General features: G+C 39.6%; 13 protein-coding genes and 2 non-coding genes across 20 annotated transcripts in view; 12 read left to right on the top strand and 3 right to left on the bottom strand.

Annotated features, from left to right (window-relative positions):
* Positions 1–2,649, top strand: part of LOC122667995 (probable phospholipase A2 homolog 1) — a 4,081-nt gene extending 1,432 nt beyond the window's left edge. Inside the window, exon 4 of the mRNA XM_043864505.1 lies at positions 2,226–2,649. Coding sequence (XP_043720440.1) covers positions 2,226–2,404 — 179 coding nt within the window. The 3' untranslated portion in view covers positions 2,405–2,649. The remainder of the gene's footprint in view (positions 1–2,225) is intronic.
* Positions 2,650–11,034: 8,385 nt separating this feature from the next.
* Positions 11,035–22,059, top strand: LOC122668747. The gene is made up of 8 exons (XM_043865281.1): positions 11,035–11,223; positions 11,468–11,600; positions 13,425–13,528; positions 14,987–15,158; positions 18,474–18,614; positions 18,717–18,933; positions 19,037–19,837; positions 20,024–22,059. Exons 1-8 carry the CDS (start codon positions 11,192–11,194, stop codon positions 21,889–21,891), a joined length of 3,468 nt encoding a protein of 1,155 aa, XP_043721216.1. The 5' UTR covers positions 11,035–11,191; the 3' UTR covers positions 21,892–22,059.
* Positions 22,060–38,357: 16,298 nt separating this feature from the next.
* LOC122667022 (dof zinc finger protein DOF3.1-like) lies at positions 38,358–39,389 on the top strand. Its single transcript, XM_043863176.1, has 2 exons — positions 38,358–39,060; positions 39,262–39,389. Exon 1 carries the CDS (start codon positions 38,382–38,384, stop codon positions 39,039–39,041), a length of 660 nt encoding a protein of 219 aa, XP_043719111.1. The 5' UTR covers positions 38,358–38,381; the 3' UTR covers positions 39,042–39,060; positions 39,262–39,389.
* Positions 39,390–53,255: 13,866 nt separating this feature from the next.
* Positions 53,256–92,169, top strand: LOC122667213 (CDP-diacylglycerol--inositol 3-phosphatidyltransferase 1-like). Of its 2 annotated transcripts, none has more exons than XM_043863457.1 (11): positions 53,256–53,341; positions 54,702–54,828; positions 55,292–55,376; positions 55,453–55,502; positions 65,573–65,612; positions 65,794–65,838; positions 73,206–73,271; positions 73,444–73,558; positions 74,476–74,532; positions 74,636–74,734; positions 91,914–92,169. In XM_043863457.1, the coding sequence occupies exons 2-11, from the start codon at positions 54,768–54,770 to the stop codon at positions 91,971–91,973; spliced, it is 678 nt and encodes a 225-aa protein (XP_043719392.1). In that variant the 5' UTR covers positions 53,256–53,341; positions 54,702–54,767; the 3' UTR covers positions 91,974–92,169. The 2 variants fall into 2 exon arrangements, with proteins under 2 accessions (XP_043719392.1, XP_043719391.1); XM_043863456.1 differs by having other exon boundaries at positions 53,262–53,345; positions 54,706–54,828.
* A 948-nt stretch (positions 92,170–93,117) lies between these two features.
* On the bottom strand, positions 93,118–111,558 carry LOC122667215 (40S ribosomal protein S15a-2-like). 3 transcript variants are annotated; one of them, XM_043863459.1, is made up of 5 exons: positions 111,149–111,154; positions 109,007–109,014; positions 97,970–98,109; positions 96,148–96,308; positions 93,118–93,419 (listed from the first exon to the last, which is right to left on the bottom strand). In XM_043863459.1, the coding sequence occupies exons 3-5, from the start codon at positions 98,097–98,099 to the stop codon at positions 93,321–93,323; spliced, it is 390 nt and encodes a 129-aa protein (XP_043719394.1). In that variant the 5' UTR covers positions 98,100–98,109; positions 109,007–109,014; positions 111,149–111,154; the 3' UTR covers positions 93,118–93,320. The 3 variants fall into 3 exon arrangements, with proteins under 3 accessions (XP_043719394.1, XP_043719395.1, XP_043719393.1); XM_043863460.1 differs by lacking the exons at positions 109,007–109,014; positions 111,149–111,154 and adding an exon at positions 111,537–111,558 and having other exon boundaries at positions 97,970–98,105; XM_043863458.1 differs by lacking the exons at positions 109,007–109,014; positions 111,149–111,154 and having other exon boundaries at positions 97,970–98,144.
* On the top strand, positions 98,849–102,757 carry LOC122667212 (F-box/LRR-repeat protein At4g29420). The gene is made up of 2 exons (XM_043863455.1): positions 98,849–99,337; positions 101,737–102,757. Exons 1-2 carry the CDS (start codon positions 98,881–98,883, stop codon positions 102,621–102,623), a joined length of 1,344 nt encoding a protein of 447 aa, XP_043719390.1. The 5' UTR covers positions 98,849–98,880; the 3' UTR covers positions 102,624–102,757.
* Positions 108,650–143,448, top strand: LOC122667211 (NADP-specific glutamate dehydrogenase-like). 3 transcript variants are annotated; one of them, XM_043863453.1, is made up of 16 exons: positions 108,650–108,665; positions 108,782–109,433; positions 110,477–110,606; positions 110,717–110,918; positions 111,654–111,740; positions 111,868–111,927; positions 112,031–112,117; positions 116,457–116,528; positions 116,662–116,717; positions 128,354–128,439; positions 138,132–138,222; positions 138,342–138,499; positions 138,596–138,687; positions 140,976–141,056; positions 142,068–142,141; positions 142,899–143,448. In XM_043863453.1, exons 2-16 carry the CDS (start codon positions 108,893–108,895, stop codon positions 142,972–142,974), a joined length of 1,893 nt encoding a protein of 630 aa, XP_043719388.1. In that variant the 5' UTR covers positions 108,650–108,665; positions 108,782–108,892; the 3' UTR covers positions 142,975–143,448. The 3 variants fall into 3 exon arrangements, 2 of the variants coding, with proteins under 2 accessions (XP_043719388.1, XP_043719389.1); XM_043863454.1 differs by lacking the exon at positions 142,899–143,448 and adding an exon at positions 141,163–141,215 and having other exon boundaries at positions 142,068–142,126; XR_006333775.1 differs by lacking the exon at positions 142,899–143,448 and having other exon boundaries at positions 140,964–141,056; positions 142,068–142,126.
* Positions 143,449–146,269: 2,821 nt separating this feature from the next.
* On the bottom strand, positions 146,270–189,471 carry LOC122670126 (RWD domain-containing protein 1-like). Its single transcript, XM_043867094.1, has 11 exons — positions 189,458–189,471; positions 189,089–189,154; positions 188,904–188,971; positions 186,461–186,497; positions 186,231–186,300; positions 185,414–185,471; positions 158,335–158,460; positions 147,402–147,493; positions 146,960–147,044; positions 146,715–146,793; positions 146,270–146,553 (listed from the first exon to the last, which is right to left on the bottom strand). The coding sequence occupies exons 1-11, from the start codon at positions 189,468–189,470 to the stop codon at positions 146,513–146,515; spliced, it is 735 nt and encodes a 244-aa protein (XP_043723029.1). The 5' UTR covers position 189,471; the 3' UTR covers positions 146,270–146,512.
* Positions 189,472–208,282: 18,811 nt separating this feature from the next.
* Positions 208,283–232,314, top strand: LOC122667579 (uncharacterized protein At1g51745-like). The gene is made up of 3 exons (XM_043863909.1): positions 208,283–208,566; positions 210,732–211,813; positions 230,618–232,314. Exons 1-3 carry the CDS (start codon positions 208,376–208,378, stop codon positions 231,946–231,948), a joined length of 2,604 nt encoding a protein of 867 aa, XP_043719844.1. The 5' UTR covers positions 208,283–208,375; the 3' UTR covers positions 231,949–232,314.
* Positions 232,315–233,876: 1,562 nt separating this feature from the next.
* LOC122667580 (60S ribosomal protein L28-2-like) lies at positions 233,877–237,374 on the top strand. Its single transcript, XM_043863910.1, has 4 exons — positions 233,877–233,980; positions 234,096–234,248; positions 234,378–234,541; positions 237,080–237,374. Exons 2-4 carry the CDS (start codon positions 234,101–234,103, stop codon positions 237,218–237,220), a joined length of 453 nt encoding a protein of 150 aa, XP_043719845.1. The 5' UTR covers positions 233,877–233,980; positions 234,096–234,100; the 3' UTR covers positions 237,221–237,374.
* Positions 236,091–236,180, top strand: LOC122670202. Its single transcript, XR_006334176.1, has one exon. It is a non-coding gene; the product is annotated as a small nucleolar RNA R24 (small nucleolar RNA).
* On the top strand, positions 236,572–236,658 carry LOC122670201. The gene has a single exon (XR_006334175.1). It is a non-coding gene; the product is annotated as a small nucleolar RNA R24 (small nucleolar RNA).
* Positions 237,375–251,067: 13,693 nt separating the features above from the next.
* LOC122669372 (ESCRT-related protein CHMP1B) lies at positions 251,068–251,951 on the top strand. The gene has a single exon (XM_043866124.1). The coding sequence runs from the start codon at positions 251,150–251,152 to the stop codon at positions 251,759–251,761; it is 612 nt and encodes a 203-aa protein (XP_043722059.1). The 5' UTR covers positions 251,068–251,149; the 3' UTR covers positions 251,762–251,951.
* A 16,498-nt stretch (positions 251,952–268,449) lies between these two features.
* On the top strand, positions 268,450–275,613 carry LOC122667576 (histone acetyltransferase type B catalytic subunit-like). Its single transcript, XM_043863907.1, has 10 exons — positions 268,450–268,612; positions 268,773–268,814; positions 269,036–269,145; positions 271,903–271,971; positions 272,324–272,362; positions 272,440–272,516; positions 272,640–272,739; positions 274,102–274,189; positions 274,360–274,520; positions 274,802–275,613. Exons 1-10 carry the CDS (start codon positions 268,537–268,539, stop codon positions 275,453–275,455), a joined length of 1,416 nt encoding a protein of 471 aa, XP_043719842.1. The 5' UTR covers positions 268,450–268,536; the 3' UTR covers positions 275,456–275,613.
* A 1,349-nt stretch (positions 275,614–276,962) lies between these two features.
* Positions 276,963–280,647, bottom strand: LOC122667577. Its single transcript, XM_043863908.1, has 7 exons — positions 280,247–280,647; positions 279,868–279,953; positions 279,214–279,292; positions 279,075–279,134; positions 278,159–278,280; positions 277,926–277,997; positions 276,963–277,196 (listed from the first exon to the last, which is right to left on the bottom strand). The coding sequence occupies exons 1-7, from the start codon at positions 280,637–280,639 to the stop codon at positions 277,094–277,096; spliced, it is 915 nt and encodes a 304-aa protein (XP_043719843.1). The 5' UTR covers positions 280,640–280,647; the 3' UTR covers positions 276,963–277,093.
* Positions 280,648–288,358: the final 7,711 nt, after the last annotated feature.

Raw genomic sequence — 288,358 nt, 5'->3', positions numbered from 1 at the left:
TGTCAGTACTATTCAGCTTTTAATGCTATTGACAGAAGAGGGACATGGAAGAAAAATTACCATAAGCATAGATTCCTTCAGAATGCATGGATTGCCATTATTAGGAGTAACTGTCTTACCCTGTGTAGTTTTCCCTTTTCATTATGTTTTAACTATGTTACATGTATACTTAACATTCCTCAAACTGGGTATTGGGTTTGGCTAAACAAATTCTGTAAAATACCTAATATCTGTCAGAGTACATGCTTAACCAATCTTCGTCCTGGGTATTTGGGGTTGGCTATACAAATTCTGTTATGCATTCACTCTATTGAGTCATGTTTTCTTTTTTATGCTGTAAAGTGTAAATTGTCAAAGTACTCTTGCTGAATGCTGACCATTTTATGAGTACTTGGATGCAATAAAACAAAAAAAAAAAGTGTTAATATAACAAAAAGGATGTAATTATACACACAAGAACCTCCCCTAAATTATGCATTCATCTCTTTGTTGCTGATCAAACATTTTATATGAGCCATAGATGCCTTGTATCATGAACTCAATAATTAGTTTCACAACACAAAATGAAATAGCGTTATTGATAGATAAAAAAAATAGGGTTATGCATGGTTACACCAAGCCTATAACCATCTATGTGGCATATATATGACAAAAGGGTTTTGCATATAAGACAAAAGATCATAATGAAGCTGACATGACCCTTACCATTTATGCCCCCCCCCCAAATTGTACAAATTGATCATCCGCCCGTCATGATTACAGGCTTGGTTTAACCGTCATGGTTACACCAAGCAAAACCCTAAAAAAACAAAAGAGAGAAGATCTTTTCAGGTTATATGTTGGGAGCCATGTCTAGGTATATCTATAAGGTAACGATGTATTGAGTGGAGCAAAAATTGAAATGAGAATGCTCTTATGTGGGTACCTTTATTATGGAGGGAGTTGAATTATTTAATTGATCAACCCCAGCACCCATTCTAGTTCAAATGTATCCGGGATCATTATCATCCCACATAAAAGTTGGTCCAACCAGAATTTTTTGATGTTGTGATATTTTTAACACCATGTAGATATGATGCTTAATGATGCAGTTGTGTAATCCCTGTAGAATCTGTCACTTCATTCTTCTCTTCTTTATTTCCTTTTTTCTCTGCTTCTCTGCCTTAGAAGATTTTCTTTACCATGCCAAAACCCTAACTCCATCTATTCCTCATCTCAAAATTAAATTCCAGAAATGTCCATTGACAATTTCTACTAATTAGCAAACAACCTATTGTGACTCTGATTTTCCTAGCCTAACTTTCATTGGCCATCCATAAACTGTCCAGAGAATTCTTGTCCAGTGTCCAGCAATATCTAATATGAGCCCTGCTTGACCTGCTTCTTGAATTAAATAATTATATATTATGACCGACAGGTACCACATATGTTCCCAAATTTTTAACAGAAATAGCCTTATCAAAACGATATTTAAATTGAATGAAGTAACAGAAGTGTTCTAGCGTTCTGTTTGGACAAGAGAACAAGATTATTGGTCTTTTGGGATCTATTCTGAGTTTCTGACATGTGGCAGCTTAAGTGGCCGCACAACCATGCATTCATGATGCAGTCCATATAGCATGTTCTGGCCTAAACCATTGTGCCACATAGCAAAAAGAGTCATTTTATATCCTTGCTTTTAAAAATTCAAGAATATCTGATGGCTCTCCCAAGTTGTGTAACACAAAAGTGAAATACAAGGTGAACCATGAATCAGCTACTGATCAAGAGGATCCCCCATGAGTTGGCTTAGAATATACCACATCAGCTTCCAGTGGATATATAGAACACTGCCAGTGCTGGCTTTAAACCTTTTCATGAAAGAAATGGATATTTTGTCAGGTTAGACTACTAGGATCTATTTGTAATTTGTCTATAATGAAATGGTGCTTTGAGGTGAAGCAAAGTTATACGATTCAAGTGCTCATATGATTGGCTACCCATATTGTTGTTGTATTGTCTTTGTGGGGCCACATCACTTATTCCAATTTAACTGAAATGAGGAGGTAACCCTGCATGAAAGTACTTCCTTGGTACCACTCTCGGTTGAATGTCTCACTTTCATGGTCCTCTCCTCTCCCCTCCCCTCAAAAAAAAAAGTTGAATAGTTTCATTGATAAATTAATTATTGAACAACTATTTAATTCTTCTCTGAACTGTGTGCTGATTGTTATGGGTTTTGCCAGGCATGATGAGTGTGAAGTGCCATGAGAAGTTCAAGAGTTGCATTAAGAAGGTACAGAAATCTGGAAAGATAGGTTTCTCACGTGATTGCCCTGTTGGCGTAGCTGTCCCTACAATGATCCAAGGAATGGATATGGCAATATTATTCAGCCAGTTCGGTAATTCAAAGCTTGAACTCTGACTTGGTAAAACAGTTCTGGAAAGTGATATTCCTTCATAGTCCTAAATTGCATCCTATGAATCAGAGATAGGAGGAAAAGAGAGATTCAGTTGTTACTGTTTCTATTGATTTATAATGACAGTGACAATGATGATGATTGCATGGTGAACAACAGTCCATTACGATTATTGTAGTTGCGGCATATAAGTACTCTGAGGATTTTTTATGTGGAGCTTTTCATAAGTCACCATTTTTTCATTTATTTACTGCACAGTAACATTTTTTTATCCTGGAGGCTAATAATAGATTTTCAAGTCGGGTTGCTGAACCATTCATGCTTTCATGCTTATAAATCCTTTAAGATTTAAGATTTTGGTGGTTGGTGCAGCAGTCTTAGGTAAATTTTTAGAAGTCATTGTGTCCCTATTATGGAAATGATATGGGTGATTCTTAGCTCGTTTTAATATTTGTGGGATGGCTGTTCTAAGTTTCCTTTGGTATGGTGTCTCAGAAACGATTTCCAGGTCCTTTTTCTTCCTGACATTAGAAATGGATTTTTAGGTACCATTATTGACCCATAATCAATTCCAGCCTCCTTTGAGCTATCGGGGCAGGGGCAGAATACACTAGGTTCTTTGTGTGTGTGTGTGTGTGTGTGTCTCCTTCTCACATGAAATTCTTGTTTGCCCTCCTAGGTGTGACACCATTTTGTCGTAACTCATTGGTTCACTCCCTTGTGTTGCTTGTTCAACCCTGTCTCCTTATAAACAAATGAGAAGGAATTTCATAAATCGAGAATCGTTAAAAAAAAAAACTTTCCCCAATCATATGATTAATTACAAATTACATACTATTTTGAAAAATGGCAAGAGATCTCTGCTTGGTCGTATGGTTTCTACACCAGCGTTTGAGCCAATGGGAGAGCATGTTTCGGTATCCATCTAGGGGGCAAGGGCGCTACCAAGCAGGGATCTTTTTACCTTTGAAAAATTATTTTTTTGTGGGTAAGTTGTAGGAAGTGAGTTATAGACAGCATAGTTGATAAAATGGGAAAAAACATTTAAGCTAATTAAGTCAAAATGAATTTTAAGATTAATTTTGTCATGGAGTAATTTCCTTTAACATTCAAATTATTCATGACAAAAATAATTCAAATTATTGGCAAGTGGTGGGAGCCTCGTGCACTAGGTATGTCTCTTTTTTTTTTTAAATTATGGGAGAATGTTCTCTGTACTGGGGGCGTACCGATTGCACCCAGACACATGGGGGTGGGCGCAATAATCACCCTACCCCCTGAGTGCCAGGCCCATGTGTCTGGGCGTAGCCTGCACCGCGGCACAGAGAACATAAGCCCTTAATTTATTCATGGCATTTTTTCCTTATGTTAACAATTCATGAATTATTTGGAAAGAATAAATTGGAATATAAAGTTGGCTCTTAACAAAACCTTTAAAAATTACAAAACAAAACCCTTTTTTTTTTTTTGGGAGTAAAAGTTTGGGGCACAAATTCTACAAGTTATTGGGTCCAATCCCTCTACTAGTCCATGTGGCACAACTAGGTTCACAAACTAGGAAAATATAAGGGTAAAGTACACGTACCCCCCTAGAATGCACCCAATATTCCGCGTACCCCCCTAAGCGGCTCAATATTCCACGTACCACCCCTCAATATTCCACGTACCACCCCTGCTTTACACCCCAAATGCCACATAGGTCCAATCTGTTAAATACCACCGTTAGATGACAATATTTTGACCATTTTACCCTTTACTTCATTTTCTTAAATATGAAAAGACTTAAATACCCTCACTTATTTGTTGCCCAAAACTAATTGAAAATGACCAATTAACCCTTTGTTTTATTTTCATAAATGAAAAGACCTAATTGCCCTCACTTATGTATTACCCTAACTTAATTTGAAAAGACTATTTTACCCCTAAATATTTGTTCCTAAAAACCCCAAAATGCCCTCATCTTCCCCGAATCATCATCTTCTTTTACATACCCACCACCACCACCTCCACCGCCACCCACCATTAACACCATCACCAAAGCCAATACTACCACCACCACCCACCATTGCCGTAGCCACCACCACCACCCACCATTCCAGAAATCGAATTCTGATTTGGGGGTAAGAAAAAACACAGATTTTTTTTTTTATTTATTTGTAGATGCAACAAAGTAGCACCACCTCTGTTCTCTTAGTTCTTTCCTTGCCAATGCATTTAACTTAATTTTCAGTCTACAACCAGCACAATATCTTCTAAAGTAATAATACTAATCTGTTACACCTGTAAACAAATTCTCATAGTGTCACAGTAGGAAACAAATTCTTCTCTTTACTCTGTTTTTCTCCCAATTTCAATTTTTCTTTTTCACATTGTTTCCCTTTCTCACTTTTGGAGTTTGGTCTTTGAATAAAGGGGAGTAGAGAGGTTAGGATAGAGAGAGAGAGAGAGAGAGAGAGAGGAGCAGAGCCTTCCACTAAAAACCAGAGATGGAAGTATTAGAAACTTTGGTTTTATCTGGTAACAGAACTTCCAAATCTTTCCATTTTGTGAAAGACTCATCGCAAATCGCAATTTTTTGTTTTCTTCTCTTGATCAATCAGTATCTTTTTAGTTGTTTTCTTGCATTGGACATCAAGATTAGTTCAAAAAAGTTGAATTTTACGTATATAAGTTTCTTCATTGGGTTAGGGTTTCATCGAATTGGTTGATAAGAGAAACCTGTACGGAAATTGATTTGTTTCCAGAGAATTTACCTCGCATTTGTCTTAGAACCCAAAGCCAATGGTGGGTGGTGGTGGTGGTGGTGGTGTAAAAGAAGATGATTTGGGGAAGATGAGGGCATTTTGGGGTTTTTAGGAACAAATATTTAGGGGTAAAATAGTCTTTTCAAATTAGGTTAGAGTAATACATAAGTGAGGGCAATTAGGTCTTTTCATTTATGAAAATAAAACAAAGGGTAAATTGATCATTTTCAATTAGTTTTGGGCAACAAATAAGTGAGGGTATTTAAATCTTTTCAGATTTAAGAAAATAAAGCAAAGGGTAAAATTATCAAAATATTATCATCTAACGGTGGTATTTAACGGATTGGACCTGTATGGCATTTGGGGTGTAAAGTAGGGGTGGTACGTGAAATATTGAGGGATGGTACGCAAAACATTGAACCGCTTAGGGGGGTACGTGGAATATTGAGTGCATTCTAGGAGGATACGTGTACTTTACCCAAAATATAACTATCATGAAGCCTTTCATCATTAATCAATGAAAAAGAGTTTAGAATCGCTTTCATATATATAGTGTAGAATTATAGTTTTTGATGGGGTCGGGTAGAACTGTTGACTAGTCAAACTTCAATTGCAGTTTATAAAATCTCAACCAAATGTAAGCTTTAGCTCATGCAAATGTCACCACTTATGTGGCCCAAGCTTTACCTCATTGCTAAGTTTTAGTCTCAAATTCAATATGTCCTCCCATCTATGTCCATGCACCTCTTGTCAATTGTTCATGCATTACTACATGAGAAAAATAACTTCATCCCATGCTTTCATAATGAATTAATAATAACGGTAAATTACACGTCATTCCCTAATTTTCAAACGAAACTCAGATCACCCCCTGGTTTTTGAAAAAACTCAAATCACCCCTGGTTTAGACCCAATATGACAAATTAGTCTCTACCATTAGTTTTATGCTGTTAACTGATGATGTCAGCTAGTTAAATAAATTTAAATCTCTAAACTACCCTGGACCAATGTTGAAGATGAAGGAAGGATAGTATTATAAATTTAATTCTAATGTTTTAGTATAAGGGTAAAATAGTCCTTTCACACCAATAACTAACAACAGACTAACATTGTTACTGTAGAGGGGGTGATTTGAGGTTTTTTTCAAAAACCAGGGGGTGACGTGTTATTTACCCTAATAATAATAAAGCAACCATCTTATAACCTTGAATCAGTCTATAATTAACATTTACAAAAAAAAAATTAACATTTACAAAAAAAAATCCATAATTAACACCTCAAAGGTTCTATAGAGCCCAAATTTTACCCATACGTTGATCACATCATCGCTAACTGGTGTCAAATAAAGATCAATTGGAGTTGTTTATGGAATATAATGGAGGATGAAATTTTCTCTGTCCAAACTACCCTTCAAGCAATCATTAAAATATAGGGCAAATTACACATCACCCCTTGGTTTTCAAACGAAACTCAGATCACCCCCTGATTTTTAAAAAAACTCAAATCACCTCCTAGTTTAGACCCTAATATGACAAATTAGTCCCTAACGTTAGTTTTATGCCGTTAAGTGATGATGTCACTCAGTTAAATAAATTTAAATCCCTAAACTACCCTTTAGCAGTGTATTATAAATTTAATTATAATGTTTTAATACAAGGGTAAAATAGTCATTTCACACTAATAACTAACAATAGACTAACACTGTTACTGTCGAGAGGGTGATTTGAGTTTTTAAAAAAACCAGGGGGTGACCTGAGTTTTGTTTGAAAACCGAGGGATAACATGTACCCTTATTATTATTATTATTATTTTTGGAGGGGGGGGAGGGAGGTGGAGGTGGGGTGGTTGGCATTTGGACTTTTGAGAGGGTTGTCAATCTTTTTGCTCGTGAGGGATTTTAGTTTTGGCAACAACATGTGGGTCTCCATGGCTGTCAAAAGTATAAATTTGTCTTTACTTTTCAAAACTATCATCTAAGGCTCACCCTTAATGTATCAATGTACAAACATACAAATACCTATAGGTAGTTTCTCCCACCCATGATGATGAATGGAGAATTCCTTGTCAATCGGTTTGGGTGTCTTGGGATGAATATCAGGAATCATGATAGGGCATTATCGATTTGGTAAAATTTGAGGCAGAGTAATAATTTGCCTAATGTATGGATGAACTTATTCCATGATAGGCAATTTGGCCTTGTGTCAACACGGGGACAATGGAAGCATACATGGAAGCATCAACAATGGTGGGAATTCCACTTTTCATGGGGGTGGGGTGGTCATTTTGCACCTCTTATTGTCTGAGCACAATGTCCACATTGCCTTTTAGAGTTCTTTTTTCCATTTTGTTTTATACTATTATCATTATCATCATTATTATTGGGAGAAAAGTTTGTTAGTCGACGGTGCAATAAGGGAACCAATGCATCAATGTAGATGGAGTCATTACTACCATGTAACACGAGGTGCCCAAAATACTCTCAAACTCGTGATTTTGTGTTCAAAGAAGTTACTCTCTCGTCTTGGTTATACCAACTAACAATCCGACCAAAAAATAAAACTACCAATCCCTCATGCTTATTATTATTAGGGAAAGGGTTAGTAGCATAGAGAAACGTGCCAATGAGGTGCAACAAAAGGATATCGTACATTGGAGGCAGCAAGGTCATTTCATGTGAGGAGGAAAGAAATAGACATCGAAGTGCTGGCATACCCTAACCTTTTCCATTATTATTAGAGAAAAAGAACCTTCGAAGGTAGCGTGGCCCCTACTCCAGACACAAAGAGGTATGAAATGACCACCCTACCCGTTGAAAGGCAGAAATCTCACCCCTGTTGATGCTTTTGTGCAAGACCACGCTACCTTTCAGGGAACCCTCTCCCTTATTATCAATAGGGAAAATGTTTTGTTCTGGAGCGTGGTCTATGCTAGCATTCCCTTGTGTCTATCTCTCTCCTCCCCCTATGAAATGACATCTCTACGCCCTATTAGGAAAGGGAAGATAGAACCAGAGAGCAAAAGCGTAGGCTATGCTCTCGTCCAAAAACTTCATCCCATATTATTGTTAGGAAAACGAACTTTGTCTGGTCGCGTGGATCCTAGCATTTAGACACAAGAGCACGCAAATTTACAGTCCTGTCTCCAATGAAATAAAAAATCTCATGATGCCCTTACACACACTATCATTCTCCTCGCACTAATGCAGGGGTTACACGACCAGACAATGGTCTCTTGCCCTTATTATTATCATTATTAGACGAAACAAGGCCGCACAAGGAGGCAAGGAGAAGACCCACAAGGGATCAAATATGGTACCCAAAATACTCTCAAACTCGTGATTTTGTGTTCAAATAAGTTACTCCCTCATCATGGTTATACCAACTAACAATCCGACCAAAAAATAAAATTACCAATCCCTCATCCTTATTATTATTAAGGAAAGGGTAAGCAGCATAAAGAAGCGTACCAATGAGGTGCGACAAAAGAGTATCGTACATTGGAGGCAGCAAGGTCATTTCATGTGAGGAGGAAAGAAATAGACACCGAAGTGCTAGCATACCCTACCCCAATAGTTGAGAGAACCTTTTTCATTATTATTAGAGAAAAGAACCCTGAAAGGCAGTGTGGTCCCTACTCCAGATACAAAGGGGCATGAAATGACCGCCCTACCCAATGAAAGGTAGAAAATCTAACCCTTGTTGATGCTTTTGCGCAAGACCACGCTACTTTTTAGGGAACCCTCTCCCTTATTATCATCAGGTAAAATGTTGTTTTTTGTTCTGAAGTGTGGTCTACGCTACCACTCCCTTGTGTCTATCTCTCTCCTCCCCCTTTGAAATGACATCTGCGCCCTATTAGCAAAGGGGAGATAGAACCAGAGAACACTAGCGCTATGCTCTTGTTCTAAAAACTTCATCCCTTAATATTATTAGGAAAAAGAACCTTGTCCGATCGCGGAGATCCTGACATTTAAACACAAGAGCATGCAAATAGGCCCAACACGGAGGCAAGGAGAAGGCTCCACTTCTTGGAAAACAGGTAAATATAGATTTGGTATAGCTAAAGAGCCTTGAACCACCGATCAAGCTCTTGATACAATTCTCCCAAGATAGTAGCAAACCACGAATCCGAATGAGCTACCCACATGGGGATGGGTGGGGACAGATCTGACCCCTCCATGGTGCATGGATCCCACACCCTAGAGGCGGGTCTCACACCCCCATGGAGGGTTCAGATCTATCCCCACCCGTCTCCATGTGGGTAGCAAATCTGAACTTGCAAACCACCAGGGCAAGCCTTGGATTGACCAAATGGGAGATACTGTGTTTTTTATTTTAGGGCAAGCCAAGTGGAAGATACTTGAAAACATAAAAACCGGCATGTCAATTGCAAAATATAAGAGGGGGGCAAGGCAGTACTTTTTGCACGCCTTGTATGTGGGGCATACGAAAGTACAGCCCGCTTTGAAAATAGACGAGTCGGATCCATATAGGAGTGTCCAAAGAAAAACTGTCTCATGAGAATTAAATGATGATTTTTTATGGTGCTCTGAGTCTGATTTGATGACAAGACAGAATCAATCCGGTAGAGATGTTTCGAGAAGCAAGTCAAGGACACAGTTTCGAGAATCGGAATCCGTCATCCACATCCCCAACCAAACAAGGGTTAAGGTTGAATCTGGTTGATTTTGATTTTGACCGATCTAGATGGGAATCAATCCGATCCAATAATTCCAAGAATCGAGAATAGGCTCGGTGAATTGCGTGATTCAGATCGAAAACAATGGACATCAACAGTTGACATCGATCCCAATTCCTATCAATCGTAACTGCCTGATCTTGAATCAGAATCGAATCGGCTGATCCGATCCAGATCAATCGATTTCAAATCATTTTCATCTTCTAGTTGGATTAGACACATTTCAAGACCAATTCCGGATTCCAAGGCTGATCTCGTTTCTACCACCAAAATGGTTTGGAATTGGTTGAATTTAACTGATTCAATTCAGATAGAAATTGACACTAAACTAATTCGATCTTTTAAAAACCCTGCCCCATCCGTAATCTTACATCCTTAGTAAGGGTGTCAAAATCAAATTGAAATCATTTATCAAAATCGAACTATTTAATAATTTGTTTGATTTTGATTTTAAATTTGTGACTATTTAGTTAAATGATTTAAATCAAAACAAATATCAGTAATATGTAATGACAATAATTAATCATTTATGATAAAAATAAATAATTAACAAACATGTGATGATAAAAATAAATAATTATTTAAAAAAATATAAGAATTCAAATCATACATCCATTTCCATAAAAAAATTAAATGACATGCAATAAAAAGTAGTCATTTGTAGGTAAAAAACCATTTAGATCGAACCATTTAGTAAATGGTTCAAGTTTGGTGTTTTTTTAAAAAGAGTACATCGAACCATACTGAACCGAACCGAACCACTTACATAAAAACCGAACCGTTTAACACCCCAAGGAAGTAACCAAATAACGAGGTTGAGAGTGTGGGACCCTTGCGGGTCCGGACGAAGGCTTCGAGGCAAGGAACCGAGTTGACTGCTGAGACGTGGGTTCCATACATTATGTTTGACCCGTTTTAAAACCGAAGGAGTGGAGTCATACGCTTAAAATTATTCTAATGTAACGGCGAATACATTGTTCATAGCCTCGCTCTTTTACTATTTCAATCTATATTTCACTCTTTCCATGATCAATGAAGCACACGATCTATCACATTTATTATATATTTTAATGATTGCTTGAAGGGTAGTTTGGGCAGAGAAAAAGGTCAACTGCATTTGCCACCGCTATTGATTTCTTTGTTCGAGGCCAAACTTGACTTTCGAATCAAATACTGCGAAGCTTCCATCCCGATTTACTTCTTATTCGTAGGTGAAGATTTCGTGTAAATCGAAATTGCAGAGTTTGCTCTGTTCATTTAAGAGATTAACTCAATCTTCGCTCAGTTTTTTCATCTTAAATTCAGGCGTCGGCTGAAGAATCTTCATATCTGAAGGGTTTCAAACCAATAATGCTTCATAAGAGTTTCAAATCTGGAAAATGGTAACTTCTGTCAATCTTATCATGTTTTCTTGTTTAGGTTTCGCTTCCAATTCAAAATCACTCTTGAGGAACGGATTATGCTTGTTTAAATCTGGATGAAAGGATCGGTTAAGGTTTAAATGATTCACTATTTTAATAGAGATTTTGCGAATTATAGGGTTCTGTTATTAATCAAAACAAAATTGGTTTTGGTTTGCGATTTTAGTCTCATTATTTGAAATTTTGAATCGGTTGTTTGGTACAGCAAGACATCTTTGAAACTTGCGGTAGCTCGTATCAAGCTCCTGAAGAACAAGAGAGATGCACAGGTGAAGCAGTTAAGGAGAGAGTTGGCGCAGCTTCTTGAGTCTGGACAGGAGAGGACAGCGAGAATTCGGGTGTGCCTCATATCACTTTCGTTCTACAAGATAGCGTTCTTCATTCGATTGTCGTTATTTTACTTTTACAGCTTTGTGTCATTATATTTTTTCTTTTAGTTGCTGATTGAACTTTAGTTATTTGAAATCTGTTTCTTATAGCTTAGCATTAATCTTTTATCTTCTTGTGCTAGAGATAGTATGGTGCTTATTTCATGATTTGGAAGATTGAGGACAAAAAGCAACCTTGTAGTTTGATGGCTTCTCACAGCAGACTGTGGAAACTGCTCCTCAGTTTTGTTGATAATTAATTTACAATTATGGCTACATGAATCTTGTTCTATCACTCCATGCTATTTATTTAATACCATATCTGCTGTTTGTTACCACTCATGTATAATCGCAGCACCTCAATCCTGATCATCTTCAGCATTCCCCTTGTCCTTTTAACACCGTCAAATTTTTTTTTTTTGGGGATAAGTAACACCTTAAATTTACTCATCCTCTTCAACTTCTCTCTGCTCATATATATTTTATAACAAAACCATGACAATGAAAATAGATCCTATGGGTTAAATGTTAACCATCGATCTTAACCACTTGTATTCTATACATGCTTTTGTCAAACCTGCAATCTATATATTCTTTTCTAGTCCTGGTTACTTTTAAATTTGTTATCCTAAAGCATCCGTCGACATTCCTAAGTGGAATTTTCCCCTTATCTTGTGTCATTGATCAAAACAGTATAATCAGCAAAACCATACACCATGAAATTCACCCTATGTATGTCTGGTCATATCATCTATATCTATGCATAGAGGTGGGACTCAATGGTGATTGAAGTTCACTTTGATTGGAAACATGCTCACCTCTCCCTGAAGGCCTGAATGGTTCTAAAGCTAGCCAGAACTACATCATATTGTTCACCTTTCTGAATAAAGGTGAAAGGAGCTCCCCTACATTGGGACTGTTTGATGTTTAGATCATGAAAGAGTACATTTTGTGACTGTGTTCTTTATATAGATAATTATATTGAACAGGTGAAACTAAGTTGATTGTATTCAAATTATAGGCAATTCAACTCAACTCAGCCTTACCCCAACTAAATGGGTTGCCTGCATGGATCCTTTTTCTCCGATCAGCTTTATTCAAAGCCATACTTGTTAGTAGTCCTAAACTATCCATGTCTTTCCTCATCTCTTCTCTTAGAGTCATTTTAGGCCTACCCTTGGCTCTTTTAGCTCCTTCAATCTGAATCAATTCACCTCTCCGTACTGGAGCACTCAAAGGCCTCCGCTACACGTCCATGCTACCTCAAACGACTTTTTTCGCAACTTATCATGTATCGGAGCTACTCCAAAATGATGGGCAATACATAAATTGTAATACATGTTGGTAAAACAATTGGAAGGAAAACTCTAAATAAATGTTTAGCATATGTCAAGCAGTATGTGTGTGTTTAAGAGATGGATAACTCCAAATAAATGTTTTGTTATGTCCCAACAAGTGTCTGACACAACATTTGGACATGAGAAAAATCCGTGACTTTTTTATTTTCCTTACTTCAGTACCATGTTTATTCAGTTTAATAATTTGAATTGTCGAAATTGCGCATAAATTTTGAGTGAATTTTTTATGCAGACATTTGCATAGGTATGACTATTTACGTTTTAGGATACATAATCTTCTCATGCAGTAGTCAGTTAAATAAATGAGGTTATCTTGCAATAAATTAAAAAGGACTGCTGGATCTATAAAGGAGTCTCTATGAGAAGTGAAATTTTTTCTTTTAATCCCTTTTCCCCTTATAATACTTTTTTTCTTTTTTTTCCTTCCATGTTTCAGGTTGAACATGTAGTGAGAGAGGAGAAGACTATGGCAGCATACGATCTTCTTGAAATATACTGTGAACTTATTGTGGCACGCCTGCCAATTATCGAATCACAGAAGTATGTGTTTCCAGTTTATCTTTTTCTTTTTTCTGTTTCTGTTTAACAACCATTTGGTCTATATTGGACATTTAGAGTTTCTTCCTATATCCACATATTGGCAAAGTAGTATTTGCATCTGTCAGTCCATTTTAAACATCAGATATTTTTTTTTTTTTTCATTTTTATCTGTTGCAAACTCCTAAGAGTACCCCATTGTTTTTTGAGAATGCATAAAGAGACACCTGGGGAGTATCAGTTCAATACTTAAGTTCAATAACATCTTAAACCATAAATTCATGACAGAGCAGCTCCATCAATTCTTAACACAGGCATTACTCGTATTCATTTGATGCAAGGTGACTATGCTGCTCCCCCATCAGTTTGGTGATTATCCAAAATCATTGTTGCAAATTAAAATGGTTCATGGATTGAATTCCTGAAGTTGAGTAATTGCACTATGGAATGATTTAATTCACAATAAGGCAGAGCAGGAACCTAGTGAAGAGTTCTTAGTTCCTACTTTGTAGATTGTATAGAAAGAATTTGGTTTCCATTTTTGGCTTTATGCGCCATTTTAGAGCTTCCTAGGACAACCTCGGACTTGGAGTTTTATGGTGAACAACAGATCCCTATGGGGTTGCATCGAATCGCAAGGGAGGATGCACTTGGGCTACCAGTGCTTAGAGAATAGGTGTGCCTGTTTGTTGGGGTTTTGGATGGGGGTGAGCTCTCTTGTTGAGTCTTTGAGCGATCTTTGTATTTGTTCGGGCTGGGGTAAGGCGGGAATGTCCCCCCCTTGTATTCTTTATTCATTGATTATTTTCGTAATAAAATTCTAGGGTTTGGCCCGGGTCCCAGATAAGTTCGGGTTAAAAAAAAAAAAGAGCTTCCTAGGACATGGAACCCAAGTTAGAATAAATAGGGTAAAAATAGTTGGCCAGTTCTGTTAGTTTTGTAGAGTAGTGCTGGTTCTCATTCACCTGATTTCTCCATTTTAGGTTAGCAAAGAAATATTTATAATTACTTAAAATTGTATTTTTTTTATTTGATAATTAATTTCTTCTTATAGTGGTAGGCAGCTGGTATTTGGAAATCCATCTTGTATTTAATCTACTTATTTTTCAAGCTTTTGGATGAGGATCATTCCAGTCAAAAGGGGCAGAAATTCCCTGCTGGGTTGCAGATGTGAGCTGGGTATTTCATTTTTTCATTTGATTATGTTGGGTTATTAGAAGTCTTATTAACCAAGTTTTATTATTTAGTAAGCTAGATTGCCCTTGATAGTTCTAGTAACCAACCCCACACTCCCCCCAGGGCAAAAAAAGAAATCCTTAAATTGGCTCGTAAGTTTCTGTTTAGGGAATTATGTTACTGTGCTTTGGCTTATGATAAGTAGTAGTTTGATTTTCCTATTGTGGGTCTTTTATAAATGTTCTTGTACTCAAATTAAGGCTGTTTATTGTAATATGTTTCCAGAAGCTGCCCCATAGACTTGAAGGAGGCAATAGCTAGTGTGATATTTGCAGCCCCAAGGTGCGCAGACTTACCTGAACTGCTGGATGTCCACAAACATTTCACAGCAAAATATGGGAAAGAATTTGTTACTTCAGCTCTTGAGCTGCGTCCAGAATGTGGTGTGGGCCGCATGGTAAGTTTATAGAGTTTTTGTTGCAAACCTTTTTTTTGAAATTCAAAATTTGGCTTGTAAAGGAAATTTACCAGATGAATAGATTAATCCAAGGCTTACAACTTAAATTTAATTCTCATTTTACTGGGTATGGGGCTGCATGTGGATCTTGCATTGGTTGCTAAAAATTTGTTAGATTTAAGCAAACATTTGTTTTTTGATGATGACAACAACAACAACAATAATAAATTATTATTATTAATTTTTATTATTCAGTAAAGGGCATTGATTATAGTATTGAAATTGTATAAAAAAATATGGTTCATATGGATTTGGTTGAGTTTATGTTACTGGGACATGGCACTTTACCCCAAGCACCCATATCAACATGAAACAACATGGGCACACAGGTACAGGGTATGAGTTGGAACAGTTATGGCTTTCAGAATGGTTGGGCTGAAGGCAGTAGATGATGAAGAAGAAGTACTGTACTTGCAGAAGAAGGGGAAGAAGGTTGAAGTAGTTTTACTGCTGCTTCTTCGTCATTCAGCTACCTCTTCCTCATCTGCGTCAATGAATAGGATATATGTCCTTGTTGATTTATGCTTTACATTTAAGCCCTTGAAGGTTTAGTATATTTAAACACTTATTACTAAAAAAATATAAATTTCTTTTCATTCCTAAAGACAAATGAACCACATTTAAGCCCTTAAGGGTGTAAAACTTATGTAGCAGAAATTGTTTTACCGTGTAGGTAAGCTGGGTGCATGGTTTGTAATAAGATATACCCATTACTAGATATTCCAAATAATGATTATCTGTACAGTGTACTAGTCTATAGCTTACCCATGGACATTGGATCTATTCATCACTGCAATTGTTCCTCTATTCTTCCACTTTCTCTTCCCATTACTCCATAAACTGTTCTCTTTTATTAGGTGTGGTGGGGTGGGGAAAGTAATTTCATGTTAAACGACCAAAATGCATTTAAACATACTTAAAACCTAATGATTAAAGAATAAAGTTACATGAAAGGAAATTATATGTTATTTGTAGAAGCTATGATTCAGTTGAATAAACAACAAAAAAGTTGCATGATGAGCTACTGAATGCATTAAAAACTTTGTAATGCGATAGATAAAATTACATAAAGGGTTTGTCTGTTTGTAACCAAGAAGGTTACCAACAGAATTTGTAACCATACTTTTTTTCGTCCTTATAGAATGATGTGTCAATTTTGTAGAGGGTCTACTTAGGTAATTTTGCAAAAGCCTTGATCTCTTTATCGGATAACGTATTCATCTCAGTTGAGCCTCAGTTGAGAGGTTATTTTGGATAATTTTCGTTTACCCATTACACATTCACGTCCCTCATCCCGCTCCACTTCAACTCCTTCCTTGCCTCTGCCCATTCCACCGCCAGCACCATCTTTGTTCCCTCCACTGCTTATCTCACGCTCATTCTCATTGTTGTCGTTGCTTAAAGATTTAAGAGAACATGATGATTATTATGTACAAGAGGAAGGCAGGACACTTCAACAGACTGAAAGAAAATAATGTGTAGAAAACGAAGTTGTGGAAGGGATGGAGGAATTACAGGGAGGGATTCCCATCAGGGGAAACTTATAATGGAACTGAAGGCAGCAAGAGTTGTTAGTGTCAAACTTAACTTCCCTTTTATTTATTCCGCTTTCTCTGCAATTCCTGACTAGGAAAAAATTGCTGAATATTGCTCAGGAAAGGGCTTAGTACAAGATACCAGGAACTCGGTTCTATACAAGTATACAACTACTCTCAAACATGTCCATGGAAAAATGTAAGTTCCAATGTCAATGACCTTCCCCTGCCTCTACTCTGTTGTTCAAGAGGCTGTATTTTGTTGATCGATTTCTCACATCCCTTTATCTTCCTCTTCTTCGCTATATGCATCACAACCAACCTCCTCATTCTGACAACTCAGTTTTGCCATGTGTTTAGCAAGTAGTTTATCTTTCCGTTCGCTCACCTAAAGCAATGTGCAAAATTGGTTCCTCAAAAATAGAGTATATTGGATAATTTTCAAATTCTGGATCAAACAAACACATAAACGTTAATGGCGACATCAGAGCAATAATGTTTGGAGGTGGACCCGTCTACTCTCAAATGTAGTCGGAGTCGTCTCCGATGATGTCATGCTCCCACTTTTCACATCAAGATGCCGTGAAGTTGGAATTTTGAAGCATTTCCCAAGGACACCATTGTCTGTCCCCCGCCCCAATGCCGGCAATATCAGCTCCATACTTCTCTCCTACTCCATCGAATTCCATTAATCCATTAAACATGCTTAACCTTGCTTTCTCTCTCTATGAAATTTACTCTTGATTTGAAATCTCTGTTTCTATTGAATATTCTGAACCAATGGTCGATAGGTTTGGTTCTCCAATATAAGTTCCTGGAATTTTAGAGACTAACATAAGACATGAAATGTAAGAGGAAAATGAACACAGTCTCGTTGAAGATTGAACCTTCAAGATTGAAGAAAAGCAATTAAGAAAACACATACATTTGCTTTCTCTGTTTTTTGATTCACTTATCTGAAGGGTTACAACTGATGATGTTGCTGCTGCTGCTGAGGGATGGCTGTGGAGATGATAAAGGAGGTGTCTACGAGATGGAAAGAGGCATCAAATACTGTGATAGTCTTATAGACTGTATAGAAAAAGAGAATGGCCTGCAATGGAACTGTTCATCTTCTTCGACTGGCTCAGTTCCTGGGAATTTCTGTCAGGTCATCTTCTTTGTCAGATATAGGACATGTGAAAGCACTTTCAAATGACCTAGTTAACCTTTAAGGAAAGTTAGAACTGTAAACTTCAGATTTTTACTGCTGATTGTGCACTTCTGGTGAAATGACATTTTAATTCCCACATAGTAGAAAATATAGCAATATGACGAAGGGTAGAAAGAGAGGTTACAAATTAAGTTGTAACCACCTCTGTGACAAACAGATTTACCCTTACATAAAAGGATATTATGACTAGAATTTTCTTCTCAAAAGAATATAACTTTTGGTAGATACTGAAAACTAGGGTTACTTGCAAAAAAAAAAAAAACTACTAAGGGTGCTTAGTTTATTTCGTGGAGGATGAATAAAGGAATTAAAAATAACAATTTGGTGGATAAAATTGCATGAAAGCATGTAATAATTATAGATTTTCTTCTTAAAGTAGTTGAATTTATTTCCGTAATTAATAGAGCTACGGGTAATTTAATCATTTCATTGAGGACAACAAAACCAAAACAATCATATTAACTTTCATGAGTGGTAAAATCATTATGCTATGTTGACATGTTACAGATGGTTGAGAAGTTGTCAGCAAAAGCACCTGATGGTGGGACAAAAATAAAGATCTTGACTGCGATTGCTCAAGAACATAATATCAATTGGGATCCTGCCTCAATGGTAGATAAGGATTCAAAGCCTACTGAAGATTTGCTGGTAAGCACAATTGATTTCAGATTGATTCATTGTTTGCTTGATATTGCATTGTTATAGAATGAATAATAAGTACCTGCATTCGTATCAATCCTTGTTAAGCAGAATGGACCGAGTACCTTTGAGACTGCCAGTAAGACAACTGTGAAACCTCCTGATGCTCGACTCCCACCCGACCCTGGCCACAAGTATGAATCATCTACAAACCTGCCTGACCACAATGTAAGCATACCACCACTGAGTTCCCAGGTTTCTGCTTCTACAGAAACCAGTACTTCCACAAGAATGTCTGCTACTTTTAGTCCTGAGCCAAGAGCATCAGGTATGTGATTGTTACGTGATGTTGGATTGAATGGCAGAATATTCCATCACATCTTCCATTTACTCCTTCCGAGATTTATTATGCTGTTTTTCCTCATTTGCAGAAAGTAGAACTGAGCGGCAGGAATATGGACACCCATCTTCAAGGGATGAGAATGTCTTTCCCCTGAACAGGCATAACTGGAATATGGAGTTCAAGGATGCAACCTCTGCTGCACAGGCAGCTGCTGAATCCGCAGAGCGAGCTAGTATGGCTGCCAGGGCTGCTGCTGAACTCTCAAGCCGTGGTAATAATATGAGGCAGTATTCTACAGAATCAAATAAATCGTCTGTTTATGGATTCGGAAATGAAGGATCTAGAACAAGTGGCCAAAAGTCGCAAGAACCTGTTACAAAGGAGTCAGTGGAGGTGGTGAGGGGTGCACCAGGAAGTTCCACTGAGATTGGAAATTTAAGAATGCAGAATCAATCTAGAGATAGAAAAGAGACATTGCCTGGAGTAGCTGAAAACAAACTTGGTGAAGCTAGTGGTAAGAGAAGACCTAACAAGTCTATTTCTTCAGTGTCTAGTATAGCTTCCCTTGACAATGAAACACCAGTGGCTAGCTCCCAAAAGGCAGACAGATACTATGAGAAAAGGTCATCCTCTGCGGAGTCAATCAACCGCAGTTGGCAGGGCGGAAATTCTGAGAAGGCTGATTATGTTGATGAAGAAAGTCTGAAAAGACGATCTAGCCAATCTGAGGTAGAGTCTTTTTACCGGCAGCCACAGAACGAAAGAAGTGACTACACTGACAATTATGGAGATGGAAGAAGCAGAAAGCAGTCTAGCAGATCTTCTTCATCTCACACAAGTGCTGATGGTGATCACAATGATGTCGTATCTAATGTGAACCCGATAGAAAGTCTGAAAAGACGATCTAGCCAATCTGAGGTAGAGTCTTTTTACTGGCAGCCACAGAACGAAAGAAGTGACTACACTGACAATTATGGAGATGGAAGAACCAGAAAGCAGTCTAGCAGATATTCTTCGTCTCACACAAGTGCTGATGGTGATCACGATGATGTCATATCGAATGCGAACCCGATAGAATGTTGGAATGATGTTGATGACAACTCTCTCTTCAGTAATGACCGGGGAAATGTGCAAGTAGGCACTGAGCAATCGGTAGCTTTTGATGAATCTGGTTCAGATGATGACCATAATACTGATTTAGGGGCCAAGTATAATGGGCATGGATCCAGCTTTTATTTCCCTTCACCAGTTAGGGAATCGCCTCAATATCTCTCAACAGATAGAAATACATGGAACCCTATAGAAAACAGAGGTGAGTCCCTGGAAAAGAAGCCTAGTGCAGAAAAACATTTTGTCACAGAAGTAGAACCCCCTTTCAAGTCTTCTGAACAGCTGGAAAAATCTGGAGTTCCTTCTCAGTCCGAAGATCTCGCACCTCTTACATTTGACGATTCGGATGGCCTGAGTTCTGAGAGTGAAGATGTTGATTACCACATCGGTGGAAAAACAGGATCTGGCAGTGGGCTTCATAACACCTTTCCTAGAAGCCCATCATCACCCGAGAATGATAGGAGTCATTCATCACCAGTATCCTCTATTAAAAATGAAGTCAGAAGCATGAACAGAAAGGTTATTTTACAGTCCTCTTCTGATGATTTAGACTTCGAAGAAGCACAACTTGGAAGAAATCAAGATGTAAAACTGAATGCTGTTGGTGACTCTTCAGAAAAATATGGCTTCACTGACACGCCCACTCGTCAGCACAATAGGTCGAATGATTCTGCACAAGAGCCTTCTCATAGACTAGTAATTGATGAGCAGCCATTGCAGACTCCAAAATTTTCGTCTGCCAAGGAAATCAAAGTTGAGGAAAATCCCAGCACACTAGAATCACATTATACCATGAACTCTGAAAGTGAGCAGGGATTAAACTTTAGGAAATTGACAGGTGGTTTCCGCAACAAGGGTTTCCAACATCCTCCTTATTCAAGAGCTTCTTCAGGTGACACTTCACTTCCATCACGAAACCAATCAACAGTAGATACTCCAACTTCCATTGAGCAACCAAGTGTTTCCCTGAAGATGAAAACTCCGCTTTCTGGAATCCACGGTCAGGAGCCATACAATCAGAAGATGCACATTAAAGCTCAGAAGAAATCAAGCTCAGTAACCTCAAAACCCATCCTTGACTCAGATAGTGATGATGCCCATGAAGAACCTCCACGCCAAGCTGGTAGTAGGAGGAGTCATATGGATGGTAAGCGTGATGATGCCCATGAAGAATCTCCACGCCAAACTGTTGGTAGGAGTCATATGGATGGTAGGCGTGATGATGGCCATGAAGAATTTCCACACCAAACTGTTGGTAGGAGGAGTTATATGGATGGTAGGCGTGATGATGCCCATGAAGAATCTACACGCCAAACTGTTAGTAGGAGGAGTTATATGGATGGTAAGCTTTCTCGAAGGACAAAGGATTCTCCTAAACAGTCTGAAACAAGTACATCGGAGGTGGTATTCACACCTGATGCTGGCATGGGAAGGAATACCTCTAGGAGTTCCCCTGCAGCTGAACCTCTTTGGAAGCCTCAACCTGAGCTGATGAGATCAGGAAGTGCAGAGGATTCTAAGTTGTCAGCAACTAATGCCCCAGTCCAACAAAAACCTTCTACACCTAAAGCAGAGTCCAAATCCGCAGTACATCGAGAAAGTTCAAAGTTCTCTCCACCCAGTTCAGCAGTGGACCAATCATTTAATGTTTCTAAGGCCCTGCCACAGACTGCATCTTCGGGAAGCAGCGGAAGTCCAAATACATCAAGTATGAGAGGAGGATCAACATCCAGAGAGAACTCATTGAAGAAAGATGGCCATGTCCACCCAAAGCTCCCTGACTATGATACCTTGGCTGCTCACTTTCATTCTCTCAGGTCAAACCGCCGATGAGCATAGGTATATCTCTTTTAGTCCTTTTCATTGATGATTGGGTATTCTTTCATGGACCAGGTAGTTATAATCATTTAATCACATTATTTAATCTTGGTATGTGATAAAGATGTAAATTGTGTAAATGGATATCCCTACACATAGTAGTCATTGTTTGTGTTGTTTGCCGCTTGATTCATCCCTCTGCAGTGTTTTTGTAGAAACTTGCTGTAATAATGGGAGCCTGGGTTTGAGACTTAAATAAATCATATATAGTTCCAGTTATTGTTTATGCTTTTGCTGTTGAAGTATATTGACTCGGATCAAGTGAGGTTTCTATGAACGACGGAAAGAAACAGTGGTTGACTCTAGAGAGTTTCTTGAGTAAATAAATGGGAGAAGAGATGGGGAGGGTTTGGTTTGCATTAGACGTCAGTGACAGTTAAAAGTTTGGTCAATACTCAATAGTCAATACTATGACTAGAACTTCACAATCACAAGGAGAATGTAACCAGTTGCGTTCCCTACTTGTCATTCTAATGCAAACCCTTAAAGTTTAGAGATAGTGTGTTCCAAGTCACCATTTCAGTCCACCAATACCATTCTCGCATGAGCTTTAAACATTAGTTGAAAAGTCAATTTTGGCAACTTTGGTTGGATTTTTCAAAACGAAAGGAAAGTCTAAAATGATGAGACCAACATGTCTGAAAAATGGGTAAAATCTCAAGAGTTCGACTAGGACGGGGAATTGGATAGAGTTAATCTTAACCAGTTAGGTTAGCTAGAAGCGTGAAATCCAAATGATCTGAATGGTGGGTAATAAGTAATATGGAGAGGGTTCCCCTTCTGATTCTTCCAATAAGGGGTTGTTTAAGAGAGTTTTAATGGTCTGGGGTGTGTGGCATCGGATCCCTCTACTGCGCAGGTTGCCCCAACTGCCTTACTACACAGCCAGGGCCACACACAATGACTGCCTTACCCCTGCCTGAGTGCCTAGCCCAGGTGGGGTTAAGGCGGTCATTGCACACGGTCTTGAGTCTGTGCCATGTTGAGTATGTGTGGGGTACAGTGTTTTCATGTATTGGCATGCAAAAGTGTTCCACACACATTTCATGGGCGGAACCTTTTTCTTATATAATCACTCCTATTAAGAACAAGTCCAACACCGGACACAGTAGTCATCGACTCCTGTAATCAATCGTAAGTCGTAAAACATTGATTAGTGAGTATGTTGAGGGACTAATCTTGCATTGTCTATGGCATGGTTCGTATTGTATAGTGTATCAGTAGATATGGATCAGTATCGGTATCATTGGTTATTGATACGACCACGATACCGATACCTATAATAGTGGTCCATAGTGGGCATGGGTACTAGGGATAAAAAAAAGAGTGAGCAGCAGAGGAAGTGTGACACTGTGACTATGGGTGTAACAGTTGGTTAGGTCTGTAATTCATTATCGGTTTCTTTTGTGGTCTATAAAAATCAAATAGATAGCTATTGGTTCGGTCGAGTTCAATCCGTTATCAGTTTCTTTTTACAGTCTCTTAATCGTCCCTATATTGGTCTATTATCAGTTTGATTTCTTAAAAAAATAAAAACATGAATCATAGGGGTTTAATTGGATTTTATCAGTTTCTATCGAATACTTATCACCTCCAATTCGCAGGCACCTCTAATTCCTCCAATTCCTCTAATAGGGGGGAGTGGACCCCACCCTGGGCAGTGTTTTTGGGCAGAGGGTAGGGTGGTCATTTTTAGCCCCATGTGAGAAATTGGAGGAATTGAAGGGACAATGAATTGGAGGGGATAACGATTCGTTTCTATCCAAATGGCCAGTTTCGGTCTTTTCGGCCTGTTTGATAACACTTTTGATTCCTGATTCTTCCTGTTCTGCAGGAATAAAACAGGAATGAAATTCTGTTTGGTAACCGAATCTTACTCCATCATTTCTACAATATTTTCTGAACTTCTTCAATGCTCAGCTTTTGTAACCCCAAACTGAAAATGCTTTCTTTTAGGAAATTGCTTATGCAACTACTGAACATATATGACAGGATTCCTTCCCAAACCAAGTGGTGATCATTCAGTTGCGGATGCATGTTGGGGGTATCATTAAGAAGCCTTCGGCTTCGGGGCCTAGAAGAAATTTTTTTATGGCTATATGGGTATTTTGGTAAAATTGCTATATATGGTTTTGCTATACATATGTAACGAGGGTTCTTTTTCTATAACGCAATTTAAGAAGTGTGAGGACGAACGACTGCAACCCTATTCTCCATTGATAGTGAAATAGATCTCACCTCACTATGGACGTAGACAATCTTATCGAACCGCTTAAATCCTTTGTTCATTGTGTGATTGTTGTTTGCAATATCCATTCTTTTCTGCATCGAGATAGGTTTGGTTCTTTAATGCATCGATCAAACGATATGGTAATACAAAACTGGGTGGGCGACTGAGAGACGATAATCTCCATCTCCATTAGCTCCACCATTGTCATTGTCATCGGAGTCCAATGACTAATTTCCAGTCGTTTCAGATTAATCGCAAAAGTGACAGAAGTCAAAGGGGGAGGAACATCAAGCGAAGGTGGAAAAAGATGTGAAGAATCACATCAACAATGTGGTGTTTCTGTCCTGTTGAGAATCCTGGCGATGTGGTCAGTCACAGCGATGAGTTTATGTTCACCCATTTATGTCTAATCAATCTTCAACTAAGCTAAGGTAAGCTAAGCTATTAACATCCCTGTGAAGATCTGAGGGTTTAGGAATCTATAGATCCAGCATCCGAAAATGGTAATTAAGTCAATTTAATTGGCGAGTGCTTGGGTGGGCGATGAGAGTCCTGATCCGCTACTTCCTCCAGTCTGGTACTGTCTTGCACCCCACACACAAGCAAGGCGGAAAATACCGCTTTACCCTCCACTCGGACAAGATGCTCGGGCAGGGGTAAGGTGATATTTTTTGCCTTACTTGTGTGTGGGACACACACGACAGTACTGGGCAGGCAGAAGTAGAGGATTTCAGTTCGGGCGACGAAGAGGAAGACATGATAAAATTGCCTTACGAAGATATCGACCAACATATTGAACGGATGGGAGAAGAAAATGAGTAAATGACAACCAGAAATAGTCCTATCATCTTTGATATGATTTTTTTAATTGACCGCTAGATTGATGGATTGGGGTCTCCTGCTACATGTGGCTGCCCCAACCAACTGCCTTTCTGCGTCGACACAGTAAGGTGCAAAATGACCGCTTTACCTCCGCTCGGACAAGGCACTCAGGCAGGGGTAAGGTGGTCATTTCACGCCTTGTTGTGTCTGCACAGTAGGGCAATTGGGGCAACCGCGCAAGAGACAATCCAGATCCGAGATTGATTTCCTTATGTCTTTTTGCATAACGGAGTCTCGTTACATATCATTTTATTTTCGGCTTTTCGTTTTGTTATTTTAAGTTGTCTTTAGCAAAGGGTTGGATTTTTATTTTTTGATTTGATTTTTTCATATGTGAAAAAATAACTCTGTCATAGAGCGTGGTCTATGCCAGTCCTCCCGTCCTATGTCTCTATCTCTCTCCTTCCCTTGTGAAAAGACATTCATAACTCTTGTTTAGGGGATGAGAGAGATAGACAATGCTCGCTAATAATTTAGGCCAGGCTTCTTGACATAGAACCAATTTCTTTTTAATATTTAATGGTAATTTGATAAATATTGGGACGATGTAAAATTAGAAAATGATATTTTAAATTATAAAATGTGTTACCAAAAAAAAAAATTTATTCAATGACATTTTTGTAATTATATGATATTGAAACAAAATTGATTGTTTTTTTTGGCAAAAGGTTCTCTGGTCGGCAGACCAGCTAACCGTATTGGTGGTCGGGACTAATCCCATCCTTTTATATAGAATCATTGAATCTGGATGGTTCATTGCAATACTCACCTTCTACGATACACTTATCTAATACGATTATATTTGTAGGGTATTTCTATAAATAAAAAAAATCTAATACGATTATATGATCCGGATCCTTATATGAGACGACTTCCTTCCAACTCTTCAGCCTCGTAAAGCTTCAGCCATGGCGTCGACTGCAATGCCTTCAACCCTTTATCATTGGAATGGCGTACCTTCTCAGTAAAGAGTGCGTACCACCTCTTATGCGATACAGATCGTCTACGGCCCAGTTGATCGTAGCAGTCTGTGCGGCGCACACTGGGCCGCACGTGTAATGACCGCCTTACCCCCTACCTAATGTCTTACCCGAGTGAGGATAAGACGGTCATTACGCATGCGGCCCTGTCACATCGCACAAGCTGCTACGGGCAGCTGAGCCATAGGAGATCTGCAATCAGTGGATGCTATCTGAAAAGGTGAAACCTTCAACTTCACACTCTCACACTTGGGACAATGAACAGTATTATTTGGGAAGAAAAACTGGGTGCCGGAGGATGTAAATATGGCAGCAGAAAAGGCAAGTGGAGAATTCTTAGATGGAGGAAGCATGGCATTGGTGACTCAAGCACACACTGGCAGCATCGCAGATATGGACTTCTCCACCTGCTGGCTACTTTAAACTAAACTGTGATGCCTCCTATCACTCCGATGGTAGCTGCAGTGGGATGGGTTTTCTTCTAAGGGACCATCTTGGGCGTTGCCGAATACCAGTTTCTGATCCTTTGAGCTTCACGGACGTTTTGGTAGGAGAGGTCTTAGCAATAAGGAGCGGTTTATTGGAAACTATATCTGAGGAGGTGTACAAGCTAAAGGATCTGGAAGTCATATATGCCCTTCAAAATCCAGAGAAAAACTCTAACCTTTGCATTCGGTCGATTATGGAAGATATCTTGGATGACTGTGAGTTCATGTATGTTTTTAGGGTTGCAAATGTTGTTGCAGATACCTTTGTCAGGAGAGCCCAATCCATTACAGATAGGATTGTTTGACTCAATTCCGATCCTTGTCTACCATGTTGTGGGAGATGGTATGAGTGTAATCCGTATTGCTTAATAGACAGATCTTTCCTATTAAAAAAGAAAAAAGGGAAATTTTTATATATTATCCCTGAGGTATCACGTAATTATAATCACACCCCTCAATTTTGGAAAATTCTATGTATCCCCTGAGGTTCACAAAATTAACATATACTCTCATTCTGTTAATTTATGACTAACAAAGTTAAAAACAAAGGATGAACTGACAAAAAGGCCTTACAAAAACCTGCAACTCATTTTCTCCAAATTGATGAGTTGCAAGTTTTTTTGAATTGATCACATTTTTACAGGTTTATTTAAAGGAAAATAGAACCATTGGAGTTGAATCCAATGGATCCAGGAAATGTGCCGGGGCCCACCTCGACTGAGCCCCACCGACCATATCACCGGCTCGTCCTGCCCTTCTCCTTACCCTCTTACCCTGCAACCTCTAAAAGGATCGATCAGACATCACTTCTCAGACGAAGTATTTTCCACCTCTTAAAGCCCTCAACAATGACAGAAAATATCACCGCTTTTTCGTCAATTGTGGTTCCTTCGACTGTCCCTACTCCTGCTTCGCTTTAGGTCAGGGACCTTTACTTTGACATCATTGATGGGCAACTCTTCGAGAACCTTCCATCCATCCATCCGGGTTGGGGAGATGTCACGGTTACGATTATGCCAACTTTAACACAAACCAAATTGATACATATTTCCATAAAAATTGAATGAAAAAGAAGAAAAAATTATCAATTTTGTTGGTTCATAAACTAAACGGAATGGGGGAATGTGTTACCTTTCGTGAACCTCAGGGATACGCAGAATTTTCTAAAACTCGGGGGTGTGATTATAATTATATGATACGTAAGGGGTGATACATAAACATTTCTCAAAAAAATAAAAAAGAAAAATAGAATTGATTTTGTGAGGTATATCAAACGTTGATTTTGATATTTTTCTGTTCTGGAATCAATACCAGAACACTTTTACCAAATGTCAATCCTACTCTTAAAAATCATGGGATCAGCAAAAATCAATTCCACCCTAACATCGACGAGATGAGTATCAAACTCGGAGCTTTATCCCCTCCAATTTTTTATCCGGCCCAGTTCCCCTAGTGCCTGGGGCTGCAATTATCACCCTACCCCTACCCGAACACTCTACCTAGGTGGCGTCCATCCCCTTTTATTACAAGCACCAGGAAACGCCGAGCCAGGCTGGGCAGAGAACTGGAGAAGATAATTTTCCATCAAAGTCAGCCTTAGTGATTTAAAAAAACCAAAATCAATGCTAGAGCAATACTAGAAAAATTCCATCAATCAATATATCAGTTCTGTGTGATCAGTTTCAATCAATCCAATTAAATCAGTCTGATTTGGGGTTTGGAGATTTGCGATATGAGTTACGAGGGAAAGGTGCTTGTGATAGCTGATATAAAAAACCACCACTCGGTGTCACCTCCTCATTGGTGTCACGTTGTGACCCTACCCTCCATTGCACCTAGACAACGATTCTCTAATCACTCCAACGTCAACTTCTCAACTTCAACTTCCTGGCTCCCGCAACGATTCCCTCACGTTCATCTTTTAGCATCACAATAATGTTCCGTTGAAAAATTAACATAAGTTCAGATTGATCACCGGTGGCATTCAACAGTTGGACTGTGCCGCACACATTCTAATACATGTTGATTAACAATCGGGCAATATAGTAATCTGACCGAAGCGTAAATTACCCGTATTTAATATAATCCCACAAGCTACAACCACCTTGATGCCTTAACTTCGATGCCTAAATGGACTAGAAGAATATGTTTTGTCTAAATAGGTGAAAAACATGCTTTAATATATAATAGAGGGATCTAATTGATGTGTACTCTTGGGTGTATAAGATCTGCCATAACTCTTGTGCCCATAGGAGTAGGATTACTTAAAATACACCCAATTGGGCAACGTAGGTGCACATCCATCCCTATAGTTATCAACTAAGTGTTCTTTACCTGCTTTACTCCATAATCTTGTCAAGAGGAGGGCGAAAAAGATCCTGTGCATCCGGGCAATCGGGTTGCATGTGCAATGCCAAACTCAAGGCGATACGTTTTGACCGCCTTACCTCTACCCAAGCGCCTTGTCCAAGCAGGGGTAAGGCAGTCAAAGCGCACCACCTTGAGCCTGACGCTGCACATGCAGCCCGGCTGCCCAGATGCACAGGATATGAGTCCAGAGGAGGGTGCCCCTTAATAAGGCTATTCCAAACCCAAGAAATGTTAGACCGTACAATGGCTTCTAGGAATTTTACATGAGGCAAATAACAATCTTCAAAACCCAAACCCATAAAGCATTGTTGTCCCCTAACACCCTCAGACCCTTGAGCATTGTCGTTCTAATAATGTTTGGTTAAGACATTCAACATCCCAAAAACCTACCCCAACAAAGGTTTTACTTAACCCAAGCATAAAGAGAAAGTTTTCCTTAACCATGCAGAGTGAAAATTGTTTTAATTGGGTAGAAGTGCGATAAAAATTCACTACACCATCTAAGATTCATAAACCCCTATAAGATTTTAATATATTTTTGATGTTTTTTTTTGGGGGGGGGGGGGGGCACACCCCGCACATGGTGACACAAAAGGGGGCGGAATTTCTACCATACATGGGGGTATGGCGATCATTCCAGCCCCTGTTGTGCGTGGGCATAGCCCTTGCGTCCTACCTTCCCTCGTAGAAAACATTCTCCCAAAGTATTTTTTCGTGCGCATATGAAGCCCACCGCAATGAATGAACTCTCATCCACCGTGGTTGAAAGGAAACTCAGTCCTATACATCATATCCCAATGCTCTGTTTTAGCAAACACCATGCAATCAAACAAATGAGGGGCAATTACTATCACTACCCTACACTTAAACTATATTTACTAAAACTACTCTACTTTAAACTTCTTTTCTAAAACTACCTTTCTTTTAAATTTTTACATCTCCTTCTACCCTCATGTTTTTAAATATCCAGACTAACCTTCCTTTTCACCTAGTAACCTTTAACCTACCATTCTTCTTCTATTTTTTTATTATTTTTGTCATTAAAATAGTAAGAAATGAAAGCACCCACCCGCTTCTTCTCTGTCCCCTTTTTTATTCTATTCGTTTTTTTTTTTTCTTTAATTTTTCTATTTAATTAATTTTTTATTCAACATTTCATCCTCATCGTTTTTCTTCGAACAAATCATGATTCTTAGTATTGGTATCGTATCGTTTGTATCTGGCGATTCGTACCGATTTTGCTAGTCACCGACACCATGCCGATACCGTATGGATAGCACGGTACGGACAAGGGGTAAAAAGGTCAATAAACTCATTTTTTTAAGGAGATTCAGGGGTAATTTTGTCTGTTACAACCGATCCAGGTTGATACCGTATCGGTATCGTATCAGTTTTGTAGGTTATCGATACCCATTCCGATATCATGCACTAAAACCATGAAACAGATCGACTCTCTTCAAAGCACCCCATTTCTTCTCTCTGTCTCTCTCTCTCTCTCTCCTCTTTTTATTCAATTTATCTTTTCATGTTTTTTATTTTTTATTAATCTAAAACGTGATTCTCGAGTCATCACTCTTCTTCTCCCTCTTCATATTCGTAGAAGCATAAGGCAACCCTCTCTCTCCAGTACAATTGATCTCTACACGACCATTTTCATCTCTCCTCAACCTCGCAGCCATGGGATAGAACGACTCAAGATCAATCATCAGATTATCTCCGCCTTCTTGGCGATTTCAGTTGAAAATCCATAAAACATGGATCGGTTTCAAAGAAGGGAACGCTATAATGGGGATAAAGGAGACGAACTGGGTCACAATGAGGATCAGGTCGATCTGTTCGAAGAACGATGAGGATGACATGTTGAATAAAAATTAATTAAATATAAAAATTGAAGAAAAAAAAAACCGAATAAAATACAAAAAAGGGAGAGAGGAGCAGGTGGGTGCTTTCATTTTTTATATTTTAATGACAAAAATAGTAAAATTAGAAGAAGAATGGTAGGTTAAATAGAATAACAGGTTACTAGGTGAAAAGGAAGGGTAATCTGGGTATTTAAAAATATGAGGGTAAAATTAAGGAGATGTAAAAGTTTAAAAGCAGGGTAGTTTTAGAAAAGAAGTTTAACGAAGGGTAGTTTTAGTAAATATAGGCTAAGTGTAGGGTGGTGATAGTGATTGCCCCAACAAATGACTTCTCACAACCATTGAGGGTAAAAATGTGAATTCACATGAGACATAATCCTTGGGATCGCTCTCCCCAAATGATCACAAACAATTCTTAATTGTGTGGGTCCCAAAGCTTCACATGCCTGCCATGTGTCATCCTGAGTTCCAAAACTTCAAACTCAAACCACCATTACCGCCCATTTAGCCATTAGCATATCACCGCTTCCCCGTGATCTGTGGCTCGGTGCTATGCTACTGTCCCATGCACCTTCATGCGTTATCATAATCATCACCCTTTGTCGGCCACCTCCTATTTCTCCACTTTTTCAAATTTTAAATCTAATCTTCATCAAGTGCGTGTTCCTTCACTTCATTCTAAGTTTTTTAACCGTCGGATTAGAATCCAATTAACACCTTTATTGTGATGAGTTCATATGATACCAATCTAATGGTGAAATCACGCCCCTACTTTGAGAGTGTTTCTCACTGAATCACAACCGTATATTATATTATCAAATCAGTCACCCTTGTTCTTTGACTTTCCTTCAATTCATCTAGTCAACTTTCACGATCCCAACACGAACATGTGGGTCCTTGAATTGGACGGATTGATGCAACACCACAGAGCCATACATCATAAGTCAAATGTCATGTTTGCTGATTTTTGGTACAATCCCTTCACTCACAATTCCTCAACCCGTGATTTGGTGTTTGGCTCTGTTACTTAAATGTTAGATACTTGATTGATACGTTAAATTCTTTAAAGTTGACAGAACACATAAAATCAAATCATGTAATTTATTTCATCATGGTTTTAGTGTATGATATCAGAACGAGTATTATATTATTATCAGTAAAGATCAATTGTATTGGACAAATTTACCCCCTGATCCTCCTTTAAAAATATGTTTTTTGATCGATTTACCTCTTGTTCAAACCGTATCATTGATACACTATCAACACAGTAGTGGGATCAACAAGGTGCAAAATTGGTATTGGATCGCTCATATTGGGCGATCCGATACTGATACCGATACTTAGAACCATGTATCACATACTAGGATGATCCAATTTAATGTCCATACACTAGATTGAACCCCATTGGCCCATTAGACAGATATCGTATTCCTTAGTTTTTATTGAATCTAAAAAGGAACGGCTCTCATTTGTTGAGTCATATGATGAGTTGAAGCATATTATCACACACTATATGACAAGGGTGCAGGCGTGCAGCAAGCTACCAATAGATAGAAGTTTTCATGGATCGGAGCTGTAGACTATGATGAAAGATCATTAACTTGAGGCGTGGACCTATTATTATACTATGGTATTTTTTATACTATTTTATATTGGGATTTGTTTTTTCTAGATTCTAACTTTGAGGCACTAGTTTAGTTTTGCTACTTTAACACATGATTTTGTATCGTTGACTTTTCAACCAATGGTAATTACTAATTATGGATCAACATTTGTATGCTAAGTTGAATTATAACTGTCATTATGTCATCAACCAATGGATACTACAGTGTCTTCATGCTCATAAGTCAAAAACAATGAACAAAAAATTTCTATATTAATTCTTAATCATAGCAATGCTTATCAAGGCCTTTTGTCAAATTGCCCACTATCATAGTATCATACTCACGGGTTTTTTTTTTGTTTTTTTTTTGTTTTTTGGAAGGGGTAAATATATTCATGATTAAAATTAGGGTGCAATTGGGCAAAGTTGGGGCAGGTTTTTGAAAATCCAAGCTTAACCTAGAGTTTCCGGACTTAACCCTGGCCGACCTTCATCCATGGGCTTGAAATCTTCTGTAGTGTGGGCATCTTGCAGTGCACTGCAGTGCGGGCCTGAGAGCTCGACACATGGAAGAAGTTCATCCAACGGTGTGAACTCAATGCAGGGTATTTTTTTTTCTTTTTGAGCTCAACACTGTTGGACGTTGCAACTTCCACGTGTCAAGTTCTCATGCCCGCACTGCAGAGGATCTTTTTTCCTCATCCTTGACCTTGTTTTTGTTATTTTCATGTTATTTTTTACACATAAAAAAGAAAATAATTTTAACATACAGGATTGTCTATATGACACCTCTATTTTTTTATTTATTTTTTGGTAAAATACCTCTATTGATATGTTTAGAACTTGCACTTCTTTTTATTGCCCCTTCTCTTATTATCTTCTATTTATTAATCCTTATCTTATTCTTAAAGTTCTTTAAGTAAAGGATATAAAACGGTTTTTCAAAAATAACTTTAAAGTGACTTATCATTATGTCATTGTTTTGCATATTTTTCGAGTCCACATGAGGAATGACAGTATTTACCCTCATTGGAGAAAACATATGGTATTCTTTTTCTTTTTCTTTTTTGTGAAAAAAATATATATGTTATACTGAAAGGGCAAAAAAGTAAGGTATTCAGTTTTTTTTGCCCCCAACTATAACACACGTCTTTTTTCAATAATGGTAATGTGATGTTGTATATTAGATGTAAAATATAATACTTAATCCACTATCCTAATCTTGCATACATCATTTATAAATACATGGGAAGTAGTTTTCTATCGGGGAGTGTAGCCTATGCCAGCAATCCCATGTAACTATCTCTCTCCTCCTAAAGACAAGGGGGGCATAAGAGTCTTTTCATATGAGGAGAAGAGAGATGTCTATCTCTCTCCTCCTTAAAACAAGAGGCATAGATGTCTTTTCATATGGGGAGGAGAGAGATAGACTCGTGGGAGTGCGGGCTAGACCACATTTCTGGACATATTTTTTTTCTCTAAATACATATAGCAAAAGGTTTTGTACATGGGCGTGCATGATGCACGAACGTGCTTGCAACCGTTGGATAATGATGAGGGGTCGTATATTGTACACGATCATGCCCATCCAACAGTTGTAAGTACGACCATACACCATACACAACCATCCCCCCCCCCCCCCAACCCTCTAAAATATATAATACATAGTTTTAACATACAAATATGGGGCAAGGCTAGACAAGTCAAGCTCAACCTAAGGCTTTAGCGTAGGTCAGTTCCGGCTCGACCTAGCTTGGCATGGCCTGACCCTATCCCGATCTTGGAAATCCCAACCTTTGCCAAGCTCATGGACTGAAAAACCTAGCCCAAGAGCCTAAAATTTTGGTCCAAAATTGAACCCTTAATTTAAATTATTTTATATGGATCCATCTATCTCTTTTTGGGATAGGTATCTATCAATCTATCTACCTATCTTTATCAAGAATATGGTCAATTAAACAATAAAAACTTCCACAAATCGTGAAGGAAAAGTATACCAATCTAGGGTCATAAATGCTCCGCCCCCTTTAGTATAAAATCGATACATTCTAATGTTCTTCGATATTCTTTGCACACCATCTAAACCCCTTAGTCACTCCCTTGACCGTGGGTGAAAGAAAACGGCCTTCTTAAACTTTAATCAATTAACCTCCAAGCACAAGAGATTTGTGTTTTTTTTTTTTTTTTTTTTTTTATAAAAAAAAAATTTTAATTTATGTTAAATCAAATAAAGATACACCAATCGTCTATTATGCCAACTGGAAAATCACAAATGGTGAATCAGAATATAAACATTGCAACTATGTGATAGACAATCAAGAAAAAATCACATTTTATATTTGATGAGGATCTTTATATGTATTGGCAAGAGGCTGCTGCATAGAATAGAATAGAATAAGAATAAGGATAAGAAAAATTAATGAATATACAACTGGTGGCATACTTTCATATTTGGAAGATAATTCTTTGTATTAGACCACCAATATTAATAGTTTGTGTGACAGACATATATAAGGCATGTGCCTAGTAAGAGTAAGACCGTCCATAGATATTCCACAGCTATTGGGGTTTAGAAAATCAGAATCGGATCGGTTAAATTGGTTGATTCAAATTAGAATTGACTGAACCTGCTCTCAATTCTAGGAAGAGTTTTTAGGGTTTAGTTGATTTCAATTCAAATCAGCCAATTCGATGGATCCAATTTATACCCCGAGTTCAAATCGATTCCGACCAATTCCAATTGATCCAAGCTGAATTGAAATCAGTAACAGCTGAGGCCAACTTGAAGCTTGATGGTAGGGGTGTCAATCAATCGTTTCGGTCGTTCGGTTGAACTAAACCAATCTTCAATCTCAACTAGCCAAATCAAAGCCGCCTTGATAAGAAAAGGATCGGCTTTCGGTCTGGTTTGGTTTTGGGTTTGTATCGGTTTGGGTTATCGAGCTATTACCGGTTTGTTATCAAATTGGTTTGATTCACATTGACATGAAAAGTTTGATATATCAAGAAAGGGAGAAAGAACGCTACTTGGGTGACTGCAATGCGCTACCCCTGCGTCCAAACACAAGGGCACGCCAAATGACCGTCGTGCCCCACGGAAAGGCAGAATTTTTCAGGGACGTGGCTGTCATTTCGCATACCACTGTGTTTGGGCATAGGGGTAACATACTGCACACATCCAGGTAGTGTTCTCTTTCCATAAAGAAAATGAGTATAAAAATTATTTTTTAGGGTCCTACCTAGCATCATTACATATATAGTGAAATATAAATTTTCACTATTTGTCACTTGACAGTACATGGGTTAGTCTATGTGATAGTAACAGCGTCCAACCCAAAAGCACGAGCTTAAAGGTAGAGAGGCCCTTCCAAGGTCATAAGCCAAACTGTAGCACACTACTTAACCGATATGGGACTAAACTCCTCTCTCATTCTTGACCATAGAATGCATTCACTATATCAAATTAGAGATGTAAACAGATAGTCGAAAATCCGTATTCGATTCGGGTTCGTATTCGTTTATGAGGATTCGTATTCGAAAATTCACTATCCGGAAACTATCCGAATCTGTCCGAAACTAATCAAATACAAATATGGTAATCCATGTTTCCGACCGATTATTATCCGATTCGTTTAGCTATCTGATGGTATTAAAATATCCGAAATAAAATATTCGTATTCGTCTATCCGATTAAGTTGCCTTCTTGAATTTTGTATTTTATTTATATTTATAACTTAGTAGCTAGTAAGTTAGAAAATATGATTGTTTTATATACCTATTAGAAAAACATATAAAAACAAAACAAAAAGTAGAAATACATAAAAAATGTAAATAAGACCAAAAAAAGGAATTAGGAAAGCCAAAAGTTTGGATGGAAAGCCAAAAGTCTCGATGGAAAGTCACAAGTAAAAATGTAAATAAGACAAAAAAAGATAGGAAAGCCAAAAATCTCGATGGAAACTTGGAAAGCCAAAAACCTCTTTGAAAACTGAAATCTCGAATTCTCGGTCTCTCAACTCTTAAGACTCTCAAGTATAACCCTAAAGCTCAACGTTCTCTTTGCCTTCCATTCGCTGTGACTACAAATCTACAATCCCTCTCTCTGGTTTCATATACATATCGTTTCATGTCTTCCTGCGCACATCTTCGTTGTTATAAGAGACATCGTTCTGCATGCGCAATCACCAGTAGCAACTGTCAAAGGTAACTCTCTCTCTCTCTCTCTCTCTCTCTCTCTATTGTTTCATATGCATCGTTTCCTTCTTTATAGCATTACCCCTTATGCCATGTCTATCATTCTAATTTCTAGCGAATCCATCTCTTGGATCGTCCTCTAAAGTCCAAGAACTCATTGTTCAGGTTGTCGATCTCAAGTCTGTCGGCAACAGATTTACATGAGTTTCTATCTTTCAGATTCTGTGTTTTTTTTTTTAACTGTATGAATCTGGTTGTTGTATGTTGGATTTGTTATTAGTCTTGTCTACAGTATCACCTATTGCTTTATATTTGTTGGGTTGTTCCATATTCGGATACTGTAGGTTTGGTTGGGTTTTAGATCAGGCTTTTATGTTTTATTATATTCCTTGCATTTTATGTATTATGTGATACAAGATTTCAAATCGGTTTGAAAAACGGAGTGTAATGAAGTCATTTCTAAGAAGAAATATAAATAGAAAACAGTAAGTGGACAATCGGATGGTCATCGGATAGAAACATTCGGATATTTGGTATCCGTTGCTAAACAAATCGAACCGGATAATATTCGGAATCCGTTTAACAAGTCGAATTCGAATTTGATATTGTGTTATTACATTCGGCAGATATTCGGATCGAATTCGGATAGCGGAATTGTAAACGAATTCAAATTCGGATAGTACCCAATCCGATTCAAATTGGATCCGTTTACATCTCTATATCAAATAGAGGATTCCACATACATCTCAATGGTAAAATTTTAATCCTAAAGAAAGAAAGTTGTTCAAACTCTGATTCAAAATTTTAGTAAAATTACCAAAATAAAATCTTTGGTAATTTTAACTACTTTCTCTACTCATTTTAATTTGAAATTGTATAAATGGGATGTTTACATTACCCTCTAACAGAGGGACTAACCCATCTATTACCATGTAGTAAATAGTGAAGTGTTATGCTTCACTAAGCATAATGATTGGAAAGAAAACATTATTTTTTTACTATTTTTTCGATTTTTATCCTGTTCGACTGCGGTGTCTACTAGTTTTGTGAAAACCCAAATCGAAGCCAGACCCATATAGGAATTTCAATTCGGTCCAATTCAAACTGAACCGATCAATCTCAATCGGTCCAACCGGTTTGGTCTGAAAATTGATACCACCCCAATTAGACACCTACAAGTGTCATATTCTTTTATATATATTTTATCCTTTCAAATGAATAACCAGCTTGAACGCTAAGCTAAGTATATACGATAGAGGAACAGAACATACAGATGTTGAACAATGGAAAGAGAAGCGTCCAAAAACAGGAAATCAAAGGGATTACTTCTGGCCCCCACCACTCGGATGCTGTGATGAATTAGAATTGTGGAGAAGTGCTTGGGTCCCACTAAGGATGATGAACAGCATCTGCGTATCATTAGGTATACTCCTCCTTAGTTGAAAGTCATGTGCGGGAAAGGAAGATGAAAGGGAAGGAACCAAGATTGTCACTAAACTCTACAGAGAGAGAGAAAGAAAGAGTATTTTAATTAAGATTAAGCATTGATTAATCTGGATTAGAGTTGGTGGAATGTTTGTGAATTTGTAATTCTTACCAAAGCTTAGCCAAGTATTTAAAGGAATCCCAAACAAAGTTGAGAAACAAAGCTTCCTTTCTCCTTGGAGTTTCAGGTCTCTCTGGTCGATCTCTTAATTCCCCAAAAAACCCAAATCATCTTCCTATCGATCAGAACCCAATTCATCAAGCTCGGAAACGATTAATTCCTTGATGAGAAAGTGAAGTTTTTTTTTTCGTATTTGAAGATATTGAGGAGACCCTTTCTCGGTTTTCAGAATGCAAGATCCGTCGACGTTTCAACAGTTAAAACCTCATTTTGCAGAGCAAGAACACCTCAAGTGTCCTCGTTGTGATTCAACAAACACCAAATTCTGTTACTACAATAATTACAATCTTTCTCAACCACGCCATTTCTGTAAGAATTGCAGACGTTATTGGACTAAAGGAGGTACCCTTCGAAACATACCAGTGGGCGGTGGAAGTCGAAAGAACTCAAAACGATCATCGAATCCAAAGCGTTCTTCATCATCTACTACTTCTTGTTCTTCTTCATCAACATCAGCTTCATCGGCCAATATACTTCCGAAGCCTGAACCTTCAAGTATCTACGGCTCATCGGTTAACAATATGGATCAAGATCGTCGGATGCTAGATATTACAGGAAGTTTCAGTTCTCTTCTGGCTTCGAATGGTCAGTTTGGGAATCTATTAGAAGGTATGAATCCAAATGCTTCAAACATTCGAACAGTTCAATTTGGAGAATTTGCTGAGAATTCAAGTTCAGGATCAATTGGGAATCCTACATTAGAGTTGCAGAGCAACAATAACCAGGAGGCATTTTTGGGCATTCAAGGTGGTGGTGATTCAAGTTGCTGGAATGGTGGAAATGGATGGCCTGATCTCGCCATTTACACACCAGGTTCGAACTTTCAATGAAAAAAGATAGAAATATAAATCAAAGACCAACACAGATCTTCTACGGCGCGCGCTGTCCTGTCCTGTCCTGCCTGTGCTGCGCACACACAGGGCCAAGCGTAATGATCACCTTATCCTCGCTCAGGCAAGACGTTTGGGTAGGGGTAAGGTGATCAATGCACTCCGCCTTGTGTCTGCGCAGCACGACAGAATAGGCAACCCGGCGCCGTAGAAGATCTGGATCAAGACACCTCTTTTTTTCTTCCCTTTGCTATGATAGTAGACGTATTTTAGCATTCTCTGATTGTAAGGTGGCATTGGTTGTACTTGGGTGGTGTTTGTTAGTAGGGGTAGAAGGGGAGAAAAGTATTATGGTTTTTTTTTTTTCTTTTTTCTCTTTTCTTTTTTGGGTTTTTTTTAGGAGAATATTACATGATGTATTTATTATAAAGTTTGATATAATTTACTATTATTAGCTTAATTAATACAAAATAAAAAAGATTTGTGCTTATTATGTTTTTGTTTTATCCCTTTATTGGGCCTTGATGGATGACACTCATGAATGTATTTGTGGATTTGATGTATATTCAACTCGACTCCTCTACTTTCGCCTGCCCCTACTGTCGTGTACGTCCCACACACAAGCAAGGCGGAATGTACCACCTTATCTCTGCCCGAGCGCCTTATCCAAAGGGGGGTAAGGAGGTGATATTTCCCACCGCACTTGTGTGTGGGGATGCACGGCAGTACCAGGCAGGCGGAAATAGAGGAGTTGAATCCTTACATATTAAGACCATTACTTGTTTATTAATTAAATTAAGAGGGAGCTTAAGCCCTTGAAATCCTAATCTTCAAGATCTGATTTGCTTACATTTTCTCATACAAAAGCTGACAAGAAAGAATATCTTTCTCACACCCCTTTTGTCTCAAAATATTATATGGTTCATCCATAAAGTAAAGTTAATTTATTATATCAAAATTGTGGGATTTAGTGATGGAATCAGATTTATTAGCTCATCCCCCACATTGCATGCATTTCATTCTTCTCAACAACTCAAAAAAAGTTGTGGTGGTGGCTTGGTGGATAACCAGCTCTGGCCGTAATAAATATAAACCTTTCCTTAGATACTAAAAATAGAGGTATTTTTAATAATGGGTCATAACTAATAACATTCTTTATTGGATATCAATCCAATTTAGGTGTAGGGGCCTACATTATTTGCCTATGGAATGAATTTTTGGTTGTCTTTAGTAGCATTATTGGAATAAATTCTAGGTTTAGATTGAATGCATTCTAAAACGAGAAAAATAGAGAAGAACTGATTTCAGAATACATTGAAGATTTAGAATCAATTCCAAAAATGCATATCAAACACAACCTTAATATATTGTGAAGGGTAAGAAAAGGATTCCCATTCAAAAGGGTTTTTTTATATCAATGAAATCCCAAAACATCCATATGATGCTTTTTCCTTCCTTTTGAATATAACATGTAGTGATGCAGGGTTATTCCTAGATTACATGTTTACCTGAGCTTGATTGCCTTAGTTTTACTAAATTCAAAACTACAAGTCTCCAACAGAGTTTTCATTTTTTTTTTTTTCCTCTAAGGCCATGTTTGTTTCGTTGTAAAAAGTTTCTTGCAAATGATATTTTATGTGAAAATTTTCTTATTTTTAGTCATTTTCTACATTTTATATTTGTCAAAACAAACAATAAATCCTATTTCATAGAATTATTTCTTTTCTACCTTTCTACATGGAAACAAATGGAACCTAATTAAAGAATTCTCTAATTAACAATTTTTTTGGGGAAAAGATTCTCTAAGCTTGTAAGGTAGGGTACGCTAGCACCATTTTGTCTATACTCTCTTCCTCACATGAAATGACCTCTCTGTCCTCCTATGTACAATAACGTTTTGTCGCACCTATGCTTGCTCAGAGAATTCTCTCCCCCTTTTTTTTTCTTTTCAAAATAAGGTTTGAATGACCATTCTAGCTGAACAATTGCCAGTTATTACAATTTTTTAGGTCCGACCATCGGCCAAGTGATCGGACCGATTCAATTGTCGAACACCAAGCCTCAATGGCTCTCAGTTTGATTTCAAATACATTGCTCCAAAATCAATAAAAGTTGATATCAAGCTATACAAATTCTCTTCTATAACCATCAAGCAAGCACTAAGCAAGGAGCAACTGCTATAGCAAAACCAAAACCCTCTTCCACCCCATCCTTCCCTCAAAGTTAAAAACGTGGGTTTTTAAAGTCAATTTGACTCCTCTACTTCCGCCTGCCCCTATTGTCGTGTGTGCCCCCCACACACAAGCAAGGCGGCATGTACTGCCTTACTCCTGTCCGAGTGACCTTGTGCGAGCAGGGACAAAATGTTACTTTCTACCGCACTTGTATGTGGGGGCGCACGACAGTACCGGGCAGGCAAAAGTAGAAGAGTCGGATCCTTTTAAAGTAGGGAGTTTGTGGTGAACATGGAAGTTTCACTAAACTAAATGTAGTTAGTCTAGCCACATTAGGAATGGACAGGTAGGTTACCTGGACAAGTCTATTTGTGCTTAGTTGATGTGATCAATAGTAAATCCACACCGTTGATTAAATCAGTGGATGGTCAGTAACCATCTATTCACCTTAAAGAGGCTTTTTGATTCATGAAGGACCACACTAGTGTTTTCCAGCTTCATGTGCAACCAAATTACATGTGGGATTTTTTTTTTAATTTTGATACTGTAGAAATTTAAATTCAATTTATGGTTTCTAGGGTCGGAGTGGGTTCAGAATTGATCTCATTGGGACATTGAAATACTCCCATGTGCTGTGCTTAGATTAATCGGTGGTGAAGAAGGGATGTTGGAGAATGACTGCAACGTGTTCGATGAAAGTACTGAGAAGTAAGAAAGATTCAAACCTTCCATTTGTAGGGAAGAAAATGTTAGACTGATATGCTGGGAACTCCTGTCAGCTCAGCCTAAACAAACAACTCTTTAATGGGATGTGGAAGCCCTCCAGATCCTCTATTGCCGACTTGCTCGGCAGGACCGTGCTGTCTAGACACAGAAAGGTGCGTAATGACTACCTTACCCCCATTCGGGTAAGGCGTTCGGGTAGGGGTAAGGCGGTCATTGCATACCTCATCATGTCTAGGCAGCACGGTCCTGCCGGGTAGCTCGGCAGTAGAAGATCCAAATTGTGATTAAAGATAAGTAAGTGGACTGTCCTCTCAATGCTTTGGCAGATTTTAGCCTTTTGACTCAGTTGTTAGTTTTTTTCAAAAAAAAAAAAAGACACTTGTAAGCCTGGCATGGTTGTTATCCGTGTGAATTTACTTCTTATAATAGAAAGGAGAAAGTTTCTTTTCAGCCACGGTCAAGAAAATCAAAGACCATCATTATCTCTCTCTCCCTATTGTACGAAATCCTTCTCTATCCTCTAGAGTTATATTTGATCGTATTGAAAACATGGAATCTCTTCATCGTAGAAGAATACACTCATCCCTAATAGAAATATTCTTCAGAAGAATAATGTTCAAATCCTTAGGATTAAGAAGGAAATGTTTAACTTCGAAATTGTAGTTTCAAAACTAAAATGGCTAAAAAAATTGCTATAGAAAAAAAAATAATGTTGATTTTGTTCTCAAGAATAAAATTTCCTTTAGAACCGCATGTGAGAAGTGGTATTCAAAGAATATTATAGATGACTTAAAATCCACTTAAAGCTTTATTTGTTTCAATGTAAAATTGGTGGTTAAAACATGGATTTTTTTTTTTTAAATTTGTAGGCGAAAGTCCCTACCCCCAGCATGACCACCGTTTTGCAGAGAGGCTGTTTCTAGAGACTCATACCCGTGACCACTTAGTCACAATAGAGCAACCTAACCGTTGCACCAAGGTCCACCCTCTTACAGGTAAAGCTGAAGTTCTCATACTTAAATGTCAAGTTTCAGCCTAAATAAAATTAGTTGCAAATAAAACACTGAAAATCTAGGGAATATTAACAGGGTGCACACCAATACTTGGATTATTGAGAAGGTGTATGCCAATATATGGAAGTCTATAGTTGACTTTGAATATGAAATCCGATATATGTCCATTCTTCACCATTCACTAGATATTAAATAGTTGGAATGACCACATCAATCTCCATGTGATACAACTAGATGTGCACTTCATAAATTACATGATACTAGACTACTGGTTTAGAAAAAATTTTCCAAAATTAATAATAAAAAATGTATATTTTTTTTATGAAAAAACTTCCCCACAATGCTAGCTAACAATTTTCTCCTCACACGAGTTATTTTATTATTTTTTCTCTCATCTACTAAATAAATGGGTCTCATGTGCATGATTCTTTTTTTAGGACACATGCAGAATCTTCCTCACACTGGCAGTGTGGAAAACTCTCTCCCATTTTTATTTATGTACTTGTTTTAAAATAAGAAGGAAAAAAAAAAAAAAAAACAACAGATAAAATTATAAAATTAAGTCAATTATTTCATGCTAAAAGACTGACATACAAAGAATGTTAGAAGATTCAATTCAAAACCTTAAGGTATTAAGTGGAGGTAGCTCCTCAAAGATTTGAACAAATAGATGTAAAACTATCTATAACTCCCAAAATCTCATCATAGATGATGAAGTGAAAATTATCCCCTAATCTAAGTTACTTCAAGACATTTTACTTAGAACAAATAGAACTTCGTAAGGGCCTATATCTTGTACTCCAATCCAAACTTCTCTCTCACAATGTTAAAAAATCTCATATTTCGATCTCGTTTTAGTTAAATCGAAACTAATGAAATTTCAATCGAAAAAGTTGTGTTTTTTTTATCGTGAGTTTTGCTTGACCATTACGGAGGCAAATGGCCAAAATACTTGAAATTTTGACGAAACAATGTATTTTATCTACAATATAGATATGACCAAATTAACGAAATTTCGATCAAAATTATGCTATTATTGGGTTTTGCCTACTAACGAAATTTCACCAAAAATTTGGCCAAATTTTGAATTATGCTCTCTCATATTTTAAATAGGCAAAGAACAAGGAGGGAGACAGGGTAGGAATGATAAATGGCGTGGATAGTGGTGGTGGTAGTGAGAGGAGGAGGAGGGGAAAGGGGGAAGTGGGGCGGCCCACGTCTAAATCAAATTGGTGAGGTAAGCACATGGAGACATGCTCTACACAATCACTGCAAGCACGCAGTGATGAGTGATGGCAATGCGTGACTTGGGTTGCACTGCTTTGCTCATTATTATTGTGTGTTCCTAATCACTAAGAGTCTAAGACCACATTACTTGATAATGGATAAGCTTGGTTCCCATTGGCCCACCCATTCATCATTAATTATCTTGTTCGACTGACAAAATGAAGGCTTAGCTTTTTGGAATCTTGCACGGGTAGAAACATGTGTTGAAGGATAAAATCCATCTCAAAAAAATTTGGATAAATAATCATGATCTATATGTTCTTTTGAATATCTGAGGAGATATGTGTATTCCATGGAATCTCCTCCCCTCCTATCTTGAACTTGTCGAACTAACTTCCAACTTTTCAAATGTAAATATAAGACATTAAAAGAATCTTTTGTTCAGAACCCTATGCTCTTTAGCCCTCTTTACTATTACTAATAGAACCTCTATCCCCCCTTTTTTGTATGATGTACAGGCTTTCTGTTCTCTTTGAGTAATAAATATTTTCCTTTCCATCAAAACAAAAAAAATTTTGCTTGGTCCTTCTCTTTTTCTAACGCTTGTATTCTCTTGCTTGGGTTCTCACTATTACTATGGTTTTGTTTGGAACCAATGAAATTCACATTTCGAATCTTGAGTCTACCTATATACTATATAGTATTAGGTTTTTGGTCTCCAAGGTTATTTTGAACAAGTGTAATATCTTCAGTATAGACAAAATGTAACCTTTTCCTCCTCCTGGTCATGAGTCATGTAGACTCGGCCAATTTAAAAAATGACAAGACCTGGTTGTATATTTTGTCCGAATCACCTGAAATTCGATTTTTTAACTCGAGTCACACGAAACTCGATGAGTCCGGTCATAGTTTTAACATTGTCGAACCAAACTCAAATCCCCAAATTCCTTTCCTCTGTTCTCTAGTGTGAACAGAAACAGGGAGAAAGGAGGATCGAAATGCTCTACTTCGGTTTCTTCTCTGTAATTTATACTCAAGCTTTTCTTGGATGCACAAATTTGAAATGCCATATGATTTCTATTTCTGTTGGAATCGAAAAACAATGGAATGTTGATTATCTAGTAGTTTAAGTTAAAAGAGCCAAAGTTTGTGGGTAGATTTGCAGTTTTCAAAAAGAGAACTAAAGAGGAGAATAAAAGAGAATCATTTTCATAATCTGTTTCAATGCATAAAAAACTGGGAGGTAGAGAATATGGAATTTGTTAGGACATGGATGCTATTCAGTGGCGTCCCAATAGAATGCTCTTGATGGCATAGCAGCTTCCAATTTTCTTATAAAGCACTGTTGGTTGAAGATGCTCCACCTAACCATTGCATCAAGGCTCACCTGATGGATTTATGTGTCCATCAAATTTGGTTTGGTCCGATTTACTTTGTATTGAATCATTTATATATTTTGATATAATATTATCACATGCGATATAAATTTTTTGAGCATTATGTATCCGTAAGTTTTACTTAAAATGGTAGTCATGACTAGGGTTTGGGCTGGGCGCCCTTATCATATGGTCGTCGCATTGAGTATGCCTAGACATATTGATGTTGGGGTACAAATACAAGTGCACATTATGATTTGCATTGGCGAAGAATCTACTTTGTCGATTCCCTCATGTATTACTGTCAGATGTAGGATGTGATAGACATGAGTCACCGAGACCCTGTACCTGAGACGACCTTGTCATTGCAAAATGTGACCACATTCTTTGGATCATCAATGACTAAGATTCAAGAGAGTCAAAGCCGATGTTTTGAGAATGCGTGAACATTTCGTGAGTGAAGGAGTTGCTCAACATGATCACCACTGTCCGATTAGGGAACATCAAGATAGAGATTGTCTGTGGATGGTCAGATCGGAATTTGGATCCAATATTGTTTTAGAAATGGTTTTTGTGAAACCTAGTTTACATAAAATGATAGATTATATGTAGCTTTAATTAAAAATATTTTATCGTGTTTTGCAGGCCCAACCACGTACATAGATGCTCTCGTATGGATATGTTCTATGGAATGGGGTTTGACAGTACATATGTACATGTCTTAGATTCTATAATGATGATGTTGATTAGTGGTGGATTGGTACATAATAATTTATTATTATGTGAGAGTATAACTGGAATTTGCTAATTAATTAATTATTTATTTAATTTAATGGATGTGGTGCTAATTATATTTATCCATTAAAAATAAAATAAATAATTAATTTACTATTTCCTATTAGATTCTGCTTCTTCACCAATTAGAAGTCCATTAGGTTTAAACAAGTTCAAGTCAAAGAGGAGAGAGAGAAACAGACTCTCACTGGATTTTTCAAAATAGGGTTTTAGAAACCCTCATTATAAAAACACACAAAAAACGTGGAGGGGGGTACCACGTTTCAGCCTTGGGCAATTTTGGGTGCTGCCCCTTCTCTCCTACAATTTTGGCTCTCTCTCTTGATCTCTTGGTCTGTTCTCTCTCCTTCTTCTTGCTCTCTAGCTTTTGAGAGATAGGATTTTGGAAACCCAGATTTGTGCTTGAAGATCTGAAGAGATTCTTGGATTGGCTTGAGGAACCTTGGCTACACCATTGGAGGTTCAAGTTTGTTTACTTGGTATGTTCATTGGAGGAAAAATCACTGTCTATTGGAGGAACAACACTTGAGGCTCAAAAGGTTAACAATTCCTATTGATTCCTTAAGGTTTCAATTATATGATAAACATGGGATATGAAAGAAACCCGAATCGATTTCTTTTCGCTGCATATTTGGGTATGGGATAGATCCCTCTTTCCATGAGATAGAAAAAAGATGAATTCTCTCTCTTATGGATCCCATAATTTTATGGGACAAGAAAAAGAGGGGTTCTATAGTTGTTTTTACACCCAACCCTAATTGGGTCACAGTAGGGTTTTCATGGGCCACCATGGGAAACCCTAAATTTAAAAAAGGGCACCCATGGACGACCATGGGATAACCCAATTTTCCAATTCTTGTAAACCCAAGATAACCCATGGTGTTAATGCATGGTATTGGATCAGGTATCAGTCTCTTGCAAAACCAATATGATATCGCTACGGTATTGACAAGGATCGATCGTATTTGACAAAATTGCCCCTGATTTTCCTTTAAAAGAGGATATTGAACTGTTTTACCCCTTGTCTATACCATGTCACCGATACGATATCGGCACAATATTGGAATTGACCGCAACCAAAACTGTTACATATCACCCAGATACAAGCGATGTGATACCGATACCTCAAACCATGGTGATACCATTACGTATCACAAACGATGCGATAATACCTCAGACCATGTTAAACAACCTCGTCAAAGCTTTCAAATTAAACTATTAAGGATTTGTATGTAAAATTTTAAAGCGGTTAGGACATGATTTAAAGATTCCTATCTTAATTACCTAAATTTTTCAATAATGGTCTTAATTACCTATTTGAACTCAATCATGTTTTATGGATTTCTCCTCTATAAAAAAATAGGGTTTTTAATAAATGCACCCTTGAAAATGTCCATTTGTCCAAATGCCCCCTTATAACTTTTTTAATTACAAACTCCTCTTACTTTTAAAATAAGATAGCACTTTGGTCCCTGTCCTTAATTTGAGACGTTAGATATTAGTTTCAGGAAATATAATAACTAAAATGCCCTTCTAATAAAAATCCACCAAAATTAAAGAATAAAATAACCAAATTGCCCGCATCTTCCCTAAATGGTTTAGGGTTTGAAACTAAAAATCAAACCCTAAACCATTTGGCGAAGTTGAACCCTAAAATCAAACTTCCAAAATTGACGTTGCAGTAAAGAAAGTTTCCCATGAATCAAGACAAAAATTCATAAAAATTTTTGTTTGAAAAAAAAATTAGGTTAAATTATAGATCACCCCCTAGATTTTGAAAAAACTTAAATCACCCCCTGGTTTAGACTCCAAAATGTCAAATTAATCCCTGATGTTAGTTTTATGTTGTTAAGTGATGATGTCATTCAATTAAATAAATTTAAATTCTTAAACTACCCTGGACCAGTGTTGATTTACGATTTTACCCTTATAACCAAAAATCCCAAATTTGATCTTCTTCCTCACACCTGCAACTCAATCTCACCGGAGAGAAGAAAGGCATGAACTGACTTGTTACGATCAAAGCCCACGAACTTGGGACCCTAACACTATCTCTGTTGTGGATGGGTGCAGAAGAAAACGGTTTTTTGCTCTTTAGTATTCTACCGAGAATTTTGGTGGTGGATGCCAAAAAGCTGGACATTCAAAGGTTTGACAGATCTCAGAAGTGGGTTTCATTCCAGGAGATTTGTGTGACTTTTATTCGACGAGATCAGAGTGCATTTCTTATGATTTTTTTTTTCACGGATTTTGAGCTTTTCCCAAGCTTTTTCTTTTATTTATTTCTTCTCTCATTTGTCTGTTCTTTCTTTCCCCCATTCGTAGTCTCGTGAGATGTTCTGGTGCCATTTTTGCAAAAAACAGAGCAATCCTTGCAGTACAAGCTAGTTCTACAATGGACATTTGAGTTGTGTCGGATTGGTACAAGGTCGTGTGACCTCTCTCTCTCTCCAGCGACATTTTCCCTTCTTCTTCCCTGTTACCTGTGATGCTGTTGGATTGAGTACAAACTGCTAGAACTCGAAATCTACAGAAACAGTGCAACCTGAGACGATATCTCTACTTCAGTCTTTACTGTTCTGCTTCTCGATCTCTCAATTTTGCACATTTGTTTTCCTTATTTGGCAAGGGTTAGTGGATGTAGTAGTTCACTAGGAGTTGGAGAATCAAGGTGTTGGATGCAGTTAAGAAAAGTATAATTAAATCCTTCCAGTAATGGCGATTAGATGCTTTTAAAGTTTTCCACTCTAAAAACCCAGTCCTCCATTGATGAGGGCATTGAGTAGCCAACACTAGGTTCGGGTTGAGATTGAGTCCTTTGATGGGGTTGATTTTTCTGAGTCATTAACGAGGGCAAGATTCGAGGAACTAAACATGGATTTGTTCAAAAAGACAGTGGATCTAGTGAAAAGGCCTTTGAAGATGCAGGGTTGAAGAAGATGGACATCCAAGAAATTGTGCTTGTTGAGGGAATACCTGGATTCCCAAAGTCCAATAGCTTTTGAAGGATTTTTGTTTTATGGGAATCCGCCATGGCCCATGGAAATCCAGGCAACGAACTTGAAAAACCTAATTTCCACCAAAAACAGGTCAAGAACAAATCTGCAATAAAAATCTCGTCATTCCGAGATTTAAACCCAAGACAGACTTCTTCTCCGATGTTTGGCTCGAAAATCTCCATCTCTGGCAGCTTCTCTGGTTTCTCCTTGCGCTCACAGCGGCAACATCTCCATCTCCATTCCGTTTGGACAAACTGAGGTTGGTGAGGTTGGCAAGGTTGTTGTTGCCCAAGCACCACCACCACCACCTCCGCTGCCACCTCGGAGAGTTAAAAGAGAGAGATAGTGGATGGAGAGGGTAGTATTGTAAATTTATTTTAATGTTTTAATAAAATGGTAAAATAATCTTTTCACACCAATAACTAACAGTAGACTAACACCGTTACTGTAGAAAGGTTGATTTGAAATTTTTAAAAAACCAAGGGGTGATCTATAATTTACCCAAAAAATTATGAAAACAATCCACCGTATTCAATACAAATTAATTAAGAACCCTAAACGAATTTGGTGCGGGAGAAGCATAGAGTTGATTAACGCTGAACTTCAAAAGGAAATTTCATCTTGAAACTTGAAAGCAATAATAGGACTTGGAGTCAAAATTACCTTCATCCTTGTTACGGCTGATGCTAGAGAACCGGCAAAGGTATTCAAGTTGTCACAGATACCCTGATTTACAACTCCAATCAGACCACCATCGAACGAGCAGGTGTGTGTTTCTTTAGTTCCCATTTCAGATCTGTATCTTACACCTAATTGGGTTTCCCACACACCTCAAGTGGAAACAAACATTTAAACACCCAAAACAGTGGTAGGCCTCATTGAGCCCCATCTTAAACCCACATACTAGAACTGCAATTCCAGCCCAAAGGAGTTGACGTTAATCCCCAACATTAAAATGTGGGTGGGTGTGTTCTGGGAACCATATCAATCGATTACATAGAGCAGACCCAAACAACACAGAAAGGGCAAGCATGCAAGATAAAAATTACGAATTTTTGTCTTGATTCATGAGAAATTTTCTTCATTATAATTTCAATTTTGGAGATTTGATTTTAGGGTTCTATCTTCCCTTACCATTTGGGGAAGATGAAGACAATTTGGTCATTTTATTCTTTAATTTTAATGAGTTTTTATCAAAATGGCATTTTGATCATTATATTCCCTGAAACTAACATCTAGCATCCCAAATTAACGGCAGGAACCAAAGTGCTACCTTGTTTTGAAAGTAAAGGGAAATTTATAATTAAAAAAATTGTAGGAGGCATTTGAACAAATAGGCATTTTCAGGGGGCATTTATAAAAAACCCAAAAATAAAAAACGTTTTATGGATTCCTAGGGAGAGAGGAAAAAGAAAAAAAAAGAAAAGGGAAACGGATTTAAAGTCTCCCTAAAAGGGTGGTGTGTTTGTTAATTACTTTCTTGGAACCCAAGAAAAGGAGTGAGAAGGGTAAGATCATCAGTCTCCTTGCTCCATTGATTTTAGGGTTTTTTTTTTTTTTTTTTTTTTTTTTTTCCCTTTTGCAAAATATAGCCAATTTTTCCCAATTCAATGTTGTTGGCAGGAGAGGATCCGGACTCTACTAAATCTCTTTATTGGAATTTTTATTTGCTGTTGTGCACTGCAGCGTTGCTGTGCCATCGTGCGGCGCAGCAACGCTGTAGTGCACAACAGCGAATAAAGGAAGAAACCCCCTCACCATCCTTGTTATTGTTTTGTGGAGTTTGAAAATGCTCGAAATGCTGAAGATGCAATTAAGGGTTGGAATGGATATAGTTTTGATGGTCATTGATTTAGGGTTGAGCTTGCCCATGGTGGAATACAAATTTTTATCGTATGCGGTTCCCTGACCGGTACAGTTCCTAGTGCCTCTCACAAGAGGAGGGTGGACCCCACCTGGGCAGAGTGTTTGGTCAGGTGCCCGGGTGGGTCTCACCCCCCTCTTGTGAGAGGCACTAGGGAACTACACCAGTCAGAGAACCGTAGATGATAACGATTCGATGGAATACTTATTTTTGGTTATACATAGTTCATGTGTGCATCCTAATGAATTTTGGATATTTCAGTGCTTTAATTTAAAAAAAATAAAAGAAGTTTAGTCGCAATCCATGCCACATACACAGCCTTGGGACGAATTTCGATCATGAACATCCTTCTTTAATTTGGGATGAATCTTGGAGAGAGAGAGAGAGAAGAGAGAATTCTTGGACGATTTCTACAACTGACCCTTTCTTAATTTGAGTTTTATTAATTTTAGTATTTCTTAGTTGTCAAGAGTCTAGCTTAGATTAGGATTTATTTTGATATTTATTTTTCTTTTATTTTATGATGTAATTTCTGATTTAATCGTTGTCGTAGGATAGATTTCAATTAGGGCTCTACACTCGACCAACCATATCACCCGAAAAAGGTATTTGGGCCATATATTACTCTTTTCAAGGAGTTTTTGGACGTGGTTTGCGGCATTGTGCTCATGACGAGGCGATCTATCAATCTGTATATGTAATCTCAGGCAAAAATCTCATAATGCATCTCAAAATCTCAAAAACTCCTCATATATGCTTATAATTTGTGCGATTGCACAAAAAACTACAATATCTTCATCATCTAGCATTGAAACAATGCGTTTCCAGTTGCGTTGGAAGGACGACTTGATGCTCTACATTTTTTATGCAGATTACTCCGCCAATTCTGCCATTTAACCCTCAAAAAATGCCGATGAACCTGTTGCTAGTGCATGATCCTATGAAACCATCATTTTTAGAGGCATCTAACCTTCACCTGAAGTTGCTAAAGGCTACTAAAAATTGTGTAAGCCTGAAATGAAGTGTTCCATTCTGTCACATAGGCCTATATTTGACAAAATGATCAGAATACCCTTGTATATGCCCGAATGCCTTAATTTATTGTCTGTCTTCCCAAACACCTCCAAGACATCTGTAAGGACATATATACATTGAAATGAGCCATTTTGGACTGCCTCCTACTATTGGATATGCCCACATGCCTTTGAAACACTGCTCAACTACCATGTGTCTATGTTGCACTGCTAAGCCATACACTTGCCATTCTAGCTTTGGCAATTGTCCAATCTACACTGCCACATTTGTACTGTCCATCTCAACTTGTGAACACTACCATGTCACATTCATGTCATATTGTACACTGTACATGCACTGTCATCCTTATAAATTACAGAAGTGCCACTAGATGACTCCCAATCCCTATAACAACTTTGGACTGCGATTGTACACTGCTCTGCCGACTATAATGCATTAAGATGCATTGTATTGACAACAATGACAACCAACACATAGATACCGCCATATGCACTGTGTGTTAACAATTCTTGCACCTTAATCAAAATAATAAAATTGTTTATAAATATTAACATAAAATTATTAAGGCCAAAAGACTTGTACGCCTGTGCGTGGACGAATTCGCACATCATTGGCACATAAATGGGAATTGTTATTGTCTACGGTTCCCTGATCGATGCGGTTCCCTAATGCCTCTCACAAGAGGGGAGTGGGACCCACCCAAGGCACCTGATCGAACACTCTGCCCGAGTGGGGTCCACCATCCTCTTGTGAGAGGCACTAGGCAACCGCATCGGTCAGCGAACCGCATATGATAAAAATTCCATAAATGGTGGGCGCCATAGCGAAATAATTTGATATGATTCTTGCACCTTAAGTATTTAAAATAATAATAAAATCGTTTATGAATATTTTACGTAAAAGTTATCAATGAGCACGTGTTCAGTGTTCCCAAATCAAGGGTAAAAATGTAACTTCATACAACTTACAAGAAACATAGCAACACCAAAGCCGAAGGGAGTAATCGAGAGAGAGCCCTAACTCTTGACACCGAGCAACATAACAGAGGAATCGGCCGGATTTACGAGGACTCGACCGGATTTCTGCATCTAGCAGGTACGTTTCTTCCTCTCTTTCTCTCGTTCGCTCGCCCGCCCTCTTTCTTCTCGTCTCATTTCTGTTCGTGTCTATTGATCTCCTAATCGCTCCACCTTCCCATTCCTTCTGAAATCCTTCTCCGACCTCCAATAGCTCGACCAAACAAATTGTGGTTTCATCTCTTTCTTATTCAACCTCAGTTCAGGTAAAGCAACTCCAAATCATCCCCCTCCCCGCAAAAGTTGAAATCTGATTTCATCTGGTTTCAGAGATCAATCTTTAGCTTTTTTTTTTTTTGGGGCCCTGGATTTGGTTAAAAATGGAGTGGGGTTTCAATTTATGCAGAAATTTTTTTTTTTTGGGGGGGGGGGGTTGGGGGTGGTTGGTTTGAGACGACGGAATCATTTCTATGACAAGTTTTGTGCATAGAACCATTTTCGACTAATAAAAGGTAGTATTGGGGAGCGGAAAGGATTTCTTTCAGATTAGGAAGAGTGACAAAGTTCCAATACCATATAGTCAGGATTGAAACCGGTAGACCTGTTTCGTTTTCTAGGGTGGAGTCGGATTCAGCTAGAGTCTCAAAGTATTTATCATAGAAAACTCATTTTGCTTGTTAAGTTCCATTTTCTAGTGTTGGAACATTATCTGAAATATGGAAGAGAACTTACCCGTGCTATTTAGGCTCTCTTCCAGGACCAGGATTCCAGTCCCTTTGCATTCTGTCACTCCAGAAGATAAGTAAGCAGGTACATTCCTTCATTGGTACAAGTGTATATAGTCTTGGGCCTAAATCACATTGTCCATCTGTCTGCCATCATTCATCTTTTGGCATCTTCACATTATCTTCATAAACTTGAGGGCTTAATGACTTCCATCTTAATAGACCTGAAGCCTAGTGAGAACAACCTTGAGGAATTTTTTTTTGGTCTATACTACTCAAGGGCCCACAGGCCAACTACAAGCTAAGGGGAAGGCTAAGACAAGCCCACAATCTACAACTAGGGGGGGGAGGGGAGAGAGGGGTGCCTTTTTGGCACAATATGCAATCCTGGAGAGTCGATCCATTGACCTCCTTGGGGGGCATGCACTCAACTTGCAATGCCTCCAACCAACCGAGCTAGCGGTTGTTTACAAAACAACCCTGAGGATGGAGGCAGTCAGTTCTGATACAGTCTTTAATTCATTCATAAACTCCATATTATTATTCTGCCCACCAAAAATGGTAAAAATGTGGCACTGAAATTGGCCTTTTTCTGATACAAGCCAAGCCTCCAAGTCCTATAAAATGCCATGGTTTCACCTTCCTGTTGTTTGTGACAATTGTGTTTCAGGAGTTTTTTTTAATATACATATTTTTTTGTCAATATACATGCAGGGGAGGAATGATGGCGGACACGTGAAGAAGTTGATGCATTATTTGCAACTTAAATTTCCGCAATGGCTAGAACTTCGAATCAGAGAACGTTGCCTGTGTACCTTTACATCCCCAATATCCTTGGTAGGCTTATTACTGGTGTATGTTGGCATAAATGGTGTTATTGCCTAACCCTTACCTTCTTCTGATGTAGTTCGAAAAATGTATTAAATTTGAAACAAATAAGATTTGCCTGCTCAATGTAACAAATATTCCCATCTTCGGTGAGGGCTTAATGTGAAATGATGCCAATAGCAGTACCAATAGCCGATGAACCTCCTTTTTATATTGCTCATTTATTGCGATTATCATATGAACAAGTTTAATATGATTAAGTGGGCGAGCCTTGGCGCAACGATTACAACCTGTTGGTTGCGGGTTCAAAACTTGGAAACAGCCTCTCCTGCAAAGCAGGGGGTAAGGCTGCATACATTTGCCCCCTCCCAGACCCTGCTGCAGTGGGAGCCTCGTGCACGGGGACGCTCTTTTTATTTTTTTATCATACGAACAAGTTTAATGGATGATCTCTGTTTGCATGGTGATGCAGGATACATAAGAATTATCTTGAACTGCATTGCTTTCGCCCAATGCTTTTCCAACAGAATACTGTTCTCTATTCTCTATTTCATCAGGTTCTAATCAATACCTTTGTCTTACTGAATTCTATAGCCGTTTCCAGCCTTATAATTCAATAGTATGTGGTTTCAGCTTTGTATGCGATGGTTTAGATGGTTGGTTTGCCCGCAAGTTCAATCAAGGTACGGTTGGATCCTGTTTTTACATCCATCATCACCTAGAATGTGTATATTATTTAAAAATTTTAAAATCAAGCGTAACTGGAATTGATTTAGTAAGTTCTAGAATTGGTGAATCTTATTTGTGGTTGTTAGCATAATCACAAGCGCATCCTAGTTCTATGAACTTCTGTAGTCCAAAACAATTATAACAGGAGGGAAATAAGTGAATTAAAGAGGAAATTGGAAGATTTAAGCTGAGAGAATCTTTTGCATGGCTGTATGTGTAACGTCTATTCTAATATCAACTGAATTTTATCGTTAAATTTGATAAAGAAGATGCTCAAACTTTTCTGAGAGGAACATTCTTTTTCACTTCAATGGCGTCTTCTTCATAGTCCAAGCCTAAGCCATGGTCAAGATCTGAGTCCCAATTATTTAATACTGTCTCATTACCTGACTTTTCTTTGCTGGAAATGTGTATGGTGAACAGTTTTCTTTTGATATTCAGCTGTTTTTATTTGTCATATATGTTGTCTTGATGTAACTTGGGTTTTCTACATAAGAAGCATTTAATCCAAAGATTTAAGAATCATACCATCCACTCATATTTTTGTGCTGGAATCATAGTTAAGCACATCAAATGATAGTGGGAAAGTATACACCATTTATGTGGTCAGAGAGAGAGAGAGAGAGAGATATTTTTCTAGCTCATCCTTAAGCAAGATGGTGGTGTAAAGGTGGTAAATGGTAACTGTAAATAACAGTGATTTAGATTAAGAAAAGAGAGACAAGGGAGAAGAAGAAGAGAGGGAAGAAGAGAAAGCTGAACTGCAACACTTTGGGGAGAATAATCACGATTGATTATTCTCCCCTCTTAATGATATATATGATAGGGCAGTCCAAAATACAAATGTCCAAAATACCTCCACTTAACCCATTCTCGATATAAGTGCTAATACCGAGAACCATATTCTCGATTTCTAACACTCCCCCTCAAGCTGGAGCATAGATGTTAATCATGCCCAGCTTGTTACAAATATAATCAATTCTCACCCCCCCCAAGGACTTAGTAAAAACATCAGCAAGTTGCTCTCCGGTTCGAACATGCTGTGGAGCAATAAGACCTTCTTGTAGTTTCTCTCGAACAGAATGACAATCAACCTCTATGTGTTTTGTCCTTTCACATAGGGTTGAAGCAATATGGATAGCAGCTTGATTATCACACCACAACTGCTTCACCCACATCAATTCACAAGTAACTTGGGCCATAGCTCGATACTCTCATTTTGCACTCGATCTGGCTACTACTGGCTGCTTCGTGCTCTTCCAAGACACCAAGTTTCCTCCCACAAAGACACAATACCTAGTAGTAGACCTCCTATCCACAGGGAACCCGGTCCAATCAGCATCACAAAACCCCTCAACCCGTCCATGACCTTGATCAGTATAGAGTAGACCATGACCTGGAGCCTTCTTCAGGTACCTCAAAATCCGAATCACAACATCCCAATGTGACGTCCTTGGAGAGGACAAAAACTGACTCACTACACTAACTGGAAAGGCAATGTCTAGATGAGTCACAGTGAGATAATTCAATTTACCAACAAGTCTTCAATATTTTTCCGGGTCATCAAGAACATCACTACTGTCACCTGTCAACTTCAAATTTGGGTCCATTGGAGTATCCAAAGGCTTAGACCCAAGCATACCTATATCTGTAGGCAGGTCAAGGACATACTTTCTTTGGGAGAGAGAAATACCTCTGCTAGACTGAGCAACCTCAACCCCAAGGAAATACTTCAACTTGCCAAGATCCTTTGGTCTGAAATTTATACTGCAGATGTACTTTCAGCTGCTTAATACCTTCAACATCATCACCAGTGATGACGATATCATCTACATATACCACCAAAAATAACCTGCCAGCTTTTCTATGCCGGTAAAACACCGAATGATCACTGCCACACCGAGTCAGCCCAAACTCCAAAACCACATCAGAGAACTTCCTAAACCAGGCTCTAGGAGACTGCTTCAAACCATACAACGACTTCCTGAGTTTGCAAACCATACCAGACTCCCCTTGAGCAACAAACCCAGAATTGCTCCATATACACCTCCTCATGGAGATCACCATGAAGAAACACATTCTTCACATCCAACTGAAAAAGTGGCCAGTGATGGGACGCAACTAGAGAAATCAAGAGACAAACAGAGGCAAGCTTGGCAACCGGGGGGAAAAAGTATCAAAATTATCAACCCTATAGACCTGATGATGCAGATTCATCACCAAATAGGGCTTGTTTCATTGGGAATAAGTCTAGAGTTGGGTTACATGCATGTTGGGCCTTTGATCCCATGGGTTTCTAATATAATAGGCCACTTTTATGGGCCTAAAATATGGGTATATAGGTTGCATACGGGATTAACCCAATACTTAGTTTATTTTTATGTTTTTTAATTGAATCGGTTCAAATTGGTTGCATCCAATTGGTTCAATTTAAGTAATCATGTGACTTGGTTAAGTGGTCATGTGATGTAAGTTGGGCTGGATTAGGACTCTATAAGTCCAGCTATGTTTTGAGTCTATTTCCTTTAGTATTCTAGTTTCCTAGTCAGTTTAAGTTACCTAATAGGTTAGGGATAGGGTTAGGCCATACATTGTTAGTGTCTAAGTCTATTTTTGAGTCTTCTATATAAGTTTGTAAGGGAGGCCAGCATTAGATACGAATTTGATTAATAAAAAATCAGCTTTATGCTTGCTACCTTTGCTCTATCATGAGTGTGCCTTGTGAGTAATATCAAGGTGAAGGGATTGGTGGATCTCCAATCGACTCTTTGCATCTTGTAGATCGGGAGGTCCTTCTTCTTCTTCAATCAAGCTTCCTTGACTTGCTGCTACTATAGATCTGCAGATCCGGTGAGTTGTTTGTTAACTTAGTTATTCCCTTCTTCCTCTAACCTAATCCACATTCCCCTCCATCCATCAAGCCCTAATCTCCATTAAACCTGCAACTCCTACCTCAACTAGGACTCCCTCATAACTCCAGATTTAGCCATCAATTTCGAACCCTACTTCCAGCCTATATCCCCCACACCTCTCCCTACATTCAACCTTAAAACTAGCCCTTCCTCTACAACCCCTTCATTCCTCCACTCCATTAAACCTAAAACCTGCAACTCAATTTTGTCCAGAATTGCAGAATTTTAAAACCTTCCCAAATCCAATTATTTTTATCCCATAATAACCCCCTAGACCTGCATATTAAAGTCATATAACACTCATTCCCAAATTCCCATCCTAAACCCTAGAATTAGCCTAAAACCTAGAGCTGTCCATTCGAACCAGCAACCCCTTTTGCTATTGATCCTGTTGTCTGGCTCCTAGTAGGTCTCCTACCTATCTAGGACTACATTACCTGAGTTCTGAGTATAACCCTTGGCGACCAACTGTGCCTTCAAACGGGCCAAGGAACCATCTGGATTCACCTTCACAACATACACTCACCGACAACCAACGGCGTTTGTACCAACAGGTAAAGGCACCAAATCCCAAGTATGATTTTTAGCCAAAGTAGACAAATTTTCCTCCATAGCTGTTCTCCAGCCAGAATGGGACAATGCCTCTGAAACAGACTTAGGGGTTGGATAAGACTCAATAGTAGAGAGACAAGAACAGAAGTTAGTAGACAAACCAACATAAGAAACAAAATGAGACAAAGGATGTTTAGTACAACTACAAACACCCTTACGATGAGCAATAGGAATATCCAGATCAGAAGGAGGAACACTTAACTGAGGAGCTGGATCTCTGTAGACAAAGTAGGTGCTGGAGGAGCAGTAGAGATCGGGGGTGCTGCATCATCACGAGGACGACGAACAAAAGTGAACCGAACTGGAGGAGGTGCTGGCCGAACAGGTGGAGGTGGCGGTGATGAAACTGCAGCCTTTGGAACCTGTGAGACAAACCGCTGAACCACATACAAAGGAATCTCATCGTCCAACTCAGAAGGAACAAAAGAACCATCACTATAGGAGGTGGACTCAAAGAAGGAAACATCGGCAGTGACAATATTTTTGAAAAATAGGGGAATAACACCGATAACCTTTTTGAGTCCGTGAATAACCCAAGAAAATACACTAATTGCTTTGGGATCTAACTTGGACAGACCTGGACGATGATCAAGAATAAAGCAAACATAGCTAAAAATACGGGGTGGTATAACAAAAAGCAGTTCAGTGGGAAATAAAAGCGAATGTGGAATCCCCCCTTGTAACACAGAGGATGGCATACGATTTATAAGGAAACAAGCAGTCAAAACAGCATCAGCCCAAAATATCTTAGGCACTTTCATTTCAAAAAGGATGGAACGGGTCACCTCCATTAGATGTCCATTCTTCCGTTCAGCCACACCATTTTGTTGGGGTGTGGCTGAACAAGAAGACTGGTGTAAGATACCACGGTCAGCCATAAAAGAGTTAAAAGGTGCTGAAAAATACTCTAGTGCATTATCACTATGCAAAACACGAATATTCGTATTGTTACTATTGTACTGAGTCTGAATTTCATTAACAAAAGTACAAAAAATTGCAAATAACTCAGAACGATGCTTCATTAAATAAACCTAGGTGACTCTAGAATAGTCATCAACAAAGGTACCAAAATATTTAAATCCCAACTTAGAAGTAACAAGCAAGGTCCCCATACATCAGAATGCACTAAAGAAAAAGGGTTTGCAGACCGTTTATTGACTCTATTGAAATAACTCACATGGCGGAGCTTTCCAAACTGACAGGACTCACACTCTAGACTGAAAGAGAATGAAAACGAGAATCCGTCACCCAAGATCCAAGTCAGCACCGGTAGTACCTTGCGGCACCCTCGTGGCTGGGCCGGCTTAGAAGCAAGCTAAGCTACCGAAAGCTTCTGGCGACTCACTTCTACACCCGGCCCGCCGCCTATCCTATCGGCTTGGAAGCAAGCTACCTGTTGCCTATCTCACCTCCCTTAGACGTAAAGGGAAAATGGAAGTGCGCGGATGCGCATTCCTGCGAAGAAAACTACAGGGGTGGTCTTAGACCAGCTTGACCGCAGGCTGGTTGTAAATCAGGCTGATTGTAAATCAGGGCACAAGAGATGAAATCCGGCCTTACTCGTTTAGGGCGACCCCCCTTTACTAAACCAAATAAGGGTGCTAGCTTTAGCTAGCGCTTAACTTCTGAAAGCTCTGCAAAGACGGATGACCCAACCGGCAATGAACTTGGTGTGGAGACAGAACACTGGAGCAAGCAACTGAAGGAGAGTCTTCAAGAAGATACAACCCCCCTTTCTCACGTCCCCTACCAAGCATCTTCTTCGTCGTAAGATCCTGAAAGACAAAAGAATCGGGAAAGAATGTTACGGACCAATTATAGGCTTTAGTAATTTTACTAACAGAAAGCAAGTTACACGGGAAGTCAGGTAAACAGAGGACAAAAGACAAAGACAAAGATTTAGTAGGACAGACAGTACCAGTGCCCGTGACTTTGGCACAGGAACCATCAGCCAAAGTAACACTAGATTCGGTAGACTGAAAAGAAGAAAAATTACCTGACATACCAGACATATGATCAGATGCACCCGAATCAATGATCCAGGGCTGAGAAGATGAGAAACACGCAGTGGCATTACTTGTCTGGGCAAAAGTAGTTGTGGAGGATGTAGAAGGCTGAGAAATCTGGAACTGAGTGAATTGAGCATAATCCTCATTTGACAATCTCACCATCTTACCTTCAGGAGATGGAACAGAAGACTCGGTACTAGCCGCTGAATTAGCATACTGTTGTTGTGGTGGTTTACCATGAAGTTTCCAACAAAAGCGTTGGATATGTCCTGGTCGACCACAATGGTTACAGGTCTTCACAGAACCAGAATTTTCACCATCATTACCATCACTACTGCCTCTTCCACCACAACGACCACGTGTGCCACCACCACGGCCCCCACTACGTCCACCATTACCTCTCCTTTGGCTAGATGCAACAAGGGCTGAACTCTCACCAGTAACCGGTGGTGATTCATGTGAACTATCATGTGAGACCCGAAGAACACGAGAGAAAGTGTCTGCAAGAGAGACAACCCGATCACCTCCAAGAACAGTAGAGCGTACTGAGTCATACTCTTGACCCAGTCCTCCCAAAAATCCCATAACCGTGAGCTGTTCCCGCTGGTCTTGCATCTGTTTCACATCAGAACTGATGGGCAGCAATGCATTCAACTCTTCAAACATTCGTTTATATTCAGCAAAATATTGGGTCAATGGACGACCCTTCCTATCAGCACGATAAAACTCCTGTGATAGTTCATAAATATGGGAGAAATTGTTCTGTCCAGAATACATAACATGTAAGTAGTCCCATAGCTCCTTCACAGTATCTATGTGAGTCACTAAGTCAACAATCTGTGAATCCGTACTATTCAGCATCTGCCCCAGAATACAAGCATCGACAATTTCCCATGCTTCATCATCTTCAGGTTTGGCCTTTGTAAAGTGTTTCTATTGACGACGGCCCGTCAAAACTACCCAAACAATTTTCTTCCACTGCTGAAAGTTACCTACCCCTTCCAATTTCTTCTCTGTAATAGACTTGGAAGAGCCCAAGACAACCTCAGCAACCTCCTCTTTTGAATCACTACTTGTATCATCTATCTCGATCAGATAAAAAATACAGCTTAAAAAATCGAACTTTAAAGGGAGTTCAATCACCAATATCGGACAGCAATAGGCCCTTCAAAGTAAGACAAATACAGATCTTCAACAAGCCAAAAACGAATTGCAAAAAAAATCAAACAAAACACTTCCAGCACCGAAACGTGAAACTGAGTTCTCTTCTCAATCGATGTCAACCACTGACCCTGAACCTATAAAAACCACAAAATTGAGACCTAGTTCTTCTTATATATTCATGAACTAGTCTCAAACATCCTCCAAAAATCGCAGCATAGGGTGCTGCTGCCCCTTCGAACCAAATCTACGAAAAACCTCAAAGCTGGAAGAACTTCAGATCGCAATTCCTATGAGAACCGAGAAGGAGAGAGTAGGTCTTAAGAGATTAAACTGATTCTCAAGAGCCTAGCTCTGATACCATGTAAATAACAGTGATTTAGATTAAGAAAAGAGAGAGAAGGGAGAAGAAGAAGAGAGGGAAGAAGAGAAAGCTGAACTGCAACACTTTGGGGAGAATAATCAATCGTATTATTCTTCCCTCTTAATGATGTATATGATAGGGCAATCCAAAATACAAAGAGAGGACCAAAATGTCCAAATACCCCCACTTAACCCATTCTCGGTTTTAGCACCCGGCGCTAAGAACCATATTCTCGACTTCTAACAGTAATCAATTTCCAAATTATAGCTTTTGGTGGAAGAATTACTTATCTAAAGCACTATGCCCATTGATATATTGATTTGTTCCCCCATTTTTGAGCTTTACTCTGAATTATCTTGTTATTGACCAGAACTATGCCCATTGATATATTGATTTGTTCTCCCATTTGTGAGCTTCAATTCTGAATCTTCTTGTTATTGACCAACAAAAAAAATTTTAATCTCATTTTGATCAGGGCATAACACATCATGTGTTCATTTAGGATTCTTGAAGAATGTTCAAGGTTAACATGGTCTAGGGTTTGAGACTTGAGACCTATCAATTAATATCGTTCGAGTTGTAAGTGGGTTCTGGTAGAATTTTGTGGACAACATCAGCTTTGGACCAATGTGCAGTGAGAAAGTGGCGTGAAGTATGAGTTATAAGTTACAGTTGGTCTGGAGTGCCATTTTATTGATTAGTTGACCATTCTAGCTGTAGTTGGTTGCAGTGTGTTAATCCTTGATGCATAACATGTTTTCATCTATGATAACAATTGTCATTCATTCTAGATGATGTTATGCTCCTGAATGTCTTCCCCTATGCTTTTGTAAGATCAATAGGAAAAGGTCCCGTTGTTTTTTCATGTCCTACTTTTTTATTCAATTCCAAGAGTGTTCTTCTCACCCCAAAAGAAAAGAAAGCAGAAAACCTATTGTAGAACCAGTGATGCAGGAACAATCCTTTGGACCTGCCCAAACCTGTTGGGGGGTCCATATGAAGATGAACCGGGTCCAATTGGGTTTTCGTGTTTAGTAGGATATTTAGTTTATTTATTTATTAGGGTTTTTATTAATTGGATTTATCTTGTAATCTTTTCTATTTTTAGTTTTAATATGTTAATTAGTGGTAGAGTTGCATTAGGATTTTTAATTCAGTTTTTATTACAATTAAGAGTGTTTTATTTTTCCTATTTAAATAGAAGCTTGTAAGCAACATACGAGGCAGATTTGAGAATGAAATTTGATTGAGTTGTTTATGGTGCCGGTTGATACGATAGCAATGGTCTTGTGACCTCTTTCTCCCCTCCTCTGAAATCTCTTCTTTTCTCTCTTCCTCCCCTTCTTGTTTCTCACATCTCATCTTCTCTCGTCTATTATCTCCTGTGATTCTCTCTTCTTCTATCTCGCATACTACTTGCGTTTTTTCCCTGTTTGCTGTTAGCGATAATATACGATGAAATTGAATGAATCGCTGATCCGACATTCTTCATCGGTTTAACTCGGGATTTTGAGCACAGGCTACCCTTCCTTGGGCGACCTAAAACCTCAGCCCTCATTCACAGAATCTTCTCCTGTTGCGAGATTGGGACCTGCAACTCCACATGGGTTCATTCTTTCCGCCAGATCTTATTTCTGGTCTTTCCCCTAGATTTTTTGACTCCTGTTTCAAGTAACTGATTGAGGGAGTCAATAGGAACTTGAGTTGCGATCTTACTGTTCAAATCTCAAGTCGATTGGAGCTCTCTAGAGGGATAATTCCTTCCCGCATGTCCACTGGGTACATGAGTCGAAGGTTGAAAATGACATCTTCTCCTCCTTTCACGATATTAAGATTATAAATCAGATTTCCCAAAATACTCTTCCCTTACCCCTTTATTCCCCTTTGTCCTTATTTTAATTTAATTCCAGAATTATCCTCCCGACCACAAGTCCACTTCCACTCACGTATGGTTCCCTTTCTCTTGTTTGCTTGAGTTTCATTTAATTATGAAATTGCCATCATCTGAATTAATTGAGTTCTATCGTTTGGAGTGGAGAGAACCCAACAGGGTTTTGTGATCCGGGTTCCACATCAACCAGCTCCTAATTTCTCAAGAATTTGCTGAAGGAGGGTCCAATTGTTGATCTATCACACTTTTGAGAGACTGTATATGATCCCAAAGAAGCTATCGAATAGAACCACAAAGGTCTCCCCAACCCAGTCTTCTAGACAGTCAAGGTTACTGATTCCATGATTCTTAATACCCTTCTCCACCTGCAGTACTTTTTTGGTGGCATATCTTGGAGGCTTGTTCATCCTTTCTTTTTGTTCCCATGTCCATGTACCATGGGCCACCCTATTCCTTCCTTAGCTAGATCCCCCAAAGAAGAAAAGCTTTCATAATTGATGAGGTTTTATATTTCGTCTTTAGGTATAACATTTGTTATAGACTTCTTTGTATTGTCTCAAGATGATTGATTACCCTATAGCTCCACGGAAGTGGCATGACTTAAAGGGGGTGGATGAGATTGGGTTTGATGGGGTCAGCAGACCAACTTGTTGGTAAGAAGCTTATCTATTCACTCATGAAGGATTAAGCTTGTTTCTGAATTGATTGTTATGGGAAAAAATTTATTATTGTTGTGAACTTCTAGAGAACCTTAAATTTGAAAGAAAACGCTTCCTCTTCAATTCGTAGATAACCTTAAGTTCCATTAATTTTGTGTCTGTTGTCTTTATTTTACTTTTTTCTATGCTTATTTTTGAAAATTTGGAGAATATTAAATTTAAAGGAATAACAAAATATTCTTTCCCCCCCTCCTCTTTGATGTGAAGGGTGTAAATTTCTCTTCCCTTTCATTATTTTATGTTATTTTATGATCTTACAATTCTTCTATAAATTGTCATTGACATTGATAGATATTTTTTTTAAAGTAAATGTTTGAGCATTGCATTTGATTCCTCTCTCTCATTTCCTGATTCAGTTTCTACTTTTGGAGCCGTTTTGGACATGGTAACCGACAGGTGCTTTTTTTGGTCAAGTAATTTAAAAAAAAATAAAATAATTTACTATTATTATTTTTATAACCGCAGTCTTCTATCCATGTAATACACTTTTTTTTTTCAATTTCAGTTTATATTAGTTGAGAGTTCATTTCCAGTATATATTTGAGGCTATTCTTGATTTTATATTTCTTGTCCACAGGGTTAGCACTGCTTGTCTGTTGGCAATCCTCTCCCAGTGTTACAGGTTGAGATTTTGTCCACTTACTTCTAACATTGTGCTTAGTATTTCTTACAAACTTATTAAAGTAGAAGGGTTTCAACTAAGAACCACTCTACAGTAGGATCGTTAATAGTTGCAGCAGATTATCAATGATAGAAACAAATCAGAATTAGAAGTAAACAACAAAATAGAAGGTAACAAACACTAGGTAATTCAACCAGCAGTTTGGTGTCAAACTTGGATTGAATGGAGTAGGCAGTGAGGAGAACCTTGCTGGAAATCACAGCCAATTCCAATGAGGGTGACACCAAAATCGAAAGTTAAGCCTTGCAGGCCAAACCAGCCAATAACTTGGACTCAAATCTGGATCGAGTGGAGGCCCTGATGCATGTGGTTTGTGCTCCAAAACTCAGCAGATTCTGATGGTCAGAAAAAGTGGAGATTTGAGTTGGTCTTGAAAATAGAAGGTAGGACTCAGAATTAGAAGGTGAAGAACTCCAATTCTTAGCTTCCAGCCAACAGCAGGGGGCTGGATTTGGGATCGAGTGGAGCCCCAACAGCAGTGAAGAACTCCAATTCTTAGCCTGTTCTGATCATTGGATGTGGAGATATGAGACACAGAAGCTGCAGCACTAAATCAGATCGCAGGGAGTGGCAGCAGTCTTCAATCGATGGGTAAGAACAACAGCAGCCTTTGGAATTGATTGGAGATGATTGGAGCCTTCAAGGATATTCATAGCAGTTGCAGTAATCACAATATAACAGCAACACAAGGGAATCGATTGGACAAGAAGAGAAGATGGAGAAGAAGGGAAAAAGGATCAAGGGGATTCGGCTCTCTCTTTGGCTCTCACCAGCCAGGCCTCTCAACCCTTCATGTCACTCACAATGTACAAGAGAATCTTCATGCTTCAAAGCAAATTTTCATTCAACTATTCAAATTGTGGTAGGGTATAAATAGGACTCATAGATGAGTCAAACAGAAAATAGAAAGTATAAGAATTAGAAGCTAATGAGAATCGCAGTCTCCTTTTGGGATTTGACTTGCCTTACATGAATTAGAAATCTAACGAAAAAGAAGGTAACTAAATTGGAAGTCTTTTGACTAAGCTTCTAAACAAGAAAAATAGAAACTTCTAAAAAATCTTCAAGTCTTCAAGATACAGCCGGCTCTCTTTTAGTGGACCCCACATTAGATTCTCTAAGTCATTAATGTAATCAAGTGGTCCCCACCAAGGATACCCATCGGCCAGAACTTGTCCTCATAGGTTGAGCATACTGCCCTTCACTTAAAGACTTGAATTTTTATCATTCAAATGAGTACTACCCCCACGATTCTTCTAGTAATATTCTAACCAAGCCAAAATAAGGGGCTGCGACACTGTTCACGTGAACAGTAACGCGAACGGTGATTTGGCCTCTTTTTTTTTTTTTTCTTCATGTTTTCTCCTATATTAACTCTCCCCCTATTAGAAAAAAATCGACCTCGAATTTTGAAGATGGTAGGGTAAGCTTGGTGTGGTGAATGTCAAATTTCTGTCCAAACAATTATTCTTGCAGCTCCTTGAAGATACAGATGTAATCCAGAATGTGTGGAGTTCGTTCTTCAAAGTACTTTGGTGGAATAGCAAATTCCATGTGTTCAACTCCCACATCATCAATCGTATCCATGGGATTGTCCACGAATGTTTTTTCGACCTTTCTTTGCTTCAAACTCAAGCTCTTTAAGTTCTTCCTTGTCATTCACAGTCTCCTCAATGGTTTCTTCGTGTTGGGGGACCATAATCACCTTGGCTGTCTCTTCAGTATCATAATCTAACAGGTCAACATCATTGTCACCATCAAGGGCTGCATTGACTGCCCAATCATCATCGAACTGAGGCTCGCAAATCTGTACATTGGGGTTAGCTTCCATACCCGTAATGAATGAATTTAGCGTCTCTGATACCTTGACGCATTCGACATAGACCTCCTTGGTACTTGGTAAGACCACTGAGTTGTTGGTCTAACATCTGCAGAATTTCTTCCAGTGTCATAATAACATTGGTAGGAGGTGGACGAGGTGGATAACGCAGAGGTCTATCCATGGTTGGCTGCCTGGAATTTTCTTTCAACCCTTGTATATCCCTCTCCATATAAACAAATTTGTCAGTCAACTGTCGAATAACTAGAGCAAGATCATCATTAGTACTCAACGGGGAGCATGGTGAGGATTGTTGGAACTCTCCTTATCACCCATAGCTCTGATACCGAATAATGTATAAGAGGTTCAACTAAGAACAACTCTATAGTAGGATCATTAATAGTTGCAGCAGATCATCAATAATAGAAGCAAATCAGAATTAGAAGGTAAACACCAAAATAGAAGGTAACAAAATTGGATTGGAAGTCTTTTGACTAAGCTTCTAAACAAGAAAAATAAAAACTTCTAAAAAATCTTCAAGTCTTCAAGATACAGCCGACTCCCTCTTTTAGTAGACCCATTATTAGACTTAGACCCATTATTAGATTCTCTAAGTCATTAATGTAATCAAGTGGTCCCCACCAAGGATACCCATCGGCCAGAACTTGTACTCATAGGTTGACCATACTGCGCTTCACTTAAAGACTTGAATTTCTATCATTCAAATGACTGTACTGCCTCCACGATTCTTCTAGTAATATTCTAACCAAGCCAAAATAAGGGGCTGTGACACTGTTCACGTGAACAGTATTTTGGCCTCTTTTTCTTCATGTTTTGTCCTACATCACTTATATCATGATTGATTTAGTCAGCTGTAACAAATGAGAACCTTAAACAAAACCAGAATCATAGAAGATAGAGAGGATAATGTTATCGTGTTACAATCTAATAAGGAAAGTAAAACTGAATAGGAAACTACTAAGTGACAAACGTCAAAATAGGAAACTAAATAACCAATCACTTTGGGGACTCTTCCCCTATCATGAATACACCAAGCACACTATTACCACCAACTTAACACTTATCCTCAAGCTGGAGCATACAAATCTCCCATGCCCAGCTTGGAACAACATTTCAGAAAGGCAGGACTAATAAGGGACTTGGTAAACAGAGCTGCCAACTAGTCATCTGATGAAACAAATGGAGTAACAATCAGCTTCTTCATAACAACATCCCGAACAAAATGGCAGCCAACCTTGATGTGTTTGGTTTGTTTGTGAAACATTGGATTGTTGGCAATGTAGATTGCAGTCTGATTATCACAGAACATCTTCATGGGTTAAGTAATGGGAAAGCTCAACTCTTGAAGAAGTAACTTCAGCCACATTAACTCTGCTGCATTATGAGCCATAGCTCTATACTCAGCCTCAGCATTGGACCTGGTTACAGTAGTCTGCTTCTTGCTGCGCCAAGAGACAAGATTGCCACCAACAAAGGTACAATAACCAGTAGTGGATCGGCGATATCGGCATCGGCCCAATTAGCATCATAAAATCCAACTAGAGCAGCATTTTGGTGTGGATGATAAATAAGCCCCTTACCTGGGGCCCCCTTTAGGTGCTTCAAGATAAGATAAGCCGCCTCCTAATGAACTTTCTTCATTGGCTGCATAAACTGACTAGTAACACCCACAACAAAGGAAATATTAGGTCTGATTAGAGTCAGATAAATAAGCTTTTCAAATAATCTTTTGTTCCAGTATGGATCCTCAAATACTTCACCATCATTTGTGCCAAGCTTTTGATGTGGATCCATAAGGTTGTCAACTGGTTTGCATGCAAGCATACCACTTTCAGGTAAGAGATCGAAAACATATTTCCGTTATGACAAACTAATACCTTTCTTGCTTCAAAGTACTTTAATACTAAGAAAATAACTATGAGAACCTAAGTCTTTCATCTGAAAGTGTTGATGTAGAAAAGCTTTTACCTCTTCAATATCGGTTATGTCATTGCAAGAATCCCAGATACAATAATGTCATCAACATACACAACCAGCACTACCACCTTAGAACCTCGTCGGCAAACAAACACTGAGTGATCAGAATAGCATTGTGAAACCCACACTTGGTAACAATTGAGTTGAATTCGTTAAACCAGGCCCTAGGCGATTGCTTCAGTCCATAAATGGCCATGGGTAGTTTACATACTTCATGTGAATTCTCCCTAATGTAATTCTAGATTGGTAGGAAACCAACTAGAACCAATAACCGGGATTTGCTATGGATTGGGAAAATCGTCTAGGTCAAATTATGTGAAATTGTGAAATTAGGGTTAGGGTTTGATGGGACATAGGGTTAGATGTTAAAGGGTTAAGTTAGGAGAGTGGATTATATAAGAGAGAAGAGATGCTGAAAGTTGTAGTTAAATCAGATGACTAAATCTGAAATTATTGAGGAATCCTAGTAGAAATAGGAGTGAGAGGTAAAAGGGTAATTACAGACAATCGGCTGGGTGGATGGTAATGAAATTTGAATCAGGTCTCTCTTAGGGTTTGAGGAAGATTTGATCAAAATTTCAGCAGGTTCTAACGGTTAGATTTGACTGGGCAGAATTCTCGCGAAAATCACCTTGCATGTGACCTTCTAGAAGAGAAGAAGAATAATTACAAAATTTCAATTTCAGACTTGTTGTTTGAAAATATCTTGAACCTTGCAGAGAAATTCCAGCAACTGAATATGTTTCCTCAAGAGATCGGCTGTGGCAGAATTGAAACTTGAATGAAGCTTGATTGGAGGTTGATGGAGGGGGTTGGGGAAGGGGATGGCTATCTCAGCTCACCCTGGGTATCTCACCCAACCTATCTCAGGATTTTTAACAAAGGCTAGAGCCTTTATTTCATAAGTCAGATTCGTGTACAATGTTGGCTTCCCTTACAAACTTATATATCCTTAATTAATAAGGCAACCTAAGTTGGCGTGATTATTTCATCAATCAAATTTGTGTACAATGCTGGCCTCCCTTACAAACTTATATAGAAGACTCAAAAATAGACCTAGACACTAAAAAGGAAAGGCCTAAACCTAAGTTGACTAAGAAAGTGAAATAATAAAGAAAACAAACTCAAAACAGAACTCTAACTAAACTAAGGAAGTAAGTCCCGTTTTCCTATTTTCTACCCATATTTTAGGCTCATTAAATTGGCCAATTACAAAATAAACCCATGGGATCAAAAGCCCAACACCTACATAACACAACCCAAAGCTTATTTCCACTAAAATAAGCCCTAAGTGACTTATTTACATCACTCCCCTTGTAAGTCGCCATATAGAAAAGCATTCTTGATGTCGAGTTGATAAAGGAGCCAATCCAAATTGACAACCAAGGAAATAAGAACTCGGACTGAGTTGAGAGGAGCAACTGGGGAGAATGTCGCAAAGTGGTTCATACCATATGTCTGAGTAAAACCTTTTGCAACTAAACTGACCATAAGCCGTTCAACAGAACCAACCGGATTGTGCTTGATTGTATACAATTAGCGACACCGTACAAGATCCTTACCGTGAGGCAACTCCACCAGGGTCCATGTCTGGCGAGAGATTAAAGCATCCATTTCGTTTTTATAGCCGCTTTCCATCTAGGATGAGATAAGGCATGTTGATAAGTCTGGGGCATAGTTATCAAGGCGGGAAGGCGACCATGGCGTTTTAGAGGGTCAAAATTTAAGGCGACACCGCCATGGTGCCCAAGGCATCCAAGGCGACCAAGGAGCCTAGACGCCATGGCGACGCCTTGATAACTATGGTTTGGGGAATAGAGTTAGTAGGTATGGACAAGGCAAGATTATGTGCAGGAGATGGTAAGTGAGATAGAAATATAATCCTCAATTGGGTAAGCAAGCATGGTTTTTGTGTGCAAGAACGTGCACCTTTACAAAGGGCCACTGGTAAGTCAGTGGGAGCCTCAACCGAAGGAGGAAATTGAGTGGTGGGCTGTGCAGCTGGAGGTGGCACCGTCCGCTTACGCCATTGATAGACTTGCAATGGAGAGGGAGAGACAACTAGAACAGTATCAAGGGGAACAAGTATAGGCAATGGGGGGTGGGGTGGCACAATTATTATCGAGCACAAGAGATGAACTAGTCATAGGAGGAATAAAGGAGGGAGTATCTTCAAAGAAGGTAACATTGGTGCTAACAAACTGCCGATGAATAAGTGGGTCATAACATCGTCCCCATTGGAGGTGGTACCGTCCACTTACGCCACTGATAGACTTGCAATGGAGAGGGAGAGACAACTGGAACATCATCAGAGGGAACAAGTATAGGTAATGGGGGGGAGGTGGCACAATTATTATCGAGCACAAGAGATGAACTAGTCACAGGAGGAATAAAGGAGGGAGTATCTTCAAAGAAGGTAACATTGGTGCTAACAAACTGCCGATGAATAAGCGGGTCATAACACCATACCCTTTGTGAGCTCGAGAATAACCAAGAAAAATGCACTTAACAGCTTGAGGTGACAACTTATCTAGTAGAGAGTGCAAAACATGAGCAAAGCAAACACAACCAAAAACTCGTGGCGGTAGAGAAAACAATGATGTGTCGGGAAAAACAATAGAGAATGGTGATTTGTTACCTATAATAGAAGAGGGCATCTGATATATCAAATAACATGCAGTGTACTACATCACACCAAAAATGACTAGGAACATTCATATGAATCATCAGAGACTGACTGATATCAAATAAGTGTCTATTTTTGCATTTGACAAACCCCATTTTGTTGTGGGGTATATGAACAGCTGTTTTGGTGAATCATGTCATAATCAGAACAAAAGGCGAAAATTTCATGTTGAGTGTACTTAAGTGCATTATCAGAACACAAAACTTTAATATAAATACCTAATTGAATCTTTATTTCATTGTAAAAATTTTTAAACACATGCAAAAATTCAGAATGGTCCTTCAACAAATACATCCCAGTTAATCGGGAATGATCGTCTACGAAGATAACAAAGTAAGAAAACCCTATTCTATTTTGACACAAGAAGGACCCTAGATGTCGGAATAAATTAAAGAAAATAAAGATGGACTTCTTGCAACACTCCAGATGAGACACAGACTTGCTCTGATACCACCTAACAGATGAGAGCTGTAAACAAAACCAGAATCAGACGAGAGAGGGAGAAAGATGAAGGGAAGAGAGAGCAAGTAATGAAAGAACCGATCCACCGGCAGAATCTGTGTGTAGTTGCTAGAATCAGTGTGTAGTTGCTGCCGCTGGACTCTATTGAATATATAGATAATGTTATGGTGTGACACAATATAATAAGGAAAGTAAAACTGAATAGGAAACTACTAACCAACACAAGTCAAAATAGGAAACTAAATAAACTATCACGATTAGGACTCTCCCCTTATCGATAATAAACCAATCATACTATTACCTCCAACTTAACATCAGCATTTTTTTGGATTTATTTTGCAGGCCTGGATTGTTTTTCTTGCTCTTGCTTGCTTTAGATATTGCCAGCCATTGGCTGCAAATGTACAGGTATGATGTTCAGATTTCAGAACCCATATTATTATATCCTGATGTTTGCAAAAAAAATGAAAACTTTTTCCTGGGAGATGTTCCTATGTTTAGCAGATTTATGGTGAATCTTTAGAACCCTTTATGTTAGCTTTTTTATAACTATTAAATAAATATTGCTCTGTTGTTGCAGTACTTTCCTATCAGGTAAAGCTAGTCATAAAGATGTTAAAGACAGCACTAATTGGCTTTTCAAAGCATACTATGGTAACCGGTTGTTTATGGCTTATTGCTGTGTGGCATCCGAGGTGATTAATACAGCTTATCCCCTTAAGACAATATTTATTTCTTAATTTGAATTGGTCATGTAAGACTAGAACCTGAATAGGTCTAATCCCAGGCAGGATCAAAAGAAATTCTCCAAAGAACAAGAAAGAGAGCAATGGAAACAAAAAAAATCATATGAGGGAACCAAGAGAACAATAAGAGGTAAGAATAAGGGAAACAAGAGAACAATGGGAAGTAAGAATAAGGGAAACAAGAGAACAATGGGAAGTAAGAATAAGGGAAACAAGAAAACAATGGAAACTCAAATGAGGGAACAATTTCCGTGGTTGAAGTAAAAAATAAAAAAAACCACAAATTTGTAACCTGTTGAAGCAGCAAAGATCTTAATGTAATAATCTTCAAGAAATCAATGTGACAATCAGTTGAAAGAAATCCCAGCAGCTTGTAGCACATTTGAACTCGATTTGAACAAAATTACGGTTTGGATTCAATAAGCGATGGAAGGAGATGGGGAAGGGAGGGCATCTCACCCAACCTATCTCAGGATTTTAACAAAGGCTAAAGCCAATGTTTCATTAATCAAATTCGTGTTCAATGCTGGTCTCCTTTACCAACTTATATAGAAGACTCAAAAATAGACTTAGACACTAAAAAGGAAGGGCTAACCCTAACCTTAACTAATAAGGTAACCTAAATTGACTAAGAAAGTGAAACAATAAAGAAAACAAACTCAAAAAATAGGACTCTAACTAAACTAAGGAAGTAAATCCCGTTTTCCTATTTTCTACCCATATTAAGGCCCATTAAATTGGCCAATTACAAAATAAACCCATGAGATCAAAAGCCCAACACATATATAACACAACCCAAAGCTTATTTTCAATAACATAGGCCCTCCAAGTGACTTATTTACATCAATTGGTGTCTGATGGTGCAGGTCATTTACCTCATCCTTTTCCTTCTTGCTGAAAACCAATCTGAAAGTGTGATTGATGTAAGTCTTTCTAGTTCTTGGTTGCACATCTTTCACTTTCACAATGTTGATGTCTGAGGAAGGTTCCTAGATAGTCTTGAGTTTTTGTATTCTTTCATTTCAGGTTCTAGCAAATAATGTGACCAAAATTTCACCTCTTTCTTTTCTCGTCGTTTTGGCTTTGTTTGGATGGGCAATCAAGCAAGCAATTAATGTTATACAGGTATAATCTTGGACTTGTGTTAGGTTCTGAAAAAAAAAAAAAAAATCATTTTCTGCTCAGTTCTGAGGGCCATTAAGAAGTTCTTCCTTACTGTTTTTGTTGAATTCAAAGTGATTAGATTTTCAGTTGATCGAAATGCTCATAAAATCCCTCTACTCATCCATTTTTTTTCGAAATTCAGTTTCCGAATTATATTCCCAAAAACTTAAAATGGGTTCAGGGCCATACAAGTAATCTGCTGCATTGATTTTTGCTTGAATGTTTACTCACAATATGCACCGTGGTATTGAAAGTGCAGATACTGAAAATGTGATTCATTGTAGAAATTAGTTTTTTAAGCATCAGTGATGCAAGCAAAAGCTTCAAATCTGATTGTTGACTTGAATAAGCCTACACTCAAAGCTCCAATAGGTTATATAGCTTATGGGATAACTATTCTTGGGTCTTTTGTTGCAATAGGCCAGTCCTATAAGCCCAAATGATGAGGTAGTCAGTCATATGCAAGTTTTTAGCTTTAGTTTCTATTTTGTTCAAGTCTCTAGAATTCCTTGCCTAATTTCTGTTTTCAGTGTAAATAGTTTCTAGGAGTTCTATTTTCTGTTTCAAGTCTAGAAAGTTGGGAAAGTCACAATAATTGTGTCAATGCCAAGAAAAGATGGTTTAAGAGCTAGTTAGCCTATAAATAAGTTGGTTGATAAGAAATTTAATGCAGTTGATAATTGGAAGAATGAGAATTAAGAAAGTTGCACAGCAATTTCTGTTGGTGTTTTCTGTGTGGAAACCCCTGGATCACAGCCTGGTAGATTGAAGCTTTTGTTGCAGTTTCTCTTATCTACTGTTCATCATCTTTTTCTGGCTCATCCCTGCACAGAAAGGTCAGATCTTCACCCTTCTCTTTACACTGTGCAATCCTTCGTTTCTGAGTTAATTATCAGCCATCAATCCTTGATTACTTCTCTCGTTCATCTTCTCAGTTTTACCCCAAACTTCTATTAGTTTCTGTCTCTCATCCCTACTGATTCCTCCATCAAACCCCTTCATCAGTCTCTGTTTCATACATGAAAGCCTACTCTGTTCTGGCTGCAGCCATTGAGAGGATAGCTGCTTCCCTTGAACAGTGGTGGATTCCAGCTGTATTTTGGGGTCTAGCTGGTCTGTTTCAAAGGATGGTTCGACTGGAGTTTTAACGCTATTTGAGCCTTGGTTGTTTAGTAAAATCTCCTAAATCTGTCTTGTGCTAGCTCTAATCTGTTCCCCCCAAATTTTATCCCTAATTCCTTAATTTAGGGTTAAATCGTAGGCCGCCACCAATTAGGTAACAGGAACTTATGAATCATGAACTTAAACTATAAATAATCTGAACATTAGTGAGAATCATGAACTTAAACTATAAATAGTATGAACATTAATGAGATTATTTTGATGCAGAACCTGGGTCAAAATACCCAATTGGGTTCTCCATGGGCCCGCCCAGATACCCAATGTCCAAGTTACATTCGCTATTAGGAATGTCAAAGAGGCTCTAAAATCCTGGAACAAGGATTGTTTTGGCAATGTTTCCTCTTTGGTTACTGATTGCAGGTCTAATCTTACAGACATCCAAATCAGGCTTCAAGCGGACCCCCATAATGTTGCCCTTGCTGAAGATGAGAAGCAAACTGCTATGCTTCTCTCCTCCATGATTGCCCAAGAAGAAAGCTTCCTTAGACAAAAAGCCCGCGTGAAATGGTTGGACCTTGGAGATTCCAACATTGCTACTTCCCTTAAAAGCTAGAAACAATGCCAATGCTATTATTCAACTCAGCTCCCCAGATGGCTCCTTCATCACTTCAGTTGATGGCATTAAATCTGAGGCAGTCAGGTTCTTCAAACATCAAGTTTGGCTGCCCTCCATTGCCCCAGCTGCTCCCATCCATAATGGTATTCTCAACAAATTCATTATCTCCTCCCTTGATGCTCTTTGAAAGATTCCATCATATTGGCAGCTGTCTGTTCTCACAAGGAAAATAAAGCCCCAGGTCCATTTGGTTTCAGTATGGGTTTTTTCCCTCCTGCTGGGATATCATCAAAGAAGATCTTGTTAAAGCCATCCAGAGCTTCTTCTTCAACCCTCCTCAAATTAAAGGCATCAACCAGACTTTCTTCTGTCTCATTCCAATGAAAGAAGGGGCTAATGCCATGTTTGACTTTAGACCTATTGCTTTATGCAACATGCTCTACAAGTTTATTGCCAAGGTGCTTGCTAACCGGGTCAAACTTGTCATTGATTCTCTTGTTAGCTCCAACCAATCAGCTTTTATTGCCGGTAGAAGCATCGCTGACAACATTCTCCTTTGTAATGAGCTGGTTCGTGGGTTTGATAGGAAGAATCATCCCTCTACTGCCCTTATGAAGATTGACTTGCACAAAGCCTTTGACTCTTTAAAATGGGAGTACATTGTCAATGTCATGAATATGATGGGGTTCCCCCCCCCCCCAATGTTTGTTAACTGGGTCTTCCACTGCATATTTACTCCTCAGTTCTGGATGCTGGTCAATGGCAGTCCGGCTGGCTTCTTCTCCTCCACAGTTGGCATTAGAGAAGGCTGCCCCTTGTCTCCTTTCATCTTCACCCTTGCCTTGGAAGTGCTTTCTAGAGAGATCCAATTCAAAACAGATCAGCTTCTTATTACCCCTATGTCCAAATGCAAGCATCTCAAGATTACCCATTTGGCCTTTGCTGATAATCTCATGATTTTCTCCAAAGTTAACTTGGATTCGATTGAGACTACCATGGGCTGCTTATCTCTCTTTGAAAGAATGTCGTCCCTCTTGTTTGTGGCTGGTATTCCAAAGCCGACCAAAGTTCTTTTACAAGAGTTTCCTCTTGGGCAGCTTCCAGTGAGATACTTGGGCTTACCCCTTATTCTTGCCAGGCTTTCAGCTCACCACTGCACCCCTATCCTTGATCTCTTGCGCAAAAAGCTCCAGCTTTGGAAAGGAAAGCTTCTCTCTTATGCCGACCGTTTAGAACTGATCCGATCGGTCATGCAGTCATCCTCCATCTACTGGTCAGGCATCTTCGCTCTTCCCCAATCCATCATCAAGGATATTAAATCTCTAATGTGGGGCTATCTCTGGAAAGGTGCTGAATCCACTAAATTCCTTCGCCCTATCAGTTGGTCCTTAGTTTGCCTTCCCAAAAAGAAAGGGGGTCTTGGTCTAAAAAGAATCAAAGAGGTCAACAAGGCAGGGATCCTTAAACTCATTTGGATAATAGTTGTCAAGCATAACAGTATTTGGATAAACTGGATCTATTTGGGGCTCCTCCAAAGAGACTCAATCTGGACCATTTCTACCTCCCCGAATGCTTCTTGGGTCTGGAAAACATTCTCAAGCTCAGATATTTAGCCCTTGGGGTTATTACTTCCAAGATTTTTTGATGGCTCTTCCACCAAGCTTTGGCTAGATCATTGGTACCCCATGGGCATCCTCCTTTAGTGAGCTCCAGAAGCATCTATAGGGGCTGGCCTTCATAGACTTTCTTCAGTCGCCGACATCATCTTATCCGGAACACGGGCCCCCCTCCTCCCTAGCGTGCATTCATTTGGGATGCCCTCTCCTTCTATTATTATAAAGACTGCAGATTCAAGAGATTTATTCTCTTGGACTCCATCCTCTTCAGGCATTTTCAGCTCCAAATCAGCTTGGAATCTCCTAAGATCTAGAGGTCCCATCAATACTTGGCACAAGGCTGTTTGGTTCAAGGGGCATATACCAAGGCATAGCTTCTTTGTTTGGCGAGCTCTTTTAAACTATATTCCAACTCAGTCATTCCTCATTCACTGCCATTTTAGTGTCTCTCCAGCTTGTTGTCTCTGTTGGAATGGCACCGAAAGTGTTGAACACTTATTCTTTGAATGCTTGTTTTCCTCTTTTATTTGATGTAGGACATCATCGTACTGTTGGCCCAGCCCAAGGCCTAGCCCCTTGCGTGCTCTTTGGGAGTGGGGTCCACATGGCAACAACTTCAACAAATTCTGTTATGTAGTTAATAGTTATGAAAATCCAGCACTTGGCAATGACAAGGAAGAGACGGTATTTGAAGGTTCTACTGTAGAGGCCTACACTGAAGAGGTTGAAACAGTGGAGATGAGGTCGTGATTCAGGAACTCGACAATACAGCTGAGTTTGAGGTTGACACAAAAGTTCCAGAGGACTCTTTGGAAACATCCTTCACCGCTGAGATTGATCCAGATGTCGAGGATATAGAGTTCGTGATTCCACCAAAGTTCTTCGAGGAGAGAGGATCACGGTTCGCAGACTTCATTCCCTATGTTTGTGAGATGCCAGAATTTTATTATGGGCTAAAGCTGGACATTCATCACATGAAGATTATCCCTTCTCTACAAAACTCGAGGTCAAGTTTTTTCTAAGAAAGGGAGAATTGATGCAGGACCATCGTCATACTGCTGGCCTAGCCCTTGCGTGCTATTTGGAAGAGGGGTCCACATGCAACAGCTTCAAGAAATTCTATTATGTAGTTATGATGTTCAAAGAGTCTTTTCATATTTCCTAAGCTTATTTAAGAGTCCTTTCATGTTTCTAGGTAGAAGTCTAATAGCCACTAGTGTATCTCCTAGTTTTTAGTACTTCCAAGGCATGATTATGAGCCTTTTCTTATTCCTAGGACTATTAGTTAGTCTTTTTTAGTTCCCAAAGTAGTAGGCTAGAGTCTAGGGCTAAGTTTTAATTGTGGCCTAGGTCTTTTCAATTTGACTTCTTGGGAATTACTTTTGTCTTGGAATCCCAAAAGTCTCTTTAATGTAATTTGTGGTTTCAAGAGGCATTTAGCCTCCACACTTGGGTTATATAAAGAGGAACCATGGGAGCCTCTCTTGGCAACCATGAATTGAAAACAAATTGCTCTCTTTGAGAACTTTTGCTTGTGAGACTCAAGTGGGACAAGGTGGGACTCCGACTGTTGGGCAACTAGTGGGATTCTAGGCTGCCACCTATCTATCTTCATCTACAACTTATCTATCTATCTTCATTCTCTTCCAGATTCGATCTTGTCTTACTCATTCGAGTTTGCATCACTATATGGTCTGGGGTTCTCATCAAATGCTGACCTAAAAGAAGAATTCTGCCTATCCAGAGAGTGGAAGTGGATCATCAAATCTTTCGCGGGAAATTCACTGTGTGATAGAATTGGCATGATGGTTTTTGGGGCTACAATTTCGCATATTTGGATGGAGCTCAATATTAGGAGATGGACAACCAACTCTAGATCTGGGATTCCATCTCTTGATGTTAGCTCCAAGTCCTTTTCCCCCTCTCCCCCTTGTGTATACTCCCCAAGGAATAAGCTCATTGTTGCTTCCCGGAGTCTCCCCTCTTCTGTGCTCTCCCCTCCCCCCTAGGTGGGTCTGCTAGCCCTATGTATTGTAGGATGTTTCTCCCTTCTCCCCCTGATGCAGGTGCACTGCCTTGGGCCGACCCAAACCCATTTGGGTATCCATGCGAAGATGAACCGGGTCCAACTGGGTCTTTGGGTTCAATAGGATTTAATTTATTTATTAGGGTTTTTATTAATTGGGACTTTTTTCTTGTAATCTTTTATTTTAAATGGGCTACTTAGTGGTAGACTCCTTTCCATACTTTAGTTTTTAGGGTAAATAAAGATAGGGTTGATTTAGGATTTTATTTTAATTAGGTGTCTTTATGTTTAATTTCAGTTTTAGATTAGGGGTCTTTATTTTCTCTTTAAATAGTTATGAAAAAAAATAAATAAATAAAAAATCTTTAAATACAAGCTTATAACTGTTGTTTTAGGCAGATTTGATTAATGAAATTTTGACTGAGTTGTTTATGGTGCCGGATTGGTAACATAACAATGGTCGTGTGACCTCTTCCTGTATCTCTTTCTTTATTTCTTCTTCTGTTTCATCTCCTTCCCTATTCATAATACTCTGTTTCAGACTGTCTATTAGTCCTTCACATCATGGGATTGATATCTCTCAGTTCTTCTCTTTTCCACCTATCTGACTGAGTATCGATTCTACTCCCTTGGGCAACCTTAGCCCTGCTTTCTCACATCGTAATTCAAACCCTGCTGGTAACATCAAACTGAAACCAATTCTGAACCTGCAACTATCACCTGGAGAGATTTCAGAGCTTTAATACTTGATTGAAGCTTGCTGTTTGTAAAAAATACCACCTGGGTTTAATATGGCCTGGGATTGTGATTCTATATCTGAAATTTTAGGCCAAATAGATGCCTGTCGTGGAAGTTCTCCCAATCTGAGTTCTTCCTCCCACTGGATTTGTTCGTGACCTATGGTTGAAGACAACCTTCCAACTTAAGTGATTTAAGTCCCTCTCCTTCTTTTTTCCAGTATTGCCCCTCTTTCCTTCCATTATTCTCCTTTGTCCTTATTTTTCCTTTAGTTCCAAGTCTGCCCTCATTCAATAAATCTAATTACTCTTGGTCCATTACTCTATTTGGCTACCCAGTTGCCCCCTAAGCATTCTGGTTTATTACAAAATTGTCATTCCCTTCTAGTGTTTGAGCTATTGGTTAATTAGGTGGTTCCACAAGCGATCCAATTAAGGTTTATGAACCCCAGATCTGCATTACCCCCCCCCCCCCCCACGAATTCTGGGGGTTTTCTTGTTTTTTTTCTTCTCTTTGGTAATGAATTTTTATTTACCCAAAAAAAGTACCCAAGTTACAGAGTGGCATTGACGAAATTAAACAAATAGGGGAGGCTCACTTGATAGACTAAAGGCAAGGACACAAGGGGAATTAATATTTATTTTGTAGGGACAAACTTGGAAGCAATGTTAATTAAAGTATATGATGCAAATAAGTCACTTAGAGGGTTTATTTTATTGAAAATAAGCGTTGGGTTGATAATGTAGTTCTAGATAGGGTCAAGTCCTACTAGAAGCCAAGTAACAGGAGTTCTGAATTCTGCTAGCCGATTAGGCAAAAATAGGTTGAATTGGGTCAAAACTAGGGTTAAGGTGAGGGGGATGGATGGTTGTGATAAATAGTAAAAATGGGCAGGTGTTTATTAGTATTTTGATGTAGGTTAGGTTAGATTCAGATAAGGTTTGAAATTCTGGAAATTTTAGGGTTTCCAGAAAGAGTTATGTACCGGTCAAACTTAATTCGGTGTGCGCGAATGCTGTCAAAATCGCTCTGAATGAAAATAGTTTTTTGGACATCAAAACAAATGAATATTTTACCGCACTTTTGGTTTTTAGCAATGTTTTACCATAATAAGATTTATAGAATTTTTAGATTTGAGAAAAACCCCAAAATTAGAAAGTTGAAAATTGCACCTATTGTCGAAAATCCAGTTTTTGTTCTTGAACTGGGGGGTTGACTTTTTTTCTTTTTGGAATTTGATTTTTTAACTATTTTTATTGGATTCAAATAGGGGGTATTTGCTTATTTATGAATAATATCTGAAGTAAATGAAACATTTACTTAAATGATATTAGGCATAAATAAGTGTTTGTCTTGGTTCCTGGCATAGATAGATGTTTGTATACCAAGAATTTCCAGCAAGATCTGGCACTCATATAAAGGACCTAGATGGGCATTTTCCTATGTCAAACTGAGATCTCGGCGAGATATTGTACTTTTGTGCCTCGACCCCCATCTCGTCTCGGATTTTCGAAATACCAAGAAACTCGGCGAGATCTCGCAAGTTCTCGAACTATGGCCGCAAGTAGCAAAAGCTAAAGAGAAGTTTTTTTTTGAATTCAGAATAATGGGGGAGCCTGCCCACGATTGTATTATTTATGTAAAAGGCCAAAGCCAAAATCCTACTCAGAGTAGGACTTCTAATCCCAAATCTGATTCCCAATTACATACACTTCAAACCCTCTTATTAGAAATCGTGGAGGGGAAGTAAAAACTAACAAATTAAACATAACTTAAAAGATTCCGAATGAACCAATCAAATTAAAACAAATCCAAACTAGGCTCCAACGAATGCAGCCAATTAGGGCTATTTCTTCTTCTTCCTTGTGCTTGGACCTGCATCAGCTCTCCCCGGCTTAGAAACATTCATCTTCGATGAATGGGTGAAGGCCATGTGTCGATCATACAACTCGGGATCAAGCTTCTTGAAGTCGTCTGCATGGATCCAAGTACTGTCCTGGCGTGGGCAACCTTTCCCTTTAACAAGAAAGGAATGGTAACCTGTGCCATGTTGAGTGGTCTTGTGCATGTCATCTAGAACCTCTTCGATCACATCTTCAGTAGGTGGCTTGAGTTGTGGCAGCCTCAACATATGCTCCAAATCATCATCATCTGAGTGATGTCCCGTGTACAAGTAGAGATCAGCCACATTAAATACATTGCTTATGGCCATATCAATAGGCAACTCGAGAACATAAGCATTAGGTCCAATACGTTTCAGCACCTTGTATGGATCCATCTTCTTTGAATGGAGCTTACTGTTGACACCAGGTTGGTGTCTCTCTGGGTTAACCCTGACCATGACCATGACCATGACCATGTCTCCAGTATGGTTCGAGAACTCGCGAGATCTCACGAGATCTTGCTGAGTTTCTCGGTTTCGTGAGATAGCGAGTCGAGATGGCCTACGGTTCCTAAAACTGCAATTTCTCGGCGAGATCTCGCCAGACCAAGTTTCGATACACATTTCTCTGTTTTTTTTAGTTGTAAAATTTCAATATCTCGATGAGATCTTGGTATCGGGTTATATGATTTTTTACCCAGTTTTCATGACCCATTTTTTTAAAAGAGAGCAATGGACAGAACTCGGAAATCTCAAGTTCTGTCCAAAGCTCTCTAAAGTTTAGAGAAAAACACTCCAAGAGCTCTCTCTCAAATTTCTTCCTATTTCTCTCAAATCTTTGGTGGATTATGATGTTTGAAGTGAGATTCAAGTGGTAAAGTGAAGATTCAACTCCAAATCATCACATATTTGTAGGATTTCAAAGGTATTTTCTAATTTTTCCCAAATCTATTTTTTTCAAAAAAATTTGTGTAATACTTGTTAGATTCATGTGGTTTTGATAATGTTAAACATCTTTGCCCGATCTATCACTTGATGGAGTCGGATTTATTTTTCAGTTATTAAAATTTTTATTATAATTTTTGGATAAATAAATGATTTATTTGAAAAAAGAAAATGAAAAAAATAGGATGAATAGTGATTGTTTGAAAATGAATTTGATATATGTTAAACAACTTGGGATGCTCTACAGCCCCATGGATTAATTTTTTATTTTCACCCATTAAAAAAATTATTTAATTTTTCAGATTATATAAATATATTGTAAAAATTAAAAAATATATATATAATATTAAGGAAAAATACTTGTTGCTTGTGGAAAATTATGTACAACATATGTACATAATATTCAACTTGAAATGGTGTCAAATACATCGTTACATTATATTTTTTTTTTATACTTTAAGGTATAAATATTTTTAAAAAAAATTCAAAATATTATTTTTAATTAAGAAATAAATACTAGGGTTAGGGGATAAATAAGAGATAGTTATTTCATAGTTCTAGTTGCTTGACATTACGTTTAAGAGTTATGAATAGCATACTTTAAGTCTTGAATACCTTACTTTAAATGATCCATGGTTATTAATACATGCTTTTTTATGTAACAGTGTAAAATATAAGACATTTTGTACACAATGTCTGATATAACATGGCAACATGGAGTCCCCATGTCCGCAGACAAAAAGAAGTCCAAATGCAATTATTGTGGGAAGTTGCTATCTGGAGGAGCTACTAGGTTAAAACAACACTTGTCTGGTACAGGCAAGGATGTTGTCTCATGCCCAAATGTTCCTGTCCAAGTGAAAGTGGCAATGGCACAACACTTGAAAGGAGGAAGATTAAAGAAAGCTGAGAGGGAAAGAATGCAACAAGAGTTTGATGAGGCAGTACTAGAGAGGATTGGTGTAGAGGTCCGTGGCGGAGATGATACTGACATTGGGCCTCCACCTGGTGAGTTTCAATCAGAGGCTTAATGGAGAATTTACCAGCAGACTTTGGCTGAGAGTAGACAAAGTTTTCATTTTGAGAATATAAGAACATATGAGCAAGCAAGAGGAGCTGGTGGATCTGGCTCAGCTGCACCAGTGTAAGAAGATGAGAGGAGGAAAAGCACTGGGACAAGAAATATTCCACGACCCCAAACCCGACCACGAGTACAAGCTCCAGAGCCCATTTTTGAGCAGGATCCCACAACTTTTAGGCAACAAGATGCCTATCAGCCAACCATCCCGCAAATATTTGGTGGTAAACAAGAGGAAGCACGAAAAACCTTCAGCAAGTTCATGCTTTACCATGGCATTCTAGCCAATGTAGCACAAGGAACATACTATAATGCATTCCTTGATGCTGCAGGGAGGGCTAGTGCAGGATGGAAGGGACCTTCACCACATGAATTATACAATGTATATTTGCCTTAGGAGGTACAGGACCTGAAAGATTACATTGATAGTTTGAAGCCAATGTGGGAGACATATGGGGTTACTCTTATGGCTGATGGATGGACTGGACCTACTAGACTATCCATCATAAATTTCATGATGAGTTGTAATGGAAAGACTGTATTCTTGAAGTCCATCGATGCATCAAATAATGTAAAGGATGCATCATACTTGTATAGGGAGTTGAAGCAAGTGGTGGAGGAGGTAGGACCAAGGAATGTTATCCAAATTGTGACGGATAACGGTTCCAACTTTAAAAAGGCTGGAGAGAAGTTGATGAATAGGAAGAGTAAGAAGATCCGGCTCTTTTGGACCCCATGTGCAGCCCATTCTATTGATTTAATGCTGAAGGACATGAAGACTTTGGTGGCGGATGTGGTAATTAGGGCAAGACAAGTGACATCTTTTGTGTACAACCATTCTTATGCTTTAGCCTTGTTGAGGGAGAAATGCAATGGAGATTTAGTGCGGCCTGGTGTCACTCGATTTGCCATCAATTACATTGCATTGAAGAGCTTTCAGACTAAGGCGATAGGTCTGAGGCCTATGTTTGCAAGTGATAAATGGTTTGGTTGGCAAGGTTCTAAGTCAGAAGATGCAAAGGCAGCACAACAGACAATTGCAAGTGATGGATTTTGGAAGGACTTGGGGAAAGTGGTTGTCATATTAGAGTCAGTGGTGGTAATACTGAGGATGGTTGATACAGAGAAGAAGCCTACCTTGGCCCACATTTATGCTGCCATCCAAAAAATGAAGGAAATGGTTAGAGCTGCTATACCTCGAAGCGCAAATTCCTACACTAACATCATTGATGACCGGTGGGAGAAGCACTTGAGTCATCCATTGCATAAAGCTGGTGAGTTCAACATACTTTACACTTTAAATGTTATAACTTTTTTACATTTACATATTCAAAACCCAAAGGCATTAAGTCAGTAAAGTCACTAACAAATCATATTTGTGGTGTCTGCTTTACCAACATACTATTTGAATCCAAAGTATCACTACTCCCATGATCTTGGGCTAGACATAGAATTGTTAGAGGCAGTTCAAACTATTACTGCGAAGTTAGAGCTCAATCCAAAGACACAATCTGCTTGCAATGATGAGGTGAGAGTATGGGACTTTGGTAGTTAGTTTATGAATGTAATTACTAAATATGAAATACTAATTCCTCAAATTGAAAATAAATCAAATACTTTAGAGAGGCCTCAACAAGTTTCGGTCGACAAGCTGCAGTGGCGGGTAGACAAAAGTCAGACCCTGGTAGGTGGCATGATATTACATATTTACATTTATGAATTATAATTTTATCTCTTTAGAATGTACATATTCTTACTATTCTATATATGTAATGCAGCCGACTGGTGGGTGCTTTATGGTACAAGTTCACCCAACCTGAGGAAGGTAGCAGTGAGAGTGCTCTTACAAACTTGTTCATCTTCCGGATGTGAGCGCAACTGGAGTACATTCTCATTGATACATTCAAAGAGGCGAAACAGGATCGGTAGCGAACAACTGGAGCAGCTTGTGTATGTGCACTACAATATGAGATTAAGGATGAGACACATACGTGAAGGAATTGAGGCTAATGATAAAGAACCCATTGAACTATCCAACATTTTCCAAGAGGACTTTGATGACGATGAGGATCCCCTATTCCAGTGGGTGAGGGATCATGGTACACCTGATATGGATCAGCCTGGGGGTAGGCCCGACCCCACCATTGCGTCTGTAACCAGCACTGATGTTGAGGATTATATGTCGTCACAAGAGGGGCGTGCACATGCAGAGTCACCGAAACCTTTTGAGCCTGCTGTAGGAAGTCCTGCTGATGATGATGATGGTAGTGGTGATGACAGTGGTGATGGTGATGATGGTGGGGGTGGTGGTGGTGGTGGTGGTGGTCGTGGCATGCCGAGTGGCGGTTATTATGATGATCGTCATGAGGGGATGCGAGAGCAGTACCAGTGTGAGGTGGGAATGCAGGGGGACCCTGTGCGTTTCACCGGTGAGTCTCAGTTTACGCATGCCACTCAAGATCAAGACCATGGTGGCCACCCTAAAACATACAAAAGAAAGAAGGGTCGCCAACACTCACATCAGTCAGATGCTCAAGATGATTACAGCAGTATGAACACCATGCTTGCAAGTTTTGGAAGCATGAATATAGATACTACTAGTGAGCATCAGTCATGGCAATCATCTCAGCATCATCATGGCTATGACTATGGCCAGAAGAGCACCGGTTCTGATTATAGTGCCTATGGTCAGTATGGGCGACAAGAATGAGTATGACAATCAAAGCTCGGGTCAGGTTTTGGGTACATATTCCCAGTCCCAAACCAGCCATACATGCCTCAAACTCAATATGACAGTAGCAGTTCATCTTACACCTCATACCAACAGCCTCCCATGTACCCTAAGATAGGGAGACTGGTATATGTTGATCAGAACACTTATATGGTAGCTGTGTCACACTATGTGCAACACTGTAGCAATTCCATGACATGGGAATTCTTTGTGGATCAATATGGGGATGAATTTATTACTCAATCATATTTTATGTAACAAATTCAGTGAACATTGATGTAATCTACTTTTTATTTGAATGTTTTGATTGATAATTTGATATGTACTAATTAGAATGTTTTGATTGCTAAATTTGCTAAGTTTTACTAAATTATATGTAGAGTAGGTTGTTTTAGACTTTTAGTACGACTCGTCGCCTACCAACCTATGGTCCAAAGTAAAACTCATATTTAGACTTGTTTTTTGGCAAATCTGGGCATGTCATTGTGTTTAAATGGCCTGAAATAGGCTGGATACCAAGTTTCAGACCCAAAAAATGTGTAAAACCCACCGAGTTGGGGGTCTGAATAAAAAAAAAAAAAAAATATTACACCAACTCGCCGAGATCTCAGCCCGACTTGGTTTCTGGCTTAGCCGAGATGCCACTGAGACCCGAGTCTTAGAACCTTGGTCTCCAGGCTTGAACTCAACAAATCGGCGATGGTTATCAAGAGTAGCCTTGTAATGATTAGTACTGAGTGCTATCTTCCTTCGAACATCAGCGTGCACTGATGTGGCGGAGGAACTCATCTGCTTCCACACTTACCCTTGCTTGAGGGGGTAAAGGGACAAGATCAATGGGACGCTTGGGCTGTATCCCAAGGAGAATCTCAAAAGGGGTATGTCTAGTGGTCCTATTTACAGAACTGTTGTAGGTGAACTCAGCAATGTCAAGGATGGAGGGCCATGTCTTCTCATAATCTCTGACCAAACATCTCAATAGGTTACCAAGGCTCCTGTTTACCACCTATGTTTGCCCGTCAGTCTGTGGGTGGAATGCAGTAGAGAACAGAAGCTTGGTGTTTGTCTTTAGCCATAAAGTCTTCTAGAAGTAACTCATAAACTTCACATCTCTATCAGAGACCATAGTACTCGACAGCCCATGGATGAACTATCTCCTTGAAAAACAACTTGGCAATGTGGGAAGCATCAAGTGTTTTTCAGCAGGGGATAAAATGAGCCATCTTGGTGAATTTGTCAATAACAACCATGATGGAGTCAAATCTCTCTCGAGTTGGGGGCAGTCCAAGTACAAAATCCATACTGATGTCAACCCAGGGCTGGTGAGGGATCGGCAATGGTGAGTAGAGACTCGCGTTCTGCTTGACACCTTTAGCTAACTGGCAAACTCGACATCTCCTGCTCACATGCTCTACATCCTTGGCCAAGTGAGGACAATAGTACCTATCAGTCACCTGCAAGATGGTTGTCTTTTCCAAAGTGTCCTCCTAGGCCTCCTCTTATGTAATTCCCTAATAATGTGTGTCGGTAGACAAATTTGTTCAGTCTGGCAGTAATGCAAGTTGCAGGAAATTAAAAGAACAGTAGCAGAAATAAAATGGAAGAAAATATGGGATAACGAAGACTCAAAGAGTGAATTAGAAGAGGATTAGGGCAGGGAAGAAAGGGGAGAGTGGGAAGAGAAGAGAGGGGGGGGGGGGGGAGATAATGACAGTCAAACTGCCCTAGGCCATGCAAGCTTCACTAATGAGCATAGTATTAAATCTCGTTTCGGAAGGCCATTTCGGTCGGACCGAAATTTTCGCATCGTCGAAATATTGTATCTTTTCTATGAGTTTTGCTTGGCCATTTGTGGGTGTAAAATGCCGAAATACCGAAACGAAATGACCGAAATTTCGACAAAACTGTGCATTTTTTAGACTGAGATTTTTGAAATTTCCGAAACGAGATGACCGAAATTTTCGAAATTTCACCGAAATTTTCGAAATATTGCATTTTTCAATTCAATGTTGCATTTCGTTTCGACTCGACCGAAATATTCGTAATTTTGACCGAAACAAAACGAGATTGAACTATGCTAATGAGAAATAAAAGACTCCTAAAGATAAAAACTAATTCTCAGCAAGGTCCCTAGGAAACTAACTCAATAGGAAAATTAAAGCAATTAGGAAACTTGAAATCCTACATATTCAACTCTAACTAAACTCCCAATTAAAAATTACAAAGAATCCCAAAATATAAATTAATAAAATTGTAAAATATCCTACTACACCAAAACCCAAATTGGACCCGGTTCTCAGATGGAACTCTCAAACATGTTCAGCCTGACCCAAAGATTTGCTCATGCATCATTGTTGTAGGGTTTTCACTTTGTCAAAGAGCATTACTGCTTTCTGGTCTCTTGGGTTGTTCATTGTTGACATAGGTTGATGATGCAGTAGTGCATCATGGCTGGACCAGCGTGACCTGATCTGAAACCCAGATCGAGGCGAAACCAGCCCAGGCTTTTGGTCTAACAAGGGTTGGTAGAGGGTTTACTTGTTTGTTTTGGAGTGAAGTTAATCTTTTAACAATCACTTTATTTTCATTTTATTTTGTTTGGGATAGACACATAGGAGGATTTGATTTAATACTTTCCTAGTTACAGAACTTTTTCAGTTTCAGAAGAATCTTTATCTGTGACCCTACCCCATCCCCATCTATTCAGATTTAGAATCATGGAATGAATTGAAAATTGGTTGTGTTTGATGTGGTGTGGGTGGTGATCCGGCTGGCCATTGTGTTCCTTCTCTCTCGTCTTACTTCTTCCTTCTTCTCTATTATTCTTCAATTTTTTCTTCTACTTGAGTTTCTTAAACCCTTTCCCCCATATCCTGTTTTCCAGCAGTAGTAACAGCCTTCAAGTTTGAGGTCTTTCTCCCTTGCTGATGTAATTCAAAGGAGTTGGAAGAGAAGAGAGACCAGCAGCATTTTTTGGCAGCCAGCCAAAGTATGTGCGCAGTCTGGGTCTTCTCTTTTGTAAATGGTGTTAGATGATAATGGTAATAAAAGTCCCTTAATAGTTGAGGTGGTGACATTTCAAAAGTGTCAACAAATTGTACTTTACAAAGGTGTTTCTGTTCCTATTATGTGTTAGATAAAGTGTCATCAGTATATATCAAAACACGTGTATTTACAAAAACAACCTTGTTGGGTATGTTTTCTTGGCACCTTTTTAATGTTCTTGCACCCACTGGTGTTGTATTTCCCTGTTTTGATATTTAATAATTGGGAAAACATTTCCTGTGGGGAGCGTGGCTCCTGCGTGTGCGGGGAGCCAATGGGAGAGCACACATGGGCTTCATGGGGTGCGTGGCAGTCATTTTGCCCCCACTCTGCGTCTGGGCGTGGACGCTACACGCCTCCACGGGAAACTTTTCTCCTTAATCCACATTCCACTCTGAAGCAGCTGATCATATCTTATTGTTGCATAAGACCAATTATCACACCATGTTTATCAGAAGAAAGAGTAGCTATAACAAGAATGGTATGCTCTAGATCTCAGAACAAATGCAGATGGTTGTTTTTGGTATTTAATAGTAGCAATTTACAGGTCACATTTTACAATATTCAACTGTACCCATGAAAGAAGCCATCCACTTTTTAGATGGACAAAACCCGACTTTGCAAATGCATTAATACAACTGTAGGTTCACTTTAGTCACTTGAAAAAGAGGGGGTAGCCTATTTACTAACTTTTGGAGAATTATGATCACACTGTCCTAAAATGGGGATGGCAGTGGAGTTAGGTGTATGTGGAGGATTTTTCCAGAACTAAAACAGTGGACATAGACTAAGGAACAAAAAGAAAAGTGAGAGATGATGGTGAGGTGGTTCCTGTAACTTTGGGACTGGGGTTGGTCTGCATGTATTTAAAGTTCTAATTTAGCACTAAGCCTGAGGAAAACACCATACAACAAATTTTCTTCCCTTACTTTTCTAGTCTTTTTGGGGGGATAACAGAGAGCCCCCCCTCCCCCTCTCTTTTTGCTGCCTCTGGCATAGCCACTTGCATGTGGACTAGAAGATGGTTTGCATAGTATTGTGGTCACCCTCTGGTGGAGAGGAGATTATTGACTCACTTTGTTATATGTTTTTTGTCATACCCCTTAGTTGCTCTTTATATTTTCCCCAAGTTCTGCAATATTATATAATTTTCAATTTCTGTCATATATTTTCTGTCATGCCCCTTAGTGGACATATATTAACCTAATATTAGCTTATGAACAGTTTTTAGTGAGTCTGGTTTTGGTGCTCAGTCAAATTAATTAGTTCCACATATTTAGATTCCTTTTTAATGATAAAACTATGTGGTAAGATTTGTTTTAAATCTCTTGATGGTTTCAGATGAAGACTGCTGCCGACATGTGTGTTCTTTACGACCTAAACAGAAAGCAAAGACCCTGATTCTTCTTAATTGTTGACACAGTTTCTAGGCTTTGAGTGATGGTCTGTGCACTACTGTCCATCCTGAATTTATTTCAATTGTATACTAGATTTTTGCGCTGGAACAAGAAAAGTTCTGTATTTTAATTTGCATAAACCCAGAAACCTTTAGAAAACAGTTTTGGTGCTACACATTGTGGGAATTGCATAGGCCTTGTTATTGATTGTTTTGCTCTTCATTAGTTTCCGTGCATGCTTACCTTCATATGCATGTAGATGGCATTCCCGGGTTCCTATGGAACTTGTATGGATTTAAGATTAGGTTTTGGTCAACATTTTCAGTGCTTTGGATGGTAACCTTTCGGTGAATTGCTTAAAATTTACTTTGTTTTGTACCATTAGTGACTTGAGAATATAAGTGTACATATAGTGGTTAAGCTTAAAGCTAAGCCAGGACTGTCATTGCTGTCGATCTATGTTCAACTCTGAGATCCTTGGGAAAATATCGAGACCATAACCTGGCCAATAGATTGTAGCAACACCATGGGATACTGGACAAAGATGGCACCAGAAAGTGCCCAAAATGCAGTGTGTGAGAGAGAGAGAGAGTGAAATTGCGAGATGGTCGACCTGAAATATGATCTAAAGTTGAGAGCATCTCTGGCGTGTTTTAGAAGGATTGGGTAGATGCAAGTGGGGCTCCATGGCAGATATAATTTTGTGCTTCAGATGGGAAATGGAGTTGCATACTTTGTAGATAATTTTGTGCTTTCAGATGGAAAAAAGAGTTACCATACTTTGTAACTCCTTTTAGAGGCTTAAATTAAGCCAAAAAATTAGTTGTAAAGACTCCCATCCCTCTTACGGGCTTATTGAAATGTTTGCATTTTTGTTGGATTCAAATATACAGGAATAACTCGAGTGGGTTCTGGCCTTGAATTCTGGTGTCGCCTTGATCGCCTAGACGACGCCTTATCGCCTTGTTGGTGTCGTCTTGCTTTTTTACCCCCTCGCCCGCCTTGAATCGCAGAGGTGCCTTAATAACTATGCTTGTATTAATAACTAAATCAAAATGCAATTATTTCCAAGAACGAAACACTTGTTATGCTTAATATCTTTGCTTTGATCTGTTTTTCATTCTACCCTTCACAAATTACCCGAACAATAAAATCCAAGTTTAGATATCACCATCAATTTGCAACAAACTAACATCATCATTTTGCATGAAAATCAGAGCGCATGTTGTGAACATGAGAAGCTGACCTTTATCAGAAGCATCAGTCTTCTCCACAATGACACATACAGAACAGTCTCTCTCTCTCTCTCTCTCTCTCTTAATTCCCATCCAAATGAAGATATGAAGGGTAATTAATGAAAATAACCCAGAACCTGACCTCCAACATTTTGTCTAATGGCCTCCTCATGATCCAAAACACCATTGGGAGTAGTAATCACGACGTAACCCCACTGCATAAGGGAACGAGTGTAAAGAAAATAAAGTCATTCATCCTTTTTGTGGGGAAAAAAATAATACTAATAATGATAATGGACCATATTTTCTAAATACTGAAAACAGAAGAAGATAAAACTGTTTTTAGAACTGGGGCCATCAAGGGTATGACACCCCATTTAATCCATAAACTTGCTACAGCTTAATAGAACCAAACCTAGGATTTCCTTCCAGAGGAGGCAAACATGGGAAGAGCTATACACTAAAATTTCGTTCCACCCTTGCTACCAATGCTAACACCATATTTGCAACAAAAGACACGTGGTATGTTTTAATAATTTGTGGTACAAACGTAGATTCTTAACCTAGAACCACTACTAAACTAGTGGTCAAGGTCCTGTTGTAGTTGTGGATGTGTTGGAAAGCATTTGGTTTGAACGACAAAACAAGCACTAGGATACAGATTTATAGTTATACATTCTATACATCTACTAGCAGCTGTTCTTGTATTGTTTGGCCTTCCACAGAAATCTACCCATTAAGAAGTTATGATAACTGAATTGGGGTAGTCGCTGATCTAAAAGATCCAATCCCTGGTGTAATATTAGTATATCTTGAGGAATGCTAGAGATATAGACATTTATGGTGCACAGGTCCTTTGAACTATAGTACAGAATGGATCTCACTGTTTTACATGATGTGTTCCTTCCTATTTTGTGGACCTTATTGAGAAAACCTACATACTATACAATCAGTATGCCTAGTATCTCCCTACCTTGCATAGTATGAGACAATATTATTTTAAGTGTAGGTTGTTTTTCTTTTTTTGGGTGAGTTGCCAATCAAAAATTTTATTATGGGAATAATCAAAGCCCAAATGCAAGAATCAACTATGATTATCTTCTGTATTATCTGAACATTATTCTGTTTGAATGAAATGATACTATGCTTACCCAAAAGAGGGGGGGGGGGGGGGAGGGAGGGGAAGGGGGGAAGAATTTACAACATAAGGATCCCACACCCAATAATTAGAGAATTCCAATATCCTTAGGGAAGGACACATCATATTTTGCTATGTGGTGGGTAGGCCCAATACATGTATAGTGGTTTTCTTCTTTTTAGTCAATAACAGTAGTTGGGTATATAATTACTGAACTCTTTGTATTATATTATATATTTATATAGGGGAAGGGTTTGCTGCCCAATCACGTGGCCCCTGCACCAGCATGAGGGGGCCAATAAGAGAGCACGCAGGGGCATCCAACAGGAGGAGCAGGGCAGTCATTTTACCCCCTTGTCTGTGGGTGTAGGGGAACGTGACCAGGCAGTCTTCTTTTTCTCATTTATATATTAAACACACATACACACGGACACACGGGGCAAGGAAAGAAGGGGGGAGGGGGACAACTATTTAGTTTAAAGGGGAGGGATCTACACACAGCCCACATGTATTGACATCTCCCATGCCAAGCCAATGGGCGTACCAGAGGGAGTGTTTAAAGATTCATACACCGGGGGGGGGGGGGGGGGCACATGGTCAGGGAGGAAAGAGTGTGTCACAGGGCTTGTGTACATCGTTTCTCCTTAGTTTAATATTTCAAACATCATCAATGTTGCTCAGTCTCACTAGAGCGGACTATTCAAATTCAAAGTAGACAGTACAAGCTGCAATTAGAACCAACAGAATCGAGTTGCCTGTTACGCAGATGAGGATGCTGAGGAGGATGTGTGGCAAGACCAGGAGAGATAGAGTAAAGAATGTTTGTATTAGAACCAAATTGGGAGTTGCAGCAATCCAGGCCAAGCTTTGTGAGAGCCGCTTAAGGTGGTTTGGTCATGTACAAAGGAGACCCATCGATGCACCAGTAAGAAAGAGTGACCAGATTCAATTGGAAGGAACTAAAAGAGGTAGGGGCAGACCTAAAATGACTATTGGGGAAGTGGTAAGAAAGGATATGCATATGGTAGGGCTCGATCCTAGTATGACCACGGATAGAGTTGTTTGGAGGTCAAGGACCCATGCAGCCAATCCCTTGTAGGGGGATGTTCCTGGGATGCTGCTTTGACCAATGCTTAGACTTTTTTTTTTTTTTTTTACTGCTATTCTTTCTTTTATTGTCTTGACCCTCTCGGATCCATGTAGCCGACCCCATTTAGTTGGGATAAGGTTATGGTTGTTATTGTTGTTGTAGAATCGAGTTGCCTGTGTAATATAGATGATGTTCTCCTCCATATCCAGCCTAAATGTAATGCATTAATAGACATAATCAAATCGAAAATTATGGATTCAGAGCACGAGCTAGGCCATCTCAAGACTCTCAGGGGCACAAACATACAGTAAGGGCTATATAAATCACAGATTCAGAACTCAAATTAACCCATTTCAGTGCTATCAACATACAAGAAGGGTTGTATCTACTTTCTTTGCACCTTAATTCATTTCTTCACTAGAACATTACTTTTTCCTACTTGGATACAATCAATGAAAGTATGCAAATATGCCAACATATAGAAATTCTCTAGGCTATATACTAGTCATATATCTGATTGATTGGAAGTTGGAAGGTTGTAACACCTTATAAACTATCTACTATTAAAATAGTTAACTACAATAATTTAAACAGGTTCTTCAGGTTGTGAATCACTGAAGATGAAAGCATAAGTATAAAAGATAAAAGAAAAGGAGGACACAAGGTTAGTCTTAAAAACAAAAAATAAAAACATAGCCATGATAAGGAAACCCACCTGATGAGTTGGAAGCATACGTATTCTATAGGCTTCAATGTCATTGGCTTTGATATCTTGCCTATAAGTGAGTGCTCGACAATCATTTATCCTGCCTTGGAGTTCAACGGTTATCCTTCCTACTCTATGTGGGTCAAATACCTGAAAATCTTTGATATAACCTGGAAAGCAGAATGAAACAAGTCAGTTTAAAACCTCAAAGTTCTAATAGAATTTGAAAAAAGCGGCACATGGATTGCTGCCATAGATAAACATGTTGAACTGAAAGTCTAAACATAATTCAAGATCAGTAAAGGACAAAAACGAAAAACCTTTATAAACTTAATTGAAGTCAACAGAGCATTATTCCAATTACTTGGGGCAGCTACATGAATACTCTTTTTCTAAGACAATCAAAACAAGTCAACAAGGTTAGTTACACTACTAGGGGTCAAGAATGCAAATCCGGTTCACCAACATCTGGATAAAAGTTTTTCGTTGGCTGCAAATCTGACATTAGGTTTCCCAAGAGTAAGACAGAAACAGCAATTGGCAACTGGTGAGAAGCAACAGAGACAAACTTGATGTCTATGACTGATATCAGGATTTCTTTTCCTATTTTTTTTTTTTTTGGGGGGTGGGGGGTGAGGGGGGCTTTATTAAAATCACCATAGTATAACAGTTTGAACCCACCAGGGCAAAGAGATAAACATTTGAATGAATAAATTCCACCAATAAGAAAAATGTCTCCACTTAAGTGCATGACTGTTTTTGTTCCAACATTGTAACGTATGAATGGCTAGAAACCCTACCTCAGAAACATAAGTTGAATTTGGCTGGAACAGTAGTTCATCTTTGGTCAGGAAGAAGTCCAAGATGGTGACCGAAACACAACAGGAAGATAGTCAGCAACACTCAAGAAAAACCTTTTATTTACTCTGTTCACTTTTCAGGCTGAAGCCAAGACTCCGACCTTAAGATTTCCATGATGAGTTTTTAGTTAATAGAGCTACAAAATCAATATATGAGAGTAAAGGTTAAAAATTTTAAAATTCAGCACTGATTTAATAGTTTTCAGTTCTAGAATCTTCTCAGGACCCAAGGAGCATCCGAGCATGTAACAGTCAACACTAATTGGATCTTCAAGATCGTAGAAAGGCAAGAAAAATTGCCGTGCAAAACTTGTAATCACTTCATCCGTTCACTATGACAATAATCGTTGTGTTATCTCTTTTACATTTTACATATCCCTCTTAAACATTTTGTTGGAGAAGATGCCAGATGTTGCAAACATTAGTGTCTTCTATGCTTACAAAGAATATAGCTGATCAGGTTCTATCTTACCCATTGTTCACTTTAATCAAAAGCTCTGATACCACTTTTTTTTTTTTTTTGGAAGAGGGGGGGGGGGTGGATGTTAAGAAAGCTTTGATTTCACCAATTCCCCAGTCATGTACAGAGTAGACTTCAATAATCCATGTCAATTCTGTGGTGTTTAAACAACTTATGAAAACCAACCTGGGGTACTTTTCCACTTACCAAACAAAAAAAAAAAAAAAAAAACTCAAAACAGAAATAACAGAAACAAACAAGAATCATCTAATCCTTTACCTGCCCATAACAAATAAGTGTTTATTTTTTCTGGGTAAATCACAACTAAAAAATGCTACTTCTATGTGAAACAAAAACGATAAAAAAAAATCAGCCCAATTTCATTCTACTGGAGCACAAGAGATCCGAAGAAGTATATAGCAGACAAAACATAATAGATACATTAGAAAGGGAGAGGAAAAAACTCCACTATCAAATTAATCAACAGTAGTAACAGATAGTGATAGTTTACCTCGATCTTTCATGATCTTGAGAAAGGAAGCCATAACGTTGGAGACAGGCTTCAGGTTTGCTGTTGCTTTTCCTCTTTTCTCTGCATTTACAATCGTTCTCAACGCATCATTCAGTATCCTCCTCCCCATCTCTCTTTCTCTCTCAACCCCTCTCCCACCTACAGAGATGCACAGACTTCAGAGTTCCAAGTTCTAATGAAGCTCTGATGAAGTCGAGGAACAAAGAAGGGTTTTGGTAGGGCATGGCTAGAAATTTTAATAAGCAATCAGGGGTAATTTAGGTATGAAAATAGTAGTTTTCTGACTTATTGGTCTCGTGACCCATGGTTTAAAAAACGGCCAGATCGGTAACGATATCAGCTGATACTGATCTCAATACTGATTTGGATCGATTGTATTGTCAAATCAAATGATCTCTCTGAAACAGGGGTAAGGCTGCGTACATTTGACCCTCCCCAGACCCTGCTAAACGTGGGAGCCTTGTGTATTGGGTACGACCTTTTTTTGTTTACTCAATTGGATTATATCTGGGTCCATAAGGGAGTCAATCGGTTTGATTCAATTCGGTTTTAAATGAGCGGTTTCAGTTTCGGTTTTAAATTGACAACCTTGGGATATCTTGGATATGTAAATTGGCCGGACCAGTAATTAAATAGACAGTTCGTTCTTATTTTAATTGGGTGGATCGGATTCGGTTCACCAGTCAGACCGTTTTGACACTTCATCATTGTACGTGAGGAATCAGCGTCGTCGTAATAGTACGCGCGCGTCGCGAAAGCAGTCGGTATTCCATCATCAAATCAGAATTTAAAGAATCTGATGCGAAAGAGAGATAAAGCAGTTTCCATTTCAGCTCTACTTCTGAAATCTGAATCAAACATTTTTTGTTTTTCAATCTTTCTCTCTCCACATGGACGAGCTTCCTCCAGTTTTAATTCTGGACATATTAAACAGAGTGAATGATTTCGCTGATCTAGCTCGATGTAGACTCTCTTCCAAAACCCTAAACGCCCTCTCCTATGATGTTCGATCTTTGAACCTCTTTTGCTCCTACGATCGGTACTTGAAATCGAAAGCACCTGGAACGAAAGATTTCGTCACTCCCTTCAAGAAGGTTATCAAAAAAGTTCTCAAGAATTTGAGAAATATTGAATCTGTCGCTATTGGTGTTGAGAAGCCATTTCGTGGGTTATTTGATGAAGATGATGGAGACGACGAATCTGATGATCTCTACCTTTCAGACGTCAATTTCGTATCAGAATGGCTGCCGGAAATTTCAGGAGGCCTGAAATCGTTATCGGTTTCTGATTTCTGGGCTCAGTCTTGCTGGCGACAGTCTGAGGTTCTCTCTCGAATTTCGTCATTCTGTAAGTTTAATGGGTTCCATCTCTCTTTTTTTGCATTCTTACCCAAAAAAAAAGGGGGGACAAAGTGGCGTCTTATTAAAAGAAATCTTTCTTTTTAGTATTATTTTATCAAACTTTCCAAATTGAAGTTCCCTAAAAAGATAAAAACCAGGGAAAAAGAAGATAAATTACACTAAACCAACTAAGCTGGAATTAGTCTGCACTGCACGGTGGGGAAAAAAAAGGAAACTAGAAGTTCTTTCATTATTTTAGTTTCTTAATCAGTTTATGTTATCTTATTGTTAAAGATTGGGTTGCGTTTTTCCTTTTCAGTGTTTGAGTTCTTTAAGTCTTCTATATAAGTTTGTAAGGGCTACAACCTTTACAGGAATTTGATTAATGAGATATTGGCTTGAGCCTTCTCTTTTAGTTTTTTGAGACACAGATGACTGTGAGATGCATTGCTATATGGTGAGAGACCAAAATAAGGTGAGAGGCTGTGGGTGAGAGACCGATTCTGAGAGAGTAATGTAGTCCTAGATAGGTAGGAGACCTACTTGGAGCCAGATAACAGGATCAATAGCAAAAGGGGTTGCTGGTTCGAATGGACAGCACTACGTTTTAGGTTAATTCTAGGGTTTAGGATGGGAATTTGGGAATGGGTCTTATATGGCTTTAATATGCAGGTCTAGGGGGTTATTATGGGATAAAAATAATTGGATTTAGGAAGGTTTTAAAATTCTGCAATTCTGGACAGAATTGAGTTGCAGGTTTTAGGTTTAATGGGGTGGAGGAATGGAGGGGTTGTAGAGGAGACTAAGGGCTAGGTTTAAGGTCGAGTGTAGGGAGAAGTGTGGGGGTTGTATGCTAGAAGTTTGGTTTGAAACTGATGGACAGATCTGAAGTTATGAGGGAGTTCTAGTTAAGGTAGGAGTTGCAGGTTTAATGGAGGTTAAGGTTGATGGATGGAGGGGGGTGTAGATTAGGTTAGAGGATGAAAAGGGGAAGGATATATGTAGGCAACTAAGATTACATACTGGTTTGATCTCCTTCAAAGGCAGCAGTAGCAGCTTGAAGAAGCTTGATTGAATAAGAAGAAGAATCTCCCGGTACTAGACAGACGCAAAGAATCGTGAGAGTCCACTCACAATAGCATCTTGAGATCCACAAGGCAACACTCACACAAAGGAGCAGTAGCAGCAACAAAGGCAGCAAGCATAAAGCTGAGTTTTTATTAATCAAAATTCGTATGTAATGCTGGCCTTCCTTACAAACTTATATAGAAGACTCAAAAATAGACTTAGACACTAAAAAGAAGTGGCCTAACCCTATCCCTAACCTATTAGGTAACTTAAACTGACTAGGAAACTAGAATACTAAAGGAAATAGACTCAAACGTGGCTGGACTTATAGAGTCCTAATCCAAGCCAACTTACATCACATGACCACTTAAATTGAACCAATTGGATGCAACTAATTTGAACCTGTTCAATTAAAAAAACATAAAAATAAACTAAGTATTGGGCTAATCCGGTATGCAACCTATGTACCTCTAGTTTAGGCTCATTAAAGTGGCCTAATACATAGAAAACCCTTAGGAACAAAGGCCCAACATGTATATAACCCAACCCTAGGCCTATTTCTAAAGAAATAATCCAATTTCTATGATGAACCTGCAGCATCAGAGAGACTACCTTATCTTCTTCTTCTTTCTATTTTTTATGTTTTTATCATTGTTCTGAAAATTCCTGCAAATCTAAGAACCGATCAAAGTGTTTACTGTTGGTGGACCTGAAGTTTGCGATCCTCTAGTGGACTGGTTGTCACTTGTGATTGGTCTACATGAATAGCTGCAAAGTACAAGCTAAAAAGAATGAGTTTTATGACTTTTGATCAATATACCTACTAGAATTCCCCTCCCCCAAAGGAGATATGAGCATGAAAACTGTACTATATGTACCATATTCTGCAGAACAAATACCAACTCATATACTTGGTGATTGGTTTAGAAACATTCAAATGCACCTACTTAGCACATTTAATCAGTAAGTCTACCTATTTGGTTCATATTACCGCAAAATTAGATTCTGGATTTCGTATTTGGGGCCAAAACTCAGGAGGCGGATGTCATTAAATGGTTTTGTTCAGTTAAAAACATCCATACGTAGCTTGCTTAGAAGCATAGTTTTCTTCTAAGTAAACATATGCTTGGGATGGAGTACTCAATCTTGTCTTTGGGAATAAAATCAATGGCTCCACAAGTATATTAGTGGACCACAGGGCATACAAGGTGGACTGGATCATCCATTTTGAATTCTGATAATTCAATTTCTGTTTGATAATGGCAGATTGTTCTCTCGTACTGTATAATGACCGAACAATGTAAGCTCTTTACTGAAGTCTGTATATGCATTTTGCAGGTCACGTTCTTCTTAAATTAGAGCTGAAGAATGCTTGGCTGTCAGTGGAGGGCTTGAAACCAATGCCAATGCTCACAAGTTTGACACTCGAATATGTAAGATTAGATGATGAGGACCTAGAAAAGGTGAACCAATGCTTCCCCTCTCTGCAGAATCTTAGTCTTATTGGGGTTGGAGGGCTTAAAGAACCTAAGATACATTTCTTGCAACTTAGAACTTGTCATTGGACAGTATCCAATGCTCCAATCTCTTTGACTATACATGCCCCTAACCTTACTTCACTCAAATTGAACTGTGTCAAACCAAAGAGTCTAGTTCTTGAAGCACCATTGCTCTCTATACTCTATCTTTGCATTGAAGGAACAGATAAGTTTGGATTGGCATGCTTATCTCATTTGAAGTCACTTCACATTGAAACTGCTGATATTTGCATCCTTGGACAGCTGTTTCAATCTGGTAGAACAGTTGAAACTTCGGTGGTGGATTCATCTAAATGGGATGAAATAGTTGCCGTTGGTGGAGAGGTTGGCTTTGGAGCTTTGTCAAGTGCTTTTCCGAATGTTTGTGCTCTTGAATTGGGACCTAGGTCATGGTCAGCATTAGAGATGTCTTTTCATATGAGACGCTTGAACAAGGAGAGTAGAATGAAGGATTTGAAAAAACTGATGGCATATTTGAGGTTATCGGAATTTGGAGTCACATGTTCATTCATTTCCTCTCTACTGGATCAATGCACCAACTTGTCAGATGTGGCGCTGCTCATCCACCGTGATGTCAGTTTTGATGTTGCATGCCGACTCAGGTCCAGGTGTGTGAGAGATTTTCCTAGGGTTGGGTGGAGATGGGGTTTTTGGAAAGAAGAAACAGAAGATATTTGGGTCTCTTAGCAAACATGTCCAAAGGAAGAAGTACAAAAGGTCCCTCATTTTTGTACAGGGATATTCTTAGTTAGTTTCTGTAAGCTTGTTATTGAAGAGCCCCTCGTGTACTGCAATGGCTGTTTATAAGCACAGTACTGTAAATTTATAACACTAGATGCAACATCCAACAGGTTGGAAACTGTCTCATGAATAATTTCTGTTGAAGATAAGCACAGTCAAAATCTGTGAATGGATGACCATCAAATTCTTTGGGGGACATGAGAGGATCAGGATAGTCAGGTGGTTGTACAACTGCATATATGCCCCCTCTCTTTTTTCCTCCCCCTTTTTCATGTATCCAATAAATGTGGAATATGTTTGTGTAATTGTTTATAGATACCCAAGGGACAAGTGTGTGATTGAAATATATGATAAATGATGAATAAATGTTTTTTTTATGGACTAATATTCATATTTGGAATGCTTCTCACTTTCTCAGGCTTTGTAGGAAATGATTTTGAAGCCATCTACACATCCCTTGCCTTGGAACTCCACTTACATTCTCTCACAACTTGTTTATTTTGTCCATACCAATATTTATTGTAAGAAAGTGGATAATAGAATTTGTTTCCTTTTCAATACACTTGCTGCTAAAGCTTGTAAATCTAAAGTTCTAGTTTCTACTTCTAAAACTCTGAACGATGTAATTACTCTTTTCTCTTAAAAGTTATTTTTCCGTTAATCAAAAAAAAATGTTTGTTTTTAGGAAGCATTGTCTTCTTTTTCTCATTTCATGTAAGATAAATGAGCAGGTTTCGGTATGGGCTATATCTGTGATGGGGTGGCTCCATTGGTGCCTAACTTTGTGAACTGTTGTTGATGTTCCTCTGTACTCGTGTGTCAAGTTAGCAATGTTTGGATTTTATCAAGAATGATTTGAAAAGTTTCTAAAATGGTTAATTTTTTTTTTAAAAGAATCCTAATCATAACCTAGCACTTCTCTTAAGCCTCTGCTGGAGAATGTTAAAAAATCTTCTTCTCTATGGGGTCAATTTTTGAAAGCAAAATACTTTACCACCTCTTCTCTGATTAAGGCTTCTCTGCATAGAAGCTGTTCCAAATTTTGGAGGGAAATTTAAAAATCTTACCTGCTTTTAAAAAATTTCACTGTTGGAGGATCGGTTCTGGTACTTTGGTAAACATCATGACGGATTCGTGGATTCCCCCATTACCTTCATTCTCCATCTCTCAGCTTCCAACTTCATTTACCATGTACTCCAAGGTGGTTGGTGATTGGAATGTTTCTCTTATCTCATCAATCTTCCCTTCTGACATTACCAAAGCTATTCTCAAGGTGAAGATCTCTCAATCCTTCACTAGAGACGAAATATTTTGCCATTTTTTCGGTAACTGGTAACTTTTCCACCAAAATTGCAGCTTCTGTTGAAACTTAACTCTAATTAATCCATCCCCCTATTTCTTTTCCTTGGAAGATCATTTGGAATTCACCCAAAGTTTAAGGTATTTCTTTGGAAATGCTGTCACAATGGTATCCTAACTCGAGCTTATATTAATAAATGCTTTCCAATACAGATCATCTGTATTCTTTGTAAAAATGCGTAGGAATCTTTGTGGCATCTCTTGTTTGAATATCAATTTTCTAGGATAGGATGGTTTCGTTTGCTTCTCCTATGGGTTTAAGAATTTCCTCTCTTTCGGTAAATACGGTAGCCGGTTTGTTTTCATCTTTATACAGTGATGATTTTAATAAAAGCTTTTTTCATTGATTTTTGGAAATTATTGCTTTTGTTTTGTAATTTATTTGAACTGAGAGGAACCATGTTCTACATGAAGATGATCAACCAAACCCCTATCGAGTGCTTTATCATGTAAACCATTGGACTGCAACTTTGAGCCATGATGCATTCAAATTCTTAGAGGAAACAACCCAATTAGGGGATATATGACTCTTTGCCCACATCCCCTATCCTCATTTCAGTTTTTTTTTTGGACAGTCAATATTAATAACTAACGGAAGTTACAATACCAACACTAAGGAAGGTGGTTGGGCATCTATCTTCTTATATATTGATGTGGAGAACTTTATCTTCTCTTTTGACCATGATCTAATAGATTCAGCAGATGAAGCAGAAGGAAAGGCTATCGAACAAGGAACCAGGAAAGCAATGCACAAAGGCATCAAGCGCTTAAGCATCTGTACAAATTCGGCGAACATGGAAGCATGGCTAAAGAAGGAAAATTTTCACAAATGGCCATGGCAGCTGTTTCATCTACACTATAGTATCTCTTCTCTTTTGGATACTTTTGAATCAGTTAATGTAATAAAGGCTAGTAGAGATGTAGTTAAGACAGCTCATGTATTGGCCAATAGGGCTAGAACTAACAAGTGCTCTGACTTTACTAAGTTTTTTAATTAAATGTTTCTGTTTTTCATAATAAAATGAAAATCTTGTGGATCTATCGTTCTTCATCACATCTATGATCGGTGTAGCGATACTTATGTTTACTTTGCCTCATCAAATATGTTTGATGGTTCAGTTGCGGTGGATGCAATATCTCCTTGCATCCACAACAATTGAACCATCAAACATATTTGATGGTATTAAGAAGTGGTCTTTAATTTCTTGGAAAATCATGTGTCCATCTAAAGCTTTGAGTGGTCATGGTTTTAGGAGCAGTGTATGTCATAACAAAGCCATTATTGATCAAATTAATCAATCAGTGATCTGTGGGCTCAAATTAGCCAACTTGTTTTATGATTCTCAGGAGAAAAAAATTTACCTCTCCTTCTCCTCTCATATTTTTAATATTCCTAAATTACCCTCTGACCCCTCTCCTACATCTTCTTCCCTGTTTCGTAAGCCCTGTAAATCACCACCATCCTTCACTACACAAATTTCATTGATCCCCGATCACCACCCTCTGCATCTCCCCTCTCCCCGGATCCCAAACTCCTCCTTCCTCATTCCCTCTCACTTCTCGTTCGCATTCTCTCTTCCAACCATTTTGCAAACTCCTTCCCCACCAACTCACCACCCCTACTCCGATCCCTAGCCTCTGCAACTCCTTGTCCCCACCCCCTTGTTGTTGGGGGCAGGGTTAATGAATCTTTTGCCATTGGGTTCAGTCATATTTTCTCCTTTTTTCCCTCCTCATTTTCTTTCTTTATATATATATAGCACTCGACCTAGCTACTTAAATTTAGGATTAGATTTACTATTTTAGAAAAAACCATGTTAGTTATTAAGCAAGTATATTAGTACAAATGATCTAAATAGAAAGAAATCGGGCATCGGCCGGACGGGGTTGAGTGTGTAAAAGCTTTCCAACATGTAACCTTAAACTTACCAAAAAAATTGAGAAGATCTTTGCCTTATCCATAATGAGTCATTTCGAGAGAGACATGTATGGGTCCTAGATCCTATCTAGGTGGCGACTCTTTTACATAAAAAGAATATTTTAGGCTACCATTAAGAAAATCATCGTCATCGTCTCCCTCCTTATCGTAGTTGCCCGCCAATCCGTGGAGTGACAAGGAAGAGAAGAGGGAAACCTTGCTATGGGATGGAGGTAGGAATGAACCCCATTATTGCTACTTACACCAGAGGGCAAGTTTTAGGGAGGGCACGGGAGGGGGGAGGGGGGATAGGGGCAACAGGGGGGTTGGGGTGCATTGGCAAGACGGGGTAGTGGAGAGGGAGAAAGAGAGGGAGAGCCTAAGGGGAGGAGGAGGGGGAGTTAGAGAGGAATGAGAGAGGGAGATGGGACCGTTGCAATGGCAGTGGTGGGTGGGTGATGCAATGATAGCGGAAACAAACAGTTGAGATGCTTTTTGTCAAATTCGATGGTTAATAAAGTGCTAGCATGCGAGGTTCCATTATACTCTGCTAGTGTGTTCATCATTTTCATTTCTATTGGATTAGATCTTGATTTATTGCAAAGTAAAAAAACAAAAATGAGATTCTATTATGGAAGTAAATAATCTTGCATTTATTGCTAGAATTAATAGAAAAAGAAAGAATCAAAATTGATTGATATCATTTTCAAAACAAACGAAAAGGAAACAAAAGATGAAACATAAATCATGGATCAATTAAATCCTTTTATAAATATCAATTAGTCTGCCATATTTTTTCTTGATAGATAAATAATGAGCTGGCTCCATGTGCTTTGTTTCATTATTTTCCTTTGATCCAGGAGCGATATTACATTAAGTGGACGAAGTGGCTTTAATCCATTATTCACAACAAATCGGATTTTTGTCAAGATTAATCAAAGGATCAACATACATTTATTCGGTCAATTCATTAATGAACAAAGAAAAATCTTATCTTGCACCAAAAAAGAAAAAGAAAAATCTTATCTAGAGGAGTGAATAGATTGACTTTGAAACCATCGATTAATTAATATTTCATTAAAACAAATTCTTTTATTATTATTATTATTATAGATCTACTACCAGAAATTCAATGCATAATCTCAACATTCTATCTACCCAAAACAAAAACAAAAAAATTCTCAACATTCAATGAGTATTCCAATGACCTGGCCCAATAGGAAATTCCCAATTAATTGGGCCTATTTGATATCCCAAAAAAAATTATGTTGATATGTTCAGAGGACAACACAATGTTCATAAAACTTGGGATTGGATTGACAAGATCAACCAAGCCAACACAGCTATAGATGATGGAAAATTGACCTAATACTAATTAGTTCCTCCAAAACTCTAAAAGTTGGCCACAAATAGCATCAGATTGGATTTGTCGACCGATTCTAATCCTGAGTTGTAAAATATTTTTTTTCCAACCTGGTGTGTGGGGTGGGGAAAATTATCTCCTACAATTCCCTGTCCGGCCTAGTTTCCTAGTGCCTGTAATAAGAGGGGGATGGACTCTACCCGGGCAGAGTGTTCGGGCGGGGGTGGAATGATCATTGCGCCCCCCTCCCCTTGTTAGGGGCACTAGGGAATTGGACCGGGCAAGAAATTGGAGGGGATAAAGATCCGTGGGGCAGCGGTGATTTGGGATGAGGATGGATCAGGTTCTTATACGGCCTTAGTCACATAAATAGATGCATAGATGGAATCCACTCTCTTGGATTCCATCTATGCGACTAAGGCCCTACGAGAACCGTTCTCATATGAGATCCTGATATGCCTTAGTTTGGGATTTGGGAACATGGTTTTAGTGCACGATAGCAGAATGGGTATCGGCAACACGCAAAATCGATACAATACTAATACAATATCGACCTGGATCGGCTATATCAAACAAAATTACCCCTAAATTTCCTTAAAAAATGAGTTTGCTAACCATTTTACCCCTTGTCCATACTATGATACCGATATGATATCGGCATGGTATCAGTATTGGTGAGTAGCAAAACCGGTACCGATACCTAGAGCCATGTTTGGGAACGAAAGAAAAAGATTGTTGTTGTTGTACAAGGCAAGGTAAAAGGCAAAGACGGCACAGGCCCTGGAAGGTATAACTTAAGTGGTTACCATTTACACGTGAAACAGGGCAAGATAACCTGAACAGGGCAAGCATCGCACGGGTTCTTACGATAAAACCTACCATAGGCATCGTCATCACTGGCATTCTTTACCGTCTCTTTCTACAAGAAAAAACAGATATTGATTAGAATTATACTATACTATAACACTGTAAATATACTACTTACGTATTTCTGGAGACCTATACTGCATGTATGAAGTACGATTTGAGTTCCTCACAGCCCCTTAAAACTCTTTATTTTAAGTTTTAACCTTTCTAGTCCTTTTTGAGTTCCATCATCTGTGAGACTCACAGGTCTCCGAGAGATCAATTTGTCCCAAAATCTTGACAAACCGAAGAGAACAGGTGAATCTAAACAACTTTCGAACCCCTATGGTACACCGTACATGATCAGAATCGTAGTCTGGAGTTTTCTTCTCTGAGCAAAATTACAAATGAGGTGTTCAGAGTATAGACTGAAAATAAGAGTTGAAACTTGAAACTGCAAATCCTTGGTTTGCTCGTCTCTTTTCCTTCTTTCGATTAGGAGGTATGTATTCGTGTCTGGTTTCATGGGTAGTCATGAAAATTCCATTTTTTTAATTTTATCTTCGGGTTTGACATTCAGGGCTTAATTTATTGTTGTTTTTTTTTTTTTTTTTCCAGTTTTGGTATTGCGCACAGTCGTAGTTTACTGGAGCTGTGTAGTGTGGTGTGCGGAGAGGATGGAGGGTTTTGTGACGTTGTGATGAATGCTGATACCAGTAGTGTTTAGGGATGCATTCGGCAATGGATGATATGAACTTGCTTCAGCAGGCTCAGAGGCATCACTTGATGGTGAGGGAAATTGGGGAAGAGATTGATTTGGAGATTGGGCCTGGAGATGATGACCCTTCTTTCTCTAACGCAACTCTAATGGGAGTTTCACCACGAGAACCATGCACTGAAGAGCAGGAAGAGCAAAAGCAGCTTATCTTGGATTCTCAAAACCATAATGAACATCAAGAGTCGCCGAAGACACAAGCGACTAAAAGGAAGAAGAAGGTGGTCAAGAGGTGGAGGGAAGAATGGGCTGACACCTATAAGTGGGCCTATGTTGATGTTAAGGAGGGTACGGCAAGGATCTTTTGTTCTGTTTGCAGGGAATATGGGAGGAAGCACAGGAGGAATCCTTATGGGAACGAAGGAAGTAGAAATATGCAAATGAGTGCACTGGAAGAACACAATAACAGTTTGCTCCATAAGGAAGCTCTTCGGCTTCAGATGGCCTCCAAGGATAAAATTTTAACCGTTACTGACAAACCCATTTATGTTAAAGGTCAGTTACAGTCTTCATAAAAAAATATTCCACTAAACAAATTTAAATTTTTGGAAATATGATAAAAATTTGTCCTTGGTCATCTAAGTATGCAGACTCACTTGATACACAGACACTTCCGAATGCATGGATGATTCTTTTCTCCCTCTAATCCACTTATACTAGAGTGCAAAAAATATATACTAGTTGCAGGAATTTTTCTTTTAACTCAACCAATTATCATAAAGATGTTGAATGTAAGACTTGTTTAAGAACATGAAGTATAATGTTGCTGGCTGAAGGAGTTCCTTGCATTCAAACCTTGGCATCAAATCAATTTGAAGCAGGTTATTTATCAGCTGGTCTTAGGAGAGAATTTGTCCCTCAGTTCAAAACATAGAAAACATAGAAGCGTAAGCTATGGTTATTTTTATTACTTGTTGCATGTCAATTCTTTTACAACACAATTATTTCTTCGTTAAATTGATTATACTTTGCTGTGTTCTCTCATTTCCCATACGACAAGGGTTTGGTAGATTCTTTTAGAACAAGATGAAAGGAAATGAAAAAGAAGATATAAGTATCATTTCCTGAGAGTAAGTAACAACTGTGGGTTCTGCCTCAATATACAGAGTGATGGAACTTGCCATAGATCAAATGTTCATATATCTTAGTAGTCACTGCACATAATATTCATCGTGTGGAAAAGTTGGTTCTTGATTTTTGATTTTATCAGCTACTGAAGTTTAAAGTACGACCCTTTCTCCTTATCTGTGGCTGTTGACTGTATAAATTTGATATCCAGGAGAATTATGGTACAGTTATTTGAATATTTTTCTGTTATTTTCCCCTTCAACTGAAAATTTGAATGTAATGATTGAGTTAAAGGTTCTTGTGAATTTGATGCTTCATTTAAAACCCTTGTACCTTTCTTAAAGTTTAATTGAATTTTTTTTAATCAATAATCGATGGTAGTTTAATTGGATTTTTTTTAATCAATAATCAATCTTTTCCACTGAATTTCTTTTTATTGACTTGTCTGGGACATGCTTCTTGAAATAAAGCTCTTATGTCAAAAACTGCTGGATCAATTGTTGAAGCTGTGTTAAGAAGGGATCCTCATGAGGTTGAGTTCATACAGTCTGTGCAAGAAGCTGTTCATTCTTTAGAACGGGTGATAGCAAAGAATACTCAGTGAGTAAACTTGAAGGAGTAATGTACTTCAATCAGGACTTGTTCATCTGACGTAAAACAATTTCACAGTAAAGGCTATGCAAATCTTATTTGACTATCCTGTGTTTCAGTTATATCCAAATCCTGGAGCGCTTATTGGAACCTGAGCGTATGATTGTCTTCCGAGTTCCATGGGTTGATGACAGGGGAGAGACACATGTAAATCGAGGATTTCGGGTTCAATTCAGCAAAGTCGTTGGTCCATGTAGGGGTGGTCTTCGTTATCATCCATCCATGAATTTAAGTATTGCCAAGTTTCTTGGGTTTGAACAGGTATTGTTTATGCTCAGTGCTCACCAATCTCATTGATGCATCATCCTTGGGATCCCCTCTTGCAGTTGAGTGTTCAAACTTAAAAAAAGGGCATACCCAGTGCACAAGGCTCCCGCCACTGCAGGGTCTGGGGAGGGTATGCAGCCTTACCCCTGCTTTCGCAGAGAGGCTGTTTCCAGACTCAAACCTGTGACCACTTGGTCACAATGGAGCAACCTTTACCGTTGCACCAAGGCCCACCCTCTTGAGTGTCCAAACTTAAAGACTCAAAATTTCAGAGTACCCTCATCCTTCCTATTGTAGGTTTTTTGGTTAGTTTTATTTGTTCTTTTTCTTTCTTTTTGACACATGTTGATGATAGAGGCTTTGACTACGATGTTGGGTAGGAACTCCGTGATGGTTGTTTTGAATGTTGGAATAACTATTGTAGTCTTTTACACTTTACAGTAGAGTGGAGGTCCTTAAAGATTAGTACTTGAGTTGATTTAGTTTGGTTTCCTTACCTGTTTATTACTAGAGACAAAATATTGCTTGTTCTATCTTTAACTTTACTCCAAATTCTTGTCTTCTTTTCAATGAGTTGTCGGTTTTGACCTGGGTTCTTATCTAATTCACTTTCTCTCTCTCTCTCTCTCTCTCTCTCTATTTCCTCTATAGAGGAATGAGAAATGAAATGAGTCTTCTCAGTGCTGAAATGTGTATTTTAATTACTTATATTAATTATTTCTCTGGCAGACATTAAAGAATGCTTTGTCGCCATACAAACTTGGAGGTGGCGGGGGTGGAAGTGATTTTGATCCAAAAGGAAAAAGTGACATCGAGGTATTGCTTCTTCTGTGTGAATTCGTTACGTTGAAACAAAGCTACTTCCTTTTTTAGTAGGTTAGTTTCTATGTTGAAGAGGTTCTCAAAGTGGTTCTCATAATGTATCTGGAACCAATGTTGGCAGATTATGCGTTTTTGCCAAAGTTTTATGGATGAGTTATATCGGTATTTAAGTCCTGATCAGGTAACAAAAGATTGTCATTACATGGTTTTCTTCAAGTGCTTACTGGATTCAAATGTTGAATTATTAAAACATTTGATTCTGGCACTTGTGACGTATGGAACAGGATCTTCCTGCAGAAGATATGGGTGTTGGTCCTCGGGAGATGGGTTACCTCTTTGGACAATATAGGCGTCTAGCTGGTCATTTTCAGGTACTTATGATACTTATAGGAGTTGGTGTTAGAAACTAACTGTATTATTTTCTGCAACTTGTGTTGGAACGTGACCTCCGTCTACATAGTATTGTTACTATCTGCAAGAAACATCTTAGACATGCTTCATTGAAGAATTGTTCCCTACTTTCTGGTGCTGGCAAATGAGCTTTGGTTCAGGACAACATGGTACGAGGTCTCCCCGAGATCTCGGTAATATCTCGGTATTTCAAGCTACCGAGTCGAAACTAGCCACTAAACAAGAAAAGAACATAGTCTCGACCGAAATTTCAGTGTCTCGCCAAAATCTCAGTCCGAGATTTCATATCAGGTCGAAATGTTACAATCCACCTTATATAAATACCAAAACTCGACTTGTCTCAGTCGAAATTTCGATCAACTCTCGGTGGACTCAACTGGTTTCGTCAGTTTTTTGAAGAACCACCCCCCCCCCCCCCCAAAAAAAAAATCTCCTATTTGCTCCAAATCTTACCCAAACAAACTTGTATTGTTGAATCATGAATGTTGACTCAAAATATATTTGACTTTATGCAACAAACAATGTGTAGAAAACCTAGGACCTGTAACCAGTAACTTTAGAGAGATGAAAAGAGAGAATAATAACTTCTTGTATTCATTCATAGGTAAGCCCCTCTATTTATAATAGAGGAGAAATTATAAAGAGTCTAAACTAGGCGATGTGGGACTAAAACCCACATAACCCACTTACACTTAATAACATAAGAAGAATAAAACTACCCCAAAAAGACCAGAATACCCCACGGTATTCTGGATTACATATTGCAACACTCCCCCTCAAGCTGGATTATAATAAGTAAAGAAAGAAGATCCAGCTTGAACTAAAGAAAAAAAAAAAACTCATAATAATGCTAACACTCCCCCTCAAGCTGGCACTTACAAGGTACTAATGCCCAACTTGAACAAAATGGGAAAAAACTAAGTTGCAGCAGAATCCAGCTTGACATATGAATGCAACTCCTAAATAAACCTTCAAGAACTTGAAAAAATAGATCTTCAAAACTTGGACAGGCATGATCGGCAAACCAGGACTGGAATGTCTTCCAAAAAAGGCAGCTTTCAACGATCTTTAATAGCTATCCAATATTGAATCTCAAATTGTCATAGTGACCTAGAATCTTGAAGTGAAATAACTAGAGCAGCAAGCAACGAAAAACAAACTGAATCAGGCAGCGGAAAAAAAACTGTATCAACCCAACTGAAAGTCCTCAAATAGGCAACAACCAAATATCTTCAATACTCTTCAATACTTCAATCTCCCCCTTACGGCAAACTCAACCCAATAACAAAGTAGATACCCATTGGCAATGGTGAAAACTCTGATCGGTAATGGTGAAAACTCTGATCTTGTATGTTTTGCACCAAGTGTTCCTGCAAGTTCTGCTTCTACAATGTCTACAGGTGTACTGTACATAATCCCCCCCTCACGTGTAGTACACGTGGACATAACAGAGATGATGCAAAAACATAATATTCCAGAATTTTCCAAGAGGTGCTAAGAGTAATGGAAAAAGAAGAAATGGCAAATTAGAGAATACCATTAACTTCCAAAAGGATTATGGGTATATGCCAAATGTATGGGATATGAAGGGAATTAGAAATATTGAAAGGGAACGGTGTTAGAAAAAAGGATGGCCTGGCTGTAATTTGGTGGAAATCCACTTTTAAATACAGTCCAAGCCAAAGGGCAAACTGGTAATAAACCAGAATTTTCAATGGTCAATTGGGTGGTCAAATAGGGGAATGGTAGAACTGTAAATAACACAAAGTTGAAAAAGGGATGGCATTCTGGTAATATGGTGAACAGAATAGGATTCCTTTGAAAGAAACAAAGAAGGCCATAAGGTCAAGGAGTAAATAAGTTCACAAAGTAAGGGCAAAGCTGGAAACTCAAATAAGGTAATGATGGCACATGATGACATGAAAATTTGGAGAATGGCTTAAGTGGAATAAAGAGAGAAAGGAGGGGTAATATATGAGACTAAATAAAGTAATGATGACATAGGGTACTATTGGAGTAGTTGTCTTCACGTGAAACAAAGGGGTATTAATGGAAATCACAAAATTAAGTTTTGAAGAAACCAACTTACGAAGGTTATCTTCAAACTTACAACAGAGAAACCCGGGAAAACTCGGCAGCAGAAACCAGGGAAGAAGAGGAACCAGCGGCAGCGGCAATTCATCATGGTTCATGATCTCCTAGAATTAGCAGCACCATCTCCAACCTCCAGCCAAAAAACCAGTCGAAAAAACAATGGCAGCACATCATAGAAACCCAATCTCACGATAGATCTGCAACTCCATTGACCAAAACTTCGTATCAAGGAGGAACATCTTCACAAACCAGTAACAGGGTAATCGATTCAGCAAACCCTAGTAGCAACTCGATACCAACAAGTTGCTACTGAATAATCAACATCAGCAGCAAATCGATTCAACCAGCGAAGAGAACCTGTTGACAGTCACGCTACTGGCAGGAAACCCCTATACCCCCATTGACTTACGAGAAAAGGGGAAACAGAGAGGCGGAAACCAAAGGACCCATTGATGAAGGTTGTCTTCAAACTTCAAACCAGCAGCCAACGGATTGGGTTCAAATATGGTAGATCGAGATGGATCGAGATGCAGCAGGTCTTCAAGTAACCTGGAATTTCAGCAAAGAAGGCTGTAGGCAGAACAGATCTTCAAAAAACAAGAGAAAGCCGTGTCGAGTCAAATAAATCTTCAGCAGTAGAACAGACACCGCTGCCAGAAAACCTTCGAACCTTAGGGCAGCAGCAGAAAATCGTTACAGCCAAGGGTCCTCTTCAACCTTGCGATTCCAGCATGCAACTACTGTGGAAGATTAAAAAGAAATTGCTAAAGATTAAATGAGCAGGAAACCCTAGTTCTTCTTTTCTTTCTATGAACTAGGGTTTCTCCATAAATTGGAGAACCTTGAAACGACTCTCAAAATTGCAAATCTTGGAGAGAATCAGTCATTGGTTGCCTTTGATACCATGTAGAAAACCTAGGACCTGTAACCAGTAACTTTAGAGAGATGAAAAGAGAGAATAATAACTTGTTGTATTCATTCATAGGTAAGCCCCTCTATTTATAATAGAGGGGAAATTACAAAGAGACTAAACTAGGCGATGTGGGACTAAAACCCACATTGCCCACTGACACTTAATAACGTAAGAAGAATAAAACTACCCCAAAAAGACCAGAATACCCCACGGTATTCTGGATTACATATTCCAACACAATGTTATATGCATGATTTATGAAATGGTTTATATAATTTGATGTCTTTTCATTCCAATTGCTTATTTAGATTGTTTCACTTGAATTTTTTTTAATACTTAAAATTGTGTGGAATATGCCATATTAGAAATCAGTATATATATACAGCATACACTACCAACTTAGGGCCCTATGTCAAACTACCATTTTGGGTGTGATTTTAAAAAACTAAGGGTTCCACTATGTTTATAAGGCCTGAAATAGGTTGTCCTGTAAATTTCATGACCTAATTAGGTCTTATGGCCCCCGAAACCAAGGGCCAATATTAAAAAAAAAATGCATAAACATGGCCGAGATCTCGGTATCTTGCTGAGACAACTCGGTTTTTGGGCTGGCCGAAACCATGCCCAAGACCGAGACCTCGAACTATGCAGCACAGGCACCACCGTTTAACAATAACAACAGTTATCAATATAAGGTTATTAGTATATATATCATTGTTATGAGCTATAATTTACCTAATCGGGCAATGGTTGGATGGTTGAGCCACCGATAGATTCCTAGCTGGTCCGTACACCTAATTGTGTCACATGGCAAGTCAGATAGGGTGGAACTTTGGTGGATACTTAGATCCAAGGTACCCTGCTCACATGTCAAGTTTCTGCCCAAACAGAGCTGTCCACATGGTGAAATAAAGCCAAGTCTATCATGAAGGGGCATTGACATATGTGGAGGGTGTCCCATCTTTATTCTGTATTTTATCTTCTCTGGTGGAACAATTAGTTGTGGAATGCTCTATGTTTCACCATATCAAGCAACTGTTTCTTTCCCATGCATCCATTACTTTTTCTTTGGATCTTTTGAGACATTGCTTTCTGCTCATTAAAATCTCAAAATATCTAGAGGGGTGGCGAAATTGATCTTCAGCTGATGTGGTCTCCTCAAAAGCTTCTGAATTACTGCATCAATTAAATTATTTATTATTGTTTGCTGCTTCTGTTCTTGTGAATTTGTCCACTGATGGTGAGTTTTGATCTTGTCTTTAGGATTTCATATGTATGCTTTACTTATGCAGGGAAGTTTTACAGGGCCAAGGATATTCTGGTCTGGTTCTAGCCTTCGAACTGAGGCTACTGGCTATGGCCTGGTAAGTCATATCTCCTGATAAAGATTTGTTTTCTCAGTTTTTTTTCTTTTTTTTGGTTCTCTTATTCAGTATAAATTGTTTTTCAGAATCTTTTACTAAATCCTGATCTCGCAAATTCACGTGTCCTCTGCAGGTTTTTTTTGCCCAACTTATTCTTGCGGAAATGGATAAAGAATTGAAAGGATTAAGGTTTCTAACTCGACTTGGAAGCTATGCATAGAGAGTTTGCAGGATTTTTTTGAAGTCCATTGGATCTTTATTATTGGTGAACTGCATTACTGTTTGGCATAATTTCTTGATTTTTATTTTTTTTTTTTTTTTTTTTTTAAACCAGGATAAAGGGTTTTGGCATGGTTTTCAATTTCAAACATATTCTGCCAAAGTATTAGGTGTGCAATGGGACTAAAATTGAAACCATATTTGGACTGGATCATATGAATCTATATAAGAGTTACAGTAGAATATTCTGACAAAACCCAAATTCAAATGACTATATTTCTGTTTATGCTGCAAATAACATCAGGACTGAAATTGGGTTTTTGAATTGTTATGACCTGTAAATCAAATTTTTATTCTTATTATTGTTTAATTTGCCAACTATCTCATTCTTTGTTTATATCATGTAAGTTTTGTTATTCTTAACTTTTGTTGGGATAGTCTTTATACTCCAGTCTTCATTTTCTGTGGAAACATGAATCCTAAATTGTGCAATATTATGAAATGCTGAGGCATGAGACAAGGCATTTAATGTCCAAATCATTAGGTGCAATCCTCATGATCATGCCTATGTGAAAGTAATTACGTAAGATGTAGTAAATTGTTACACTTATATCCAAATACAATGATGGTAGGGTTTCTTTCTTTTGCTGAATGATAAAGAAAATCTCTTAGTATTTTGTTGAGAAAATTACTTGGACACCCCCTGGACTATTGCCCGTTTTCTTACTATCCCCAACTTTTCAAACAATTACTTGACACCCCCTGAAACCTGGCGGTGTTAGGTTGCTGTTAGTGGTTGAATGGAAAAGTCCAGTTTACCCTTATCACATATTCAATAGAAAACAGTAAAATTTACAGATTTACCCCCCTGCAACATGACTGTTCAAACAATTACTTGACACTCTAATCGATTTCAGAAAAAATCCTCTTTTCTTAAACAAATTTCAAATCAAAATAACCCAAAACCCTTAATCGATTTTTTTTCCTTCTTTGTTAAACCCTTATACTGTGGTTAGGTCTCAATTTTGTCTTTTTCCTCTTCACATTCATCACGAGTTTTGTGTTCCTTGAATTTCAAAGTCATAGATAAACCATTATTTGGTGTCTTATTCCTCAAATTTTTGCTGCACATGATTGACATAATTGATGAAAGATATTAACCAGGGCGTTAGGTTTAATCCTTGGTTTCTTCGTTCCTTGAATTTGAGGAGTGAACAAGTGTCATGTGCAGTTCAGAAATGTTTATATAAGATGGGTAGAACATTTTTCGTGGGAGGAGACCTTTGGGTCCAATTTTTAGGGGGATCACGCGTCATCCATCCCAGGCCTCTCTGCTCCAACAACTCCATTGTCTTCGAAAGAAATAACAATGAAAATGATAACAAGATGCTGCAATAAGGGATGATGATGTGTATCGTCAATTAGAGAAACTGGATTTCATGGCTGCTGCTAAGATTCTTTTCATCATGCCTCCGCAGAAAAAGAATTTGCATATGATACTTTAGAAGGTTGAATCGGCTCCATGTCGGCTCATGGTTCCAATGGTTTTCTCAACGAAGCTTTGCATCGGCCTTTTAGGCTTGACAGTGAAGAGGAGATGCAGGTCAAAGAAGTGCCGATTCAACCTTCTAAAATTCCTTTTAAGGTTTCACAGAGTACTTTTCAGCCATCGCAGACGAGGAACCCAGAGATGGATGCGAGAGTACGGGCGGTGTCGGCTCCATTTCGGGCTTAATCTTCGAGGATGCCCTAATGGTTTTTGAAACAGCAGCCATGGCTGCCAGTTTTTTTTTGGTTGCAGGAAGAAGAAGAAGGAGAATGGGGGTAAATCTGTCACTTCAGTATCCTTTAAGGGTAGTTTAGACATTACAAAAAAATTAACCGATGATATCATCGCTAAACTAACGGACATGACCTACTTGAAAGAAATGGTAAAATGCAGGGAGTGTTCAAGTAATTGTTTGAAAAGTTGGGGATAGTAAGAAAACGGGCAATAGTCTAGGGGGTGTCCAAGTAATTTTCTCTATTTTGTTTGGTGACTAGAATTAGCTTATACTAACATTTGTTAGACTTGAAAATTTAATAAAAAGAAAAAGGAATCATATTACAATGATTTTATGGTATTTTTCGTCTTTTTTCTTGAGGCTATGCTGCTATGTTAGGTTACGAGGTGCGTACCAAGTTTCAGACCCAAACTAGGTCTAAAACCCACCGAGTTGAGGCTTCGAGTCGGAAAAAAAAAAATGCACCAACTCAGCGAGATCTCGACTCGACTTGATTTTTCCAAGGGCCGAGTTGGTATCGAGAGTCGAGACCCGAGTTTTAGTACCTTGAGCACAGCCCATATTGTCTTGTGTGGGAATGCTTCTAGAAGATCCTGTGGGGCCCAAGACCACATTGCGTGGAGAAGAAATAATCCAGCATATTATCTACTTCCTATTTTTGCTTAGTGTCTAATTTCAGATTTGGAAAGTAGGCTAGCTTTTATTTAGAAGTCTCTATTTCAGTCTTTTTTTTTTTTTTTAATATTAGTTTTAAATTGCAACTATGTAATTGCTTGGGGAATAAGTTATTAATCCCCATTGCTGGAATTTTTTTTTTGATAGTATGGAAAATCAATAACTGAAAAGGTCCAAAGTACAAAGTATTTTGATACACAAAAGAATGCCTTCTAGAGGAGGCAAAATGAGTTAAAAAGTTAAGAGAGGGTAGATATGTATGGGTAGGGGTTAACACTGATCCGAATCCCGGGTATCATGCTTGTGAGCTTAAAAAAAAAAACAGGTACCAAAAAGTACCAAGGCCATGGATCCTTCTGGGTCGGCAAAAAATGAGTGATTTCCTTGCTGTTACACCAGATTTCACCTATATCCAAATTGATATGTGCCACGTGTTCAAGTCCCTTCTTCAGGCTAAGAGCTTCAGCTTCCAAGTCCTTGGTCATTTCCAAAAAACCTGCAACGGTCAAAACAATATGTCCATCTAACAGAATGTAGTATGTCCACCCCACTCTGTCTAGGACTGAGTCAGAACTTAGCAGATCCTGCGCAAATCAAAACAGGATAATTCGACACAGGAAGAGAGCTAATCAAAGATAATATAAGTTTGTCAACGACATTAAACTTAGATACATCACCAGGGATAGATGGGGATGGGGAATAAATCCTAAGGTCATTTAACCATCTAAAGCAGTTCTGGATAACCCACATTGGATCAATTTTTACAGCTTTATGAACTACCTTGTTCCGATGTTGCCAAATAAAATAACATGTAATAATAAATACAGAAAAAAACATTTGAGAAGCGGTTTGTCCAATTGTTTTTTTAGCAAGGTGAAAATGCAAAACTGTTCTAACGAGGAAGAGGAGAGAAACTCTATTCTCAGGCCCAGTAGACCTGCAACCTAGCTTTATGTAGAATTCCGTGAATACTGGCTTGAGTTAGAGTGACTACAACCATCTTTATTTATAATAAAGAGAAGAACATTCTGGAATGAGTACAAGGACAGAAATACCCTTATGACTATTCTACCCCTGAACCCATATTACAACACTCCCCGTCAAGTTGGTGCATACATATCAAACATGCCCAACTTGCTAACAATAGGAAAAAATAACTTATTGCTGATCCCTTTGGTAAGGATATCAGCCAGCTTGTTCACTAGACTGGATAAACGGAATACAAATTGTTCCCTGTTCCAATTTCTCTTTGATGAAGTGCCGGTTAATCTCAACATGTTTGGTATGATCATGTTGGACCGGGTTGTGAGCAATGCTGATTGTTGACTTGCTGTCACAGTAGAGCCGCATTGGAAGATCAACATTCATCCCCAAGTCTTGAAGAAGCCCCTTGAGTCAGAGAAGTTCACAAATACCTTGTGCCATAGCTCGAAATCCAGCTTCAGCACTAGATCGAGCTACAACAACTTGTTTTTTGCTTCTCCAAGTAGTTAGGTTCCCTCCAACAAATGTGTAATATCCGGATGTGGACTTCTGATCATCAAGACTGCCAGCCCAATCTGCATCAGTGTATGCTTATATCCGGAGATGGTTATGTGAAGAATACAAGACTCCCTTTCCAGAAGAGGACTTGAGGTAACAAAGTATTCTGTATGCTGCTTCCAAATGAGAAGAGTGAGGATCATGCATGTATTGACTGACAACACTCACAACAAATGTGATGTCTGGTCGAGTATGTGAGAGGTATATCAATCGGCCAACTAACCTCTGATAGCTACCTTTGTCCACTGGGTCACCTTCCTTATTCGTCCAATGTGTGTTGGGCTCAAGAGGGGGTGTTTGCTGGTTTACACCCAAGCATCACTTTTTCACTTAATAGATCCAGGGTATATTTTCTTTGGGAAAGAGATATGCCCTTAGCTGAATATGCAACCTCAATCCCTAGAAAATATCTTAATCTCCCCAAATCTTTGACTTCAAATTCAGTGCCCAAATATGTCTTCAACTTCTGGATTTCATACCCGTGATCACTATGTCATCAACATAGACAATCAAAATGGTCACTTGCTATCCCATCCTTTTAACAAACAATGTATGGTCAGCATTGCTCTGCTTATGGAATCGTCCAAACCAAGCCCTTGGTGACTGCTTCAGACCGTAAAGAGCCTTCTTTAATTTACACACCTTTCCCTGAGTCTCTGAAGAGGTAAAGCCAGGAGGTATCTCCATGTAAACATCTTCTTCCAAATCTCCATGTAGGAATGCATTCTTCACATCAAGTTGTAGGAGTTCCCATCCTCGATTCACAGCACAAGAGATGATAAACCCGCACAGTATTTATCTTTGCTACAGGAGCAAAGGTCTCTTGATAGTCAATTCCTTGGGTTTGGGTAAACCCTTTGGCTACGAGTCTTGTTTTGTATCTTTACACTGAGCCATCAGCCTTGTGCTTCACAACAAAGACCCATTTACAACCAACCGGTTTCTTTCCTAGTGGAGGACTTACCAAATCCCAGGTCTGATTCTTCTCAAGGGCAAACATTTCTTCATTCATCGCATCCTTCCATTTCTATTTGGCTATTGCTTCCTGCTAATTGTTAGGGATGGAAACAGAGGATAAAGAAGATACGAAAGCATGGAAAGCAGGAGTTAGAGAGTTGTATGATACAAAGTTGGAAATAGGATGCTATGTACAACTCCTTTTTGGTTTCCGAATAGTAATGGGTAAATCAAGCCTGGGATCAGGAGGTGGCTTACCAAAAACATGACTAGGAGCAAGACTTGGAGCAGGAACAGATGTCGATTGTGTAGGGTCGGTGGTGGTGGTCTCTTTGTACCGAGGGCCGTCCAAAGGAAAATCAGTTCCCCGAGTGTAAGGCTGCACATTATTCTACCCCTACACCTATTGTTGTTGCTCAATCTGTCCCACTTCTTGTTCCTGACTTGTAACTCCATCTTCTAGTTCAAAAGAAAAAAGGGAAAAAAAACTTAATTCCCATATCCTCGGAATATTTTTTGCTCTGATACCATGTAAAATTCCGTGAATACTGGCTTGAGTCAGAGTGACTACAGCCATCTTTATTTATAATAAAGAGAACATTCTGGAATGAATACAAGGATAGAAATACCCTTATGACTATTCTACCCCTGAACCGATATTACAACACTTTATGAACTACCTTTTTCTGATGTTGCCAAATAAAATAACATGTAATAATAAACACAGAAAAAAAAATCACTTGAGAATCGGTTTGTCCAATTGTTTTTTTAGCAAAGTGGAAATGCAAAGTTGTTCCAACGAGGAAGAGGAGCATAGTACTAAAACTCGCGAAATTTTGGTCGAGATATCGAATATTTCGAGTGTCTCGACTTGTCTGAAACAAAACGCAAGTTCGATATGAAAAAATGCAATATTTCGAATATTTCGGTGAAATATCAAAATTTTCGGTCATCTTGTTTCAGAAATTTCATAAATCTCGGTAATTTCAGTCATCCCGTTTCGAAAATTTCGGAAATCTCAGTCATTTTTGGCATTTTACACCCACAGAAAAATACCATATTTCAACAATTTCGGTATCTTGGAAATTTCGGTCAAACCGAAACACCGAAACGAAACGAGATTTAGTACCATGAAGAGGAGAGAAACTCTATTCTCAAGCCCAAGGGACCTACAGCCCAGACATGCTTAGTCCAATCACACGATAGGAAAATATGCCATGTGGTTTCAATACAATAACCACAAAATACACAGTAGGGGTCTACCAGACTCCATTTTGAGATAATAGCTTTGACCCGAACTCTTGCATATAAGACACGCCAAAAAAATATTTTAAATTTTGAATGCAATGGAAATTTCAAAAGAAAACTCCACCATAAGAAATCTTAGAAATATTTGGAGGCTTGTTAGAAGAACTCAAAAATATAGCAGCTAGTCAAGTGGAGAAATGATCATCTTTGGATAAAACACATGACCATCTGCCACCGAAATATGCACATTAGCATTGAGGAATCTGTAGGTAAAAGAGAAAAAAGAGAATGCAAATTCCAATTGTTGTTCTCAATGAAAGAATTTACAAGATCTAAAGGTTTCAAACCACCCAAACAGTGAGAGATGCTAAACCTTGGGATATTAAGAATCCATGGATCAAACCAAAAAAAGGAGGAATTACCATTTCCAATAGATCTAATAACAATCTTCTTCAGAGTGGGAAGGATGTGGGCAATACTATTCCAGGGCCAAGATCCTCTCTTAGACATAACCTTAGGATAAAAAATTGACCTTTCCGGAAAATATTTGTCCTTGAGAACCTGTGCCCATAGGGCATTATCATTGGAGATTTTAGGCAAGTTTTGTTGTATATAATGTAATGGACCTTAGGTCCTCCCAAACAATTGAATGAAGATGAATGATGTTTTGCTTTGTGCAATACAATGCTGTGAGATGCAGTGAGGTGAGAGACCTATGAGAGGGTGAGAAGCCCAGGGAAGAGTGAGAGACTCAACCCATTCTCTCCTTCTTCTTCCCCTATTCCCTTCTTCTACTCGATCTCACAGCTTTGTGCAATACAATGCTGTGAGATGCAGTGAGGTAAGAGACCTATGAGAGGCCCAGGGAAGAGTGAGAGACTCAACCCATTCTATCCTTGTTCCCCTATTCCCTTCTTCCACTCGATCTCCCCTCTTCCTTTATTCTGACTTCTATTTTTCTGGCCGTTTGAGACCACTGTTTAGGATGCTGTTTGTCCACTCAAGTCTATAATGAAGCCCCCAACATTGCTGATATTAGTTGGTGATCAAAGAAGGCCTTTCCAGCCCTTGCGACTGGGTCTTCTCCTTTCAGTTTGCTGCAACACATGAGTCCACATATCTAAGTATCTGGAGGGCCAATGAAACTTGTATTTTGGGGATCTATTTTCTCCCTAGAGACATCTTGGTTGAACCGTGGGTTAGAGAGAGGGAAGAAAATAATAGAATTGATTGATTTAATGAGAGAAAGACCGCCTCTATTTATAATAGAGGGGAAGTTACAACTTACATAAGCTAGGCGATGTGGGACTAAACCCACACAGCCAACTAAACACTTAATAACATAAAATACCCCCAAAAGGACTAGAATACCCCCACGGTATTCTGGAGTACATTCTTCTAACATTCCCCCTCAAGCTGGATTGTACAAATAAGAAAGAAGGAAGATCCAGCTTGGACTAAAAGAAGAAAAAAACTCTAAAAGAAAAAACTCTCTCCATAACAATGCTAACACTCCCCTTCAAGTTGGTGCATACAAGGTACTAATGCCCAACTTGAATGAAAAATGGGAAAAATAAGTTGTAGCAGAATCCAGCTCCAAAAGGAATGTAGCTCCCAAATAGATCTTCAAGAACTTGAAAAAAATAGACCTTCAAACTTGGGCAGACTTGATCAATTGTTACCAATCTTCAACAATTGTCTAGGATGAATCTCTGATTGATAATCTTGAAGGTAAGTAACTAGGGCAGCAAGCAGATGAGTCAGGCAGCAATAAAGATCAAGCAGCGGAAACAACCAAACTGTAGGACCTCATATGGGCAGGCAATAACCAAACATCTTCAAAACTTTTAACACCAGCCTCCCCCTTACGGCAAACGTAACCCAATAACAAGGTAGATACTTATTGGCAATGGTGAAACCTCTGACCTTCTATGTTTTGCACCAAGTGTCCCTGCATGTTCTGCTCTCTGCAATGGTTGCAGGTATACTGTATATAATCCCCCCTCACGTGTAGTGCACGTGGACATAAGAGAGATTAGGTTAAGAGATAGGGCAAAACATAACATTCCAGAATGGTTCAGTGGCTGCCAAGTGTAATGGAAAAAAGAAGAAATGGTAAAGAAGAGAATACCATTAACTTCCAAGGGTGTTATGGGTAATGCCAAAGGTGTGTTTTGGGAGGTGGTGAAGGAAAAACAGTAGTGGGATAATGGAGTAGGATTAACTTGGGTAACATAGAAAGCTCCAACCTTCTTCCATCAATCAAACAAACACTTTGAATGGAAACCCCTGCAGGGGAGAAACTCCTAACCCCAATATTCAGATCTGAAAAAGATACAAATCTGATTCGAAGTAAGGAAATGCTCCAATTGTCAAGGCTTGTTCAATCTTCAAACAGGGAGGAGCAATTATGCAAAAGATTCCATGGTAGAAACTCCCACATGCTAGACAGTACTAAGAAGATATCCGGACAGCAATGAATGGAAGTAGCCTCAACAAAACTGGATCAGATCTGAATCTGTAACAATGCTAGTATGCAAGCTCCAAAGTATGCCGGATATTAACCAGAAAGGCTCCACATGACCGAATAGTTTCGTAGGTGCAACCAAAAAATCGTGGAACACACTGTGGTAATCCCAAATAGGCTGATCTCCAGGGTAGTAGATTTGAGTCTTCAATAACGAGAGAAATTCAATCGCCAATAAGAGGAAACACAGTCACAATTATAGGGCAGCAGTATTCCACATGAAGGCAGCAGTAACACATCAACCAATCATGCTTACAGAAGCCAATCAATAACACCAGCCAGGTAGGTAGTGAAGCTCATAATAACCAGCCAAATAAGATAAATTACCAGACAAATCCATAGGTAGTTGAAGCAGCCAGCCATATAGGAACAAGAAAAACAGCTTGATAATTGAAGAAACCAAGCCAACAGAATGAACTGGATTTTTTTTACTAAAAAACCTGATGTAAGATGCTGAATAATGGGCTGTATACTCCTCTGATGTTGATAAAACTATCCTCAAAAAATTAGCAACTGTGGACGCCCTACCCCTTAGATCGATTATAGCCAACTGAAAGTGAATATCAATTGTAGGGAAGGGGTCTTCAACAAAGGTGAGGCTGATATGTCAAAGGTGCTTGCTTATTGTAATACTTGCTGACCAACAACTGCTGGAATGGATCTCCAGTTCAAATGACCAATCTCCTTGGTAATTGAGACTTGATCTTCACATGGGAGAAATACCTAAAAATCGCAGATAATGAGGGCAGCAGCTATCTTGGGCAGTGGACCTTCTTCAAGCCATAAATAGTTGAAGTAGAATGTCCTTCGTGATGGTAAAAACACCAACAAAAATTTCCAAATAGCAGCAAACAACCCTAACCCAAAATCGATATGGGTAGGGTTTTGAAAAAAACCCTGAAAAGAAGGATCGATTGGGGTTAGGGGTCTTCAAATTCTTGGAAAGAGGCAAAAAACTGAGGTCGAGTGTTTTCTGTAGGTGGAGTAATCATCCCTCAAAAAAAGGCAGCATGAATTCAAACCTGCGCCCCTAAGGTCGATTTCAATTAGGGTTTTAACAGGGAACCATAAAAGGTAGGGTGAGAAGATTTTGCTGTAGGGACAGATCCAGCCATTAGATTGTGTTCAAACTGAGGTCGATTAGGGCTTGGATCAGGGGGGAAATATCCATGAAATATTGGCTGCATCTGACAAAGGAAACCCCAACATCGATTGGAGTCAAGGTTTTGAAAAACCCTGACAAGGTGAAATCGATTTGGGGATCTAGGCTGGAAAAAATAATAATTGATGGAGAGAAAGAAAAGAGGGGAGTTAGGTGTAGGAATAGGGTAACATAGGGCTGGAAAAAGGCTGCATAGGGTGTTCCTCTATTAGAGGATCAGGTTTATCGAGATCTGATCTCAAAGGAGGAACCCCAAAATCGTAGAAGAGGCTTCCAGCTGTTTTTTTAATAAAAAATGATAGGAGAGAAAGGGGGCAGCACTAAATCATCGATATGATGTTTACCTCATTAGTGCTGCCCCTGTTTTTGTGCTGAAAAGGAGGACAACAGGAGCAAGAAAAAATGAGAAAAAGGGAGAAGAAGAGGAGAGATCGATTGGAAGGAAAGGAGGGAGAAATTAGGGTTTTTCTCTCTAACCTAGATCAGACCAGCTCTGATACCATGTTGGTTGAACCGTGGGTTAGAGAGAGGGAAGAAAATAATAGAATTGATTGATTTAATGAGACAAAGACATAGAGGGGAAGTTACAACTTACATAAGCTAGGCGATGTGGGACTAAACCCACACAGCCAACTAAACACTTAATAACATAAAATACCCCCAAAAAGACCGGTATTCTGGAGTACATTCTTCTAACATGACATCCACTCGATTGAGATTTGGCCCAGTTTTGGGGCTTTGTAAACCCCATCGAAGTAGAATTCCCATTCCAGGCCGGCGTCGGAGAGGAAGCTGTTTTTTGTTTGATAGAAAGTTTGCTTCCCCGTGATTGGACAGGTTTCGAAGTGGTTCGAATCCACTTGACTTCATTCAAGGAGAGGAGACAAAATGTAAAACGGACCGACCAGCAACCTCCAAATCAATCCTACGGTTGTCTTGTTCACCAAGTAGTTCTGCTACAACTTCATCTCATCAGATCTCAGCAACCTTCCACTCATTAAGGCTGATATTTAGAGGATTAAATCAGCACCTTGAGAGCGCCACTCGATCCTATTTTGATGTACATCTACTGGCTGAATTGGATTATTTCCACTAAGTTTCTAATTTGAGAACTTAGTTTCTAATTTCGTAATCCTGCGACTCTCAGCCCCTAGGCCTCAGTTTTGGCTGATTTTTGGAGCATCCATCTCACCATCAGAAGCATCACTCAACCTGAATTTGAGCCCCATCAGATGGTTGCATGTTAGCATTCTGTTACTTCAACTTTTCTTGGATTTAACCTCTGTTTTATGCTATGCGATAATGGGTATTGTGCTGCTGTTGTTTACTTCGTTGGGCTGGAGTTATTTCCTCCATGTGAAGGATTTTGTTGATGCTTTAAGGGACTGTTATAACCCTTGTTTACCTACTGTTGAGTTAGTACTCATATCTGAGATCAGAACTGAAACCAATGGCTATTTCCTGTGATCCTAATTGGGGTTAGGGTAGTTCCTACCTAGCCTTACATTAAAAACTACTTGTTTGCTCTCCTGTGTGGGCATTTTTCTTATATGATTTTTTCTTCTAATTATTAAAGATCGATTTGTTTAAGAATCTGTTTACTTATTGATTCACCGAGTGATGAGCATTATCTTATTGTTTAGACTTTAACTGCTAGCAGAAAGCTATTGCTATATTTGTTTGTTGATCCTTTTTGAATTTTCATTGCCAGATGTGTAGTAAGTGGTTCTGGAAAAATTGCGATGCATGTTCTAGAAAAGCTTGTTGCCTATGGTGCTCTCCCCGTTACAGTATCAGGTAACTTTCTGGTGCTTTGTTGGGTATGCTGGATTTTGGTGCATTGGGTATAGATACGCTATGTGATGAAGTGGACCATTTGGAGTTTAGTACTCTATTAACACGTAAAAACTTTGGTTTACAATTCTTTTCTGCCATCTGTGTTCAGTCATGTCACCATGTCAGAGACAGTTTGATTGTTTAAAGAAGGTGGCTGATGTTTTACATGTCATTTGAAATTTGAAGCACATATGGACTAATATTTTCAGCATTATTTAAATTCTTTTCAAAACATCATTTGAGTAAAGTCCTTATATGGAACCAACATGTGGTTTTCCTCTCTTTGATGATTAGCTACTGCTTATAGAGTGTAGATCAACATTCAAAAGGAAAAAAAATTCAATATTTAATATTTATTTTCAAAATATGATATATGAGATGTTTCTTGGGTCCTTGTACAAGCAATGGTCATCTATGGCCATGTGATATAAGACCCTATATCCATATGACTGGATAAGTATCATCCCAATGGAAAAAGAAAAGGAGAAAGGGCCTTAAAAGTATGTTCAAAAGTGATAAAAATATTAAAATGCCACTAGATTCCGTTATTCTGAAATGGTTTGTTTGTTCTTATTTATGAAATTCTAACCTCACTTTTTAATCACTTCCTCAGCTTGTTTCAGGCTGAAATTTGACCAGCAAGACGGGTGTGGTGCCCTCTATCATATGGACCTACCCATGCCCTCTAGGTCTGCCATGTGGCAGGAAACACAACCTTGTAATCATGACAGTAAATAGGGTAACTCTATTGATGAGGACGTTGCTCATATAATAACCTATATTTCTTAAAGAAAGAAGAAGAAGAAAGAATTACAGCTATTATGGAGACAGTGTGATGTAAGATCAAAACATGAAGAAGAAGAGGCCAAAACAATGTTCATGTGAACAGTGTCACAGCCCCATATTTAACTTGGTGGGAATATTCCTAGAAGATCCTGTGGGTGCCAAGATCAGATTGCATGGAGGCTTTATGCGTGGGGATTTAGGAGTAGTTTAGTTTCTATTTTAGAAACCTTGCAAAGTTAGAGTTTCTATTTCTTAGTTACTGTGGACAGATTTAAAATTAGGGAAAGCTTGGATGATCTATTCATCCCAAGCACTCTTTATTTATAAGAGTAATAAAACAGTAAACATCTGTGTGGTAGCAATGTGGGACTAAACCACATAATACAAAACTAATAAAATAACAAAGAAAAGAGGTCCGAATACCCCCACGTATTCGCCATATATCTAACACTCCCCTCAAGTTGGAGCATATATATCATGCATGCCCAACTTGACTAAGATAGGATGAAACAGACTTGCTACTCGGTCCTTAGTGAACACATCAGCCAGTTGATCGAGACTTCACAAAAGGAACACAAATGAGGCCGGCCTCAAGCTTCTCCTTGATGAAATGTCGGTCAACCTCCACGTGCTTAGTACGATCATGCTGGAGACGGGGTTATGAGCAATGCTAATGGCTGCTTTATTGTCACAATAAAGCATCATGGGAAGATGGACAGCAACACCGATATCCTGTAATAATCCTCTAAGCCACGAAGTTCACAAATTCCTTGGGCCATCGCACGAAACTCGGCTTCAAAGACGGACCTGCCACAACATTCAGCTTCTTGCTACGCCATGTGACAAGGTTCCCACCAACAAAGGAACAGAACTGAGAGATAGATTTCTGTCGGGAGAACCACCCAATCGGCATCGATATAGGCCAATCTTAAGGTGACCCGTGGGAGATAGAAGGATTCCCTTTCTGGAGCGGACTTCAAATACCTCAAAATACGACCACTTGCACCCATATGAGAGGAATAGGGATCATGCATGAACTGCTCACCAAACTCACAAGCATGCTATGCAATGTCGTCGTGTGTGAGAAAGGTAGATTAACTTGCCCACTAACCGATAAACACCCTTGTCAACAGCTCACCTTCTTTCTCCCTAAGTTTTGTAGTAGCTTCCATAGGAGTATCCGAAGGATGACAACCTAGCAGCCCTGTTTGATCAATAGATCAGGACATATTTCCTTTGAGAAAGAAAGATGCCCTTTGAAGAGCGAGCAACTTCTATCCCTAGAAAATATTTGAGAGGACCAAGATCTTTGACCTCAAACTCACGGCCAAGGAGGAGCTTGGATCCCGATAGCATCACCATCATTACCGGTGACCACAATATCATCCACATAGACTATGAGAAGAGTTGCCTTGTCGCGACTCGTCGATGAACAAAGTGTGATCGGCATTACTCGCCTATAACTGCGAAATCATAGCCTTGTGAAATCGCCAAACCATGCCCTAGGTGCTGTTTCAGCCCATAAAGTGCACGCTTGACTGGACCTTCGCCCTTGGTCTGTCATCAGAGAAGCCTGGTGGAATGTCCATATGTACCTCCTCCTCAAGCTCCCCATGGAGGAAGGCATTCTTTACATCTAACTGTTGAAGATCCCACCCAAGATTTACAGACAGAATAATAGCACCCGACGGTGTTGAGCTTCGCCATGGTGCAAAGGTCTCCGATAGTCAACTCCATAAGTTTGAGTGAACCCCTTTGCAACCAGGCGTGCCTTATATCGATCCACGAACCATCGGCCTTCTCGTTTGACCACGAAGACCCATCTACATCCAACTGGTTTCTTTCCGGAGGAAGAGTCACAAGCTCCCATGTATTATTTTTATGTAGTGCTCTCATTTCTTCCAACATTGTTGCCTTCCACTTTCCATCGTAGATGCTTCCGCCAAGTTTTAGGAATCGAAACAGAAGAAAGAGAAGATACAAAAGCACGAAAAGATGGAGAAAGAGAACTATAAGAAACAACACGAGATATGGGATGTAAAGTACAAGTCCTAGTTCCTTTGCGGTGAGCAATAGGTAGGTCGGAAGAAGAGGGATTACCGGGAGATGGAGGATCTCGGATCTAGAGCCGGCAATTGGATGGGTATTGGTGCTAAAGTGGATTACAGCGCCCTCTGTTGGTTCTGCCCCTTGTGTAGGTGAGTATGTTGGAATTGTCAATTCTTTTCTCAAATTCACCAATAGTTCTCTGGGTGAGTCGCTCCCCGAATAGGAACATTAACAATACTATTTTCTAAGGTCTCCCCTGTAAAGGATTCCCATTAGGTGAGGGAGGAACAGCGGAGGAGGTTGGACATCATCCAAAGGAGGTGGGGCATCGATCGAAGGAGGTGGGCAGCGGCGTGTGGGTGCCGGCAAAGGAGGCTGGACAGCAGCCGGAGGAACCTCTAGTGGAGGAATCTCAAAGGGCACATCTTCACTAGAACTCTCCCCTTGAAGAGGTGGTGAAGAATAATAAGAAAGGGTCTCATGGAAAACAACATCCATACTCACCAAGGTACGGCGGAAGGGGGATGGTAACACTTATAACCTTTCGGGTTGGAGAATAACCCAGAAAATACAACGGAGCCCACGAGGCTCAAGCTTGCACGGGAGATCCGGTATCCCTAGCATAACACACACACCCAAATACTTTGGGAGGGACAATAAAGGAGGAATGGCCCATGAAAACATTAGAGGGGTACGGAATGAAGAACCGAGAAGGGAGCCTATTGATGAGATAGGCGGCGGTGAAACCGCATCCCCAATATTGAGAAGGAACATTCCTCATGAACATCAAAGCCGGGCCATTTCCAACAAATGGCGGTTTTTCTTTCGCCACACCATTCGGGCGGGGTATCAACACAACTAGTTTGGTGAATAATGCCATGATCAGCCAAATATTTTGAAATTGTGATTCAAAATTCGGTTCCATTATCACTTCTCAATATTTTGAGAGTAGCTTGAAACCGAGTTTGAATCATCTTATGAAAATGCTGAAAACATGAGAAAACCTGATTTTTAGTGTGCAAAAGATATACCCAAGTGTTCGAGAATGACAATCAATAAAAGAGACAAACCAATGACCGAGAAATAGAGGGCTTGCGACTAGGGCCCCAAACATCGAATGTACCAAATTAAAACAAGAAGAACTCCTTTTATTTGAAATAGGATAAGTTGAACGTGTCTGTTTGGCGAACACAAGCCTCACAAAAAAGTCATCCTTAGTATGTAGGGTGACCAAACTAGGAAATAAATGAGCTAAAATTCCTAAAGGGGGTGACCTAACCGAGAGTGCCACTGGTAAAGTTCGAAGAGACCAAGGAGTTCGATGCAGTGGAGAAGGCAATGGTGGTGGAGAGAAGCGACGTCATCAAGCAGTACAAGCCACCATGCACTTTACCCAATCCAATCGTCTTCCCGAGTCCAGATCCTGAAACACACAATGAGATGGAAAAAAATGACTTTGCGATTAAGATCACGAGTAATACTACTAATGGAAAGAAGGTTAGTAGTAAAATTAGGAATATGTAAAACAGAAGACAAGGGAAGAGAGGAAGTGCGGTTGATGAGTCCTTTTCCGGATATTGAAGAAAGGGACCCATCACCACTTTGACCTTATCTTTCCCGAGTGGGAGAATATCTGTGAAACAGGACTAGAGGAACCGGTCATATGATCTGTGGCTCCAGAATCTATGATCCAAGGATGGGAAGCCACGAAGCACAATGACCTACAAATGGAATACTGGCCAGAGGCAAAGTGTGAACTCAAGGAGCGAGGAATTGCGAGTGGCGATGTAGTAGAGGCGAGCGGCCGAAGTCCCGAGCATACGTAGGAGGGCCTGTAGATCATCTTGGGATAGACCAGGTCTCGTAGTAGGGGCTGTAGTAATGTGATCTCGATGGGCCTTGGTCTTTGTCTTTATCTTTGTCTTGGCAGCCCGTTTAGCTTCAAAATCAGCCGGTTTCCCATGAAGTTTCCAGCACTTCTCTTTGGTGTGATAGGGTTTGTGACAGTGCTCACAAACAACAGTCCCTGTAGTAGAATCACCAAGAGAAGCAGTGCCACTAGGTGCGAGAAGGGGTCGGGCAGCAGCCTTGAGAGCTGATCTATCGTAATAGGCGAGTGCAACATGGCAGCCCTACGGTTCTCCTCGAGATGAAACCAATGCATAAGATTGTTCGAGTGTGGGAAAAGGCTTATGGCCCAACACTTGAACACGAATTGGATCATACTCCACATTCAAGCCAGCCAAAAAATCATAGACCACGATCTTGTCCACATGCTTCTTATAGGAAGCAATATCAAAGAATCAGTAGACGGGTGGAAGTCGAGAAGTGGTCTAATTGCTGCCTGCAGACTGCGTAGAGTAGCATAGTACTTGAAACGAAAGTTCACCTTGAGTGGTATGGAGGACCTTCGCCTAAGTTCATATACCTGGCATCATTGCCAAGCTGCCCGTAGGTTTCCTTGCAAGCAGCCCAAATCTGTGCGTTCTGTGTCTAGAAGAAGAAAGTTATCTTTCGTAGTCATTGAACCAATTAAGTAGGACATGAGAACACCATTATTAGCAAGCCACCGTCTGGAGGGGCACGGGCGTGGGTTGAACACTAATGCCATTAATATGGCTGGTGAGACCACGGCCAGCAATGGCAAAAGAGGCAGACCTGGACCATAAAAGGTAATTCGAGCCATCAAGTTTAATAGGATTTGGTGTGAAGCTGTGGTAGTCAGTCTTGTGGTGACCATCGGTAGGTGGCTGATGCTTCTATTTTGTCAGTCTTATGCTTCTATTTTGTCAATTGCTTGTAATCCAAGTCTCAGCCTTTGAGGAGATTTGCTATTTTATTGTTTCTATTTTGGAGCTCAATCCTTGGGCCTTTATATTAATGTAGAAAGGGTTCAAGTAAGAACCACTCTACAGTAGGATCGATGATAGGTTGCAGCAGAACATCAAAATAGCAACAAAATCAGAATTAGAAACTTAGAGAAATAAAACCAAATCAGGCAGCAGTTTGGATCCAAACTTGGATCGAGTGGGGGATATGAAGAGAGGGCCTTGTGCTCCAAATTTCAGCCTATTATGATGGCTGGTTGCTGAGATATGAACTGTAATCAAAATTAGAAAGTTTGTTGAAATCTTGCAGACCAGCAGCAACTTGGACTCCAAATAGGGATCGAGTGTAGCTCTCCTTGAGAGGGTTCAGCCCTCCAAAGCCCTACTGAAACAAGACTCAGGTTGCAGAGAAGTGTAGGCTCGAAGTTGCTGGAGAATTTTGAGCAGACAGCTGATCTACAGGGGTGACTCAATCCTTCTGTGGTTGTGATCAGCAGCAGCAGCAGTTTTTAGTTGAATATGGGGATGTATTCTGGTCCTTCACTGATGCAGCAGCAACACTGGTCTCAAACAACAGAGAATGTGGAGTTCGAGTGGGGGAAGAAGAGAAGTTAGAAGAGAAGGGGGTAGGGGAATGGCTCTCTCAGCGTGGGTCTCTAGACCCACCCACAGCTATCTCAGCTGTTGAAACAAGGAGGAACTCCCATAATTTGATGGCTAAATTGGCCAGAAAATTCTTTTCTCCACTTGATGGGCCCACAAAACCTAAAAAATATCTCCACACAAGGAAAATATGGGCTGTGACACTGTTCACGTGAACAGTAACGTAAACAGTGTTTTGGCCTCTTTTTCTTGGCCCTTCTTGAAGATCTGTTGGGCTGGCTCTATCTGATCCAGTTCTGGTCCATCTGGAGCTGGTTCGATGGGCCTTGGTTCTTCTTCTTCTGGTCAGTTGTGGGATCTACATTTATATTGTAACCTTCCCATAGAGGCACCCCACGATTTAATGAAGTTGCTATGAGATTGCTTTGTGCAAATTTGATTGTCCCATTGTGAGGATGAAGGGCTGAGAGGCCTGGTTGAGAGAGCCGAACTCCTTATTTCCCTTTTCTATCTTTTCCTATCCTACTCGATCTCCCCTTTGTACTGCTGCTGCCTGTGACTGCTACTAGTGCTGGAGACCACCTTTGAAGGCCTGTTTTGATCACTCAATCAAGATAGAACCTGCTGTTGGTGCTGCACACAAAAGAGGCTATAAGCTTCCCTGCGATTCCACTTCTGCCCAGGGTTGCTGCAGATTTCAGGCTTGAATAACTTCACCATCAGCCACTGGAATTAGTTGAGATTTGGAGGACTGAATCGCCATACCAGGAGCTCCACTCGATCCTTGGTTTGGTGTCCTAATACCCACTGGTTTAGAAGATCTGCTCTAACCTTCTAATTTTGACTCCAGTTCATCTCTCAGCAACCAGCCATCACAATAGGCTGAAATTTGGAGCATGAGACATCCTCCTCATACCCTCCACTCAATCCAAGTTTGGACCCAAGCTGCTGGCTGGTTTAGTTTCTACACTCAATTCCCCTACCTTCGATTTTGGTGGTCTGTCCCTACTTGTGTTTCTGACCATTCAAATTGGTCCAAATTTAGACTTTAGAGGCTTACTTGTGCATGCCTAGACCTGTTCTCGACCTTAATATCAGCCCCTTCTACTTGGCTGAATCCTGAGTTCCAGCACAAGCCCTAAATCTGATTGTTGGGTCTGGTTCGTGCCCTGCTGTTAGGGTATATTGTTTGTTGGCTGGTTTGGATTATTGTGGGTTTATTTGGGGCTAAGTTAATCTTAATTTAGTCTTCTACATTATTGGGGAATAGAGCCTTAGTTTAGAGGGTCTTAAGTTACATTTACATGTATGAAATTACAGGAAATATCCTTAAATTGCTATTGTGATGTTATTGACAGTTATGGTGGCCTTTACCAAGCGATTCTTTAAATCATGAGCGCAGATTTTTATTTTTTTTTGTGAAATGACACTATCTCAGTTGAGAAGCAATGCCAGAGGATACACCATCTAATGGAACTTTGCAAGGCATTGCTTCATGCACTACTGGACTAATCTTGGAAACTATAGTCTATCCATTATGTAGGAGAGATACTTAATAAGCGAACCACCAGCTGCAGGACACCTATTTATCAGTTCCACAGCCATTCATTGGATGGAGTCTATTAAAGTGGAAGACTTGCACTGTTTTAGGTTTTTCATTTGTAATATGATTCAACAAAGCAAATCTATTAGGAACTATTTTGACATATTGTAAGAACTCTCTAAAAAAAGGAGTTATGGAACACCAACTAATCAATTTTTTGAGATAGGTTGTTGAATGGTGTCTTATTCAGGTGGGAAGAAAGCATGTTACTGTGAGAAGAAATGTATTATGGATCTTTGATTGGTGTGATGATTGGATGGGGATATCTGTTGCAACTTGGTTGATACACTGTAAAACTGAGTCATTTGCATGTCTACTGGTCCAATAATCATGCTTAATGAACGCAGAAAGTACATCAAAAGTCATCATATACATGATATATAGATACTGGTTTAAAGCAAGAGGTACTTGATAAGTTCTGTGCAAATAATTTTCAAAAATGTCTGAGAGGATTGTATTATCAAAGTTCAGGAAAATGGAGTGCCTGGATACATAGGTTCTTCCCAAAAGCGGAGCTCTTGGTTTCCATTTTTGTTTGCCTTCTCAGTGGTGTATAGATTTTGATGAAGAATAGTTTTCTCTTTGATAGGTATAGGGTTAAGTGGGGAAATGACATGCATGGATTAGGGTTGATGACAATTATGGCTTTGAATAGATTTGGATGGCAAAACTGGATCAATGAAGCCAACCCCATTTAGTTGGGATAAGGCTGGGTTGAGTTGATCCTTTTCTTTGTTTCAGCCTTTCATGTTTACCATAGCATTCCTCATCTTCCTCAACTGTTGGCAAGGGTCATGAGTTCTCTCATTGTCTTATTGACGCTTATCTCCTTTTGACCTAACTTTTATTCCCTTTTCTTTGAATTATTTGACTTATTTTCTATACTAAGGGACTGCCTTGGTTCAGGATCTGGAGATATGTACTGAGGTCTGAGGCCATAATAACTGGCCATTTCTCACCCACTCAAAGGATCTGTCCTGTAAATGAGTGGGTCACACCATAAGGATCTATATACATAGAAATGAGCATGATTTGATGCTTTTTGGCAGTCCAATTGTCACTTTTAGGAACATTAAAAAATTCAAAACTCCATCTGCCAGCATATTAAATGCATAAAGAATATATGATTAGAAATATCCATTGAGAAATGATTTTCTTTGTCCGTGTAATCACTTAAATGGGACCCATCAAATCGCAGAACTTGATCTGTTTTACTGTATGCGATCATGGAAAATTATGATGGCCCTGGACCAGTAGAATGGTGTGGCTCCCAAGACTTGAAGTATAACAGTATAGTTATACTTAGAAGTGTTTAAGAATGAACTCTCATACTGATTGAATCAGGGACATGCCTCCCAGCTAGTATTGCAAGTGATAAACTTAACAGCTGTGTTAATGAACGCTTTGACTCTGAGCTTTGTGAGCACCTACCTGAGCCATGGTTCAGGATTTAGTTGTCCCAACTAAGCAAAGTAGTCACTAGTTGATGCTTTCAGGGCATAATTGTTGCATCATCACCTTGATTTTTTTTCCTTCTCCAATGCCTAGGGTCTAGACGCTGTGACAACTATGTTCAGGGGTATAGGTGACTTGCTTTGACCATGTAAGGGTATTTTGGCTTCCTTTATTGATTGAAATTGCTTCTAAACTTTTCCCCACTCGTTTTTCCAAATGCATAATCATAATATAATATGCAAGTTAATCTTGGAAATTGTAGATGGAGTTGGAAATTGTACATATCCGTTTACTTAACTAATGATACTAGTACTTTGTTTTCATTTCAGATTCCAAGGGTTATTTGGTGGATGAAGATGGGTTTGATTATGTGAAGATATCACTTTTGAGGGATATCAAAGCCCATCAAAAAAGTTTAAGGTGTTTATTTCCCACTTTCATGACATTTTTCCCCACTTGCCACTTGACATATTTTATAAACTTTGTGAATATTATTGACTTTCAGGATTTTCTCCTTTTCTTATTTTTGATTTTCACAGAGACTATTCGAAGACTTATGCTAGGTCTAAATACTATGATGAGGCAAAGCCTTGGAGTGAAAGATGTGATATTGCATTTCCCTGTGCTGCACAAAATGAAATCGACCAATCTGATGCTGTCAATTTGGTTAATTCAGGTTGCCGTTTATTAATAGAAGGTAGAAGTCTTCACTATGATGTCTCTTGCCTTCTGGTGCTTCCATTTGTAACCATCCCCTCTTGCTTCTAATCCTATACTACCATCTGAATTACAGGTTCAAATATGCCATGCACCCCTGAAGCAATTGATGTACTGAGGAAAGCTAATGTTTTGATTGCTCCAGCGAAGGCTGCTGGCGCTGGAGGGGTATGGTCAGCCATTCCATATTTCCTTTGTTCCCCTGCATGCATGATATAGGTTCTCTGGACAACTATTTTGATACACTTAGCACAGCTTAATTGAGCCAGATGAAGGGCCAAATTTGCCAATCAAGACCATTGGATAGATGAAGGGGCTTCTGTATTGGCAACTTTTAGAATCTGCAGCTATATTTGAGCCAGATGAAGTGCCAGTTTTGCGTATCATGACCATGGGATAGATAAAGGGGATTCTGTATTTGCGACTTGTAATATTTTGGTCATTACTTCAATGATATGGCCCAAAATGTTTTTGACTGTTCCCTTGTATGTTTGGCAGTTGCCAAATGGGGGAAGTCCTTTCAACTAAGTTGTCATGTGGCAGGGCAGGGTCAGACCCATCCTGCTGCTTTTGGGGGGCTTCTCCATGCAACCTAAGCTGCCATTTGGCAGATATGATGCACATTCTGCTAAGCCTGGCAGGATGGCTAGCCCCTAACCACTGATATCATGGTGTTAAGTACCGATACGATATGGATCGATACATAGTGACTGGCCATGTTGATAGATAAAGAACCGATACATAAAAAATTGTATGTAGAAAATTGATATGGTATTGATATGGGCTGATACAATATCGATATGGGCCAATATGGTACTGATACAGACCGATGCACTCGATTCACAGGCCGCCTAAACCCAAAAAAAAAATTTTTTTTTTTTTTTTTTTGAAAGAAAACTTCTTCCTATTTTTTTTTTTTTTTTTTTGCCAAAAATAAGTGGATCTCATCTACACTCAAAAAATATGTAGGAGTAATTAAACAAGTAAAAATTTGCATTAAAGCACATCAAAGTAGAGATCGAACATAAAACCTGATTGAAATATCTCTTGGTTTTTCTTTCTTGTTTTTGCCAAGTATCATATCTAAACTGGAAACTTGACCTAGATTTATATCATCTTGAATGAATTGTGATCTATAATGTATAATTATATTTGTTGTTAAGGACTTATTATTAATAGTTTTATACTATGTGACATTTTTTTAATATGTTTCTATTAGAGTGTATAGTTAATATATGTTACTGTGTACTACATTGTATGTACTTACATATTGCTTACTTGGTTTGGACTTTTAATTTTAAGGGTTACTTTAAGCCAGTATCCATAACACAAATGGATTTTTCTTTTTCAAATCTTCTTTCTTAATTACTTCTTATTACTTACGAGTAAGTTTGGTATTGCACTTGCCAACGAAGATTTCATCGCATAGATGCCATGAAGACAGTGATAACCTGGCATTGGTTTGATATCATTATTTATTGCTTATTTATGTTGCACAATGCTTAAAACACTTGTTTTGCATGTATCATAAGCATATCCTAAGCGCATCTAGCTTCTCTTCAATACATCTCCGAGATGTCTCTTAAAAGTAGCTTTCCGATACACTGTCCGATACCGATACTTGACACTTTGGCTGATATACACTGCAGTCAATGAGGTGATCTAGCCATTTTTGGCTTAGTGAGCCTTGAATCTGAGCCATGAGGAGGGATCATATGGCCATTCAAACTGCTGCATGGTAGGGGATCCTCTAGATTGACCATGTGTCAAATTCAATGGCCCATCTCAGAGCTATAGGGCTCACCATGTATTCAGATCATTCTTCTTCCATTGTCAGACATCAGACCAATTATTTATTTGCTTATTTATGAATAATATCTTAAGTAAATGAAATACTAATATAAAAACATTTACTTAAATAATATTGGCATAAATAAGTGCCAAAACCTGGTCCGATACCAATTAAACCAGTGCAAGGCACCCTGCACTATGGCGGCAGTCGCCTAGGCCCCTAGAGATCCGTCTGGACACTGTGGCGGCGCCTTGACAACTATGGCCCTATTATGTCACTTTAGTTTTCTAATATGAATAAAAGAATGAATTCATTGTTTTAAGGAAGTTTCCAGCACCATGAACAATAAATATTATTATGGAAGTATTTGAATCTATTTGCCAATTTTGTGAAATGATAGAGAGAAAAATCTCTATCAGCGGCAAAGGCTGAGACAGAGACAAAAATGGCAAGAAGTAGGGGCTGCAGGTACCTCTCCTCATCCATTTCGGATTAGGAAGATGTGAACATGCCGCTCTATAAGAATGGCGCGTTCCAAGGTGTGAAGTGGGAGAGATCCAGATTATTCAAAAATACTTGTTCATATATGATGATATTGCTCATGAGAGGGGCTTTTTCTCATGTCTTCTTCACTCTGATGAATTTATAGTAGCCTTGGTTGTAGGTTGCTGCTGGAGAACTCGAGCTAAATCATGAGTGTAATTTGATGCACTGGTCTCCAGAGGACTTCGAGACAAAATTACAGGTAGACTCTTGTGTAACTTGTCAGCCCATTTCATCAGAGTGAGTACCCATTTGGAGACTCTCATATTAGTTCATTAAAAATACTGAGTCTCAATCTACTTTCACAGATGGGACACCATGCAGCCAAGTTGTGAACACATTTACTCTTCCATTTCAAATGGTGAACCATAATTCCATATACAAATTTTCTGGTGACAATCTTGTAGCTTAGAATTCTCCCCTCCCTGTCATTGGGCAATTTGGACATTTAGCCTGTCTTTGGGCAATTTGGACATTTAGCTGGGATCCAGTGTATTACCTTACCTTGTCTATGTTTAAAATTAGTCGGGGCCAAATTTCTGCGGGAAACGAACATTCCCAGCACTTATGATGCAGGTAATCTAACATGTGGGAAACCAGTTCTTTTAGGTATGGTACTATGGTTCAAGTTCAACATACAGTGATATAATTCCTAGAACTAACTTATAAAGTTTAAACCATTTTTACCTTTTTCTTTTCTTTCTGATTTTGATACTCCATTTTAACAGTTTAAGAGGTCAAAATGAACCACTCCATCCCAGCCTCTACCAAAAGAGAAGGGAAAAAAGTTAAACAAATGTACAAAACTAATGTGGCAGATTGCAAACCATAACTATTTCAGTCATCCCAAACCATCTGAAATAGAGCCTGTAGAATGCAACACCTTTTATCTTTTCCAGGGTGAGGGATCAAGTATTGCATTCTGCGATAAGACTCAATCAAGATCTGTTAATTCTCCCAGAACTTATGTTTGTTTATCTTCCTGGTATATAATTGGGTGACCGTGTATTTTTTGCAAATCTGTAAGTAGGAACATTTTCCCTTTAACAGATACTCAATCAAGATCAAGTAGGAACATTTTCCCTTCAAAGAAAATGGAGGAAAAGCCATTGGAGAATTGTCAATTTAGGCTTGTTGCTTGCTTCAGTTCTTGAGCTGGAACTCCTGACGAAGAAAACGTAGTCTGATGTATTTTTCTTCCCTTTCCTGGCAGGATTCCATGAAACAGACCTATCAAAAAGCCATCAAAGCAGCGACTGATTTTGGGTATCAGAAAGAGAGTCCAGAGTAAGTCTTCATTCTACCCAACCATCTTTTGGAATGTAAGATCAATATGCATAATGTAATTGTTTATCCTACCTAACTTTATCTAGGCAAGTATGGCTGGGGAATGGTTGAAGACATGGCTCCCAAACAAAAGTAGTAACTTGATAGTCTACCAAAGTAGTCACCTGAATAAAAAATCAGGCCTGAATCATTGGGTTCATTTACCCAGACTATAAATTTGGTTTTACCTTCTTGGCATGGTGGAGAGGGGGATGCCTGCAGGCAAGTATTTTCGTAGTATCAGTAACTCAGGTGCAAACTGTGGTCCAAACTCAAGATTATCCCTCAGCAACGGACCATACTCAGACAAGCAAACATCTGAACCATCTAACTCTGTTTTAAGCGCCTGCCCATCCGTCCCCCGTCCCCAACCCCCCCCCCCCCCCCCAACACACACGGAAAAAAAAGGAGCTGCGCATGTATATGCACAGACAGAGCAAGTGGTGTCTACTGTCTATTTATTTCTTTACTTGTGGGGATTATTTTAGACAATAAATAAAAATAAGGCAATAATCAAAACAAGCAACATTACCCTTTTTGCCAAAGAAAAATCATCTCAAGAGGGCTAAATATTTTTGTTAATTAAAAATTATGTTGTCGACATCCCAGCTTTTTCTCAACTTTCCATTGGTTAATCTTTTTTTATTCATGTACTTGGTTAAAATTAAGTTTTCTTGAATGTGATCCTTTTCTGTGTCTGTTTCTTTGTACTTGGTAGGGCCTTGGTACATGGGGCAACCATCTCTGCTTTCCTGACACTTGCTCAAGCAATGATTGATCAAGGATGCGTATAGAACATGGACATTGCCCTAACTTATACTGATACTTTGAGACCCGAATGGCCACCTGGCTGATAATTGTAGTGAGCATTTGCTGCGTCTATTAGGAGATAAATGGAGAATCACAGCCAATCGTCTGCAGCTTTAATCTGTCCTGAAACGGAGTACTCACATTCCTGAGCTGATGAAATGAAAGATTTAGGAGCTCAGGTGGTAGCTTTCATCCTGTTGTAATATGTGTATGCTTATATGTAATTTTTTAGATTAAGCTAATTCAGGGAATATCAATGCACAGGGAGATACTACAATGACAGTGACTGTAAGGATAGAATAGCAAGTTCTGGGAAAATTCATTGCAAGAAATGCTTATGTAGTTATGTGCTCTACCCAAAATGCACTTCAGGTCTTGAGATGACTTGAGAAGTTCCTCAAAAAGATTGTAATTCTTTGTGACAATGTATGCATGCATAAAGCTGTGTACTATATCAACCCTTGCCTTCTCCTCCCCGCCCTCCCTCTTTTTTTACCCTATTGTGGTGCTTGTTATTCCCTCTTTTGTCAATTGCCAATGCGTATGCAACGTGTTCACCTGAACAATTCCCCCCTACTCCAAGTTGCTATTGCCTGTTGCTGAGGCCTACATGTTCTAAAGCCCTGAAATGGTGATTTCAGTCTTGTACTGGCTCACATTAGTTGTGTTCCGGTCTGGGCCAAGAGAGAAATAAATGATTTGGCAAGCAAGAACCTAGTTATGCAAGGAAAGAAATGGAACCCAGTACAAATCTTACATCAACATTTGAGTTTCTGAATCTTTGACCCCACTTTCTAAACCCACACCAAATTCGTCACAATCCAACCAAGTTTTTCCTTTTTTGAATGACATTTTGTTACCTGAGTACATTACAAGATCTGATGGGATTAGAAAGAATATCTCTGATATTTGATAGTGGTATATCTGATGAGCCGCATACCCTCTGGTTCCTTTGGATGGTGTGAAATTCTTCTTTTGTAAGGATCAGTCCTAATCCATGCATGAGTTGGGAAGCAAAAGCAGCAGTGCACTTGAAGCCAAACCAAAAGGAGTCCAATTGCCGGCAGGGTCTTAAAAATTAGGGTCGGATTTGAATTGGTCGATCCCATTCCAAAATCTAGGGTTAGGTCAACTTTAGGCCAAGCCTGACCAATTCCTCACCGACCCGATCTCATTCCAAAAACTGGTTTGAACCATGGATTTGAAGTGCTTGGAGGCTTTTAATTGTTGGGATTGAAAGCTATTTCCTATGTTGTTTGGCTTATGTTAAAACGTCTAGACAACTGCAACCTAAATTGTACATACAGAAAATCCATATCGGGTTGGCAGACTGCCTAGGCCCTAGATCGAAAGGCAAACTCTGAGAAACTATCTGGGGATTACGTCTGGGACTATCAGTTTTTCTGTATTTTCTTTGTGTTTTTTTCACACTGATACGCCCAAAAATAGCCAACCAACAAACGGTCAACACGTGGTGGGATTTTACCGAGGAATCCACTAGAAGGACAGTGCGATACGTGTCGCGAAGCTTGCCTTGGGGGGTACGCAACCACTTAGAACACGATTCAAAGAATCGTTAAAGCCAACAGCACATAGGAAGGAATCCCGTTTCCCACTAGGGGACATCCCCCCTCATTGAGGTAGATAACCGACCCCACTACTGCTATGTGTCAGAAGGTGGGAGATAGGGAAGCTAACAACTGCCTCGATAACCATGTTAGATATAAAAGGGAAAGAGGGGACCCAGGTATGGGATTCTGACATTTTCTTACTTACTGTTCTCTCCGTACCCCTCTGATAATTCATCTGTACGCCAGACTAACTTTGGCATCAAAGAGTCCCCCTCGAAGTCCGCTCCGAACCTCTTCTTTGTCTATTCCCTCCTTACAAGTTGCACACGTCATCAAGAAGCTTTTCGATGGCTACACACACTAATACCAAAAGGACAAAGTTTTCCTTCACCATGAAGAAAAACCACCATCATAGGGTCCTGAAACATCTCCTTACTCACAAAAGGTTGAACTTGCTACCCTAAGTTGTGTGATACCCTATGACACTGATCAAACGCGTTGGCCAAGGGATTCTCCATTGAGCATGGCTGAAGGAAAACTTGGCGGATACCACAAAATGAAATTCAATTGTCAATTGCTTCTATTGGAAATAGTTTTGACTATGGAATTGAACCATAGCACATGATTTCATAAAGTCCATATCCCGGCATGTTAACAAAGAAAAGGAGGAAGCGTAACCAAATCAAGATGACATGGATTCATGGATTAACCCTTGTACCAAATAATAATTTTCGAGCACTGTTGTTTTTGAGGAACGGGCGACTCAAATGGGGGGTGTTGGTTTAGTCCCCATCCAACGCCCATGAAGCCGGGCACGACCATGCATAGAAACTTTTGCATCCAAAAAACAAAGAGAACAAATTCGCCAACATGAAAGAGAACAAAATCCCCCTCCCCCTCCCCTCTTTTCTTCTTCCCTTGCGCAATTAAACCCCAATATTCAACAAAATCTATTTAAATTAAAGATGAAAGAACGCTAATCGGGCATGCGGTTTACTGTCCCTATGCCCAAATACAGGGATGGGCAAAGTGACTATCGCACCCCACGAAAAAGTGGAATTTTTTGGGACAGGATGGTCATTTCACCCAACCTTGTTTGAGTGGTGGACGCGTTCTCTTTCCTTTAAGGTTTCATTTGATTGCAAGAAAATTAAAGGGAAAAAGAAGGAAAGATTTTCATACTTAAAAAAAAACTTTTGTAATTATTATTCCATGTGATTATATCACCTAATCACCATCCCCAAATTATACCATATTTGGTTAATAAAAATCACTTTACTTTGCATCCAATTCCCTTTGATTTAAAAAATAAAATAAAAATTATATATAAAATACATCACTACTAAATATAGTAAGAAATTTAAGTTGTTTATATCATCAAATGGGGTAATATTTACAAAAGTTCCTGTTTTAGGTTTGAAAATCTTCCCATCCCTTCCCTTTAATTTCCCTTTCAACCAAACGTAGCCTAAAATAATCATCCCGAAAGCAAAACGGAAATTGTGTGGACTCGGGAAACAACTTTCAATTTTTATTTTTTTTATGTTCCCCAATAAAAAATGGTGTTTAACCAAAAAAAAAATTAAAAAATGGTGGCATCTTAGACAACGGTACAGTTGCCACCCATTGAAGACACTACTCCCATCATAGGGCTTGAATCTTTTCCTGATTTTACCACCCTCATTTAGAAAAAGACAAATAAAATTGATTTTCCAGGAACTTTTTTCAATTGAAACAAATAGAGCTTAGAGCAATGTAGGAATTTCAATCTGATGTAACAATACCTGGTTCTTCCCCCAAATGGGAAACGATAAAACTTTCATATTGACTACTCACCCCACATAAATACCAGATAATAAATCCTGGTGCATACTATAGTTAACCGAAAGCTGAATGTTTCTAACACATCTTTTCAGTTGCCTCTCCTTGAAGAATGGGTTGATGAGTCTTCTCATTTCTCTGCCAAATAGTGCTCAAGCATATCTTCATCATCTGCAATTCCAACACATCTTTTAACTGTCACCGAAAATACTTGGGACATACCTAACTAATATTACAGTTCCCAACAGAGGGGGGAGGGGATATCATCAAAAGCAGTCTGCCGTTGTTTCAGCCGGCCACACATAAATTTAAAATGAAAGGGGAGAAATCACCTTCAAAATCCTCATCATCGAAGTCAATATCTTCCTCCTCTTCTTCTTCACCCCCTTCAGTGACTGGCATTGCACCTTTCTGTCATTGGGGGCAAAAGAATACTGAGTCCAAAACATGGTGGCTCAAGCCTCAAAGCTTGGGCTGTTGAATAGCATTTTTTTTTCCTTTCTTTTTTTTTTTTGGAGGGGGGGGAGGGGGTGTCCAACAATCTAAAGTACGAAACAGTCGGGAAAAAACAAAATACCGTAGAAGCTCTGCCACTTTCAAACCACTGTCGCCCTGTGAGCTTCTTCTCCTTGGGTGCTGCAAGTGCAGACTCCGGCATCAACCTGAAAATCACATGGATTGTTTAGTCATGAAGATTAAAGTCAGCAACATGAATATAAATCATATGACAACGATATCTAACTAAAGTTCGTAACATGAAAGATATCTAATCAACGTCAATCCTAAAGCATGGAAGATCCAGCAAGCACCATCATCAAGATTAGATATCATGATTTCTGTGTTAATAGAAATAGAAAGCATGAAACACGATTCCTGTTATTGATAAAGACAGTCTTTTGCCATTTCACACTTTTATTTCTTTAACCAACATCATTATCTAGCGATATTGGCTGCAGATTGGGGTGGGGGGGGGTGAAGATGCAAAAGAACATTATGGCATGCTAGGTATGAGAACTAACTTCGCTCGTTCTAGGGCCAACTCTGCTTCAAATCGTTCTCTCCATGCAAGAAAAGTCTCAACGGTAACTGGTTCTCCATGTGGTACAACTATCTGAAATTGAAATATGAATAAGCTCATCAGTCAGAAGAACAGAAAGCATATGAATATGTGAAGCTCACAATCACATGCACCAAAAAGAAAGAATAGCAGCCATCATAAAACTTCACAATGAGCAAATCTACATGTTGGGTCACAATACTAGAATGTTTAGAAAGACGATCAAGAGCAACAGAATAACAGATGAAACAAGACCCTGTACATAATTACATATAATTATCACCACAATTTCTCTTAAGCTTGCAGTAGAACATTGTGTAAGATAATATAGAATAACATTACAGCCATGCTTCAAGAGTTACAGCGATAACTAGAATGAACTGTAAATGACAAAGTTGTCATGCTCTTTCTAGAAGCCCCCCTTTTTTCATTTTTGTTCGTTTGGGGGGAGGGGGGTGGGGAAAGGGGTCTGGATAAGTAGAAATAGATATATTACATGATACCAGAGAATAGTATGGATGACCAGACTAAATGGTATGAATCACCACAGCAGATGACAATGCAAATATGTGATACATAACACAACATTTCTTCAGCAGTCATAGTATGGATAACGAGATAGCATGAGACTAATCGTCTATCTTTCATTCGTTTAAGGAGTAATTTGTAAATTGTAAAACATAATTTTGGTGCTGAAATCCAGCATTTAAAACATGTAACAATTTTGGATCAGGCTTCACACTGATAGCAGATCCTGGGTCCAGGATTATTTTGCACAACACAAATAGGAAATATTTTTTAAGAAAATCAAGACCAACTTCCACAAATGGTACTTTTAGCATGCCTCCCAATTACTAATAGTGGACCAGGTCTTGTTCTTGGACTGCTCAGCTAACATAGGCTCTTAGCAGAAGGTGAGACAGCCCTGATTAAAGAGGATCTAAACCCAAGGTTTTAGGACTCGGTTTCGCTCATGGTTTCAACAAGCCACGAAACCGAGTTCTGCCGAGATCTTGGCGAGTTGGTGTATTTTTTCCCGTCAAGACTCCGTGGTGGGTTTCAGTGGCCATATGGCCAAGATAGGTCCTGAAATTTGACATCTACCCTATCTTAGGTCTTCTAAACACAATCAAGGTTCTAAAACTCGGTCTCAACCATGGTCTCGACCAGGTCGAGTTTTCTGAGATCTCAGCGAGGCAGTGTATTTTTTTTTATGTTTCGGAATTATGTTTCGTGGGCATATGGCCATAGTTGGCTCTGAAACTTTAAGGTAAGCTTGTTTTAGGCTTAATAAACATATTTAAAGGTTCAAATTGAAGAAAAAAAACACACAATTGGGAAAGCACCTATAAAAAACACTTAATGCAATATTGCCTATTCTACACATTGTTTGAATGATATGAGACATAATTGGCAAGTAAAACAAGTAAATTATGCACATAATATTGAATAAGTATTTAAGAAATAGTTAAAGACTTAAAGTTGCTACTACAAACCACAAGATACAATGAAGTGTTCACAATGCATATTACATAGACACCCAACCTAAGTACAATGTATTACATAGACACCCAATCTAAGTACAATGAATAATACACAAGTCATAGACACCTTACTACCCTAGTCTTCCACGCCTTAACTCCCACGTCCCAACAATACAATACTATGACTCTATGAGTATTGAGGAGGTCAAGAGTTCACCGAAATTCTCGAAATATTAAAAAACTCGGTCAAGTTTTTCGAGTTTTTACATTTTTTTTGTTTCGTATAATAATTCGTCTCGAGAAGCTCGAGTTTTCCGAGATCTAACCGAGATTTTGAACTATGACCACAATGGAAACAGTAGTTTTTACAAATTCAAACCCAAAGTGGTATTTTGACTTCGGACCCTAGGTTGGTAGTCTATGGCGTAGGTGAGCTCTACCCTAGGCTATTCCACACAATATTTAGAAAACATATTGTTGGTAGGGACTGTTTTATGTCTTGGTACGTTCAGGGGTAGCTTAGGTATTTTTCCGTTTTCTTATTTTCCTATTGTCTCTGAAGTCATTATATATAGTGAATGAATGTGGAGCTCACACATTATCTGAGATACTCCAAAGCTACCCGATTCTCATTCTTCTTCTCCTCTTATCTTCTTCCTTCTTCTCTTTTCTTTGTTGTTTACACTTACATGGTATCAGAGCAAGATTTCTAGGGACTGCTACACCTTCCTAGCATCTTGTTCTCTTCCCTTTCTAGTTTTCAAATCATTGATTGATTCATCTCAGTTCAAAGTCTTGAGAGGCCCTTCGGTTTTCATGTGAAAGGGGTGCAGCACCCTATGCTGTATTTTCGAACTGTTTAGAGACTAGTTCCTCACTGAAGATTGAGAACTAGGTCTTCTTTTTGGTGGAGATCGATATATGGAGTGAAGAATACATCAAGACCATGTAAATCAAGTTTTGTTGAAGTTTTTGTATCAATTTTTGGGGCAGAAGTGCAGAACTGAAAGTCGAGTTTCTGTCTGGGTTTTTGAGATCGAGTTCTGCAGAAAGGGGTTGAAATCGAGTTTTGGTTGCATGTTTGTGACTGGTTTCTTCACCCCCAAGTGGCTGGAGATTAATTCTTATGGTATTTGAAGTTGGAGATCAACCTCACTTTGAGGGTTTTGGGAGCTGAGATGGATTTCCTCAGTTTTCTTCTTCTACTTCTGCATCCTTTGTGTTTGTTGAAATGTCAAGCTGAGATCGACATTCAGGGTATTGGGAGCTGAGATCAATTTTCTCAGGTTTCTTCTAATTTTACATCCTCTGTGTTTGTTGAAATTTGGGAGTTGAGATCGATTTTCTCAGGTTTCTTCTTCTAATTTAGCATCCTCGGTGTTTGCTAACTTGGTGTTTGCTGAAATGTCTGACCCATTGAAGAATGTTGTTAGTGATGTTGTGTCTTCTTCATCTAACCGTATTACTGAAAAGAAGTTAAGAGGATGTATGAGGAGCTGAATTCTCTACTTCCTATCACCTCAGATGTGCAACAGATGCGGAACCAGCGAGAGCAGCTCACAGTTATGGGGTTCCTAGGTGGTCTTGGGAAGGAGTTTGACTCTGTTCGTTCCCAAATACTTGGTGGTGATAAGGTAGCCACCCTTTCTGACACTTTTTCAGACTTCTCATGATTCTACAATTGTGGATAGTTCAGCCTTGGCCTCTTTCATACCTAGCCCTGGTCCTAGTAGTGGGACATGGGCTGGTGGTGGCCGTGGTCGTGGGGGTAGTTCTAACAAAGCCTCTATATCTGGGAAAGCACCTACTTCTGGTTCAGATCTTTCAGGCATAGTGAAGACCTGTCACCATTGTGGTTGCACTGGACATATCCAACGCTTCTACTGGAAACTTCATGGCAAACCATCACAACAACAGTTTGCTAATTCTACTACCACTACTGAGTCTACTATTCCATCATCTTCTCATTCTGAGGGTAAGACTATGATGATGTCTGATGAGGATTATGCTTGCTTTAATCAGTTCCAGATTTCTCAGTCTTCCTAGACTTCTACTGCTACTTTTGATCAGACAGGTAATGCCACTGCATGTCTTTCGACTGCTTCCCGCCCTTGGATCATTGATTCAGGAGCGTCAGACCATATGACTGGGGTCTCAGGTACATTTTCTTCCATTGTGCATCGTCCTCTAGTGTTACCTTAGCTGATGGTTCTTTAGCTAAAGTAACTGATACAGGCACTGTTCAGGTCACTCCTTCTCTATCCTTATCATTTGTTCTTTACTTACTTGAGTTCCCTTTAACCTCCTGTCTGTTACTAAGTTTACTAAAACCTATAACTGTTCTGTAACTTTTCTTTCTGATTCATGTGTCTTTCAGAACCTTACGACGAAGAAGACGATTGGGAGAAGTCGTGACTCAGGGGGGCAGTATCTTCTTGAGACACTTTGTCTGTTGTATGTTCGAGTTTGGCATCTCCACACCATGTACATTGTCATTTGGGTCATCCATCCTTGCAGAGTTTACGGATTTTAGATTCTCGTTTTCATCATCTCTTTCTAGTTTAAATTGTGAATATTGTCAGTTTGGGAAGCTTCACCATGTAAGCTATCCTCCCAGAGTCAAATCAAAGGTCTAATCAACCTTTTTTTTTAGTTCATTCCGATGTATGGGGCCCTTGTCCGGTTGTCTTTAAATTGGGATTTCGGTATTTTGTTATTTTTGTTGATGACTATTCAAGAGTTACTTGGCTTTATTTAATGAAGAATCGTTCTGAGTTGTTCTCTATTTTTTGTGCTTTTGTGAATGAAGCTAAGACTCAATTTAATACTCCTTTGCGCATTCTTCGTAGTGATAATGATAAGAAATATTTTTCGGCTCCCTTCACTAATTTTATGACTCACCATGGCATTATACATCAATCTTCTTGTGCCGACACCCTACAACAAAATGGTAGGGCAGAAAGAAAGAATAGACATTTGATGGAGGTCACACGGTCTCTTTTATTTGAGATGAAAGTGGTCAAACCTTTTTGGGCTGATGCTGTTCTGATAGCATGTTATCTAATCAACTGCATGCCTTCCTCTGTCTTACATGGTGGGATACCTCATTCTCTCTTGTTTCCTTCTGCTCCCTTATTTGCCTTACCACCTCGTGTTTTTTGGTAGTGTTTGTTTTATTCGTGATCATCGACCCGGTGTCTCTAAGTTGGATCCCAAAGCTCTTAAATGTATCTTCATTGGTTATTCTCGTACTCAAAAGGACTATCGATGCTATTCTTTTGAGTCACAGAAATACTTTGTCACAGATGATGTTTCTTTCTTTAAGTGTACCCCTTATACTGATTCTCCTGTTGTTGCTTCTGAATTGGATGATGAACTTCCTTTGTATATTGTTCAGTCTTCTGTTCCATAGGTCCCTTCAACACCACCACCGCCACCTCCTGTTACATACCAGCGCTATCTTCGGAAAGTTTGTCCCCCCCCCCCGGGCGGGCTCCACCTTCAGCCTCATCTTCTTCGTCGGCTGCTCCTGCTCTAGGTAATGCTTCCTCTTCCCTTGATGTTCCTTTTGACCTTGATGTACCTATTGCTGTTTGCAAGGGTGTTCGGAGTTGTACCCAGCATACTCTATCTAACTTCGTGTCCTACTCGAGTTTATCCTTCACTTTCCATACTTGCTTGACTACTATTGAGCACCACCCTATTCCTAAGTTTGTTGCAGAGGCATTATCTAGTCCTGGCTGGAGTGCTGCTATGATTGAGGAATTGTTGGCTTTAGAGGCGAATCAGACATGGGATCTTGTCCCTCTACCCTCAGGTAAATCAGCTATTGGTTGTCGATGGGTCTTTATGGTGAAGGTGAATCTTGATGGTTCTTTGGCTCGCTTGAAGGCTCACCTTGTTGCCAAGGGCTATTGATGGAGGATCAATTATGGAGTCCAAATTAAGATCAGGTTGTGTAGGACCAAAGAGGGATAGAAGGGTTGCAAGCTAGGGAAGATGAAGAGTCATCTAGCTACGGTTTGAGTTTAAGATGGTTTGATGGAAGGTTGAAGATGATGGTGATTGATGAAGTTAAAATTAAGAGAAAGAAGATAAACAGAAAATAAAAGATAGATTTGGCTGCTAGAGATCCACTAGAGCCCACCTTAGGAGTCCACCTAGGTCCACCAAAAGAGATCCACTTTTGGATGTATTTACTGAGATCTACAGCTACTTGAGATCCATAATTAAAATTCCCAAAGAGAGTTTTTTTTTCTTAAAAATTTTGGGTTGCCTTTGAGAGCAGCCAGGACTTGCATTATATAGAATAATTAATCCTACCTAGGAAAGTAAAACCCACTACATTAATTAACCTAGGAACATGAATATAAGCTACTACTAAGCCTAATCCAGCATGACTTCCTTGTACCCACATTTTAGGCCCATTAAAGTAGCCCATTACGAAGAAAACACATGGAATCAAAGGCCCAACGTATACATAACCCCACCCAAGGCTTATTTCCAATAAAATAGGCCCATTATGTGACTTCTCTACATAAGCTATGCCCAAGTGTATGGTGTTGATTATATGGACACTTTTTCTCCTGTGCATAGTTGTCACGACGATTAGGCGACCCAAGGCGTTGGAGAGGGAAAAAATTCAAGGCGACGCCAAGTAGGCGACTAAGGCGTCCAAGGTGCCTGCCTAGGCGCCCAAGTCGACCAAAGCCCCTGGACGCCAGGCAACGCCTGGATAACTAGGCTCCTGTGGCTAAGTTGTTTTGGAATTTGGACTAACACGTTGTAGTAGTGACCATTCTGTATTTTTCTGGCATTTTGATGCAGGAAGAATATTTCTTATTGTATATGTGGATGATATTGTCATTACAGGATATGACTCTTTAGGAATTGAGAAGTTGAATATGCATTTACAACAGAAGTTTCAAACTAAAGACTTGGGAAGATTGAAATACTTTCTAGGTGTGGAAGTAGCTCAATCTAGGAAAGGAGTTTCGCTCTCACACCGAAAGTATGTTCTTGATTTTTTTCAGAGACAGGATTGTTAGGATCCAAACCTCTAGATACTCCTATGGATCCTAATTTAAAGCTTACAGCTGATGTTGGTGATGTTCTTAATGATCCTGAGAAGTATCGGAGACTTGTTGGGAAACTAAACTATTTTATTATGACTCAACCTGACATTGCCTTTCCTGTCAATGTTGTGAATTAGTTAATATCCACTCCTCGTACATCTCATTGGGATGCTGTTATACGTATCTTGAGGTACCTCAAGAAGGCTCCTAGACGTGGATTACTTTACTCTGATCACGGACATGGGCGTGTTGAATGTTTCTCGGATGCTGACTGGGCTGGATCTTCCATTGATAGGAGATCAACTACTGGTTATTGTACTTTCGTTGGTGGAAATCTTGTGTCATGGAAGAGCAAGAAACAGACTATTGTGGCTAGATCGAGTGTAGAATCAGGATATCGAGCCATGGCACACGTTACTTGTGAGTTGATGTGGGTGAAACAATTGTTAACTGAGCTTGGATTTAGGGATGATTCTCCCATACAATTATGGTGTGATAATCAAGTTGCTATTCATATTGCCTCAAATCCTGTGTTTCATGAAAGAACGAAACACATTGAAGTAGATTGTCACTTTGTTCGAGAAAAGCTGCAACAGGGACTCATCTCTCCTAGTCATGTTCGTACAGGAGAACAACTTGCAGATTTATTTACAAAGTCTTTGGGGAGTGCTAGAGTAGATTATATTTGTACAAACTGGGCATGATTAATATCTATGCTCCAACTTGAGGAGTGTTAGTAGGGACTGTTTTATGTCTCAGTATGTTCAGAGGTAGTTTAGGTATTTTTCAGTTTTCTTATTTCCTATTGTGTCTCTTAAGTCATTATATATAGTGAACGCATGTGGAGCTCACACATTCTGTGCCAAAGCTACCCGACTCTCATTCTTCTTCTCCTCTTCTCTTCTTCTTTCTTCTCTTTTCTTTATTGTTTACACTTACACATATAATTAAAGTAGAGGTATAAAACAACTTAATTAAGCATTAAGAATTAAAAAACATCAAACCATAAACCATTTAATGCATTAGGCATCATATTCATAATAATACAGGGTTTGTTCATAATTGTTAGAAACTTAGGAGACATAACTTAAACAAATACAAGAGTAACTAATCCTAGAATCCTATTATCCTAGTAGCTAGTACTGAAACGAGTGCCATGCCGGAACATCAAAACGACCATGTTGTTGTTGTTGTTGTTGTTGTTGTTGTTGTTGTTGTTGTTGTCGAATCATGCTCTGCTCTGATTGAATCACAAATGCTGGCCATGACATATTATGCTGGAAGTAACGCTCGAAGTTGTCCACAACAGCCCTATAAATGGAATCATCAGCATACTGGAGGTACCCTAACCTAGGGTATATCTCCGAAACGTAAGGAACTCGATCGACAATCTCCAGCAGTTTATGTGATATTTCCCAACAAAAATAGTGAAAAGCAACTGTCTGGAGGAGTATTCCAAACAAGAGAGGCGAGATATGTCGAGTTAGGAAAGTTTTGTCAAGTTCTAGGTCAAAATTGGGTATTTGTAACAATAGAAACGGGCCTGGTTCGACCGAGATGAACTGAAATCTAAACAAGCACCGAAATCTCGCCGAGATAGCGAGATCTTGGTCGAGATATGGTATATTTTATATATCGTCATGCATCTTGTTTCGGTAGGCCACGAAACAGAGATAAAAGCGAGATCTCGCCGAGATTTTGTACCATGCCCAAACCATAGACGCACTGCAGCACCGTCTTGGATTCCACATCCCTCCAGGTAATGAAGTTTCTTGACCTAGGTTGCTAAATTAGTAAGTCTCTCGCTTCATAAAATTAATCTAGATTCAAAACTCATCTTCACCAGCTATCATTTAAACACTGACCTGGCTTATCACAGTATCAATCATAACAGCTCAAAATCTCAAATTTAGAAGCCTGGAATATGCAATATCAGCATAATATCCAACCAAGCATTTTGCATCTATGGAAACATCGATGTGGCTGCAAAAGTAACTGTGCAAAATAGTGGGAAGTAATCTAAAATCTAATTTCTGTTGTCTTCTGATGGTTTCATGCATACTCCAACAGAAAATCAGAACATGAAATATGACAGAAAGTTGAAGGAAAAAGGAGACCGCTGCTTTGAGAAGATTCTTTTCCCCCATAAAAATCTCACAGAGCAACTTTCTAAGTATTGAGTAATGCAAAGGTAACAATGTGGATATTCTTGGCTTTCTATATGCCAAAAGGTGCGTCAGGAAAGTGTTTGCAAGTGTTTTGGTCTTTTAATGACCCACAACCAGACAAACCCTTAGGAAAGTGATTTCAAAACATGAAGACCATGATATTTTTTAGAGCAAATTACATACACCTCCCCTCATGTTTGAACCATTAACAGAAAACCCCCGTTGTTTGAACATTTACATGGACCTCCCCTGGACTATTGTGGGGCTTACAAGTCTAGTCCATTAAGTTGAAACCGTTAGTTGAAGTAAAACATTCATAAATGACCACATTACCCTTCATTAATATACTTTTACCCTTTTAACCTTATATTACAAAATCCAAACCCAAACCCAAAAATGACATAACATGCACAAAAGGACCATAAGGCCCTTAAAAATTAGGCAAATGACAGGATCGTCTCCATCTTCAAGCTCTAGCAGCAATGACTCAGCAGTTGAAGAGATTCTTGCACAAGCAATGGATCGATCCACTCTCGAACAGGTAGCGGCCATCAATTGCTCTGGTTTCTCAGACTTTGTTCTCCCCACTGACCTCAAAACCAGATTCTGCAAACTCCAATCATTCCCAGTAGCAAACCAAAAGCAGAGAAAGAGAATTTTCAAGAGGAAAAACACAAAACTGAAAACAAAACGCAAAAACCCACCCAGCTTTCCAATGGGAATCGCCGATCTGTGTGAAGGGATATATGGAACAGGAGGTGGAAGATCTTACACAAAGCAGATGTAAGCCATTATCCACGAACCTTGGCCATCATAAAGAATCCCATTTGTCTAAATGTACCACAGATCCGTCATAGTTGCAGCTGAAGGCACTCAGATCTACCGTCCTCCCGCATCTTTCTTTCTCCTCTGTTCACCTCTGGTAAGTTTAGTCACTCTCTACAACGAAATTCTTCAATTGCAGTACAATGGAGGTTGAAATTTGGGGGTTAAGGGCCATAAGGATGTTTGCTGGTGTCATTTGAAGGCCCTTTTCTTGGTTTTCAGATTTATAGACATGGGGCTGATCTGAAGATGTATTTGGCAGATGAATAGATTTTCTATTTATTGCGACTAATTCTGCTTAATGGGTTTCTGGGGAATTTGATTTTGAGATAAAGGGTTTCTCTGTATCTTCGTTGGTTTAGAACTGAAGCTGATTTGTTTCATGGCAACCTATAAAAATCAAATAATAGTTCAATTTATTGTCTCATATTTTTCAGAATTCTCAATCTTAACATTTTCTTTAATTTTTCTCTTGTATCAATGAACACAGATCATATGAACGAAACAGAAATCGTCTGAGCTACATTTATGTTTTCTTCTTTGGTTGTGTACAAACCTGAGGTAATGCAGACAAGGTGAGATTCTTTAGTGCACCATGGATGGTGGTGGAGGACAAGGTGAGATAGTCAGGGAAAAAGGGGGCAGGTGGGGTTGCAGGAGGAGGAAGAAGAAGAAGATTTGTGGATTTTAGGTTTGAGGATGTAAAAAGGGTAAAATTGGTATTTCCATTTTATCATTTTAGTTCAAGATATAATAAGGGTAAAAATGTCTTTACATTTTAAAACTAACACTTCACTAACACCGTCAGCTTTTATGGGTACGGATGTAACTGTTGAAACAACGTGGGTTGTTCTGTAATTGGTTCAAACACGAGGGGGGGTGCATGTAATTTGCTCTATAAGTATTGGACAGAACCATACGTATAATAAGGGATAATAAAAAAGCAATAAAGATCTCTAAGGGTGATCCTAAAGACTCATACAGTGTTTCATGAATTTATTTTAACAATAAAAAAAATATTTTTAATGAATATATACAACAATATTTGTTGAGTTTGTGTTTCAAAAGTAAAATGAAGCACTACAACTAATCACACAGATTAAGATGAAAAACACTAACAGCCCAAAATCAACTGAATTACCTAAACACCAGAACAATGGTATTAAAATAACATGTCAGAATAATTCCAATGGTTTCACAAGTTTAGTTTCTAGTCAGTTTAGTATCTTGCAGCCAAGGAGTACACAATATAGCTTGGCAACATCAACAGAGATCACACCTGCAATTCAGAAAACACAGCACCATAAAGCAGTGAAAGTCATAGGCAGGACAAACAGCCATACGTCATCTTTAGCTGCATCTTCTTCTTCGGTGTCTAAAACCCCAGCTTGACAATATCTTTCACTCAACCACTCTTTAGCCAAAGTAACAAGTGTGTAGACCATAGCCATACCAAGATTCTCAGATGCCTGTGAAACATAAATGAGTCAATAGCACTCTCACCAAGTAGTGAAACCAATTTCAGAAATGAACACAGAAGATCATTTTGCTTGATGAAACCAATTGGGATGGATCGATATAGATGAGTCAATTAACAATCTATCCTTAATTTGAGTTTTGAGGCATTTCCGAGAGATTAAAAGATAAAATAGATTTCAGCACCCTATTTATCATATGGTCATGACGCCTCATATAATGGCGGATTCTAAACACCTAAGCATTAGGATTAAAAACCTCATGTAACTCCAGAATCATAGGGACTAGGGAGTATATGAGCCAAAGCCAGCAACTGAGATCTAATTGAACTTATTAGTCCATTCTTGGTCCAGTTTGATGGCCCAGTTGGCTGTCTTGTTCTTTTGAACTACATCATCATAACTCTGCCTTAGCTTATCAGTTTGGTCTGAAATTTGGTGAATAGTAGCTCTATAACTTCAGAACTGACCTCCAAAGGTTTAGACCAAATGGAGATTTTCAACACAACTTATGACTTATTTTAAGTTTACTGGTTTCCCTCCCTTCCCCTCCACCTCCCCCCCCCCCCCCCAAAAAAAAAAAAGGATTACCAAAATTTAGTCGAAGTTTATTGGCAAAGTTTCCTACAGTCATTTAGGATGGAATCTCCTTAATGGCACCTAGTTTTGCTAGGTAGAAGAGTGATGTGGCAAATCCAACTGTTGCATATCTAGGAAATTGTCTTTATAGGAAACATGTCAAATTTCAGATTCAAATTCAATCATATACCCTCCCATGTATGTCCATGCACCCCTTCATACTCCAATGCATCCTCTTGGTAGTCCTAGATTTTTCAATGTCTTGTTTTGCCACATGACCAACTTTGTTTAGGCTGAAATTTGACATTTGAAAGTTTTAGTGATGTAGAACCCAGGTCAAAATACCCTATTGGGTTCGGTATGGACCCACCCAAATACCAAATACTCAAGTTACAAAGAAAGAAAGGCAAAATCTGTAATTTATCACAAGTTCTCAAGGGGAATGGCAAACTTGTAATAAACCAGAACTTAAAGGACTGTTTGGTAGTTAAGAAGTAAAATCATGAAAGGGAGGGGAAGGGGAAATACCGTCTCGTACCTCCAGCACAAACCAGAGGAAGAAACCAGGTGTGCTTTCAAAGAAGAGATCTTATGTGGAGGTCTGTTGGATCTAATATTTTAGGGCAAGGTTTCCAATTCGATCACCTCTTGAATGAAACTAAGGGTCACCCAAAACAGCAAGTGAAGAGAGAGGATTTGATGTCTGAACTCAAACCTGGCAGTAGAACTAAAACCAGTGGGTTTCAGGTTAATATCTCACAGCCCACATGAGTTTCAGCCACCAGGTTGTACAGGTAGCGACATCCAAAGGTGGTGATCTTATGCGCAGAATATGAAGAGGACAGTCCTCAATCATGAGGGTCTGTTTTGTGTGCCAAAACAGTAATGGGAAAGAATAAGAAGAAGAGAATAAAGGAGGGAGGAAAAAGGCCACCGGCCTCGCACCACAGTCACAACCATGAAATTTTAACTCAACTTTTCATTATTTTCACTCTATTCTATTCTATTCTCAATAACAGGGCACATATATAGACTCGAAGAATCAGAATTGATTCCAACAAGGAAACTTAAGATAGACTTAAACAAGGAAACTAGCTCAATCTCCTACTCAAAGTAACTATTCAAATAAAATAAATTTCCATTACAAGATAAACCACAAAAGTAAAATACCCTAAATATCCTAGTGAACCAAAACCCAAATTGGACTCGGTTCATCTCCATCTGGATTCTAGAATGGGTTCAGCCTGATCCAAGGAACTGCTCCTGCATCAATTCTCCTCCTCTGAAAAGAACTCGACTCCGTCAAGTTTGGATAAGGACCAAGGAAGTCATCTCAGTCAACACGGAGGAGGAACGATCCCACCACCTTCTTCAGCTTAATGTCAAGGAGACCTTTAGTGGGAAGAAACTTCATTTCTTTGTTGTCATACTTGAAAGAGTAGGTATTCGCATACCTACAATGTTGTGCCTTCTTGTCAAACAGTGATGTAGATCCCACGGCTGACTAGAAGAAGAAGAAGAACCAAGGTCCATCGAACCAGCTCCAGATGGACCAGAACTGGATCAGATCAAGACAGCCCAGCAGGTCTTCTAGAAGGGCCAAGAAAAAGAGGCTAAAACACAGTTCACATGAACAGTGTCACAGCCCATATTATCCTTGTGTGGAGATATCTTTTAGAGGATTTTGTGGGTCCATCAAGTGGAGAAAGATTCTATCCTAATGCTGCCATAGTTTAGGTTCTATTTTCAGTTTTAGAAAGTATATTAGGTGGTTTCTAATTTCAGTTTGTTTCTATTTTTGTTTCCTTGCTTGTTTAGAAGGCTGAATTATAAAGCCAAGTAGTTTAAGTTTGGTTACTTTCTCTTTTAGATTAGATTTAGTAGTTTCTAATTTTAGTTACATTCTATTTTAGTTAGGATTAGTAGTTTCTATTTTCCTAAGTTTCTATTTTAGATTAGTTCTTATTTTTGGCAAGTTTTTATTCTGTTGTAAGCTTGCCTAAGCTATTAAAAGGCATCACATCTTAAATCTTAATGAAAGGACAGAATTTAGAGAAAAGAATATTTTGGCCACTTAGCCATTGAGTATGGGAGTTTCTCCTTTGCTGCAACAGCTGAGATAGCTGTGGGTGAGAGACCCAGGGTGAGAGGCCCATTCCCCTACCCCTTCTTCTATCTTCTCTTCTTCCCTACCCTGCTCGATCTCCATTGCTGCTCCTGCAAGCTACCCTGCTCGATTCCCTGTTGGTGACTACTGCTGTTTATGACTGTTGCTGCTTCTGGGAACCTCAACTGAAGACCACTGAGATCCCCTTACACCTTCTGAGTGCTGCTGCTGCTGTTGCTGATTAAACAAAGAGATTCCATCTCCTGCGGATTCCAGCTTCTGCTCCAGATTGGCTGCAAATTTCAAGGCCCCACAACTCCATCATTCTTCATCTGTTTCTGCAGAGTTTTAGAGCATAGAACCCCCACACCAGGCCCTACACTCGACCCTGGTTTGGTGGCCAGATTCCCTCTGGTTTGCAAGTTGCACTCCAACTTTTTATTTTGGGAACATCCCTGCAACTCCCTATTCTGCCAGCAGAATTCTACCAAATTTTCAGCAGAGGATCACCCCCATAGGACCTCCACTCGATCCAAGTTTGGATCCAAACTGCTGGCTGAATTGGTTTTATTTCTCTAAGTTACTAATTCTGATTTTTTGCTACTATTTTGATGTTCTGCTGCAACCTATCATCGATCCTACTGTAGAGTGGTTCCTAGCTGAACCCCTCCTACATTAAACAGCCACAATTGACCAAGAAGAGTATGACACATCTTCAAAGGGAGGACGTCACATTGTATTGTATCTACAAATCCACCAATACAGTATGTGAGCAAACACCTATCAGTAATCTTGAGATTAGTGTTGTTAACCCATTCAACTTTGTAGGGATGTAGATGTGGCTCTATCAGCAATCCAAGCTTACGAACAGAGATAACAATAGTGCAACTACCTCCATCGATTACCATGCTATATAATTGATCATTGCACTTCACGCGAGTCTGGAAGATATTGTTGCAACACCAATCTTCATCCTCAGTGACCTTGTAAGTGGTCAAAACAGGATAGAGAACATAGCCAGGGTATCACTCCTCATCATTGTGACCGCCATTGACTTCAACCAGTTCACTATCTGCCTCCAAATTAACTGTCTCAAGATTCAATTGCTCTTTTGGGTTTTAAGGTATAAAAAAACCCTTATCAATATAAGCTACCAAACGGTTGGGACAATTAGCACTGATATTGATGCAGATAAATCACCAAAAGAGGCTTATTTTAATGGGTATAAGTTTAGGGTTGGTTTATCTGCATGTTGGGCCTTTGATCCCATGGGTTTCCAATGTACTAGGTCACTTTTATGGACCTAAAGTATGGGTAATAGGGTTGCATACGGGATTAGCAGTTTTAGTTCCTTAGTTTTATTTTTATGTAATTAGTGGCCATGTGATCACTTAAGTGATCATGTGACTTGGTTAAGTGGTCATGTGACTATTTACTTGTTATGTAAGTTGGGCTGGATTAGGACTCTATAAGTCCAGCCATGTTTTAAATATATTTCCTTCAGTATTTCAATTTCCTAGTCAGTTTAGGTTACCTAATAGGTTAAGGATTGGGTTAGGCCTTTTCTTTTTAATGTATTTTTGAGTCTTTTATACAAGGTTGTAAGTGGGGCAAGCATTGGACACGAATTTCGATATTAATGAAAAGTGTTTTGCTGCTCTTCTTCTCCTTTGAAGATTTGTCGTGTTTGAACAAGGCTGGTAGGATCGGTGTTTGATCTGATTGACACCTTGCGGTGGGAAGCTCAGGTGGTTTGTTTTGGTTACTTTGTTTTCTCCATTAGTCAAGCTATCTGATCTCAAGGTTTATTCATCATCAACAAGTAAGTTCAAATCCCAAACCCTTGGAACTGCAGAAAGATGAAAGGGAATGTAATGTAAGACTAGGCTACTAGTCCCAAAAACCCACAAAATTCAAAAATTAGAATAAACTCAGAATTAGAAACTTAGAGTTTCAAACCAAACCAGCCATATGATGGTGATCAAACTTGGTCGAGTGTAGAGGTTGGTAAGAGGATCCTTGGCTCCAAATCTCATCCAATTGTGATGGTTGGACATTGAGTTATAAGAGAAACACCAAATTAGAAGGTTGTGGAAAACCCCCCAAGACAGTGCTGATCTTGGGCTCCAATGATAACCGAGTGTAGGCCTTGATGGTAGAAGGCTTGCCTGCAAGTTTGGGTCAATCTTGATGGGCAGAAGTGGAGATGGAGGGTGGAAAATGAAAATAGAAGGTTTGTGAATATGGAGGGATCCAGCCTAAGGAATGGAGTAGTAATGAGGATCGAGTGGAGGGAATGAAAGGGGGATGATGTGCTTCAAAACCCAGCAGGGTTTGATGATGGTATGGGGAGTTATGAAATCAGAAATTTGCAGCCAAAGGGTTTTGCAGGGTTGCAGCAACAGCTTCAATCAAAGGATCAATCAGCAGCAGCAACAGTTGATGTGGAGGGATATCTTCAGCCTTTGGGTGGTGATCTTCAGCAGCAGCAACAGTCACAGGCAGCAGCAGGTACTCGAACAGGGAAAACAGTAACAGCAGCAGCCTTGGAGGTTGGTGTAGTTGCAGCCTTCAAAGAGAACTCCAGTGCTTGAAGTATTCCAGCAACAGTAGCAGCTCCAGGGGATCCCGATTGGGATGGAAAGAATGGAGAAGAAGAGAATTAGAAAGTAAGGGGATAGATGGATTAGGCTCTCTCAGCCAGGCTCCCTTCATTGTCAGTTATGTCACTCAATTTGACAAGGAGAAATCAGCGCTCAAAAGCAATCTTTCATTCATCTTCTTAAAATAGTGGGGAGCCTCTAAGGGCTGTTACATATAAATAAAAAGGCATAACTTGCCTCTCAAGCTTTAACAAAATAGAAACTATTTGAAAATAGAAACTAACAAAATAAGGACAAAGAAATGACATGAAATATAAAGTAATATTTAGAAACATGAAAATAGAAACTAAATATAATCTTCTCAAGTGCAGCCAATCCTTTCCTTCTTGTCAAAACTGGAGTCTCATGTGGTCCCCACATAGATACTATCGGCCAGCAGCTGTGTTGAAGAAGACTAAGTGATATTGACTAAAATACCCCCACGATTCTCCTAAGAATATACTCACCAAGCCAAAATAAAGGGCTGTGACACTGTTCACGTGAACAGTGACAGTGTTTTAGCCTCTTTTTCTTCAAGTTTTGTCCTACAATAGAATGCTCTTTTCAAAGATGAGAAACTTGAGGAGTACTTATGATTTATTACCCCCATCCCTAACCTAATATATTTGGGTTCCCATTGTTCTTTTAGTTCCCTCATATGATTTCTTGTTTATTGGGGTGTTTTCCCTGACCCAATATTTTTTTATGGTTTTAAACCCTAAACTGAACCTGTCCTTTGGTAAAGATCCTGTTTTGGTTCCTAGTTTGAGCAATTCAAATCTAGAATTACATTAAATATGTTCATACCCTTTGCACGTAAAACACTGAATGGCAGCCTTTGGCATCACAGGAGGTCTGTCAGAACCACACCAAGGTGGAGAATATGGTCGGTTAGGTCATGCAGATACCATAGAAGAACCACTAGCCTGTGGTACATTGAATTAAAATTGTCCTAGGGAGAACACTGCTGCTGACTGAAACTATCACCCCTGGGAAAAGTGTCTGTAAAGGTCTTCCGAGTGTATGGTTGCTTCAGACTATCTTCTATTTAATATGCTACATGTGCAGCATCCTACATCGTAGGCAATCGACTAGATGCCAGCGCGGCACTGATCTGAGGGTGCAATCCATTGCAGAACTGTGCCACCAATACCTCCTCATCCCACTCAAAATCATATCGAGTGGCTAAATAGTAGAATCTGGCCACATACTCCTTAACTGTCATGCCTTCCTGTCTGAACTGTGCAAACCTGAGGTGCATGCGCTACTTCTAGTTGTTCGGTTCATGGCTTCACTCATCTCAGCACAAGCAGTGACTAAACCAATGCCTCAAGTCTGATTCTATTGTTGGTGTTTGATCCACCAGACTTGAGCCGTGCTCTTCAGCTTAGCCTCTGCAAATAAGATCTTTCGCCTCAATCAATCCCCAATCTTAACTCTTAACATTAAAAAAAAAAAATCACAAACTTCAATGTCATTTTGATGTTTTAAGAGAGGCTTAAGTAGTTTCCAAATTTAAGCCTATGGAATTCTGGTTTTTCTCAAAAATTTGCATTGTGGTTATTATTTGACCTAAATGTAGGTGTATTTTGTGCTCACAAGTCACACCTACTAGGATTAGGTTTATTGGAACCTATGCTACATAGATGTTGCACAACACCTACACCACATTTTCTAAGAAACATATAACTATGAGGGGAACATTCTGCTGCAAAGGAAATCACTCAATAAATTCAGGACCCTCGAGATGCAAAGATAAAATAAACGAGATTTCTTGGGAATCCAAATTACTTTCTGGTCATACATTAATGCAAACTCGAACTCGAACCAAAGAAGCCAGTGGAAGATCGATTGCAGCTATAGTATTAAATCCAAATTTTTTTCCTCTCCTGTCCGCTGCCCAGACAGGACCGTGCTGTCCCCTCGTATGGGGCGCGAAATGACAACTTAACCTCACTTGGGCAGTGTGTTTGGGCAGGGGGTTTGGTCGTCATTTTGCGCCCCCATGTGAGGGGACAGCACGGTCCTGTCCCGGCAGCGGACAGGAGAGGATAACGATTCCATTTCGGCCAGACCGAAATTTCCGAGACACCGAAATTTCGCCAAAATATTGTATTTTTTCTGAGTTTCGCTTGGCCATTTCTTGGTGTAAAATGCCGAAAAACCGAAACGAACTTTCGAAGAAATGGTGCATTTTTTCGACCGAAATTTCCAAAATATTGCATTTTTTCATTTTGACATAGCATATCGTTTCGGCATGGCCGAAATATCCGAAATTTTGGCGAGATTTTGAACTATGATTACAGCAGGATGAACACAATAAAAAGAACAAAGTTGAATAACTGAAACTCTCTTTTTTATTACTATTTTCTGTTTACATATGAAGAACACAAAAGGATAGGAAAGAAGAAAGGGATACAGAAGGGGGGATAGGGTCGGCTCTCTTTGTTAAGAATAGTAGTCAGGGGGATATTTGTATATAACCACATCTTTTATATGATCTTTATGTTATTTGTATAAGGTCAGGGACCTCTGTGTAATTATCTATTCTTTTCAATATAAACTAGTTTGTCTCTAGTTTGAGACATAACTCAACAACCCAAAATCATGTTTGCTCTCTTGGAGCTTTTCTCTCTCTCTTCTTCTACTCTAAAGGAGTTTGAAGGTGATAGCGGGTTGTTTGGAAGGCTAAGAGTTAGTTTCTTCTCTTGGTTCTTGTTGCTGTTTGAAGAAAACCCTAGGGTATCTTCACAGATCTGTTTCTCCCTTGTTTGGAATCCAAATGGAGAGCAACCAAGTGCTCTAGTTTCGTTTGGGAGTCCTCTTGCTCTCCATTGTATCCTCTCAAGTCTCTTGGAAGCATCAAAGGGCCAGAACCACATTTCAGCCAGGCTGTTCTGCCTGTTTTTTCCGCCAGCCAGGGTACTTGATTGAAAAAAGCTCTTCAATAGAGCTTTGTTTGGGGGATTTTTTGGGCTACTCAGTATCGTTTTTGGGTAAGGAAGGTTTCTTCTTTTTACTCCGCTGCTGTTTGATGATCGTGTGAAGTTCTACAAGCCTTTTTCAAGTTTTTTGTCACTGTTTATTCCTATTTTTGACTGCTGTTTTTTTAGAAGAAGTTGTTTTGCTTGAGGTGCTGTTGTTTGGGTCTTCCAAGTGTTTAAGGTCAAGATGGGTGAAAAATATGTTGAAATAGCCTTGCCTCCATCTCTGTCATATGATACCCCAAATGTTCAACTTCCCATTGTCAAGCTTGACAATCAAAATTACTTGGATTGGTCACGATCTATGAAGCTGATTCTTCGGAGTCGAGGGAAGTTGGGGTACATATCTGGGAGCATTAAGACTCCCCCCTCCACTGATCCAGAGTACTCCAAATGGGAAACCGAAGACTCCCTTGTGATGACTTGGCTTATTTTTTCGATGAAGCGGGAGATTGGAAGAAGGATTATGAGCAAGGAGACTGCCAAAGACATCTGGGATAGTGTTGCTCGTATTTTTGACAAAGGTTAATCAACTCCTCTAACAAATTGTTAGCTTGCGACAGGGTGATAAAAGTATCTCTAAATACTATAGTCTTGTTGTGGGACTTTGGGAGGAGTATGATCACTACAAAGATCTCCAGTTGTGTCCTGATGATGAGCCCAAAGTGCATCAGTTGTTTGAGAAGGAGAGGGTCGTGTTCCTTCTTGGAGGTCTTAACCCTGAGTTTGAACCTTTAAGGGTGCAGATCCTTGGCCGACCCAATCTTCCCTCACTGGAGGAGGTGTGTGGTTATCTACAGAGTGAGGAGACCCGTAGGGGGTGCCATGGAGACCACTCCCATTGTTGAGCGCTCTGCTCTTGTTTCTTCCATTCCTCAAGACCGTACTCCCTCCACTAAGCGAGCTGGTAAGGGCAGATTCTCCTGTGATTATTGTGGCAAGCCTGGGCACAAGAAGGATTTTTGCTGGGATCTTCACGGGAAGCCATCCTCTATTTCATCTGGGGGATAGAAAGGACAGAAGAAGAATGGGCCGAGGGCCCATGTTGGAGTTCATGAGTCTGATCCATCCTCTCTCTCCAAGGAGGACATAGCTGCATTTCGCCGGATTGTAGCCCACATGGATGGTTCCTCCTCTGCTACTACCACTACTTCCGCTGCTCTATAGGTCTCTACCTCCTCTGGCACCACTCCCTGGGTCATTGACTCGGGTGCCACTGATCATACGACTGGTAGGTCTCAGCTTTATGATTCCTATTCTGTTTGTTCTGGGAAAGATAAGGTAAAAATTGCTGATGGTTCCCTTTCTTCCATTTCTGGTAAGGGAGATGTCCAGGTTACTCCATTTATACCTTTGAAGTCTGTCTTTCATGTTCCAAACTTTGCTACTAATCTCCTTTTAGTTAGCTAATTGACTAAATCTTTGAATTGTTTTGTCACTTTCTTTCTTATCCATTCTCTTTCAGGATTTGGTGACGAAGAGGGTGGTTGGCAGTAGACGTGAAGCAGATGGCTTATATGTTTTGGACACCTGTGTCTCCTCTGTTGCGAAAGCTCAATCTTATGTGTGTGGGCAAGATGGCGGACGTACACAGGAGGATATTTTGCTTTGGCATCGTCGTTTGGGACACCCTTCCTTTTCTGTTATGAGGAAACTGTTGCCACATTTATTTACCTCTTTTCCTGTTAATCATGTTTTTCATTATGAACCTTGACTTTTTGCAAAAAGACAGTTATCCATCTAATGGTAATAGATCTATTTCACCTTTTCACATTGTTCACACTAATGTTTGGGGACCTTCCCCCGTTACTTCTTTGCGTGGCTTCCGCTACTTTGTCTCTTTCATTGATGACTTCTCTCGAGTTACTTGGGTTTACCTATTGAAACAAAAGAGTGATGTCTATGTCGCGTTTAAAAATTTTTATGAGTTGGTGTACACCCAGTTTCAAACTCGTATTCAAATTGTCCGTTCTGATAAAGGTGGGGAGTATATGTATGGTGGTTTGGAAACCATTTTTTCTAGACCATGGCATTATCCATCAGGTGGTCTCTGTTGATACCCCACAACAAAACGGGGTTGCTGAAAGAAAAAACCGCCACCTTCTGGAAGTGGCTCGGTCTATTTGGTTTACAATGCATGTTCCAAAAACTTTATGGTATGATGCCTTACTCACTGCTGTATTTCTTATTAATCATATACCCTCCAGTGTCTTGAACTTCAAGGTTCCTCTTGATGTCTTACCCTCACTTTCTTCTTCTTTCTCTCTTCCACCAAGGGTGTTTGGTTGCATTTGCTATGTACATATTAGCAAAACTGCCCGCATTAGATCCTAAGGCCCTGAAATGCCTCTTTCTTGGGTATTCCTCTACCTCCAAAGGATACACATGTTATCATCCTCCTACCCATCGGTGGCTTCTCTCAAAAGATGTCCATTTTTTTTAAACCATACCGTATTTTCAGTCACCTCTTCAGGGGGAGTGTTCATCCCTTGGTGGTGAGGTTGAAAAGGTTCCTGAGTTTGTTCCCTTTCCTTCCTCCTCTCTTGTTCCTATTCCTCCTTTTCAGATTAACAAGGGAAAGAAAAGTTCTGTGGATACTGTTGTTGAGGGGGAGTCTCCTAGTGCACAGGTGAACGGAGAACAGGGGGAGCTACTGGTGTATACAAAGAAGACCAGCCAAAATCCTTCTTCATGGCTTCCCATAAAGAAGACCTGCCAAAATCCTCCTGAGTCTCCATCCATTGAGACAGGTATACCTTCCTCTACTTCCCCATCCTCAGACTTAGATCTTCCCATTGCTCTTCGCAAGGGAACACGGGCATGTACTAATCCTATTGCCAAGTTTGTTTCCTATGATTCTATCTCACCTACAGGTGTTGCCTTCACTGTGGCTATCTCCTCCATATCTATTCCTAAGAATGTAACAGAGGTTATGGCTGATCCAAAATGGAGAGAAGCAATGAACACAGAGATGGTGGCTCTTGAGAAGAATCACACTCCTGATCTTGTTGAACTCCCAAAGGGGAGAATTCCTGTTGGATGCAGATGGGTATTCACAATCAAGTTCAAATCTGATGATACTGTGGAGAGGTATAAGGCAAGACTTGTTGCCAAGGGTTATAAACAGGTGTATGGCATTGATTATCAGGAGACCTTTGCTCCAGTGGCCAAGCATAATTCCATTCGTGTACTTCACTCAGTGGCTGCAAATCTTGATTGGCCATTGTACCAGCTTGATGTAAAGAATGCATTCTTACATGGGGACTTAGAAGAAGAGGTCTATATGCACTCTCCTCCTGGGTTCAAGTATCCTGCTGGCAATGGAAAAGTGTGTCGTCTTAGGAAGGCTCTTTATGGACTCAAACAGTCTCCTAAGGCGTGGTTTGAGAGGTTTAGACAAGCTATCTTACAGAATGGATACACTCAAAGTCAAGCCGATCACACCTTGTTTATACAAAGGAGGGACAACACTATTACGGCTCTCATTGTATATGTTGATGACATTGTGGTCACGGGAAACAATGAGGCAAAAATCTTAAAGCTTAAACTCTACTTGGCTCGACAGTTTGAGATCAAAGATCTCGGTCCATTGAAGTATTTTCTGGGGATTGAAGTTTCAAGATCCAAGCAAGGGATCAATGTTTGCCAAAGGAAGTTTGTCCTTGATCTGCTTACAGAGACAGGCAACTTAGGGTGCAAACCAGTCTCCGCACCTATTGATCAGAATCACAACCTAGGGGAAGATTGTGGTGAACCTCTTGTGGATGCTGAAAAATATCAGAGATTAGTAGGCAAGCTAATCTATCTTTCCCTTACCCGACCTGACATAGCCTATGTTTTTTGAGTGGTAAGTCAGTTTATGCATGCACCCAAGATGGGACATCTTGATGCAGTTTACAGGATCCTCAGATATTTGAAGTCATGCCCTGGAAAAGGCCGTCTCTTCTCTAGAAATGGTCACTTGAGGATTGAAGCATACATTGATGCTGACTGGGCTGGATCTATTTCTGATAGAAGATCCACCTCTGGATATTGTACCTTTGTTGGTGGAAATTTGGTCACCTGGAGGAGTCAGAGTGCAGAGGCAGAGTTTAGAGCCATGGCTCACGGAGTGTGTGAAATCTTGTGGTTGAAGAAACTTGTTCAAGAATTGGGAATTGAGACAGTTAAACCTATGAGCTTATATTGTGATAACAAGGCACCCATAAGTATTGCCCACAACCCAGTTCAACATGACAGGACAAAGCATGTTAAGGCTAACAGACATTTTATCAAGGAGAAGATAGAATCAAAGACTATCTGCACTCCTTTTGTGAAGACAAATGACCAAGTGGCCGACATCTTCACCAAAGGACTTGGCTCTTATCACTTTGGTTGCTTGTTAGACAAGCTAAGCATGTATGACATATACTACCCAGCTTGAGGGGGAGTGTTAAGAATAGTAGTTAGCAGTATATTTGTATATAACCACATCTTTTATATGTTCTTTATGTTATTTGCATAAGGTCAGGGACCTCTATGTAATTATCTATTCTTTTCAATATAAACTAGTTTGTCTCTAGTTTGAGACATAACTCAACAATCCAAAATCATGTTTGCTCTCTTGGAGCTTTTCTATCTTCTTCTTCTACTCTAAAACATAACACTCTTAGCCTTTCATCCTCTCACCCAGGACCTCTCACCCACGGTCTCTCACCGTTGCTGCGTCTCACAGCTTCATCCATAACTCTTTTTTCTTCAATCTGTCTCTTTTCTGACAGCCACATACTTATTTATAATAAACCTAAGACAACTTCTAGGATAAAATAAAATCCTAAAAATAGAAACTACCCATTACATAAAAGATAAAACACCCCTTTAATTTCATCCAAAAAAAAAAAAACACCCCTTTAAGATAGAAACTTCCTAATCTAATAAAATCCCCCACACAAGACATAAATACTTCCTCAAACCTAGGACTAAAAAAAGGCTGCGTCAATCCTCAAAGGCTTCTCCACGCAATGGCCATGGGGCCCACCAAATCTGAAAAATTTATCTCCAAATTCTTCACCATACAAGCTGGCTGTGGGGTGATGCAGCTCCAAGAAGGAAGAAGAAGAAGAAGAGACCCTGAACTTAGGGTTTGAATAGGGAGCCATAGATTTGGATTTATTATTTTCCATACTTAGTTTATTTTCTTGTTTTAGATTGAACCGGTTTAGAATGGGTTGCATCCAATTGGTTCAATGGGTCTAATTTAAGTGAAGTGTTCCTATTGGTTAATAGGTTCTTATATCCTATTGGCTAATATGGAATCTACTTTAAATTAGTTGTTTTTAAGTTAGATTCTTTTATTTTAAGTTAGTAGAGGTAGTTAGGACATTTACTGTTTTAATTTAATTAAGTTAGATTAGAACTCTCCCTTCCACGATTTTAGAAGGAAGAGACATTAAGTTGTACTAGGATTTGGCTTAGGCCTTTATTATAAATAAAGTAGATCGTGGAGGGCTCCCCCACAGATTATTTGAATTTAAAAAACAGATTTCGTGGCTGCCATTGCTGCTGTTCCTTGCTCCCCTGTGTGAGTGTGCATCCTTGTGGACTTCAAGGTGGAAGGGTGGGTGGATTCTTGCGACTCTTTACGCCGTGACGGCTGGGAGGATCTCTCTTCGAAGGTGGTTTCATCCTTCAAACATTCAAGCTACTGCCGGTGGATTCCAGTGTGAGTTTGAATTTTAATTTTCTGTTTTTATCTTTCCTTCCCTTCCCCATTCGATCCCCTTTTCTTTTTCTGTTTTATTTTCATAAACCCTAGGAGGATCTCAGTTCTGTCCAGATCTGTTTACCCATCAGAAATCATCCAAACTTTGACCACAGCCTCCCCTCACAGTCCCCTAAACTGGATCCTAAGCCCAGCCCTATCCATCCATCTAAACCCTAGCTTTAGTGATTTCCCTAATTTCTAAAAACCCGAAACCCTAACCCTAATTCTGCAGGAATTTTAAACTGAACCAAATCCTGTTTTTTTTATATCATAATAGTCCCCTAAACCTGCATATTAAAACCATATAAGACCCATTCCCAAATTCCCATCCTAAACCCTAGAATTAACCTAAAACCTAGGCTGTCCATGTGAACCAGCAGCCCCTTTTACTATTTATTCTGTTATCTGGCTCCTAGTAGGTCTCCTACCTATCTAGGACTACATTATTTGGTATCAAAGCCATGGATGAACATGGCAATCCGGTGCTGCCACAACCACCCGACCCTATGGCAGCAATGTTCGAGCTGTTTCAGAGATTTACTACTGACCAGAAGACCTTGTTTGAGGACTTTAGAGCTGAACAGAGAGTTATGGCTGAGAGGCTGCAAGTAATTGAGCATAGACAGCCTACACTTAATGGGGACAGCAATGTACCCATAGAAGAAGACAGGTACCAACTCCATTCAGTGGTGCAGAGACTGCCTGACAGAGATGGGAGCCCTAGAGATGACTACAGGGGTTATAGAGATGGACACATAGGTCACAGGGACAGATTCAGAGCTGACCGAGATAACAGGGATGATAGAGATCATTACAGAGATCGTCGGGACAGACCTAGATATACCCGTGAACCTTCTCGAGAACACAGAGATCACCACCGAGGCTATAGAGACAGAGATAGAGAAGACCGGGACAGAGACAGAGTTCGGCAGCCTACTTTTGAGGAGTATATGAGGTCCTACTTCACTGGAGACCAGGGTACTAATCGGCTCCATACAGGCAACCAAAAGGTGAAGCTTGACCTGAAAGAATTCGATGGTAACTCTGACCCCCAGGTATTTTATGATTGGCTTGCTGCAATAGAAGATTATTTTGACTGGTATGATTTATCTAAAGAAGAGAAAATGAAGTTAGTCCGTGCTAAACTTGTCGGACCTGCACGTGAGTGGTGGAGAACTGCTGAAAGAGAGATGGACTTTAATGGGGCTGCACCCCGTACTTGGGAAGACATGAAATATGACCTGAGCAAGCAATACTTACCAAGGCACTTCAGGTCTCAGTTGCAGGATAAATTCAACTCCCTCCGCCAAGGAACCATGACTGTAACTAAGTACATGAGGCAATTCGATGCTCTTTCTTCTCGCATTGGCATTAGGGAGGAGGGCATCCAAATGCTTTCCAGGTTCAGGTTGGGTCTGTCAAGTGAGATCAACAGGACAATTGGGATAATTGACGTTGCAGACGTTCGAGATTGTTTTGAGAAGGCCTTGAAAGCAGAGGAGTTATTAGCTTCAAGTAAACAGCCGGGGTCTACCTCCAAGCTGGCCTACATCAACAATAGCACCTCAAAACAAGGTTCCTCCATAGGCAACATCTCTCGCCCTGCTGTTCCCCCACATGTGGATGATAAGGGCAAGGCTCCTATGGACCGAAATGACCCCTTCACTTGTTATTACTGTCAAGACAAGGGACACATTGCTAGGGACTGCCCACACAAGAAGAAGCCTCTCAACGTGGCTGAAAAAGAAGAAGTTCAGGTGAAGATGAAGACCAAGGCGGCACTCATATTCATGCACTCCCTCCTGATGATGATGCTGATTATTTTGATGATGATGACTCACGAGGTGTTCATATGGTACTTCAAGAGGCTGCTGCCCAGCCAGCATTCCAGCCTTCTTCATTCGTCAAAGAGCTGTTGTCCGCATACAAGCTTGAACCATCCGTTGAAGATAAGCTGAAGAAACTTGTTCCTGATTTGGAAGACCATTCGGTGATCTCCAGCCATTCATTGGAGATGAATGATTTCAAGACGGGGAGAGTTGATGCAGCTCCAAGAAGGAAGAAGAAGAAGAAGAGGCCTTGAACTTAGGGTTTGAATAGGGAGCCATAGATTAGGATTTATTATTTTCCATACTTAGTTTATTTTCTTGATTTAGATTGAACCGGTTTAGAATTGGTTGCATCCAATTGGTTCAATGGGTCTAATTTAAGTGAAGTGTTCCTATTGGTTAACAGAGTAAAGATCACACAAACAACATCCTTGGTCAATTGAATGTGGATTCAGCCCAAAATCCCCATTAGAAATTCTGTTCTCTGCATTTCTGGGGCTGCTGTGCATCTCTGGTCGATGTCCCAGTTGATTGGTTCATCAACCAGAGAGTGCAAATTCAGTTTTTAAAACACTACCATCTCAGGTTGGTGTCTCAGTTGATTGGTTCACCAACCAGAGAATAATTATATCAATTTTTAGAGCACTGCCATCTCAAGTTGATGTCCCGGTTGACTGCCTCATCAACCTGAGATGTTGTTTCACTTGTAAACACACCCTAGACCCTGTCCAACTTTACCACGGCCTATTGGCTAATATGGAATCTACTTTAAATTAGTTGTTTTTAAGTTAGATTCTTTTATTTTAAGTTAGTAGGGGTAGTTAGGACATTTACTGTTTTAATTTAATTAAGTTTGATTAGAACTCTCCCTTCCACGATTTTAGAAGGAAGAGACATTAAGTTGTACTCATGGTATAAAATCTCACGAAATATCGGCGATATATCGCCATATTTCGTGAATCTCGATATGTCCGAGATACGAAACACTTCCGAAACATAAAAATACAATATCTCGTCGATATATCGTGATATATTGTAAAAGTGACAAATAGTGTCACATTAAGAGCCTTATAATTCCATATTTCGCAGCTCTTGGTCGATATTTCGACCGAGAGCTGCTGAAATTCAAATTTTCTCTCTTCTTCCTCCCTTCCAAGCCTCATCCAAGCATTGTTGAAGCTCCTTGTCGCCGGGAAGACGTCGGAGGGTCATCTAAGCTCATCATCCAAGCCTATTTTCATTATTTAAGGTAAATTCTATTTCTCTAAAACTATTTTTTTTAAAAAAAATTTGTACAAATGTTGTTGGATGTTGATGATATTAAGATATGTTAGACACCGGAGGCCGATCTACACCTCACGGTGTCGAAATTTTTTCCCATATGTATTTTTTTATTTTTTTCTGGTTTTAAAAATTCATTTTCCTACAACTAAAATAGGAAATAATTAGGGGTAATATGACTTAGATGGTAATGAATTAAATATATGTTAGACACCAATGGCCAATCTACGGCTTCACAGTGTCGGATTTATTTTTCTGCTCTTAAATAATTCTTTTAATTTTCGAAAATTAAGAAAAATATATAAAAAATTAAAAAAACAGAAATAAATAAGGAAAAATATGAGTTTTAAGTTTAAAAAATAATGAAAAAATATGAAAGTTATTTCTATATGTTTTGAGATGCATTACATGTATATTATGTTTACTAATTTTTGGTTTTGTTGTGTTAGGTCAATACTTATATTAACATTATATATAAAAAATTGATTTTAATTATGTGAAAAATATAAGGGTTAGGGGAAAAATATTAAATAACTATACAAGTGTATTAGTAATCTAAAAGTGTCAATTGAAGTGCATCTACATTAAGTTTTTTAATTATTTGTGTTACTTACATTGCAAGAAACAAGTATCATTATGGCGGATCGTGATAGACAACGTGCGAAGGGCAAGCAAAAGGTGGGGAAAGTAGTCAACAAAGGGGGCGGAGGGAACAAAGAGAACAGAGGGAACAAGAGAGACCAGCCAGCCAGCATAGGGGTGACATTGCATGGTTACATGGTACTCCCATTGATGGGGATAAGAGAAAATCTATATGTAACTATTGTCACATGCAATTTATGGGAGGTGGGTCCAGTAGACTTAAACAACATCCATCGGAGGATCTAAAGATGTTGTAGGTTGTCATATGGTCCCTCTCAAGTAGCCAGGGAGATTGGTGATAGTTTGAGGGGAAGAAAGAAGAGGAAGGCTGACAAGCAAAGGATAAGAGAACAACTTGAGGATACAGTGAGGAGTTCGATGGGAGGAGGAAGACGATACAATGATGATGATGATGATGATGATGATGATGACATCATGCACTGATGACATACAAACAGCAGAGGAGGCTAGGGATTTTAGGCGGACTGTTTCAAGGAGCGAGTAAGTTTTCAAGATGATCACAGAGACAAAGAGTAGGGGGTAGTGGAGGAGCCGGCGTCTGGAGGTCCTAGAACTTTGAATCCTTTTAAAAGATCACAAAGTGTGAGGGCAACCCCAACACCTCTACCAGCATCAGATACCACCATCAACATCCGATCCTAAATTGCATAAGAAGAAAGGAAGCAGTCAACCCAGAATCAAAGGAGCATGCAAGGGGATGAAGGGATTGGTTAAAGAATCAATAGCTAAGTGGATGTTATACCATACCATCCCAACAAACACTGCACAAGGCCCCCATTATGATACCATGATAGGTACCATTGCAGAGGCTGGCCCAGGATTCAAGGGCCCCACCCCATATGAGGTAATGAATGTTTATCTACCTCAACAAAAGAGTGAGATTGATGAGTACATTAGTGAGATGAGGAATATGTGGGAGACATATGGGGTGACTATAATGGCAGATGGATGGACTGGGCCTACAAGAAAGTCCATCATCAATTTCATGGTTTATTGTGATGGGAGGATAGTGCTCCTCAAATCTGTGGATGCATCCAAAGAGATAAAGGATGCAAAATATATTTACTGATTGTTAAAGGAAGTAGTGGAAAAAGATGTGGGTATTGAGAATGTTGTCCAGATTGTAACAACAATGGAAGTAACTTCAAGCCGCCGGTGAGAAGATGATGAACAATAGTAAGTACTGGCTCTTCGGACTCCTTGTGCAGCCCATTGCATTGACTTAATGCTAAAAGATATGGGAAAGTTAAAGTTGGTGAAGACTGTGATTGAAAGTGCAAGACAAGTCACCAACTTTGTATACAACCACTCTTATGCACTCAATCTATTGAGGGAAAAATGTGGGGGTGACTTGGTTAGGCCTGGCATCACAAGATTTGCCACCAACTACATTGCTCTCAAAAGCATTGAGACAAAGAAGGCCGGGCTGAGAAGCATGTTTGCTTCTGAGGAGTGGTTTGAATGGAAGGGTTCCAAGACTGCAAATGGGAGGGAAGCACAAACAACGATGTCATCTGAGGACTTCTGGACCAAACTAAGCAAAGTGGTGAAAGTTTTAGAGCCAGTAGTTAAAGTTCTACACGTTGCTGACTCCGCTCTGAAGGGCCCAACCATGCCAGTCCTATATGCTGCAATAGACTTGATGAAAGATAGTGTCTATAGTGTGGCTCCTCGCAGTAGCAAACACTTCTTAGATATCATAAATGCTCGCTGGGAGAATCAACTTATGCATCCACTGCATAAGGCTGGTGAGTAAATTTGTTTTATGTTTACTAATTCATAGTATTATTATTTACTAATTACCTATGCATTTAACAATACCTCTATTCTATATGTCATATTTCAGATACTACTTGAACCCTAAGTATCAATATAACAATAGGCTTGGGTTGGAAACTCAACTTATTGATGCTGTGAAACAAGTAGTGAAGAAGTTGGAGCCAGATGGTGCACTACAAGCAATTTGCAACAATGAAGTGAGTTCATTTGGAAACTCAACTTATTCATGCTTTCAAATAAGTAGTGAAGAAGTACTTACTAATTTTCCACATGGGTGTAGATCAAGGTATTTAGGGATGCATTGGGAAGTTTTGGAACCGAGGTGCGATCTAGGCGAGCACGTGGTGATCTTGTAATTCTTTTAAGTTTTAAATTACATATGTATTGAAATTTGAAAGTTGAAAGTTGAAACAACATTTGACACATGTCTTTTTGTTGTAAACTTGTAATGCAAGAATGGTGGGTGTTGTATGGGGAATCGGCTGAAAACTTAAGAAGAATAGCAATTAAAGTCCTTGCCCAAACATGTTCTGCATCTGGTTGTGAGAGGAACTGGAGTACCTTTGCACTCATCCACTCCAAGAGGCGCAACAGATTGGGGTCTCAACGTTTATCTGACATGGTGTATGTGTACTACAACTTGAGGCTGAAACTGCAACACATACGCATGGGACATGTGGGACAGAGGGGCACCATTGATCTAGCTGACATCTTTCAAGTTGACTCAGACGATGAGGACCCTATTGTGGATTGGGTGAGGGATAGAGGTGAGCCAGTGTTGGATGAGGAGGGAGGTAGGCCCGACCCCATGATAGCTTCTGAGATTGGTGCTGATGTGGACGAGTATATGGCTGACGAGGGTCAGATACATGCAAGGGAAGCCTCACCCATACCATTCCAGCCCACTGGTGGCAATGTTGCTGATGATGAAGACTGGTCTAAGTCCTCAAATGATGATGATGATGATGGTGATGATGGTGATGCTGGTGGTGGTGATGGTGATGCTGGTGGTGGTAATGCTGGTGGTGGTGATGTTGGTGGTGGTGATGCTGGTGAAGAATTTGACAGCATGCGAGAGCGTTATGTGGTAGGCCAGGAGGCCCAGGATACGGCACCTGTAGAGCCACTCCGATTCACTGGAGAGACAGTTTGATCATGCCACACAAGATACGGACCACGGAGCACGTGCCCCCGCACCCCCACCCTCGAGAGGCCCCCTATATACATACAACAGGAAGCGTAGGGGTCGACAAACACAGTTGCAACCTGATCACATGGACATTGATAACCTATCTAGCTCTGTTGGTGGTTTGAGTATGGGTGATAGGGAGGGAGGACCGACTGGACATTGGCGTGCCCCATCTTTTGACGCACATGCCACTCCATTGGCATCGGATTATGGTGCATCACAACCTTACGGTGGATATGGATATGGATCATCATCATATGGGCGCTTTAGGAGGGTAGGGGACTATGACTACCGATCCCATCCCAGGGACATCTGATCATCTTTTGTAGATAACATCTTTGCATACCCTAGCGGACCTAGCTACCAACCTCACCAGCCATACATGCAGCCAATGCCATCGCCTCTTGCGCCGGCGCCAACATCATATCACAGTGGATCATCTTCTTCACGGATCGGATCGATTGGTAACCCTAGTTTATATCCTAGGATAGGTTACCTACGATGATGTTGATGATTCCATTTACGTGACACTTGTGGATGACTACACTCGTTTCTTCTCCGATTCTATACCGTGGTCCACATATGTCCTTCAAACAGAGAGCAATGGACGTCGACTCAGGCGAGGCATGAGTGGGATTGATCCAGGGAGGCACAAAGAACTACTATTAGCAGTTTAGCACTTGTAATTTGTAACTTAAGTTGTGATTTCATTAATCTATGTGTATTTAACTATTTATACATTAGGGTCGGCGACCATATGTCAATCAAGGGTGCAAGCCCAAAACACCAATTTGAATTCACATTTTTACAATTTTATGGTTTAAATGTGTTTATTAAGCTTAAATAAGGCTGTCCATGAAGTTTCAGGCCTAGATATGGCCAAATACCCCCCGAGATGGACCCCCGAAATATTGCAGAAAAAATGCAATATTTCGGGCATATTTCGCGATATCTCGGATATTTCGGATATCTCGGTAGGCCCGAGATACCGATATATCGCGAGATATAGTACTATGGTTGTACTAGGATTTGGCTTAGACCTTTATTATAAATAAAGTAGATCGTGGAGGGCTCCCCCACAGATTATTTGAATTTAAAAAACAGATTTCGTGGCTGCCATTGCTGCTGTTCCTTGCTCCCCTGTGTGAATGTGCATCCTTGTGGACTTCAAGGTGGAAGGGTGGGTGGATTCCTGCGACTCTTTACGCCGTGACTGCTGGGAGGATCTCTCTTCGAAGGTGGTTTCATCCAAGGAATTAAGTATCGGAGCGTATCGTATCGTCTCGGCCGATATGTCTCGGTATCGGTTGTGGCCGAGACGAGACAGGTCAAGACGTATCTTTTTTTTTTTAAATGTAAATGTCTCGAATGTATCGGTATGTATCGATCGATACGATACGGTCGATACGTATCGATACAGACGAGACATGATTTAAACCATTATTTTATTATTTTTTAAATAACGATACGTATCGGCAACTTAAAAACCACATGGGCCCAAGTCTTCTCAGAACAGAAAACTTGAGCAGGAGCAGGCTGGCGAAAAAAAAACAATTCCAGCTTTGAGAAACCCATCAAAAAACATCTTTAAACTTGGTTTTTGCCAAAGATTTGTTGAGGGCTTTGATTCCTTTGCCAAAAACGATCCTAAAGGAGGTGAAATCTCATCATTTGCTGCATCTAACAGCCCACATTAAAAATCAAAAGGTGTTCTTGAAGGGAAAGGTAGGTTTTTTGAAAAAAACTTGATTCTTTTGTTTAAATCTTTGATTTTTGGTATTTTTTTTGCTATGATTCAAAGGGAATATGTTAAACTAACTTAGTATCGCATTCTTTGCATACATTTACAAAGATTTGAGTTCAAAATACATGTTTCTTTGCATTTTTTACCCAAAACCGAAAATTGCTTCTTTAAAATGATTTTTTTTTTTTTTTTTCTTCTAAAATTTAAAACAAATGCTAATGTATATAATATATGTACTATATTATGTATAGATCTATCACATTCCAAGAAGATTATATATTTACCCTAAAATCTATCACAATAGTCACTCCTATTGTTGAAGACCCTTACAGACATGACTTTGATACACCCCGACATTCTTCATGGCAATAGAGTGACTCTACATGTAAGAAATTTCATCTTTTAATCTTTTATAACAATTTCAATGTGCCGCACTTGTCTGGTTATTGATTATTCACAATTCTTAGTATATATGCATGATATATGACACAAATTGCTTGTTTATATTGTTTTTATTATCCAAAAGTGTATTTCCATGTGTATTTTGATCATTTTCATGCGTTTCTGCACCGGTCGATACGTATCTCCGATACGATACGATACGTCTCTTAAAATCGCCCGACCGATACGATACCCGATACCGATACTTAAATCCTTGGTTTCATCCTTCAAACATTCAAGCTACTACCGGGGGATTCCAGTGTGAGTTTGAATTTTAATTTTCTGTTTTTATCTTTCCTTCCCTTCCCCATTCGATCCCCTTTTCTTTTTCTGTTTTATTTTCATAAACCCTAAGAGGATCTCAGCTCTGTCCAGATCTGTTTACCCATCAGAAATCATCCAAACTTTGACCACAGCCTCCCCTCACAGTCCCCTAAACTCGATCCTAAGCCCAGCCCTATCCATCATCTAAACCCTAGCTTTAGTGATTTCCCTAATTTCTAAAAATCCGAAACCCTAACCCTAATTCTACAGGAATTTTAAACTGAACCAAATCCTGTTTTTTTTATATCATAATAGTACCCTAAACCTGCATATTAAAACCACATAAGACCCATTCCCAAATTCCCATCCTAAACCCTAGAATTAACCTAAAACCTAGGCTGTCCATGTGAACCAGCAGCCCCTTTTGCTATTTATTCTGTTATCTGGCTCCTAGTAGGTCTCCTACCTATCTAGGACTACATTATTGGGTCCACGAGATCTGGAGAATATCTTTTCAAATTCTTCTCTCACAAGCTGTCCATAGGGCCCACACGATTTGATCATTATCTTCTCCTTAAGTGCTGGTCAATATCTCATAATGTGCTGGAAATAACTGCTCGATATAATAGGAAAATATCTCCTACAAATCAGCAATCTTGATTGCAATTAAATATCCCAAATATAACTGATCGACTCCTACTTTATTTCTGGAAATAAATCCCTTTTACGCTGCTGGAAGATATTATCTTCAAATTTGGAGAATCCCCCACAAAATATGCTGGATCGATGGAGAGAAATCAACTGGACAGATGGCCTTCTTAGCTGGTTCGATGAAGATAAAAATCTGGGCAGATTTCTGCCATCGATCTACATCATGCATATTTACTTATTAATTTTTTAAGTTCTTTAGTTCTTCTCGACTCCAGTATGTGTTGCTCTTTGTAACAGTATCAATCCTAATAAACAAGCAAAAGAGGATGAAGAAGAAGAAGAACCAAAGGGAGAAAGGAGAGAAAACAAGAGAGAGAGAGAGCGAGAAAGAGACTAGAAGAGTCTCGGCTAGTTAGAATACCTAGCCAATACTCATTATTATGCATATAAATAGTTAACATGTGTGCAATTACAAATAAGAACATGACTTAAACCAACTAATTATAACTCTATCCATAACTCACTACATACTACCAAAGATACCCTTGGAATAGTGGTAACACCTAATAACATTTAACACTCTTCATTTGCAAGAAATTATCAAACATTCTATGGCCCTTTTCACCATAACCTCTCCAATCTTTATACAAAAATTTCACAACAACCATTCCTAATCTTTGTTCTACTCACTTACGGTGATTCTGCTTGTTAGGCACTTGGGTCTCATCCTCAAAAGCTAGCCTTTGAGGATGAGACCCAAGTTTATAACAAGTCGAATCAGAGCAGGGGCGTGGAAACTCCCGTTTGGCTGAGGATTCTCGGGTTTGATCTCAGGCTCCACGTCAGCTCCCGCATGGAGGGGGAGATTGTTGGGATATCCACGCATAAGGCAGAAAAAATAGTCCCACATCGGATATGAATGGGGATGTGGGTGGGTTAATAGGTACTTGAGCACCCTCTCCTTAACAGCTAGCTTTTGAGGATGAGACCCATTGTTGAGAATTGGTGTCTTGACTCCTTGAGGACATTGTTACTTATGCCCTTACTGTAGGTACAGGTGACCCATCTTCCTACCAGGATGCTATAAATAATGAGCAAGGTGATAAATGGATGACAGCTATAATGGACGAAATGGAGGCTCTACAAAAGAACAAGACTTGGGAGATCGTTCAAAAACCCAAAGGAAGAAAAATCATTGGGTGTAACTTGTAAGTGGGTCTTTCGTAAGAAAGAGGCAGCGTCGGAGAAGGAGCGTGAAAGATTTAAGGCCAGACTTGTAGCCAAGGGCTATGTACAGAAGGAGGGGGTGGATTACAATGAAATATTCTCTCCAGTGGTGAAGCACACTTCTATTCGAGTATTACTTACTTTGGTAGCTATGTTTGATTTTGAGCTTGAACAACTTGATATAAAGACAGCTTTTCTTCATGAGGACTTGGAGGAACAAATTTACATGGAGCAACCTGAAGGTTTCAAGGTGCAGGGAAAAGAAGATCATGTTTGTCTGCTTAAGAGGTCGCTCTATGGTCTTAAGCAATCTCCTAGGCAGTGGTACAAGCACTTTGACTCCTACATGGTGCAGATTGGCTACACAAGAAGTGAGTATGACTGTTGTGTGTATTATAAAGTGTCAGGTGATAATTCTATTATTCTTTTGATGCTTTATAAAGTCAATGTTGTTAGTCGATACATGAGTAATCCAAGGAAGGAGCATTGGAATGCAATTAAGTGGATCTTCAGATATTTGAGCAAGACTACTGGTTTGGGTATTATGTTCAGTGGTAAGGGAAGTTCCACAGAGCTGGCAGGATATGTAGATTCTGATTATATCGGTGACTTAGACAGAAGGAGGTCTACAACAGGTTATATGTTTACATTAGCTGGTGGACCCATCTCGTGGAGGGCGATGCTTCAGTCTACATTTGCATTGTCCACTACAGAGGCAGAGTACATGGCAGTGGTTGAGGCAGCCACAGAAGGAGTTTGGTTGACTGGATTGGTTCGTGAGTTGGGGTTGGAGCAAGGAGGTACGATGCGACACTGTGACAGTCAGAGTGCCATCCATCTTACAAAGAATCAGGTGTTTCATGCAAGGACAAAGCATATTCATGTGAGATTTCATAAGATCAGGGAGCTTGTCTCAGAAGGCAGTATTCACTTGAGGAAGATTCATACAGATAGCAATCCTGTAGATATGTTTACCAAACCGGTTACCATAGAGAAGTTCGAGCACTGCTTGGACTTGATCAACAACACTCAGTGTTGATAGAGTGATGGGTGCACCCCGGATGTTTGTTGGGTGTGGTGCTGTATCTTTCTTTCGGAAGGTACAGGAGGAGATGGAGGCATCTACAACTTATCTTCAAGGTGGCGGGTCAGAATTCAAGCCAAGATGGAGATTGTTGGGTATTTCAGTAAATTTCCTGTATAGGGTTTCGCTATAAACCTGTAGCGAGAACTCTTTCTCTGTAATGCAAATCTGAGAGAGGCATGAGGAATGAGCAGCTGTAACCCTATTCTCCATTGATAGTGAAACAGATCTCATCTCACCGTGGACGTAGGCAACCTTGCCGAACCACGTAAATCCTTGTGCGCATCATGTGATTGTGTTTGCGTTTTTCCATTCTTCTCTGCATCGTGTTCGGTTTTACACTGCTAACATGAACCATTCCCTAGCTAACACGTTATGCTTCTTTGTTTTGCACCTGCGTCACTTTGCCTATAATAAACCTAGCCTTTTTCTTCCCTATCATGTTTTCCTACAGTGCTAACACGTTATGCTTCTCTGTTTTGCACCTGCATCACTTTGCCTAAAATAAACCTAGCCTTTTTCTTCCCTATCATGCTTTCCTATCAAAACCTAACCAATTCCGCCAACAAACCCCCATTCCAAAGAGCCCATAAATCCATGATATAAATCCATACAGATCATGCTACATTATGTAATTTCCTAGAAACCTTGGTGGCAGATAGGAATATAAGCATAAACAAAATAATGTATCAAAAGAAATTACAAAAATCAAATCAAAGTAAAATTCTTGAGAAAATAACCTCTTGCTCAAGCTTTGCTTTCAAAATTTTACAATCCTCTGACTGTATCCCTCGTATACTGCACAACATATCAACCATCAAAAATTAGGAAATACAACATCATTTAGACCAGCTCAAGCATATTGTGAGGAATCAATACAAATAGATAAAAGAGAGCATTTATATATGCATATGGGGTTAAGTCCATGTAAGAGCCCCACAAACCAATGAACCATTGGTAAGTTGTATATTTCAGGATTTATGGATTAGTAGCTTTTGAGCTGCATAACCACCTCTTGCATGATGATGAAGGATAAAATTACAAGTACCAGTCCAAGAAGAAACTGTAAAAATTAAGGCCATTCTCTGAAAGGTATATGATGCAGTGGCATCAATGGTGGCTTTGAAAATTAGCCAAGTCACTTCCAGAAAATGTAAACATTTGTGACCAGATTGGGTTAAATTTCCATTCAAGTCTGTAAATTTGTGATCATATGTTACGGTTTCAATTCTGGAGTCTCTATCCAGAAATTACTTTTTATTATATTCCCCAATTCTCGTAGTTTAAGCTGCTCAGAATTTGTCATTGAATTGGGCCAATTGGCTGCAGATCCTTTGGAGGTCTATTAACCCTGCCTGCAATGTATCAGTATAGTCATTTAAGACTAAGTTTACACATCTCTGATAGATATGAAATATAAATGATAAAGAATGTTAATATTGTTCGACTATGAATAAAAATATTCATTTGACTGATAGAAGTGAAGAGAGATGGCAATAGAATATAGAAAAGATGTTTTACACAACAATTTTTAGACAAGATAATGCGTTCACCTACCTTTTCACATTCAGATATGGTGGTTCATCTGGATATTTTTCAGTATGTGAGAAAATTACAGCCAATTGAACTGCAACAAAAATTAACAGATATCAACTCATGTAAAGAGAAGATCTAGGAGGTACAACTACCAGATTAAGCTTCCACAAGAAAGGAAGTCAGAGATGTTATTATGTTGGATTTTCTCATATTGAAAACTATAGAACCTCCAATTAGCTAAATTGCGATACCTGGAGTGGTTGTTGATTCATCTGCATCATCATCATCCTGTAGAACGGAAACATAAATCTCAGATCATGTAGAACACCCTGAACAAGAGGTAACCCTGAATTTAAATGACTAACTAGCAACTATTAGCACGTAATCTTCCCCAACTGCCCACAAACAGAAATATTTCAATTGTTATCCTCCCTACCAACTTTGACTGTCAACCCTCCACCACCACACTCCTGCTATAATATGACCATGACGCATGTTACCAGAAGCAGATAGCAATTCATATAACATATGTGAGCCAAAAAAAGAGTTATTTAACAAAAATAAAACAAAGGGAAAATTACACTGCCACCCCCTGAGGTTTGTATTAAATACAGAGCAACCCCTTGTGTTTCTAAATTATACAGCCACACCCCCTGAGGTTTGGTTAGTTGTTACAGACAGCCCCACTCCGTTATATCATTTCCGTTAAGTGGTACGGTGTTGATAATTCATGACTTAAAATGACTAATATACCCCTAACTGCTTATTTTTATTTTTTTTTAATTTTACCCTTGAAATAGACTTAGAGGGACCCACCCCATCACCATCCCTCCTTCTTCTTCTTCTTCTTCTTCTTCTTCTCTGCAACCCCACTCGTCCCACCACCTGCTGCAACCCAACCCACCTGCCCCTACCCCCTGCAACCTAACACCACCACCACCACCACACCCCACCCTCCCTTCCCTCTCCCTTTGTTCCTTCCTCGTCTACAACTCTCCGGCCCTCTCAAATTCAGAGTTTCTCGTCTTTAACGAATCAGAGACTCTCTCTAACTGAGTCCCCTCTTCCCGTAGCAGAAATTTCAAACAGAGACGTGAAGGGTCTGCTGGTTTGATGTACTCTGCGATTTCACAAATTTTATTTGGTCAAGAAGATTTGCCCTAAAAAGGAAAGGGAAAATTGAAAAAGTTTGTTGTCTCTTCTGGTTTAGTGAGGTAAGAAATGCAGACGGCGACACAGCTCTTATCCAGATTCATCATCCCTATTCTTCAAGACTCATCTCTAAGGTCCATCTCAAATGCCAAAATCCAACCTTCCGGATTGTCCTCAGATTTATCTCTCGTAGCCTGTCAAAAGGTTTTTTTCAGAACCAACAGCACCAGCAGATCTGAGACAGTCCTTGCACCTTTTGACACCTACGAATTGCCCAAACCCCAAATCTCAAAGCTCATTACCATGTACCCATCATTGCTCTTTGCTGATCCTGACAATACCTTACAACCCAAATTAAAATTTTTCTCTAACATGGGGATTTCAGGCCCTAATCTTGCAAATATCCTCTGCAGGACCCGAGCATTTTGGATTGCACCTTGGAAGACCATGTCATCCCTTTGGTCAACTTCCTTAGATCGACCAGATTTGCATTTCTTACTAACGTACGCCGTGTCGCCGTCTGCTAAAAACCCCGACCAGTCGGAGACTCTCGAACTGAGTCCCCTCTTCCCGTAGCAAAAATTCCTCCCTTGCAGATCACCGGAGAAGACAGTGGAATTTCTGGAGAAGAAAGAGGGTTTTGTACATAAGGGTAAAAGGGTAAAGTTGGAATTTCCCATTGAGTATTAACAGGATATTAGAAGAGGGCAAAGTTGGTATTTAAAATGTATTATTTAACACCGTCCACTCAAGGGGTATGGCTGTATAATTTAGAATCACAGGGGGTCGCTCTGTATTTAGTACAAACCTCAGGGGGTGGCAGTGTAATTTACCCTAAAACAAACTCATGCTACAAGATTCCAAGGACATGGAGACATCTGACAGTCAAAAAAAATTCCTAGCCAAAAGCTATAACTTGATTATACCACATGAAATGCTTTCCCCCCCCTTCTTTTTTCTTTTTAAATTTAGAAGAGATTTCATCAACAATATATGCTTTAGAGCAAGGCAGATTGAGCATAGAGTACAATAATCAAGTCAACCTATAATTAGAGCATTCCCGCTCAAATAAAGATCTTTTAAATCTATAGTTTTTGAATTCTTTGCAGAAAAATGACAAACAAAAGTGCAAGCTACTTATCAAAAAAGAGAACTGCAGACTAACACTAACAGCTTCCTAACCCAAGTTCCAGAAAGTTTCACAACATACAATAGGCTCCTTTATAATCAGTGTTTGACAAACAAATAATCTCTAATATTCATAATACTTTGAGGAGCCAAGTTGGGTCCATGGTCCATAATTAAATAAACTATTAAGTGGCAATTAGGTTAAGTGAGGTGAGTGCAAGTGAAATAAAATCGACAAATTTTTTCCTTCCTACCAAACACCCAATTGAAATGTTTTCTCTTCCTTTTCGAATTTCATTTTACCTTACTTTACCAATGAAATTTTATTCAAGTTTACTTCACTTCTAACCAAATGGGGACTTAGTAAAGCTCTGTGCATAAAAGATCTTGTTTCAATCAGAAAGATTTCCGTACCTGGGGAGATAGAATAATTTGGAAGCAACGATTTGATGTATTGAGCCCACTCTCATGAGAGGCAATTTCTGCCATTGAACAACTCAGAGAAAACAGTCTTTTTGTTTATATGGCTGGAGGGAAAACCTTAAATAATAAATAAATAACAACATAAACAATAAATCCAGCCCAGCAATGATGCAAACCTTTGAAGTCATCCATAAGTATGGCTTGCAATGCTTCAAGTTCCATCTCCTGCTCTTGAGCGTAGTCTGTAGGAAACTGTTTGTAAGAATGATGACGGCGTAATTGTAAACAAAAATCATTTGCAAAAAATGTTGTTTTATCGAATAAAAACATTCTGTAAATCAAAATCCTATAAAAAAAATGTAACCTCCTGTACCATTTCTATCATAAAGCAAATGAACATGCACTATGCCCACGGAAATCACTAGAAATATTTTAGACCAATAAAAATCAAAACTTTGAAAATACCTGCAAGTTGAAATCCTTAGATATCAAAGAACCGATAAGAAAGAAAAAAAAAAACCAGAAGCAATCAGATAATCACACACTTTGAGATTCCATAATCTTTACATCATAAGTTTTAAATTTTTTCCCTCTCCTCGCAATGACTGATACACCGAAGCTAACAAACCGACAACTGGTGGAGATAGTATCAAAGAGACAAATTCCACTATATTAAACGTAAAAAATTGAACTTTTTGCAGAATTGCAGCTCCTGGGTATCTGCTTTTTTTCCCAAGAATCAAATTTATCAATCATAAACACCGTAAAAACTACAACAACATCAAATCACACCAATAAAAACCCAGAAGTTCATTATTGGTTCAAGGCATGTTTACCGACCAGGAAAAAAAGACGGGAATCTTAGAGAGAAACATGATCATTGTAAAGTATAACGGCTACAGTAACAGAAAACGAGCAATCCGAAAATAACATGCAGAAACATAAGGGAATTGGAATCAGAGAACACAATATGACCAAAAGGTAGTAAAGACTGTGAATCTACCAGTCATGGTGGGCTCCTGCAAAGAGAATTCTTGATCTCCTCTCTATGCTTCTTCCCCTCTTCTTTGTAACTCACTGATAAGCGAGTAGCAGAAGCACCCACTGGTGAAAGCAAACCTCAGCTACTTCTTCTAGTTTGGATTTTGGAAGGGTAACTTCTCGCCCAGACTCCCACAGCGAGATCGTTTTGAACCTTTGTTTTGTCTTTTTTCCCGTGATCGAGAGAGAGACCTGCGGAACTACCGTGTCCAGCATTAACCATATACGGTGATCACGACCGTCCATTGCAGATGTTCCACGAGCAGAGACCGGTTGTACACTTGTACACCACAAATCATTCCGGCCCAGTCCACTAACCCGCCCAAAACCGGTCTGATCACTAATGAGGAAAAGAATGTTAGTACCTGATCACGTGGGGCTTGCGGCTCCTGCGCCTAGACATAGGGCTGCACAAAATGATTGTCATGTCCCAATGGAAAGGCAGAAATCACTGAGGGTGCGGTGGCCATTTCACGTTGTTGCATCAAGAAATCGTCGAGCGGTCCTGCGAGTGCCGTCACCTGCAAGTGGACCAAGGGGTCAACAGAAAGAACCGGTGTGGTTCCGGTCTAGGGCTCTCCAATGCCAAAGTTAGATCTCCTGAGCAAATAGATGAATAGTGATTATTCAGTATGAGTTTAGCTGTCCCTTTAAGGGTGGTGTACCTTTCCTTTTATAGTAGTGTATGGCGGTGTGGAGAGTCCCAGTTTGATGGCGAGTGTGTCGTTGAGTGGATAAAGGCCCTGGGTAGTAGGGCTCTATCCCGATTGGTCATCTCCCTGAGGGAGGGAGTGTCCTGGTGGTATCAAGATCCTTGGCGGATAGATACTCGCGTTTGATGATAACGTCATTGGTGCTTGAATCCGTCTGGGTGACGTGACCTCTAACCGGTGGCCCAGAGTCCTGGTGGTGGCATAAGTCTATAGTGACACGATTGGGTCATAGATGAGCGGTCTCGGTGTCCGTGTACATCACGTTTGCATCCACGATGCCGCACCTGGGTGTGAGGCCATGCCTGGGTGAGGCCGCGCCTGGGTGAGGCCGCACCTGGGTGAGGCCGCGCCTGGGTGAGGTCGGCGCCTGGGTGAGGCCTCCGCCTTTGTGAGGCCATCCCTGGGTGAGGTCGGCGCCTAGGTGAGGCCGCCGCCTTGGTGAGGCCGTGCCTGGGTGAGGCCGACGCCTAGGTGCAGGCCGCACCTGGGTGGGACCCCTGGTTGGTTCTCCTTGGTTCTGGAGCGGGTCGCTTTGTGACACGTGGCAGCCGCTGACTGGTTCGGTGAATCCTTGATGTATCATTTGCCCCCTAGTCTCTTGAGATAGGATGTCCAAGAGAGTAGATGCCTTTATGTAGTGAGGGGTCCACTACGAATGAACTTTCTTTGTGGGGCTTGCCTGTAAATCTGTTAGTGAGGTAGGAGAAGTTCGAGGTTCAAACCTTTCCTCCTACACTTTTCCTTCTTCTTTTTTGCTTTGTTTTTTGTAGATATATGTCCCTCTCCTTCACTTTCTCTTCTTTCACTTCTCATTTTTCTTTCTTACTTTTTGTCTCCCATTTTGCTCTTCTTTAATTTCTCCTTTGCATTCCACTTTTTATCTTTTGTCCTCTTTTTGGTGCCCACCATGTGCTTGTCTTTGGGTCACCTAGACTAGTATCCATTTTGCTTGATTTTGGGTCCTTGTGTTTGCTTTGTGCTCACTTGGTGCCTTGTTTACTTGGAGGGCTTGAGTGGTGCTTGGCTTAAGTGCCTTGCCTCTGGTGGTCTCTGTCACTTAATCGTGCCAGTGGTGTGGCCGCATGGTCGTGTGCCTGCCTCCCCATACGATCGCCTTCCCCCTGAGGTAAGTTCGACCCCTTCTCTTTCTTTTTCTTTTCTTTTTTTTTTATGCAGGGCTGCGCCTAGGTGAGGCCGCGCTTATGGGTCGTGAGGCCGCGCCTGGGTCGCCGCGCTTGTGGGGCGTGGGGCCGTGCCTGGGGTAGCCGCGCCTACGGGCGTGAGGCCGCTGGGTCACCGCGCCTGGGTCACCGCCGCCTATGGGTGTGAGGCAGCGCCTGGGATGGCTGTGCTTGTGGGTGTGAGGCCGTGCCTATGGTGGCCGCGGCGTGGGTGTGATGGACCCTCATGCTTCTCCACTCTCCTTCTTCTTGTCTGTGATGGATCTGCTGTTTATACTTTGCAGGTGGTCTTCATTTCATTTTTCTTGCTAGCTTCTTGTCTGGGAGATCGTTGCTCTGAGCAAGTAGCTAGTCTGCTTCATTATTTGTCCATGTCATCACCTAATGACTCTGATCCGATTGCGGTCGTGGTTGGATCCCTTGAGGAGTCTTCTTCGGGGTCATCTTCCCTCGCGGATACTTCTTCTTCTTTGCCTTCCCCTGTTGCTAGTGAAGGGGAGGAGGAGGTTTCTGGAGATTCCACCCCTAGTAGGGGTCGTAGGGCCTCCAGAGCTTCTATTTCTGTTGGTGACCTTAGAAGTAAGTTGGCTCTCATTCCTAGCGTCTTGACTTCTTCGGACTTGGCGGTTCGTATTCTGGAGAAGACCCGTGATTATGACTTCTCAAGGTTCCCTGAGGTCACTACGCTGCTACCTGAGACTGCCGTAGCGGCTCGTGTCTCTCCTGAGGATGATGTTGTGGTGACAGAGGTGGGTGCGGTCTTATCAGAGGAGAGTGTTACTCGTCCGGTTGAGGCTGATATGATGTCTCCTTCTGGATCAGAGGCTACTCTTCCACTAGATGCCCCCTGATTTTATAGATGTTCTTTCTGGATGTTGATTTTTTGGATGATAACTTTTGGATTGTGATGCTTGGTTTTGTATGTACTTGACTCTTTCTTTAGATGTTGATATGATTTTGATCCTTGTCGCTTTGATATTTATCTATGCAATCTCATGTAGTTGGCGGTCCATAGGGATGCCTTGTCTCAGTGGTCCCCGGACCTTAGTGGAATGACGCCTCAGTGGTGGCATAAAGCCTCAATGGTGGCATAATGCCTTAGGCATGAAGCCTCAATGGTGGCATAACGTCTTAAGCATGAAGCCTCAATGGTGGCATAATGCCTTAGGCCTGAAGCCTCAATGGTGGCATAACGCCTTAGGCACAGAACTTCAGTGGTGACATAAAGCTTTAGGCATGAAGCCTCAGAGGTGGCATAAAGCCTTAGGCATGAAGCCTCAGTGGTGGCATAAAGCCTTAGGCATGAAGCCTAATGGGTGGCATAACGCCTTAGGCATGAAGCCTCAGTGGTGGCATAAAGCCTTAGGCATGAAGCCTAATGGGTGGCATAACGCCTTAGGCATAGAGCCTCAGTGGTGGCGTAAAGCCCTAGGCATGAAGCCTCAGAGGTGGCATAAAGCCTTAGGCATGAAGCCTCAATGGTGGCATAAAGCCTTAGGCATGAAGCCTCAGGGGTGGCATAAAGCCTTAGGCATGAAGCCTCAATGGTGGCATAAAGCCTTAGGCATGAAGCCTCAGGGGTGGCATAAAGCCTTAGGCATGAAGCCTCAGGGGTGGCATAAAGCCTTAGGCATGAAGCCTCAGAGGTGGCATAAAGCCTTAGGCATGAAGCCTCAGGGGTGGCATAAAGCCTTAGGCATGAAGCCTCAGAGGTGGCATAAAGCCTTAGGCATGAAGCCTCAGGGGTGGCATGAAGCCTCAGTGGTGGCATAAAGCCTTAGGCATGAAGCCTCAGAGGTGGCATAAAGCCTTAGGCATGAAGCCTCAGGGGTGGCATAAAGCCTTAGGCATGAAGCCTCAATGGTGGCATAAAGCCTTAGGCATGAAGCCTCAGGGGTGGCATAACGCTTTAGGCATGAAGCCTAAGTTGAGTAGTAGAAGAACCCGAGTATTCTCGAAATTTTTTTCAATTCATCCTTGAAACTGTAATGCCATCTACTGCTACTGTTGGTGGTGCCAAACTCCGCTGTTGTTACTTCTGCTGATAGTAATTCTTCAAGTGTAGTGAGTTCTAGGTGCAGTCTACATTCTTGCCCTCGGAAGTCTTCAAGCGGTAGGTCCCTGGACGTATCTGCTTGGAGACTATGTAAGGTCCTTCCCAATTTGTTGATAACTTCCTTTCTTTTCTTGGCTGTGATGCACTTGCCCTCCGTAGGATTAGATCTCCCTGGTGGAATAGCCTTTTCTTGACTCTGGCATTATAGTACCTGGCAGTATGTTGTTGGTAGGCGACGTTCCTTAGTAGTGCTCTCTCACGGACCTCATCTATAAAGTCTAGGTTCGTCCGTAGTCCGTCGATATAGGTACGTTCGTTGAAGTGCAGAACCCTATGGGACATGGCGCAGACCTCTACTGGCGCCAATGCTTCAGTGCCATATGCTAGGCGGAATGGGCTCTCTCCTGTGGGTGTCCGTACTATAGTTCGGTATGCCCACAGAACGCTTGGTAGCTCTTCGACCCATTTCCCTTTGGCTCCCTCTAGCCTTTTCTTGACTCCTTCCAGCAGTGTTCTGTTGGTGACCTCCACCTGACCATTGGCCTGTGGGTATGCTACCGATACAGGCCGATAGTCGATGTTGTAGCTGTGACAGAATGCATGGAATTTGGGGTTGTTGAATTATTTGTCGTTGTCTGAGACGAGGATCTGTGGTACCCTAAACCTGTAGATGACGTCGTCGCGGACGAACTTCTCCATCTCTGTCTCTGTTATCTTGGCCAAGGGTTTAGCTTTGACCCACTTGGTGAAGTAGTCAATCGTGACGACCAGGTGCTTTCTGTTTCCTGGTGCTGCGGTGAAGTTCCCTAAGATGTCCAGCCCCCACATGGCAAAAGGTATGGAGTTGAGGATTGATGTCAGCTTGGTGGCGGGTAGATGGGGTACTGGGGCGAACAACTGACATTGCTCGCATTTCTTGGCATATTGGATGGCCTCCTCTTGCATTCATGGCCAGTATAGTCCCTGGAGGAGGATTTTGTAGGCTAAGGCTCGTCCCCCCATGCGGCTTCCACATATCCCCTCATGGACTTTTGCTAGGGCGTACTTTGCCCCCTTGGGTCCTAGGCACCGGAGTAGTGGTGTTATTGTCCCCCGCTTGTACAGTACCCCATCTAAGACAGTGTACTTTGCAGCTCTCATCCTGATCTTCCTTGCCTCGGCCTTGTCTTCTGGTAAGACGTCGTTCTGGAGGTAGTTGAGTAGAGGGTCCATCCAGCTGGGCCCCTCCTCAATCTCATTAACTTGCTTCTCCCGGTATGTTAGCTCATGTAATATTTCCACGTACACTACATTGGCCAGGTTTTTGAGTTCATCATTGACTAGCCTGGACAGTACATCAGCAGTTGCATTCTCGATCCTTGAAACTCGAACCATCTCGAACTTTGGCCATGGTTTGTCGCCTATAGTCCTTGGCTGTAGCATTTTTTATTTATTTTTTTTTTGAATTGGTCTTTGGCCATAGACACCTCTTTGCTCGAACCTTAAACCGTGAACCTCGAACCACAATCCTCAAACTTTGACCTCAAACCTTAGACCTCGGGCCTCGACCTCGAACCTCAAACCTTGTCCTTGGATCTCGACCTCGAACCTCGTCCATGCCCATGGCCTGTAGATCGTGGTCCTTGGCCATGGCCAAAGACCCCCTTTTTATTTTTCTTTCTTCTCTCTTTTCTTCTTTGCTTTTGGGTAGATGCCTTTGATGGATGGCACCCGTTCATGAAATTTTATTTTTTTTCTCTCTCTTGATAGGTGATGTCCATTGATGACGACCATAGCCCTTTGGCCGTGGCCTCTTAGTCGTGGTCTTTTGGCCATGGCCTCTTGGCCATAGCTACTTGGCCTCTCTCTTTTGATAGGTAACGTCCATTGATGACGACCATAGCCCTTTGGTCGTGGCCTCTTGGTCGTGGTCTTTTGGCCATGGCCTCTTGGCCGTAGCCACTTGGCCTCTCTCTTTTGATAGGTGACGTCCATTGATGACGACCATAGCCCTTTGGCCGTGGCCTCTTGGTCGTGGTCTTTTGGCCATAGCCTCTTGGCCGTAGCCACTTGGCCTCCCTCTTTTTTTTCTTTTTCTTTTTTCTGGCTCTGTCTCTGGTAAGGTGCATTCAACGACGAAGTCTGCCAAGGCTTGGCCTTTAATGACCGTCCTAGGTTGGAACCTGATGTCATGTTCACTTAACTCCACCGCCCATGCTATCAATCGTCCGGAGATGTCTGGCTTATGGAGTATCTTCTTCAGAGGTAGGTCTGTGAGAACTGTGATGGTATGGGCTTGGAAGTATGGTCGTAGCTTCCTAGCTGCGATTACCAATGCATAGGTTACCTTCTCGATCCTGGTGTACCTGGTCTCTACATCAATCAGAACATGGCTGACATAGTAAATAGGCCTCTGGACTTTGTCTTCTTCCTTCAGTAGTACTGCGCTCACCGCAACAGGGATGGCGGCCAGGCAGAGCTATAACTCTTCGTTATGTTATGGTCGCCTAAGTAGTGGTGGGCTCTCTAGGTACTCCTTCAATTCATCGAACGCCTTCTGGTACTCTTCCGTCCATGTGAAATCTTTAGGGCTTCGAAGGTTCTTCAATGTTTTGAAGAATGGTAAGCACTTATCACCTGATCGTGACACGAACTTGGAAAGGGCGGCGACCCTTCCATTCAACCTCTACACTTCCCTGACCGTCCGAGGAGGTGCCATCTCTTGGATGGCCTTGATTTTGGATGGGTTGGCTTCTATTCCACATACTGAGACCATGAACCCCAGGAATTTTCCTGACGTTACACCGAAGGCGTACTGTGCAGGGTTTAGCTTCATTTGGTTCCTCCTCAGTACTGTGAATGCTTCCTCTAAGTCGGTCAGGTGTTGGTTGGCATGGATGCTTTTAACAAGCATGTCATCCACATATACCTCCATGTTGCGCCCGATCTGCTCCTCGAACATCTTGTTGACCATCCTCTGATAGGTGACCCCTGCATTCTTCAACCCGAACGGCATGACGTTATAGCAGTAGTTCTCTTTGTTCGTCCGAAATGCGGTGTAGGACTCATCACCCTCATGCATGAGGATCTGGTTGTATCCGGAGTAGGCATCCATGAAACTCAGCATCTCATGGCCGGCGGTGGCATCGATCAGTAGGTCGATCCTGGGCAGTGGGTACTCATCTTTTGGGCATGCCTTGTTCAGGTCGGTGTAGTCGACAGACATCCTCCACTTCCCACTTGGCTTTGTTACCATGACCACATTTGCGAGTCAAGTTGGGAACTTCTCCTTTCTGATGAACCCTGATTGGCTTAACTTCTCGACCTCTTCCTTGATTGCTGCTTGTCGATCGAGGGTGAAGTTACACCGCTTCTGTTGAATGGGCTTCCTGGTTGGGTCGACATGTAGTCGGTGCTCCGCTATGGAACGTGGTATTCCCGGCATGTCGGAGGTCGACCAAGCAAAGACATCCATGTTCGCTTGGAGGAGGTGTCCAAGCCCTTCTTTCTGTTCCTTGCTTAGTGGCGAGCCGACCTGTATGACCTTGAAGGGGTCGTCCCGGCTAAGGGGCCATGGGATGAGGTCTTCCACTGGTCTTCCCCTTCTCTCTGTCAGTTCATCTCTCTGGTCACTGACCATGTTCTCTTGGCAGAGTGCCATTCCACGGGTGTTACCATTGTTCTTTTTCATGAAAGTGGCATAGCACTCACTTGCTTTCTTCTGATCTCCTCGGACTTCTCCTACCCCATTCTTGGTGGGGAACTTCATCTTTAGGTGAAGTGGCGATATGACTCCTCTAAGGGCTGTCAGAGATGGTCGCCCTAGGAGGCCGTTGAAGGACACCACGGACTTGACGACCATGAAATTCACCATGATAGTCACTTGTCGAGGGTATACCCCGAAGGTGACGGGTAGTTCTATGGTACCTCTGATGGAGGCGGTGGCACCTGAGAATCCATGAAGGTACGTGGGCTCTGGTTTGAGCTGGTCATCCCCGAACCCGAGACAAGAGCTCCGTCGAGAATGGGTGTTGTCCAGGTATAGAATGTGTCTTGCCTTTGGTCTGCTTCTTTAACCCTTCCAACTTCTCATCCAGGTCGCGGAGTCTTCGATCGAGCTCCTCGTCCCATGTCTGTCCCTCACGCCTGGCTGGACGTTCATTGCGACCTCGTTCACGCTCTCTCCTGGATGTCCCCTCCCGCCTTGAGTGTTGGCGGGATGGTGAATGGTCACACCGTGATGAACCTTGTCATGAAGGTGAGGGGCTTTCCTCTCTGTAGGTCCGACTTCGTCGTGGTATGTGACCTTCTTTAAGTCGTCCGTCGAACACAGACCTCCAGACCGATCTCTGCGGGCTAGATACCCTCGCCCTGGGTGTTGGCGTCCTCCCATGTTCTGACCGTGGCGAGAGGTCTCTTGTTCTCCTGGGACGCTGAGAAGGCTCCCCCCGCTGCGGAGTGGGGGTTACCCGTTGCGCAAGTCTCTCTGATCTCACGCCCCTGGGAGATGATCTCCTAGGGTTCGGCTCTTGTCGAGGTACGGACTCCACCCTTGCTGATGGTGAAGTCCTTTGACGGTGAGACATCGCACGCTATGTCAACTATTCTCGAAAGAGTCATTGTTCATCGAGGATCTGTCGTTGCAGGTTGTTGATCTGACCCACAGTGGTTGGAGCATTGGGGTCAGGTATCACCTCCACCACCACATCATCTGCCTCGTCATTGTTGGGCTCGTCGACCACAAACGGTTATTAAGGGGGATCTCTTCCTCCGGAGGACATGGTCCTGGTCGTTGGCTTTGCGGCGAGAGCACTGGGGTGGTGATCCATTCCTTGCTCCGTTGTTGGTGGTGGTAGTCTTCCTTCATACCATTGAATGAATATGGAAGCGAGCTAGTAGCTGTAATGGCTAGCGTCGTTCCCACAGATGACGCCAATCTGTTGCGTCAAGAAATCGTTGAGCGGTCCTGCGAGTGCCGTCACCTGCAAGTGGACCAAGGGGTCAACAGAGAGAACCAGTGTGGTTTTGGCCTAGGGCTCTCTGATGCCAATGTTAGATCTCCTGAGCAAACAGATGAATAGTGATTATTTAGTATGAGTTTAGCTGTCCCTTTAAGGGTGGTGTACCTTTCCTTTTATAGTAGTGTATGGCGATGTGGAGAGTCCCAGTTTGATGGCGAGTGTGCCGTTGAGTGGATAGAGGCCCTGGGTAGTAGGGCTCTATCCAGATAAGTCATCTCCCCGCGGGAGGGAGTATCCTGGTGGTATCAAGATCCTTGGCGGGTAAATACTCACGTGTGGTGATAACGTCATTGGTGCTTGAATCCGTCTGGGTGACGTGACCTCTAAGCGGTGGCCCAGAGTCCTGGTGGTGGCATAAGTCTATAGTGACACGATTGGGTCATAGATGAGCGGCCTCGGTGTTCGTGTACATCACGTCTGTGTCCACGATGCCGCACCTGGGTGTGAGGCCATGCCTGGGTGAGGCCGCGCCTGTGTGAGGCCGCGCCTAGGTGAGAGGCCACTCCTGGGGTGAGGCCATGCCTAGGTGAAGCCGCGCCTGGGTGAGGCCGCGCCTGGATGAGGCCGACGCCTGGGTGAGGCCGCCCTGGGTGAGGCCACCGCCGTGAGGCCGGCGCTGGATGAGGCCGCCTGGTGCCGGGGTGAGGCCGCTCGGTGAGGCGCTGCTAAGGCTTAGGTGAGGGCGCTGTGAGGCCAGAGGCCGCCTTGGTGAGGCTTGGCGCTCGATGAGGCCGCCGCGCTCGTGAGGCCGCCGCCTTGGTGAGGCCGCCCCTGGGTGAGGCCGCGCCTAGGTGAGGCCGCCGCCTTGGTGAGGTCACGCCTGGGTGAGGCCGGCGCCTTGGTGAGGCCGCCGCCTTGGTGAGGCAGCCCCTGGGTGAGGCCGCCGCCTTGGTGAGGCCGTGCCTGGGTGAGGCCGTCGCCTGGGTGAGGCCAACGCCTGGGTGCAGGCCGCACCTGGGTGGGACCCCTGGTTGGTTCTCCTTGGTTCTGGAGTGGGTCGCTTTGTGACACATGGCAGCCGCTGACTGGTTCGGTGAATCTTGGATGTATCACACGTGACCTTGTGTCTAGGCGCAAGAGCCACGCACCGTACGCAAATAGGTAACATTCTGTATAAATATAGGGAACTAGTTTTTGTTCAGGAGCGTAGCCTACACCAGCACTCCCATGTGTCTATCGCTCTCTTTTTTCTCATAAATATATGATTCTATAATATAGAATCACATTCTGAGGTTCTAGAAGTGCACCTTGGCTCTTTGATTTTTTGTAAAGTAGGATTTTTTATTATTATTCTTTTTTTATGTAAGTTTTTTCTCTTTTTTTTCAATGCCTATTTTTACATCTTATGTAAAACAAATTGTTGAAAATTCTATTTAGAGAAAAAAAAATCTATTTTTTTGTTATTTTTCATGGATAAAGTTTTTTGCCTCCCAAGGTGAAGAGAGAATATCTTCATTCAATATGATTTGACGCCATGATTGGACTTTTAGAATAGTAAATATTGTCATTTACTCTCACCCATATTTATGAAGTCTGAAATATCCTTTCTCTAATTGGAGGATTAGATTCCGTGATTTAAGAGATCTCTCTTCGACGGAAAACTCAATCGGTTTTCTTTTTTTTTTGGGAGGGGGGTGTGGGGAGGGAGAATCACATGCTTAGCCAAGTTTATACCCATGCTATTTTTTGAGAATACAAAGAACTACAAACCCCTCTGTGAAGTAACTCGCGAAAGAAAGGATGAAGGGGGAGAATTGGGTTCCTACATATTGAATCCTTTTCTATATCCTACCATGACTTCCAATAAATGCCATGTGGCAACATTCAATTATGAAGGAAATTTTATATATTTGAGCAATATAGAACCTTCAAAAATAAAAGGGAAAACCCAAAAAATAGTGGGTCTCAATCCATGTAACCCACTGCATGATTGGGTTTTATGCTATTGTGAAACACATGCACTATCAAACTATCAAAGTAGCATTTTTTTGGCTCCGCAAAATTTAAAGAAGCTATACTAGTAGTGGAAAGATATTGGTTTGTCATATGTTGTATATTGTAGCAAAATGATTAACCAGTTTGTATTGCACCCCGAAAAAGAAAATATTAACTAGTTTGTTACTTCTAAACATGTTTTTAAGGGAGAGGGTTCTCTTAGCAGGCAGCATAAGGGAGTGCACAATGAAGTATGACAAAACAGTATCATACATAAGAGGGTAGCAACATCATTTCATATGATGAGGATAGAGATAAACATAAAGGAACTAATGTACCTTACCCCGTCAGCTCAAAGAACATGTTCTCTATTTTTAAATTTCATTAATTTGATCAAAACTTGATAGCAGAGTAGATGTAAGATGATCATAAATGTCCACAAAACACCAATTTCAGTTATATTAAATATGGGAGATATTATCTAGTTTGTTACTTCTGAACATATTTTTAAGGGAAAGGGTTCTCCAATCAGGCAACATAGGGGAGCGCATAATGAAGTACGACAAAACAGTATCATACATAAGACGGTAGTGATATCATTTCATGTGAGGGGAAGAGAGATAAACATAAAGGTGCTAATGTACCTTGCCCCGCTTGCTCAAAGAACATGTTCTCTATTTTTAAATTTCATTAATTTGATCAAAACTTGATAGTTGAGTAGATGTAAGATGAGCATAAATGTTACAAAACACCAATTTCAACTATATTAAATATGGGAGAGGATTGGATATGCCTCCAACTTTCGATAAGCTATCGGAATGCACCAATCACAGGGTTGGACATTGGAGGTAAAGGGGTTTTAAGGAGAGAAGATGACACATGTTGGGCACCCTAGTGGCGTGCCTAGCCTTTTCCCATGAAATATTTAGGATTGTGTAGGTAAGCTTATTCACAAATGCAAAGGTTCATATTCGTCATACAAAATGTAAAAGTATTAATGTCATATTATATCTGTATATTTTGGGATGAGAAAAACCACGCCGCACGGCGTGTAATAGAATCACCACAACCAACCAATGGGGGTGTGAGAGGGGGTGGGAGCACAATTCGTAAAAACAGGGGGTAGGGGATGAAGGTTTGCTGCAAGGTGGAAGCCCAGTTTGACCATCCATTGTAACGTGGGAAGTCCAATTTGACCATCCATGGAGTGAAGGTTTGCTGCGAGGTGGACACTTGTGTGGGAGTAGTTGGAAGGTTGGTGCGAGTCCCTCCCAAATTAGGGAATGGTGCACATGAATTTTCCCATACTTTTCCTTCCGTGGGCACCTCTTGTGGAGGAACCAAGCGTTCAAATAGCGCACTAAGTTTTGTGAGCACCTACTGCTGCCCATGAAGCTTGGACAGAATCCGCTGTTGCCCTTCGTTTAGAGTGTTTACTTCGCCCTCCAACCTCTCTACCCTCTACTCCATTTTTAGTCTCTGATACCAAGCTAGTATGTACGAGGATGAACATTTCTTGGTGACGAGGGATTTTGGTAGAGTTGTGGTACGAAAGAGAGTTCAAAGAGAAAATAATTATCTTTATCGAGGAAGACTGACCTCCCTACTCAAAAGTATATGCAAGTAGCATTAGTCGGAATACCCTTCTTATTCACGATGCTTCTATTTATACATGAAATAACACACGTGATGACGACCCACATTCACATCTAACAACCCATTACATAAAATGACGACTAACCTGGAAAGCAACTCCTAATAGATAACCCATAACTGACCCACTAACTAACACATGAAACAATACTCACTTCACATGAAATAATGTCCACTACTAACAGCCAGTATACCCAATAATATATCTCCTACCTATACTTAGTAACCAATAGATTCTACTCACATGAAATAACAACGCACTTACCATTCTTCTCAATCGATAACAGCCACATGCACGCATGCACCTATCACCATCTAACCTTAACATGTGACTAATCTAAACTCTTTCACTTTCCATCTAACATTAACATGTGATGAATCTAAATAGTTTCACTCTCCATCTAACCATCAATTAATACAACCCTCCTTGGCATTGGAAAAATAAAATGGAAGATCGAAAAGAAAGGTTCCCTCTTAGGGCTTATATGTTTTTTTTTTTTGGGGGGGGGGGGATGGAGTGGTGGGTAATCGCTTTGTGTGTTAATCAGAAATATTGAAAGGATCACTCAAAATAGTCCTTAGAGGACCTCATTTGTTTGCCCATGATCGTAAAACTAGACATGTCAAATTAAGGGATAATTCCTTGAAAGTTATTCCCTTAGAAGTAGAATTGCTATTTTTTTATTTAAATAAAATAGTAGATGGACCTAGTTCTCTTTTTCTTTTTTTTTTTAGGTAGAAAATGGACCTAGTTCTCTTGACCCATGATGAAGTGAGGATTTATTCATCCAAGGTAGGGGTGTGGGAGGTTTTTTTTTCTTCGTTTTTTGTCAACCTATCTAATTGTTGAATGAGAGTAACTACAAGAGAGAGAGAGAGAGAGAGATCGAGGGAGTTACTGATAACATTCATTGTGAAGGGAGAGTTACTGATAACATTCATTGTGAAGGGAGAGTTATTGATAACATTCATTGTAAAGGGGGGAGTTACTGATAACATTCATTATTCTTTGAGCCCAATTATAAAGGTCAACTCACATTTCGAATGAAGACTAAATCTTAAATAAATTTCACCCTTATACCATATTAGACATCAAAATGTTTAGTTCATTAGAATGGTGGTAGTATGCGGAAGCATCAACAGGGCAGGCATTCTTTCATGGGGGTGGGGCGGTCATTTTGCCTCCTCTATGTTTAAGCACTGTTATACTCGTGCCCAAAAACCCGGGCAAATTTGAATTTTCTTAAGTGGTGTTGCAGTACTGGCAAGTGTTGACCCCGGTGACCTTGAGCCATAGCAGCCAAGGAAATGAATCTCGTCTTCATGGGTGGTGTGCCCCACTTGGTGAACCTCTAAGGCCTAATTTTATGTGTACTTTGTTTCCCTTTGAATCCCCTTGAGTGTGAACAAAGTTTGAGAAGTGTTGGACTTCAAAAAATAACCTTTTCAGCAGGAGCGGTTAATCATGCAGTTGCACCTGCTGATGCAATCGGCTCTGCAACCGCCCATGTTGTAAAGTTTCAAATGAAGTGAAACTCCTGGGCCCCACTTGCCTCGTGATGTTGGGTGGTTTTTTGATGCCTCAAACATCGTCAACCATGACCCTAACCCTCCGTACCCCATAGATGCCGGTTAGTAGGCCCTCATAGCCCTACTTAACTTTTAAATGATTTTGGGTCTTAAAGGTAGTCAACCAAACGGACCCTAAGGACCATTCCAAGTTATAAGGGTCTTTAGCCTTCAAATCTTTTCATTTCTTTTCTCCTCCAAGCAAAAATCGTGGAAGAGAGGAGAGAAAGAGGAGAAGGAGACAAAAAGAAGAAGAAGAAGGAAAAGGAAGGAGACCAAGGGGCTCACCTAGCCTTGGTTCTTGCTCCCTCCATTGGTGGTGAGTGCTCTTCCCATCTCTCCCTCTCCATTTCTCTATTTTCTTTGTTTGGGTTTTGGGGAAAATCTTTTAATGTTGGGAAAAGCTTTGGGTTCCACTTGGGACCCAATGCTCTTATTTTGGAACTTGATTTTAGTCTCTTGGGGTGCCATTGCACACCCTTGCACCTCCCATTGAAGTGTCATTCGACCAAACCATGAAAACCTAGGGTTTTATAGCCAAAACCCAAGTTTGAGGTGGATAAAAGAGATTAGACCATAGATTCCCCGATTCATGATGCCATTCGGGTTAATAGGACCCTAATGAACCTTAGAGATCTTCCCTACAAACCTTTGGAGGCATTAATGGCCTTAGGAATCAATTTGGCTAAGTTTTGGGCATCTAACCCATGTTTCGGGTGCAGGTGGTTGCAAGGCCAGTTGCAGCTGCTGTTAAAACCACCCCTGTAATTGCACCTCCCTAGAACTGCTAACTACTCGACTTCTTCCCACTATTTTGATCATAACTTTGTCTATACATATTGTATTGATGTAATTCAAGTTGCATTGTAAACTAGAGTTAAAGGGCTACATTTTTTATGAAGAACCCTTTGACCCAATCAGAGAGAAATGCCCTCAAAAGTGGGCCCAAACCCTGCTGATGTGTTTTGACAGCAACGTTAGAATTGAATTTTACTCCGGTGACCTTGCTTACCTCGAGGATGTTTATGTAGGATTTTAAAAGGTTTTAATGGGGGTTATCTGCAACCGTTATTGCCCTTTAAACATACTAATTAGGTAACCCAATATGGTGCTAATGTCTACCCCTTGATGCCCCATCGATCTCCCTCGAACCTATTTGAAGGACTCAGGGTTTGATACATCAAAAACCTAGGATTGAGTCAAGGGATGAACCAACCCTCTAAATCCTTTTCAACCTTAGGTTAATAAGGTTACTAATACCCTAGAGACCTTAGGATGCTTACCCCTCAAGCCCTTGATGGTTTGGAAACCGATTGAAAGGAAATTGGGAAATATTGATCTAAAAAAACCTAGATTAGTACTTGGAGGGATCTACCCTGTGAATCCCTCAATCCCCTTTGGTTTAGATATGTTGCAAGGTCCTAGGAGACCCTAGTACACTTCCCCTAAGCCCTTGAGATATGGAAATCCAAGTAGAAAGAATTTGGGAAGTGAAAACCTTAAATTCTCAGGTTTGACATTGGGCGGTCGCATGACTGGTTGCAAGTTCTGATGCAGCCGCCCATGCAACCGCATGACCCTAAGGCCTTAAAGGACTCGTGTACTAAGAGGTCGCACGACCGGTTGCAACCGCTCATGCAATTGTTAGGGCCTGTGGGCTGGCGGTTGCAGGGCCGGTTGCAAATAATTATGCAACTGCCTCTGCAACCGCTGCATACCCAAGGCATTATACCTGAGCGATCGCAAGGGCAGTCGCAGTTATTGCTGCAACCGCCCCTATTATAAAATTCCACAGTTATAGGCATCCTAAAGGATCCTTTTGGGACCTCTTTCACTCATTGTAACTCCCTCTTTTACACTTTCTTAGGCAACGTTACTTCATACGATGAGGCGTGTTGGATAACGAATCAGGACGACGAGCCGTGAATCCAAACTTGATATATACTAGGTGAGTGGGTTTGGGTGCTATTTAATTTGGGAGTGTTTTGCATTATAACATGTGATTGTATGCCATATTTCATGCATGATTGCATATTTGCATTATTTAACTATGAATGTTTACATGCGTATATATGTTGATGGTTATGCATTATGAATGTGGTTGGAAATGTATGGAATGGGATACGATGGTCGGGTATGCCGACATCGAAATCATGTGAGATATTGTATATTGTTGTCATATGTTATAATTGGTTTGTCATGTGTCGTGTCGTACTGGTACTTTGGTACTAGATGATATGAGACGTTGATGTACCCGGAATACCTCTCGACATGATAGTTACATATAGTATATTGCAGCTAGGGTTATGTTCCCCTTGCTACAACTTTTACCAACAGGGGTTTAGGTGTTGGGTAACCAAGGCCCCTGTGTGCCTGAGGAGGTGAGAGAGGCCAGGTCAGGGATAATCTTTGGTTATCGGGGTCTGCCACTAGGTGGCATGTGGCTTCTACCGGCAAGAGCCCCCAAAACAACAATTGAGGTTGCATCGCGGTGATAACCGAAAAGTGACCCGAGATGCTTCCCGAATTGTTGTAGTAGTATGGACCTAGTGACTTAGACATGTTTGCTAGGTGGATTTAGGTTATGTTCCCCTTGTTACAACCCTTACCAATAGGGGTTTAAGTGTTAGGTAACCAAGTCCCCTGTGTGCTTGAGGAGGTGAGAGAGGTCAGGTCAGAGATAATCTTTGGTTATCGAGGTCTGCCATTGGGTGGCATGCGACTTCTATTGGCGCGGGCTCCAAAGCAACACTTGAGCTTGCATCCCGAGGATGATCGAAAGTGACCCGAGGTGTTTTCCGAATTGATGTAGTAGCATTGACCTAGTGACTTAGATTTGTTACTAGTTGGCTAATCTTGTTAATTAATTCATGCATCATGGACTATGTAGTATTGTTTGTGTGTTCCCCATTCCTTCATTGGGCTCAGTGGAGCTTACCGCTCTTTGTGTAACCTTTTTAGATGTGGTTGCAGGTGATGTTTCGGTGGTGAGCTTTGAAGGCTCATTCTTTTGGGTATGAGTTACTCGGTGCTATTGACCCGAAGTTGATGACTGAGGTTCACGGTGCTGGGTGTTCATTTAATGACTGTGCCTACGGGGCACCTTGTTTGGAAAATCTTACTTCTGTTTCTTTTTGAATCATACCATGTTTTGTATAAACTTTTATTGTTATATTTACTGTTGTTTAACTCTTCTATGGGTCTTTTGAGATAAGTTGTTAAATATCGATTTATCATTACTTAGATGAAAGATTACTATGTTACTATTGTAAATGCTTCCACACTCTCTTCTGATTTACATTATTATTGTAATGTAAGTGTTTTTTTTCCGCATTCTGATGTATTTGTGATATTTATATTGAGTTGACTGTGAATTGACCACTGTATCGAGATCTTGATGATGGTTTAAGATGTTGGTAAGTATCCTAGTCATATCAAAACCCTAGGGTGGGGTTTGGATGTGACAAGTTCTTTTTCCCATATATACATGGGGAAGAGTTTTCTACCCGAGAGCGTGGCCCCTGCGCTAGCATGGGGGCCAATTGGAATGCACAAGAAAGCATCAATATGGATAAGATTTTGCAGTTCGAGGAGTAGAGTACGCTGCTTGCTTAGAGAATCCTATCTTCACTGATTCAGTCCACCTCGGCACTTCCCGTCCGTTACATTTTCACTCAAGAAAGTAGAAGGTTCAAAATTAACAGAGGAAATTAAGAAAAGCAAAAGAAAATTCTATCCATCTCTATCTCGCTCTCTCTGCCTGTGTCAGCAAACAACCTCGCACGGCAAAAAAATAAATGGAAAAAGGTACGCGCGATCTAACAGGAGCTCTACAGTTCTGATGTTCATCTCTCTTCTCCATCCTTCACAGTCTAAAAATCATGTCCAAGCAAGACATAAGAAGCAAATGACGAAAATAAAAGTGAAATAATGGGGCGATTCAAGTGACGCTTGAAGGAATAAATTCTCTCTAGATTATTCCTCAAAAATCAAAACCCTATCTACTATTTCTTGCTTCGATTTTCATTCCGCCAAAGACCGATTATTCTGTATTTTTTTGGGGGTGTTCGTTCATATTCTTGCTTCTCTGGTGGGGTTTTTTTTAAATCTCTTTGTCCCTCTCTTATGCACTGTACTGGATTTTTTTTGCCTTCACCAGTGTTGTTTCGTCGAGCATGCGAAGCTGAGTAAGTATTTTGTCCCCTCCTTTCTTCTTCGTTCATGTGGGAGAGATCTCTGATCACGGAGACTTTGTTCATTTGGGAAATCAAAATGGAGACTGAGATTTGTAGTTAGAGATTGCTTTTGGAGAGACATGAGGACTATCAGCAAGCGAAAAACGAAAGCAATAGATGCGTCCGTCGGAGGTCTGGTTTGGGTTAGGCGTCGAAATGGGTCATGGTGGCCTGGCCGGATAATGGGTCTCGATGAATTGCCAGAGAGTTGCTTGGTTTCGCCGAGATCGGGGACTCCTGTGAAGCTCCTGGGAAGAGAGGACGCTAGCGTGTGAGTGGTTTTAGTATTTTAGATCGCATGATTTATTTGCTTCTGTTTAAGCTCATGGCTGAGGGAGAAAAGATAAAGATTTTCATCCTAGGTTGAATTTTTTTTTAAGCTTTCCCCTCTCCCCCTTCCCCGACTGAACAGTATGCTTAAAGCTGGTGTCTTTACACATATCATATGTCACCGTTCCTCTTTATTCAATTATTATTCAATTTTGGTTGCTGGGGAATGGATATTTAGTCTGTATGGAATTGTGCTTGGGACTTTTTGGCCTTTTTTCTTTTATTGGTGATGTGTTGATGAAGACTGATGATATATGTGAAACATTTATCACCCTCGAAGGGGTTTAATGGTGTTTTTAATGCGCATCTGGTGATGATGTCTCCTCCCCCCAAAAGAATTACCATAGATCTACTGTCTGAGTGTCTTCTCCAAACTACCTGCTATTGTTAATTTCCTCTTGGATCTGTGTGTCAAAGAAATCTATTATGTTATGTTTTTTAGCCATTGCTTCCCCTCTTGAGTGATTTGTTTGTTTCAGCATTGAGGAATTTGTATTCTAAAGTAAAAATGCTTTCTTTAACTATGAAATTCATTTTCCTGTTTGATTCTGCAAATTGATTGGAATCTTCATATCCACGTGAAAATCAAGTGTGTTTGGTGTCATATGGAGGAGTTGGCTCTTGTTCAAAAAAACTTTTACGTGGTCTTGAAGGTGGTTGGTGTTACCAACATGTTTAAATTGCCTGAGGGCATGTTGTGTTTTTCCACACCACACACACACACATTCAGGGATCATGTATTTTTCCTTAATACAGAATATGGCGTCCTATTGCTTTCTGCTGAACAATATTTTTGCCTTCTTTCATTGTATTGAACCAAAATACTTAAAAACTACACAATGCTAAGTGCAAACAACATTCTGTTGCACAGCTGTGCTTAATGGAATGGTTGCTGTACCACGAAAATGGTTTTAACTTAAAATTGGAACTGAGAATGTATAGGGGAAAGAATTCCATCGATTGAAAATATAATTGACCTCTAGTGTAAAAGGATGATGGTTCCATTATACATGCCATTATGTCTTGAAAAAGTTATGTTCTCTGAATCTCTGATTGTTATATTCTGATTTGCCCAACTTTTTGGTTTTTTAATATTTATGCGGTTGTCTCTTTTCTATTATTTTTCGAGGGGCATTTTATTGCCTGGATTCTATTTTTTGTTGTTGTTTTAATTCTATTTTTGTTCCACACTATTTTTCTTGTGGTCTTAATTTCCTTTATAGCTCAGAGAAAAACCAAATTATTTCATGTGGTTGGTTGGAGTTCTACCAAATTTTAGTTGGAAGTAAATTACTGTCTTGATGACTTGGTTAGACCTAAGTGCAATTGATGCATGGGAAAACTGTTGCGAGTTATGCCCCATTGAAAAGATATTCCTATTAGTCATTTTCTGAATCCTTCTTTAAAGAGGAATCTGAATGATTGGGAATGGAGGAGTGCTTCCAGTTTCTACAGATTCTGGAGGGAGCCCCCTGCAATGGTAAGGGTGAAGATTTGAAGGTCTAGAAAGAGGAAATGAAGGGTATGCTATGCTAAGTATTTGACGCAGGACAGCCTAGATGTTAGATTTCTAGGGCCGAACTACAAAGAGGAGTTGGTGGGAAGACTGTTAGGACTGTTTAGGGTTTTAAAGAAGAGGAAGAAACTAGTGAGGAGAAAGAAAGTAGTTACTATTAAGGGGTTGTGAACAGCCTATATTGACTGTAACTCTTAGAAGATTGTTGAAGAAGATGAAAGTTGAAGATTAATATTGATAGAAGGGGAAGAGAGAGGTAGTTGCTGCGAACAGTATCAGTGAACAGTAACACCAATAGGAGGGAGAAAGAGAAGAAGGTTCCACTAATGAAATTTTCTTATTACCTCTTAAAAAAAATAAAAAAAGAAGAGGGAGATAAAGAGAGAAAGTTAATGTATGGAAGTCAAATTATGAATTTTGGTTTTATTAAACAGAACATTTTGACTACTGTTTGAATTTATTGCTGGAGATTTTAAGTGACCATGCTTGCTTTTCATTAGGCATGGGGATGCTTTCTGTTGAGTTCAAGCTTTATATTGTAATTTTTTCTTCAAAAGTTTTAGTTTCACTCTACTTCTTTTGGTGTTCAGGGACTGGTATAATCTTGAAAAGTCCAAGAGGGTGAAAGCATTTCACTGTGGGGAGTATGATGAGTGCATTGAAAAAGCAAAGGCATCTGCAGATAATCTTAGCAAGAAAGTTGTGAAATATGCTCGCCGGGAAGATGCCATTCTTCATGCCCTTGAGCTTGAAAGTGCTTGCCAAGTGAACAAAGAACAGGATTTTCACTCCCGAAAGGATGGATCGGCTGTTATGGAACATGATTACTGGGTTGGAGAATCACAAAAGATGTTTGGTCTGCGCACAGAAAAGGAGTTTGTGGCGGGGAAAGTGAGTACTGCTGAAGGAAGTTCAACACAAGAATTGTCTCAATCTGGTTTATCATTTGAAGATCCAAATTACATAAGTAGCTCTAAGTTACACTCAATGCAGAAAAAGAGAGAAAAAACCCCCAATGATTCAGAGGATGATGGAACTGAAAGAACGAAGCGTATGAGAGGTCTTGAGGACCTCGGGATGGTAGTTGTATCAAAAAGAAACTCCAGTATTTGTCACACTGAAGTGTCACATGAGCTAGTTCAACTAGATGGTGCTTCACTCAGTGAGTCTAATATTGGTAATAGTTTCTCTAATGGAAGTCCTGTCAATAGCAGCAGGGATTACGGCTTATCCTTAAGAAAAAGACAATCACAGGTGGCCAATGTTTATGAAAGCTTGAAAAGGAAAAATCGCCGTCGTCCACTAACAAAGGTTTTGCAGAGTACAGCCATGGTGGCTGTTCCTGTTGTTTGTGATCAAGGTGCCAGTCCAGGTGGATCATCTCTTCGAGGATTAACAGACAGCAGGGATTTTGTGCTAGAATCAACAGAGTCAAAAAAGACAAGCGTTTCAGTGGTAACAAATAATAATTCAGACAGTACTGTGGTTTCAGGTGAGAAGGAAACCTCATTTAATGCTTCTGATCACACTTGTGATGCCGGAGTTGATGGTCTTCCATTTCATTCTGAAATGAGGGATAATGAATTTTCCAGTGCTTCAGAATTCCCTGATAACGATTGTTCCGACAGCTTATTTGATGTGCCATTTGTTAGGGAGGGAAAACATACTGGAGGTATGCTCTTATTTGTTCCTTTGTTTCATTTATTTTCATCTTCTCACTATTTTATCATTTTGAGGATTTCATAAAACATACCAGAGGTTTGCTTAATTGCTTCATTATAACTACTCTACGGGTATGAGCTAAAATTTGGAAAAGAAAATAAAAAATCAGCTGAAGAGTCTTAAATATTATGAGGAAGATTCGTGAGGAAAGGATGAGGATATCCCAGGTGCCTTTAAAGATCAAATTCTCCTTAGTTACTCTCTGCCTTTTCAAGAGGCAAAACCACCAAAATCTTCAAACCAAAAGTGCCACTTAAAGCCTAGTCCTCAATCTGACCATTGGAAATGGGTTAATCTTTGAGAGAGGCTTTCCACAATATATTGGCTGAGGGAGATTCAGCTACTGTTTTTAATGCAGTAATCTCGAACCATTGAAGTCCAGTGGGAGATCAGATTGCAACAGGATTGCAAAGTATAGGGACAGAACCCGAATTGAGAGAAAACCAGATGACTCTATTTAAACGAATCAGATATGCATGAAATTCTGGTCCAATGGTCTATTTTTTAAGGAGAACAAGTCTGTAAAATCTTATGTTGATCTAATGGTCAGATTTGAAGATATGGAATAGTCTCAAAATAGCAAGTTGCGAAAATAGAAATTCCAGATTTAGTAACCAACAGAAAATAGCAAGTAGGAACTAAGAAATAGTATGTCGAACTCAAAATAGACACAAGGTTCAGATTTGGAAACTAAATTGGACAGAAATAAACAATGATTTCTGAAATAAGGAACTTGCAGAAATAGCAATAGAATGTAAATTGTAGTGCTGAAACAGACTCCAGAATTGATGGACAGAATCTGCTACTATACCAACACTAGAAATCTAATGTGAAAACTTGATTGATTGGAGTAGAAGAAGATAAAGAAAAGGAAAGATATGAACTAGGTTTCCCACATAGAACTTGACTAGCATCTCACCAGTCCAATTTGGCATCCCAATAAGGGCTTCATTGCATCTCACAGCCAAGGAGCTAACAAGTAAAAGCTATGTGTAACAATATCTGAGTGATACAACCAGAGAACTGAGAGTGATGGGAGAGAAAGAATATGAATGAGAGAAAGGGGGACTGACTAGAGAGCAAAGATTGATTGTCAGCAGTCCCCCACCCCCAACCCCACAATGTCTTTATTTATACTCAACAGATTACATAGCTCTAGACACCTAAAGTCTAAACACAACTCTCAGACTAAATTAGAAAATAGAAACTAAACTAAGGACCAACTCTTAGACATTTAAATAAACTAGAACTCCAAGATTTAAATAGAACCAAATCTCGATAGAGGAAGATTTTTAATGTAGGAGAGGTTCAACTAAGAACCATTCTACAGTAGGATTGATGATAGGTTGCAGCAGAACATCAAATTAGAAACAAAATTAGAATTAGTAACTTGGTGGATAAACCAAACCAACCGACATCATGTCACCAAACTTAGGTTGAATGGAGATAATGGTGAAGAGAATCTCTGCCCCAAATTCCAGTCAATTCTGATTGCTAGAAGTTGAAATATGAGGAAGAACCCAAAATATAAAGTTAGGAGCTGTGGCTTAATCGAGCCAACTGTGGGGGTTGGAACTGGGGATCGAGTCGTCTTATTCGTCTCCTCAGGGATCTGAAACAGTCCTCCAATTATCACCTTCGATGGAATAAAGGCTGCAGGGTTTAGGTCCTTCGGTGGCAGCAGCAGAGAACTTGAAAGGGTTGCAGCCGGCAGGTGTGGAGATGGGATTTCTGGCCCCTGTTCAGCCACAGCAATTCCAGTACTTGTTTGGACTGATTTCTGATCTTCTCAGTTGAAGCAGCAGCAAACAGTTGATGTCTCAAAGTAACAGCAGGGGTATAGCTCAATTGAGGTAAGAAGACAATGAAAAGTAGATAGGAGAAGAAGAGAGAAGGGATAAGGAAATTCAGCTCTCACCAGCCAGGCTGTCAACAGCCCTAAGGTTTCGTCTCTCTCAGCCAGGCCCTCTCAAGTCTCACCCTTCATGTCACACACATGGACAAGAGCAAACTTGCTCAAAGCAACAATAATTAATTTCATTAATTCATAAAATCGTAGGGTGCCTCTATGGGCAAGTTACAGTAGATAAAGGCCCAAGGATTGAGCTCCAAAATAGAAACTAAAAATTAGAAAATCCCTTATAAGGCTGAGACTTGCTTTACAAGTAATGAGACCAAAATAGAAAGTAACTAGAATAGAAACTCTAACTCAGCGAAGCAACTAAAATAGAAACTCTAATTTAGAAATAAATAACTAACAAAATAGAAATTAGATCTATGCTAAAATAGAAACTAAACTAGTCCTAAATCCCCATGTATAAAGCACCGTGCGATCTGATCTTGGGCACCACAGAATCTTCTAATAATATTCCCCCAAGGCAAAATAAGGGGCTGTGGCACTGCTCACACGAACAGTGTTTTGGCTTCTTTTTCTTCATGTTTTGTCCTACATCAATTCCCCTATCGAGTTGCATTCCAATACCACTCGGCACCTATATCTAACATAGCTTAGGATCTCAAAATCGTGGAAGAGTTGTGTAGCCCCTTCTCTTTATAGAACCAAGAAATAACAGATTAGGAAACTCTCTATGCACAGGCTAAGGAAGTCCAATTACCACTTAACTCTTGAATAGAAAGTATCTAGAAACTTTAAGAAAATAGAAACACACACCTAATTTCGTATAGGTCTCAAATTGCTTATATTTGCTGTGCAATCTGAAAATCTAGATTAAGGATCTCAGATGCAAGTAGGCCCAATAACAAAATCTGTAATCAAATCTGAGATGAAGGATGCATCTGCATTGTCTAGGAAAGACATAAGATTGATGGAAGGGGAGGGAAGAGAGATGAGATCAATATTCTTGAGAGAAAGAAGAAAGAAGAAGAGAACAGAAGAGAAGAGAAGAAATCAGATTTCGGACACCAATCCCGTATGCACTGCTCAACAGCACCAAAATCATCTCTAATTGATGGGGGATGTATTGCATATATATAGACCTTCTAAAATTCCCAATTTGACTTATAAAAGGACTCCTAATCACTCTAATACACTCAATAAAGTAAATAAACTCAAAACAAAATTCTATCTAGTTATTAAGGCTCTGTATGGCAACGTTAAAAAATGATTCTAGTGCTTTTCTGTTTTTTTTGGAATAGAAACGGGGTGAAAACTGTATGGTATGTCCGGTTTGCTTTTCTGTATGGTGTTCCTACATGTGAGTAACACTTTTGGCAAAATGACAGAGAAACACCAGCTTCACTTAATTGAGGGTTATTTTTGTCTTTTGGCAATAAAAAATAACAAAACCCTATTTCCATGTCTTTCTACCATATCCATTCTTTGGAGAGCGAAGGTGAAAAGAGAAGAGCTGCTGTCCTCTGCTCAATACAAAGAGGAGGACGATCGCAGCAACTACGGCCGCTGCAACTCTCTACGACCGTTGCAGCTTGGTGATCCTTCGAATCGTGCAACGTCTTTGATGGATCTTACTTGGAGTTTGGGTTTTAAGAACCCTAAATCGCATGGTTCTGCTTATGATTTTGGAGTAGCGGAAGAGGAACCTTTCTGCAGTTTTTCTCTTGCCGTTTCCCTTTCTTGAAACCCTAGACGTTTCTGATTTTCCTTTCGTTCGTTAATTTTTTTTCTTTATATGCACTTGCATATTCGTGAATGGTTTTGCTTATGGTTTTGGAGCATGGTTACAGATGCATGAACTTAATTTGAACTGAATTAATGTTTAATTTGATTTTGTTGCTTTGGATCTTTGAAGCCATACATTTAAGGTGGAATCCGACGGACATGGCCTTTCTAGTTTCAACTCTTTCACCGTCCTCTTTATTAATTTTTAATCTGACTCTTGGGTTGTCACTGTTGCTGGGACTTGAGTCATCTGCAACCGATAGTTAGTTGAATTGATGAGAGTTGAAAGAGAAAAAACTATTAGCTGTGAAAATAAGAGTGTAACTAATAAAGTGGTCTTTCATCAGTATCCCCTATTGCAACAATGGCGCTCCAGGGCCTTGGCACTGAAATTCAACAGTTGTGTTTATGGATCGTCAAAGCAAATGCTTTGAAGCATTCTACCCCCCCCCAAAAATGCTCTGGAGCATTTCTCCAGCCTGGGTATCGATGCATCACAAGGATGCTAGAGGCATGCTGCGATCTCCATATGTGATCTTGTAAAGATTCATACCCCTCCTTAGTCCTTATTCCTCACTGTTGAGTAATTTTCTGCTCAATTTTGCGTATCAATGATGATACTTAGAATGTTCTATAAAGATTGTAATTGTCTGGCTGGCTGTAAGAACTTTTAGGGTAGCATTTGAACTGAAATTTTTTTTTTTTTTTTTTCATACTAAGTGAAAGTTATTAGATTCCCAGCCAAGAGTTTGGTTCTCAAGAAAGAACAAGTGGATATGGAACCTGATCATATCAATTGTTTTTGTTTATGTTTTATTTCAACTCTGGATATGTGTATAATAATTGGTTCAAACTCATGGATGTACTATCTAAACAATTTAAGTAGTTTTTAATGGTGATATTTGGCTTAAAAAACATTAAGTATAAAAAATTATAGTGTAGGTGGCATTCTACGTAATTTTTGGTAAACACTAGAGCCGATTCTGTTAAGTGCGACCCATACAGGTTTTTATTTCTTCTTAGTTAGAGAAACATTTTTTTTCCAGTGTTACCATACAACATTTCAGGACCCAGAAACGATAAAAAACACAGAAACACATAAAACTGTGCCGGACCTAGAAATGGTAAAAAAACACAGAAGCGTCGCCATACAGAGCCTAAGCATCCTAATCTTGGGCTCCACAGAATCTTGTAATAATATTCTCACTAAACCAAAATAAGGGGCTGTGACACTGTTCACATGAACAGTGTTTTGGCCCTTTTTTCTTCATGTTTTGTCCTACATCATTTCGACTAGCCAAAAACCGAGATATGGTCAAAACCTGGTACTTTTTCTCAGCCAACTCGAGACTATGGTTTCGAGGCCCAGAAATGGTTTTTTAGGTCTGATTTTTTGTATACAACTTATTTTTGACATTCTAAACACAATGCATGAACTATTTTCACACCCAAAAAAAAAAAAAAAAAAAAAAAAAACTCAAAATGGTACTTGTGGTTATTAGCCCAAGTTTACTAGTGTACGCTGAAGGATACACTAAATTTGGTACTATAAATAATATATGTTCACATAAAGTTAAAGTACAAGAACACTAAATAATACATGTTATCCAAATAAAATATTAAGGTGCCACACTCGCTCAATTCCATGCAGGGTTTTTTGGTGGGTCCAATCCATGAGCTATGTACCACTGAGGCACTGAATATTTCGGAGCCGTTCCTCTGAGTGTACCACATATGCATCCCATGACATGCTTTGGGCACAATTGTTCTGATAGTCTATAACTGCCCATCTATAAGCCCCATCATCAACTTGTATAAGATATCCCAACCTAGGGAAGGGCTCACCGTGACTGTAAGAGGTTGGAGCCGACACACATGGCTGGGATGGATACCCAAAGATACTGTCGACAAAGGATGACCTAGCACCTGACCCATCCCCATATCCATATGTAGCAGCAGATGTATCATGACCACTCCTATATCCAAATGAACCGGTGCTCTCGAAGGATGGTCCACCAGCATATCCACTATAACTTGTAGATGCATCAAACGAAGAAACAGAGTGGAAAAGTCCACACTTTTGAGCCAAACTCCCACTCCCTGTGTCGAAACCAATAAGATAGTATGTGTTTCAATCAAAACTTGCGAGAAATGGCAAGTTTCGATTGAAACTTGTCACTTTAATATGCCAAACCTTTTTAAACTCCCTGCTTAACTCGTCTCGGTTTCTTGCGAAACCGAGATCTCTTTCCATGTTAACAGGTAATCTATACTCCTGAAATTTTGCAACTAGAACCTACCTTTCTAGAAGTTCATATGTAGCACATTTTTTGAGATTAAGCAAATCAGCCATCAGATCTGGCTGAAATGTTGATCAAGTCTCAAGAACCCTAGAAGGAGAACTCCATCCAAATTCACCCCATTCTGACCAACTGATTGACTGCTGGAGTGAAATCTCTGTTTTGCCCGTTGCTTCCATTATTACCCTATTTCGCCTGAATTGATTCCGAAATCTGAATCTGTTTTAGCTACTGTTTATAGGTTATTTCCATGTCTGTAATCCATTAATCTTCTTCAATGTCTGAACCCTAATTCCATTATGTATTTTACTGTTTTGCCCCTATTCCTATTGCTATTTGCTACTAGGACTTAGCCCTATTTGCTGATCTGGCCATCCGATTAGGTTCAGAATTTCAGCAAAATTCCCCTTTCTATTTGTTACACCTGACCCTAGTTTCAGCCCTAACCCACATCCGATTTTGTATTGTTTATTATCTCACTAATCTGAACTTTCCTTTGATTTTGGCTACTGATTTTTGCATTCAACCAGTACTACATTAAAGGGCCTTGAGAGACAACTAAAGATGCTACTGAATCCACATCAGTTGAATTACTAGAAAACTCAACTCAACTCAGCCTTCAACTACATGGATCATTTTTCTCCAATCAGCTTTATTCAGAGTCTACTTGTTACTAGTTATAAGCTACACATGTCTTTTCTCACCACTTCTCCTATAGTTATTAGGCCTACCCTTGGCTCTTTTAGCTCTGTCAATCTAAATAAAATAACCCCTCCTTATTGGAGCATTCAAAGGCCTCCGTTGCACATGTCTATGCCACGTCAAATGATTTTCTCGAAACTTATCATGTATTGAAGCTACTTTTAAATTAGTTCTAATTTTTTCATTGCTGTCACCCCCTAGGTTTACGACTCATCCATCTTAATATTCTCATTTCGGCCACACTAAGTTTGTCTATATGTTGTTTCTTTATTGCCCAACAATCAGTGATAACATCATTGCTGGTCGTATAAATGTCTTATAAATTTCCTCGAAATTTACTAGAAAACTGAACTTTGTTATTATAGAAATTGCGGGTTTGGCTCTGGGCCATTACATCTATTTATAGATTAAAGAATAGACCCACAAGGCCATAACTCAATCATAATCTACCTAGGATTTCCAAATAAAACTCAAAATAAGAAAAACCAGACCTGTCGCCATCTCTAGAATACACTCAAAATCAAACTAGGACTCTTACTTTCAAACCATAACAGAAAAAAGAAAACCCAACCCAATATCCTAATAATACTAGGACTCCAACTATGACTTGTAAACAGAAAAATAAACAAAAGCTACCCTCATGACCTGGCTGTCTATAGTCCTTCTAATACAAGGAAGAGGAGCTCATTAACCCCTTCTTCTCTTTTCGCCAGTGGCTGCATCATCAGAACTTATCCTTTTGGTATGATTGTGGTGCTACTTGAAAGCTTGTTTAGTTGCCTTTCTAATGACACCAAGATCTTGCAATCCCGAATTGTATCGGGGAAATTATGACCAATGTAGTATTAGGGTTTCAGTCTTTGATGGGTATAGTTGTCAAGGCGTTGCCTTTTTTTGGATGGGTGCCTTGGTCGCCTAGGCGCCTTGTTGGTGTTGCCTAGCCGGTGTAATGTAGTCCTAGATTGGTGGAGGACCAACTAGGAGCCAGTAAACCAGGATCTGTTATGAACAGGTGAATCGGCTAGGTCAAAAATAGGTTTTTGGTGAAATTAGGGTTAGGGTTTGATGTATGGGTTATGTCAAGTTGAGGTAAGGGAGTCTATCAGTGAAGGTCCTGAGATGTTTCGATGGAGTTAGGTATGTAAACTTGAATGGGCAGCAAGGTTAGGGTTAGGGTTTTGGGTTTTTGAAAAGAGGAAAAGATGGAATTTTAGGGTTTATGATGGTGAGATGAGGGAGCAACTTGGATCGAGTTTTCCTTATGGTGAGAGGAGAGTTCGATCCAAAAAAAGGAGGGATTTTGCTGGCTGGTTTGGTCTGGGCAGAATTTATGTATTGGGAAAAGTGAAAACAAAAAGGCGGAATGTTAGGGTTTGGTGGTTTAGACGATTAGAAGAAGAAAAGTTAGGGTTGGGATGAATCAAACTCACTGTTTTTGCAGAAATTCCTTGGCAGCAGCTTGTTTGATTGAGAAACTTGAATAAAAATTAAATCTTTAACTAGAACTTGAAGGAGAGCTTCAAAAGAACCACCCGGGCTTCACACCGCTAGGTGTCAATTGGATCAAACACCAATCCCACCAATGAACCACCCGGGCTTCCTACCGCAAGGTGTCAATCAGATCAAACACCGATCCCACCAGCCTTGATCAAACACAAGACAAAAATCTTCAATGGAGAAGAAGAGCAACAAAACCTTTTCATTAATATCAAAATTCGTGTACAATACTTGCCTCCTTTACAACCTTATATAAAAGATTCAAAAATAGACTCCTGCACTAAAAAGGAAAGGCCTAACCCAATCCTTAACCTATTAGGTAACTTAAACTGACTAGGAAACTGAAATAGACTCAAAACAGAGTCCTAATCCAACCCCACTAAGCACTTAAAAGAAAACTACTAAAATCACTTAAATTGAACCATTGGTTGAACCGGTTCAATTTATGAACAAAAACACCAAAATCAAACTAACTATGGAACTAAAACAGCTAATCCCGTATGCAATTACCCATATTTTAAGCCCATTAAAGTGGTTTATTACATGGAAAACCCATGGGATCAAAGACCCAACATGTATATAACCCAACCCTAGACTTATTCCCATTAAAATAAGCCTCTTCTGGTGATGTATCTGCATCACGACGCCTTGGTGTCGCCTTAGTTTTTGACCCCCCTCCAACACCTTGGGTTGACTAGCGCTTTGAAAACTATGCTGATGGGATTTCAATTTTAGGAAGTTTGACTAGGTTAGAAATTTTATTTAGAGTGTATGATGCAGGTGCACTACCTTGGACCGACCCAAATCCATTTGGGTATCCAGATGGAGAGGAACCGGGTCTAGTTTGAGTTTTTGGATCTAGTAGGATTTTAGGAATTTATGTTATTTGCGGAAATAATGTCTTTTAGTTTTTATATTATTCTGTTTATTTTGAAAATTAGCTACGTCATGCGGATCCGGGGTCCGGAAACCCTACTCTGATCGCTTTTGGGTCCACCCAATTAACATAAGTCCACATAATAGAAGGGCAATGGCAATTTCTTAATAACCAGAATTTTCTAAGAGCTGTTAAGTAAGTAAAGAAGAAGGGATGCCAAGGGGATTGCTATTTACTAACTAAGGACAAACTTGGAAGCAAATATAAGGTATGGGACATTGGGGAATAAAAGGTAATGGAAATGGTATATTTGGCAATAGAGTAATAAATACCAAGGAGAAGGAATCATAAGATAGGAAGATTGGTCTTCTTCCTTGCGTTAGTAACTCATGGCTGAAAACCAGATTTATTACAGGAGGAAAATCTGTAGTAAGAGGAAAGCGAAAACTGTGACAGAAATAAAAGGAACAATAAAAGAGAATAATAATGAAGATGTTGAAGTAAGAGCCAGATGAGAGAGATTTAGAGAGAGGATCAGAAAAGAGAGAGAGGAAAGGGAGCACACACTCACTCGTTCTCGGTTACAACCAACGAATTCAATTTTTATTCAGTATTCTCAAATCTGAGTGTTGCGTTGGTTACAACTTGTATTTAAAGATGAAATAAAGACTCCTAATAACAATTTTAAAATTGAAATTATATCCTAAATCAAGTCTATCTTTAATTAGCCTATTAAAAGATAAAAAGGACTCTATCGCTAAAAGGTAACCCATTCAAAGAGAAAATCCCAATAATGCTACAAGAGAAAATCCCAATAATAATTCTAAATAAATAAAAGCTAAATATCCTACTAAACCTAAAAACCCATTTGGACCCGGTTTGTCTTCTTATGGATCCCCCAACGGGTTTAGCCCGGTCAAAGGAATTGCTCCTACATCAACTTCCCCGATATTGAGAAAAAATCGACCACGAGTTTAAAAAAATGAGAGGATCAACACCATTCAATCAACAACTTTGATGGGGGCAAATGATCCAACGCATCTCTAGATCAACCGTCACAATCTTTTGGTGGCCATTAGCAAATGACATCTCTTCAATGAGAATCTGATCGTGGGGTTTCACAACTAAAATTGGACCGTCAATCAGTTCTTCAATTGCAACATTGATCGAACCTTGCACTTCCGCTTGATCGCCACTCTCGTTGTCCACCTTTTCTATCACCACTGATCCGTCATCTAAGGCGTCTGGCATGCTATACACTTTATCACACCAGCGTTTGCTACTTTCGGTAAGCTCTCGAAAATCCGATCAAAGATCCCAAGATTATGATCAGAGTTCCAACAAGCCATCATGAAATATCTTCTTAAGCCTCTCCACAAGAGCAATAATTTCAGGGTCGAACATCATTCAAAATTAAGGACTTCAGCTCTGATACCAATTGATGTGGATCCGGGGTCTGGAAACCCTACTCGGATCGCTTATGGGCCCACCCAATTACCAAAGTCCAAATAATAGAAGGGCAATGGCAATTTTGTAACAACCATAATTTTCTAAGGGGCAGTTAAGTAAGTAAAAAACTATAGGGATGCCAAGGAGATTACTATTTACTAAGGACAAACTTGGAAGCAAATATACAATATGGGACATGGGGGAGTAGAAGGTAATGGGAAGGGTATATTTGGCAATAGAGCAATAAATACCAAGGAGAAGGAATCGTGAGGTAGGAAGATTGGTCTTCTTCCTTGCGTCAATAACTCATGGTTGAAAACCAGATTTATTACTAAAGGAAAATTGGTAGTAAGAGGAAAGTGAAAACTATGACAGAAATAAAAGGAACAATAATGAAGATGGGAAAGTAAAGAGGGAGATGAGAGAGATTTAGAGAGAGGATCAAAGGCGAAAGAGATAAAAAGTAAAGAGAGAGAGAGGGAAGGGAGCACACACACCGGTTCTTGGTTACAACCAACGAACTCAATATTCATTCAATATTCTCAACTCTGAGAGTTGCGTAGGGTACAACTTGTATTTAAAGATGAAATAAAGACTCCTAATAATAATTTTAAACTGAAATTATATCTTTAATTAGCCTATTAAAACATAAAAAGACTCTACCACTAATAGGTAACCTATTCAAAGTAAAAGACTACAAGAGAAAATCCCAATAATAATTCTAAATAAATAAAAAACTAAATATCCTACTAAACCTAAAACCCATTTGGACCTGGTTCATCTTCATATGGATCCCCCATCAGGTTTACCCCGGTCCAAGGAATTGCTCCTGCATCATTACGTAGGGTATTTGGTTTTCCAATTGTTGGATACCTATCCAGAAGTTTTTGCAACTCAATCATGTATGATGGAATCATCAAAGATTTGATCTTTTCGAACTCTGTCTGTAACTCACTAGAGGCTCGGGAAACAAAGAGAAGATGTGTTGTTCAGCTCTTGAAATCGGTACCTCTCTTCCTCCATCATCAATTCCTTCTCTAGGCAAAAAAATCCTCCATTTGATCTCCAATTGTTCTTAGTTTCCTTATTTGAATAAGTTTCCTACTTAGAGAGTTAGTTTTTATTTTTACGAGACTTTTATTCCTCCTTATATATGATGTAACTCCCCATCGTTGGAGATAGATTTGAAGAATGGAATAGTGAACTGTTTGTGAGTGCCTGCATGGCCAAAGTGATTGTAAGATCTTCTTCCTCCCCCCCTGCAACTTTGAAATCCTATCTTAGGGTTTTCTCTTCTTCCCCAACGGCCCTCTACCAAGTATCAGAGCCGAAGGATCCCATCTTCCTCCTTCCTTGTGGTTTCTCTCTCCCATTCTATTCTTCTTCCTTTTCTTTCCTATTTTCTTTCGCTGCGGTTGTGACCAAATGACACCAGTAGCAACCCCCCATCTTCCCTTTGTTTCCCGCAAAGCCCCAACCACTACGTATCACCCATCGCCGTCATCATCATCCCATTCTACCGGTGACCTCAACCATACCACCAAGCCCAATCCCCCCAACTCCTTCCAGCAACTCCCGTAACCTCTCCAACCCTTCCCTTCATTCCCATATAAAAAAAAATATTCCTGCTGTTATCCCAGCACCCTTCCCCTCACTTCCAACTCCGACAGAAACTCTGCACTATCACCATTCCACCAGAAAAAGAAGAAGATGTCGAGAAGAGAGCGCGAAACAGAGAATCAGAAGAAACCTCCTTCCTCGCGTTGCATCCCACCTCTGTCGCCTTTCTTTGGTGTTCTCTAGACTATGGAGTAAAAGACCCCAAATAGTAGATGGTAATCTCCCATGATTTCCCCTTGTCTCTTTATCTTTACTTTAATTTTCCCCTTTGTTCCTAAACTACCCCTCCCTTTTTGCTTTATCCCCTCTTTTTTCCCTTGCTCGCATATGCTCAACTTGTCAACATTCTTTCTTTTTATTTACCGATTTTACCCCTCCCTATCCTTTTTTTTAATAATTTGATTTGGTTCCAAGTTTGTCCCTCATCCCTCCCTTACTTCTTAGTTACCTTGAGTGTTATTTTTTTTTTCTTCGAGATTTAACCCTCTTCCCCCCCCCTCCCCCCAATTATTCTAATATCTCCTATTTTACCCTTATTTCCAGAATCACCCCTTCCCCCAGTCTTTATAAAATTCTGTTCCAAGATTACCCCTCCCCGTTATATGTGTTATACCATTAAAGTTCTTTTATTTATTTTCCATTATTTACAATTGTGCCATTCTCTCCCAAGCTTCAATTATTACTGTTTTGCCACTAATTCTTTGATTTGAGTATCCTCTTATTTGTGTGGACCCATATCGATTCTGAATACAACCCTGGCCATGGACTCTTTTGTGTTCAAGTTTAGAGTGCACTTGCCCAATGGAAAACTTGCTGCTCTGTTTATTGATGAAAGGCAAATCGACAATTTTGTCTCAAGATCTGCGGTCGAGATGCTCTCAAAGACCGACCAGATCATTATTCTCTTTGAGGATTATTTATTCGTCGAATTCTTTTTTTCTCAATATTGTGACGGTACATATTGTGAAATGTTTGATTCTCCTCGGCACATTACTAAATTGGGTTGAGAATGGTTGGAAGAACAAAAAGGCATCGTTGATTGTGACAGAAACTTGTGCACCCTACATCCTTTTCACATGCACCAGACAATCATTCTTCATGGGTTAGTTGATGATGTTTGTTCCAAGCCAAAAGAGGCAGCACAAGTGATACAACCTCAACCAGAACAGCAAATAGTGGCAACGGAAGATGAGAAGATTTTGGATCAGGTAACAATGGAATCCATTGTAGCGAAAGCTATTCCACATCATGAGTTCGTTCTTCCCCACGATTTTCCAGCCATGGATGCACCTGCAAAGCTTCATATTTTGGATTTTCTTCAAGTTGCAGACATGGAACCTATAGCCCCCGCTCGTTAGATTTTATTTAAACCATTCTCCAAAACTTGTGAACGAGTTTTTTCTCAACACTGGGGGTTGATGCAGGTGCACTACCTTGGACCGCCCAAATCCATTTGGGTATCCAGATGGAGATGAACTGGGTCCAGTTTGAATTTTTGAATCTAGTAGGATTTTAGGAATTTATGTTATTTGGGGAAATAATGTCTTTTAGTTTATTTTATTCAGTTTATTTTTTAAGTTAGCTACATAGATATTTGGTTTCCCAATTATTCTTCGTTTCCTTATTTGAGTAAGTTTCCTAGTTAGAGAGTTGGTCTTTATTTTTAGGAGTCTTTTATTCCTCTTTATATATGGCGTAACTCCCCATCGTTGGAGATAGATTTGAATAATGGAATAGTGAAGTGTTTGTGAGTGCCTGCGTGGCCAAAGTGATTGTAAGATGATCTCCTCCCCCCCCCCCCCCCCTTCTTATGCAATTTCCCCTCTCCCCTGCAACTCTAAAATCCTATCTCAGGGTTTTTCTCTTCGTCCCTAACAGTACTCCACCAGTGTATTTATTTCTTAAGTTAAAAAAAGGGTGTACCCAGTGCACGAGGCTCTCGCCACTGCGGGGTCTAGGAAGGGTCATAATGTACGCAGCCTTACCCCAGTTCACGGAGAGGCTGTTTCCAGACTCGAACCCGCGACCACTAGGTTACGATGGAGGAACCTTACCGTTGTACCCAGGCCCACCCTTGTATTTATTTTTTAAGTTGATATTTTATTTATTTAGGAAAAAGATTGGGCGCTTATGGGGGTCTTGAATTATAATTAGAAAGTAGATTTATTTTTTGAGTCTTTGATTTTCATTATGCTGGGAAGAAGGCGCCTGTAGTCCTATAACTATTGATATAATTCAGACTACTATCGGTTTATAATTTAGTTTTGATTATGGTTTAGAGTAGTGTTTTCTGTAGTCCTATAACTATTGATATAATTCAGACTACTATCAGTTTATAATTTAGTTTTGATTATGGTTTAGAGTAGTGTTTTCTTCCTAGTGTCCTTTTATGTTCTAACGAAATGGTTCTCTTCCAATAGTCATTTGATGGTTAAACCCTAACTTTTGTCATTGTGAACAATCACTTATCTCTTTTTCTTTCTCCTTTATTTTGCAACTATTCTGTCTATAGTTCTAGTGCCATTATCAGCAGGTTTTATCAACTTTTCTGCATCATTCTGACTGCTGTTCCATTGTGGGTTTGTGAATTTGAACTAAGCTCAACTATGTTTTTGTGTCTATGTGCATTAACTAATGCATGCTTTCCGTGTAATATGGCATATGGAGGATTTGGTTTTCCAATGCTTCATTTCTTTCATCGATTCGGGCTTATTCATATTCAAGTGTTATCCAACTTTCTTTTGGGTGTTATTCATTGGGGCCAATTCATGAAATGTATTATAGCTGGTTAAGTGATGGTTAACTTGCTCTTACTTGTAGAAGTACTTGCTGAATTTGGTTTAAGTTATGCATTTATTGCATGTGAGACGTTATGATTTTCGATTTCAATTCATTATAGATCCTTCATGTTGAGATCTTTTGGTCATTATCTTCTAATCAGAGTTCAGAATTTGGATTCTTTAGTTTTGGCGCCTTGTCTTCCCCCACTACCGTCCTCTCTCTTTTACCATAAAGTGATTCCCATGAGTGTATAATTTACAAACTGATTCTGATGCAGAATTCCAACAGAAGAAAGAAGAGGAAGAAGAACCTGTGGTTCAGAGTTGGTTCAGTTATGATTAGACTCAATTTTAAGTACTGAATGGGTTATATGGGCTATGGGCTAAGTATTTTTAGGTTTTCTATTGTAAAGGGCCAATTCTATAAGCCATAGTTGTCACGGCGTCTAGGCAACCCAAGGCGTTGGAGAAAGTAAAAATTAAGGCGATACCAACTAGTCGATCAAGGCGTCCAAGGCACCTGGACGCCTTGGGCCCTTGACAACTATTAAGCCTAAGTATGAGGGATTTAAGTTCTATACGAGATTTGTGTTAGTTTCTAATTTCTATTTTGGAAAAGGCTGGGCACACCGCCAGCGTACTGCAAGCTAGCGCCCGCTGTGTCTATCTCTTTGTTCCCCTTTTGAAATGTCCCTCCTGCCCCTCCTGTATGATGCCTCGTCCTGCGCCCCCATTGGTGCCGCCTGCTAGCTTGCCGCACACGGATGGTGTGCCTATCCCTCTCCCTCTCTATTTTTAGTTTTCTAGAAGATTTAGGTTAGATTGAGTCCATATTGAATTACTAATTTGGATTATTTCTGTTTTGTTAAAGAACCGTTGAATCTGGTTTCAAAAACTCTTGAAGCTCTAGAATGTTTCTATTTTCAGATTCCTTGGTTCTCAAATTAAGGAATTTAGGAAAGTTTCAAATTTGTAAGTTGTGTTAAGAATAGAAGGAATCTCTTGAATATCATGATTCCTCCAGAAATTTGTTACAAATAAAATGGTATGGTTTCGTAGGACTTGCTCCTTACAATCCCAAATCCAAATAGATGTTTCCTAAAAAATCTGAATTACACTCTCTCATTATTCATCTGTCTGTAGGTGAAATGTTGTACGCAGTTCTCCCATTTTTTTAACTTTAAAGTGATATTGCCAACTTCATCTCCATTGACTAAATCCTTCTTCTATTATATTTCCTTATTTTTTTTCCTTTTTAAAATTCTCCTCATCCAATGTTCTTTATGGTTGATCGAAACTCCATCTTCTCTGCCAGCTAGATCATATCAAAACCTTATGGAATTCCTTAAACTTCATCAACATATCCCCTCAACCTCCACCCCAAGGAATAACAATACAAATATCTACGAGGGGAAATTTTAATATTCTAAATGTGGGATACTTTAAAATAAAAAAGACAAGAAACTAGAAATTAAATGTAACTGTCTTTCTGAAAGTAACATGATCTTTAGCATCCTGTCATTATTCTCACACTTATCTTTGAGCCATTTTCTGAGGGCTTAAATGGAAATTCTTTGAAACCATTCAGAAGTATTTGTTGCAGGTCTGATGGAAATATTGAAAATGGTTGGATAGCTTAAAATCAGATAATTCGGGACTGGAGTTTTGCATGTATAGAATCCACTGCTTCATTTTCCCTTGTTGGAGATTAGTTGTCCTAATTTTCCAGAGATTTCCTGGAATGCCTTTCTTATAATGTTTGTAGGCTTGTGGCTTGATCTGTTGATTCCCTAAACCAATCCATGAGGCCTTCCCTTGCCAGTGCTTGATTCTGATTTCTTGTCTTTAAAAACTCACTTGTTTGCCTTTTCAACCAAAAAGCACTGAATTGTGTACCTGTCTTTGCAACCCATGGTTGATTGTTTCCTCCATATGCAAATCTACAAGATCCTTTAATGAAATTTGAGTCTGTTTAGGGGCCAGGTACTACAAAATCCTTGTTTAGTTGTTCGTGTATGTGGGTTTGGGCCTGTCCTACTTATGGGACAACCATCTAATAACTAGCGCTGGGTTTCCTTCCATGGTCTAGTTGGACCACTGAAGTGGAGATGGTGGACTTAGCCTGTAATCACATATTTTAGCTTGGCCATGGTTCCATCTGATACGCCAACAAGATTTAAATGACACAAAGAGGGCACCACCAATTCCTTCTGCTCCCAAATCGCTCAAGCTAGTTCCATCAAAATTAGGTTTGGGGAGTAGGTGGTGGGAAAAATTCAAGTACGATAATAACCTTTTATGGAAGGCTTGGAATGAGCCACCAGTCCCACTCCCTCGTCAATGGATTGGTCAAAATCCCACAATACTTTGAAAGTAGTTGCAAAAAACAAAAAACAAAAAGGTGATCAATAGCGACCCATTAGACCCTGCAAACCATGATAGGGATGTAGGAGAATTGATCCTACTACTTTCAACTACTATATTTGGGTAACAATGACTACACTCAATAATTTAGGGTTTAAAAATAAGAGGAAGTAAGGAACATTCTAAAAATCTTGAAAGAAAGTTAGAGTTTGAAATAGGCTTATCAAAGAAATAAGGTGCAGTGATGCTAGCAGTCAATTAAATTTGTCGGTGGCAGCTGAGAGAGAATACAACTGATTTTTTTCACAACATCGAGGGTGCATCTAGGCTAGGAGTGCTGGAATCTTAAAAAGCAAAATAATCAGGTTTTTTGATAGGACTGGGAATTTTTTTCCGGGGGGGGGGGGGGAGGTGGTATGCTTGTGTGGAGTGATGAATGAGATTAGTTTTAAGATGAAAGCATAGCATTTGTGTGGGTTGTTCGTAGGTTATGAAACCGGAGAAGAAATTGAGTCTCTAGGCCTCTCAGCTGCCGTAAAAACTTATTCATTTGGCTCAAACTATGTAATTGACTCTCAATTTGCAGACTCACCAATTGCCTACTTGAAATAGAACATCCAACTCTATGAAATATCTTCTCTAATCTCTATACAACTATATAGCCTTACTGGAAATAGTACCTCCTTGAATTATCTCTAGTGACCTGAATATTTGATTTATGTGAATGGCCCTTAAATTTTTATCATTCCTCTTTCACTCCAGCTGTTCCATAAGATGATTTCACTAGTCTATAGAGCATCCTCAGGCAGTCAGCCTATTCTGGTATATAATATTGTTTTGCACTTCCCACATAGTCCGTAGGATGACCATCAGAGTGAATTTCCTTAGGAGCTTCCTCCTCTTACCTGAAGATACAGTGCCATAACCACAAGAAGTCAACAATAAACATCCAGCACATGCCAGATTACCAGGGCCTCCGAAACTGCACAATGACCCCCTTCCCAAGATCACATATTGAATGAGTAGTTGGTTTTGCCAATCCCTCATCAGACCAACGCATTTGACACTTGAGGAAAGAGGGACCACACTGGTCTTCTTCCCTGCAATGTATGACGACTGATTGACCGGAACGATCCTCCCATGGGGTCCACGTGTAGAGAGTCCCCACCTCACTAGCTCTTCAGCCCTTTTCTAGGCATATTTTCCAATTAAGAACATTATATTTAGTGAAGCAGACCCCGCAGTGGTGGGAGCCTCAGGTACTGGGTACGCCCTTTCTTATATTTAGTTGAAGCAGGGGATTTCTAAATGGTCCTTATTGAGGAAGGGGTCTTGGTCTTGGTAAAAGGTCTAGGGGTGGTGAAGTTGAACTTCATGAATTTCATAATGTGTGTATATATGTGGTATCTTTCCCTCTGGATCTTGTACGCTTTGATTTGGTAATTATCTTGGTTACAATTCATATAGCGTTTTCTTACATTTACTTGGTAGACAGGATATTGATATGTCATTTTTATCCCACCAGGTTTATCTCCTTCGTTTGCATCATTTTCATCCAGAAAGCTTCAATCTGGTGCTGTAGCAGGGGAATCTAGTCCTTACTCTCAAGTTCGAACCATATCCTTAAGAACTGATGGTCTTGATGAGTCTGGTTCCACTAGTATAGTTGCTCGTGTTAATAATGCTAGCCGGAGGATAGAAAAAGCTACATCAAAGTGGCAGTTGAAAGGGAAGAGAAATTCAAGGAACCTGAGTAAAACAGTGAACAAATATTTGGACTCAAGGAGACCCAGAGACAGCAATGATCAGTCAGATGCTTATTTGGGGGGTATACAGCAGATAGATGAATTTCCTGCAAGCTATGGTCGAAAAGTTGAGGTTGGCACCTTTGGCCGATCCAGATTGGATCCAGAAGGCCTGGGGGATAGGTCCCATAATTGGAGCAGTGAAATTTCTCATAGGGAAATTCAGATAGGACATCCCCGTTACTTGGATTCCAGCAAATATGAGAGACTGAAATTGGGAAGTAGAGATGTCACAATCTTGAAAACAGACGGGAAAGGAAGGCAATCTTTTTCTCATGAGAAATCTGTGACACATAAGAGAAGTGAAGAGCCATTCTTGGCAAGGCATATGCCTATTTCTTCTCTGACAACTCAAAGGTTACTTCCCCAGTTCCAATCTCATTTTACATCATACTCCAGATATCAGATTGCAGATGCACCCATTAGAAGATTTTCTGGTGATTGTTCCTTATATGATGTAAAGCTGGATGTGCGGGCTAGCTACCGGGGTCAGCATGTACCTCTGGTTTCACTCATGAGCAAATTGAATGGTAAAGCTATTATAGGTCATCCCATTACAGTTGAGGTGGTTGACGATGGTTACTGCGATCTCCTAATGAGTAATTATGACTGTTGCCCGGCACGTAGCAGTTGTGATTTATATGATGCCCCACAAGAAAATATGTTAGACCAATCAACAGACGTTCCTAATAAATCATTGCTTCTGGATGGGGAGGAAAGAACTGATGGTGTTTTGCAAGCTCTTACCAGTAGGTCAGTTCAGTCCCATGTGGGGTATCCCAGGAACCCTGTGAAGCATTTCAATGGCCAACCCACTTTATCTCCTAAAAAGTTTCCCAAGATTAGGAAAGGTGGGATTCTGTCAAAGAAGACTCGCAGATTGTCTTCATTCACTGTTACTCATGAGCCAGGTGAGGACAAGAGAAATCCAGTTGTTGAGAAGCTGAGGGGACCTGATATTGCCTGTGTTCCCCTGAAGGTTGTGTTCAGTAGGATAAATGAAGCTGTTAACTGTTCAGCACATCGTGGCCTGACCTGTAGCGGCCCATGATGCAATGACATTTTCTAAGGGTCTGGTGCGGCAGGACTCGTGCCTTTTCGGTTCAAAGGGGAATGAATCGATACTGGTTTGAGACCTTCAATTCACAATTAATCAATGTGTACTCAGTATTTAGCAATGTACATGCTGACTGATGGTAGAAAGATATATTAGTCGTGCTCTCTTTTTTTAACTGACAAGATTGGCATTTCATTGTTGTAGAATGGAACTGGTTGGAGGCACTTTTTTACCCTAGTTGAATCTTGTCGCGGATCGTCGTGGTATAGAACGATGAGAGTGGGCTGTAGTGTCTTTGTATATGATGTAATATTATTTTCTAGTGTAAAGATTATCTGGTTTTTTTATTTTAGTTGATGCAAAACAAGAAACCAGTTTCTGTTCTGAGGGCTCTGAAACAATCTAATATTAAGTTATGATCCTGGTTCAGCTGGGAATCAACTTAACTTTGTTCCATTATTTGTTGGGTATATAATATGACTCATCATTCTGAAATGTGACTTGCAGATATGGGATCCATGATATTCTGAAATGTGAATTGCAGATATGGCTTTATCTAATACCACGAACTGCATTTTAGATTTTCATCCAACGATTGATATTTATTTAACAATTGTGACTTCTGGTATTATAGATTGTTGTGGTTTGTTTTAAGAAGAGGGTTCTCAGGTAAGACACATCCAGGTTCAGGAACTAGGATCAGGGATCTAGTAATTGGTATTGGGATCGGTATTGATCTCTGGCGATACAGATCCAATACTGATCCAGAGCGGCCTGTATTGGCCCGGATTGGTTGGTTTTACCTCTATTTCTTTTATTATAAGAAAACAGATTTTATTACCATTTTACCCTTGGTCTGTACCAATCCACCGATCTGGGATTGGTTAGGAATCAGTATTGCCTCTGATAGTGATACCGAATTACCAATACAGATTGACCAATCCAGCTGATCTGATATCGATTCTTCAAACCAGAACTGGGATTTAGGACTATCCATATCAGGACTGTTCAGTTTGAATGTATTAGTATCCGCTCTTGTTCTGTTATGAGTCAATCTTAACAGATTCCTTAAACCGTATTGGATTGTGGGATCAGGTAGAGGTTCAGAGGAACTCAGGAACCAGAAGCTATTCTGAATGAAATGAAGCTGAGCCCAGGACAAATTTGGGTTCTGGTCAAGGATTCAAAACACAATCAGGGATTGGATTAGAATCGGCCGGATTCGGTCTCAAAAAATTTTAGAATCAGCCTTCAGATCTGAAAGCTTAGCGATTCTAGGGTTTTGGACCAAGAGTCGGCTGGAATTGGGATTGGTCACAACTGATTCTGATCCAAATTGGCAGTTCGATTGATCCAATTTTGATTTTTGAAAATGATGGTTGTGGTTGAAAGTACCAATGGGTATGGGTTGGTTTATAAGGATTCAGGAACTGAGAGCCATTCATCCATTTATGCCAATGATTCTCATAGCAACAAAACGCATTTAGTAGTATCAAGCCTGTTAGGCATGAACATATATTCAAAAATCGGACTCAAATCAGCTGAATCGGCCGCTTCGGATTGGAAATTTTAGAGACAGATCTCGATTTCGGCTGATTAAATTGGCCGATCCATGTCCGAAAACTAGGATTAGACTGGATTATGACCGATTCTTAACCGATTTCAGCTGATCCAGATTCCGAATTTTTTTATTTTTTTGGTAAAAAGATTCCGAATGGAATTGCACCAGAATCAGCTGGACCCGATTCATTTAAAAAAACGAAAAACAAAAAAGTTGAAAACCTAGGCACGAGCCGCACGACCGCACGAGTCCATTCTCCATGGTTCGTAATTCTTTATTCTTGTAGGGGTAGGAAGGACATTTCGTTACCAAGTGCACACTTCAGTCATTGACGATACCATTATTTTCAGTCTTAGGGTTTTTGATATCAGTATAAAGTTGGATCTCCACGGTTCTCTGTCTTCTTCGCTTCCCAGGACCCCGACTGCCGCAGAGGACGTTAAAGGCTACTTCGCTCCTTGTCTGGTTCGTAAAAAGCTTCTTAGCTCCAATCTTCTATCGATCGCTTTTGCTTCTATCAATAGCTTTCCTTGAATGACTACGATTTCGGTGTTTACATATTTGTATTTATGTCTTGCAGGTAAAATGACTAGTGTTCCTGGTCCTTTGATTTGGGAGATCGTGAAGAAGAACAACTCGTTTCTCGTCAAGGAGTTTGGGAATGGGACTGCTAGTGTGCGATTCAGTAAGGAGAGCAACAATCTCTATAACGTTAGCTCCTTCAAGCACTCAGGTATTTGAGACTTTCACTGTTTTGAAGTTAGTTTTCCCTCAGCATTGGTCGCTGGGAAATGTGAATTATTTTTGTAGTTGCTGGGTTATTTATTGATCCCACATTTTTTTTTTTCTGGGGAAAATTTAGGGCTTGCAAACAAGAAGACAGTTTCGATTCAACCTGCTGGCAAAGATCTTTCTGTGATGCTTGCGACGTCCAAGACGAAGAAGCAGAACAAGCCTGCAAATTCTCTCCACAAATCCGTCATGAAGAACGAATTCCGTAGGATGGCTAAGTCTGTTATCAACCAGGTACTAGAGATGCCGTTAGAACATATTCTGAAGAAACTTCTCGAGAATAACTACCTTATTTATTTTTTTTCTTGCCCATTCATTTCTTTTTAACACATTTTTTTGCAATGATTCTAATGCCAGTGAAAAGGGGGTAACATTTCGAATTTTATTTATAGTATTTGAGTTTTGAAGGCGTTGCTGAGTTAAACATAGAAGCTTTTGTTCTGGCTAGGAGTTCTTTTTGGGCTTTTACACTTTTCAATATTTGTGATGTAAGTAAGCATGTTAATCCTGCTGCACTGGTATCTACTTCACAGTTTTCGGTCTTAAGTATAAAAGGGTGATTGGATGTTTCCAAATATGAATTTAAATTGCCCACACTTACGTATTGATGTACATAATGACCCTCCCCAGACCACGTAGTGGTGGGAGCCTTGTGCACTGGGTATGCTCCCCCCCCCCCCCCCCTTCCCTTCCCTTTCCTTTTTTTGTGTAGTGATTGTTAGCTGATAGCCAACCAGTTATTAGTCACACTAGTGTAAAATAATATAGAACTAATTAGGTAAATTCTGGATTTGCTATAGATTGGATAGAAGTGCGAGTCAAGTCTGTTTTGTAAGTTTCAAATCTCAGCTGACTCCCTGAGCTGTATCCCACATATTTTAGGATAGCTATAAAGATTCTGTTTCACTATTCTGCTCTCTAAGTTGCAGTGTAACTCTTTTTTACTGGTTTACAATCAGTTGTCTGTATTGCAGATGGCTAAACCTTCTTAGTTGATGTTTTATCATCTAGACACGTATTGATGCTACAATGGAATTCATTATGTGCTAATGCTATGATTTGTTCCATTCTTCGATCAATTTCCTATTTCCAACTCATTTTAAGAATAGGTTGTTTCTTTATTGCTCAACATTCAGCTCCATCAGGCATAATTGGCCTTGTGGCTAGGGATGTAAACGGATCGTATTCGGTCGGATAGTGGCATTATCATATACGTATCCGATTATATTCAGACGGATTCGGATAATATCCTATCGGTTTTCGGACGGATTCGGATAATTTCCGGATAGTTATTTTTTGAATACAGGTTCTCTTATATAGATATGAACATGGATTGAATACGAATTTTCGACTATTCGTTGACATCTTTACCGTTTTTATGATGAGGGTTAGGGTTGAGACTTGAGAGTTCAACTATCTTTTCTTCTACTCTTCTTAGTCTTTAATTTTCTTATGTTTTTTACTTTTGATTATATCTTGTATTTATTTTAATAGATATGTGATTCCATGTATCACATTGCATAGAACAATATATATAAACCAATAGCAAATCTAGAAAAAGAATCACATTATCTTAACTATAAATTTATAAAAATAAGATAACAAAATCCAATAAGGTGAATCGGATAATAATCGGTCGGTTAGGGGGATTATCATATTCGTATCCGATTAGTTTCGGATGGATTCGGATTCTCTAAACGAATACGGATTTTCGAATATCCATTTACATCAAGTAGCGCTTGCTAAGAGTAATTTCTTCAATGTTATTTCCAATTATTCTGCTTGTGCAATGATGGGCTGGCTAACATGTAAGAGAATATCCTCTTAGGAGGAGTCTTCAAAGAAATTTACTTGTTATGCTTAGATTCGAATTTTTTTCCCCATTTGGAAAATGCTGGCGCTTCATGCCTGTGGAACATGTAGCATTACATCCCTATCCCGTAATTGAAATTTGTACCCAATATTTTATAGAAGATAGCTTCATTTTGATTTCTTTTTAATCTCTTAACTATTCTGATGAGCTGATATAGTATAGCACATATGTCAATCACAAGTTGAGGTTGTAATGCTACACACTCCACAGACATGTAGATCTAGCAATTCCCATTTCCCATTTCCTATACATTGTCTTGAGGAGATTTTTGTCAGCTGTAACTTGAGTGTGCGATGGCATAACTTTATCTAGGCTTACAAGGTTTTATAAGGTGTTTGTGGTGGCTTTGCTTTCATGATTCTCCAAAGACCACAGCTATGATTAAGCTTTTTTTGCAGGAATGAGCAGCTAACATGTAAGAAGTATCCCTTTTTGGGGATCTTCAATGCAATGTTGTTACGCTTGGCTTCCGAGCTGCTTTTCTCAACTGTTGATTTGAATTGTTATCATTGTTACTGTCTGTCATTATATACAATTTGTTGTCTTGATAATATGTGTGAACCTTGTTTTGTCCATGAATTTACGGGTCTAGTTCCGTCATCTGTTGGGATCCATGTCCTCTCCAATGAGGAGATCACCCAATGATTGCGCAACGAGGCATCCAACAGCTGGGCTGGCTGGTACACATCCTCGTGTGCGCCCAGTCAGTGCACCCAGCCTGCCCAGCCGTTGGATGCTCATTGGGCACTCATTGGGTGCGCTCCTCATTGGAGAGGACTCGGATCCCATCTGTTGGTGTTTTAGCATAAAATTTCCATGTTTTTTCTGGGGAATTCTGTCTCTGGGAATTTAGTTTATAAACTTAAATCATTTAGCAACTTTGCCATTTTTTGTTACAGGTTGCAGATAACTACTACAGGCCAGACCTGAAGAATGCGGCCCTAGCAAGGCTTAGTGCTGTGCAGAGGAGCCTCAGGGTTAGCAAATCAGGTGCCAAGAAAAGGAACAGGCAGGGGGTTAAGGTCTGCGGTAGAAAGTGAATCAAGAAATGAATTTTTGTTATGTGGTTCTTAGGTTTTTCTTTTTAAAGCTTTTTCTTCCTTTGGACTCACCATTTTACATTTGGTAGTGAATTGGAGAGGCTGAGCCTTTTCTTTGGAAAGCTGGAATATATTTTTGGACTTGAATTTTGGTTTACCCTGTTTTGTCAATCTTTGCAAAGCATTAGAATTGTGATAACTGATCGTTACAAGAAAAAGGAACTAGATGTCGAAATATAATGAGATTCAATTGAAGGTATTATCAGAATTTTGAAACCCCCTCCTGGCCTGGTCTTTCTTGGACCTGGTCACCTTTCAATTTGTTACCATCTCTGTAGATAGCTGAGCCTAGGGTCTTCCTAGTATTCTTCCTTTGTATTATCTCAAAACATATGTAGACCAAGATAGGAACCAAAGTCTCCAAAAATTTCAGAGCCTCTGGAGTCTTGTTTGGATCCACTTCAGGGGGGTGGTGGTTAGGTCTTGTTACTTTTTTTTTTCGGATGTCCACCTTCAAGCATCAAAGGATAGGTGGGTGGAAATTCAGTGGGGAAGAAAGTTAAATCTTGTTTTCTAAACTAAGAGAATATGATAAACTTAAAACCAGTGAAGTATTCTAGCAACTCTTTCGGAGATGATTTTCCCCTAAAACATGATTGGTGTTGAAGGCAGTAATGTAAATTCAGTCTCTAATCACCTTGGCGGTTCAAGTGGTTTTATTAGATGTAAATGTTGTCTAAATTAAAAAACACAAAATGAGAACCTTACATTAGTAATCTATCTGCAAAAATAGTGTAATTAATTCAACTACTTATTATGGAGAGGAATCCTATTAAGTTGCACAATTCTTCTGTTGGCGAATTGAGTTGGGTAGTCAGTTTAAGATCTGGTTAGATCCTTGGACTCCATATTTACCCTAGTTTACTTTTCCTTCTTTGATTCCGCTCTTCTCTCGTTATTCCTATGTTAAGGAGTTGAGATTCTAATGGTCAATGGAACCTTCCTCTCACTTCCAACTTGACATTGTCATTTTTATTTTTAAAGTAAAACTCTCTCACCTGATGTTACTGAGGATGGACTCTTCTGCGGTTTTGATCCTTTTCTATGATTGGACTATTATTCTCGACAAAATCTGCTGTAGTTTGCTTGGCAAGTCCACAGGCTAATCGTCATCATGTTCTTTTGCCATATCGGACATCTATTTGGAAGCTATTGTGGAAACTAAAGGTGCATCCAAAAGTTTGACTTTTTCTTTGGAAATGTTATCACAATGGTCTTTTCACCTGTAAGTTCATCAACAAGCTTTACCTTATTAATACCAAATGTTTGGATTTACTCTGTCAACTAGAGGTGGAATCCAGTTGGCATTTATTTTTTGAATGTTCATTCTCTCAAATAATTTGGTTTGTTAGTCCTTTAGGATTATAGATTTCCTCTCTTTTAACTAACTCGTTTTCTTATTTGTTTTCTAGTTTTCTAACTTCTTCTCTATCAAAACATGAAATTAAGTATGTCTTGGAAGTTATCATTTTTGTTTTATATTTCATTTGAATGGAAAGAAACCGTATTTTCCATGAACAAGATCAACCAAATCCCATCATGTTCTCGACCATATCAACCAATGAGTGTCCGCCTTAGACAACGAATCAGCTACAGTTCAGATTGTAGACTCACCCCCAGAAGATAAAAATCTTACCTTATTATGTCCCACAATCTTGTTAATTGCACTATTTTCTTCTTGTCATCCAAAAGATCATGCAATCTTTCTAACCGATGGGAGTTACCATTCTGTATCTAAACAAGGTGGATGGACATCCATATTAATGATTCATACAGATTTATTTACCTTCTCTTTTGATTATGGTAATCTAGATTCTACAGATGAAGTAGAAGGAAAAACAATCGAACAGGAAATTGGGACAGCAAGAGAACAAGGCATCCAAAACCTAGATATTTGGACAGATTATGGTTGAAGAAAGACAACTCTTGCACGTGATTGTGGGAACTCTATCATTTGTTATTTTCTATCAGTAGTCTTTTCGAGTTTTTTGATTAAGTGGTTGTACATAAGGTAAATAGGGACAATATTTTGCCTACTCATGCTTTAGCCACTAAGGCATGTACATGGAAGTTAGTAGACATGGGAATCTGTAATCTCTTTGAACTGTGTTATCTATTTGAAGTTTATTTTAGCTTCATAAAAATTAAAAAAAAAAAAAAAAAATCAACCCCTGAACAACCAAAGTACTCAAGAACCTTTTAGATCTCGCTAAATGAAAAAAAAAAAAAAAAAAAAAAAGGGATAGGTTGCCAACTTGCTGTGAGGTCAAACCAGTAGTCAAATTTTAGCTCGAAAAGGAGAAGTGCCTCAAATAAATGAGTTTAGGGCAAGAGATCGTTGCTTGGGCCTGCACACGAGTTGGCCAATGGGTGTGCGTCGAAGCATCGCCCTGGCGGGATTTCAGTCTTTCCATGGGGACAGTGCAGTATTTTTGCGCGTTTCAGTGTCTAGGCACATGAGCCATGTGGGCCATGTGACTAGGTAGCGTTCTTTTTCCTAGTAGGTTATTAGCATTTTGTGCTCATGTTGGATTGAAATTTGACCTGTGAGATATGTATGGTACCACATGGTAAGGAAGGATGAGTCATGATGATAACATAAATGCCACTTCCCAATAGGTATTGCAGACACCCTATTTTGTCACCCTAGTGATCTTTGCCACAATGATGGAAGGAGGTTTTTAGAACCTCATTCAAAATCTCTTTGTTTCCTTTTTTGAGAAAATTATCAAATTGCCCATGTATGGGGGTAGGATCTTCTGTTCAATTCAAAATTGGTCCAAACTTTGCAAATAGATGTGTTTTGTCAATAGAAACATTGTGCTAGAAAATGGTGTGAAAATGGCCCGATTTGTGAATTTATTCATAAAAAATTCTATCAAGTGGATCCTAAACTGAGGCCAACTTTTCAAAGGCATTATCAAACGAATTGGTTGCATACATTATGATCCTCCTCAAATCCTGTGGTGGCGGGAGCCTTGGGTACTGGGTAAGTCCTTTTTTTTTCCAGACGAATTGGAGTCCAATTCTTATACCTTTATGAAACCTCGCTCGCCCCACTAAGCTCACAATTAGGATAATCACGTAAGTTTAATATTTCAAGAAAGAGGGCGGATCTCCCCTGCCTTAAACTTTGCAACTAATTTTTTCAAAAAACCAAAAAAACCCTGCAACTAAAAACCCTAATCAAAGCTAGTAACGAGAGAGAATCATACCGCAAAGGTTGGATCTCCTTCTCTGCATTTTCCCTTCTGCTGCTCGATATCAACTGTCAAGCATCCTTCACCTCCACTGCAGTCTTCTCAATGGTTGGACGAGCACAGAGGACAAAGGAAGGGAAGAGCCAAATAGGGTAATGTATACACGAATTTGGATCCTCAACTGCCGAGCTGCCAGGCAGGACTGTGCTGCCCTAACTAGGGGTGTCAATAATGCCCGGCTAGCCCGAATCCGCCTGAACCCGCCCTGAGCCCGGCCCAGACCCGACCATGATCTGCCAGCCCGAAGGGCGGGTCAGCGTTGAGATTTTGGCTGACCCTAGCAGGGTAGGGCCGGGTCTGGGATAATACCCCGGGCTTGGCCCGGCCCGGCCCGGCCCTGACCCTGTATTAGGTATAGGCAATGTAGAGTTGTAATAGTGTATCACTTTATCACTGAAAAGACAAAAATGCCCATCTCTTGAGGGTAAACTAGTGAACCCTAATACCCAATTTCGTTTTCACTCTTCATCCTTGAGGAAGGCGCCGCTCGGGACATCCAATTTCGTTTTCACTCTTCACTCTTCAGCACTTCCTCCTTTCCTGCTACGATCAAGGCAGGCATCAAGGAGCTTGTTTCTCCTCCACTCGACCTGCTATGATCAAGGCATCAACCAGCTCATCAAGTAGCTTGGTTCTCCTCCACTTGACCTGCTACGATCAAGGCATTGCTCCTCCACTCGACCTGCTACGGTGCTCTCTTGACATAGTTATGTTCATCTTTATTTCACCTCTTCCTCTACCTCCTTCCCAGGTTTTCTTCTTACTTTTTTGGAGACAAGATCGAATCCTGGGAAGGAGGTGAAAATTGCATTAATCTTTTTGAAAGGCCTGCCTCCGAGGATAAACAGTTCTGAAAGGGATTCCTCTGTGATATTGTGTTCAGCTATTTTGTTTCACGGTAGGAAGGAAGGAAGCTAGTGATTCAAATTTTGAAAGTCCGACGATCTTCTAGTTTTTTTTTTTTTTCTCCTCCCGAGATCGTTCGTTCGTTGTTTGACTGGATATCGTTCAGAAACAGAGATCCTGGTTTTGGCGCCTCGGAAGGTTTCTGTATTTGTAGTAGAGAATAGAGATTGAGCTACAAAGAAAGTTATACGTGTGGACTTTGTTTGTTTCCATCACTTGTTGCATCTGAAACAAGAAAAGATTTTGACTAAATAAATTGAAATATATTATCTTAACTGATTGCTTCCCTTGTTAAATGAATCAATTGCGTCCTTTCCTATATTGTTGTTAGAGGTATCTGATATAGGGGTTTTGTAACTTTCATTTGTCCAGTACAAGACACTGTTATCATTAAAACTCCCAGAATGGTCATGCTGGCAGGTTTCTTCACCTCTAAATCAATTGAAAGTTTCAAATCTTTTTCAACCCATTCTCAGAGAAGAACCAGGTTTTTGTCATTCTAATCTCCTTCTACATCATGCGACAGATTACCATTTCTCAATATGTTGCCTTCCATTTGCCATCAGGGTCGGGCCAGGCCAAAGAAAACCCTGGCAGGGTCAGGTCAGGGTTGAGGGTTTCTTGGCCTTGCCAGGGTTGGGTCAGGGTCAGGGTTTAGGTTAAGGCCTCTAGGGTCAGGGTTAGAGTTTAGGCAGGCCCGCCCAACCCGACCCATTGACACCCCTGACCCTTGACATGGGGCTGCACGCAATGTCCGCCTTATCCCTACTCAAACGCCTTGCCCGAGTGAGAGTAAGGCGATAATTACACGCAACCCCATGTCTAGGCAGAACGGTCCTACCGGCAGCTCGGCAGTATAGGATCTGGATCATACACTTTACACAAAATTACTTCTTTACCTTCGTTTTTGAGCCGTTATGATTCTTAAGAACACGTGGTTATTAATAGGTTGGCGCGTGGTTGGTTAGTAAGTGCTTTACGTTTGCTCAAACTTTTACACGAAATTACTTTGTTACCCTCGTTTGAGCCGTTTTGGTTCTTATGTACACGTGATTTTTAAGAGTTTAGCATGTGGTGTATCGTGATCAATAGTAATTTAATGTAAAATAGATCAAAATAATTTACGGTTAAAGATATCCGGAAAATAAAAGAAGAAAAAATGTTCTCAATGGGAGGAGGACATGGGCCAAAATGACCACCCCACCCCCTATGAAATGCGATAATGATCGAGTTGTTGATGCCACTGCGCATGCTCTCATGCTTTCTATTTCAATTTTTCAATAATTTTTACACCTTATTTCATTGAAATAGAAATTAAATTGAATAGAAATTCTAAAATAGTTGAACATGTTTTTCAATTTTGAAGTTGAAATTGGTTTCACTCTTGCTCTCTAATGAGTACATGGCTAATTTTATTTTAAAATTAAAATATCACCATTCTTCTTCTCCTAATGGTCTCTCACCACCATCACCGCCACCCTACCACCCCAAAATTGAAACAGAAATAATAACAAATTTGGGTATACCTTTCTATCATTTTTTCATATCTTATTGGTGCACTTTTTATGCCGTTTGTTTGGAAAAATCTCTTCGATCATTTACAGATCATTTATTTTTTATAAAATTATACCTTGTAAAAATCAAATCAAATCAAACGATTTCAAAGACTTAGTAAAAAAAAGTAAAATTCATTACAATTTTTCAGTATTAAACATGCACACGACTTTAAGACTATATCAAAGGGGGGAATATTAATAGTCGTCCATATATAATTTGTTGGTGTGGGGCCTCGATTTACAATTTCATACTTTCAATAGATCAACCCAGGGGAAAGGGGGATCCAGATCCTCTACTGCCGAGCTGTCCATCCTGCCGTGCTGCACAGACACAACAAGATGAGAAATGATTGACTTACCCCGACTCGAATAGAGGATCCAAACTAGGGAAAGAGAGGGGAAGAAAGAGTAGTGTTATCAAGCAATAGCCTGCAAGCAGCGCACACGGCTCTAAGACTAAATCAAAAGTGGGAAATTCCTTGGAAGACAAGTTCGACTGGGCTTTAATAGTCTTCTACGTAATTTCTCTTAGTCATATGATATCCAACCGTGCACAATGCCGCAATAAAACACTTGCTTTTCTCTATTTTAATAAGTCAATGTTATGTTCTATCATCTCAACCTTCTAGATTATTTATTACTATGGTCTACAAATCAAATGGCTGGATTTTTTTTTAATCCTTTGTGTTACTTAATTTTTCAAGTTCAATTTGGCTATGTTTGTAAAGCAAGAAAAGAAAAAAAATAATAATAAATTGAAATTGAGGAGAGAAAAAAAAAAATTTATTATTATGATTTTTATTTTATTATATATTTTTTTTTTGCCCTTGCCATCCAAGCATGGCTAAGAGATTAAGAAAAAGTTTTTTACCATCCAAAACATGATGTAACCCTATGATTAGACTATTGGACAGGTGAATCTTATTATTAACTCATGTCCCATACAAAATAAAATTTTTTTTCAGTTCAATCCAAGATGTCGTGGTTTTGAGTAGGGATGTAAATGGATCGAATTCGGCTTGAGTGCTATATCCGCATCCGCTTTCGATTAGCTTTCGGACGGATTCGAATAGTGCTCAATGGATACGGATATGGATACGGATCAGATATTTTATCTGTTTACATATAAGTATAGCTTTTTGGATAACTATAGTCTATCCGTATCCACATTCGTTTAGCTTTCAGACGGATTCGAATAGCGCTAAATGAATATGGAAACAGACTTCGATTATTCATTTACAACCCTAGTTTTGAGTAAAACATTTCTCTTCACTTTCTCTGTTTGTTTCGAAGTAAAAATTTTCAAGTCAAATTTTACGCCAAAACATTCCTTTAGGTGTAAGGAAACTTGATCCTAAGAGATAATTGAAGATTAGACCATAAGAAGGAATCTAAGAATATATTGCTGAAAATTCTTTTACTTACCCTCAAAAAATAATATTTTTCTTTTTTTAATGTTTTGGTGAAAACTAAAAAGTCAATTGAGTGTAAGTTATTTGAGAGGGGCACGCGTAAATGGCAACTGGAGAAATTTTCCCTCAACCTATATAAACTTGCCAAACTCTGTAGAATTAAATTTCAAATCAGATTACAGAAATTTAAATTTCTTCGCCGCCATGTCAGACAGAGATGCTATGGCTCTGACAGGCGAAGATGTCGAGAGCGAGCTCCCAGCGAAGCGCCAACGCTTCGATAGATGCTTCTCCTTCATGGAGATTAGTATCGAACCAGGGAAATCTTTGAAGGAATTAGATCCTGAAAAACTGAAAACAGAGATCAAGAAATGGGCTAAAGCTGTAGTCCGATATGCTCGCCAGGTTAGTGGTCATCTTGGAGGCTCTCGTGGCTGATTAGACTCTCAATTCTTGTTCTCTCCTTTAATGGCTTAACCAGGATTCATAGTAGAGTTATTGATCGACGCTTGAAGGAAAACCAGAATTTAATGTTAAAAATGGTTTCAGACCTTCTGTTAACTTCCAACTCTCAAGATCGACTCTACAGAGAACGGTTTCACCACAAGGTTGGCATTTGATCAGGCGTGTGATGCTTAGTGGAAAGGCTATAAGCTATCTCCATTGTTGCTTTCCTTCAACACTCCACTTTGCAATTTTGTATATAAAGACTGGGAAGGAGTTTTCTGTCTGGGGTGTGGTCTACACGAGGACTCCCTTGTGTCTATCTCTCTCCTCCTTAAAACAAGGGATAGAGTTGTCTTTTCATATAGGAAAGAGAGATAGACTCATAGAAGTGCTGGCATAGGACACACTCTTGGACAAAATTCTTTTTTCCATAAAGATTTTAATCAGACATTGTATATATTCTTCATTTTTTTAGTAAACCATTGTATAAATCCTTCCATTCCAATGTTCATGTCTTAATTGTGGTAGTTGTTGGCGTTTTAGAGGCACCCTCTAATTCCATTAGAAATCAAGATCAAATCATTTGTAAAAATAAGGATTTCGAAATCAAAATTCCATGACATGGATTGGGATTGTTGGTGTATATAGTAGGTGTCAACACGCAATGTGTGGTGTAGACATCAAATTTGACATTTGTATTGTAATATTCATTATTACCTTTATACATGTACTCAACACTCTTGTATATATATATATTCTATCATACATAAATGAAAACATGTAGAGTTTTACACATTTTAACATCGTATCAAAGTTTGTGTCGGCACCTATTATATACACTAAAAGGGATAACAATTACCTTGAGTGTCATTAGTGCAACAATTCAATTTTTCCTCAATACAACAGCGGAGAAATATAATATATTCCAATGGCAACTCTTGTTAAAATGAGTTCAATTCTTGGACATAAATGGAAGAGAAAGATAAGGGAAAAGTTTTTATACACGGTTGTATAAACTGTGTATGTGAGAGGGTGGGAGTTTCAAGGCATTAATTAATGGATGGGGATTTATGACTTTTCCAACTCTTTGTGAGAGACCCTCTCACATACACGGCTTACACAACCGTGTATGAAAACTTTGCCCTTAGAGAACTCAAGCTTTTACTTAGGAGAATCATTCTCTGGTTCTAAAAGAGAAATGTTTGTTCTTTTGGTTTCCCAAAAGAGTAAAGCTTGTTCTCTAAGAAAAAAATCCATTCCCCTTACTTTTCCTTTCTTAAAAATATTATATTAATACCGAGAAAAACAAAGTCTAAATATTTCGTGGGAGCGTATTACCCATCCTTATCCTTTTTTATTGTCTCCCTTCTTTTTCCTTTTAAATTATATTTTATCAAAAGAATGACAAGTGGTGGGAGGGGGATATGAGCCACAAGAAAGAAAATTCTTCTTCCTAACTCCTCCTAAAAGGTTGTTAGTCCCATTATTATCTCCATTTTATATTAATATAGGCAAAAATATTTCTGTCAGGCTACGTGCAGCCTACACCCAGACACATGACCAGGTGAAATGACCACTCTCTCCCCTTGAAATAAAAAAATCTCGCCCCCATTGATGTCCCTTTGTGCACTCTCATCGAACCTTGTGATTGTGCAGGGGCGACACAGTCTAGCAACAATCTTCTGCCCATTAATATTTTAGTCTATCTGATTAACTAATAAAGTGAAGACTCTAAATAATTTTTGAGAACAAGACAATAGACAATTAAAAGAAGGTTAAAACTTCATAGTTCACTGACAACAAGTTGCACCCAATAAAGAAAAATTTTATTGTAACTTAAGTGATGAATTTTGAAGTTGTAACACCCTTCCTTTTTTTTTTTTGGGCCCTTTTATGATAATCCTTTTTTTTTTTTTTTCCAATAAGAGTAATCCTATCATTTTACATTCTACATCAAATCACTTTCAAAAATTGAAAATCCTTTTTTACCCTTACATTAAATACAACATTAAATAACTTTGGGGAATAAGAGAAAGACATTAAAAGAAGGTTACAACTTCCAACTTCCAATTTGTAATGTAATATTCATTATTACCCTTTTACATGTACTCAACACTCTTGAATAATAGAAGCTATTATTCATTTATCAAGTGCTTAGTGCACTTGGTAGTTTGTGTTGTGTAAAAATCAATTGCTACAAAAAATTCTCGGGTTCAAGCCTCCTCTCTCACATTTTTCATAGTCTTGTTATTTTAATTTAATTATTGCAGGGCCAGGGCCAATCAGGGCGGGCTTGGGCTGGGCTTGGCTCGTCAAGGTCAGGGTTAGGGTCAAGGTAATTAGGCCCCGAGTCAAGGTCAGGGCGGGCCTGGGCCCAGCTAAGGGGACTTAGGGTTGGGCTAGGGTTTTAAAAAGCCCGACCCTGTTGCAGCCCTGCTCTATCATGCATGAATGAAAACATGTTGAGTTTTACACATTTTAACATGGTGTCAGAGTCATAAATGCAACACCTTAGTTTTTTCCTCAATACAATAGCGGAGAAATGTGATATATTCCAATGGCAACTCTTGCCTAAATGATTTCAACTCTTGAACGTAAAAGGGAAAGAGAGATCATAGAGAACTCAAGCTTCTACCTAGGAGAACCATTCTCTGGTTCTAATAGAGAACTCTCTGTTCGTCTGGTTCCCCAAAAGAATAAAGCTTGTTCTCCAAGAAAAAAAACCCTTTCCCCTTACTTTCCTTTTCTTAAAAATATTTTATATTAAATATCGAGAAAGACAAAGTCTAAATATTTCGTGGGAGAGCATTACTCGTCCTTATCTTTTTTTATTGTCTCCCTTCTTGTCCCTTTTAAATTATATTTTACCAAAAAGATACAAGTGATGGGAGGGATATATGAGTCACGACAAAGAAAATTCTTCTCCCTAACTCATCCTAAAAAGTGGTTAGTTTCATTATTATCTCCACTTTATATTAATATAGGGAAAAAGATCTCTGTCAGGCTATGTGCAGCCTACACCCAGACACATGACCAGGTGAAGTGAACATCCTATCCCCTTGAAATGAAAAAATCCCGCCCCCATTGATGTCCCTTTGTGCACTCTCATTGACCCCTGTGATTGTGCAGTAGCCACACAGTCTAGCAACAATCTTCTGCCCATTAATATCTTAACCTATCTCATTAACGAATAAAGTGAAGACTCTAAATAATTTTTGAGAATAAGACAATAGACAATTAAAAGAAGGTTAAAACTTCATAGTTCACTGACAACAAGTTACTCCCACAATAAAAGAGAATTTTATTGTAACTTAAGTGGTGAATTTTGAAGTTGTAACCCCCCCCTTTTTTTTCTTCAATAAGAGTAATCCTATCATTTTACATAAATTCTACATCAAATCACTTTCAAAAGTTGAAAATCTTTTTTTACCCTTACATTAAATACAACATTAATTAACTTTGGGGAATAAGAGAAGGAAATTAAACGAAGGTTGCAACTTCCAACTTCCAATTTGTATTGTAATATTCATTATTACCTTTATACATGTACTCAGCACTTTTGTATATATATCCTATCATACATGAATGAAAACATGTTCAGTTTTACACATTTTAACATGGTATCAAAGTTAGAAGTGCAATACCTCAATTTTTCCTCAACACAACAATGGAGAATGTGGTATATTCCAATGGCAACTCTTGCCAAATGAGTTCAACTCTTGAACGTAAAAGGGAAAGATTTCTTGTAGTATGGATGCGGCTGTCTCCATAGTCGTTCGAGAGCGCGATCGTAGTCCGGGGCGGAGCAACCCCTCACAACGCTCCACTCTCCCAACTTCTCAATGATAAAATCTGGAGCATGGGGCGCCAGGGGAATTAACATGCTTGGTAAACACCGCGTTGTGATGGATTGGGCGACATTTAACAATCTTGCTTTCTTTGGATTGATTGAAACCCGTGTGAAGCTGAGTAATTTTATAAATCTCGCTTTCTATTGTAGTGCAGATTTCTTGGCTGGTTTTTTACACTCTTATCAAGAAATCCATCATTGTATAGACAACCTTCCAGTGGCCCTTTTCGTACTAATACGGAATGACAATTACGCTAATGGAAGGAAATATTATTGTAACACCTTAATAAAAAATCTTATTAATATAAGTTTTCTTTTATCCCCAAAAAAAAAAGAGTTTTTTATAAATGTCCCCATGAAAATACCTATTTATCCAAATGTTCTTTAACAACTTTTCTAATTGTAAATTTTTCCTTACTTTTAAAACAATGTAGCACTTTGGTCCCTGCCTTTAATTTAGAACGGTTAGATGTTAGTTTCAAGATATTTAATGACCAAAATGCCTTTTTGATTAAAATCCATCAAAATTTAAAAATAAAATGGCCAAGATGCCCTCATCTTCTCAAAATGGTTTAGGGTTTAAAATTGAAAATCAAACCCTAAACCATTTGGGGAAGATAAACCCTAAAATCAAACATCCAAAATTGAAATTGCAGTGAAGAAATTTGCAATAGCAGGTACACCATTTCAGCTGCTCATGCTTGTTTCTTCGATGAAGAGTTGGGATCCTTATCCACTGGAAAATTGGCTGACTTTGCAATGACAATGCGACAATAATCGCCACCGTAACCGGCAGCTCCTTCGCCGTCACGCAATGGATCTCATTAATCTAACACATCCACCGCTGTCGTCTGCACAAGCTCGTCGTGGGCTTTGACATCGAATGGCGTCCAAATCGCCATGGCATTATCAATCCTGTAGCAATTCTGCAACTCTGTGTTGGTCGGAGATGTCCCATCTTTCAAATCCTCCACTCCGATGACATCCCTCATTCTCTCTACTCTTTTCTCAACAATCGTAACTATACGTTCGTTGGGGTTGGAATCAGAGAAGACGTCAACAAGCTTTATCAAGATTATGAGTTGTGGGTGGCTTGCACGATGGATCTTCGTAATCTTGCTGCTAAAAAGCTGGACATGAAAGAGCTTAATAGAGCTGGATTGAAGAGGCTTGCGATGGTGGTTCTTGATACAGAAGTTGAAAAGCCTCGTCATATTACGATGAGTAACTGAAACGGTTTGTATCTTACCGATGCTCAGGTGCATTATGCTTGTATTGATGCCTGAGATTGGGAGGACTTTGATATGTACTAACTCTAGATGAGATCTGTTCTCTGAGTTTCTTTTTTAGTTTTCCCTCTTCTTTGATGACTAAAGAGAGTTTAGGGGTTTCTTTAAGGTTTAGGGTTTAGGAGACATTGAAAAGAAGTAATGGATTTACAAGAATCCAAATCTTGAATATTTCTCTTCCTGTTCATCTCTTCCGTTTTTTGTTGATTACTATTGGAACAAAATAGACTATTCCTGGTTTCTGTAGAATCTGTTTTGATTAGTTAATTAGTTCATGAAATCATTTGGATCCAGATTTAGGTTAGGTTTCAATTGCTGGCTACAGAAAAAACCCATCTGGTATTTGATCTTTTTAGCTTTGCAAGAACTTCATTCAGTGAAGCCTTTTGTCTTTTATGGATTAATTCCAACTTCATTCTCAAGGTCTGAAATGGATAAGGATCCCAGCTCTCCATCGAGGAAACAAGCATGAGCAGCTGAAATGATGTACCTGCCGTTGCAAATTTCTTCACTACAACTTCAATTTTGGAGGTTTGATTTTAGGGTTCATCCTCTCTCCAAATGGTTTAGGGTTTGATTTTCAGTTTTAAATCCTAAATCATTTGAAAAAAATGAGAGCATTTTAGTCATTTTATTTTTAAATTTTGGTGGGTTTTTATCAAAAGGGTATTTTGATCATTAGATATCCTGAAACTAATATCTAACGTTCCGAATTAACGGTAGGGACCAAAGTGCTACATTGCTTTGAAAATAGAGAGAGTTTGCAATTAGAAAAGTTGTAAGAGGGCATTTGAATAAATGAGTATTTTTAAGGGGCATTTGTAAAAAACCCAAAAATAAAAAAAAAGAGAGCACATCCATATGGGTAATTTTACGGTTTTTCCCTTACGACCCTCACCTCCGTTACTCCGTAGTCCGTAGCGTTGTCGAAGGAAAATTCCTGGAAGCACAAACATCCCGAGTCCAAGCGAAAAAACCCTAACGCGTTGCCGCCCACTGGGGAAAGGGATATCCTGCAATAAGACCAGGACATTGAATTGGAGTTCAGAACGAGATCGAAATCACAAGATCACGATCAGAAAGGAAAAACTAGCAATTGCAGGCGGAGAATTAGATTTTGAGAGAAAAAGTGAGTCGTGATCTGTTGCAATGGGAAACACCGAAAAGCTGATGAACCAGATCATGGAGCTCAAATTCACTTCCAAGAGTTTGCAACGCCAATCCCGCAAGTGCGAGAAAGATGAGAAAGCTGAGAAGCTCAAGGTCAAGAAAGCCATCGAGAAGGGTAACATGGACGGCGCCAGAATTTACGCCGAGAACGCGATTCGCAAGCGCAGTGAACAGATGAATTACCTCCGTTTAGCTTCTCGTCTGGATGCTGTTGTCGCTCGCCTTGACACCCAGGCTAAAATGACCGCCATCAACAAGTCCATGGCTTCGATCGTCAAATCCCTCGATTCCTCTCTTGCCTCTGGGAATCTGCAGAAGATGTCTGAAACCATGGACCAGTTCGAGAAGCAATTCGTTAACATGGAGGTTCAGGCCGAATTCATGGAGAGTTCCATGGCTGGAAGCACGTCGCTCTCCACGCCCGAAGGCGAGGTTAACAGCCTGATGCAGCAGGTTGCAGATGATTATGGTTTGGAGGTCTCCGTTGGTCTGCCTCAGCCTGCAGGCCATGCTATTCCCACCAAGTCTTCCGAGAAGGCGGAAAAGGACGACCTGTCCAGACGCCTTGAGGAGCTCAAGGCTAGAGGGTAGGTCTGTAGGATTTAGTTAATCCTTGGCCTGGGGTAAGTTTTGGTGTCTGTTATGTAATATTGGTGGAATTGTTGAATTCTGCTGTGACAACTTCTGTGTAAATAATTGACTGGTTTACATTTCTGTTGCTGTTTTTTTCCCTTATGAGGAACTTTATTCCTGGTGTATATACGTACTATGTTTTGTCTCTCACTGTCGAACCAATTGAGATTTTACTATTTTGTTTCTCCTGTGATTATTTTTCTGATATCTGGTTATGCTTAATTTTGTGGACGTTGATGTTGGTTGTTCTATCAGAATCACTTACCCTTGATTGTTCATATTCATATTGCTTTGAAGCACAGTCGTAGTTCTATTATTCATCTGATTACTTTTCTCTAATTTTAGTTCTGCACTGGACCATGTGATTACATTAGCATCCGGTGTCCAACCTTTGTTGATCAAGGAGTTGGCACACATTACCAGTTGGATAAATTTGCTTATCATAAACAAATGAGAGCTTAGAAGATGTTTAGCTGGGCCAACATAACTCAATTGATAAAGGAAGTGAAACACAGAATCGAAAAAAATCAAAAAGTGAAACAGAGGATCGAAAAAATGAGAGGGGAACAGAAGAAAAATAAAGGCATGGAAGTCTCTTTTTTTTTTTCTGTTTATCTTACAACTTTGTCTTGCATCATCATATTCTGGGGTGTAGCTCAACTGCAGTTGCCTTAAAAAATGTAGCAAAGTTTCCTGTTGTGCGTGGGTTATTCCTTTTTCCGAGATAAATTCAAAGTCTTACTGAGAGGGATTAAAAGTCCCTAAGAAAAAGGGTCAGATGCGCTCTATGGCCACTGTGTGAGCTATATGAAGAGATCCTTTAAGATACAGAAGAGCGATTAACTAAGTGCTATTGAAAATAGTGTTACATTTCAATTGAATATCCAAATCACAGGGGTCTGAGAAAGCATTGAATTTGGGAGCCCCAATAGATGACCGATAGAAAGCCTTCACTCCAGTTCTGCAGGCAGGTCCAAAGGATTTCAGAAAGCAAGGGTGTTTCTTTCTTTCTATAGAGTCTAGAAAGATTGATTTCTAGGCTTTACAAACCCTACTTGCAGAAGCTGGAGTCTAACAAATGCACATGTCCCTCCCCATCTTTAAGAAAAAAACTCATAGAGAAACACACATTTGAAAACAAGAATCATTGCCATGAAAGGGAGGACCATATCATTATTTCTAGTGCTAAAACGTAGAAGGGAACAGTCAGTTTAGAAGGGGGACTAGTCTGGATGTGGTTTCTTAATTCTTGCTTATTGTTCACAGCTTTATTTAAGACAAATTTATTTTTTAAGTACTAAGGTGATACATTCTTGCCTACTTAAGCCATTTGGTCTCCCTTTTGAATGGAGACATGTTGACTGTGCAATAGATATTTTCTTGTAAGAGACTGATGAAAAAAATGCTCATAATGATTCTGTACCACTTTCAAAGTTGTGAGACCTAGTACTTGAGCCACAAGACACTCAGTGAGGATTACACTTGAGCAACACTTTACAAGTTGATCATTTATCTGCCTAAGGCTGTAGTCATGGTTGGGTAAAGTTTTGTTTTTCAGAAGATAAGATTTTTTGAAAGAGCAAGCAAAGTTCCATCTACATAACCAAGTAGATCATTGGAGATGAGGATGGATTCAAACTGATTTCGCCAGAGATTCAGATAAGGTAGTTTGTGTCACTAAGTTTCATATAAACGAAGTTTGAAATTATGGGAAGAGCTGATGTATTTGAAGATGAGGAAGAAGCCATGGGAAAAGAATAGCAAAGTAAATAGAGTAGAACAAAGTACCTGAGATCATCAGAGACAGAGCAGGAGGTGTAGAGCTCTAGAGAGAGAAAAAAAAGTTCTTAACATTATGGAACGTATTGCACAATTATATACTGTCTCTTTGAGATACATCTTGCCTCCAACCATAGTTGTCAAGGCGTCATGCCTAGTGGCCAGGCGCCTTTTTCTCGCCTTGATTTCTGGTGTCACCTTGAATTTTAGCCCCTTCCATCGCCTAGGCGCCTTAACAACTATGTGTCTATCCTCTCCCCCTCCCCCCCCCCCCCCACCCCCACCCTCTTTCTTCCATAAACAAAGTTTGAAATTATGGGAAGAGCGGGTGTATTTGAACATGAGGAAGAAGCCATGGGAAAAGAATAGCAAAGTAGATAGAGAAGAACAGAGTACCTGAGATCACCAGAGGAGCAGGAGGTGTCTTGGATTCTCTGATACCATGTATGTAGAGCTCTAGAGAGAGAATTTCTCAACATTATGGAACTTATTGCACAATTATATACTGTCTTCAAGATCTACCCCCCCTCCTTTTATCCCATCGATTTGATTGGATATATGGAAATTTTGAATGCATTCATATCATTGAAATTGTGCTTAGATTTAACGAATTCATTTGACTGGCAAGATGGCCTTGCAGGAAGTTTGAACTCTTATAGGCAGTAGGTGTTATCTCCATAATTGTTCAGGGAAGTAACACTATTAATTTGAGATAATTACTAAGAAGATATTCAGGAAACACTGTATATCCGTTTCGCATTTTTGGTATTGCCTTTGTTTTTTTCTCTGACATTATTCTTTGCCATCAACCACTGCACCCCCATTTTGCTACTCCCCTCTAGCAATGATTTTTATGAAATGCCTTCCTCCTCCATGGTGTCATCTTACCTCTCTGATTATACCAGCTATCCAATGAAAAAAAAAAAAGGAGGCAGAGGAGTAAGAAGTATTTTTGTAGTGTGCCAGTAGCCACTCCCATGATGGGTGCTTTAAAAATGACATTTTGGACCAGATGTAGTATCCTAACCTAATCAAATCAGTCAGCTAATAGCGAAACTAGGGTTTGCTTGTCAAAATTAATGTAAGGGGGGGAGGGGAGTTAGGTGTTTGATTTGAGAAGTTGGGTTTAAACTAGGAAGAAGATATAATGGTTTCAGCATCCTATTTTTGTAGCATGTAAAATGACATTTGGACCAGATGATGTAGAGTCCTACTCAAATCAGTCAGTTAATAGCAGAAATAGAGTTCTTTTGTGAAAAATAACGTTAGGGTAGTTAGGGTTTTGATATAGACACGGTTTGATATGAGAATGATACTATGATAGGTTCCAAATGGGATAATTGTAGTAGGTTATGAAAATAATGTAAATTAGGTTGCAAATTATGGATCTTTAGGGTTATTGTGAGTTGGAAAGGTTTGCAAAGTAGTGCAAAGTGAAGGGGATGGCTCGGTTCTATAATTGTAGCAGTAGTAGTATTAGTTGTTCTTGTTCTCACTCTTCCCTTTTTCTTTTCCACGTATGTGTGTGTATACCGTTGGGTTCATTGATTGTGGGCTAGAGCCTAGGGATTAGAAACTGAGCTTTCGGACACAACATTCTTTGAAGAATTTGTTGTTATTAGATGATGAAGGGCAGAGAATTAGATAGGATTAAGATGGAATAAAAATTCAGGTTTTCAAGACAACCAGACCTTTTTTAAGGGAAGCAAACACACCGGTGATTCAGTACCTGCTGTAAATCTATCAGATTTTCATAAACGTTGATATAGTACAGAGACTAATATGTTTGTACTCCAAGCTTAGGTTTTTTACCAGTTGTTGAGAGTTTAGAAAGAATTTAATTGTGGTCTCCTGTTCTTTTTTACAGTAAGAGCTATTAGAGGTCTAGACTGGATGTAGCTAAACTAAAATACCATAGTTAATTCACCATACTTCAATGATTACACCTAAAAAGATAAAACTGAATTCGAGGATTCCAAAGGCTTGTCAATATGGAAAACTTCAAAACGAATTGAAATAGAAGCAATCAAAGCTCGCTCATCTTCGTCTTCTCTTTGCATGAAAACAAAGCCCAGTACGTACCACCCAACCAAACGAACCCTCCTGGCTCTACTTCTTCATGAACCATACATATGGCGATTTCAGATGGAAATAATACAGTAATCTTTACATGACATTGATTAAAAACTATGGTGTAGATCTCGAATGAAATTGTTGGCTGCCGTTACTGGTTTGCCTTGTGGTTCTATCAAGGAAGAAGGGTAGGTGGATTTCCTAAGACTCCTTACGCCGTGATGGCTGGGAGGATCCTCTACAGCTGGAAGGTGGTTCTATCCTTCTATCACAGAGCTGCTGCCTCCATTGAAGATCTTCTTCAACCAGTAAGTTAGTTATTTAGTTTCATTCATCCCCTTCTTCTAATCCTCCATCCCGAACCTACCCTATCCCAATTGATTCCCATAAACCCTAAATCATCTAAGTTCTGTCAAGCCCTATTTTATCAGTCAAATCCCCTCAAATTTCAGACATAACATCCTTACAATAAACCTTCCACTCGACCTAGCTTGCTGCCCCATCCCCAACAGCTAAACGCTAATTCCCCCTCTTCTTTGTAAAATCTAAAATCAACGTAAAACCTGTTCAGACGTAACTAGCCATCCAATTCAGCCCAAATTACAGTCGAATCTCCCTCTCCCTGCCAGTGATACTCGGCTAGAACCCCAGCCCTAAAATCCCATTAAAAACCCTAATTTCAGCCTAAATTCTAAAACCCAAAACCCGAAACCCTAACCCTAATTTTCTGAAATTCAATTTTTTAGTTAAACATCATCCAAACCTACATTATTAGCTTCTCCTAGACCTGCCCATTAAAACCATATAAGAATTACCCCATTCCCCCAAGCCTAACCCTAGAAATTGACCTAGAAACCCTAATTCTGCCCATTCGAACCAGCAGCCCCTTTTGATCCTATTGCTTGGCCTCTAGTAGGATCCCTCTCCTATCTACATTACCCCCCCCCCCCCACCTTTTTTTTCCATAAACAAAGTTTGAATTTATGGGAAGAGCGGATGTATTTGAACATGAGGAAGAAGCCATGGGAGAAGAATAGCAAAGTAAATAGAGAAGAACAGAGTACCTGAGATGATCAGAGGAGCAGGAGGTGTCTTGAATTCTCTGACACCATGTGTGCAGAGCTCTAGAGACACAGAAAATTTCTCAATATTATGGAACTTATTGCACAATTATATACTGTCTTCAAGATCTATCCCCCCCCCCCCCTCTCTTTTCTCCCATTGATTTATTTGGATCTATGGAAATTTGAATGCGTTCATATAATTGAAATTGTGCTTAGATTCAACGAATTTAGTTGACTGGCAAGATGGCCCTGCGGGAAGTTTGAACTCTTATAGGCATCAAGTGTTATCTCCATAATTGTTCAGGAAACTAACGCTATTCATTTGAGATAATTACTAATATTCAGGAAACATTTTATATCCATTTCACATTTTTGGTATTGCTTTTTTTTTTTCCTCCAACATTATTCTTTGCCATGAACCACTGCACCCCATTGTTGCCACTCCCCTCTTGTAATGATGTTTATTAGATGCCTTCCTCCTCCATGGTGTCATCTTATCTCTCTGCTATCCAACGAAAAAAAAAAAGGAGGCAGAGGATGAGGAAGAAGTATTTTTTGTAATGTGCCAGTAGCCATTCCCATGATGGGTGCTTTAAAAATGACATTTTGGACCAGATGTAGTATCCTAGTCAAATCAGTCAGATAATAGTGAAACTAGGGTTTGCTTGTCAAAATTAATGTAAAGGAGGGGAGAGGGGAGTTAGGGGGTTTGATTTGAGAAGTTAGGTTTAAAATAGGAAGAAGATGTAATGGTTTCAGCATCCTATTTTTGTAGCATGTAAAATGACATTTGGACCAGATGATGCAGTCCTACTCAAATTAGTCAATTAATAGCAGAAGTAGAGTTCTTTTGTGAAAAATAATGTTAGGGTAGTTAGGGTTTTTGATATAGACACGGTTTGATATGAGAATGATACTACGATAGGTTCCAAATGGGATAATTGTAGTAGGTTATGAAAATAATGTAAAGTAGGTTGCAAATTATGGATCTTTACGGTTATTGTGATTTGGAAAGGTTAGCAAAATAGGGCAAAGAGAAGGGGATGGCTGGGTTCTATAATTGTAGCAGTAGTAGTAGTAGTTGTAGTTCTTGTTCCGTCTCCCCTTTTTCTTTTCCATCTATGTGTGTGTGTACCGTTGGTTTCATTGATTGTGGGCTAGAGCCTCAGGATTAGAAACTGAGCTTCGGACACAACATTCTTTGGAGAATTTGTTTGTATTAGATGATGAAGGGCAGAGAATTAGATAGAATTAAGGTGGAATAAAAATTCAGGTTTTCAAGACAACCAGACCTTTTTAAGGGAAGCCAACACACCAGTGATTCAGTACCTGCTGTAAATCTGTCAGATTTTCATAAACGTTGATTTAGTACAGACTACAGAGACTAATATGTTTGTACTCCTAGCTTAGGATTTTTACCAGTTATTGCGAGTTTAGAAAGAATTTAGTTGTGGTCTCCTGTTCTTTTTTACAGTAAGAGCTATTAGAGGTCTAGACTGGATGTAGCTAAACTAAAATACCATAGTTAATTGCTTTTGTTACTGATAATGCTCCTGTGTTCCCCATATCATCTTAAATACTTCTGAGCTTTCTAATTTCTATTATTGCATCAACTTCTATTGCTATATGACTTGTTTGCATTGGAGTGCCTCTTTTATACCCAAGATATTTGGGTCTTGAGGGCTGTTTGGTTGTGTAGCTCCTGCACCAGCATGGGGCCAATGAGAACACATGCAGGGGGCATCAATATAGATATAATTTTTTACTTCATAAGGGGTTAGGTAGTAATTTCACGCGCTCCTGTGTTTGGGTATAGGAGAGCCACACAACCAAGTAGCATCCTTTTCCCCTATTTTAATTATGGGAATTCTGTGTAACTGAAATTGATTCCTTATTTCTCTTTAATAGAAGAGTACCCAGACACAAGATATCATGCGACTCACTCATAGCGTTTTACCTGATTTTCTTTATACATTCTCCTAGGATTTATTTATACTGCAAAACAACCTGACCAATAATTTCAAGAAATTGTAAACAATGACCAAGGAAATGGTAATCAGTTCTCTTTCTTTTCAATAACAAAAAATGATCATATCTTATTGTTCTTGTACAAAATGAAAGGTTCTAAAAAATTTGGACATATATTATGGAAGTGGCAATTCCATGCTAATTATATAGAAGTACTAATACTTGTATTCCTACATGGTTTGCTCTTCAAACTATTTGTTTTCGTAAAGTAGTTATTGTGGATTTTCTTGTGGCTTTATAGCTTTCCTTAGCAGTGTCCTATATTTTAAAATTTGTGGTAAACAACCGTATTGTCAAAAGAGATTGGTTGCAGCATGCTGGATTTTCAACTGCAAATATGGGTCAGTGTGGCAATTGTTGAGCATGAAATTTGAATATGTTTTTATAGTTGTGTGTGGGGTTTTTGGTCTAGCAATCCAAAGGATATCTTGTGTTTCATCGAAAAAATTTAAAAAAAAAAATTCCAAAGGATATCTTTGGACCAACAAAAATGTCTATCATGTGATAAGTTAAATAATGTTGAAATTTGTCGACAACTATTCTCAAAGGTCTCTTACTTGCATGAGTTTTAGCTTGAACGAAAATTGATCAAGTGACAAAATAAAGCGTTGGAAATCTAAAACACCAAGAGGTGTTTACTATATGGGAGGACATATATATTTTTTTAGTTTGAAATTTGAAGGCTACACAAGGAGGTCTCTTTTCCATAAGCATTTTTTATTTATTTATTTAGAGTATTGACTATGGTTGACAAATTTGGATTTAGGAATTGAGAATAATTTGGATTTGATTTGTTTTACAAAATTGAAAGTTTGGTTAAAAAAATAAAAGAGGAAATTTGGTCCACTAACAACATTACTAAACTATTTTTTCTGATTTTTTTCTGAAGAGATCTAATGGGAAACTATAGTTCTGTTTGGTTGTAAGGGAAGTGGGGAAGGGAAGAGAAGGGAAATATTTGTATATCTTGTATATATATATATATATATTTTTTTTTTTTTTTTATTTTTATTTATTTTTATTTTTTTTTTCTTGGTAAAAAATATATTTCACTTCTCTATGAAATATTGTATTTCCTTTGCAACCAAACACAAAAAATAACATTTCCTATAAAAAAATATTTTATTTCCTAGGAAAACGTTTGCATTTCTTTTGCACGCAAATGGAGTCTGTTGTGTTGGAAGTGTTTGAGTAAAATTAGCAAATTAAGTTTTCCTTCACTTGGGAAGAAAGAATCCTTTTACCATCAGTGATGTAACCTTATGATTTGAATTGTATGTCACCATTAACTCTCACGTCCTATCATACATGGTCGAAAACACCCCTCCCCAATTTAATCAATAGACAAGATGGCCTTATGATGAAGGAACATGGTACTCTAAATGCGAAAGTAATAATCCAACTTCGAATATGAGTAACTTGATGTAGAGGTTTATAGGTACTTGACCTGCCTCTCCTTAACAATTAGCTTTTGAAGATGAGTTTTACCTAAGTCCCTAACAAGTGGTATCAGAGCCAATATAGAAATATTCAGAACATATTGAATTTATGGGACTTGGGTATATAGTGTTTAACTCAAGGGTTAACAATTGAAAAAGTGAGCCTGATAAGGGCTCGACAACTCAGCCTTCATTTGCTTGCAAGAAAAATGTAACTATTTTCTTGGCATGTGAAATATATTTTACGGCAATTCATGCTCCATTTGATTGCAAGAGAAATGTAACTATTTTTCTTGGAAATCGAAATATATTTTACATAAAAAAGTTATATTTAGTGTTTAGATTACAAGAGATGTAATTTTCTAAGGGAATGAAATATATTTTACAAAAAATATATTCACGTCTGAATCTTTCTCTTCATGGATGCTCCGTGTATGGTCCTTAATGCAAAAAGCTTCCCAAGCCTTCTTCGTGCTCCTCCGTTCCACCTTCTCTTTAGATTCTCGGACGTTCTCTCCTAAATCTTTGCTTTCATTCGACCTTAAAGTGATCAAAAGGATTCCCTTCTGAAAGTCATAGCAGGTACAAGGCTCTAGACTCCCTATTGACTGGGGACTCATCGGCCTAATTTGATATGATTTCTATTTCAATTTCAAGGGGTAGTTTTTATTTCAGAAATTGTTTCATTTGATTTTTGCACGTTATTTAGTGAAATAGAAATCAAGTGGAATAAAAATTTTGAAATAGTTGAGGAGCTATTTCAGAATTTCTATTTCATTTTATTTCATTCTTACTCTTTAATGAGCACATGGTTAATTTGATGGGCAAAGTAATACTTTAATGCTAAAAATTTCCACCTCACTTTTTTTCTTCTCCTAATGGTCTCACCAGCGCCACCACTTCCACGCCACTGCAACTACCCCGTTACCACCACCACCCTTCCCAAAGAAATATATAATCTATTTCTAGAAATTAAATTACCAAATAGATTTTCTTTTTATTATTGAATATTGATACAACCAAAACAATTTCAATTTTTTTTTATCAAAAATCTACTTGTTAACAATTTCATAAAATCAATCCGAAATTTTCTTCTGGCGTTTGATACATGCAGGACTTCCGGTTAAGGCGACTATTTCAAAATGGTGCCAGGTCGACCCATATTGTGCCTTCTGTGGAAATTGTATTGAATCCTACTGGCATCTATTCCTATCTTGCGATTGGGTCAAACATATTTGGGTGACTGGACCTCTTGGTCTACGTACTGAACTTCTGGCTTTCGAATCCCTGAGCGATCTTTGCTTTAACTTTCGCTCTTCAATAAAGATAGATAAGGAATCCTATTCCTGGTTCTTTGCGGTTTTCATTCTCACTTGTTATTTTATTTGGTCTGCCAGGAACAAAGTTCTTTTTGGACTTGAGAAACCAAATCCTACATGGATATTAAACCAAATTAATCGTTGGATAGCGGATTTACAAATTTATCCCTCCCCAATATATCCCAATGATGTACCTAAAATAAGAGATAAGTTTTATGATTTTAAGGATTGGTTATCTGTGCCACGAGTTAAATATCCCATTTTAATGTGTGCAGGATCCCAGATTCTAGGAGTAAGACTGGGAGGCTGGTCGTACTTTTTTTTGTTGGATGGAAGATTTTTGTGTTTTGCTGCAAGGAAAATGGAATCTTCAACTATGTGGGAATCTGAATTGTACAGTATCAGGACAGGTTTAGACCACGTAGTGTGATTAGACTTGCAGATAAAAGAAATCTGGTGTACTAATGAATCCATAGTCCATGCCCTTCCATCACCTACTAGGACACCATGGCCTTATAATTATATTAAGGATTTAATGTATATAAGTAATAGAACTCAGGACACTATATTTAGTTTGTACAAGGATACTCTATGTCTAGCTATAGGCCTAAATCTTGCTTCTACTATGCAAGATAGAACTTTGTTATCTTCTACTCCTTAATTTTCAATTTGACAGATTTTTTTCTTCCGCAGTATTGCGTGACTCTTCTTCCGCAGTATTGCGTGGTTTCATTTTCGGCGAAATTGAATCTAACCTCCATCCCTCTCTTCTACACGGCCTGTTCAACCCTAACTATGAGGGGTGAATCTTCGAACTCCCGTCCTCTTATAGCAGCCGGCGAGATATCATCCCCACTACGCCCACCAGACCCTGATGAGGATGATACTCTGATCATCGACGAAGAAACAAAGGATCTTCTCAGTTCGCAGGCAGAGCTGACGTTGGTCGGAAAAGTGTTGGATAGCAAACCTTACCGGCAACAGGCAGTGAATGATGCACTGGTGAAAGCCTGGCATCTACTTTATGGAGTAGATATCACACCGGTTGAAGGCCATCGAGTCATCTTTCGCTTTAATCATATTCTTGATGTTAAGAATGTCCTGGAAGGTAGCCCTTGGTCAGTTGGAGGAAACCCTCTGATTCTGGAATGATGGAACGATGAAGGTAGTTGGTCGTTTCGCTCCATGGAATTCTGGGTTTAGTTTCATGGCATCCCTCTCGAACTTCAGCAACTTGAATTGGGGATTCAGTTGGCCGAAAAAATAGGACACCCTATTAAAGCTATGTTAATCCAGGGCAATAGTTTCGGCAATCGGCGCTCCTTTCTCCGGTGTAGGATTTTTGTTGATAACTGAAAACCTTTGAAGCCCCTTCTACAGATTAAGAGGAGGAATGGGTGTCAAATCTCCATTTTGGTACAATATGAGAAGCTGCCTATGTTTTGCTTTTTCTGTGGTCTACTTGGTCACGATGAGAAACGGTGTGAAGCTCTGTTTGTGGCACAAATTCAACATCAGGAACTCCATAGGTGCAACGATGCTTCCAGTTGCCCTGAATTTCCTGAAGCAGGTTTTAGCTCCTTATTAAAAGCTGCTATCCCTGAAGCTCGGCTCATCGAATCAGCCCCTCTGTTGCTTCCTCAATCAGTGAGCTCTCAGCAAAGTTCTCCTTCCCAATCCAATCGCCGGCAGCCCATTTCTACCGGAGTTCAGGGAGAGGATCACATGTCTGTTCCGCGTGCTACAGGAAGCATGCGCTCCACCCCTTCTGGCACTGACAGTCCACGTGGCAGATTTGGTACCACCATCCCTCAATCATCCTCTTTATAGCTTTACACAGCTGAGCACTCTAACCAACCTCTTTCATCCATCCCAGCTAATCTTGGAGCGCTCTGTACCACCCCTATGAATACTACCTCGGATCACTCCCCAACCTCTTTTTCACCGAACTAGACCCCTAATCAGCCGGATGAACCTACCCTCATGCTTTTGTCTGCTATCTAGAACCAAATCCGACAATTCCCTGAAACAGCTCATTCCATTCTCAATCTGCTACCTCGCCTATCAGGGGTTAATATATCTAACCCGGACCCGACAACCTTCACACTTCACCACCTCCCTAAACTCGAACATAGCCTCGACCCATTTCCTAAGGCTAACACCAGTCTCAACCCAGGCCCATTTGACATTCCCTAACCTGCTAGAGGCCTAATTTTGAATTTATCTTTTGTCATCCCTCAGGAAATTGAACTCACCTCTTCTGCCCAAACCAGTAGCCTTCCTACACCTTCCAACTCCATCCAACAGTTGTCCAACCCAGACCTTTCTACTAAACAACCACCTTGTGTCTCTCTGCCGTCCTCTCATCTGAAGAAACAAGCCAGAGAGTTGAAAGCCCGTGCTGCACCTTCCCGGTTGGGACTAGCTGAACATAAGAGTTTTAAACTGAGAAATAAGAGACCAAAACATCTTCAACAGGATGAAAGTATTGTTGATGATGCAGAGACCCCATCCTCTCTTCATTTTTTAAAGGATGGCCCCTTGGTGGTTGGGGGATATCAGCCCCAAGAGGAGTCATGAAAATCATCTCATGGAACTGTCAGGGACTGGGGAGACCCCTAACTAATCGTTCCTTATTTCACCTCTCCCAATCAATTAGACAAGATATCCTCTTCCTTATGGAAACTAGGATCGGCAGTCACAAGATTTCGCGGCTAGGTCGAAGATTAAAGCTCTATTCCAATTTCTCTATTGATCCAATTAATTCTGCTGGTGGTTTGAGTTTGCTTTGGAATTCTAGCATTTCCATTGAGATTTTATAGGTTGATCATCGTATTATTGATGTAAAAATCAGTACTGAAAGTATTCCTGATTTCTATTTGACTTGTATATATGGAGATCCTGTTAAACATTGCAGGAAACAGGTCTGAGAAAGAATTCAAACACTTGGAAGTGGTCGTGTGGACAATTGGGCATGTTTAAGTGATTTTAACTCTTATTTAGGATGGCATGAGAAGCTGGGAGGTTCTTCAAAGACTAACAGGGACATCAACCACTCCAGCAATTTCTCGACTCCTGCAACTTAATGGACATTGGCACTAAAGGTCCCTCTTACACCTGGAACAATCGGAGAAAAGGCTCAGCTAATATTCGCATTAAATTAGATAGAGTCCTTATTAATCAGGCTTGGAGGATAGCTTTTTCCAATGCGATGGCTCTTATCAAAGCTATTACTGGGTCTGATCATTTCCCAGTGGTTCTTGATACTGAGGGAAGTAAGCCCACGGGTAGGAAACCCTTCCGTTTTGAAGCAGCTTGGTTCCTTCATGAGGACTGTCAGCAGGTTGCTCAAAGTGCCTGGGTTAGCCATACTGTTGGTTCTATTTTTCAACATTTTCAGCATAAATCACAGAATTGCCGGAAGGTGTTTACCAAGTGGAATTGAGAAGTCTTTGGCAATATCCAAAGAAATATTGATGGTTATCTTCAGGAGCTGGAACACTTGCAGAATGATCCCTCTTGGATTTCCCAACAGAGAAGGGAGGAGATTGATAAGTTGTTAGATCTTGAGCTTCAAAGGAGGAATTGCTATGGAAGCAAAAATCTCACATTCAGTGGCTTCGGGAGGGTGATCGAAATACGAGATTTTTCCACACAACAACAATCAGTCGCAGGCTTCGTAATAAAATATGCAAGTTGAAGCTAGGTTCGGGTAGATGGTCGGAGAACCCCCAGGAAATTGGGCAAGAAATTCTGAATAGATATAGAGAAATCTTCTCTTCTGAGGGATTAGATGAGGAAGCTCTGGGTTTCATTCTTCAGTCTATTACTCCTTCGGTTACTCCTCAAATGAATGAGTCTCTTAGTAAAGTTCCTGAAGAATCTGAGATTAAGAGTGCTCTCTTTTCTATGTTCCTTTTGAAGTCTCCTGGGCCTGATGGCTTACCGCCAGCCTTTTTTCAGCGGTACTGGTCTGTGGTGAAGGATGATATATGTCAATTCATGAAATGTGTTCATTACGGGGTTCATGCCTAAGCCCTCTAATGCAACATTCATTTCTCTTATCCCAAAGACTCAAGCACTAAATCAGATCATTTCAGCCGATAAGCCTGTGTAATGTTGTGGTGAAAGTTGTGACCAAGGTAATCTCAACGAGATTAAAGAATTACCTTGATGATGTTATCTCGCCTTCCCAATCGGCATTTGTGCCAAATCATCTCATCTCCGACAATATTCTCATGGCACATGAAGCTTACCATTACATTAAACACAGGAAGAAAGGTAAGAAGAAGCTAATGGCCATCAAGATCAGCTGGAGTGGCGTTTTGTGGAGGGTGTTCTCCTACAATTGGGGTTTACTCAACACTGGGTCTCTTTAGTGATGTCTTGTGTCACCACGGTTTCTTATAATGTTCATGTCAATGGAGTTATAGGTGGATCGGTCATCCCTACAAGGGGAATCAGGCAAGGGGACCCGCTCTCTCCGGCTTTGTTTGTTCTTTGCTCACAGGCCCTTAGTTCTCTTCTCATTCAAGCCAAGCAGCTTGGGCTCATCAGAGGTATAAAGGTGCGAAATAGATCTTCTTCCTTGAGTCATCTATTATTTGCTGATGCTAGCATTCTTTCTCAGAGGTTTCTATATCAAATATTCATAATTTGAAAGCCTATCTTAACCTCTATTGTCTTGCAAGTGGGCAAAAAATCAATGGTCACAAGTCTTCCATTACATTTAGCCCCAACACCCACTCTAAAATCAAGTGCTGGTTCTCCAGAACTTTACAAATGTCCTACAATGATGGCCCCAAGAAATATTTGGGTCTGCCAGTTGAGTTTGGGCTATCTCGACAGCACTTGTTCAATGATATTTTGGAGAAGACCACTGCTCGACTTCAGAATTGGAAGAATCATCTTCTATCTTATGCTGGAAGTCAATGAATAATTACGCTGCTTCGCATTTTAAACTTCCTGCATTTCATCATTAAGCTATAAAGCGGGCTGCTTCACACTTCTTTTGGGGCCAAAAGGATGGTAAAAACAAGATTCTGTGGATTTCTTAGAAGAGACTGTGTCACTCTAAGGATAATGGGGGTTTGGGCTTCAGAGATTCAGCTATCTAGAACAAAGCACTCCTCAGTAAGATGGCCTGGAGGTTGTGGAAGTTTCCTTCTTCCAATTGGGCAGTCTTTATGAAACAGATTTATTATCCCAATACGGATTTTTTGCATGCTACTTTAGGCTCTAAACCCTCGTGGGAGTGGTGGAGCATAATTGAAGGGAGGAAAGTCCTTCTTGAAGGCTTGTTGTGGACTGTGGGCACTGGTGAAAACATCAACATTCATGAAGATAAATGGCTTCCTTCTACAATCAATTTCAAACTTCAGCATCCTGTTAGGAACCAGCCCCATCTCAATACCGTATCTGATCTCATGCTTTAGGATTCTAGATCTTGGAATCAGCATATTCTTACCACCCATTTCAACAAGGACGATGTGGAGGCAATTCTGAAAATTAAGTTGGGCCTTTTCCCTCATGATGATGAGCTAGTTTGGGGTACTGCTAAGAATGGTATCTATTCGGTGAAATCTGCTTACCATTTGTTATGCAATATTGAAGACTTGAAAAACAGAGCTGAAGCTTCTTCTTCTGCATCTTCTCGTGCTATTATTCCTTCTGCTGTCTGGAGGAAAATTTGGAGAAGCCACACTACCCCTAAAATCCGTTCTTTCCTTTGGCGTGGCTGTGCTAATGGTCTTGCTTCTGCTGAAGCCCTCTCAAGGCGTAAAATTCCATTTGATTCCTCTTGCCAAAGGTGCGCTGGCCCAATTGAATCAGTGGATCATATTCTCCTCGATTGCCCTTTTGCAAGGGCAGTCTGGTTCGGCTCTTCTCTGTCATACTCTGTTCCTGCCAGCCCCACTCTACAACAATTCATCCAAAATTGGGATATTTTCTCTCGGTTAGATAAACAGGGGACTCGACAAACCATTTGCCTCATTTCTTTCATTTGTCGGACCTTGTGGCAGGCTCGCAACTCAATGGTTTTCCAAGCCACTATCTACTCCCCTCAAGACATTATTCAATGGGCTGAGAGGTTAGCTAAAGAGTATTGTTCTGCTGCTACAAGCAACACAGATTACAATTGGGTTCCCCCTCTTGCTCCAACACCGTGGTCTCCTCCTCCTGCTCCCTTCTTCAAACTAAACACTGATGCGGCTCTTTCTAAAGAGAAAGGAAGCATTGGGTTCATAGTTTGAAACTCCGGGATGGAAGCTTAGGTGGCAGTCTCTAAGCCATTGTCTTTTACTTCTGTTCTTCAAGGAGAAGCCTTGGCTGTGCGTGAAGGTTTGATGTGGTGTATTTCATATGAGTTGGACCAGGTGCAGGTTGAATCTGACTGTAAGGAACTGGTATCCATTTTAACAACTACCACCCCTTCTCCTCCTATGGAGGTTTATCAGGTGGTTATGGATATTCAGTTCTTGGCATCCAAATTCAGTTTTTGTGTTTTTAAGCACATCTCTAGGCAGAGTAACAGCGTGGCAGACTCCCTAGCTCGGAAGGCCTTGTCTCTTGCGAGTGAGACAACATGGCCACTCTCCACTCCTTGGATCCGTGATCTTTGTAACTCAGACTCCTTGTGTTGGACTCGCTTCAATAAATAAATTTTCTTTCTACCAAAAAAAAATAGTTATCTTTTACTCCTTCTATCTAATGAACTTTGTTTTTTTTATCAAAAAAAATATCTGGCCTAAGAAAACCAGCACTCATCCTGGGCCTTCGCACATTATATTCCCCTTACTTCCCTTTCTTTTACTTTCCTTTCCCCATTTCCTTGCAACCAAACGGAGCCTCCGCATGTTACAAGGCTCGCAAGTCCCCAGCATTTACTATTAGAGCGGAAAGAAATGCCCATTCCAGACTTCCAGTTCCCCCACCGCAGCCTGGTCTCTGTATAAATGTCCTCTTTCATATTCTCTAATTTCCCGCCTCCCTCCCTTCCCGCTCTCCGAAAACCCTAAGCTGCGCCGAGGATGGGACTGAAGCAAGCGACAGCTGATGCATCATCTGATGCTAAGAAGCGTAGGCGTGTCGGATTTTCTGAAATCGGTTGGTTAACACTCAGACCCTAGTTTTGTTTCCTTGATGCTTCTCTGTTTCTTAAATTTTTTTGGGGGTGGTTTTTAATGTAACTCATTGCTGCGATTTGGTTCTTTTTTCTCATTTGGAAGCATTCATCTGATTCTCTGTTGTTTCTGTCCGAGCGCAGATGTTGGAATTGAAGCGAACGAGTGTCTTAAAATTTTTATGGGTACCTATCTCTTGTCGTACTGATAGCTGCTATTGTTTAGTTTCTTGTACATCACTTTATGACCTGTTTAATTTTTTAACAGAAAGTTATTGTTTCGTTTTGCCATTCGGTTTTAACAAAGAATTGTGAAAATGGATGCAGATACATATTATTGGAACCTGGTACTCTATGCAATATGCTGAGCCTTTGTTTGATATTCATTTTATTTGGCAATGTTGTAGTTAGTAGCAAAGAGGAAGTAAATGCTGCATCCGGCTCTTGTATTGATCCAGTTGACTTGAATCGGTTTTTTGGTGAAGATGGGAAAATATACGGTTACAAGGATTTAAAGGTGATTTTACATTCGGATCTTTAATGAAAGTTCTTGCATTTGGGTGCTCCAGTTTAACTATGTTGGTGCTTCTGATACGAATCATGTCATCTACTCCCCTTCCCCCCAAGTTTCATTTTCTGGGCCTTCTTTATTTTACACCCCCCGGGGTTTATCTTCATGTGGTTTACTATGTTGCTCACGCAAAATTTATTTTCCATTTCTACATGCAACTCAATTCAACTCAACTAAACTAAGCCTTATCCCAACTAATCGAACTTGGCACCAAGAATCCTGTTCTACTATTCCATTCTATGTAAAGCCGAAACAAAAGTTAAGTCATAAGCACCCTTTGTCCTTCCTCCTCACCATCTCAATCTGCCCATCTTCTTCCTTCCCCTTGTACCTTTTGCCGCATTTCATTTGCATCATCTCGCATTTCATTTGCATCATCTTGTTCCTTGTGGATGCATATTCCATTTTGCATATGTATATTCTTCTGAATATTTTGCTAGAATTTTTTTTGCTTATAAGTTACAATTTATTTTCAGTGCATTAAATACCATACAATTTCACGTATTGTGGTTCATAGGTTCTACTTTTGTGATAATGTTTTTTGAGCCTGTCACAAATTTATCAGGTTAATGTAAGCACTGATTAGTCTTCCACTTTTGCATAAGGGGACCAATCAAACATTATCATGTAAGCTAATGCAAAAATGCTTCCTTGCAACTAAATGATATTTGATGACTTGAAGCTCCCTAAATTGCCAGCTAAAGAAATGTTAGTTTTGTTGTAAAACACTCACAAGTGAAAATGACTGAACTAGTGATATATGCCACTATTTTTTGTTCGTCGGCCATCAATGATTTGACAAATTCCTTATACTTTTCACTCCCCCTCAGTTTAAGATAGTCATCAAAGCCCTTGAAGTATCTAAGCATGCTACCAGTCCTAACTGAAAGAAAGTGTTTGACAGAAATGCTCAATATGTGTCCAAAGACTCGTCATATGAAAAAAGATAAAACTTTACCTTAGAGGAACTCATAAATGAGAAAAAAGTAAATTGAAAGTTGCTTTATAAAGATTGTGAGTGTAAATATCCAACCCAAAAGCTCGAACTATTGGGAGGATGGACTTGATGAAAGAACGGGAGAGAGACTCTCAAACCTGTAAGAGAAGAGAAAACTTGAGAGAGAGAGGAGAGATTGCAAGAGATGGAGAGAAAGAAAGATTTGTGATTAGGTCAAAAATAGACCCACACGCCTCCTATTTATACATTCATATATGGAAGCCCTAATATGTGCGAAAAGACCAAAATGCCCCTACAAATCTACAATACAATATGGGACTATTCTCCCTACACTCCCCCCCCCCCACATGTAGGCCAGATGGAACTGTGCACACGTGCACGGATGAATGGAGGAAGGTCTGGAGACACCTGCAACTAAACTGGAGAAAACCTGCTATGATACCATGTAAATATCCAACACAAAAGATCGAACTATCATGATGGAGCTTTGGGGATGGATATTTACAATAAGAAACAGGAAAGGGGAGGAATACCATCGAAGCTTCCAATATTGATAAATTCAATAGAGGTTAAAATTTCAAAATGCTTGTAGGGCCTATGCAAGTTGAACTCAAAGGACCTTTTGGAGTAAAATAATAATGAAGAAAAACTGCACATAAAGTTGAAAAAAAAATTCTTAATTGGAAATTTGAGGACTTCAGGAATTCATGAGTTGCCTCCAGAATGCTATAACATTCAGAAAACTGTGGCAAGCCTATTTGATGGTGCAACTGGGATATGCCCTTGACTATGTAATTAAACATAAAAGCCCCTGGGGAGGGGGAGTCAAGATCTTAGGTTGTGAAGGTGTTGGAGAAACAAACTCTACCCAAGTACCATGAGAAGTTTTTGTGCGCCTTCCAAAATTAAGTAATAGCTATCAAATGATATCCTGTTGAAATAGATATGCTCTCAAACTGATGGAAATTTTGTCCAGCTTATTTACCCTACAAGATCCATAATCATTCAAATTCTGTAATTAATGTTGAAGACTTAAATAGCCCCCATCGGCATCTGGTTTGAGAGAGAATCCATAGATATATAATCTGAATCTACAGGATCATTATCTTGATTATGATTTCTAATTGAGGTCTCTATTGGCATACTCATTTGGAACTAGGATACTAATCTGACGTGAAGCTTCAATGGATGGTGAGTTGGTTTTGTGCACTATACAATAGTTTACTATGTATTTTTTACTATTATAGACTACCTTTACAATAGTTTACTATGTATTGTTTACTATTATAGACAACACAGATTGAAGGTCTCGAACAGTGCTTATCTAGAAGCTTGACAGGCTGAGATGATCTTTTTACACAATATTAACTCTTAGGTGCACACGATCTAAAGAATGTATTGAGCTTAGCAGAAATATAAAGGAATGCCTTCTGTTTACTTCTGAAACTAAAACATTTTTGTAGCTGCACTGAAATGTATCTGGTTTTTGCATAATTTAGTGGTTTTTCTTCTACTAGTAAGATTCCTTTTAAATGTGCATCACTTTATTAGAGTGAGCTTTATATTTGTGAAATGGGATTAATCTATTTTCCCTCCTGCTTTGTGCTTATAACTTGTCGGAAGGCAGATTAAACTGACTCACCTTTGGAACAATGGTTTACATTTCAATGCAGCTTGCTTGTGTATTTATTAATTAATAATATTGTTATTATTATTATTTTATTTTCCAACATTATCTTGTGCAGATTACCATCTCGTTGAGTAGCATTTCTTTTCATGCATATGCTGATATTAAATTTCAGAGTTCATCAGAGGTAAATACTAAAAATTGCTTGCCCCATTTTTAGTTCAGCGAGCCACTATACTTTTTGAAGTCCTTGTATTTTGGTCTTTAGGCGCTGCATGAATTTATTTCTTGAGAACTCTTTGACGAACTGGCTGAACTCTAGTGCACTAGGAGGATAACATACTGCTTGCACCTTATTAAGTTTTGAAAAATCTTATGCTGTATTTCCTTTTATTCTTGATTCATCTTACTTACCTTTTCTGGTTACTTTGTATTGGAACCTTTTTGCATTTGGCCACAAAATAAAACATATCGTCAAGTTTCTAACATTGAATCTTATGGCTGCACTCTAACATTAACTTATCTTGATCTGTTGTAAGGGAGGGAAAGGGATCACAGATCTGAAGTCTGCTCTTCAGGTACCATTAACCACCTGCTTTGAACTATCTGATATTTTGTCCTCACTTGTACAATAAAAGTTGGGTAATTTTGACAGGCAATTTTTGGTGAATCTCTGCTTGAGAATAAGGAGGATTTTCTTCAAACTTTCTCTACGGAGAGTTGTTACATCAGGTACAAATGGCAGCTTGTGCATCTTTGGTTTGACTGGACACCCACATGTATCCACACACACACATGCTGTGTATGCTCAGCCTTTTGGTTAATGCTTGTTTTCCATCTCTTTTCCTGCTTCAGAACTTCTATCTCAAATGGAAAGGTCATAGACTGCAAAGCTTCCCAGGAATGCAGTAACAAATCTAATAATCATTTGGAATCAGAGGCAAATACTGTGGAGGTTCTTTTCTACTTCTCAATTTTCCTGTTCTCATATGCATTAGATTTTGTCGTGCCAGCTGAAATCAAAAGAACTGAATTCTTATAGGAGAAGCTTAGACTCAAATACTGGTATATAGCAAGTGCTTTCCTCCCTTGAATTTACAGGTAGTAGCAGTCTCTGTAATATCTGTCCTATATGAACCAGTATTTTAAATGAGTGTGTGGAAAGTGTTTGGTTGTTCGCCTGGGCAACTATTGTATATGCAATTCCTTTTTTCAGTTTACACCCTCCTTTTATGGTTGGAACAATGGTTAAATTGTTTAGACCATCAAATTCCATTTTTTTTAATATATAAACTGGCTTGACCTTAGAGTCCACTGTCCAGAACTGTGTTAAAGGGTACTGCTCCAGGATATAAACCTTTTATGAACAGGGTAGCCTTGAAAACCACCTAAAATAATTTCCAATCTATGTACTTCTACTCTCTCTAACATCTTTAGCATACTTCGCTTGACAACAAGTGCAATAAAAATGACCATTCTCGTTACCGGTACTCCAATACCTTGGAACTTGCTAAATTGTTGTATACTCCTCATTCACGTCTCTCTCTCTCTCTCTCTCTCACACACACACACACACACACACACACACACACACAGAAATGCACAGTTGTCCCATGCCCTGTATGCTCTTGATAATAATTTCAGTAAGATTATGAGAATATACTCCACTGGTGCTTCAATAATTTGGAGCTTCTTATTGGCACCCTAATACTTTGGGGCATTTCCAACTTGGCACTCCAAAAAGGCAATGATTCTGTCTCACATCTTGCTCCACCTCCAGTGCATGATTTGGTTCCTAAGGTCCAAACTTTTTCTCAAGTTACTAGTTACTTTATCAACCTCCCAATGTGCTATTGTATATTGCATGATAACCATGTAGTTAAGTATCAATGAAAGATCAGTTCTGTTATTCACTTACCATTTAGGGTTCAACTCATAGATGTGTTGAGTCCCAGAAGATCTTTCTGGGAATTAACAGAGTTTCTGCTGGAAATGATTTGAAATCATTCCAACAATGTAAAATGCATTTTCTTCTACTTAATTGAACTACATGCGTATCTTAATATAATTTGCCGTAAGAGCTACCACTATAATTTTTTGGAAAAAACTACCCCATGATGCTAGAGTGCAATTTCCTTCTGACATGGGTTTTTTTTTTTTTTTTATTTATTATTTTCTCTCCTGCTCTGAATATGGGTCCCATGTAATGATACCTTTTTTAGGACAGCCATTGGTCTGGCATACAGACTCTCCCAAATTTTTATCTGTGGTTGAATTTTTTGACTACCATTCATGATTTTCTCTTCCCCTTGTGCAGCGTCAGGTCATTCGCTTGGCTATAAACAGCTTGCCTGTTGGATTGCTGTACAGTCGGTTGGTGCCTCTTGTACTTCTTCTTGTTGATGGTAATTTTTATTACCTAAGCTAGTAGAAATTTCCATTATAATCATTTGCAACTTCCCATGTATGGAGTGTGCGTCATTTATTACACAACCAAACTCCCCCAACCATGCCTCCCCAGCCCAATCTATATTAAAGTGATGTCAATTTGTTTCAAAAAAGTTTTTTTGTTCAGGTAGCAGTCCCATTGACATCACGGATCCAAGATGGGAGATTTATCTTGTGGTTCAGAAGACACTAGGCAACCAGGAGGATGTTGACCTCAGATTGCTTGGATTTGCAGCTGTTTACCGCTTTTATCGCTACCCTGATAGTTCACGCTTACGTATCAGCCAGGTTTTGTTCTCCTAGATTCTTACATTAACCGTATGGGAAAAATATTTAAGATATGAAATATTAGTTCTAAGTTGTTAAGGCACTGTCAGATTTTTCAGTCTGATGTTACTGACATATGCACCAAGGTAGTTGCTCCATGCTCTGTTTGCTAGGAGCTCTCTTCTGATAAAATCATTTAATAAATTTCTTTATTAACCTTGGATGTAAAATGACCCTTGATACCTTTGAGCTAGCTGTTCAATCATCATTCTCATGTCATGGTCATCTTATCATGGTTGCAGATACTAGTGTTGCCTCCTTATCAGGGCCAAGGTCATGGCCGGTACCTTTTAGAGGTTCTGCATGAGGTAGCAATATCAGAAAATGTTTATGATGTGACAGTTGAAGAGCCATCTGACTACCTTCAGCATGTGCGGACCTGCATGGACATGCTCCACCTGCTTGATTTTGACCCGGTACATCAAGCAGTTAAATCTGTTGTTTCTCATCTTAACCAAGGAAATCTGTCCAAGAAAACCTCTAAGTTTCAATTGGAACCACCTGCTAGTGTAGTTGAGAATGTCAGGAAGAGCTTGAAGATTAACAAGAAACAGTTTCTCCAATGCTGGGAGGTTCTTATCTATCTTGGCCTTGATCCTGTTGACAAGTACATGGAGAACTATATGACTTTTATTTCTGAACGTACAAAAGCTGATATCTTAGGAAAAGATTCTGGGACTGCTGGGAAGCATTTGATTGATGTTCCAAATGGTGACAACATTGACATAACATTTGTCATGTTCCAGACACAGGCTGGTGGAGGAAATAGTGTTGAGATTGACAAAAACCAAACTAATCAAGAGGAGGCATTACGTCAGTTAGTTGATGATCGGGTGAAAGAAATTGTGTCAATTGCAATGAAGGTATCTTCACTTCAGGGTGTGAAGTCTAAGTAGCCATTGTGAGTGATAGTAGCATTTGGTCTATACTTGTCCCCAATGCGTTCTTTAATGCTTTGGTGACTTAGTAGGTTTGGGTCACCTGGGACTTGTTTGTAAATTATGTAGTTACATTTGTATTTTATGCTTTTCAGAATTTTGCTATTGAGAAATTAGACTTTGAATCTAACAGCTTGGAGAATTATTTTTGGTAAACTTATTAGATGCTTAATTCTGCTGGGATGTGTCAGCCCCTATACAGATTATGGGCTATGCTCACCAAGGTTTTAAAACTCAGAATCAGTCAGAGAGGATTCCGATGTGGATCTGGATCGGAATTGGGACTCTAAGCTATTTGTGGCGAAACTTGAATTGAGAATAGGCCCGATTCACCGATCTGATTCCCTATTCTTCAAACCATGATGCTCACTTGGTTATCTGTTCTGGTTCAGCATTTGGACCAGCAGAAGCTTGAAAAAATATTTTGATAAAAACATATGAAATCAACTGAAGCATCAGCATGGCCAAAGCATTTTATGTCCGGTGCATACAAAAAATACATTATGGCATATATAATTTCCATAAATATGATGCTAGACAACTAATTATCATCCAAAGGAGATGTCACCCGTTGCACCAGATCAGTTAATTTTTCACTGCAATGAAAATAGATTGGTATGGTTTCAGGGGCATTTGAATTGAACTAACGAATCTTATCTCTAAGAGGCCATGGTTAAATAAGGGTGTCTAAAGCAAAATGAAACCGTTTAATAAATGATTCGGTTATGGCTACAAAATTGAGGCCATTTAGTTAAACTTAAACGGTTTGAATCAAGTTGAACCGTTTATCACTCTTAATTGTACATAAATATGCCACAAGTAAACAGAAACCATTTAACAAATCGAACCAAACCGTGAAACCGTTTAGTATATGTTTCAGTTATAGTTTAAAAATTGAGACCATTTAATTAAATGATTTGAATCGAACCAAACCAAACCATTTAACCGAAACTGGACCGTTTAACACCCTTATGGTTAAACTAGATTCTGCACAAAGCAAGTCCTGGAAACTGCAACCCATAACATAGAAGGTTCAGACCAACATCCTTGTTCTTTAAACCTCATTAGAGTCCACCGCATGTAGGTCTGGAGGACAAAGTAAAGCTCCTCAGTGTTTTTATGGCATGAAAATTTCCTTTTTTATGTCAACCCTCGTGCCCCTTGCATTCAGCACACGTCTAGTTCTTGAGTGCTGGCTCAGAGTTGGTCTGGGGTGGACGGTGGACCTGGTATGGACTACTTTCAGGTTTCATTTTCCACATTACATTTCTTGCAATCACAGAAGCCAAAAACATAAATTCTTCTCATTGGCACTTTGAGCAATTAGCATACATGGGTGAAATTGGGTTGGGGTGGGGTGGGGGGGGAGGTGGAGTGAATAAGCTATTTGAAATTACAGTCAAAATCATACAGTTCGATATCTCAAACTCAAGTGTACATCCATGAGACACAATCTCCCTCCTCATAACCCCAACTATGCAGACCAGCAAGATTAACTGTAAAGTGTAAACATTTATCTGTCATTCTTTGCATTCCCTACTCATTAGTCTGTATGTATTCAGAGATTAGCCATCGAATTTCGTAGGCAATGGTGATCTAGATTTTGTGAACACTGCAACCAGCAACCTCTGATGACAAATTCTCCTTCCAGTTATCAAATTCAGATCCCCCAAAAACCACCTGTTTTATTCCAACGTAACTGACAGCAAGAAATCCAGCAATTTGGTTAAAATGAGAAATAAGAAATTGGATTTAGTAGGCTCTTCTAAAACTTTTCTAAGCCCATGGTAACTGAAGGAGCATACATGAGCAAAACAAAAGCCATGGAAGCCCGGTTATAGACTTAACCACAGAGACAGGACATGGCACTACTAAAGCATTCATGAGGCATATAGACGAGAAGTGTAACAAAAAAAATGATTAACACACTAGAAATTTCATATTTTATACTTAAATTCAACCCTAGTGCGTTCAGTATGCACCAACTAAGATTCTTGGGGATCAAAATGTGGTGATGGAATCAGGCAAGATATGATGCATGTATTTATCATTGTCATGTGCCGGGGTGGAGTCAAGTCATAGAATAGATTCAAGGGTGGAATATTTCCAACAAAATGATACATCCTCCTAGCTTTACATCCAGTTATAATCACAATGCCTTGGCAAGCATACTGTACTTATATGATGTCATTGTTCATCGTTCTCAAGTGACAAGAAAACCGGTAGCAGATAAAGTTACAGAAGAAACATTCTATGTGTGTTGGAAAGCCGACACAATTTCTAAATAAACTAATGTTTTACTTCTAGGCAGTATGAAAGTACAATGTACAGATGCATGCAATGTTACTCTTACAACTTAATAAAAAATTTTATTACTGAGCCCGAAAAGAACCAATATTGTCAAAACAAATACAAGGGAGGAGCTTACTCTGAGCTTATCTGTGTCAAGGCATTTATCAAAATATCCAAAAGCAATGGTTCACTAGTCCCAATATCAACCCTGCAAATTTTGACTAGGTTCATCAGTATGAATCTTAGGGGTCATTTCTGTCAAATGGTTCTACACAAAGCCAGGTTACAAACAGAGCTAATAATGACTATCAGCATGTAACCAAACTCACTAGTGACTACTTAACATCCACAATAACTAGATGCATATACCATATGCGTGCTAAATTATCTTGAACCTCAAAATCACCAATGTTATAAAATGTGGTTGGCGTCATATTTGCTCCTTGAATTGCATCATAACTTGGCCTTTTATCCAAAGGAGACTGTGACAGCTGCAGAGACCATATTTTACTGATTTTAGCCACAAAACAACATTTGGAAAAGGAAAAAGAAAATGAAATGTACAGGCCAAATTAAACGTGACTAATATTGCATCTCCAGAAAAGAGGGGGTGAGGGAGAAAAAGTATGATTGCCAACTAAGAGATTATATCCAAAACAATGAGGGATCGGAACAAAATAGATAACCCAAGGGACCCATGTTAGTGGAGGGTTGATTATTTATCAATTGTAGCTTATCCAGAACAGTTAACAAGTCTCCATTCTTTTTCTTACACAAAATACATATTTCTCACCAATTGGTTACATATTTGTTAACTGCAAATCAAAATGAGGGTCAAAATCACAGAGAAAATAGTTCTACTGTAGGGAGAGAAACTCAAACAAAAGAAAAGCAATAGCTGTGTTGACAACCCCACACTACAATGGAAACCCATTCCAAGCACCTTTTTCTAGGCATCTCCCACATCATCATCCAACTTTACCACAGCAGAAAGATGGAAATACTCAAAGCTAACTTACATAATTGCTTTGATAGGATGATATAACCAGAGAGGTCCAGGCAGTTATGACTGAATTAATGAACTAATAAGCCTAATAAATGTGTGCATTTATACCAACACAAGTGGAGAGAACAAGATACTTATACTAAAAGTCAAAATGACATTTGCTCAGTAAGATGGATACTTTGCAGCAGATTCTCCTTTTTTAGATAACTAAAATTAGAAAAATACAACCGCGGTATTCATAAATTCACACCAATACATGAAAAGTGCAAGCAAATCTACCTGCATGTTCATGGAATTGCATCCACCAAGACGTCCAACTATGTGCCATGATCGTATTGTCTGCATATAAGTCCTAATAACTAAGTACTCAAAATTCATGTACAAGGAAATTAAAAATTCTCTGAGAGGTGTCACTCACATCGCAAATTAAGGAGATATCATTGGGTAATGGAGAATTGTACAATTCCAACCATATATAGGAGTTTGAAGAATTAAATCTGTTAAATGCCAGCCATAGCAAGTTAATCAAAAGCAATGGCATTGAGATACAACCCTCTGATTATTATGTAACAAGAGTAAATTAAGAATGTTTACAACAGAGTACTTCGAAGGAATGTCGTGACAAGTGTCACTAGTATAGGAGTTAAAGAAGACAGTCTCTCCATTGATCAATTCTCAAAATTCAGCTTAAGATGATTGGTCAAACAAAAAGATACAAAGAGAAAAAGAAGATATTGATTTTTATTTTCTTTCTTTTGGATGGTCATATTGAAATGACTTTGCTTAATTGGAAAAGCTAGAGATTACAAAATCCACAGATCTTACACAAAGACCACTCATTTGAATCTTCTATTGATCTTTACAGTAAAGCTAGAGATTACAAAATCCACAGATCTTACACAAATACCACTCATATGGTTGATCTTACGATAAAGCTAGAGATTGCAAAATCCACAAATCTTACACTAAGACCACTCATTTGATTGATTTCCGAGCTTTAAAGAGTGGGAATAAAGACCAGCTAAGTGACACATTTAAGTTATTTAACAATAAACATACATCTGCAACTTACTTGTTGAATGTCACTTTCATGGGTAGAGAAGAACCAGTTTTAGTGTGCAGTATTTTGCTTCTTTTCTTCCTGATTCTTTCCTCCACCTAAAAGATATTTCATTTGACATTAAACGCCTTGAAAATCGCCTTGAAAATTTGTAAATCTACCAAAAAGAAAAGCACAGACACTGAAAGAAAAAGGAAAACCAATTAAGAATAAAGGAATCCCGGAGTCAAATCGGGCCTGTAACTTCCAGGGATTTTCAAAAAAACAACAACGGAGAATCTAAAATAAGTTTTTTTTTTTTTTTTGGCAATAAATATTACAGAAATCCATGAAATCGTAGAATGAAGTGAACACTAACTGAAAAGAAATACAGTTGGTGATGGTATCTTACTCGGGCCTGGGCTTTTTCTGGGTTATCGAAATAACTACCAAGAATTTCAGCAAATGCCGGGTCTCGGTCATAATCCTTCTCTTCTTCTTCTCTCCCTCTGAAATTATTCCCAGAAGAAACCTCTCCATAATCTTCGTCTTCGTATTCGTCCATATCCTCATCATCTTCTTCATTTTCTTTCTGCAATTTCTGGTTTTCACTTTCTCCATTTCGATTGGTTCTTGCAACTAGGGACGAGGTTTCAGGTCTCCATCGACTACACGAACTTGGAAGAGTAATAAAAGGTAAAGGATGAAGTGAAGCAGAGAAGCAAGGTCCGCCGGAGAAGTTACAGCTTTTTAGCTTCAGCTTCGGAGGCTGAAGTAGTGAGGTGAAGGGGTGTAGGATAAACATCTTCACTCCTCACTCTTCACTCTTCACTCATCACAGTGCTGGTTGAGGACAAAGCGATCTGCCAAATTTAGGACCAGCAGCGACGGCATTGTGAGTCACGACTCGGGGGGACACTGTTTGAAAAATCGGAAATTGAATTGATGACCGCGGATTCTGATCCGGAACTGAAATTGTGAGTCGAGAGTATAGACGGTGTTAATCGGTTCGGTTCAAACCGTTTAACTAAACGGTATCAACTTTGAAACCATAATCGAATCATTTATTAAACGGTTTTACGGTTTTGATTTTGAACGATTTGATTTGGTTTGGTTCAGTAGACGGTTTCTATTTGCTTTTGACACATTTATGTATATTTTAGAGTGTTATTAGGTTCGGTTCAAACCATTTAACTAAACGACCTCAAATTTGAAACCATAATCGAACCATTTATCAAACTGTTTCACGGTTTCGATTTGTTTTGACACCCTTAAGTTTAGTTAGTGAAAATGGAAACAGATGGTATGGGTTTTAAACGGTAAAAAATTGCAAACTGACAAGGGCTGATGTTCTCTGTGCTGTAGTGCAAGCTGTGTCCAGACACATGGGCTAGCCATTCAGGGAGTGAGGTGGTCATTTTTCCCACCCCTATGTGTCTGGGCACAGCCTACGCCCCCAGCACAGAGAACAGTTGGCCTAAAAAACAGAGAACAATAAATAACTGAAAACATATGGTATGAGTTTTAAATGTTTATATTTGGAAAAAAATGGAACTACAAAAATGGCATTATTTTCATATAAATTGATGAATTTTAATTTAAAATACATGCTTCTAATGTTCAAGACAACTATAACATTCAAAATTAATCCATACATATTTCATAACTCATCTAATATCAATTCCCAATTCATACACCATAATTTTAAAAGTTGAGTAATGTGGCTTGGCTTTGGTGTTGCTCATTTTTGTCAACACACTCATGGAATTAGTGTGTGGCATGATGCATGTTTAGTTGAAGTTGGGAGTCATTGCTGGATTTTTATCTCCTCCTGTTGCGTCAAGAAATCGTCGAGCGGTCCTGCGAGTGCCGTCACCTGCAAAAAGACCAAGGGGTCAACAGAGAGAACCGGTGTGGTTCCGGCCTAGGGCTCTCCAATGTCAAAGTTAGATCTCCTGAGCAAACAGATGAATGTAGAATTCAATCTCAGTTTTTTTTTTCCTCTAAGGGTGGTGTACCTTTCCTTTTATAGTGGAGTATGATGATATGGAGAGTCCCAGTTTGATGGCGAGTGTGCCGTTGAGTGGATAGAGGCCCTGGGTAGCAGGGCTCTATCCTGATTGGCCATCTCCCCGCTGGAGGGAGTGTCCTGGTGGTATCAAGATCCTTGGCGGATAGATACTCGCGTGTGATGATAACGTCATTGGTGCTTGAATCCGTCTGGGTGACGTGACTTCTAAGCGGTGGCCCAGAGTCCTAGTGGTGGCATAAGTTTACAGTGACACGATTGGATCATAGACGAGCGGCCTCGGTGTCCTTGTACATCACGTCTGCGTCCACAATGTTGCGCCTGGGTGTGAGACCACGCCTGGGTGAGACCGCGCCTGGGTGCAGACCGCGCTTGGGTGAGGCTGCGCCTGGGTGCAGGTCGCTCCTGAGTGAGGCTGCGCCTGGCGGTTGGTTCTCCTTGGTTCTGGAGCAGATCGTTTTGTGACACGTGGCAACCGCTAACTGGTTCGGTGAATCTTGGATGTATCGCCTCCAATTCTGACATCCCTCCAATTCCTCTTCCTATGATCGCCACGTGGCCAAAATTAATCCTATGGTCCATTTTAATATTCACTTTTTGCTTCTCTTTCCCAAAAATTACTTTTCATCCCGGTATTCTCTCTCTCCTCTCTACCCACCTCTGCAACTTGCGTGCGAGAGGGACGAGAGCCTGCCGGAGTTCAAAATCGGACCATTCTTCCCTCCTTTCTAGATCTGCAACCTGTGTGCGCTTTCCTCTCGGATCGTAGTTTCTCGGTGAAAACCTCTTCAAAATCGGACCTCTCTTTCCTCTCTGGACCTGCAACCTCGCGAGGGAGAGGATTTGAGGGATGGGGAAGGAGGAGATGGAGGGTTAAATTTGGGATTTTCCGATTGTTGGGTGTTTGCGCTTTGATGGTTTTGTTCAGTAATAACAGGAAACCTGAGACCGATTTGGCTTGCTGAGTTTTAGGGTTGTTTTTGTAAGGATCTTTGGTTTGGGATTGCCAGAAGGCGATGAAGGGGTGGGTTTTGAGGTTCTGTTCTGGTGCTCTGATGGTGATTTTGGGGTTGAGGAGTGAGCAACCTAATCTTTGATTTAAAAAAAGAGGGGCATTTTTCTGACGAGTTCTGTTCTCCTTTAAATCATTGTTATTTTTATGATCTTCTGCAACACTGAACAATCTCCCCCTTCTACAGTTCTGTTTTTTTAGGGGATTATCTCTTACAATGCAATATTATAAGATACAAATTCTAACTCTTAACCAGCAAAGAAGAAACAGAACAAGTCCCATAAGTTAATCCATTAGTGGATGTGGCCCAATGCACACATCATAACTGGATTGAGTAGAGAGAAAAATTAACAAAACATTCTAGTTTATATTTGACAGCAATAGGGAGCAGAAGAACAAAAGACAGATTTCTACCCAAATCTCTTCAAATCACCCAACCCCACGAGAAGGAAACCTCGGAGATTTTTACATGAAAAAGAATCATGGTTCTCCAGGTGCTACCTTGAAAGTTCGGAAAATAAGTTGGAAATTTCTTCTCATATATGGTTGCTGGTCTGGTTACGACTAACGACCACCTCCATTTTCTTCTCACTTCTTTTTCATTCACTTTGAATGTCACTGCCCTATTCAAACATGGAAAACTGGATACTAGACATTGGGAGTCACATAAAATAGAGGGTGGTTGGGCTTTAGGGCTCATGAGGCTCACAAAATCTGTGAGGTGAGCATTTCCAGTTTGGGAGTTTAAACACCGTATTCTCGAGCTTTGATGGTTTAAAAAGAATTTCAGTTGAGTTTTAACACCCTATTCTCCAATATATTTGGGATCCCCAATTCCATCTTGCAGTTTATGCTCTCGTACTGATTGTCCTTGTAGTTTGTAAAATGTGCTTAAGGATTGCATAATTGTTTCATTGTGTGACTGATTTGATTATCTCTCGGAGAAATTCTTCTCGGATCGTAGTTTCTCGGTGAAAAATGGTCCCATTTTGAACTCCGGCAAGCTCTTGTCCCTCTCGCACGAGGTTGCAGAGGTAGACAGGAGAGAGAGAATAACGCGAAAGAGAAGACAAAGTCAATGTAAAGTGATTTTTTTTTTTTGGGAAAAGCAAAAAATGAATTTTAAAATGGACCGTAAGATTAGTTTTGGCCACGTGGTGATTATCTAGAGAAGAATTGGAGGAATTGGAGGGGTGTCAGAATTGGAGGGGATAATAATTCGTCATTGTTTTATAAACTCTTTTCAATTGATGCATCAATTTGTTGCTCAATTTCGGGTTACGTGCATTGACCTTGAATTGAAAGTGATATCATTAGAAATATAGTCTTGCAAGTCATCTTTACATTGGTGAAAGAATCAAGTCGATCAGAGTTCGAAAAAGAGAGATATGGTTAATTAAGTAAGGTTTTGTTCAACAAGTTCAAGGTCCAAAAAATCGTCAAAAAAAGGGGAATGTGTTTAAAACGGGAATGCTTGTCGTTTGCCCTTTTTAGAACGATAAAAAGCGGAAACACATTTAAAACATACTCCATTTTAAACACGTTTTTTGCTAACATGCTCATGACTCAAGGGTACAGTTAAAAAAATCGAGAATCGTATAGGTGAATCGGCCGGTTTGGATTGGAATCGACTAGGAGTGCAAATTTGGCCCTGTCGGCCTGAACCTACCTTGAGCCCGAACAGGGCCTGGGCTGAGATATTTGGCCCTGAGTGCGGGTCAGAGATGGAAATTTTTGGCCCTGAGTTAGGGTCAGATCAGGCTAGGGTTGAGGCCTCGGGCTAAGTCTGGCCCGGCCCGGCCCGACCCTGGTTTAAGTTATACTATAAAATATATATTGATATAATATATACATTATAAACTTTAAATGTCACCCACATTTTTGTATACAATATATTATATATGAAGACAATAAGTGATATAATACATTTTATTATAGTGTTATTTTATGTAAAATTGATAATGTTCTCTCAAACCCATTCCAGCCCATGCATTTCTTTCTCCCTCCCCATGATCAGGGTCAATCAGGGCCAGCCTGGCCCGACCCTGAGGGTGGATCAGGGTTGGGTCGGGTCTGGGCCCAGCTAAGGGGACTTAAGGTTGGGCTAGGGTTCTACAAAGCCCGGCCCAATCTGACCCTGTTGCAGCCCTAGAATTGACCGTGACCGATCTCATTTCAAACCGATTGGATATGGCTAATTCATGCTAAGAAACCCTAAAATCACTAAGTTTTCAGACCTGAGTGCTAATTCTATGTTCTTGGGGTCAATTCTGTCAAATTTCAATCCAATTCATATCAAAATTGATCCTCGATTCCAAATTTTGAAATGCTACTTCGGGAAATTCCAAACTCCAAAGAATTTATTTTCTTCTGTTTTTTAGTATGAAGATATATTATTGCAGAGCAAGGCAAGCAAAACCCAGACTTCCAATTACAAAGATTTTAAAACCAGGGACTACTGGAATGGAATTTGGCCAAAAAGTCTTATTTGCCAAAGACACGGCTTCCAAGCTCGAGAATGCATCACTTGGTTTGCATCCTTAGAAATAGAAAAGAAGGAACATTCTAAGAAGACAAATGCTAGATGACAATGTCCTATAAGATGGCCACCATAGATATCGGAGGGAGCTTCGAAAGAGGCTGCAAATAGCTGATCAATGCATCATTTTGATTGAATTTTTATCACCTCCAATTCGCTGCCCGCTCTAATTCTTCACATAGGAGCAGAAATGATCACCTTACCCCCTGCACAAACACACTGCCCAAGGTGGGGTAGGGTGGTCATTTCTGCTCCTAAGTGAGGAATTGGAGGGAATTGGAGCGGGCAGCGAATTGGAGATGATAACGATTGTTATCTGATTCCACTTGCATTTTTTGAAAGCCGACTTCCAATCATGGTTGTAGTGCATAGTATTGGATCGGGTATCGGTCACTTTCAATACTGATACGATATTGATACGGTATTGGCACATATTAGCTATTTTTTTACTATTTTACCCCTTGTACATATTGTTTCACCGATATGGTATCGGCCAAGTATCGATATCGATCACCTTCAAAACCTTGTAATATCGGTCATATCAAGCGATCCGATATCAATACCTCAAACCATGGATTAGAATTAATGCTGATTCCATAATATATTATGGAATTAGTTATAAATGCTCTCTTCAAATTTTTTAAATTGTAAAATTAAAAAAAAATCAATAAAATTTACCTCTTGAAATTAGATATATAAATTTTTTTTATAAAAAAAATCAAAGATTGTGACGGAAAATCTTTTCTTATTCTTCCCAATCTATTTTCTAGGGTTTCAATTGATTCGAATTCAAATCGGAATCAATAAAGACCTCCAAATCCAAATTTTAACATCTTGATCTTTAATTTTTTTTGGATTTAAAAAGAGTTTATTTCATCCTCTCTACTACCATTAACGACCACATGGATGACAATATGTGAAGAGGATCAGAACTTATTTACCAAAAAAAAAAAAAAAGAGGATCAGAACTTTACATATTCGTAAAGACCTTTGTCAACCACTTTAGCTTCTAATTATTTAAGATTTTAAATCTAAAATTAGTATTAAATAAATTGTTTTTCATTACGTAAGAAGATTTGAATTTCCATCATCTCATCTCATAAATAACAATAATAAATTTTCTGTATTATAAATAAATTGATACCTCATGTTTACATCCGTCCATGTCATGGCGAGTGGCGACTCATGAGTCATGGAACTCATGGCTATTGACAAATCTTTTCATTAGTGTGGTGCAAGAAGGGATTATTAGCCTCTTCGGTCTTCTGTCCGGTACAATTATTCGGTTCCTTTCATAGGGGGTTAGAAATGACGACCTAACCCCCTGTCTGAATACATTATCCGAGTGAGGTTAAGTCATTATTTCTGCCTCCCTATGAGAGGAACTGGACAACTGTACTGGGCAAGGAACCAGACAGGATAAAAATTCGTGCAAGAAGACCTTTTGTCTGCCTAATAAGAGTTGATATTTACTCAAATTCTTATTTCCTAAACTTCTTTTTTTGTTTTCCCTAAAAACAAAATTTTAATTAACGGATTTAAATCCTCTCCAATTCCCCAATGGTGCAATGCGGTGCAGTTCCGGGTGGAGAGGTCGACAACTAATAGGCGGCGACATCCAATTGTTTGAGCTCATTGACCCAGTTTTTTTTTTTCTTTCTTCTCGAGCTCGGTACCATTGGATGTCACGCTTACCAGGTGTCATCGTGTCGACCTCTCCACCCCGAACTGGATGTCATTGAAAGAACAGTTAATTATGCAGAAACCCCGAGATCATAAGAAATAAATATGAATTCTTTTATTTGACATTCAAAGAACAACTTGAAAATCTTAATATTCTAGAAATGGCCAGGGGTGCGGTGATCATTTCGCACAACCTTGTGTTAGGGCGCAAGGCAAAATGTCTCACGCGATTGGGTGGCGTTCTTTCTCCCATTAGTATATAAAAAATGGAGATGGAATAATCCTTCGAGGAAAAGTTTTGTCCGGTCAATAGAGTTAATCTATATTTACTTAAAATTTCTTCAAATACTTATTATTCTTCTAATTCCCTCAATAAAAGAGAGTTTTATTTCCTTTTTCCCCTAACTTTTTAAACTACCTAGATTATCCTTTTGATATATTTTTGCTACTTTTTAATAATTTTTTCTAACATCCACTTGGACACACCTCAATCTAACAAGATATGATATTTGATATGTATATAATGCGAATTGACCAATTTCATAGCATATTTTATATCCATGTATTATTTAACCTAAATACTTATTAGAATAAATATAACATTAATAATACATAATGATAGTCAAGTCATATATATATTTATTTATATAGCGATGTGTACCTGCACTAAGACACAGTCGTGCATAAAATGACTGTTACGCCCCTAGTACATTTTGCTTTTTTGGGGGTGTTTCGATCATTTCGCGCGTAGCTGTGTCTGGGTGTAGGTATACGTCGCATTGCGTGATCAGTTAGCATTCTTTATCCCTATAGGGAAGTAGTTTTCTATCTGGGAGTGTGGCCTACACCATCACTCCCATCTATCTCTCTCTCTCTTTTCCTCAACAAATGGGACATAGGTGTCTTTTCATATGGGGAGGAGAGAGATAGAGAGATAGACTCATGGGAGTGTTGGCGTAGGTCATACTCGTGGACAAAGTTCTTTTTTCCTTTTTTAAGGAAGATGGTCGTTGCCTGGTCCTCTAAAGCTTGTACCCGCACGGGGGCAATACGGTACTTTCGCACATGTGTGTGTAGGTAATTGAGTCACACAGGCAATGTGACTAGGTAACGTTCTTCTCCCCATATATATATGAAAAAAGATTATTACACTGCCCTTGTACAGATTCCTTTATACGTTTTTCACATAATAAATAGTGGGACTCATATGACATTTCTCTCTTCTTATTCTGACCATGTAGGTCCCATATGGATGATGCTA

The sequence above is a fragment of the Telopea speciosissima genome, chromosome 7, assembly GCF_018873765.1.
Source record: "Telopea speciosissima isolate NSW1024214 ecotype Mountain lineage chromosome 7, Tspe_v1, whole genome shotgun sequence".
Taxonomy (NCBI): Eukaryota; Viridiplantae; Streptophyta; class Magnoliopsida; order Proteales; family Proteaceae; genus Telopea; species Telopea speciosissima.
The sequence above is the reverse complement of the archived record's forward strand: the minus strand, read 5'-3'. Positions and strand labels throughout refer to the sequence as shown.

Bases quoted from the DNA above. Each gene is read 5' to 3' on its own strand.
- LOC122667580 (XM_043863910.1), top strand. From the start codon at position 234,101: ATGACTAGTGTTCCTGGTCCTTTGATTTGGGAGATCGTGAAGAAGAAC. The intron at 234,249-234,377 runs GTATTTGAGACT...GGGAAAATTTAG, and splicing joins TAGCTCCTTCAAGCACTCAG to GGCTTGCAAACAAGAAGACA. The intron at 234,542-237,079 runs GTACTAGAGATG...TTTTTGTTACAG, and splicing joins CTAAGTCTGTTATCAACCAG to GTTGCAGATAACTACTACAG.
- LOC122670126 (XM_043867094.1), bottom strand. The intron at 147,494-158,334 runs GTATGGCTGTTT...TTTCAATTTCAG, and splicing joins AAGATGCAGCTAAAGATGAC to ATAGTTGTACCACATGGAGA. The intron at 146,554-146,714 runs GTGATTTCTCCC...TTGGAATTGCAG, and splicing joins CGATGATGAGGATTTTGAAG to ATGATGAAGATATGCTTGAG.
- LOC122667212 (XM_043863455.1), top strand. From the start codon at position 98,881: ATGGACGAGCTTCCTCCAGTTTTAATTCTGGACATATTAAACAGAGTG. The intron at 99,338-101,736 runs GTAAGTTTAATG...TGCATTTTGCAG, and splicing joins CTCTCGAATTTCGTCATTCT to GTCACGTTCTTCTTAAATTA.
- LOC122667213 (XM_043863457.1), top strand. From the start codon at position 54,768: ATGGCTAGAACTTCGAATCAGAGAACGTTGCCTGTGTACCTTTACATC. The intron at 54,829-55,291 runs GTAGGCTTATTA...ATGGTGATGCAG, and splicing joins TTACATCCCCAATATCCTTG to GATACATAAGAATTATCTTG. The intron at 65,613-65,793 runs GTGCTTTTTTTG...TCTTGTCCACAG, and splicing joins TTGGACATGGTAACCGACAG to GGTTAGCACTGCTTGTCTGT.
- LOC122667022 (XM_043863176.1), top strand. From the start codon at position 38,382: ATGCAAGATCCGTCGACGTTTCAACAGTTAAAACCTCATTTTGCAGAG.
- LOC122667579 (XM_043863909.1), top strand. From the start codon at position 208,376: ATGAGGACTATCAGCAAGCGAAAAACGAAAGCAATAGATGCGTCCGTC. The intron at 208,567-210,731 runs GTGAGTGGTTTT...TTTGGTGTTCAG, and splicing joins GGAAGAGAGGACGCTAGCGT to GGACTGGTATAATCTTGAAA. The intron at 211,814-230,617 runs GTATGCTCTTAT...TTATCCCACCAG, and splicing joins GGAGGGAAAACATACTGGAG to GTTTATCTCCTTCGTTTGCA.
- LOC122667576 (XM_043863907.1), top strand. From the start codon at position 268,537: ATGGGACTGAAGCAAGCGACAGCTGATGCATCATCTGATGCTAAGAAG. The intron at 268,613-268,772 runs GTTGGTTAACAC...GTCCGAGCGCAG, and splicing joins TGTCGGATTTTCTGAAATCG to ATGTTGGAATTGAAGCGAAC. The intron at 274,190-274,359 runs GTAATTTTTATT...TTTTTTGTTCAG, and splicing joins TGTACTTCTTCTTGTTGATG to GTAGCAGTCCCATTGACATC.
- LOC122669372 (XM_043866124.1), top strand. From the start codon at position 251,150: ATGGGAAACACCGAAAAGCTGATGAACCAGATCATGGAGCTCAAATTC.
- LOC122667215 (XM_043863460.1), bottom strand. From the start codon at position 98,099: ATGGGGAGGAGGATACTGAATGATGCGTTGAGAACGATTGTAAATGCA. The intron at 96,309-97,969 runs GTAAACTATCAC...TCTGCTTTCCAG, and splicing joins CAAGATCATGAAAGATCGAG to GTTATATCAAAGATTTTCAG. The intron at 93,420-96,147 runs GTGGGTTTCCTT...TCCCTTATGCAG, and splicing joins GTATGCTTCCAACTCATCAG to TGGGGTTACGTCGTGATTAC.
- LOC122668747 (XM_043865281.1), top strand. From the start codon at position 11,192: ATGCTTCATAAGAGTTTCAAATCTGGAAAATG. The intron at 18,615-18,716 runs GTAAGCACAATT...CTTGTTAAGCAG, and splicing joins AGCCTACTGAAGATTTGCTG to AATGGACCGAGTACCTTTGA. The intron at 19,838-20,023 runs GTCTGAAAAGAC...CGAACCCGATAG, and splicing joins TAATGTGAACCCGATAGAAA to AATGTTGGAATGATGTTGAT.
- LOC122667211 (XM_043863453.1), top strand. From the start codon at position 108,893: ATGCATTCGGCAATGGATGATATGAACTTGCTTCAGCAGGCTCAGAGG. The intron at 138,223-138,341 runs GTGTTTATTTCC...TGATTTTCACAG, and splicing joins GCCCATCAAAAAAGTTTAAG to AGACTATTCGAAGACTTATG. The intron at 141,057-142,067 runs GTAGACTCTTGT...CTTTCCTGGCAG, and splicing joins ACTTCGAGACAAAATTACAG to GATTCCATGAAACAGACCTA.
- LOC122667577 (XM_043863908.1), bottom strand. From the start codon at position 280,639: ATGTTTATCCTACACCCCTTCACCTCACTACTTCAGCCTCCGAAGCTG. The intron at 279,135-279,213 runs GTGAGTGACACC...ACTTATATGCAG, and splicing joins ATATCTCCTTAATTTGCGAT to ACAATACGATCATGGCACAT. The intron at 277,998-278,158 runs GTATATGCATCT...CAAAATTTGCAG, and splicing joins GATAATTTAGCACGCATATG to GGTTGATATTGGGACTAGTG.